Source organism: Lethenteron reissneri, chromosome 9 (assembly GCF_015708825.2).
Source record: "Lethenteron reissneri isolate LAM-NWPU_2019-01 chromosome 9, ASM1570882v1, whole genome shotgun sequence".
In the NCBI taxonomy this organism is placed as follows: Eukaryota; Metazoa; Chordata; class Hyperoartia; order Petromyzontiformes; family Petromyzontidae; genus Lethenteron; species Lethenteron reissneri.
This window is the reverse complement of record NC_083787.1, coordinates 9,708,832-9,948,456: the sequence shown is the minus strand read 5'-3', so window position 1 is coordinate 9,948,456 and position 239,625 is coordinate 9,708,832. Positions and strand designations below refer to the sequence as shown.

Sequence of the window (239,625 nt, the reverse complement as noted above, 5' to 3'; positions counted from 1 at the left end):
CATGTTAGAAAGACATATGTCTGTTAATTTAAAACTAGCTTATTTGCCCGTTCAAGGACGAGTGTATATTGCAGTAAATCTGAGATATTCAATAGAAAAATTGTTTAGCTCATGATTATTAATGAGGGGGGGGGGGGGTGCCCCATGTGGAGTGACGTCACCCGCTAATGGTTATTGTGGAGGGGTGCAGCATGTGGAGTGACGTCACTCCCTCATGGTTATTGTGGAGGGGTGCGGCATGTGGAGTGACATCACACGCTCATGATTATTAATGAGGGGAGGGGTGCGGCATGTGGAGTGCGCGACCTTGTGCGTTTGTGTCAATTTCCACGCGGGCATGAATGTTAATTAAGGGGGGGGCTCTTTTGCAGTGACGTCACGCACAGATGTAGCACTGTGCTGCATAGATTTATTTTTTACCGTCACTTTCTGTAAATAAACGTCATATTTTAAATGATGGAATTAAAGTGCTTTCAATAGTTGTTGTATCTGAATGTACAAATGCAATCGACTGTTTCTGCAAAGCAAATGCTCCGTCATGCCTTCAAAAACATATTTAAGGCTTTCTGGAAGTGGTGCCAAATGGACGGAATAAAAAAATTCAAGTGCTGGTTGGAGAGCCCTTTTTAGGGAGTGGTGGTGCAGCGATTAAGAGCCCTGCGCTACGAACGGGTTCGATTATCACGGTCAACACCAGTGACGATTATCTGAATCGGTGCTGGACCTCCCCTAGGTCGACTCAGCCTCAAAGTAGTAGTTCGTGCGGTGTGTAAATATTGAAACTCAGGAGACAAACGCGGCTGGGCGTGGTTCTGGCCACCCCCTCGTGTGCCGTGCCAGCCTTTATAGGTGCTACTCAGGAACATCACTTGCTCCTCCAGTCTGTTAAGGCCATATGGGGGGATCTTTGTAATTGTCTGAGTCTCCGATGAGGGCTCATAGCCAACTCAACATTATTTTCCACTCTCCCCTCCCAACTAAAACACAACAGAAGCAGAAGCATTTTTGCCAAAGAACTTTAATAAAGGAACAAAACACCTCACCACTGTAAACATTGTTGGAAAAAGCCTTTCTTGGCGTATAAAGATTAAAATTGATTATGAACGTAAATGTCAGTTAACATTTTTTTATTGGTGTTTTTTAAACCATTTTTTACGTTCCGATTCTTTTCTATTTCAGCAAATTGGTGTCTTACTCAACTTTCGATCACAACTTCGGAACAAAGCAAGATCCCATTGCATAAAGACAAAGGGAAATAAAGAACACTGCTCGATAGAGGCCACGACTTGGCGGCATTTGTACAAAACATTTTCGAGTGGCGAGTCTCATGCCATTCATTGCTGCTGCTGCTTTGAATGTCAACAAAGGCATGCTTTGGCTGAACATTACATTGGCCACAATGTGTGTGTGTGACTGTACAGAATAAAAAAAATGTAATTCAGGTCCATTTTCGTCTCTCTTTTTCTCGTGATACAATTAAGACCAGCATGATGATGACACAATGAAAAAAAAGTACAGCTCATGCATAACGATGATGGCACACACTTGCGTACGGACGTTGAGGACGCTGTCGCATTTGGTCTGCACGCACGTGCGCAATTTACACTTTTGAAAATGATCACAGTGGAGCGAACCCAGGGCCGCCGCCTGGAGCATCAATCACTCGGACTATTTTTAAACTCAGCGGGAGCGATGACAAACCCTTGTGTAGCCTCCAACATTCGGCAGGAGGCTGTCCTGCATGCAGCGTCAACGCAGAACAAAGCGGCTGCTACGCTCGACCCAGCCCGACCTGTCTTGCCACGTTGTTGAACGTTTCCATTAGCGGAGGTCAGGCGCTGACGCTGACCGACTGCATTAAGCAAAACAGGACGAAAAATGTTGGTCTCGTTAACTCACTTGAACCCAATTTCCTCATCAACTGCAGTACGTAAAAAAGCGAATGGAATTCCTCGCGTTAAAAAACGAAATAAAATGCTTTTTACAACCAAGCATAGTAATTGTTACATATATTCTCGTTATGATATACAAAGGGTCATCATTAGCAACCGACGCTACCGTCACGAACCATTCAGCGCGACAATGCCGAGCCTACTGATTTAAAGTTACACTTGACAGAGCGCTTACAAAAATTACATTATTAACAATACAAGTACATGACAGAAACAATCTAGCGTAAATGAAACATTTTACATTCGAGTGACATTTACACGGCACTCATCATTCTCACACAGCACCCGCGGCGAGGCGCAGACGACGGGTAAAACCCGATGTTGTCACTGGCCCCCCACATCTCAAATCAAACGGCGATTGACAACGCCGGCTAACAGCAAAGCCTTACCGATTCGCTCTTGTGAAAGTGGCTCAATGATTCCATCGCGCAGCTTGCGTTCAAGCGGCACCCGTTCATTAGCAGGAGTTAAGCAACTAAGGCGCGTGTGAGATCGCCTAAACACTTTTGTCGGAGTCGTCCTCCCGTCACAAATTGAGCAGAGTTTTCACGGCGGCACCGTTAAACGTCACACCGCGCGCTAGATCGCGTACGGACAAAGGGCAGTCACGGCGAGGAAAGACACCACTGGAAGTGGTGAACCACCACGCGGTGTTCCTGACGACACCTCCAGTGTTGGTTTTCTCCCCCAGACACCAACATCCTTGTTTGGCATTGAGTTCAGAATGTGTGAATATCCCCCCTCATCTCCACTGATGCCATTGATACTCCGGCGTAGTTAAGAACAAATTACAGTAATCGTTAACATGCTGCAACCTTCCCCCAACACCTGCATTACTGGGAACAGCAAATATTACAGGTGGGGGCGAGAAGGGGGCAGCAGGCCAACCGCGTTCAGTGGAGAGAGGGCAGCTGTGACAGCAAAACAATAAAACTAAAATTAAATAAAATCTGGAGAACTGTTTATTTATCAGTGGAGACAAGAAAAAGCTGTACCTACAAATATGAGCGACGTCATTAAAGCATGGGCGGTTACATCCCTCAGTGTTACGGGACGAAGCATGATTGAAATATTTATGGCCTTGAGCCCAGTGCTGGGGCAAACGCTGAAGATCGTCGCGACTGTGACGATAAAAAAAATTCGGAGGTGCAAAACTAAAATTAACGGCTCGAACATATAAAATAGCGACATAAAAAGTACCAAATATTATAACAAGGATAACACTTTTTCGTTTTGGTTGTTTCCACCGCACGGTTCCAGGAAAAATCAGGTTGTTGAGTGAATTGGCAAGAGCACAGGCCACATCGAGTCTCCCAGCAGATGGTGAGGTTCCTTGGGACAGGATCAGTCGGTGTGCGTCGAGTTGACCGGCGACAGGTTCCTCTGACGGAAGTACTGCACCACTTGACCGGGGAGCTCGGCCAGGACGCTCTTGGCCAGTTCCTCCTTGGCGGCCTGCATACATGCCCACGAGTCGCACATTTATTTTTATATTATACAATACGTCCAACCACCGTGGAGGTGGAGGGATGAGATCGGTTAATGTGCAGGAGTGAGATGGTTGCTAGCAGGAAGATAAAGGCCAGAGAAGATCATATGACATCTTTAAAAAAGTGTAATTTAAGACATTTAATCGACAGTGAGAGCTATGTGACTTTACCGAAAGAACCAAAGAGTATAGTGAGAGTTAATTATAGACAGAAGTGTCTTCTGGCCAAGAGGAAGCAGTACAGAAATACATTCCCAAAAGCAGAGAGTCTTGAAACTCAGTTATTCCTCATAGAACAAAATATTGACGAAATTATTTTATTGATTAACAGGCGACCCGAACAACAATCAACTCTGTTGGGTGACCCCTGTACATGGAGTTGTTTTTAAACAATAAACACTTAATTTAATATCATCGCTTAAACCTGGCAAATGTCTGCATTCCGCAAGGGAGAGCTGAAAAGTGAGGGTAAGGCAGAATCCACCTTCGTCATCACCGGCCGCACGGTGCGCACGCGCGACTCACGTAGCGGAACTGGCGAAAGGGCACGAATTGCACGATGTCGCGGGCAGCCGCCTCGCCGGAAGGCGCCGTGAGCACGCGGTCGTCCGAGTCGAGCACCTCCATGGCCTCAAAGTCGGCGTTGCCGACACCCACGATGATGACGGACATGGGGAGGCGCGATGCCTTCACGATGGCTTCGCGCGTTGCCTCCATGTCGCTGATCACGCCGTCCGTGATGATCAACAGCACGTAGTACTCCTGGCCACGGGACCGCGCACCATCGGATGTGAGCTCAAATCAGAAGTTGGGAACCTATGGGCCGGATTCAGCCCGCAACTTAATTTCATCTAATCCGCGGCCACAATAAATCTCATAATGAACGTTTTTGGGTTTAGATCGCGTTATTTATAAATGTGTCGTAACCCTCCACCACCCGTCACGGCCAATCAGTAAAAAAGTGTCACGTTGACAAAAGACAATTAGTTCACTGCTTTAGCCCACCGGTGTGTTGAAGCGTGAAACCACAACAATTTACAATTTGAGTACGACGTTTCGCTGGTAATTGCATCCAGCATCATCGGGCAATTCGCCAGAATGGTGAGGCTCTGCTGTGTCTCCCGTTCTTATATAGAGCAGTACTCAAATTGTAAATTGTTGTGGTTTCACGCTTCAACACACCGGTGGGCTAAAGCAGTGAACTAATTGTCTTTTGTCAACGTGACACTTTTTTACTGATTGGCCGTGTCGGGTGGTGGAGGGTTATGACACATTTATAAATAACGCGATCTAAACCCAAAAACGTTGATTATGAATATTGGTCGCGAAAGCCTACGTGTTAAACTGACAATAAATCTCCTGCGATATTTATCCCATTACCGCATATATTTGACCGATCACCAACGCGGTTTGTAATGCTAGTGTGCCCAGTCACGTGTAAAGGTGACCCCTAAATAAGTTTTAACTGTCTGCACTTGTCGATGATGCATTTAATTCTTTATCGAGTCAGCTTATTGGCAGATGGTAAAGATGAATAAAACTCCTCGTGTTATTTGAGATTCATTGAGATTCATCTCACCAAACCGTCTGAAAGCAATACCGAGTGTGACAATCACTTGGCTACCCAGTGACTATTACTTTAAAAAGACTATCTATTAATTACTGCCAATTGAAGGTATGACAGATATGAAATATATAATATTGACAATAACTATAGAGTGTGATTTTTGAAAATGAGATTTGAAATTAGATCGAAATGAATTCCCATTTTTTGAGATGGCACCGTCATTCATGATGCATGATAATGATAACCAATCAATGTAATTAGTCTGAATGGGAGCTGGCTGTCAAACGTATGTAATCCCAAAAGAAAGATTTGATGTGCAGGATTTGTAATTTTCCAAATGACAATGGGGATCCGGCCTCAACTGCAACACAGGAACAGTGATAGGAACAGTGATATGTCAATTTTCACATTTCAATTAATTAACATATTTGCACAATTTCATTGTTGCAACAAATCTAGATTTGAAGTTTTCGTGACTGCAGGGATCCAAGCTCAACAAACACCGTACAAGGCTGTATTTGACATTTCTTAGCCGTACACCAGAGCTCACACTTAACCCTTTCCCGTCCAGAGACGTCTGCAAGTTGCAGGATGGGGGTCCCGTTCCCCTCTGAATCTCGGAACACGCAAGCGGCTCAGCATTACATTTATTTAGAGAGGCGTAGCGCCGTTGTTTTTAAATAACTGTACAGTAAAACCTTGGATTGCGAGTAACTTGGTCTGCGAGTGTTTGCTAGACAATCAAATATTTTAAATAAATATTAATATTAAAATATTAATTTGATAAACGAGCGAGGTCTTGCAATACTAGTACGTGTATACGCTTTGTCTGTCGAGCGTCACGTGATCACAACTGATATACGAGTGCTTTGAATTACAAGCACGTTTCCGGAACGAATTATGCTCGCAATCCAAGGTTTTATTGTACTTACCGCAGAGACCTGTAGCGACACGACCGCACTATATGATAGCTAGCACCGAGCCGTGCCACATATCCTCTGACATGGCCTTGAGGGAGCCTCAGTACCGATAAAGTTATTTTCTTTTAGTTTTTTTTCTGGTTTAGATTCGATGTACACTTACATCATCGGACTGGAATCGGAAGAAAAACTGATGATGTACACGTTCTGTTGACGTAGTTGTGTGCAGCGAGGGGTGGGCAAGGCTTAAGGTGTTTTTTTGTTGTCGTCATAACTACTAGCTCATGCGGTACTTACAGCTCCCATATTTTTCAGAGGTAAAAACTAAAAGTAAATCTAAATTGTGTGAAAAAGATGCTGTTATAATGGGCTCCTTGGGCTGGTATGAGGGACAAATCTGGATGTCAACTTGAATGATTGAAAAATAATATTCTTTAACACTATCAAAATACATGCAGGTATCGCTAATAAACTAAACTTTTATTTTACCAGGTAAGGCCCACTGAACTATATATCTCTTTTTCAGAAGCGACCTGGCCATAAAATTATAGCTTAAAGAAGTGTCTTATCATGTAGATATTTATAGCAGCCAAATAATCTAAACGCATGTTTCTGAAATGTGGAGGGAAAAACCTGAAGACCTGGAGAAAGCCCCATATGACCATGGGGTGAGAGACATGCAAACTCCAAATATACAGGCATAAGGGTCGCAATCGAACCCACGACCTCTTGTATACCATGCAAGGTAGTTAACATCTCGCCACCTCGACACCCGTATTAGTACTCGTACTAATACTAGTACCGTGGGCATAAAATACGCACGAGAAACCCATTGAGATTCAACAGCTCCCCCACCCCTCGCTGCACACACACAAGATCCCCGATGACCTACGTTTATTCGTACGATGAAAATAATATGGGATATGGTGTATGTAGCATACCGAGGCGGAGGCACTCCCGCTGGCCGTGTGCGCAAAGCTGGCCACGTGGTTGATGATGGGAGAGAAGTTTGTAGGGCCATATAGGCGGATGTTCTGCAGGCAGAAGTGGTACGCGGCAACGATTCCCTCGATGCCTGGTGGTGTACGGGGGGTGGGGGGCGACGCGGCACGCAACGGTCGCATGAGCCGCGGAGCAAACACAATTACGCAGGTAGGAGTTACAAACCGGTCAATGCCGTGTTGGAAATGAGCTGTGTATAATTAAAAGCAGGCACACATGCATCATCATCATTAGCCGTGATAATCTATCGCTTGCTGTACAAAGATGTCCCGATGCTGTGGCCATCCTGTGATGCCACAATCCATCTAGTTGCTGCGTAGGTGCTGATCTTATTGCTCCATATGCATGGTGGATGCCTCTCTTGGGTGTGTTCACTCCTTTTACTGCCATTCTGTCACCCTTCTCATCCATCGGCCATCATCTGCTCACTTTCCTAACAAGTTAATGCAAATAATAAAAAAAACTACCTGTAGTTTTTTGTTATTTTCTTGCAACCTATTTACGTGACTTTACCGAAAGACCCAAAGAATATGAATTCCTGCAGTCGCAAAAGCTTCAAGTCAAGATTAAGTTAATGTAATGTTTATAGTTTCTCAGATCCATATGTTCCTCTCTTCCTCTGCATCTGTGTAATTACCAAAATGTATGTGAATATACCAGATCCAAAACACATCGCAACTGTTGCGTTCATAAACACTGACTTAAAGCAGAAAATATATGTTATTGACCCACGTTTTGGGCAATGGGCCATTTTCAGCACTCTGGATAGCCTGCTGCAATACATGTTACATTCCAATTGCATGTCAAATCATTTTTTAAATGTACTGGGAGGTAAGCAGATTGTCAGCTGGATTCAGCTAGAAAATGTAAGGTCAACCGCACATCAAGTTTCAGAGGACACTTAATTTTACACAGGTCTGTAAAGCCGGCAACAGGCTACTCTGGTTATTTTGCCTCTTCAGCAGAAAAAATTGCCGCAAATTTGATTCGCTCATGCAGATACGTAAAATTAAGTTAACGGAGGCACTGAAAACGGCCACTCCCATATTGTGCGAACATTTCTAAATTTCTCTCTGCGATATTTCACACGCGAAAACGGCCTGCACGATGATTAAAAACAGTGACCAAGCGGAACGCTCGGCGTGAACATCCCCCGCTGCTATGTGCGCGTCTCGACGGGACACAGCGTGCGAGAGATGCGTGCACGTGTTCAGCCCTTACATAATTGAACATCGTACAACAACAATGGTATCGCAGGCACAAGTGTTCAGAATTAGTGCTCACTTTGTCCGCTAAATGACGGAAAGTGGACACTGCTACTGCTGTTGCAGGGGAGGACGTGACGGTTTCATTTGAGCACGTATATATTTTGAACTTCTTTCGCGCCGTACATAGCCAACCGTTCTAATCGCAGGTGCACGTTTGGTGGTTCAGGTAATAAGTATTATGCTACATAGCTTGGTGGAGGAAATACTGCACCAATATTGATTGTGCAACGTTACCTGTGCAGAAAGGGTTGGATGGGTTAAAATTCAGCGCAAAGTCATGGTGCACCTTGGTGGGTGAGGGGGGGGGGGAGGAAAAAAAGCCATATGACACGTGTAATTATGGATTTAAAAAAATGTATAACAAAATAATGCACCAAACATATGCAATCCCTTTTGACTGACAGCACCCCCAAATGAAATTATATTTAACAATTGATGGATAAACAGCTCAGGGCTTCTCTGCAGAGGACGGACACGCAGGTGGCACCGCGAATAAGGACAACACAATTTGGATTTATCAAGCGTCTAAAGTGTCAAGTCTAAATCCCCGTGGCAGCTAGAATGGCTCCAGTGGCATGACGGGCAAGATTAAGATGCTAAGCCGTCCCTACTATTGCCTTCCTGCGCCAGGTGAATTCATCCGTCAGTGTATTTCGCTGCTGGCGAAAGCCCTGGAATTATTTCCATTCATTAGGAACACGCTCGTGAATTATTAAGTTTGAGTGTGATACGGATGTGTGTATTGAAATGCTAATTGTTTTAATTAGGAGTAAACATTGAGGATTATGTTACATCAACACACGTGAGACTTGAGGAAGATAAGTGGATGGGCGATGTGGCGGTGGCGGTGTCTGTCAACGTGATAATTGCGCGGGAACGAGACAACCTCCAGGTCCGCGTTTCGGGGCACAGTGTGCACTCCAGACATGGCGATGGGACGACAATGCGTGTGTTTTTAATCGCATAACACACATTGCTTCTGGCAGGGGAGGAGTCGAGAAGATGGATACACGCAGAGCAAGGTCAAAATCCTTTGTGAAGATAACAATTGACAACCCCTGGAGACACGTTCGGCGATCCACTCATGCTCACTTTGCAAAAAAAAACGTACGAGCTGCAGGGACATGATGTCACCCATCTTTGCGTGGTTTGGTTCCAGCTCGGCAAATTGTCATTGAAGGCCCTACGCTGGCTCAGCTTGGATATGTCAGTGGAAAAGGGGGTCTAACAGATCACTTCTAGGTGAATTCTGCAAATAGGTGCCACCTGAGGACACGTGAGTAATATATATGCATAATTAATTGCTCTTGTTTGTTTAGCATATTTCAGAAACAATCTTTTGTAAGAAAAATAAAAGGACCAAGTCACTCCGAACCTTTTATGATTTTTCAAAAACAATACAGAGTGGCCAACGGGGACACGGTCACATCCCCCCCAGCAAGATAAACATGTTCTTAAGTCATCGCGTGACATTTAAACAAAGCGTAAAATAATTTAACCATTTTTACTCTCGACGTCGTTTGTGAATGTTAAATAATTTATGGAACCGTTTACACCTAAGGGATGAGATGATACTTGCTGGGTGGTTCTGCTGCTGATGGGGTATTTTTTTTTTTGGGATGCAGATGTAAAGTATGAATGTGATCTAACATAGAAAAAAATGTAAGTTAATTGTTAAGTTAAACTATAAACAATTTGTAATTTACCAGGTAAGGCCCACGAAGCCATAAAGCTCTTTTTCAGAAGCGACCTGGCCACAAATGATAGCTCAACGAAGTGGCTTATCACGTGGAAATTTATTACAGCCAAATACTCTAAACGCGTGTTTATAAACGTGGAGGGAAAAACCGGCAGGCTAGGTAGTTAACGTCTCGCCACCAGGCACAGAGGGTGTGTACCTGTCTTGTGGAAGGGAAAACAATTCCGTTACATTTGGTGTAAAAAAACAAGTTAACTGAATAAGACGGCCTCTCAATTCCAATGACATTACTGTACAAATTAAATCAATGTTCAAATTGATTTTTTTAAAATGTTAATACAATTGTTGAATGAAGTCAACTGGTGAATGTTGACAACCTATGATAATGAATGCTCTGCAAAGAGAATTTACCCTGCAGAGGAAATTTGGCACAAAATGATGGTTTATTGAGCTACATTTTCAACTAGATTATCTCACAATAATGACCAGATTCCAGCTACAATTGGCGACCAAAACCAAAATAGTCCTACTTTTAAGAAATTTACATTAGATTTTAACTTAAAAGCAGATATGCTCCACCTGGCATAGGATGTAATGTATTTATAGAGAGTAAAATATATTAGCAAACTGTAAAGGAAAAAAAAAGTGAAATCAGATAAAAATTAGATATTACAGACAAAAACAGCTCACTGGTGTGTGTTTGTTGTGCTGCGTGGTGTTTCGACAGATGTCCAAGGGTCTGCAACTAATGCCGAGAACTCATTCAGCAACGGAGAGAAAAGATCAAGGGAGGGCGATGTAACAGAAAGTGTTTCAACAGGATACAAACATGGCAATCTTGGCCTCTCCATTCTAATGATGCTGCTGCTAGTTCCCATTGAAATGGAAAAGCAGGGGCCAAGTTAACCCCAGTAGTCCCTTGTTTAACTTAGCTACTGTTATGTTACACCTCTACAAAATGTGCCATTTAAAAAAGAAATTTACTCTCCTTGTAAATGTTACCACAATTGTGTAAGTATTACCTAGCCACTTTTACATGTAACCCTTACAGGACTTGCCATTCTATACAGGTGGCTTCTGGATAGAGCTATATAGCTCAGTGAGTCTTACCTGGTAAAATAAAAAATAGTTGATATAACCTGGCTCTTCCGGTGGATATCACATCTTTAATAGGTGGATGACCCCTTTTACAAGTTGGTCGATTTTGTTAATTTGTAATATGCTTTTTTGTTTCTCTCAGATGTAAACACAGTGGTGTATAGGCACTTCCCCCCCCTCTCCTCCCATGACGGAAATGACCAAGATTACACCGTGACAAGTTAAACAAGAACACCGTGGGCAATGCTGCCAAGTCGCCTGTTCTGGCCGACAAGCGCTCAGCTCGCTCGGTGGACAAGGGCCACCCGCTCGCATTAATTATCTTACTCCCTCATCAGTCACGGAGCGTATTTTTAGCGGAAGGGTCTACGGTGGCCGTACCGCAGACTTGACATTGCACGTCCTCGCGGGCGCTACCCCCTCGCCGCTCGCGAGCGTTCCAGGCGGTGCTTATCCCCGGTGGCTCGGACGCCGGCGTTAAATTGTCAAAGGCAAAAAACGCGAGGGTCCGGCGACACACGACACGTGGACCTGCCCACCCGGGCCATGTAGCTCATGGGTCATCTGAGTCACCAAGGCCACTGACAAAGTCCCCACTTTGTAACAAAGAAGATCTCACTGTGCTACACATATGACTGTTACCTTTGAGCTACAATTTTTTGTATATCTTTCAATTACTACATATAAATGCTAACATCTTGAGTGGTGCATTACTATGCAACTCAGAATTATAATATCTATGAGACCTTTTTGCCAGTATGTAAGTATGAAAAATAAGAATAGGTTTTACCTTTTCTGGCAATAAAATATGGGTTAAGATGTTCAAATAGATACCTTTTGCAAGGAATTAAGTCTGTATTAACCACATGTATTTGAGGCAAACCATGCAGAATTAGAATCTTTATTTAGACAGGAGGAATACAATGAGCTATTAAACTCTTTTTCACAGATGTCCAGTAGCAATATCCAGTAGTAACTGCCAAAACAACAGGGCTTTTAACGTCACAGGAAGGCGTATGCATTTCCCAGCACAACTACCGCAAAAGGAGGATGATCCTTGGAAAACCAGGACAGGTGGCAGCACTGGCAGCACAACAACGCTTGTGCCAAAGTGGCACGCGCTTGATTAGACTGGCACGGGAATGCAGGACAGTACCGTGACAATACCAAAACTCTTTCCGTATTTTTAGCGTAGCTTGCGGCAGACACGTGGAGCGGTTGCCCCTCCCTGCGTACACTCGTGAATACGACAATAAATAATCAATGACTCTCTGGTAATGAAGGCATCTCATTGTCAACAACGGAGCACCAGACAAGCAGCCGAGCCCAAGTTCAATGGCCATCACTGGTGCCGGCAGTGTGTGCTCCCTCAGTGGTGCGGTTGGGCACTCCCGGTTTTGCTTGGCATTGGTTGCGCGTTTGATTATCGTGGTGGGAGGTGGCACAATTGGTGTCGATAAGTGTGCCTGAATGAACCCCAAGTCGGAAACACCATTGCATGCTCAGCGTGAAGAAAAAGCATACCTTCCAGTCGGGAGGAAGCTGAGCACCAAAACCCAATGCTGGGAAAAGCTTGTCCCTGCGAGACAGAGAGAATAACACAGCTTTAAGGCTGAGGCCGTTTAATGTCAAGTAAACTCTTTTATGCCCAGAGAGAGAGAGAGAGAGAGTGACTACTGCATTGTTTTTTGTGGTTATGCTGTAAAACGCAACCAGTAAGACGCGAATAAAAACACCGGCCTATGAGCTTATTTCTAATACAGAAGAACAGTGGACTATTTCAGAGAGGCCACTGTGCCTTCTGTAAAGGTGCAAGGAGAAAACTAGAAGACTTAGCCACTGCTTTAGCAGTCAGATGCAAAATCGTAATCAGGGCCTGTCTTCAAAACCGTTTTTCCAAAAGAAAACTGCAGCTTCGAGATACGATTTCCTCGGAAGAGAATGATGGAAACATTGCCATTTTCTCCCAGAAAAAGGCCACACCCCACACAAGCAATTTCTGAATCAGTGGGATAATTGTGGAGGCTCAGCAGCACTACAGACTTGACTTTAAAATTGTTACCGCCACATGGAACATAGCACATTTTGTGCAGGGAACACTTAGAGATGTTCATTTGGGCCACAGCAGCTAGCCGACTGTCATGGGGTGACAGCACATACAACTCTACACAGGACAATGCACCCAACACATACATTGTCTTTAAGGTGAAGAGGTCATCATGGCTAAAGCTGTAGATGCCACCAGAGTGTAGCATAGCTATACTTCTGCTTGATCTCACATTTGTAGTAAAGTATCTAGATCTATTTTATCTGTAAGTCTATTTAAAAATTGCAGGGCATGTACTTTTGTATTATTAATTCTTTCAGCATGACCTTCCAATGCAAGCACAAGCTCGGCTCTGTATACACTTCTCCGGCAGACGGCCGACTAATACGACCTTAGGGAGCCTCGTACCTGGCAAGTAGGAGGCATGACTAAACCAATGATGTAATTCCCTTTGTGTCACGAACAGTTTCAAGCGGAGTGTGCGCAGAGCCATTCCTGGCTGATCTCATTGTCACACGTGCAGCATTTGCCGCCATGGCACTCCATATAATTCACCACTGAACGTAGCAGGGGCAGTGGCACGAGTTTATCCAGAGCGGAGCGTAAAAGACAGATGGGCCACGGGGCTGCCCGGTACTGGCCGTGAGGGCAGAACGCCCACTGCACAGGGGCCGTATTGTATGAGTGAGTCCGTGGAAGGGCACGGATTAGGGTGAAAGGCACAGCTGAAAAGGCGTCAGGGCTTCAGCGCCACTTCCTCCCCATGCTCGGCATCGCTGTCACATTAAAGGGGGAAATCGCTCAGCACGTATTTAAACGGATGAATTATTAACAAAGCTTAATGTAGGTATCGGCTCGCTACATAGCCGATCGATCGTTACATTGCCGCTGCCCTCCCGTCCATGCTGCCTTTTCAAAAACGCGGCTAAAACGCCGCGGCGTGAGCGATACCGTCAGCCGAACGTCCCTGTGGGAGCTTGCGATGTGCGTGCGGGATGAACCAGCGAGCCCGTGCTAATGAGGGCTCAACCATGGAACGTTGTTGCTTGGCGGAGGAGAAAATCGGCACGCATATTGTTTTGTCGTCGTCTGTTCGCGTGTGCTCTGAGTTTGCGTGAACGCACGCCTAAGTGCAAACAGTTCCTTCCTCTCGTGCAGTCGGACGTCAGAGCCTCTCCCTCTCAATACCCCCCTACCATAGAAGGTATGTCCGCATCAATTTATCTTTCGCTGGCATTGAGGATGTTGTTAAACTAAGAATTTACGAGAAATGTTATATTATTGCCTCCTAGCTTTTTCTCTCCTATCCCCATCCACCTGAAAAGTTGTTGCAGATTGCGTGAGCAATTCCGTGCACCCACGCCTTAGGAGGGAATAAGTTGGTGATAGTTTCTGTATTATTAGTCATGTTTCTATTCACCTAGGTAAGCACCCCACTTTGCGGGAGACTCATTTTAGCAGTAAATGTCGGTAACATTCGTAGGGTATTGATTTTCACATCACTCTCCGAGGACCGCCAACCAGCTCTTAGGAAAAAAGCTATCATTTCGGTTCGTGTATATTTTTTTGTGTGGATTCTTGCCGACGGAAAATTACAAGTAACGATCGCCCCCGCTTTGTGCATGGAAGCGCACGACGTGTCGCCTCATGCAGGGCAGCGTCTTTTCATCGCCTGCCTATAGCAAGCTTGCGACCACTCCGATCTCTCCTCCCCACTGCCCACCTGAATGCCTGACCCTACCCCTGCCAGGACAGCTGCTCGTTAGCCGCTTCCACGCCACGGGGCTGCATGGTCGGCGAACGGTGGGGTCAGTTGGGATCCTATCGCCACCACCACCACCGCCGCCGCTGCGAAAACACGCCGGTTGTTTAACGCGACGAGCTCTGACCCCTGACTGCAGGCGTCAAAAGGTCAAAGGGATATTGTCTCTCTGCTCCAAGGAGCATTGGTACTCCACTTAAGGGCCTGAGCAAGTGTAGGAAATTCCACATCTCCATGACCAGGGCTATTCACACCACAGGACGACTGCTGTTGACTTTCCCCAAGGCAGTGCTGCTCGTTTTACCAATGCTGGAGAAATGATGCTGACTAGGTCATCCCCTGACCAGGATTTGAACTCACAATTCTTCCACTCAAGCTATAGCGGTACCACGCTGATTTTCAGCCATAACACATGGGTGGATAAAACAAATTCCGCTATAGGGATGTCAAAAGAAGCAATGCATCACCTGCTGCCAATGGGTTAATATTTAATACATTTCCGTGAGTGAGAGTGTATGGCATTTACATGGCCTGCAAAGGAATATATTATTGCCAACATTTTAATCACTTTAATAATGCACTGGGTGATTATGAAAGGAGCTAACGTTTTAGCGATTTGTATTCACAGCCAGGCGCATCAAATTGCACAGTCAAGGGACGAAAGCGAACGAGCATTTGCGAGCCGGCCCCGCGTGACAAAGTCGAACAGGTTTTCGGTTTTCAATTGCCTCTGTGGAACAATGAAGATGAACCGGCACGCTGATCGCACTCGGAGGCTGTTAATGTAGGAAAAAAAGCACATTAAATAAACCCCTATTTATCTTCTGCAAATTTCATTTGTGTAGGAGACTTCACTGAAATGAATCGCACAGCCTTTGCCGAATGAATATCACAACACTGCAGCTGTATGCGGCACACACTGGATTTAAAATAATTGCAATGTTACCATTCAAAACTGTGGCATGTGTTATTCTATACTCTCTGGTTCTTTCGGTAAAGTCACGTAGATAGAAAAATAAAATAAAATAAACACTAATTTTCGGTCGCAACACAAGCGTCCGTCGTCAGGTGACAAACGCTTGTGTTGCGACTGAAACGTCGTGTTTCTTTTATTATTTTTTCTCTATCTACGTGACTTTACCGAAAAAACCAGAGAGGATGGATTCCTGCAGTCACGAAAGCTTCAAATCAAGAATGTGTTATTCTGTTCATTGAGCTGCTGTATTTTTACCCAACTTTCCGCAAAATTAAAATGTAATTTGTTAATGATGGCTTTATGAACGCGGGACTGGAAATAAAACGTGACACGAAGCGACCATGTAATGGTGCATTGCCCTCCTCCAAATCTCTCATCGGACAGGGGTGACCCCTCGACCTACAATTCCCAGAGCGTGGAAATAATGAAATTAAATTATGACAAAGTGGCTCCATGTTCTGTGTCTCCCGCCCAGGCTGCAATTTTCACAAGGAATCCATATGTTTCTCAATGACAGTTTTAATAAACTACAAAAGCATGATATGTTAAGTACATTTTTTCTATTCCTCTTCACAATGTTCTTTTCTCTCTAAAGAAACAAATGAAATGAGCAGAAGCTGAACTGCCAGTGTTCCAAAAACCACGGAAGGTTGCTGATTAAAAAAATATATTTCTCCAATATGACGAACACCCCAAGCACCTATTGTCTAACCATTTAAACACTGAACAAAGCACCTGTTCAAGACTGGAAGAAATCACATCTGGAGAGTCCATTATATAGACCGAAGATTGATGTTGACCATCATCGTCTCTGAGCTTATTCCCCAACCAATGTCTCACTGGCCAACATTCTTGACAAACCCTAAACATACAACACGATGAAACACGGAGCTTGGGTTTCTCCCAAAAATAAATATACCTCGCAAGGCGCCGGTTGCAAATAAAAATTACTGGAATCATCAAAATTCATAGCGCAGTCGAGGTAGCAGTTAAGCAAATAAAATAATACCACAGGTAATGGGGTTAAGGGCCCTTAATGTGCTTCCCGTGGGCGTGATGGGATCTGCCAAGCCAGTCGAGGCATTTCCACACCGAAGATTGACAGCGGCATTAAGCACGTTTCTATGCCAGTGAAAGGGTGGCCGAACAATTCCCCTTGCACTACTTACCGCAGAAGCCGAGCCTTAAATCACCGCATGGCGTCAAAATGATCAAAACAGCCATGCTGGGAATCTATCCAAAATTTTGCCTTTAAAACTGAGAAATCTGACAGCAAGCGGTGCCTACGCTGGGAGGACATCACAAGCCTCCAGACCAAGATGAACACTTGTGCCAGCAAGTACTTGTTATCTGTCATGAAATGAAAGACATTCTCGATCACTGATCTGTTTTTTATTTTTTTATTCTGCTTCCAAACTGCTTCCAAGTGTAAATCTGGGGTGTGAAACGCCAGAGCTCGAGGGGTGCAAACTTGCGGGATTTATAGAAAATATGAAATCTCCAACTGATACACATCTCGAAACAAGCAAAGCAGGTCTAATTAAGCTACTTATTTGCTGAATTAGGGGCGCAATAGGGTAAATGAAAGTTCATTTAGAAACTAAAACAAGAAAACACTGTGACCCTCTATCACAAGGGTTGTGCAATCTCTGGAGTCAACTTAACAGCTTCTCAAGTAAAATCACGTTCACAAATCCGTTTTCTGCTTGGATTGAGCTGGGCGATTGTTGCGCACGTTGCACTTACGTGTCGTAGTCCTGGATGATCTGGCCCACGGCCCAGATGGCAGCCAGGTAATCGTTCATGCCCGTGGGGCTGATGTAGTGCAGCGAGGATGCGTCCCGTGGGTTTCCGTTGGACGCCGTGAAGTCTATGCCCACCTGCAAGCACGCACACGCGACAACTCCTCGCTAGGCAACTCGCATTGTGACGCAGCACAGCCAGAATGAAAAACATGTGCACAAAAAAGACAAAAACTACATTCGTTCCGGCACCAGCATTTTTGGGGCAGTTAAGGAATGGAGGACAGGTATTGTGAGATGCTCTTCACTAAAGTCTGCTGTTGGATCAAGGGTTTTGCTGAAGGGATTTGGATAGAGTGGCGCTTATGGCTGGAGATGTGGGTAACAGTCTGTGAGGCAACATGATAGAAGGCACGTACTGTTTTTAGGAAATCATGTCCAGCACAACAGCCGACATTCACCACTAAGTGGCGGTGATACCACCGAAGTTCTTGTGCCAGGCTAGGTGCATTTTGAGGCCACATAAAGTGTCAAAGTCTGGCTTAGTAGGCGGTCAAGAGGCAGATCTAGGTGCCATGGATTGACCAACTCAGATGACTTGTGGATGCACCACCTGCACTCCCCCGTGCCAACTCGCTGCATTTTAGCCGCCCGGTGCTCCACCCATTGTGTCACTCCTCCGCCATTGTTACTGGAGGGCATCCTTCACGAGCCTCCTCCACAAAGGCTGATCTTCACTCCGCTGGTTCCAGTCATTAGCAAGTCTACACATATCCAGTTCCTCTTGCACGAGCCCATCTCCTCTTCAGCCTGTGACGCACTAATTTATCTCCATATATTCGGCCAAACGGAAGCCACTTGGGCATGTGGTGGTATGCTGATATGCATCAGATATTCACACAGGCTGAGCAGCCTCTGGCCATTGGGTGACTTTGACTCGGACATGAGAATGGAATCTTGTTTGAGAACACTATGAAAATCTGCACACGGGCCAGAGCCTATGCTCATAAGCACGCACATTAGCGTACACGCGGACCTCCGATTAGCACGGTTGACTACGTACGGTGCGAAAAAAGTTCAATATACATACAGACCACATCACACACTCGCAACGAACATAAACACACACACATTCCCGATCCACACCCATGCCGCACAAAAAAATTAGGAACGCTAACTGCTAAATCGAATTACCAGTATTTCATTTTTATGTGCCGCTATAATTGTACACTTTTCATCAGACTAACATATCTTCTCCTCTGCTATTATTAGTTATTATTTAAACAGTTAACACGTTCGGGCATGTTTTCCCTCCACGGAGACAGGCAGAGCTTCGTGATTTGGGGGACGCAGGTGCTGACAGATTTGCCGTGCAGGCTTATACAGGTCACCTCGGCATACACAAGGCAACGTAACATTTTCTTTAAATGCCTCCAACCCACTTACAATATTGTAAAACCCATATTCTAGTCAACTGCTAAATGAAGGCCTCTACTTGCCTGTCTGGGTCATGAGGATAATTTACCATACTTCACCATGCTTTTCGGTAACAAATTGGTAAAGGCTGGAACCACAGATGTGGGAACACAGGGCTTTGAGCAAGGGCAGGGAGTTCACAGCACAGATTTCTGAGGGAAGGTAACTATGGGGGCAGCAGAGAAGAACGTTTATATTGTTTATATTGTGCTGAACGCAATGCATTGGGACAATTCCGCAAAACGAATTTAAGAGGCACTGCTAGGAATGTTCTGACCTCAGGCTAAATCGGGCCGCAACTCGTGGCCTCGGAGACACACAGCCGCTTGCGTGCTGCGGTGAGTGACGCCGACCTAAAACGATGTATAAAATCTTAATACGGGGAAGTAAATGCCCATGCTGAAATGCATGGTGGCTAACATGAAACTATTTACTCAGACAATATTGACGTGCCTACACGTACGTGCAGAACACTGCATCTCACGATAGGTGAAGGCGCAGCCCTGAAATTGCTTGCTCACGTCACTGCAGGCAGAAGTGCCTCTACTATAGGGAGCTCTAGAGAAGCCCCTCTAACTAGAGGGCATTTTGGCTTATTCTCCTATTTCGGCATTTGCTCGTCTCCATTGCTAATGCTCATATATCGTAGCAGGTACTTATATTATGCCACGTCAACCGACGTAGGCCTAGGGACCGATGTAATTGTTGCTCGGCACTTATGTTAGCAAGAATCAAACTGTAGCCAGTGGTTCCAATGCAATGCGCTAAGAACTACACTATGGCTCCCCCTAACTCATATACAAAAGAGAAAGATCATCCGTATAGCCTTTAACAGACTATTGGGACAAGTGCTGTTAGTGAGCAATATGAAGGCTGGCACAGGACACTCGGGGGTGGGTGGCCAGCACTACCCCCAGCCGCCTTTGTCTCTCCAGTGGTGATGTGTACACATCGCATAAGGCTCTGTTTTTAGGCTGAGTTGACCTTAGGGAGGCCCAGGACCAGTTCTGATATTCATAACGAAGTTGGGCTGTGAGCGGAAATTGAACTCGGGTCGCTGGGTTCGTAACGCAGTGTGCTAACTACACACACACGCACACGCTGTTGTGCTCTGCATGCTCTGCGCTTTTACAAATAAGTACACTGTCTATTTGTCTGTAAATTATTCAGGATGGATCTGGGGTGAGCACCAGGGTAAAACAGAGTGGACTGCAGCGGAGCGACATCTTCTCAATGGTGCGGCTCGCGTTGGTACAAGGGGGATATTAATAGGAGCGAGTAACTCGAGGAGACCTCCGTGCATGAGATTGCGAGAGTGTGCGCGCATCTCCCGCATACCTCACTCAGCCTCGCGATCAAAGTGTCTGACCCATGCGAACCCCACAGCCTCAACAGCTCCCACCTTTATCCCCAAGGAGCCTACTTGCAAGGACACGACAGGGTTCTCCCCGTTTACTAATTTTTACCGATCGCAAGCACGGGGTTAACACCAACCCCCACACCACAGCCTCTAACAGTGAGCCGGGCTGGACCGCCGAAGCAGTTTGGTGTGAAAGGGTCATGAGAATGCCTTCTTGACACCGCAGTCCAACCCAACGATGGCTCTTCATCATGCGTAAGTAATGGAGTGCAGTGCTTTGTAATTTAACACCCAGCGAGGAGCGCCCCCACACTTTGTGAACGGGATGAGGCAGTCATAAATTAAGACGCTAGATCTATGCAAGGGCGATGTGGCTATTATGCGATTATTATTTTTTCAGTGCCTTTCAGATGAAACCATGGCGTTTGACACAATGCATCTCCTCCCGTCTCCACCTGCGCCTTTCTCACTGACCATGGGAAACAAATATTTCCGAATCAGTGTTTTTGCTCAGCGTGCAGTTTTCCTGCTGGGCGAATAATCCGATAGATGGCTCCAGCCATGGCCTCCCCCCAGCTGTGAGTTGTGAATTTGTGGCAGACATCCCATTCCTGTCGCATGCTGAATCATGTTCTGTTTTACTCCAGTGTCTTTTCATTTCTTCCCCACCTCCTCCTCAGTGCCCTGGAGATTCTGCTCAGAAATGGATCGCTCCGCCATCGCGCCTAGAACATCAAGCCAACGCTCTTATTCCGTGTCACCCCTGCACTCGCTCAACCAAAATTGCCTTTCAGCTGTCAGAATTGGCCGAGGTTTATACATGTTTTGTGTAAACGTATTTGCAAGAGGACGTGTGGTGCAGCAATGGAGCGATGAGATCAGCTCGTGCACATGTGTTGCGTGGATCATTCCACCACAGGACCATGAGAGATTCCGACGGTTTAGGAGTTAACGTGGCTGATGATGATGATGACATATATGCAGACCTTAATATTTTCACTATAAGCATTCTCCGTACTTCCAAAAAATTGCAACCTTCTGTTGAAAACAACGCAACCGACGGAACAGGATTTGGGAGGGTAGGCGGCACGTGTGAGCGAACGCGAGGTGCGGGGAACGCGCAGCACGCTTATCACAAAGGCACGGCCAAGGCGATAATTTACACCTCGTGGTTCTGTCTGCACTCACCTTAATCCCATCCACTCCCCCAGAGAGAGACGGAGTAATGTGAAGAGAGTGACAGATGGCTCTTTCCTACAAATATGGGAACCATTCAGTTCGGCTCAGTGCGAGTACCAGCAACATAACTTTCACCGAAATATACAATTCGTCGCAGAAATGCGGGCTGAGGGTTTCAGGAGGGAAGTGTTGAGAGGGGCTTGGGGAAGCAGTGAGCTGGGTGGGCGGGCCGGGGCGAACGCACAGGAGTCGAAACAGGGCAGCAGTCATCGTACCGTGAAATGAAGTTGGCACCCTCCAAAGATGTAATCCAGGAAGGTGTAGTCACGCGATATCTGTGTTACGTCGAGGGCAGCATGACAGAATGGAAACAGCAGCATCAGCAAGTGGAAAACGTAGTAATCTCGCAGCAGACATAGATTAGCTTCTTTAAACGACGCTAAATGTTTTTTGCCTTTGCAGTCGCCTACCTTGCACCGTGTTCCAAGCACACACCACTGGCATTTCCAATATTGTACTCAAATGTTGTTAAGGCTTTCCTTCCCGACAGCACTTTTAGATTGAATGCAATAAAGATCATATTAATGAAAAGGGATACGATGCACACGGACTGTGTATGTCAAACTGCGCGGGCTGCGGTGGTCTCTTCAGGGAAAGTAGAATTACCAACTCAGAAGCAGATTTCAACAGCAATTCGTAACGAGTACAGTGGAGTAGGCTTCTGTCCATAATAATCCCATTCAAAATCATTTAGCATTTTGTACAACTCCTGAGTACAAATGGTGCCAAAATATATTTTTTGTCAATTGCTTCTGTGTATTTTGAAATAACTACATCTTACCTACATCATACTCCTAAAAATGTTTTCTAAATAAAGCTGTCCTGTCATTCTGTTAATTACTCAAGAAACAAACATAGTGCAAGGATGGGCAATACACTATAAATCAGCAAAATACATTCTCCTGAAAATGCATATTTGATTTTTGAGAGGGTGGGATCTGACCTGAAGAATGGGAATTTTTAAAATGAAGTTAATTGTGTGTTATTTAGATTTGTTATCACTAGAAAATACCTACTGACAGATTAAGAATTAAGATTTTTTTTTTCAAACTATCATCACACTACCACCAATCATGCTACAGATAGACTGAAACGTGTTTGCCCATCATTCCACTATCAAAACCGAAAGTATTACAAGGCCGAGCAGCGTTGCTGTGTGCTCGTCCGTGGTGGCGAGATGGTGCCAAAAAGTGTTGCCAAAACTATTTGAGCGCTATCTAGAACACAAAAAACACACAATTCTGACTCATTTTACAATGACCAAAACGGTAAGCAGAAACTTGGAACCTGCCATGAGGTGTCGGTAAGTTTGCACGGGCGCTTAACACGGCTTTAGCGGGGCCTTGCTTAGAGGGCGCGTGTTCATTTACCATGGGGTTAAAGGCTCCGATAAGAATAAATAAGCGCTCCGTACCCTGTAGTGTGCGAGTGCAGTCAATTGCAATTAAGCCTCCGAGGTTTCCAGGTGCGGCCACTGGTCCAATTAAACATCACTGAAGGCTTTTATATATTTTTGAAACGTTCCTGTTATTTATACCTTCACTCACTCACTAACGTACTTATTTAATTTAAGCAGTGCTCAATAAATACCTTCCACATTGACCATGCCAGATTGGTCGGCGCGACACAGAGCACTCATTGTTTCCGGATTTGCATTCGAATTTGTCAATAAAACCTCCACTGAAATACATGACTGCAGTAGGGTGAGGATTAGGCTTGTAGACATGCTTGCCAACTTCCTTGCATTCTACTAGGGCAGCCCTCAGGAATAAATGCTTGTTAAAGGAAGACACAGCCCAAAAAACATGTTTGTTAACAGGAAGAACATATGTGAAGTTAGAGACATCATGTTGACTGTAAAGACAGGTTAGTGGGCTCGGGCAGGGCACGTCACTAGAAGGGATTATGGCCGGTGGTCAAGACTAACAATGGAGTAGCAGCCAAAGGAGTGAACATGCTGTAAAAAATGTCGACCGTGGAAATGGAGTAACTAAATTAGCTTGTGCAGGGGCTAGATGGATTGTTACAATGCAGGAATGAGAGATGTGGCATTCATCCACAAGTTGATAGATCATGGCTAATAACGATGGTGTCCCTATTGATGGGCCACAGTGGCAAGATGTTAACTACCTCGCCTGGTATACAGGAGGTCGCGGGATTGACCATGACCCTGACGCCTGTATATTTGGAGTTTGCGGTGTCTCTCTCCCCGTGGTCACATGGATTTTTCTCCGGGTCCTCCGGCTATTCCCTCCACATTTAGAAACACGTGTTCAGAGTATTTGGCTGCTAAACATTTCCACATGACAAGCAACTTCGTTGAGCTATCATTTGTGGGCAGGTCGTTTCTGCAGTGAAATCACTACAGAGATATCAGGATGAACATCAACAAAGCTTTGTGTTCTGGGCTGTGTCTTCATTGAACATAGATTCGCATCCCACGGAGTTGATCACAGCACCACTATTCTCCCGGTACTCCTCCATGCCATTGCCATGCGACAGCATACCAACCTTGCACGACTTGCAGATGATGATGCCTGAGTTTTTGTAGCTCTTCTTTTTTTGTTTCTTCTTGTTGTTAATGCACTCAAACTCCACCTGCAGAGAGCATGGGTGGCAGGGAGGACAGAGGAGGAGAGGCAATCCATAAAGTGGAGATCTCGCTATGCGGGGCATGGGAAGAGGGGAGTGGGTGGTGTTTCTGATAACATCACACTGGCCCCATCATCTGGAACTCCCTCCAGCCATCCTAGTCAATGAACCAAGACCAGATATTTTACTTGTCGGTACCACCTGAAAGGGTATAACTTTAGCAACTTGCTTAGCCACCCCTACTAGACATCTGTGAAAAAGAGATTCATAGTTCATTGTACATCACGTCCCTCTCCTAGTGTCCACGCAGCGGTCCCCCTCACCCTACCCCACACCCCCCCTCTCTCTCCCCCCTTGCACCTCCCCCCTTTCTTACCTATATAACCTCTTACCACGGCATCTCTCTCCCACTTCAGCAAAAAAAAAATTTCTTGCCGTGGTTTTCCCACCTGATGATGATTGCTTGTATTGCAATCTAAACGTCGTGATTTATTTTATTTTATACCTATGTGACTTTACCGAAAGAACCAAAAAGTATTCATTGTATTCCTTCAGGATAAATAAAGATTCTGATAGTGGTTCCAAATTCTTTATGTGGCCAATAACAGTGAATAATGTGATAGCCATTTGAAATCAGCAGACTTACCAAGGAAATAACCCTTATTGGTCGAATTAATAATAGCTAGTAACGATTTCTGTTCTGGCCCATAGACTATCTATCAGAGGTGTGGACTCGAGTCATGTGACTTGGACTCGAGTCAGACTCGAGTCATGAATTTGATGACTTCAGACTCGACTCGGACTTGCATAACAATGACTTTGTCCCACCTCTGAGGTGTGGACTCGAGTCATGTGACTTGGACTCGAGTCAGACTCGAGTCATGAATTTGATGACTTCAGACTCGACTTGGACTTGCATAACAATGACTTTGTCCCACCTCTGCTATCTATGCTGTCACCAAGACCAGGTTCAAAACCTAATTTTTTTGTTCTTCTGCCGATGGCTGAGTGACTCTATATGCTTCACCACCTCTGCCAGTCACTCACTCAAAGTCTTACTTGCACAATAAGCACGGGGTATTTTGCAAGTGTGATGTGTAGGGGTTTAACAATTATATGTATTTTGAACTTCATTGGCACTGTACGTAACCAACCGTTCTAATCGTGGGTGCGTGAAATTGCACGTATTCATAAATTCTTATCAATGCTTAAGCTGTCGTGACACACATTGCATTGCTGGCATGAGAATATTTTTTTTTCGATTAATATGAGTTGTGACATGTTTGTGTGAACAATGTAGCCAATTAGTGGCCGCTGAATTCACCAGTGTGAAAAAGATTATATATTCACAAATCGAATTCTGATCTTGATTTGCGGAAATTCATCAAATCACTCACCACCTGGAAGGAGGGGAGGGGGGAAGGGGTGAATCATTACACCCCGAGTAATGATGTCACACTATTATTGGCTGTAAGGTCGAAGCAATTAAGATTTAACCCTGCATGCACGAGACCAAGAAGCTCTGACCTCAAAAATAACTATTTCTGAAGCAAACGTCAACATCTTTTCGATGAACTTCAAAAATAAATGTATACATGTTCTGCTGGTTGCTGGTAAATGTATTTTGTAATTGTAAAACATTTATAAGCAATAAATAGCAGACTTTAAAATTTCAACTGCTCATGAAAAGCTGTCCATTTGGCCACAATGATTTTTTTTTAAACACCAATGAAAACCTCTTCTTGGTTATTTCGGTAAAGTCACGTAGAAGGGAAATAATAAAATAATAAAAAATAAAACATAATAAAATACAATTCTCACGACGTTTCGGCCACAACACAAGCAGCCGTCCTCAGGTGAAGAACAGGTCTGTCAGAAAGACAGCGTCTCATTCAGACGCTGTCTTTCAAGCAGCCGTCCTCAGGTGAAGAACAGGTCTGTCGGAAAGACAGTGTCTGAGTGAGACGCTGTCTTTCCGACAGACCTGTGGCCGAAACGTCGTGAGAATTGTATTTTATTATGTTTTATTTTTATTGTTTTATTATTTCCCTTCTACGTTACTTTACTGAAAGAACCAAGAAGATGAATCCCTGCAGTCACGAAAGCTTTAAATCACCAATGAAAAGTTAATTTGTTCTTTAAATTTTCTCTGGGACGCCAGTTGCACACAAGATATGCTCCACAGCGATGTCTCAATGTGCAACAACTACAAACAAGAGGCTTTATCTGCCATGTGCAGCACGCGGCTGACAGTGCGGCTCACAGGAGAGAAAACGGGCCATCGTCTTTGACCGACAAATCTGTCCGTCTCGGTCGCTCACTCTGCTGGGTCAGTGAAAAATAATGTGCGCTTGCAATTGGCAGGGCAAACGGGCTGAATGTAAACGAGCCACGCAGCATGGCACAACCCTCTCTCCCCAAGCAAAAGTCGCCGCACAGAGTGGGCCGTAAGGCACGCTACCGCGTGCACAGATGTGTTTTAAAAATAATAACGTCTTTATTGACCTACTCGTAACCACCCGTGCGCACGGCGGGTAAGGTTTACCACGGCCGGCCGTAAGTGACAAATTTATCCGCTGCTACAAATTGTATTTTATTCAGGAGCCATTGAGATGCACGATGGCACCCTGTGCTCGAAATAAGTTGCATGAGCTCCGGTAGATCGGTAAATCCTGCACCACTATACTATCGCTGACCCGAGCCATCACTTTTTCTCTTTCACTCTCAAAAAGCTGTCAAATGCATTTAGAGTGCAATGGTCCATGTGAGGGAACACGAGCAAGGGGGCGCGACAACACTGGGGCAGCTGAAACGAGACGTGCACCACCAGCGACGAGAAGTGTGGTGAATGACTGACAGTGTCTTGCCGGTATTCTGGGCCACTAACTATAATAATTTAAACGAGCACTTTGAATGTTTAGAACGTCTCAAAAGGCACGTTTATCGCTGCACAGTAAAAAATATATTTTCATGCTGTTTTTTTGCTCATCTTTCCGCTATGCAAAACGTCTGCACTTTGAAGTGCATGAGAATTCACCGCTCTTGAAAATGATCCCCAAAGAAAATTCTGCGTGGTCATTTATCAATAATAGAGACACATTTTTACATTTGATCGTGACAAATTACTACAAATGTAGAAGCTGTGGCCTGCACAGAAAAGCGTTTCTCTCTCACTTACGAGGATAGGAGGGCCAGATAGTGACACTGTCATGGTCTTTACGGATCCACAACAAGGGCAATCTGATAACAGTCAACGAATAAGTCACCGAAGAGGGCACACTGCCAACGACATTCTCCTGCATGGCATGAAGAGGCCATTAAAAAAATAGGAATCCAGAATAATCAAAAATCCGTCCTGGTGTTTAATGAGATTTTTTTTACCGATTGCACGACTCACTAGAAAATGAGTCACGTCAAGCAATACAGACGGGTCATTTAAATTCCTGCTGCTAAGGAGACACTTGCAGGCAGAGTCCTGTGCTTTAAACCCCCCTCGTGCTTGCACACTCCCTTCCCTCTCCCTTTAACCCCCTGGCGCCTGCCTCACTGCGGTCATTACCGGCCTTCGCAGCGATTTCACTCTAATGCTGCAAGCGGCGTAATTGCAGAGGAAAGGAAAGACAAGAGTTCACCTCTGGCGTTTGCAGAGGCGCCCGGGGAAATGGGGGTCTCTGCTAGGCCCCCCACCCCTGGGAATCCCGAGCTGAGGTTGCACATTACTATAATGGTAACGCTCACTTCACCGAGGTTCCATAAACCCTCACATGCCCCCCAAACTCTGGGCATAAACCTTTAATGCCCAGACGCATCAGCATACAGCGTCCTGGCACAGGGGCCCAATTAAGTCCACATTTATTGCATTATGCTGCATTACATGCACCGTCAGAACTCACGCATGCTGCTAATGCTGCACAATTATTGAAGGAAATGAACACGAAGCCACGGTGTCTATGCCTCCCTGCCGCCCCCCGCCCCCCTGCAAAACGTTTCACAAGCGACGAACAGCCACCAGCTCTTAAACTAATGGTATGTTTCGCATAAATTGCCAAAATGTCAAGTGTTCTGCTGGACGATTTTAGCACAAGTATTTGCTTAGATACGTATCAGCAATGAAAGGTTAGTGTTGTGTAATGGTGAGTGTTTATAGCAGAGGAGATTTTTCCATGATCTTTGAATATATATTTTTATATAGTCATGTGACACTGGCCAATCAGACAATGAGATCCTAACGAAACGTGGTATACTGACGAGTGCTTAAAGAACCCAATGAGGATTTTGTCAACTGTGAAGCTGTTTTCCTGCATAATTCAACCTTTTGTTGAGCTAAAAAAAGGCATTAAAAAGTCAAATTAAATGTCACTTACCCAAGCAAAACGATCTTGCAATAACAAGACCTCCAATCTTTTCATAGCCCTGGGGTAATATATACTCTGACATGTCAACGCAATACGGAGGCTGAATTCCATTACATTTGTATGTTTATGATTCAGACAGTAGCACAACTAACCACGATGCCAAACAAGAACCTCCAACACAGCTCACGCAAAAAAAAGGCATCGATTGACATGAAACCCACGCTGCTTGCCTGTGCCCGTGTATATTTAACAATTTCACGTTACACAGGAGCACACCGCGAGTGTTCTTGCGGCAAATGTTGAGACTGTGCGCCGTAATTATAATGGTATATCGACGCGTTACTGTACATTCTCCTTCAGTAAGATTGCATTCCGCGCGGCTCTTTGAACCGAGGAATTTTCACTAAGTCCCACAAATCCTCGTGATAACAGACCCCTATAACCCCTTTTCAGGGCTTTCTGGCCTGGTAGTGGCGGTCCGCCTCCTGGCTTACACCTTGAACCCCACGCGGCCCGGTCGCCAATGCATTCCGCCACAGGGCAAAGCCACGCGTTTCATCTCCTAAGTATTGCACTCCACTGTACTGCAGAGCCATGCACTTCCAACAGCCAAACATTTCCGACTGTGGAACTCACGTTCACGGCACTTTTGTCAAAAGCTCACAGCACATTGGGAGTTTTGTCTCAAAGTCAATAATTGTATGTTTTTTCACCAAGTAAGGAAATAGGAACTGCCAAGCTATTCGTGATGCCGCTCCAACAGAAGCTGGATATAAGCACAGTTCTGATGTAAGCAAGACAAGTTACACTGATGGGGAGAAGGTGAAGGATAACTTCTATACAAGCACACTTTGGATATAAACCACCTTGTCTTACTCCCAAGCGATGTGCTTATATCTGGCATCTGCTGTATTAAATTACAGGGATTGTGCGTATGGTACCACTCCAAATGCTCACTTATGTAACTCCGATACCATTTCTAATGAGATAACTGAGAATAAGGCTCCGCATCCATCTGTTGACGTTCATTAGTATTCGTGTCTTCATTATGGACTGAGGTCTCAATTGAACAGCCTCTTGTCAAACACGAACCTTAAGATAATTGCTGGACAGCGCGCCTTCACCTAAAGCGCTGTGTGTGTATGCAACAACTCACCAGCTGACATCTGCAATACGGAAAATAGCATTTCATTACCAAACTAAATGACCATCTGTGGATAATTTTTCAATGGTCTTTAGCATTTCAAACAGTGGCATCACTTCGTGAAAATCTGGCAAATCACTAAGCAGCGGGTGAATCATTTCATGGCTAAGGGGACAATATTGTTATTCTAAACCTGACCAAGCTGGCAGTTTTGCAATATTGCCTAATATTTAACTGATTAACCCGAAATATGCCACTGTCAAAGTGGACAAAGTACACTTAAGGGGGCAGCATCAGCACGTGATGTTAGCTGAAAGGTGGAACCGTCTCCTGCACAGGCACCTGCGCAAATTCTGCGGCGGAAAAATGGCGGGTGGCAAGCGAGAGTGGGGTCCCCCGTGGTGGACGTTACCTCCATGCTGCCGGAGGCCTCCTTGAGGCGAATGATGTTGGTGTAGAACTCGCCGATGAGGTCAGGGCTACCGTGCCGGTCCCAGTCGTAGCACACGACCTGCACGCGGCAGTGGTGGCAGCAGCGAGAAAGTAACTGTTTGTGAGCTGCTATCGTAACGTTTTCGCAGTAGTCCCGTACAGCTCTCCAATGGGTTTTTCGGATGTACTGTGTATTCTTCTGCATGATGACACGTCATGGACATCATTCCAAACAATACAGGATACAAGCCGAAAACACATGCTTCCCCCGCACATCCAATTAGCACAGTTGCCTACGTACAGTGTGAAAGAAGTTCAACATACATACATACATGAATACATTAAAGAGCTAGCTATTTGTGTCATGCGTTTCCTGCCATTGTTGATCAAAGTAAATATTCTAAGTCTGTCACTGTTTAAATTAGATGTGTGAAGTGTTCATCTCTGTTCGTGGCCCAGAGACAGCCAGCATGCAGTTCAGCCACTGTTGAATTCGCAAAGCAGTTACTGATTTTATCCAATGAGGAACGAGGGGCTGTGTTGACCTCCCCCTCGCCTCCCCGGACTGTAATTTGTACTTATGACCTGCCGAGTACTGTGACAATAGCAGCAACCGCCTCTAGGAACCCCGTTATTGTTTTGGTCATCACAAATTGGTAATTTTTGTGGACAAATGCATTTTCAACCAAATTATTGGCATTTGGAAAGGGTTTGTGTTTGGTAAAAGCATGCACGGTACAGTGTTGGAAATTGGCCAGGTTAGGTGTGAGGTTGAAGGACGCTGACACAATGAAAATTTAAATGACCAGGAATTATGCAATGTGATGAACAATGAAACGATAGAAGAGTTAAACAAATGTGTTTTTTTTACTTGCATTGAATTAGCGCCTTTACATGAGCATATAAACCATCAAATAAAAAAATTTGCATGTCACTCATCTTTCACGGCAATGAGAAAAAAAACGCAAAATAAACGTTCCATAAACATATCTGAAATATCGCTGAAGGATACAAATTATAGTTGCAAATATTAACGCATTACCAGACTAAAATTCATCATCATCACGATCCATGGGCAGATAGCCCATAGGTGTCCGCTGCACGTGTTAGTTAATCTCCATTTTTTAAACATTAAAAACACATTTTTATTATTTGTATTAACAATTGCCACGTAACAATGACACACTGTTCTCACAATTAGCATTCTGCCGTCGACGTGCATCTTCCCCAAAGAGGCGCCGTGCTCTTCTTTGCTTTTTTAGCGGCTTATCTCTCTGCGCACAGCCCTGCTGCTCACGCGGCCACACGAGCCGCACCGTGAACAGAACAGCAGTAGCTCCCCCACTTCTACTGCCCCTCCGCTCGCTGCATCGTCCCCACTACCCCCCAACCACAACCAGCGCAAGCTATCGAGGTGTACCGTTCACCCTCCCCGAATCGGAGAACGCAGTCCATCAATTGAAATTAATCATCTCCTTTTCATTAAAGCGTGGGAGAGCACACACTCACGCAGTTGCTGTTCCAGCCGCTACGCCCACCATGAACGCGAATATTTACAAATTGACGTGATGATATTTGTGAGAAGGCAAAGAAATATCCAAGGTACTGGACTGTCACGGCCGAACGGGTCATCGTGACATGTTTCTTTGTCGTTGGGTTAAGCGGAGAGAAAAAAATAAATCTCCACGTTGAATTTCTCACACGTTTTCTTCTGTGTGGGGAAAGTGTTAACTTTTAAATTGCAAATTGGCTGGAAAAAAGATAAAGAACTGCCTGCTGTCTGCAGACCAAGAGCATGAGGAACAAAACCCCACCAATTAGTGTCAGTTTTATGTAAATAGATGCACTTACTGCAATGTAGATGCAATCTCTGCTGGTTAGTGAGCTCTGACCTAATGATACAAATAATGTACACCAAAAAGCCTTTTAAAAGGCAATAATGGGCATATTAAAGCTTCAGTTAGACATGCTTTTTAATCGTGGAAAACTTAAGTGACGAGAGATGTGCAAAGCAAATTAAGAACGTCGGTATTTTTTGTGCTGTTATATTTCATGTCCCACGTGGGCCCCTCGAGCAAAGAATAATTTGTAATTTTTTATGACAAAAACAAGAATTATCTTCATCTTACCCAATTAAAAGGCGTGCAGTAGAAATGTAAGCTTTGAACGTAGATCTATTTACGAAACATGAAAGCATTGCAATTTCTACCCATGTGCATTTCTACATGTCATGTTATGTAAAAGTAGAGTTCAAAGTAGTGTTCTTACAGCGTGCAGGAAATAGATTCCTTTCAACCCAAAACGAGCTCAACGTACGAGCTTTAACGAAAGCGAGCAAGTGCGTGTGCCACTTGGACAACACAAAGAAGGAGATTTAAGAGCGGAATTAAAATCATCATCAGCCAAGATGACGGCCTCCCTAAGCTGCCACTATCTCTCTTAGTCTCACAGCACAACAATCCATGTAATCGATCGATATTTGTTTTTTGCTGAAGCCACACAGGTTAGTTTTACGTCAAAAATCGTTATCATTAAACCTCAAACCACCTGGCAATATTGTCACGTTTACAAAATATATTACTTGTATTTCGATTTAAAGCTTTCGTGACTGCAGGGATTCATCTTCTTGGTTCTTTCGGTAAAGTCGCGTTGTGGCCGTAACGTCGTGAGAATTATTTGATTATGTTTTATCTTTATTATTTTATTATTTCCCTTCTAGTGACTTTACTGAAAGAACCAAGAAGATATTACTTATATTTGCCAAAGTTTTGATTAAAAACTGACCAATAAAGCTCCTCACCAATTACTTAAGACTTTTCATGACTGAACTTAACATCAACATATGATGTGTCGTTCAAACTAGTTAACTATTACAGGTGACGCCTGACTTACGACGGCTCAATTTGCGACCCCCCACTTTTACGACCTTTCTTACTACCGACTCGTCGCCTGATGGCACTCCTTTGCTCTTCTGCCATATGCGTATGTACATCAGTCTGCAGCTGCGCCTAGAGTAAACGCAGCAGCGTCTCGTTCACAACGCTCTTCACTTTTTTGTAAATTTTCTTCACATGTAAAAAACATTTCGCCTTTCGTTACCTCTGAGAAGAGGAAATGTAATGCAAATGCATAAAAGGTACATAAGAATGATCAAATGTGTTTTCTTTTACTTAATAAATAGTTGTAAAAGTTATGTTCAGTTACAATAAATGTTTGAGTTTTTCCATTTATTTTCGTGGTCAATTCAGGTATTTTTTATGGTATATAATCGGTTTCCAGAAACTGAATCCAAATTTATAACAATGTGCCTAATGGGAAATAATAGTTTGACTTAGGATGGCTCGACTTACGACCGTCGGCCAGGAACCAATTAGGTTGAAGGTGCGGGGGTTGCCTGTAACAATTAATATTTTACCAGCTAAGGCCCACTGAGCTAAAGAGCTCTTTTTAGAAGCTACTTGGTCACAAATTAGGCTTAACGAAGTGGCTTATCATGTGGAACTGTATAGCAGCCAAATACCCTGAAATGCTTTATTCTACATGTGAAGAGAAAAACGGGAGGGCCCGGAGAAAACTCCATGCGACCACGGGAGAACATGCAAACTCCAAATATACAGGCGTCAGGGTTGGGATCGAACCCATGACCTCCTGTATACCAGGCAAGGTAGTAAACATCCCGCCACCATGTAGTGAACTTCATTGGAAAGTGATTTTGAAAACTGAGCGAGGCTGCCTCAGCTGTGCGCTCTCAAGTACCCACCGTGACAATGCCAACCTCCTCTGTCTCATTGTAATTTGGGCCTGGCCACCTTTAATGTGATTATTATTTCAAATATCCTCAACAGAAATATATTTCAAATCTATTCTAAAGCCAAAGTGAATTATTTCAACATTTCAATAAAAACGTCAATTTTTTCTCCAAATAGGGCTTCATTGACATAAGATTCCTAGCCTACTGCATGGTGTTACTTTGAGTGGTTATTGAGTTGTCATGTTATTTTTACAATTTAATCATCAGGTTACATATGTTGTGCTGGCTCTGTTGATGTATAATTGGGTTTAGCCTGTAGTACTGTACAGTTTAAATATTCACTTGTTTTTGAAAACGTGGCACCATACAGAAATGACTTTATAACTATCAGTTCTAATGAACTTGTTTTTATTGATCTCTATCTCATTCGTTTATCTGGTTACGCGTTGCCATGAATACCTATTTTTGCATAAGACTTGCACTCACAGTGTCCATCCACTTTACATGCGTTTTCTGCGACAGCAGATGCATTACACTGTGAGTATATGATCCGTCTCTGGTGTTCCTTCCTTCAGATGCACAATGATTCTCCTGCTGGTCTGGCCAACACAATGAAGGCCACAGCTGCATGTAAATCTGTATACACCTTTCTTGACAGTTTGTCTTTAACCGGTGCTTGCAGTTATTGTACATTGTGGAAGGTGCCGAACCTAACCTAACCTTGATGTTGTGTTTGTTTAGGATCCTGGTGATTCACCAGTGGTGCCTACAATGCAGGTTAGTTTATGGCTGTAACTATAAGTGGTTCAGAGCCATCAGTTGTGTTTTGTTTTGTCTGGAGGTTTTTTTAATCTGTTGTTAGCTATAACCATTATATTGTAAAGCTTACTGGAAATGCAATTCCATGTTTAAGCACTCTCCATCGGATACTGTTCTTACTGCACGCATTAGCATCTTAATGTTGGAGGAATTCATGCACAAGTTGAGTTATGATGGCTGACGATATTAACAGAGGCAAAATCAGAAAGACGCAAGTCGTTAGGGGCATGCCTTTATAGAAGGGCTCAGCTTCACTACTTAAGAGTATCAATGTCAAACAAACCAGGTCCTCCTCATAAGGACGACTCAGAGATGCAGCTCCCACAGGTGCACAGCAGTTACCCAAGGGTGAGTTTTCTGTTATTGCCTCCCTGCCTGCACATATGCATACCTTGATGTTCTTCTCCAGGTCCCCATTGCAGAGCACCTGCAGGTGGAGGGTGAATGGCTTCCATGTCGGGTCCAGAGTGTTCCTCACCACCTGGAGGCCGCCGGTGCAGGACGAGAGTCGTGTGGGAGATTGCGTCCACATACGTCGAGGATCACCCCCCCACCCCCTGCCCCCCTTCCCTTGCACTTCTATACTCACTAGTATGCATTCAAGCAGAAATCACCTTCTTACGCACATCTGACTAAAACTGGCAGAGGCTAGTATTGTGACAATTGCAATACAAAGCTGTCCTTGTGCCAATTTGTGCTGTCCCGTTTTTACTTTCAGAGGCACGTAACCGAGCATTCAGATTATAAGTGCCCCAAACAGAATGGACAACCTTCCCATTCATTAGGAAGTTGTCTAGACAACCTAAATGTACTGGGCTCACGCCCACTAACATCCTTCAGCGCTACACCTATTGCAGGTGCTCAAACAATAAAAGAAAGCACTTGCGTGGGTCTTGCGGTTGCGCTGCATAGCTCTCCTGTGAGTTTTGGGTTGCACGGTGTGTTTGTCCGGCATGAATTGCAACAAAGCCCCCAGCTGAATCCATTTCCTGAATTCACTTCCTGAAGAAGCTCCCAGCACGGTGAGGTGAAACATCAAGACATCGCACAGAACATCACACGGAACAACCTGACAACACATCGGAAAGCTAAAACAGTCCAAGCCCACAAATGAATTCATCAAAGTAAAAGCCACTCAAATGAACATTGCGGTGAAAATAAATCAGTGGAAAGTTCACATTCCCTTGATGGGGGGGTCAGTTTCTTCATATGATTACCAATGTTATTATAGATTCATAAAAAATACATATGTATTTTGAGTCAATATGCTGTCGAATGAAGGCCTCCCCATGTCATGCTGGTCATGGAGGTTGTTTGAACATGCTTTTACCACGCTGTTCGATGCAGGTCGATTAAATAATTCAGATATCACTCACGACTGATGTTAGCCATGGCTGGTAATCGAACTCAGGTTGTTGTGTTCATAGTGCAGTGCACTAACTACTGTGTCACTGCTCCACCACAGAATTATTATTATTTTTAAATCATGATACTGATTTAGCTTGATCATGGGGTCATGGACCTAATGCAAAGTGTTTTGTGGAAGGATGATATGTGTTAGTACTAGGCATGTGACGATTCGCTCCCCTCATGTTTCTACAAATATTCACGATTTAGAGTCACAATTAAGATTTTATAGCTGATATTTATTTTTCTATTGTGGTGAACGATAGCACATTTTGTGGTTGCAGAGGTCACGTGAACCTATTTCATTCAACATACACAAAACAAACTGATTCTCACAAGCATGCTTTAATGCAGTGATTCTTAACCTTTACTGCAGCCTGCACCCCTTTGGTTCTCAATCGTTTAAAACATATTTAATGTTAATAAACACATAGGTTTGATTAAACAAAGTAGTTGTACCTATGTGCCTGTGCTTAATTTGTGTTTTTGATTATTTACCTTCTAAAAAAAATCTGCCATGTTTTGCACCCCCAGAAAGGGCATCTTGCACACCCCCAGGGGGTGCATGCACTCCAGGCTAAGAACCACTGCTTTAATGCGTGTACCGTGCATACAAATGTATTTTAAATTGATCAATCAATGCATTGCTGCATGCCTATGGGCCCTCGCTTTGTTACCGTACTGAGCTAGAAATCGTTAAGCCTGTAGGCCACAGGTACAAATACTGTATGGGTGGGCTGTTATACATTTGTGGTGGGGCTGAAATATTTGTTTTCAAATAAAACACGTTTTTAATTAAACATATATTCCATACATATATTTCTTTCTTGAGAAAATCGATGTCCAAAAATGAAAGTACGCAAGGTTGCGCAAGCGCGTAATAGACTGACACGTCTGGGGGCATTGGTTCACCAATTGCTTCAGCCCTCTACGGGTGCTGTTTGTAATGACCTTGTGCTAGCTTGCACAGTCCTGCTTCGGAACATTGTAGAGCACAGGCTGTATTTGAATAAAAGAGGTTTGAGGGGGCTAAGCCTTGTTCGTCCTAGTCGTCTTCTCCCTTTAGCTAATAGCTCGTGCTACATCATTTGCTGAATACCCGTTCGGCTCGAAATTATGAAGCCCAGGTGCATCTCACCCAAAGCTCGTGTATTTTCTCAGAAAAAAGAATCCCTCACTTCGGACTCGAATGTAAGCCTGGCATTAAGAATTATTTCAGTGGGCTAGCCTGGACAAGTGCAATTATATACCCACAAGTCACGACGACGCTGGCTTACAAAACATTAAATAATATTAATAATGTAATGAAAATTTAATTTGCCGATTAAAATTCCTGGGGAAAAAATTGGTTAGAATTAATACTTCCACTTATTGAGTGACCTCTGAGCACTGAGGATAATTGCTGCCAAAAGTATCCACAGCTCTTGCATAACAGCTCCAAATCTAATTTACACCAACATAATTTGGACTGAAGTTGATTTAAATATAAATCTACATTCGTGATTGAAAATATATTGAAAACTTTTTTTCAGGAATGTCAAGAAGCTGTGTTTGCTTGACTTTGCTAAAGCAAATATATTTATTGACTAGCTTTACTACCCGGGTTCACCCGGGACTTGGATTCACCACGCCCAGCCTCCTCTCTCCCCCCAGTGGCGATGTTCACACACCGCACCAGTTACTCGTTTGCGGCTGAGTCGACCTAGGGGAGGGCCCAGGACCGGTTCAAGTAATCGTCACCGGTGGTGGCCGTGAGCGGGAATCGAACTCGGGGTGCCGGGTTCGTAGCGCAGCGCGCTAACCACTGCACTACCGCTCCCCCCAACACACACACACGCGCGCGCGTCCATAGGTACACATACACGCGCTTGCTGCAGACACACACAACTTTTAGGGTGCGTACGGCAGTAAACAACTCAAATAATAAAGCAATTCTGCGCGAAGAACGCCTTAGACCTGCAACACAATTGTATGGTACTGTACTCGCGGAGGGTTGGAGGGGGGGGTGCGTAACGTCAGCAGGCACACTGCGTGACGCTTCCGCATGCGGGTGACATGACAAAGGTGTGACGTCACAGCTCACTTGCCGTGCAAAATATATCCATTATTACGCCCGCCCCCCCCCAAAAAAATACAAAAGTCTATTTTTATAATTTTTCCATGGTGTACAGTCTGGAAAGTACCCACGTGCCAAATTTCAAGTTTGTTGCATGACGGGAAGTATGCTAAACATTTTGAACAGACACACATATTCACAAAATTTCCCTTTTATATATATAGATATGTTCGAGAAAAATAGTGAAGGAAAAATGTGCAAAAAGACTGCAAAAAATATCTTAGGCTACTGATAATGGTATCATCATCAGCCATGATCAATCAACTGCTGGATGTAGGCCTTGACAAACTGCCATCGTTTTTCACGATCCCGAGATTCGATCATGTTACACCAATGATCAAATCACTCAGAATGTAACTTCAGCTTGTCAGACCACAGAAACTAAACATGGGTAAGTCTGGATAGTGTTTGTAATGGGTGACCACAATGTAAAATCCATTGCTGTACTGCAGTTCTATGATCCCATGTCAATGGTTCCCAACTTCATCAACCCCAACTGACCAGCGTGCATAAAGTGTGTTGAAGTATGGTCAAAAAGTCCCCACGACCAACTGCATTTATGAGACTATATATAGTTATGTTGTTAAATATATAAATGTGTGAGAATAGGTTTTCCCCTTTTTTCTGGCAACAAACAGGTGCTAAGATGTTAGAACACTGAACTGAAACCTTTTACAAGGTATCATGTCTGCATTAACCACAATACTTGTGGTCAGAATGCCAACAAAAAAACATACTCTGATAATATATGCATTGTCTTTGAAACTGATTGGTCCACACCAGAGACAGCTTTCTTTTGAGCCGAGTCTCAAAACAGTGTTAGACCAGAGGACGCCAAAAGGCGTACAGCACAAAAACAAGCATTATCAGAGTAATGAGATATAATTCAATGTGTTTTCCGGTCTGCTCTAATTTTTTATATTGTGATGGGCGTTCTTGTCATTTACATATTTGAATAATTGAGACCATCCAGAAGTACATTTATAAAAGGCTGTATATTATTATTAATATTATATGGTGACTATTACATGAAACTGTGACAATCAGGTTAATGGTGTGAGAAACACAGTACAAGCGAGAGTGAACAAACGAGATGGTAAAAACGAGGCAAAAAATAATCAACTCTCAAATCAAATTTAGCGATTTTACCAAATTGCTCGGGGAGGCAAACGGTTTCATTGCCAGTAAGGAGCAATCAGTCTCATTGACTGGACCGCTCAATGAGAATGATGTGCTTGACTGGTCACTAGCGACTACTCAGTCCAAATGACTGGAGTCACTAATCAGTGGCAATGATTCGACAGACTGTCCACTCGTTACCAGCCCATCTCAACGATTTAATTGGTCGATGCCAATGATTAGCACGGTTGGTCAGCAGTAACTGGATTTAAATGTCAGATTTTCTTTTTGGTTAAGTGCTCATGGCTAAAATGAGAGTTAAACCGTCTCATCACTACCACTTCTGAAGCGATAGTGTCATCACCACCGCTTCAGACAGACCGCCATGAGCACGCTTATCATCACGCTCGGCTATGGGCAACCTCCACTTTTGTCTGTAGCTCTGACATCGCCGACTCCTATGAGCATCGATCCCTCCGCCGTGAATAAGGGGTATTTATGGTTTGGCCAATCACGTGACTTGTTTGAGGGGACGAGGGGTGTGCCCAGAGGAGAGGCGTCGTTAGAGCACAGCTGGAGTGGGCACCGAGCCACGTGTCGGGAGTGTGGGCGGAAGGTGGTGCTCGCAAAGCACAACACATCCCGGTGGCTATTTATGGCTGGGCCAGGGAGACTAAAGGCCCCCTAAATAGATAGGTGCCGATTGGGGGAAGCACGGCGTGTGTGACGTTCACCGGGTTTTAAGCAAGACACATTCGAGTGGTGAAAGCTGGTGATAAGGGACTCACAAAAGATGGCAATGAATTTGAGGACAACAGCACTGCTGATTACTATAATGGTGACGTTCGTGATCACGATGATAATGCCAAAATTAAGAATGCAGGAATTAAGTAATATGACAAACACTCACTTCGGTTCTGTGCACCAGCATCCAGGTGCCATCCGGGCTCTGCTTGTAAATCTCAAGATATGGGTCTGATTTTCCAAAGAGGTCCTGCCAGAAACACACACAGGACAATGGTAAACAAGAATCAGGGGCTTGACACAACACGTTTTTTAGGCGAGGAAATGCAGGCACCATCCCGATTGAAACCCAAATTACCCGGACCATACAAAAAACCCCAAGCCCATCTCATGTTCAAATACAGTAGATTGCTAGATTGATGACATTTTGCCCGACAATCTACACAATGAGATTCACATGATTGTACTGACAAAAAAATAATAGTTCATATTCTCCATGTACGCCGTATAATGTACGCTTCGTCTGACTCCCTGTTATCTAAACTAGCACGGCTCTTGTCCTAAGCCGCCCCCATCCCTCCATCCTCCATAATCCTCAGCACACCAGTTACTCTTCCAATTACCGCTAGTAGCCTAGGTGCCTTCACTCCCGTCACAGTAACTGAAGTATTGATTTCTGATTTAAATAGCTTGCTCACTTCGCCTTCCTTGTAACAGATATGAAAGAAAAAACCCCTCTATATTCCTAGTCTGGCCAAGCAACAAAGTAGCAGGAACCAACATTAATGTATTTATCTAGACATAAAATCCCTTTTGTTGACCACCTGTCAAGGTTAGTGCATAAACAGTACAATCTCACTCAGGGGAATAGCCCACCCCTGTAACTAATGAACATGAAAACACCTCTGAACATTTATATAGTGGAGGGGGGAGTGAAAACCGTTATTCTGTAATCACGGTCGTATAAATCATTAAGCATCGGTATCGTTGTGCCAAAAATCGTAGTATAGTGAGAGCTTACTCGAGCAATACCGCACACCAACAGACACCATCCCTGCAACACCAAACCAGCAGCCTCAGCCAATCAACTGAACGAGTGTTCAATAATAGATCACCTTTACCAACGTTCAAAGTGAGTGAGAATGTGTTTATTAAAATAAAACGATTTCACTGCAGTTTCCATCAGGGGCTTTTGAAGTTGGTTTTAATAGTCCTTCTGCTAGATGTCCGAGCTACGTGTGGCTTTCAAGCTGCCAGAAAATGTTTAGCATTTTTTTTATGATAAAGAGGGTTCACTTGTGAAACCAAATAATAACAAGAATAATATTTTTAAAAGCCAACTCTGTGGGAGGCTGAATAAGCGGCGCAACATAACAAGGCCCCTGTGAGCATGCCTGCTCAAAGGTCGGAGATAACAACCACAATGAGCATTATTGTTCGCAATCCGTGTGATTGCGCTGCAGTGGGCGTCTGCGTCATGCATAAAGGAGACATGTCTGCAGTTGAAAAGAAAACAAATAAAGAGCGAAAAAAAGCGCCGGACCACCTGACACAGATGCAGCGGGTAATTTCGTCGCCCTGCTTTTAATGGGGACGTGGAGATGTAGACACACGGGGCCCACGATCAAGCCTCACACATCGAGCCTCACGGAGCGAGTGGCGATAGCGGCTTGACGTGCTCGTATCTCACACGTACCATTTTGTCCAGCTTGCGCCCCGCCATGCTGAGGGTGATTATTCTGTTGTCCGTGATTTCCTCGGCCGATATCTGGGATGCGGCACACGCACACACACACAGTCGAACACGCTTAGACAAACGAACTGAGTTACTCCTTCCCTCTCTCCTCCTAACTGCCCCATACAGGCACAGCTCTACTACGATCCTGATGAGGAGTATATGCATTCTAATGGTGCTTGAAGCCATTGCAGATGCTCCAGATCAAATGGGCAATTAGGGTACAGAGACAATCACTCTCCTATTCCATTTTCTTATCAGGAATCTATTATATATATCCAGAATTCTAAATTTAGTAGAAATAAAGATGAGCAGATCCTCTGTATGACGTACAACAGAAACCTGACTACATCAACTGAAGACAATAAAATGTTTGATAAAATAGGTGTAATTTTAATCCCACGCCAGAAAAGAGTGTGAAATTGAAGGGTTCACACTGTAACGAGCGGCATTCTCACTTTAACCGCTGCCACGGCCAGCGGTGACCCGTTCTAGCTATGACCTCACGCATAACATGTCTATTTCCATGCACCACGCCCGCATCATCTGATATAACCCTATTATATTACATGCATTTGTATAAATTCCATCTAGCAAGCAACATTTGATTGAGAGGGTTGATTCAGTGGAAATAAAAACACGTGATTTATTGGATACAATTTTGACTTAAAGCTTTCGTGACTGCAGGAATTCATATTCTTAGGTCTTTCAGTAAAGTCACGTATATAGGTGCAAAGAAAATAATCGAAAATAACAGAAAACTACGACATTTCGACCGCTTGTGTTGCGATCGAAACGTCGTAGTTTTCTGTTATTTTTTATTATTTTCTTTGCACCTATATACGTGACTTTACTGAAAGACCCAATAATTATTGGATACATATATGCAACACACTGCTATGCTGTTTAAAATAAAATACACACGTGTACACAATGCAGTGCATTTAAAATATGTGAGCCTGACAGCTGCAACTGATTGCTGGTCGAGACACATCAAGTCACCCTGTTCACCCAGCATATAATCGCGATGGGGATTGCTGAAAAAATTACTGCAAATTCTTATTCTTAAAACCAAAAGTACGATTTTTGCAAGGGGTCAGCTGCTTGCAGTTTATTTCTCCATGTCCTTCTATTCGTGACTTTTCTCTAAGTCACATGCACTGTCCTAATATCTCATTCCACCACATCCTCACATCTCACCCTACTTCTTCTCACTTGCACCGGCATCTCTATTCTAATTCTTCTCATTGCATGTTCTCAACGCATGCACAAACTATGAAAAATTCGTATCAACTTTGAATTGGAGACTGTTAATTAAGAGAATAAGTCAAGAACATTTTAATCTAAGAATGTGCCTTTCAATCACACGTTTCATATCTTCAGTATTTAGCAGCTGGAAGATGTCGCCATTAAAAGAGATGACACTGCGCTCAGCCTGAGAACCTGTGCGTCTGCCCATGACTCCACAGGGACCCCATTCCAAGGGATGGAGGACAGCCGTGTAAACCCGGAGTGAAAGCGGCGCAGGGCACTTGCCATACCGTGATCGTGCCTCGGCCAGCAGGTCTGTCATCTTGCATCAGCAGTGGACGTGTCAACGTTCTGTGCGATACTATCTGAAAAGACAAAACCCCACTCCCCAACATCAATTCAAGGGTATATACAAAGACAAAGATTCCCCACTGTAGCCATACAGGCTGTTGGAGTAGGTTCTGATAGCGAGGAACTATTTAGGCCAGCATGGCATGTGAAGAGGGTGGGTGGCCAGCACCATGCCCGACCACCTTTGTCTCCCCAGTGCTGATGTTTGCATACCGTACCAGGTACTCATTTAAGGATGAGTTCATCTACAGGAGGCCCAGGACCGGTTCAAATATTCGGAACCGATGTTCGCCATGAGCGGGAATCAAACTCAGGGCATTGGGTTCGTAAAGCAATGCGCTAACCAATATACGAACGCTCCCCACTCTTTCTCCCGAGTGTATGTACACACACATAAACGAACAAACACACATGTGCGCATGTGTTTGTGCAGCCATGGTACGCTCTTATAAGTGGCCCCATTCAATGAGTAAAAACCAAAAGCCGGTTGATTATCATTTTCATTCGAAATGCAAAATTGTGGAAGAGCACATCAATCGTGCTTTGTAATCGAGACGACGTGGTGGCCATGGTGACGTGCGCTGTCACTGCACAGATGTCCCAGTTCTGATCCTCTCTAATTCTATGGGGAACAAACTGCGACTAAACAACGATTTTCTTTTATGTCACCTACTGAATGGGCAACGAGGCACCAAAAAATATAAAATTTGCTGCGATAAAATATTCACGTTCGCTGTATAATAGGCAACAGTCTTGATGCACAAAAGCGCCAAATAATGATGCGCAATTAACCACCGGATGATAGTTGGCGTACACTCACTGCTTTAATGTTTGAGGTGAAACAGAAAATTTGAGTGTGACTCGCAGTGCCACTAAATACATACATGTTGAGATTGTGCAAAGCCACAATGCTGCCACACTTAATACGTAGTCAAGGTAAAGGAGAATATGGAATTAAGGTGTGCCATTTTTTTAGGAGATGCAGAGAAAGGAACGCGACAGGGTGTGTTCCTGAAAAAAGAACTTTCACCAAAGCGTTAGTGCACTGAGAATTTTAAATAGTTGTTTCAAACGAGCTTCGAGTAAGCCAAGCCAATGTCACTTCAAAGTGTGTGATTTTTGCTTTCGCAGTTCAGCCCCTGCGTAAGTCGGGAACAAATGACAAATAAAGGAATGAATCCTCGCAAGCAACCGTGTTAATTTACTTAAAACTAGGCCCGCTATTATAATTATTAGGCAGTGATGTATACATTAAACGGTGATCACGAATACATCTTATATAAACATGTACGAATTCATCTATTCAAAATACTCACACTTAACACGCATACCCGCACTGCAAACATAGCATTAAAACTCGCACTGAGTGGGCATTGAAGCAAATTATAGCTTTAAAATTCAAAGGCAATCTGACCAACTGGTACTGGTATCGTGCCCTGTCAGAGCAAACACCACCAACACTTTCAACAAGAAAGAAATGTATACGAGAAAAATAAAAAAACACTGGCAGTTGTATTTGTCTTAACATCTGACTGAAAGCGCAAAAAATATATTCTAACCCGACGCCTCTATTAAGGCTGTGTCATGGCGGATGCCAGAACACGGCTGTTAAGGGAAACCATTCAACAGGTTTGAGGCGTGCTTCACTCAGCTAAATAATGCACGCAGAAACCCCCTGCAGCGAAACACACTCGTGAATCCTCATAAAACGCGGCCGCTCACGCAAACAACGCAACCCCTGTAAAAATCATCAGCCAAGCAACATTTGGCAGCCAAGGCCAGTCGATTGCAGCCATGCCAACCATTGCTCGTTGCCAGGAAAAAACAGGGAAGGTGGCAGAGAAAAAAACATCGTGCAAAATAAAACCAAAACCATGAACTCAAAGAGCAGACAAGAGCTGCCAAAGCTGGCCTCCAACCAAAATCACTCCCAACACACCCAATCTTGTTGGATCTCAGAAGCGGAGCAGGGATGGGTCTGGTTAGTGTTTAGATGCGTGACAACCAATGCATACCACATGTTGCAGGCATGGGGTTTCTAGGTGGTGGTCAGGAGATAGTCGTACAGTGATGGGCACAGTTCTAGCATAGATTTAACAAATTGCATCATCATGTTTATTGAATATATCTGTGTTATCCCTTCATACTTGTGGGTTTCTCCAGTAGTCTGCTTTCTTTCCACCTGAAGCCAAACACAAATTCATGGAAATGGACAAAAATCCCAATGCAGTGGCCCATCTTCAAAGTAAGCCATAACACACAGTGAGGCTCTTCTACATTATTAAATGGCATTGTAATTCATATTAGTATTATCATCACCTGCCCCAGGGTGCTGGTAATCTCGCCCAGGAAGTCGTGGTCAGCCAGCTTGGCGGAGGGCGCATCCTCATCAAACAGCGCGAACTTGAGCTTCTGCACCTCCTCGAAGCGGTACTCCATGACGAGCTTGCGGGAAAAGTCTGGGCATAGCGTGTTCTTGATGGTCTCGGTGCGTGCCACCTGCCCATTTGCGCATGCAGAATCACAGCAGAGAGCAGGCATTGCAAATTCTAGATTTGAAGCTTTCGTGACTGCAAGGATTCACACTCTTAGGTTTTTCGGTAAAGTCACGTAGGTAAAAAATAATAGAAATAGAAATAAAATAATAAATCAAGACGTTTCGGGGACTTTTGTTGCCTCCGAAACGTCGTGATTTATTATTTTATTTCTATTATTTATTATTATTTATTTTTTACCTACGTGACTTTACCAAAAAACCTAAGAGTAGGCATTACAAATTTAAAACCTCATCTTCTACCTTTCAGTTTATACGACATCATCAGCATCGTGGAATCCCATCACTGTGAACAAATTGCTTTAAATTGTGCAAAATGTAAAACATATGTTGCGCCAGGATTATTTTTCACGTCAACTCTACATATTACAACAGAGCAATAAGCACAGCCACGAAAATGTAGATTTCATAACATTTGTTTAATTTTGTATATAATCGTGTATAGTATCATATGGTTATATTCCAAGCTGTACTGCCAAGACACCACGTATTCTACCCACAAACAGTTACTGTTGGTATCGGTTAAACAGAAGAATGCTGCAGCTAACATTGTCCGTGCCACCATTACTGTGCTGAAAAATGTGGCTTAATTTTTTAGGCTTCTGACCCAAACAGTGGTGGGGTGGGGGAGGGTCCAGAATCAACCATGACTGAAACCAATAAAAACTGCAGAAATTTGAGACAATTTTCGCTCAAGTAATCTACCACGGCTCAGGGTGGACCACAAAAAACTCCCTGTGTATGAGAAAGCCATCCAGAAAGAGTAAGACGGTAATATTTTCCATCTCATCTTGCCGGGGCTCCCAAACTTGGCACAGCAGGAGGGCTGGCATGGCTCTGCACCTTGCGGCACACCAAGACACCCCCCCCCCCCGCCCCCCCCGACTAAACGCAGCCACCTCCTGCACTCGCTTGGTGAGGCAGGAAAGACGCTCGCAGAGCGGTTGAGCGAGCCGTGTAGTGCTCACAGCTGCTGCTCACCTCCATCCACTGCTTGTCGCACTCGATGAAGAGCACGCAGAAGGGGTCGGACTTGGTGAGCATGTCTCGGTCCAGGAGGCTGCGGCACGAAATGGTGAGCTGAACACGCGACACGCATTGCTGGGGGCCTCCCGAAGCTGCCATGCCTCCTGTACGTGTGCACACACATACACACACACACACGTACGCACGTGGGTGTAAATATCAAGATGTAAAACGTCAAGTATACAGATACACACGCCACATGCACGCACAACTACATCTGCAAAAGTAAACGCATACTCTGCAGGTCATACACTTATATTAAATGTACAGTAAATTCCTAGGCTGCTGTAAACATTTTGTTTTCCGTATTATATCTACAGCTGTGCTTTATAGGTAAAAACAACATGGAAGTGAATCACTGCAAAAACGCGCGCACACACATGAAAGGGCACTTGGGCGTTTGACCTATTGTTTAATGTTAAATAATCCAACTATAATTGGACAATTCAAATAATGGTTAATAAAAAAAAACAGATGCCCTTTCATGTGAACAATATATTAGCCTTACAGCAAGAGGAAAATGGCAGGTCACGGTGCCATGCCCTTTTAATATTTTGCTCAAAGCACAGAACTGCCCCTACTTGTATTTCCAGATACAACCCGTGCCCTCAAATCTGCGAAACGTGGCCACAAAGAACCACAGACATCTCACCCACAGACATATTTACATTGAGCCCTCACAATCCCCGAAATGCATCTTACACAAATAACAGTATCTTCGATGCAGGCATAATAATTTCAACCACAAGGAATACAGCGGAAACTTTGCACAAGGAAGGAAAAAAAACACATACCAATCGTGTTTTACAGACGGGTTAAGGATCCATTAACACGTAACTTACTTTATTGCACACGCAATGAACAGCACAGTGCACTGGTTCATAACAATTCACCGTTGCTAGGGATGAATGCTAAAAATAAGAATATTCGCTTGTGTGGCTCTCCTAATGCTGTCATCACGTTCTGTGGGAGCGCATGCACAAAGGCAGCAAGACCACTAAAATACATATTCCGATATGCAGGATTTTACTTTCAAGCTCAACAAGTAATTAATAGATGCTACCGAATGCTTATATATATGGAGCGTATATATATATTGCATTGTACCGCATTACATAATTTGCCTGCATACATAACATTTATTATGCCACACTATGGTCTACACACAGTGAGCACATTGTATACAGACAAAAATGTCAGTCCTTTGTCAATTCACTACTGTGGATGAAGGCACCCCCACACCAGGTCGGTCATGGGTGTTATTTGACCATACTTCCCCTTGATGAAGCGGGTGAAGAAACGGTTTAGATATCACTCGTCAACGATGTTAGCCGAGGCAGGGAATCGAACTCAGGTGGCCCCGTTTATATTGCAGTGCGCTAATCACTGAGCCACTGCTCCACCTGTATATGCACACATTCATGCTGATTTTATGTACACACAAGGCGGGAGCGTATTTGCGGTGCGCAGCTTGCGGTCAGCGTAAACACCGAGCCACCCACATTCTCAACGCTATCCACTTCTGGTTTTGTGTGCAAGCAGCTGTTAATTCGAATTACACGCACGATCACACCTGGTGCCAAAACACTACAGCGGTGGCACGGGACAGTACGGCACTACAGGTGGTACCACGCTAGGAGCAGGAGTGCTTCCTCGAAGGCACGGGCGACTGCAGCCGTCGTGATGGACAAGACCCCACAGGCAAGCGGTGGCGCCTCAACTCGCAACGAGGACGTAATTTACAGGACGCATCCGTGCCTTGGACAAGCCAAGAACAAAAAAACAGGGGTACCAATTAGGATGTAGGGAAAATATCCATTGAAAGATGGGGGGGTAAAAAACGTTGGTCAGGTTTGAGATAGCTGGGTTGTTCAGGAATCAGAGCACAGGGCTGGCACCACCGAGTGCTAGGGCTCAAATCCGGGTTTCAGCTGTCCGTGAATAAACCTGGTTCTCAAGTCTGGCAAGCTCACAGTCTCAGCCCGGTAAACAATAACTGCACACAAAAAACCCCATCACAGTAAATTCCTTTCTTTCACTGAATTAGGTAAAATTCTGTTTGACTGACATGGAACAAGCATTCTATACAGGGGATATAAAAATTGCACCCCTCGTGTGAATTAAGAGGCCTATTGAAGTGACCTCAAATAGTTTCGTGAAGTAATCTTCCTGGGCCAATATCTGACACAGGGCAATGCACTGTTAGCTGCAGTTCTGAATGGTAATGTCTTTGCCTCATGACATTAAACCGATACAACTGCTTGCTCCCACCATTACACGAACAACCAATTGTAGTGTACCCATTTACAGTGTATTGATAGATTTCATTAATTTCATCAGGAAGGGCACAATAACCTGTTAGGCTCTATTTCATGGGTGTCCTTGCGACAATAGAGATGTTATACTGGTGGGTAGACAGGACCGGGGGGGGGGTATAAGAAACTTGTCCATTCTTTGAACTGCCGTGCCGGGAAATTTAACCGACCTCTGGATCGATGCCCACAGCACAATGGGAATTTAACTGGGGAAAAAGGTTTGCGCTTGAGTTAAATTGATTGGCCTCTTTGCTGGGTATGGTCGTGATGTCCTTTGCGATGACATTTTCTGCGATCCACCATTCAAGCCAGATTAAAGCTCTGAAAGGATAGGAATTTGCCAGTTTGGATCTAACCGCTGCTGACTTTTCAGGACACGGGTGCCTACCGGGAGTAATGGCCACATGAAGCAATGTCACTTAGCCGAGTGTCAATAGGCCAATTTACTGTGACTACTGAGGAATGAACGCACTGTTGTTGCATGAGCTGGTCACAACTCTTTATGACTGGCTACAAATGTAGTCACTGTTCAAGAAACCAAAACGGAGATGTAATCAGAGATCACTGTGCGGGTTATCAGAGATTTCAGCACAGGCCTTAAACAATATCTTAACGAGAAAAATCATACCTGGAAGAATCTAAGCTTGAAATTGGTCTCTTATCCTTAAAGCCTATTTCATGTTACCAAATCAGCTCTGCTGAAGCTTTTACAAATTAATATATATCTCACAAATGTGCAAAGGACCACATTCACACCTACATACATTCCATATATTCATACCTATGTAAATCCATGTTGACCCAGGTATCCCCACATGCATCAGCTATCATGAACATGCATTTTGGTAATGCTTTTCCATTGCATTTTGGAGTAATTATTTTGGGTTATTTAAAATATGATAATAACGACTATAGTTCTGTCCATATTTAGTCTATTTGTGTCACATTTCATAAATAAAATAAAGACGTGACATGTCAATAATAAACAAGTAATGTTTCACATCGGTTTATTGTATGGTAGTAGGGTAGTTGCAGTTCTTTAGCGTCAATATGCTAAATTGCTCTATTGATATGTAAACTCCTTTGTCAAGGCACTCTGTTCCTCCCACCCAGCTTAAAATACGCTGCCAAGCTTAGCAGTGGTCATTGAGACGCTGTCTTTCCGACAGCTCTGTTCTTCACCTGAGGACGGCTGCTTGTGTTGTGGCCGAAACGTCATGAGAATTTAATTGTATTGTGTTTTGTTTTATTATTTTATTATTTCCCTTCTACGTGACTTTACCGAAAGAACAAGAATATGAATCCCTGCAGTCACGAAAGCTTTAAATCGAAATTTAATTGTATTGTTTTATTTGATTATTTTATTATTTCCCTTCTACATGACATTACCGAAAGAACCAAGAATATGAATCCCTGCAGTCACGAAAGCTTTAAATCGAAAAAGTAATTGTGGCTAACATTGTTGTGGATAATGCCTTTCTTATGCTTGCCAATTTCTGCAATGACACCCGCGAGCATTATAGCTGCTTCTGGTGTTGTGTTCGGTCTAGCCTATCACAACACAATCTTTTCAATTCCTCTCACTGCAATGCCTACACTTGTTTGCAATTCTGAAAGCACCGTTAACAACAGGATTAGGATTAGTACACACGTAACATGCCTGTGTGACATTGAGGTGTGACCATACTATAGACATGGTTTTTCCATTTAAATTTTAATCCCAGGAAAATGTACCACAGAAACATATTTCCCACTGAATCCCAAAAGAAAAGAAAATACTTGGGAAAATGTTTCTTGGTATAAAATTTGCATGAACAACCAGACACAGGAGGTAACAGAAAGCACAATACTTTCACCAAAGTGCCACTATGAAATTCAGGGGCCACTTTGGACACAAAACACAATGTTAAATTATATAATTTCCCTTCAGCAATTTCTGACAGCGTAAGTCACCGCATTAAAGAAAATATGCAAAAGCTATGTGCCGGTGCAACCAGACTTTCACATTTACCAACGGCTTATGATGCACGAAGAAAATCACATCAAAACCACCCACATTAAGGACCGATCGCCCATAACACCATCTTGCTCTTATGGCTCTATCATTCTTAATAATTTTGCTGCAATATGCTGGCATTACAAAACAAAGTACACCAAGCATACTGATCATCCGTGAAGCCAACTGCTGCACCAAGTGCCCAGGTATAAGCAGCTTTCACACTCAGCCAGCCCCAATAATGAAGCACCGCAGGAGTTGGGCGCGCTTCCCACAAGCGGCTGACTCACGCGAGCTGCACCTCCACTTTGCTATGTATGACGCCCGGCGCCAACCTACACACACTGAGGAATGCTGCCCACTGATTCCCAGCACACACAGCTTTCCGCACTCGTGCTTGTATCTACAGCACTCGTGAGTGGGCAGAAGTGCACGCTTGGGGGCCATGTAGTTTAGGCGTGTGGAAAAAAAGCAGAAAAGTGTGCAAAGAAGCAAGTAATTTCAAGAATACCCTTGGTATTCTTGAAATTACACTGAGAGACAGGAGATGATCAGAAAACCTTGGAAATTGTAGATATATTAACATAACAGAAGTGGACCCGAGCAGGCTACGTCGCTAGAAGGGCTGACAAAAGGAATGGTGGTTGGTGGTAGAGACCAACGACAGTGGCAGCCAAAGGAGGAAACAAGACCGAGATGGAGAGTTGCTTCACAAGACCATAATCAATGGTGAAGGCTTAGGAAGGCTGCCATCCAGCAGTGGATAGAGCATAGCTGCTGATGACACATTCACATTAATTGCTACATACCTACATTTGTACAAGTACACATTGAACACAATCAGTGGGATCATGAGAACACCACGTGGACAGTGGCGTCTAGGAAGTAAGTGTTGCACGGTGGTTGGTGTGAATGGCTTTGTTGATAAAGTTATTGAGCGAGAGTTGGCAACGTTCTTGACGGGAAGACCAATGAGAGATACACAGAAAATAATGGATACAGATGCATGAACCCACGTAAAAGCATGCACCTTTACACGGATGGGGCGGGATCGCTGATGCACACATGCACATAGGTATAGACACACAGCAGAAGCGGCAGATGCCGTGATTAGTCTGATCATAAGCATACATGGCCAGGTAATTAAAACACACTCAATCCGTACAAACTCAGACGGGCACCTGCTCCCATTAAACCTGCACACAAGCGTAGAGAGAAAGCTTTCATCCATTTTGACAGCGAGCAGAATCCAAGCTCCGCAGGGCAGCGAATATGAACGTGTCCATAATGAAGAGTGATGCCAGAGTCAGGGGTTCATTTTGCAGACTCCCACACGCCGGACTTTTGAGCCATAATTGTATTTCTGTCCGTTAATTGGCTCCTGCGCAATGCAAAAGTCAGAGACGCCTCCGTGTAAAATGGAGCGTTCGCCCGGGTATTCGCGGAAAGCCTCTCTCCAGATTCACGAGCACTTCCAGCAACAAGGAGTCGCCCGCTCTCTGCAGTATCACACACGCGCAGTTGTATAAGGACTATGGCCATTACATAACCACCTTCAGTGAAAGTGTACATTGATTTAGATCAGAGGCTACAGGGAGTTTTTCATCGTGTACGTTTGTGCAACTGCGCCGGCAGTTGAAACAATGAAGCAAGTTTCTTAAAATCCCTCTGCCTCCTGCACCGCAGTTGGGTTGATTGACAGGTCGCGTGTGGTGAAGAAAAGTGTAGGTACTCCCACTCCTAGATTTGAAGTTTTCGTGACTGCAGGGATCCATACTCTTTGGTTCTTTCGGTAAAGTCACTTAGGTAGAAAATAAAATAAATTAAATCACGACGTTTCGATCGCAACACAAGCGACCGTCATCAGGCGGAACCGATACAGGAGTCCTGCTGTGAAATTTCTATTTAAAAGATTTTGTGACTGCAGGGAATATGAAGTCACGCTGTGATTTAATTTAATTAATTTTATTTTATACCTACGTGACTTTACCGAAAGAACCAAAGAGTATCCTCCCATTCTTTCCAATGTCTGGCCAGCGTCGAATAGTATGCCAAAATATCCTTTCGAGGTGTGCTCAAAAGCTCCTTCGAGTGTATATGCCCTCTTCCGCCAGCGGTGAAGTGACCAAATAATTGCAAGGCCGTGCCTGTGTGCTTTTATGCAACCGACTACTGTTCTACAGCACCTTCTCTTGCCATGGGGGCAAATTTGTGACGAATAGCAAACTGACTTGTGCTTCAAATCACAATATAAATAATAATTGTGATAAATCAGAGCTGAAGGTCGTGCCTACCGTCACAATGCATTCACGACAATGAAACTTGACGACATCTCCTTTTCTAGGGGGAAAGGGAAATTAGACTGGTTGTCAGGACAGTAGTTGGGGGTTACCCACACTTTGCACCATCGCATGTGACATGTGATTAAATTACTACAGTAGATAATATTTTACTGCCGAGGGAGCTGGAGCAACGTTAGATGAAGAAACTCGGTGAACAACCAATTTGACCAGGCGTCAAACCAGGCGGCTCTGGATTGAGTGCAACAAGCCTGCCTCCATGTCAAGGTGGTCGCACACGTGAACATGTGCGTATACAAATCACAAATAGAAAAACAACTCTATTATGGGTGATATTGGTCGCGAAAGCCTATGTGTTAAACAGAAAAACTATATATAATCAGTAACCATGTATTGTGGCTAACGCCCATTTACTACTATAATGAGCCAAGGATGTCTGTGTGTCCCGTGCGTGACGCCACTCCACGTCGGCCAGCCCCCCTCATTAATACTCATGAACAGGTGACGTCCTCCACATGGACCCCCCCTCATTAATAATCATGAGTGGGTGACGTCACACCCCATGTAGCACCCCCCTCATTAATAATCATTAGTGACGTCACACCACATGTAACACCCCCCCTCATTAATAATCATGAGCAAGTGACGTCACTCTACATCGAACAGCCCCCCACATGAATTATCATAAAGAGGTGACGCCTTCCAAATGGACACCCCCATCATTAATATTAATTAGCGGCTGACGTCACCCCACATGGGGGGGGGGGGGGGGCGAGGCGCCTCCTCCCCCCTCCTCAGCGTCAACTTACAACCCTCACTACAAAGGCAGAACCCTCACGTCACGCGATCTCCGTCACGCTGTGGAGACATAGAAGTAAAAAGGACGTCGTGATGAACAAGGGATTATATATAACCTTTAAATGAAATAAGTCTGTGTCACCGCGGCCTTACAAATCGCACACGAATGGATGCAATGAATATCACGTCTCGGTCTGCTTTTCGCTTGCAAGTTTCAGATTTACTGAAATACACCCGTCCTTGGACGGAAAAGGCTAGTTTCATTATATTATGTAAACGTGGATTTTGCATCATCTGATTTGAACAATAAAAATATGCAGATTTTGCATTTGTAACACAGGCAAACATTTTGCACAATTACTATGACTAGGAATTGAATAAACACAAGCTTAGACATAAAGCGATTTAATATCACATGCAAATGGATGACAAAATATTTTGTGTGTTTTGTATGGCCTCCCCTTGGTCGACTCAGCCTTAAATGAGTACTGTACCCAGTGCGGTGTGTAAACATTAGCATTGGGAAGCAAAAAGCATCCGAACGTAGTGCTGGTGATCACGCCATCCCCTCATTTGCTGTACCAGCTTTAATAGGTGCTCGCTAACAACACATTCCCTACAGGGTATAAGGCTATCCATGACCTTTTTATATATACATATACTGGGTCTGTGTGTTCTAAAATTCCATATTCGTAATTACAAAATACTCTACACGGTACACCCATTTCCTACCATACTGTGAAAACAGCGGGTATCTAGTATAGTACCATAGAGAATTGTGTAATTTAAATCTTATGTCTCAGAACTTCAAAGGAAAAATGGATAGGCTTTAACTTTACATGGTGTAAACTCCACATAAAACGTTAATGTACAGAGTGAACACTTCACTCGATGCAGAATCTGCCCAACTAAAGTCACGTCCACACCACTCATCAATGTCATTTGAAAGTGGCCCATTGTGATTCAGTGCGAAAGCTCACAGCGCGTAAAAAACCCCAACCGCTTTTATACAATAAGTAAATACTGTACATGAACCACTATACATTACTGTAAATGTATTACTATTGCACAAAACTGTACATCACAACACAGTAATAACTTGAATCCCAACAACAATTCAGCTTGATACTGAATGTGGTACAGGTGGAGTGTCTGTGACCAAATCACTTGGAAGAGTAAGGATCTCGGAAGCTAAGCAGGGTTTTTGAGCCTGGAACAATAATAAGATGGGCATGCATAAAATGTATTGGAGGCTACGTTGTGGGCATCATGCGCCCCACCTTCACCAACAAGGTGAAGCATTGTCAAATAACCCCCTTGACCCAAAGGCACAGCGCCATCAAACAGTGCCCTGACAAAGGGCTGTATAATTACAATACGCGGTGTTAAAATTCAGCATACAAAACACATAGAGCCCTTGGAAACTAAAGTATTTTTCAATAATGCAAATGCTGTAAAAAATGTTTGCACAGCGAGGCAATATATTCAGCGTATCTGACCATGAACTTAAAACGAAGGATGACCCAAAGGAAATTGTCGAGAATTTCGTTTTATTTGCTGTTTGCCGGACAAAACTGTTTGTTTGTGTTCCCCAGATAGACCATAATCTGACACCCTTATTTGACGGATTCGCATTACATGTGTGCTGTGTGTGTCGTGTGTGTCATACAGAGTCTCGGCGAGACTGTTGGGCAAACCGAGCTGGGGTTTATTTCTGGCCTCGTTCCTGGAGGAAATTCCTATCACAGCTTCTAGCTTAGCGCCGGGATCTCGAGGGTGGGTAGACACCGGGGGCCCGTTGAGCATTGCGAGAAACATTCCGTCCCCATTGGAAACAGGAAAAAAAAACCGCACCCACGTGTTGTTTCTCACAATGTGTGGTTTTCTGCCAATCCACTACTGGATGCAGGCCTCCACCAAGCCGTCACTGTTTCTGAGGATCCTGCAAATGTAACAATGCACCGAGCACCTGCACACATGTTGATTTAATCACTCCATCAACGCTTTGAATGCCCTCTCGGACGTGTAATAATCGCCTTTGGCTGCCACTCCATTGCTATTTTCTCCCAACGGCCACCATCAGTGCCAGTGACGTGTCCTGCCCAAAGCCCACTTTTTTTTACAGTCAAAAATATGCATCTAACTTGCGTACATTCTCTAATCTCTCATTCCCCAAATACAAAGCCTTAATGGGAACCAGAAAAATGTGTTCAAAGGGAAACTTTGAGGAACAAAATAAACAATCGTGATTACATAATCATGGCAGCAAATGCTTTCTTGCCCAAGTGATCCTGAGTTAGACGTGCAAATTCTACGTTCTCATGGCAGGAATCAGAAGTGAATAATAGTACAGCTACTGTTGACTGCTTATGAGTCTGTTCAGGCATACTGGGTGTGACTCCTTATACGGTACTGCTTTGATCTTTTAAAAAATCTCTTTAAGGTTATGGATCACAGTATGTGTTTTATCCATTGTTAGAAGTAGGCCTTCCCCCACACACAAACTGTCACTCATGGGGCTTGTTTGACCATACTTCACCATGCTGGTCAGCGCAGGTTGGTGAAGACAAGAAGCATACAAGGTGAGAGCACAGACGTACACCTACAGCAAAACAATTCATTTTGCTGCACTAACCTATGCTGCCTACAACATCGCCCCACAGCCTATAACACGGTGGTCACCCATCAAAGAACTATGTCAGACTCCAACCTGATTAGCTTGGAGATCTGACCAGATCGGGCACATTCCGGCAAATTTGGCCACAGGCTCCAAATCGTAGTGACCTTAAAGACATTTTATTCGAGGTTATTATACTGTGCTGTAAGATTTTTTTAGAGAGAAAAAAATCGTTGCCTTTGCAAATAACCACATACCGTAACTATGCAATGTGACCCTAATCGTTCTGTTATACACTGCATATAGTGATGTTGGAAAAACTTTCAGCCTCAGGAAATTACCCACTTCCATGGAGATTGTGACTGGAGCCATTTAAGTTACATAACCAGGGTTGGATGTCAACATTCGGACGCTTGTGTAACCGAGAGCTGACTCGGTAAGTTCAAGAAAACGCAAACGCAACTATTTGGTAGCACAAACGTGACCGTGGGTTTCATGCTCTGCTCCACGTGGTGGAAATATGGGCCTATTCCCCCCGTATGCAAATATCTACAAAGGTAAAGACTAATAATGATCGGATGTGGGCTGACAGCCGTAAGAACTCACTTCTTACATAACGCCTTTACGAAATATCCGCATACGGTACAGATACCATTATAAGTCCACTGCCGGATGAAGCCACCGGTAACCACCCCAATTGTGTGCGGGTCGTGGAGGTTGTTTGACCACGCTGGCCAGATCAGGGGACGTGGAAGCATGAGTGGAGTACAATGGATTGTGCTGCACTTCCGTCTGCTGACCGGCACGTAGCCCTGTGACACACCACCCAGCTTGTGCACGATGACTACCCATCATCATCTCAAGAGCAGGACCGTCAAATCCAGGCTCAACCCCTGCTTAGCTTCCCAGATCTGACGAGTGCCCAAGTCAGTGGATTGAGCCGAAGAACAAATCACTCGGTATTGGCACGGTATATACGTACAATATACATAATTTAAAAGATGTAGATGAATAAGATATTACACAAATTACTTGTCTATTGATGGCTGCCGTTGACAGCGGTGGACAAGCACAAATAAAATAAATCTACACAATTGTACAGAAATCTTGATTTGAAGCTTTCGTGACTGCAGGAATCCATAATCTTTGGTTCTTTCGGTAAAGTCACGTAGGTAGAAAAAAATAATTGTACATAACCCTACCTTAAAAAAATAAACTAGAATTTGCGACGTTTCGGGCAAAAATTGAGCTGTGCAAAGGCCACTGCCCAAAACGTCGCACATTATAGATATTGGCCCTTCCGCATGAGCACGTAACATTGTTTACAAAAAAATAAGGGTCACTGTCCGAAACGTCGACGTCGAACAATGTTCCTTTTACGATAGTATTATTGACGAACGTAATCGTTAAATACACTCCATTGTACATCGACTTGGTTGAGACTCTAAACCCGACGCCGTGCAGCCGACACACGCCGCTCTCGTAGCAGAACATCAACATCACCAACATCATCAACGTCATCATCACCAACATCACCAACATCCTCAACATCACCAACATCACCAACATCATCATCATCACCAACATCATCATCACCAACATCACCAACATCATCATCACCAACATCATCAACATCATCATCACCAACATCACCAACATCATCATCATCACCAACATCACCAACATCATCATCACCAACATCACCAACATCATCATCACCAACATCATCAACATCATCATCACCAACATCACCAACATCACCAACTTCACCATCATCAACATCACCAACATCACCAACATCATCATCATCAACATCATCAACATCACCAACATCATCATCACCAACATCATCAACATCATCATCACCAACATCACCACACGAATGTCTGAGCCAACTTACCAGACAGCTCCAGCCACTTGCAGCAGCAGCTGGTTTCGCAATAGACGTGGCAAGGAGTCCGTCTTGAAGGAGATGAAGTTCTTGTTGGCTGTCGATGTGCTGAGATAAACAACAACTCCTTGTTGTTGTTGTCCTTGTTGTTGTTGTTTACTGAGTGACCAGTCACTTCTTCTTACTCAGGCGACCAGCCAGAGACCCTGACACGAACTGGTCGCACGGACCCCTTCAGCTGCGGCTCTGTGGCTGCCGATATTGTTGTGGTTGTTGTGGTTGTTTCCTGTCGATGTTGTTGATGTTGTTGTTTGCTGTCGATGTTGTTGATGTATTTATTGGTTGTTGCTGTTGATGATGTTGATGGGAGTGGTTGTTGTTGCTGCCTACGTTCTCGATGGGGTTCTTGATGTCGATGGTAGCGACTTGCTGCTGTACGATGTTGTTGATATATTTATTGGTGGTTGCTATCGATGATGTGGTGGTTGCTGTACGATGTTGTTGATGTATTGATTGGTTGTTGATGTCGATGGGAGTGGTTGTTGATGTCGCGGATGTAGGTTGTTTGCTCTTGATGCCACGTCGTGTAGCCTCAGCCTCAGCTCGTGTTTGCTGTCGCAGGCAGCAATGATGACGAGGAAGACGTGTGTGTGTGTGCTCTTCACAGTGAGTCACACACTTTAACACGCGATCTTAGCAGCGCAAACAACGGAAATAAACTTCACGCGCGATATCCGCGTGCTCGGTCACCAGCAATCACTTCCATCTCGCGCTCCCTTAACAAAATAAAAACCCTAAAACAATAAAAGTTCACGCGGCCACGCGAACGTCCTCCTTCGTTGTGGCCGAGTTCAGTGCGAGGAGCAAAAGCAACAACAACAAAAGCTCAACAACAACAACTACTAAACTTTGATGTTTCGGTTTTGTTTTCCAATGTTCGTAGCGTCGCGCAACGGGAGAGTTTAAATGCGAGAGATGGGGGGGGGCAGGGAGGGAGGGAGGAGGGGGGCAGCGACTGCGAAATCTGCGCAGCTCCTCGCGCGCGTCCACGGCAGCCAGCCGCGAGTGAGCGACTCCTCGCCAAGCGCAACACTCCACCCCCCTCCACCACCACCACCCCCACCACTACACTACAAGCCCCGCCCCTTCAAGATAGCCCCGCCCCTTCGCTCGTGAGGCACCGCCCCTTCTAGGATATCCCCGCCTGCAACTACTACAGCCCCCGCCCCTCTACTGCAGCCCCTCCACTATAGCCCCGCCCCTCTACTACAGCCCCCCTCCCCACTATGGCCCCGCCCCTCTACTGCAGCCCCCCTCCCCACTATAGCCCCGCCCCTCTACTACAGCCCCCCTCCCCACTATAGCCCCGCCCCTCTACTACAGCTCCCCTGCCCACTATAGCCCCGCCCCTCTACTATAGCCCCGCCCCTCTACTATAGCCCCCCCCACTATAGCCCCGCCCCTCTACTATAGCCCCGCTCCTCTACTACAGCCCCCCTCCCCACTATAGCCCCGCCTCTCTACTACAGCCCCCCTCCCCACTATAGCCCCGCCTCTCTACTACAGCCCCCCTCCCCACTATAGCCCCCCTCCCCACTATAGCCCCGCCCCTCTACTATAGTCCCCCCTCTCTACTACAGCCCCCCTCCACACTATAGCCCCGCCCCTCTACTACAGCCCCCCCTCCCCACTATAGTCCCCCCTCCCCACTATAGCCCCGCCCCTCTACTATAGCCCCGCCCCTCTACTATAGCCCCCCTCCCCACTATAGCCCCGCCCCTCTACTACAGCCCCGCCCCTCTATTACAGCCCCCCTCCCCACTACAGCCCCCCTCCCCACTATAGCCCCGCCCCTCTACTACAGCCCCCCTCCCCACTATAGCCCCGCCCCTCTACTACAGCCCCCCTTTCCACTATAGCCCCGCCCCTCTACTACAGCCCCCCCTCCCCACTATAGCCCCCCTCCCCACTATAGCCCCGCCCCTCTACTACAGCCCCCCTCCCCACTATAGCCCCGCCCCTCCACAATAACCCTGCCTCCGCCGAGATAGTCCCGCCCACCAATTGTGAGGCCACGCCCCCCTTATCCCCCCCCCCCCCCGGCTCACGCCGACTGTGACGAAATGATTTGGTTATTCGTGTGTTTACAAGTGGTGCATGTGAAAGACGAAACGCAGAAGATCCCCATGATCTTTGATCTTCCACGAAGCTCATTGTCCACCCTAAATCGCACAAATCATGGCGGATACCTGATGCACAATTTGAAATAAAAAAAACTTTCCAGTGTACGACTGTGGTCATCCAGAACAGACCGTACAACATAGAACGATTCAATGCCCCGATCCACATATACGAAAAAGACATCACAGCGGTACACTACGCTGCTCCTGATGCGGTTATCTGGCTTGACTGCCTGAATGTGAAATTGTAGTTGATCTGCATCTACGTCAGCCATACGAAAGGAGAAGTGGTGCATGTGTAACGTCGCCTACATTTATAAACAGAAAGATAAAAGACTCCGACAATCGTGTACGTTTGAACCCAAATGAGTAACATAATTGAATAAAATATACTGTTCCACACTTGGAACAATCGGTAGCACGTCTACTCTCACTCTGACCTTTCTACTATAATTCAACTTCATTGAAAGCTCTCATAACACAGGCGCTCTCTCTCTCTTCTCCAGGCTGAACTCTCTAACTGCCCTTCCTTCCATCCTTTCTTTATCTGCCCTTCAATTCACTTAACTGCCTTAATTGCCTTTCAGCTCATTGAACAGCCTTAACTGCGCTTAACTCGCTTAATTGTCTTAACTGCCCTAACATTCCTTAACTCCCTTAACTGTCAGCCTTGTGTCTGTCCGCTCATCACACTCACAACGTGTCACGAGCTGGAGGGCCGGGGCTCTAATCCACTTAATGGTGGTGTTGGTGTTCACATTCAGAATCCTTATACTGGTAGGAACCTCCTGCCCACAGGGGATTATTGTGTCCGTCGTGCAGGGGCTGGGTGGGGAGGGAGGGGCTGGGTGGGGAGGGTGGGGCTGGGTGGGGTGGGGAGGGTGGGGAGGGGCTGGATGGGGAGGGTGGGGAGGGGCTGGGTGGGGAGGGTGGGGCTGGGTGGGGAGGGTGGGGCTGGGTGGGGTGGGGAGGGTGGGGAGGGGCTGGGTGGGGAGGGAGGGGCTGGGTGGGGAGGGTGGGGCTGGGTGGGGTGGGGAGGGTGGGGAGGGGCTGGATGGGGAGGGTGGGGAGGGGCTGGGTGGGGAGGGTGGGGCTGGGTGGGAGGTGTGGGGCTGGGTGGGGTGGGGCAGGGTGGGGAGGGGAGGGGCTGGTCACCCCGTGGTGCCCTTATAAAACTCAACGTTTAACCTACTCACGCCGGCTTGTGCCCACCCTCACAGTCGGGCATATTTGCGGAATACACCACGCCGCCGTTGACCCTGGCCATTGACCGAGCAACCCAACGTTCCTACCAGCTCCCTCCGCAGGAATGTGTGAGATGACTCGCGGAATCCGATGAGCTATTACGCTTTTTTTCACAGATGTCCAGTTGAGGTAGGTCGGAATGTTACAACAACAATTCAGCACCACGAGTCGGGAGTCTCATTCCTGTCATTCCCTTTTGTGGTGCCACATCCGTTATACCACGTCGCCCCTCAATGCCTTTATACATGATGCAATACCTTCATAAGGATTGTTTCACCACACGTGCATAAGTCTAAATAATAATTAAAAAACGTAACACATTCGTAAATAATAATGTGGGATTAAAGTAAGCACATAATAGGTGACGTTTCAGACAATGGTCCTTATTTATAGCACATAAATAAAACTAGTTTTGCAAGCGAGATTGAGTGGATGAGATTTTGAGATTGCGCTTCATAAGAATTTAGTAAATGTTTAAATGGTTCCCGATAAAGAGTTTTTAAATTTAATAATGAAAAATATCTTATTTGTAGCTATTGAATAACAGACAAGCCATTCAATTCCCAAAGAGTACCACTAAGTAAGCTAATTTGGATTAAATAGAAAATTATAAATGTTGCTGGTACATTGCATTATGTCGGACCTATTATCGTAAACTCAATAAGAAAATGTATCGCACCTGCGATTAGCACGGTTGGCTTACGTATGGTGTGAAAGAAGTTCAGCAATCATGCATTCTTACAATTCACTTAGTGATGCATGCCTAGGCTTAATTTCATTGCAATTAGATGAGCTTTGAATAAATATCGCCTATTATATATCATACTTAACTTCCTTTTAAGGCAGTTATTTACGAGGATAATTCGAATTTACGACTTTGTTGAGTTTTCTTCTGACGAGTCACTTGCATGTCAAAACCGGGCCCAGAGTTTGATTGTCGTGGTGGGGGGGGGGGGGGGGTGGTGGGGGGGGGGTGGTGGTAGGGGTGTTGGTGGGGGTGTTGGTGGTGGGGGTGGTGGTGGGTGGTGGTGGTGGGGGTGGTGGGGTGGTGGGGGTGGTGGTGGGGGTGGTGGTGGGGGGGGTGGTGGGGGTGTTGGTGGGGGTGTTGGTGGTGGGGGTGGTGGGGGTGGTGGTGGGGGTGGTGGGGGTGTTGGTGGGGGGGGTGGTGGAGGTGGTGGTGGGGGTGGTGGGGGTGTTGGTGGGGGTGGTGAGGGTGGTGGTGGGGGGTGTGGTGGGGGGGTGGTGGTGGGGGTGGTGTTGGTGGGGGTGATGGTGAGGGTGGTGGGGGGGTGGTGGGGGGGTGGGGGCGGTGACGGGGGGGGTGGTGGGGGTGGTGGGGGTGGTGGTGGTGTTGGTGGTGGTGGGGGGGGTGGGGGGTGGGGGGGGTGTTGGTGGGGGTGGTGGTGGGGGTGGTGGGGGGTGGTGGGGGGGTGGTGGGGGGGTGGGGGCGGTGATGGGGGGGGTGGTGGGGGTGGGGGTGGGTGGTGGAGGTGGTGGTCGTCCTTGCAGCGTGACGTAGCAGTGGGCGTGACGTAGCAGTGGGCGTGCCCTCGCGGTGACCCGGAAGTGAAGAGGAGCCGCAACGCGGTATGAGCGCCACGAACGCTTCATCATAAACCTCGATCTTCTCGCTGTAAGAATGACTTGCTCGCCTCATTCTGCACGTTTATTTCTATTTTCTTTCTCCCTTAATTTGCGGGGTTTTGATTATTTGTTGGTGTGGTGGTCGAGCGCTTGTTCTACGTTGTTGTGGGTCTACTGGAACCTGCCACGTGAATGTGGAATGGACGCCGCCCCGACTCGGTGTTGCCAACGGAGATGAGAGGGCCCCCAGAGGGACGCTGTTACTCTTCTCAATAGCCCACACATTTGTATACATGGCCACATTTGTCCTATATTTAGGTGTGCGTCCTCCTGTGTGTTAATCTACTGCTGAATGGGGGTTATTTGACCACGCTGGTACTACCGATAATTTCTTATTCCAAGCACCATCGAGACTCGAACCTGCTTAGCTTCACAGATCCGACGAGATCGGACTCGTCATATAACGCCAGTACAAAATATAGCTCTGTTTAACATTACTGCTGCTCGTCATAAGGTGAAATTTCCACCACTGTCTCAGGGCCGCCTGTGGAGATGACCAGTGCCCCGTGACTGCCCAAGATGGTGTTTGTTGTTTAGGCTTTAAAATTGCACGTGGGATTGTACTGCAATCAACTGCATACAGGGCGACACGTTCGCTATGCATACTATACAGTCGCCACGGTGGCGAGATGTTGACTACCTCGCCTGGTATACAGGAGGTCGTGGGTTCGATCCCGGCCCTGACACCTGTGTGTTTGGAGTTTGCATGTAAGATTGTCCGGGTTTCCCCTCCACATTTAGAATCACACTTTAAGCCACTGCGCTGAGCTATCGTTTGTGAGCTTTACCTGGTAAAATAAATATAGGTAAATAGAACGCGTTTCTGAACAAATTACAATGCTTTGCATACAGCTACATGTAGTAAATTCGTAGAAAGCAATACATACAGTGGACACAAGGCCTTAAATTGTTACATGTAGTTTCAATGCGCTCTCGTCTGATAGTCAATTTGTGTTTACACGTGGCGCCTTTCCTGTCCCACCTATCAACACGGATTGTTGGATTTCTGCTGCTTAACAGAATGTGGAATTGCCACCAATATTTCGAGTTTGGCGGCATTACACAGAGCAATAATATACAGCGGACGCAATTCAACATTGTTAACTCGCTTCACATGTCAGTGGAACTCAAAGCACACGCACAATGGTTTAACTTGCAAAACAAATGTCCACAGGTCTATGAACTCAACAGCCATTTATTTGTCCGAAAAAAACATACGGATACTTGCAATTTGACAAAATAAACATACAGCATCCATCTCTTGAACAAAGCACATCATTCCCACACTTTATTGCTGTTTTGAAAAAGAGCAAGTCTCGTGTCTTAAATTAATGCGATTGATCCAAATCCACTTGTGTTGACGGTGAGCAGGATCTGAGGAGTGAACATGGAGGCTGGAGACGCGCTGGACGTGCGTCAGGCTCTCGCCACGCTCGCGGCAGCCGGGGATGGTGGAGAGGCACGGAGCTCCCTCGAGCTCCTCACATCCTTCCTCCACACCTCGAGCTCGCGACGGGACCAGTTTGAAGAGCTCTACTATGCCCGCTTCGTGGAGGTTCTGCTGGGCCAGCTGAGCGCCGACTGGCTGTCCGCTCTGCGCTTTGAGCAGCAGCGCAGCCTGGTGGACGCAGCGCTGCTCTGTGGCCCGCCCGACCAGGCTCTGCTGGCTCTACTGGCCGCTCTGGCCGGGTTAGAGGCATCAAGTCGCCTTGACAAATGCGTGTCCCTGCTGGAGACCTTCCTACGCCAGGGTCGCCTGGCCGAGTTGATGTTTCGCAGCTGCGTGGAGCAGCCTGGGAGCCTGTGCGAGAGCAGCGTCACGCAGGAGATATTGCTCGGGAAGATGGTTGCCTTGCCTGACTTGGCAGCCAACAAACTCAAGCTAAGCAACAGAGAAATGTTCAGGCCTGTGCGATACTTCGAGCTGCTAGCAACGGAAACGTTTGCCGCCCTTGAGAGGGTTTGTGCGGCGCTTAGAGATGGACGTGACTGCTCGCTGAAGTTCATCTCTGCTGTGCTGGGAAAGGCGTGCACACAGGGTCACGCGGAGACCGTGTGGGGCTCGCTGATGCCTCGCCTAACCTCCCTCGTTGAGATGGACTTTCTGTGGCGGAGGATTGGCTACCGATTGCTGGAGAATGTGCCGGACCGCTGGAGTGAGAGCGTGATGTTGGGCCTTGTCCGCTTGGCACCGAGGCACACAGTCCTGTCCTGGCTCTTGGGGGACCTTGTGCTCAAAAATCCAAAGTTGCGTTACTTACTCACACAGAAGATGCTCTTGCTCAGATACGACAAGACGCACATTTTAAGAAATATTTTGGGGTATCTCGCGGATGAAGCCAGCAGAAGAGCTTTGTTGATTGAAGCATTAAAAACACTCCTTGACACCTGGAGCAATGCCAGCTCTGTGAAGCATACTTCCTATGAACAGCATGCCTACATCACTCAAGCCATCCTAATTTGCTTAGGACTGCTGAATGAACAGGACAAAAAAAAGCACAAGCATACATTATTGAGTTTGATGATGGGTGGTGTCAAGTGTCACCTTGAGAGTAACATCGTATCGGTCAGACGACTAGGCATGATAACAGCTGAGAGTATTACATCTGTCCTGGAGCCAGCGGGTCACCAGCTGAAATTTGAGTATGAAGAGGATGAGGAAACTGTGCATCTCAAATCACTTTTAAATCCAGAACCAGAGCAGAATGAAGCGAAGATGCATTCCCATGCTGCCATTGTGGAAAAGATTTCTCAGGATCAATACGGTAAAGATCAACACAACCCAGAAATGAAGGGAAGCAAGGAGGACAAATCTTGGACTGAAAAAAAGCCAGCAGTTGAAGATGAGGACCTTGACAGTGATGATGACCTGGTGCCTTATGACATGTCTGATGACGACGATGATGATGACATGCCCAAACTTAAAAAGCCACATTACATCCGAGATTGCATGGAGGGTCTGCTTGCATCAGAAAAACCGGATAAGTTGGAAGCCGCGCTGATGGCTGCCGAGTCGTTAATCAGGGGTGACGCCACTTCCACAAAGGAAGTCAGCGTAGAACTTGTAAAAATCCTCCTACACTTGGAGGAACTCTGCAGCATCAAGAACTTCCAAAGTTTGCGTCAAAGGGCTATGGTGGCAGCGACTGCCACGGACCCAGCCAGGGTGGCCAGTTACCTCACTGCCGAGTTCTACGGGCCGAACTACAACCTCCGGCAGCGCATGGACATGTTGGACACCCTTGTTTTGACGGCACAGGAGCTCTCGCAGGTGACGCTGGCTGCTGTTAAAGCTGCGCGTCCAGCGCATGTCTCCGAGATTACAGAGGGCGGGCCAACTCTACCCGACCCCTCCCTGCCGACCCACTGGACTGAGATCGTGCGACGGCGTATTGACAGCAAGACCAAGCGGTTCGCCAGTCCACGGGCTCCAGAGCCCACAGCTGCCCCGAATAACTTTGCTGCAGTTGCTGGCAATTTTTTCTTTCCACTGATTAGGAACTATGATAACAAGCTGGTAAGGACATGTGAAGGTTATTTACACCCCTTTCAACGAAGTATGAATGTAAAAATATGCCTAATGACCTTTTGTAAAACCGAACCATTATTTATTTTAGCCAAGTACATTTTTATTGTAATTACTCTGGCACCTTTAAAACGTTGATTTGCCAAAGCGCCGTTACATCGAACAAATATTAATCATTTATTTTTGAAAGTATCATTTTTCTTTTTTTAAAGCACGAAACTATTTTTTAGTTCTTAGAATAATTCTCAACCACCATCCTCCCCATGATTGACATCGTGTAAGTCATATGGTTGTAAGTTAATTGTTGTAAGCGAGCGTATAGAGATGTTTGTTGTAATTTGAATATAGTGATGGAGTCGATTGAGTGTATTATTGTCTTAGAGATTATTATATAGGTGTACTGCAAATGATAATCACCTGTGTCTCCCACAGTTTTATAGTTGGGTTTTGGTGGGCAGAGGAGTGTTTGGGTAGAAGGGCAAAGAGATATGTTGGATTGTTTGGTCTGTAGGAGGTTTGTGATGCATGGTAGAGCTTGGGATGTGTAATACTGTCAGCAAGATGATTTTGAACAATTCATATTTAATTTTGACAGGTTTGATTTAAAACAGAATAATCCATCGTTGCATTGTATATGTATGTTCCCACATATATGCTCCCTACCGTCACCAACTCACATTGAACAACGTGGTGAAGTATGGTAAAATAATCCCCCCGGCTGCATGACGTGAGGTGTTCACCCAAAAAGGGATTGACAAAATAATGTACGACAAAAAAAAATACGCACGAACAAGTTTAATACACAGGAATGCACACATGTTTACAGTCTCCAGGGGTATATTACAGAATGAGAAATGCTACAAACACAACACCATTGTATTCTGAGAAATCTGTTGTTTCAAGGGCCATTCGACAACCCCCACCGCTTTAAAGAAGAGACGGCCTCTGTTTTCTTCCTGTCAATTGTGGAATTGGCAGTTGAGTCTTCCATTCCTAATTTATTTCCCCAGGGACACACGGAATTGCTTGCTGGCACATCACTGTTGAATGACCGAATAGTACACACTTAACCTATTGCTTTCTGAATCCCAAACCAGGATACGTTTGACTTGCTCGGCGAGGATCACATGGTGTTGGCGCGCTTGCTGCACACGCTGGGCGCAATAATGCACGCTGCCTCATGCGCCCCGCTAGCTCCACGCATGGCCAAGACGCTGCTGGACTTCCTTTGGGCCCTGCGTTACCACAGCGACCCTATTGTGCGCCGCGGCCTGCTCTTCTGCCTGGCAATGGCCACAGCAGCTGTGCCGAGCGTCTGTGTTGAGGCCGAACTGCTCGGGGAGGCCACAGAGACCCGGGCCTGGCTCGAAGACATGATGGAGAGTGAGCCCGACCGCGAGTGCCAGCAGCTTGCACTCCAGTGCTTGCTGATTGTCGACGGGGCCCTCAAGAAGGAGCTGGCTGTCACGCAGTAAGCGGGGGGGCAGCTGCTTGCCTAAGCACGGACATTTGTATTGGCAGCGACCTCAATTGGCTACGTTGATGTTTTTCTGCTAAGGGATATATAAGTGCAACTTTAATGTGGGTGCACTCTCAGCAAGACTGATGAGTGCCCTAAAAGGTATGTGCATGCACAATTAGGTTTTTCTTCCCCCAACCAGTGGCACACTGGTGTCAACACTTAACGTTGCTAATGCATGTTAACAGGAAGCAGACAGGGCGAGGCGGTGGATGGAAAAGTGTCATTCATCTGGGTTTCCATTACTTGTCGTGGATGATGAAATGCACTCTTTGCTTTAACACACTTGCTCTTTGTCAAGTAAACCTCCACTATGTGAATAATCAAAATGTTTTGTGACATTGTAGATATAATGTAGAATTTGTACACAATTGTATATACTGTCCAGCATTGCTATGCTATGAACAATTATATTCTGACTTGTATAAAATATAATGGTATATGGCCTAATGATGATCGAAGTCATTTGTGTAATATACATCGATAAAAACTAGCAAAGATAAGTAAATGCTTTTATAATAGATTTGAAACTGAAATGCAGCCCAAGTTTGTTGGCTGCAGCGTATCGCTGTTGGTGGAGTTTTATACACCCTGTCATTTAGCTTAGGTTAGTGACATCCTGCAATAGCAGTGTAATGGCAATGATCACCTGTGTTAAAAAGGCCATTAATAAGGTTTATTTGCATTCGTACCTTTTTGGGAGGTAAACGGAATGTTATTTGATTACGTGAACATTTTGTGCAAGCTGTATTTGATTCTATAAACGCCTTGAGTCTGAAAAAAGGAATAAAAGGGCCTGTATTGAAAGTGTGAATAACCATAGCAAAAGTATGGGTGTTTTTTCTTGGCCCTGCCAGGGATGTGATGTGGCAGGCACCACGCCCAGTTGCCACACTCGGAACTAAATGTAGCGATTCGAGGCCTCATTGAGTATTATTTTTAGGTCAAGTCGATCAGTGAGTGGCCCTCATTGGATATGGTGGATGGAATTGAACTAGAGTTGCAACAAACCAATGTAGTGTTGCAGAATGTTTTTCAAATATTTCCACCATTCACATTTAACAAAATAAATGTCCCAACAAAATGCAATGACAGTATTTCACCTATATTTATTTTTCACGTGACTTTCACAAAACTAAATTTGACACGTAGAGAGAAACTGGAGTAAATAAAAAGCTGTGCATGCTCTTCCAGTAGTACACCTAAGGTGCTTAAAGTCTCAGGTTTCTACTTTTCTTTTGTTGCCACTAGAATCCTGGAATTGTTAGTAAGAGGAAGTAAACACTATGACCCTTGATGGAAAGTGCACATCTCTAAGAACATCTGGGATAATTCCCCTAGACAGCCTTGGCCAATACTGTACTCGTGTCTAGAATAAATAATAATGCACAAGGCATATCTATACACATTACTAATACTTAGTAGTGGATCATTACTATTTAAAGTGGTGACAGCACTACACCAGTGAGACATTAACAGGAAAACCCTACTTGATACAAACTACATTTATTACAAATGGCATGTTAATACAATGTGCTATAAAATAGCCTTTAAAATCAAGGACTCGCTCTCATCGACAAAAACATTTTCTGTGGGAACAGTATTATTGACACAGCAATTTGCTGTACTTAGTCTTCGGCCAGAGGTAATGTCTTTGAGTGTACTTTGAGAAAAATACAAAAGCGTTTAAGTGACTACTGAAATAAAATAATAAAATAACTAGCGTTTACAGCCTTAAATTATTATATGTAGATAGAGTACCTTTTAAGGCTATATATTGTTTTAAGAACTAGGAAAAGATAAAACCATCTTTTATGGGTATACTTCGAATTAACGTCTGTCATTTAGACTGCACGCTTACAAGAAAAAGCTGACATCAGCTCCATTTAATTTTTGTGTAATGTTTTAAAGTGCAATCAATAAGTGGCTATCTTTTTCATCGATGGATAGGTTCCTTCTGCTTTGATTGGGTGACGTTCTCCAAATCAGTCTTCAACAAGTTTATCTGAAAGACAATCATGGTGCATCTGTGAAAAATAGCATTATAGCTCATTGAACTCATCCAGTATAAACACATTATGATTGTGAATAGCTGAACAAGAACTAAGTGTTGGGTATGGTTGCACATGCAGTCACGAAAACTTCAAATCTGGAAGAAAATGTTGGTGGATCATGCAGATTTGTACAAATCCCACACTGCTGTAAGATGACCATTTCAGATTCACTGATGAGTCATAACGGATAGTAATGAAATAAAATTATGAATAACTTGAGGCTACGAAGTGAGGCTGAAGATAAATAGCAAAACAAAAGTCATGTCCAGCTTTGACTTAACAAATGGGAAACCAATGCTGGAAAACACTAAAGAGTATGTATATCTCAGGAAATTACTGAAAGTGGACCAGGATCAAAATGGTGAAATATGAAATGCAACATACCAGTGTACCTAAACAAGACATGAAATAAACATTAAGTAAAATTTCCATTGAATACACAGCACGGTAAAGGACTATCAATTCATTCTAAAGAGGTTGCATCCCCAAGGGTCTGTCTTACCTGGTAATGCGTGGTTTGAGGAGGGCTCACTGCTAGACTGTGCAAGTTCTGTTTCTTCTGGCTCCAGTTTGGGCCCCTCCCAGCCCTCCATTGACACAGGCACTCTCTCCTCTGCACTGCCATCCATCATCCCTAAACCAAAAAAACAAGGTCCCATTGCTGCACAGGAATTGGTGCAACATTTAATAAGTGCTGGCAAAAGCAAACATGCATTTTCCCTCGATGGAATATTTCTGGATTGGACTGCCATCCTTTGGCTCGTTAAAACTAACGCCAGCTGAACAGGTTTCACAAAGTGGTTTTTGAATTAATTTCTTTATTGCATGTATGTTAAGCTTCTTTCGCACCGTACATAGCCAACCATGCTAATCGGAGGTGCGGGAAACTATATGAAACACTCCAGTTTCATAGCGATTTACTTTATCATGTAACATGAATGAAGGTATATTTCACATTTTGTCAATCTACTGCTGAATGAGGGCCTCCTGTGCCATGTGGATCATGGGGGTTATTTGACCACGTTTCAAGACCCAGGTCAGTTTGAGCTGGTGAAGGCAGGGGGCATAGATATGGCAGTAATCCAACAATGGATTTTTATGCACTGCTGCACTGCCCTCTGCTGCCCATGACACAAACCCACACCTTTTGTACATGATGGCCCCACTTAAAAGTATTACCCGGGCTCAAACCTGCTTAGATTCCGAGATCTGGCGAGATCGGGTGCATTTTCTCATCAGTAGGTTATGTTTGAACATGGTTAGATCAAACATTCTCCAAGGCAATCGGGGTAGACAGGAACACTGCCACCGTACACTGGAATTCCAGAAGTAATCTCGGTCCAAATAATAACAGGCATGGCATGCCTTGATCGCAGGGCTCATTCTTGATGTCATGTGCTGGGTCGTCCTCCAGGTTTGCCTGGCAGCCCTGCTCCCTGGTGCGGGGGCCCCGGCGCGCCACACTCCTTGGTTGGCTCCCGCCTCGACCTCTGCGACTGCGCACAGGACAGGAAATTATGAAATTACATGTGGAGTGGCTATTTGGCTAATTGGCAAGTGTGAAAACCACCAGCCTATCCAGTCGCCATTCCGGCAGCCTGTAAGGCAGTTATAGTTTGTGTGTTGGTTGTAGCATAAACGGCATTATTCTGTGGGCTACTAAATCAACTGATTTGTGGTAACGATACAAGGGCTTGCCAAATGCTTTGTTTCCTGCAGTGCTTACGGACGCCGCAATGCCCTGCTGCCAGCGAGCTGTTCCTTGCTGTGGTAGCCGGTGAAGCAGCCGACTTGGCAGAGGTTCACGTTGCAGATCTGGCAGCCGTAGCTGGTTTGCACACTGCGCCCGCGCCGAGTTCTCTTGTTGCGGCTGCTACACAGGACACACACGCGCTTGCGCCCCGCGAACTTGACGCAGGCATGCTGCTGGGGGCTCACGCTGGGTGCTGGCCACAGCACACGCTCTATACAGCGGCGGTTTTGTCCGCCGCTGCTACCGCCACCACCACCACCACGAGCCCTGCCGACCCTCCGCAAGCCTGGGCCCTTGCGCACGTCCACCCCTCCCACCAGCTGCTTGGCCAAAAGCAAGCGGAACTCCAGCTGGCTCATGGCGTTGCGGGGCTGCGGCATGTTGCTCAGCCTGTAGAGGATGTAGGAGTTCACCACGGCAGTGTTGAGAAGGAAAAAAAACATGTACTTCCACCACTTGCGCCCCTCGCGGCCCAATTCGAACCAGGTTTGCAGCTGGCTGGCGATGTCCACTTTGCCCATGCACATGTTGTAGTTGAGCAACGGATGCGGCTTTTGGCTTCCCTCAACGTCATAATTGTGGAACCTCCTTTGCATACGCTCTGATTCTGGCCGGGAGTTGGAGGCAATGATGGCCATGTTTTCGGTGTTGGCTTTGTGGATGCAGGCTACCAGCTGCCCGCTCTGCCGGAACTTGGTGTCTCCGGGCTGCAGCCGCGAGTCACGTAACTCCTTGGGGAAGCCACGGCTGTTGGGTCGTACCAAGCCGCACCCGTATGTGCCACGCTGGAGAAAGTCAGAGAGCAGTCGCGCGCTGCCAAACAATTTTCCGAAATACACGTGGTGGTGGAACCCGTGCAGGCGCTCCGTCAGACGCATGGCAGCTCTGTATCCTAGGGGGAAGCTTTTGTTGCGTCGGCGCCACAGACCCCCAGCGACGACGATATCGTGGCCTCCGGCGTGCACGAGCAGCGAGTGCACGTAGCCTGTGGACGCGCATGAGCAGATGAAGACCTTGACGCCGCAGCGGATGGGGTTGGCGGGCACACATGGCAGCGCATCATGCCGATCCTTGAACTTGCTGAGCACCTCGTCGAGGCGCATGTCTCGGAATGGAACAAAGTGGCGAGAGAAGGCCCCCAGCAGGTGGTCAAGCAGTGGGCGGATCTTGTGCAGTGGGTCATAGCCGATCCGTCCTCTGCTTGGTGCTTTTTCATCATCGCTAATGTGGAGGTACCTTTGCAGAAAAATGGAAAAAGATGGAAACAGTAAATAAACCACAAACACACCCATTGGCCAAAACTGGAGTGCAATATTCTAACAGCTCTTTTGCAACAAAGCAGCTACCTCAAAATTTCCCTGAACCTCTTGTGGGATATGGAGCGGCGGATAAACTGGTTTCCCAGGGAGTCATCGTCTGCCCAGTGGTATGGTAGTGCTGGCAGCATATTGATGCCCATGATGAGCACAACCCCCAGGAAGGTGGAGAGTGAGGACCGCGTCACGGGCCTTCCCTCACCCGACACAGAGCCTGGCCCAGGGCCTGTCAGGTGCATGTTGGCCCCACAGCGAGCCGCATGCCGATTGGTCTCGGTCACGATCCGGTCCAGCATTTCGTCTGTTAGGAAGAGCTTGAAGTAGTCGAGAGGTTGAGAACCGGCTGGGAGCGCATGCACGGGGCCTGGGCTGCCCTGGAACTCTTCCAACTGCACCGCATCTGGCTATTGATGGATTGTGTTGCCCCACACAGGAAAAAAAGTTGTCACATTACATTTTACAACACAGCAAAGACCGAGTGTATTAAAGTTTACCGAATGCAGCAAAGAGTAATTCATAAAATGTAATATCAGTTTTACCCCTATCTTGATTTTACTGTGAAGTGCGAAAATGATCTCCTCACTCAACAACTTAGAGTAACTCTTCACCTGCAGTGTGCGCGTCCACTCCAATTCATAGAGCTGCTCGGGTGCTGGGTCCTCATCTGACAGAGAGTGCTCCTCTTCCTGTTCGTCCTCTTCCTCATCCTCTTCTACTTCTTCCTCAGAGCCTGAGGAGAGGTCAATCACCTCCAGAACATCGTCATCCACTTCCTCAGAGCCAGAGCTTATATCAATTACATCTGCTGCATTGTCCAGGGTCCATAGGTCTGCACTATCAGGTTTTGCTGTAGTTGTCCTAGGTGTTTCAGTGTCAGGCTTTTCCTCCTTTACCGAGCACTGCTGCTCCTCAACCACTTGACATGGTTGATCAGTAACTGCCACACAAGACTGATCTTCCACCACAACACTTGCCGGTGCCTGCTTCTGCTGCACCTCACAAGGGTGACTATCTGCAATTCCACATTCTTTGTCATTTTTTTCTGCAAAGGGTGGATCATTTGTGCTGCCTGTATGAGTTTCCTTCATTCCACCTGTTTTATCGTCCCCCATCCCACAGGGCTGGTCTTCAACCGTTATACGCAACTGATCCTTTGCTGCTGGAGATGAATGATGTTCATCTGTGTCTTGTGGCTGATCGACTTTGTCAGGTTGAACTGCCTCTTTGTCACACGGCAGAGCCTTCACAATTGCCGATTGTGGATCCTCCACCATTACTTGTGGCCGATCCTCAGATATGTCGCATTGTTCATCATATGCTACTTTAGATGGCTCACCCTCTGAAGATTCACATTCCTCCATCTCGCAAGGCAGATTGTCTCCCATTTCACATGACAGATCCTTCACTATAGCAGGTATTTTACCTGGTACAACATGTGGTTGATGTTCTACACTTTGTGCTTGATCATCTGCTGTGACACAGGACTTAGTGTCTGCTGTAATCCGTGATTGATCATCGGCTTCTCTAGATGGGAGGTTTTCCACCATTCCACTGGGTTGAGCCTCCATCATTTCACATGATTGATCTTCCCCAGTCGCACATGGCTGATCTTCACCCATTTCACATAGCTGATCATCCACCATTTCTTGACGATGGTCAGCCACCGGTACCATTTCTTCCTCACTCATTTTCTTTATGGAGAACAGAAGACAAGCCATTGAAAATTATTATTTTTGAACTCACAATATGTATACATGATGCATCTTACACATGTATTTTTTTCAATGCACAGTGAAGTTTTTTAAAGAGCAAATATGGCAAATGTAAAAGGATATTCAACAGTTTATAGTGTAACCTTACCTCATGAATATCGATCCCAGTATTACCAGCCATCCGCACTAAAGAGCACCGCATACACCTAAAATCCCTGACTGCGCTCATGTAAGGTGGTGCAGACGACCACCCTTGGTGGGGACATGAGCAAATCTCCTGGTCATCGACTGCTCCTCCATCATCTCCCCAAGTCCTTATGCTAAGACAAGATGGGTATATACATTACAATGCAAGAATAACACTCCTTCCATACAATTTTATACTTTTCTATGCGTTTAATAGTTGTCCTGTGGAATAATTTGTACCCATAAGCAAGTTTATTTATTTAACCAGGTGAGAACCCAAGGGACCAGGATAATCTCATTTGCATGTGGCCTGGGTCACCAAAATTACAAAAGCTAAACAAATAAAGTACAGAAAATATAAATCAGCAGAAACAACTGTGTCACATGAGAAATCCTAAATATTGCGCAAACGTAAATTAATATTAACTAATGAATTCCCTGCCGCGTTAGTCGGCTCGGTCATGTCAAAATGACGAGGTTTCAGTTCACAGGATGGTTTACAGCTAGGACGAAACTTAAATGGGCACTAGATCAACATTCGGGCTAGGTGTAGGGCAAATGCATGACTCTATTTGTACACATTGCATAAATGTACATACAGTATATTTATACGGTGGTGAAAGGTGAAGGAGGGGTGGCTTTCATTCGTTTGAACTTGTTGTAAGGCAGTTTAGGAGCGGGATTAATTGTGGCATCACAAATCTGAGAGATGTAAACAACTTAGCAATGCCTTTCATACATCGGTGTATAGATCATGGCCGGTGATGAATTATAGAATAGTATTAGAAAAGTGGCGGTGCTTTTATTTTGTAATGAGATTCACGCACTGTGGATGCCCGGCAATGTGTAATTTCCACCACTGGCTCAATGATGTAAACAGGAGCTGAGTGCCCAAACCCCTTGAGTAGAAAACCACTTTACTTGTTGGATTGCTACACGATACATGAATGCTTGACCGACTCGCACTGACCACGCTTGGTGATGAATATTCAAATCACCCCCACGACCGGCACGGCTTGGAGAAACCATCATCCAACAGTGAATTGGCAAAACACGGCCGATACATGCACAGTGTGCATATAGCACACGTGTTAAATAACGCAACGCAGTAATTACCATCATGGTGATAAGCCTTTCCGTCCGCATGCTTTGCCACGACCTCTTTCCGCGGGCACTTCAACAGGGGGAGGGGACACACGTTCCAAATCACCCCTGGGAATGGAAAGTTGGAGCTTAGTTAAGAAATTGCAATGGTTTATACATCAACGTGAAGCTTTGTGAATTGCTTGCACCGTTGACGACTTCCTAACTGAAATCGTGCATCACTGAGGTGTCATTAGATCAACACGAAACTGCTACATTTGTATAGTTAAAATATTAAATACAGTATATATTGAGATTTTAATGATTACACGGCAAATCCGGTGTCAACACTACGTTAAGTAGTAGTACGTATGCAGGCAATTCATATAACGCTTATTTTGCGAGAATACACTACAGAGAATACAATACATATGCACTGCACGAAGCAACATTTCATATTTGATACAAAGTTTCATATTAAATTAACCAAACTACATTATTGGGCGCATACATTTTTTTTTAATTAATTGAATTATGGAGGCGAACATTGGCAGTGCAATGACACGAGTGCGATTCAGCGGATGGAGCAAACCCCACGCGGCACCAACGTAGCAAATGCCGAACATTTCGTACTTTGCAAACTGACGAGTTTATAAACAATAAAAGAAACCCATCAATCGAGCCATTATGGACGCTAGCCTCCCATTAACACGGCAGCAGCAGCAGCGACGCAAATTTAAGCCGCCACGGACAGCAGCAAGCGCGCATTCGCCGTGCAATCGTTATCTTTTAACACGCATATATCTCGCCCTCCGGATACGACGAAGCAGTGACGAACAAAACAAATCTAGGTGGAATACCGCGCATAGATTGAAACGTTTGCGGGAAGCGAAATTAAATCGCTAAAATGTGGGTGATGTCAATCGGCCACGCGCGCTGCTCCTTTAAACTCCGACGGGGCCTCTTTGTTGTATGGCGCGCGCTGATTGGTTCGCGCGGAACGTGGCCGCGCGAGCCAATGTGGGCGCTCATCTTTCGCGTTGCCACGACGAGGGGCGCACGCGGTCTACTCTAGGACGGCGCTGTTGTTAAATGGGCAAGTCAGTAATAAACACATAATCAATACGATTTGATTTGACCCGTAGGCTTTCGCGACTGATATTATTCATAATTTTAAAAAAATTTGGGGGTTAGGTGGTGGCGGGTTTAACGATACATTTATATTTACGCGATCTAAACCCCCCCCCCCCCCCAAATCCTGTATTATGGATAAATACAATATTCTTAGGTTTTTTTCGGTAAAGTCACTTGATACAGCTATCGTGCTGTGACGGTTCCACCTGAAGACGGAAGCTTGTGTTGCATCCGAAACGTCGTGATTTTTATTTTATTTTTATTTTACTTTTATACATTTTTTACCTACGTGACTTTACCGGAAAAAACCTAAGAATATGAATCCTTGTAGTCACGAAAGCTTCAAATCTAGGATAAATACAATGTTGCTGTGGGCTCAAATGACTCGTACATAGTGCATAGTGATATTTCCTGGCTCGTTTGAACATACACGCGATGAAATTAACTCATACATTACACACCAAAGTGCTTTGTACAATAAGCCCCTTTGTCAATGGTGTCATCTTGAGGCTGATGAGTTGATTCAATAAACCCACACGTGTACTTTCTCCAGTTTGTCATACAAAGCAATTTAAGTGAACGTTAAAGATGTTTTATGAGATCATCAACGGGGTGCAGCACATCATGTTCAATGCAAAAATTATTTAGACAACCCACAATGAAATAAATTAGATCAAAATCTCAAATGTCTGCGACTAATCTATGGAGCTATATTACACGCTTTTAATTAACTCACTGTCTGTTGTTGTCGTATCCTCAAATCTTGTAACTCAATTTTAACACACTTCCCAATGTGGTATCGACTGCAAACTTCGTATACTTATGTCTTACTGATGACAATACTATATTATATCATTAAAAAGAACAAATATATGTTTAAACCATCTTTTTATATGTTATGTTTCGGCTTAGGTCTAATTGTCCACGCTCAACTCACGTTGGCTGTTCATCACCACGGCCCCTTATGGCAAGCTTCGGGGCCACTTCATGGAGTTGTGGAGTTCTTCCATTACTAGTACGGTACATTTCATTAAAGCGTGTTCAGTGCTCTAATAACGTGTCGGCTTCCTGAGCCACCTAGCCTCTTACAATATGGTAAACGATTATTAAGTTTGGGGTAGTTTAATAGGTCGATCAAAACTATGCAGTACACTGTAATATTAAGTCCAATACCACCAGATCTTAACACATACATTCCTGCCACCCTAACACATGCCAGCAACCCTACTTCAAAAATAGTACATTTACATTTATAATCGCCATCGATTCTCATTTTAGGTGTATGGGAATCAGTTAGGTATCACGATACCATTCATTCCATGCCCACACTGCGACCTGTCAGCTTAAAACCCCCTGTTGGCCACTTTCACGCATTACCAATTGTAATAGGTTTTTACCCTTTTATCTGAGAAGACAACTCTGATAATGTATGCACAGTGCACAGTACATACATTATCAGAGTTGTCTTTTTGTTTGCATTTTTACCGCAAGTGTTGTGGTTAATGCAAACATGATCCCTTGTATAAAGGTGTCAGTTTTGTTGCCAGATAATGGGTAAAACCCTATTATTATATCTTGCTACTGGCAAAGGAGGTCTCATAATGCATTACCAATTTTCAACTGAGAGGTCTGCCTGACCGTCGCTTATCGCTACCCCATTTAACGCTAATTCGCTTTGTGCTCTTTGTCCTGGATAATTTGTTTTACAACTAAAAATATGAAAGCGTACGAGAACACACAAAGCTGGTCGAGGAAATGCACCCGCCGGAAAATGTGTTTCCACCATTGCCTACAACATCTTAAATACTTTTTAAATAGCCATGTAAATATTTATCCTGGTGTTCAGTGGGATACTTTTTTACGCGGTATATTTCACTAAACCATGTTTCCAAACACTTTGACTTCAATAACACATTCAAATGAAATGGGTGCTAATTGTGTGCACATTGTTTGCAGCTGTAAGAGCCATTTGTGCTAATGAAACGATTAAGTGAGAATGCAATATTACACCTGCAACTGTGCAATTTATTTTAGCAATGATGTCAATTGGGGACTGTAATTTGTGTATTGCATTCGAACTGCACACTATGCTCAAAGCAGCCAAATGCCACGATCATTTTATAAGATAACACAATTGATTAATTTCCGTAAATCCCTGGAATGTTCATAAACAGCTTGCATTCATTTATGACGTTTCTCTTTCATATGACCACTTAAATGCACCATGCTGTTGTTCAGAAATGAAAACAAATTGACTGCTCAAACTTGGGAAAGGCAACCATTGCATGCTTAAACCTAAACGTATTAACAACTTTCGAGAGCATACCGTACACATTTGTTTAACTTATACACCAAGCTTGGTCGGCTTGTTTAATATCATAGAATAGTTTGTACTGCCACAATGTTCAATGCAGAATATTTATACAATAACCATAGGGCCCTAGCAAGCCAATTTTAAACATTAATGAATTTCCTTAATTATTAAATGCACACAGAAACTGCAGGATTGTAGTTATTCGTGAATTTAGTATTGCACAACCTGCATTTACGATGCACATTTACTAACATAATTCAATAACTTATGTTACCTCAATGTGCACATTTATAGTTGAATGTTCACAGCTGTGAATTTCTATTTAACAACACGATTTCAAATGTGAAAATGTGCTGCGCATCATGTAAAATATGCACACACAATATACACTGACCTCATTACAAATGGGTGAGGCATATTTTAGTCACATTCCATTTACACAGTCAAATTAAGTACGTTAAAAGTCTATCAACATTACATCGTATTCTGAAAGCTCATATTGTTGAAAAAACAATGCATTTACATAATGCTATGCAATGCATATTTAATCACACATGCTCTCTGTTCTGTGCAATGATAAATTATCAATGTTAAGAAAAGTAGTATGGTGTTTGGAATTAATTATGCTTACACAGTATACGCATTGCAATTTAAAACTACGCAGTCAAGTGAAAACGACATCTTCATAATGGCTCATACAAATGTTAAGTTACGTATGGCAGTTTATTATCAGACTAAGATATCAACAATTTGTAACGACTATCCTTTGAAATTCTAGCTCAAACTGTTTTGAAAATACATTAGTTTGGGGTGATATGTAACCGATCTGATTTATGATTTGCACTTACACATTTATTCTCCTCCCTGCCCATACCCACAATCACTGGGCTCAGTCTTAGCTGTTTCCATCATTATCCCATTAATGTACAATTCTATGTTCAACAGCTTTGCCTGTAATCACACTGCAATTAAACACCCATTGCAATTAACAGCCTACCACAATAAAGCAAAACGATTCAGACTGTTGTGCGACTCTCTTAACTTACAAATATGCATAATAATCAAAATCAACATTAAATTATTCACATCAAAAATGGAATTAAGTACCGTAGAGCTACTGTTATTCAATTATGAAGGCTGGCTGCATTGGCTTTGGGTGGATTAAACTACAAAACATATATATTGCTTTTTCGTAAGCGACCTGGCCACAAATCATATCTCAACGAAGTAGCTTATCACGTGGAAATTTATAACAGACAAATACTCAAGACGTATGTTTCTACATATGGAGGTAAAAACTGGAGGAACTGGCGAAAAAAATCCACATAATCAGGGGGAGAATATGCAAACTCCAAATATACAGCAGGTGTCAAGGTTGGGTTCAACCCCACGTCCTCCTGTATACCAGGCGAGGTAGTTAACATCTTGCCACCGTGGCGCCCCAGGATAGTGCTTGAATAATGTACATCAATAACAAGGCAATTGGTTATTTAGGTACATCACACCTGTTAATTAATTAGTGTGGTCCCAAATAGATATAAAAATAGGCAATTAGCATTGTCTTCATGAGATGCATACGTTTTCCATGCATGTACACTTATGCTGCTAGGCCACTCTGCACTTTTGTTCTCTTCTTTTCGACGTAAGTTTCCCAAATACACTCCTTACCGTGCTTCTTCATTGCGAACTGTGATGAGACATACCAAGGCAGAGCAAGAGCATTCATAAGTCGCAATACACAGGCACTATTTTGAGAGTTATTTTCATCTTTAAGATCAATGCATGCAAGTTTAATAACGCATGTGTGCATTATCTTACTCTCCGGCTGACGTTATGGTGACACTTGTAGCTTGTGGGCACACAGCTGGGGCTATGGCAGCTCTTGAGGTGGAAAGACAGACGCTGCTTTTGCTGGAAAGCCTTAAAGCAGAGAAATCACATGACGTGCTTCCCTCCCGTGTGCACGTGCTTGTGCATGACCATGTGCCTCTCCTGAGACCAACACAGAGAGTATGTTGGATCCCCGAAGCCATGAAAGATACATTGTACTTAGAATTTGAAACGTTGCTTTTGAGAAGCGGGTCAAACATTTAATTATACTGCAATTGTTTAGGTAGGCAAATACACTTGGTGCAGTGTATTACCGGCTTGCAGACATAGTCGCTTCTCATTCTTGTGCGTGCGCTGTTGCTCCTTCAACGCTCGCCACTCATGAAAGGAGACGTCACAGAAACGACACCTCAAGGATTCATCAGCAACTGCATCCGGCTTGCGTAGACGGACACCTGGGCAGAGATGGGATTTTAACAGTGCTTTTGTTTGCTGGGTCATTTGGGGCGTGCGCTTTAAAAGTGAAAGCTTCGAACCTCCTATTTGCGACGACAGTGTCGCAGTGAGGGCAGGGCTACTTAGGCACATCATCCGCGTGTGTGTGTACGCATCGCGTGCATCTTGAAGCACTCGAATGGCCGCTCACCTGCAGACAACGGCCAACCCAATGTACAACAAAACTTAATGAGTATCCAAATGTACATAACCTATTAAAAGCACTGCATCGTTTGTTTGGAATCATTACCAGTGTCTCATGTGCTAATTTAGCTTATATGGGAGTATCGAAAGCGATAGCTACGTAAGCTGCATTTGATTTTGCATTTTCCAAATAAGTTAACAAAATAGTATTAAATTTCGATTTAAAGTTTCGTGTCTGCAGGGATTCATATTCTTGGTTCTTTCGGTAAAGTCGTCGTGAGAATGTAATTGTTTTATTTTTATTATTATTTCCCTTCTACGTAACTTTACCGAAAGAACCAAGAATAACAAAATAGTATTATTCAAACTTTAAATAAACCAACGATTCTTTTTTAAATCAATGTACAATTTTATGGATATAAAATAATTGATTCTTCCTTCCACCCACCCAAGATTTAGGATGTATTTATCGGGGGCGATAGAATCAAATGTAATTTAATAAGCGTTGTAATCCTGGTGGTGCCACATGGCTGCGAGATAAAACGAAATCCACCTGCGGCTGTGCTCTCGGGATGATGATGATGGTGGTGATGGGGTGGGGCTCTGACTCCACTGGCCACCCGCCTCGTCCCCCGAGATCTTCCCAGCAGAGGGCGCCACAGAAGCCCGCACCAGAGGTCGCAACCGGGTACCTGATACCCGTACCCTACCCGATACCCGGCTACCCGTACCCGGCCGGGTACGGGGGGCCGTTTGCGACCCTGGTGCGGCCGGGTACGGGTAGGCCGTGAGTCACTGGTGAGTAACCGTTTGTCACTCATTTCGGGTAGGGTACGGGTAGGGAACGGGTACCCGTACCTGGCCGGATACGGGTACCCATTTGCGACCCTGGTGCGGCCGGGTACGGGTAAGGAATCAAAACCCGTTTGCGACCTCTGGCCCGCACCCTCCTCGCTCGCCATTGCAATTCGGATCAGAATCTTTACTGCAGAAATCCGATGAGCTGTGAAGCTCTTTTTTCTGCACAGATGTCCAGTAGGGGCGGGTTAGAAAGTTACAAGAATAGAAAAACGATATGAGTGCAAAGTTTTAGGAAAGGTAAGTAAATCACGAAAAATAAATGTATAAAATAGATATATATGTTCAAATTACAGAAGTGAACATCACTTGCCAACCTTGGGCAAGGCAGCAAAACAGTCCCAGACCACACCAAGATAACACACAGTCCCTCAATAAAAGTGCACAATAATACAACTGCAAAGAGTTTGGAAAAGCAGAGCTAGATTATATTTATTATAGATAGGCGGGTGGCAACAAAATGACGCATCGGACATCCACCCTTCGCGCTAAACGAGGCACCATAGCTAGTACAGTATAACTGTGTGCAGCATATGTACATAGTTTCTTTTGCCTAGAATGGAATTTAATCAATTGTGTTGTGAAGGGCCATTGTCCGAACCGTCGCCTATTATGTATTTGACCCATTCTGGCAATGAAACAGGTGTTAAGATGTTCAAACACCAAATATAATCATTTTGCCAGGACTCAAGTGCTGTTCTCTGGTCCGACACTTGGTGAGATTCGGCCATGAAGAACAAGGCTGTCTCTGGTGTAGGCCAATCAGTTTAAAAACAATGCCATATTTAATTATCAGAGCATGTTTTATTTGCATGTTCACCACAAGTACGTGTGGTTAATGCAGACACCATTCCTTGTAAAAGGTTTCTACCTGGTGTTTGAACATCTTAACACCTTTTTTATTGCCAGAAAGGGTACAACATATATTGTTACTTTTTCATACTTTGACACTGGGAAAAAAGGTCCGATGTTATTATATATTTGTTCCCCCCCTTTTAAGGCAGTTACTGTGATTGCGTTTAATGGTCGTCATTTGCGCGCGCGTGCACCACTGCCAATGCAGTTTCCAATCCCACAGCCCCCATCCATCCCTGCATAGCCCGGCGTGGTGCCCGGCGCAGTTGTACCGCCTGCACACTCGATTAGATACGCCACTGAGAAGTGCGAACGAGAAGTAGGATGGGAGGATGAAGAAGAGAGGATTTTACCGGGAATGCGAGGATGTAAAGGAGGTTGAGGTGACGAGGGATGGGGAGCGGAAGATGCCAAATGAGGAACGGATGGAGATGCACTGCGAGGAGTGATGAGATGATGGAGCGACACAGTAGATGCGATATGATGTACAGGAGGACGCATACTTGGGAGGAAGGGAAGGATGTGAGGAGTGGATAAATGAGCCAGGTCGAGCAGGTAGAACCGGGCTCACTCACCCCGCATGGGAACCCCCACTCCACCCCTGCCCAGTCGCCCTTCACCTCCGCGATGATTCGCATCCGCGTTTAACCAGAGCAGGGAAGCTTCGCTGCACTGCGGTAACGCGCTGTGAATATTGCAACGAAAGTTACTCTACAAACGCAACAATGGTTGCGAAAACAACACAGCACGAGCAACTTAGGGGCCATCCATAAATTACGTCACGCACCTGGGGGGGGTCAGACATTTGTGACGATGTGTGACGAGGGGGGGGGGTTGAGAAATGTGACGTCACATCAAAATGCGCAACTTTAAATATAGACAACACGTTCTACTTAATTAAATATACTCTTTAATAAATGTTTTCTCCTACAACATCAGAGTGCAGAGCCACATTAAATACGAGCTACAATGACAATATTTTAAAGCGATTTGAAGCATGTTTTATTTTTGGGGGGGGGGGGTGGGGGGCAGAGCTTTGTGACGTCATATTTGAGGGGGGGGTCTGACTTTTTGTGACGCCGTGTGACGAGGAGGGGGGGGGGGGTCAAAAATCGTTCAAAATCGCGTGACGTCATTTATGGACGGCCCCTTAGGCTCCTCGTACCGTACCCTCGTGTTGACACTGCGACGCCACTGCGCGCGTGCGAGTCACGTAACGGCCCCCACTGCGGTTGTCACGACAAAAAAACCGAAGCAAATTCTGAGAATTCAATGCGACAGGGGGCAGCATAAGCGCGGGTGAGATCGCGAGACGCGTTTACAATCGATCTCAACCTTCATATGGCACATTATATTGTTAGCCATGGCTAATATCGTCATACGTGAATAGAAGCTCCATCTTGGTGGTCACGGGCTATTAGCCACCAAGATGGCGGCGCCTGACGTCACAATGGCCCGAATGACGGTGTTTATTGTCAGTTGTTTGTATTAAGTTGACACGTTTTTGTCATTGATTCTACAACATTAAATGTAGTGAGGTTATTATATATTTGCCCTGATAATGTGCGGTAACATATTTTTACTCGAATTAATTTGAATTGAGTTAATTTAACTCCATCAGCAAATTGAGCTTACATCTTCTGCCACCTCTTCAATCAAGCCATTGTTCAGTTTTTTTTGTTATTTAAACAATTATATAACGTAAAGATAATGTGTCATTCAAAATCACAGATCTTTGCTTTACTTGAAGAATGTTCACGTGCTTTCACGTGGTCCGATACATTATCCCCAAACCAATCCTGCAGATGTTACTATTTGTCCTAAACAAAAGTATTTTGAGCTGTGCAAGTCCCCAAGAGAGCTGTGCACTAATTAATATGAAGCTTGTTAAATGCACTCCACGTGCAACGCAATTAACTCAAGTTTGCATACAATACCCAGAGGCAAATTAATTCTGGCCTGCCAAGACCACGCAGCCTTGCTCATGTCACAAGGAAGCAATTGTTGTGATAGCTGTTTGTCCAAAAATAGACAAAGGGGTGCTTGTCAAGACGAAATATGGCAGAAAAGACCGCATGTCAGGGCTGATGAGGCCTCGAACCGACGTCTAATGGAGGACAATATGTACAATCTTGGTAGTTTATTTTTGTCGTACGTTTTATCTCGATCATGGGATATCCAGTATTCACGACACAATTCGCTGTCTAGCTCTCCGAGCCAAACATCTAACATGTCGAACAAAACGCGGTACAACCCGACAACACATCGAAAAAGAACTGCACAGTACAGGAAAACGGCAAAAACCTACGAAGTGTAATTTGCCGTACCGTATTTAGCAATGGACGTATACGTCATCCACTGATTAAGTAGCTTTTGATGCAATTATTTAAGTAGTACTCAACAGATATGTACAGTATGATTTTCACGAAGAATAAATACATTCGCAGCTCCACCCGCTCAGTATTTTTAGTGCAGCTATTTAGAGAGTGACCTGGGAGCCAATAGGACCCCCAGAGGCGAAGATGTAAACCCACACCTGCTTTGAAGAAGCTTCCACAGGGACTGAACATAAAAGAAACTGGCACTATCCAGTGTTAGTTGACTTCTCCAGTCACAGCGGGTAAATTGACCACGAATTTCTAACCATGTAAGCTTGAAGAATAATAATATATAAAGGTGCTTTACTATGAGTAGCAGACTGCGAATTATTAAGTATCAAGCAAAAACAATAATTAAATACAAAAATTGCTTTTGAGTTCATGTGGAGGCTTTCCCGACCAATATTATTATTTATAATTAGTTTATTTTGAGTTAGTGTAGATATAGTGTAAGTTTCAACTATAACCATCACACGAGAGAGCCAATTTAATCACGTCATAGGGGCAAATTAACATCCAGCATAATCAGGTGTTAACGAGAACCTAACTCTCGATTAATTCGTTTTCATGGAGATTTAATTAAACTGGTCCAATCTCAAATCCAACAGATATTTTATACGTTTTGACAGATGTTGGAAATGGAATATTTCACAAGTGAAATAATTATAGAAATCAAAACCATTATCTTACATTCCTTGAATACATATTAGATGGCTGTTTTATTTTTAAGACATGGTATACACATTGGATCTTGTGTAACAGAATTTAAAGGCACATTTTTAAGCAAATAAATATTTTTTTAATGTTTTGTCATATTTTTTATGAGCACAGACATTCCATAAATAGCAGCTGTAGTAAAGTCATGGTTAACATGCGATTCTACTCTTATCTCCAATGACTTTAGAAACATGGTATAAATTATTGATAAATGTTTTTCCAAGCGTTTAATATACTTAAATCATATGTCACTGATAACACTTGTTGCACATTATTCAACTGAAGTACACATATTTGTACACAGTGCATATTTAGAAAGCATGGGATTAGTTAAAGTTTGGTTTGAGTAGGTTTAGCAAATATCTACCCAAGCCAAGCTAAATTATTGACACAAATTTACCGCTTATTCTGAGATATGCAATGCAAAGGGTGACATAACAGCAATACACTCACAATAACTTCACTAGGGAAATAGATTGCGGTATTTTAGACAACCAGCAGGGCGTTTCATCTGGCGTGTTGTGTCCACGGGGGTGTGGATTGCTGTCACAGTTCAGGATGGCAACTGGACCGTGGCAACGCTGCGTGGGCATTGACACTCAGTGGCACTACAATACTGTCCGGAGTTCCGTCAAGTCCATCTGGTTCCACCTCGCCTCCCCACCCCGCTCCGCTTGTGTGCAGTCTCTGGCATCCGGCCGTAGCACTGTGGGTGGGAGTAAAGCATGGGATAAGATTTTGTGCACTCAGATGCGAGCCAACACATATGCAGGACACAGAGGAGTGATATGTCATGTCCGTAGCCGAATATTTAAACATTAAAATAATCTTTAAATATTTACACCAAAGAGAAGACAAACAGATGCCCTATCAACGCTGTCATTGGGGAGTGCTACAGTGTAGCTACAGAAGTAAATTTCCGCCGCTAAATTTCTGTATTAATGTGTAAATATTTACAGTGCAAAGGAGATGGAGGATAGCTGCATCAACAGCGCCTTCAGTGGGAAGCGCCAGAGGGCAAAGCACTGTATGTGATGATGCCTGTGGTTGAGTCAAAGCCTTAGCTTAATGCTTATATTGCTTAATACTTTAGGGAGAGTGCTTAATACTTTAGGGAGAGTGGGTAACACGCACCTTGATGGATGTTAGAGTCCAGCTTTGAACACAGCTCTGCCACGAGCTTCTGAATGTCCATGCCACACGGATCCATGGTGACGTCCGGCTGTCCGTACATCAGCGATAACTGGGCTATGCCCCCAGGGTTCTCGCACATCACCTGAGACACCTGGCGCAGCACGCCAACCTGCTCCCGGAGCCGAGTCAGCGTGCGCCCGTCGCCACAGTGCAGTGGCCCGAGCGAGCCCCCTTGCTGAAAAGAGCAAGCGGGCACACGGTCACCGAATGATTGGACGAAGCCGAGATCCAATGCCTCACTCCGATAACACTTGCGTTATTTTCACATGTAGGCTTGGCTTTTATTTCCAGTTATTTAGATGTTATATTATGGAATACAATATCAATGTTAAAGTCAAGTACACATTCACATGTTAAAGTACTTTATTTTTGAATTACTTGGGGTTATTTTAATATATTTGTAAGGGCACCCATTTTTACGTAAATTACATTTACATAGAACTGGGAGAATATCTATTCCCATGTAGGATGACTTCTCGTGATATTTACATACGTTCATTTAAAATATTTTTCCACACTGTTGCCATCTCTGGACTAGTGTACAAGAACCTTGATGCTTTTTTAGGGTACGGTCGGCATTTGGGACAATGAGCATCCAGTCTGCAGTCAAGGGCAGGGAACAAAAGCGAAATGGGGGAACAAGCTCACCATTGTATCATTCCCACTTGGTTGGAGAAAGTACGCACATTTCCGATGGATGCATTTGTGTCACATAAACCATAAAAGGCAACAACAGTGGTCAAATGGCATTTTCACAAAAACCGAGCCGGGACTCAATGTACCCACAGTAGCAAAACAAGTCTGTGGATCGCCGAGCCAAAACCCTGCAGTGGGTGATATAAAGACTGCAGTTCAGGTCAGGGTGATGATAGATATTGCATTCGCGCTGGACCTACCTGCAGAAGATTTGTGCAATGACAAAGATGTTGTGCGAGGGAACAATCCAGACTCTTGTTTCCAGTTGTTAATGGAACCGAGTCGATATTTCCTGTATCTTTAACTTTATTATTGCCACACCTGAAACAAAGACAACAGAGAGTGTTATACACGGTACCTGTTGTATTTAATGACTATCATAGCAGTGCTGTTTATCCCATCCTGGGAGAAACAATTAAAAAGCGGCATGTATCCACCCTGGCTGAGGCTGCGTATCCATGCAGATGTCGTCCTGCTCCCAGGCATTCAGGAAGCTGAAGCTCTCCAGGACCTGCTCCAACGTCAGGCTGGAGCTGGAACCTCCTCTGCTCTCGGGCTCGGCAGGCGTGCTCGGAGCCTGCAGACACACAGCAGCACCAGCTGAGACAGCGGAATGGTGCCGCACAACAGCACCATTCGTCTCTGTCTGCTTGGCTCTTCCGATGTGTGCTATTGGGTTGTACCGCGTGTTGTGGGGCATGATGTCTGATATTTAACTTCATCTGCTGAGAGCTCCTTCAGGCAGCACGTGGAGCGAAACGTCAGTTATCATGCCAAACAACAAGCGGTACAGCCCAAAAACCCATGGGAAAGCCACACAGCATAACTGCGGATACCTACACAGTTATAACGCTGTCTGTTTGTAATGCAAACGTTTAGTTGATGATGTAAGTATAATCAATCGAAAAAATTTTCCCCAATACCCTGCTGAATAATGGCCTCCACCCACCATGTTACTGTGAGGGATAATTTACCATTCTTCACCACGCTGGTGAGTGCAGGTCGATGAAGGCGGGGAACATAGATACGGGAGAATAGAGTACAGTGCAACAATGGATTTTGCTGCACTTCCCACTGCTTCCAGAAAATGAGTCTCCGCAGCAACCTACAACAACCTGTTTGTGCATGGCAGTTGCCCATTCAAGAACTATTTAGGCTATAAACATGCTCAGCTTCCGAGATCTGACGAGATCGGGCACATTCCGGTTAATTTAATCACGGGATAAGATAAGACGTGTTACTTATAGATGAAGATTTTGTGAGTGGACAATGAATGTTGCTCCGTTTGACAGGTAAGGAAAACCATGTGGGCATGAAGACTGCAAATGTTGAGACATCTGAGTTAAATCTAACCTGCAAGAGGCGTCCCAAGTGCGTCACCTCTTGCTCCAATTCGTCCAGTGCGCTGAATTTCCCTCTGCAGGTATTGAGGGCAGTGCGGAGGTTCATCCACGCTACGTTAAGACTGCAGGACTCGCCATGGTGCTTTCCCACACCGAGTAGAGGTCCTCCTCTCTGAGATTCAACCAAGTGGCTAGGCTTAGTTACCGCTTTTGTGGCAAGGCCCAAGTCACCCATTGCGGAGTTTAATTTCATCGGGCGGATGGAATTGCCCGCAGAAGTCCGCGACAGACTGTTGGTGGGAGTTGACTCTGTCGAATGTATATGCAACACGTTTGACATTAGGTCAGAATGTGGAATCTCAGGTGTAAGGCTGGAGGTGCGTAAGTGCCATCGCTTGCTCTGACTTGTCTCTGACATATTGACAGGGCCCATATTCTCTATAAGTGGGTCTTCTTCGATGTGTGTTCTTTCTGATTCCACGTTATCGCCTGCTGACCTTGCTACTCCAGCTTTGCCAGCACATTCAGCAATGGCGTCGATGTCGCCGCTCCACAAAATAGGTTGCACTGAGTTGCCTTCAAGCTCTGGTGCGATAAAGTTTGTTGAAATCTCTTCATACTGTGAACGCCGGGCCTCCGCGAGAGCGTTGCCCGGAGGACGCACCGTTTGCTCCGTCATCTCCAGCGTGACCGTGTCTGCAATGCTGCACAGCTTCACTAGCAGCTCGTCGGTGGCTCCAGTGTCTGTGAATGAGTCCACGCTGCACTCGCTGATGAGGCTCAGTGCCCGGCTGTTGGGCCAAATGCCATGGTGGACAGGTGGCCGATTGTGGCTGCGAAGGGCCACCACGATGTCTTTCTCTTCCTCCGATGACGAAGACGAATCCCCGGAAAGGGCCTCAGTAGACGATACCTTGTTCGAAGCGGTATGTGGCAATGATCTCAAGTCCTCGTCTGGTTCTCCCACGTGATCAGTGGAAGGCTGGGAGGAGTCGTCCGGCATTGGAGGTTGGTAGTTTGGTATCCGAGGCCGGCGAGCTTGCCCATTTACCCGGTGGTAAATGCAAGAGGCGGAGGACAAAGTGGGCTGAAGCTCCGTTCTGCACAAAACCGCCTGCTACAGCAACCAAGCCCACCCCCCACACACGGATTACACACACAATTAAGTGATATGCAGAGTAGAAACTCCAGGCATCAATCAAGAATATTAGAGCTTGGTTCTTATGCATACACTCTTATGTGGATTATTAAATGTATGATTTGTGAAAGTAATTTATCTTCATCATTGTTACCATCATCTTTCAAATCACTGTGATTACAAAAATCATCACAAACAGCATGTTGCAATTAAAAGCTTTAAATTATGTTGCTTTAAATAGATGTGATTAAAATTTTCAAATTAAAAGAATATTACAGTACAAAGGAAAAAACGTATGCCATACTTAAAGGACAGTTTATGACATTAATACTGTCTCCAGATAGCGATCTACTGTCCCCTGTTTCCGCAGAACTAAATTACCACTGTTATAAAATGGTGCTTCTGTTCTTGGCTCGGCCGTCCCTGACTCACGTGGAGCGAGGGAGTGGCAGGGGGGCTCTGTCCATAGCACAGCGCTCGCCGGCGCGCGTTGGCGGACAGCTTCCCCACCGTCAGCGGGGTCATCGCCGCCTCGTCCTTGTCGAATGGACTGTGGGTCGCGTCGCGGCAGAACACATTCACCGCAGGACATACGGCTTTGCTTAGATGCATACGTGCACACGTACAGCCCTTCATGTTAACTGACTTTACAAAAGGTGCCAGAAAACGGACCAAAATACCTTGCTGATCTCGTCAAGGAGCATAAACCATCACGCGAACTCCCGTCATCCTCACAGCGGCTTTTGGCTAACCATTAAAAAAAGGCGGTCACCTCATCACATGCTTTCAGATGTGCTTCTGTGGCCGTCTTGAAAACTCTCTTCCAATATTAGTAAGCCACTGGAGCTATGCACTTTTAAATCACCTAGATTGAAAACGAATTTCTTTAGAACTGCTTGTTTGTGTTTAAATTAGTTTTCCTTCCCCCGCACCTCCGAGTAGCACGGTTGGCTATGTACAGTGAAAATAAATAAGTTCAACATGCATAGATACGATTGTTGAATGAGGGCCTCCCCACACCGTGTGGGTTGTTGAGGCTTATTTGGATACACTCCCCCATCTCTTTATAGGTGGGAAGAATAGACGTGGCAGCACAACATGTATAGTGCATACTTTTTGGTTCTTTCGGTAAAGTCAAGTAAGTATAAAATAAAATAAATCACGACGTTTCGATCGCAACACAAGCGGTCGTCCTCAGGCGAAAAAATAGTAGTGGAACTGCTGAAACGTCGTGATTTTTTTTATTTTCTACCTACGTAACTTTACCGAAAGAACCAAAGGGTATAGATTCCTGCAGTCACGAAAGCTTCAAATCAAGAATGTCTAGTGCAACAATTGATTTTTCTGTAATGCCCTCTGCTGCCCTCGTGCAGTCCCGCAGCCACCTATATTAACCTGTTATGCGCGCATTGTTCGCCCATCCAAGCACTCATCAGGCACAAACCTGCATAGCTCCAGAAATATCACGAGATCGGATGCATTCTGTGTGGTTTGATCATAGGCCAGAAATGTGCACGATACCAAATTATTTTTTGTTATATGTTTGTACCACAATTTATGAATCAATTGAAAATGTAAAGAGAATTTCAACTTTTGCACCTGTTTTACTCATAAAATCCGGAGTGCAATTAACTCACTTCCAGGTCACCTCCAGATGGAGTTTTATGGTTCCCAGTGAGTTTATGTCCAGCGCCACGATGCGGGTGCCTGCAGCAAACAAGCTGCCCGTCTCGCAGGCAACGCTGCCCACAAGCGTGTGGCTTGCCAGGCCTCTCAGCTCCGTCACCTGTGCACAAAATCCAGACAGACGCGTGGAAAGTAACAAGCGCTGCTTCGTGAAAAGTGGCATTACAGCCAGGGAGGGTTTTATCATCACATTTATCAACTATTTGGTGCCAGTGCATCATTTGCCAACTATATTTTTTGCATGAGTATAGTACTAAATGCCGACATACACATAAACACATGTGCATGGAGAAAAATACAAAGATCCCCCATATAGCCCCAATAGATCATTGGTGCAAGTGTTGTTAATGAGCACCTGTGAAGTCCAGCACGGAACATGAGGGGGGGTGGTATGGCCAGGACAATGCACGACCCCCTGTTCCTCTTCTGGGCTGAGTCATCCCAGAAGAGGAACAGGACAAGCTCAGATACCACTTGCCACTGGTTATCAGGTTCTACACCACCGCTTTATAGCAACGACGGCTGCTATAATACACACCTCCCAATAGCACGGTTGGCTATGTAGGGTACGAAAGAAGTTCAACATACATACAAAACGCTCAATAATAATTGGCCGCGATTTCTCAGTCCAATGCTGGATGAAAGCCTCCCCACACAGTGTTGGTCAAGGGGGGTTGTATTGACCAGAATTGCACCATGCTGCTCTGGTGAAGGGAGTGGTCTGGACCGGCTCATATATCACTCGCCGCTATCGTTAACCGTGGCCGAGAATTAAACTCGGGTCGCTGAGTTCGGAGTGCCGCCCTCTTACCACTGCGCCATCGCTCTCCTTTTAAGGTCACACTCATTACACACAAAATGCTTGCCACAAATGAACCACAATACCTTGCTGATCTAGTCAAGGAGCATAAACCATCACGTGAACTCCGGTCATTCTAGCAGGAGCTTTTGGCTAGCCATCGAACAAAGATGGTCACCGCATCGCGCGCTTTCGGTTGCACTTCTGCAGCCGTCTAGAACATTCTTCCTTCCGATATTAGGAAGCCACTGGAGCTATGCACTTTTAAATCTAGATTAAAAACTCATTTCGTTAGAACTGCATTTTGTCTCTGAATGTGTTGTCCTTCCCCCACACCTCCGATTACTGAGCTGCATAATATGCAGCTCAGTAATCGGAGGTATGCAGCTCAGTACTGACGAGGATGATGTGGATGGGTTTAGTTTTATAGAGTTTCGGTGGGAAGGTCCAGTCTGACCCGCACGTAGAGGGGTTCAGCGAGGAGGGCCGACAGCACGGCCTCCGTGCCGTCCCAGCGCTGCTCGTCTGCCGAATCAATGCGCCCGCGCATCTTCCAGCGCTGCCGCCCGTACCGCACCACCACCTTCTCGCCCACACACACCGCCGTGCACGCTCGAGTTGGTACCACAGCACAGATTCACTGCTCACACTGTCAGACGAGTGTGAACGCTGTCCTGCATTTGTAGCAGCTTGGCAATGCAATGTATAATGATTTGCCAAATGTTAGTTGTAAAAGCCCTGGACAAAGTGCTGAATTATTTCGTGTTATTTGTTGTGTTTGATCACATTTCAACATTGCATATTCAGCACAACAGTAGTGATATGCAATACTGTATTTTCACCCGTGGAATATCGCCAAAGGCACATTGTGCCAAGTCAATGTTTGAATGCTGTCACAGTTAGCGGAAGGTGCTGTGGCTCACCTCATACTGATCTCCTGGACACAGCCGCGCAAAACCTGCTAAACCTGCCGTGAAGAGAGCAAGAGAAAAAAAGGACTCATCAACCTAAAGACGATTCTACGAACACTTTATAAAACCTTAATATTCCGGGAAATAAGGTGCAACCGTACCTTTCATCTGAATGTGAAACTCTCCCAGGAGCTTCTCCAGCTCATTTTCCAACATGCATAGACTCTGAGAAAGAATGGGGACCATTTTTTATTTTTTAAAATACTGAGACCATCCCAACCCAACACACGGGTAACTGTCATGAACGCACTGCTGCCTGGCTGTCGCCCTGGAAAAAAAAACTGCGCTGTAGGCCAATAACCTGAAATGTGATAGAGATCCCAAATATCGAATGTAATTAAAAATAATGAAAATGTCACTTTTGATCAATGGGACACACTGTTAAAAGTGTGTGGCTCATTTTAGCACTGTTAACAAATGGAAACAATACGGAATCCTTAATTGTACATATATATAAAAATCAGCTAGATTCTGTTTTAATACAAATGCTGCCCATTCCTGCTGTGAGGGCCGAGTTTAGGACAGTGCTCGATACCTCGGTGTAGTCGCGGTGCTCTCGTGCCACTGCCAGCAGGGCGGCACGCGCCAGACGGCTGTTCCGCGATGCCTGGTACGCCGCCACCATCTTACGCGCGCCATCCCTGAGCCGGCCCTGGATGCAGTAGCTCTCGTACAGTTCCTCTATCTGCAAGGAGGCAGAGTGGGCGGACACACGGTGGATTCAACTCGCAGCACGTAGGCCAACACGTCGGACATCATGCCAAACGACACAATACCACCCGATAATGCGTCAGATAGCTGTTGATTGCCTGTCTGCCACTCTACTTAATTTCCCCAGGTGTGGCAATGTTTCATTACCACTGCTGGATGAAGGTGTTTCCCGCCCTGTGTGGGTTGTAGGGTTGTTGGAGCATACTTCATCATGCTGGTTCGTGCGAGTGTATGAAAGGAGGGGCCCAGGACTGGTTTAGATATCACTTGCCACTCATCTTGGCCGTGGGTGGGAATCATGTACTTAAGTTTATAACGCAGTGTGCTAGCCACTGCAACAACGCTCCATTAAGTATGATCTCTACATGTTCACATCCATGAACTAAATAGCAATTAAATGCCTATTTAGTGGCACTGATTTTTTTTTACAACCATGATGTCGTTTGAGATTGGAATTTGTGGATGACAGATCGAGTTGCTCAACAAGCAAGCAACTCTTCTATAAAATGACAGACGAACATTATTAACTGCTTCCGAAAAGAGTGACGAAAACATTTAAATGTCGGATGGAACTGTTAGCTGGAAATTCTGCGCATGTGAAGGAAAATTGTGGTATTTTTCTTTTTAAAAAATTGGGCTTACCATTGTTGTATAAAATTTGTTATGACACTTTGGAGCATGGGCCTAAAGCTCTAGTTCAATTATTTTAAAATTGACCAATCCACAACATTTTCCTTAGACTAGTAGTTCCATGAGAAGGGAATAATTCAAAAGAACAATATTATCATGAGATTAACAATTCTTGATTTATTACTTCCCTTCTACATGACTTTACCGAAATAACCAAGAAGATGAATCCCTGCAGTCACGAAAGCTTTAAATCGAAATTCTTGATTAGTGTATGATGTATTGAAACGTAAAGTCAGTTCACTAAGTGTAATTAAGTGAGAGAGGTCAATCTTGATTTGAAGCTTTCGTAACTGCAGGAATCCATACTCTTTGGTTATTTCGGTAAAGTCACGTAGATAGAAAATTAATAGATCACGACGTTTCGATCGCAACACACCTGATGACGATTATTTGTGTTGTGATCGAAACGTCGTGATCTATTAATTTTCTATCTACGTGACTTTACCGAAAGAACCAAAGAGTATGAGAGAGGTCAAGTTACAGTTTGGCTGTTTACCCAGCATGCTGCGAATTTAAATCGCTGCTTTCTAACGCAGCATCAGCACACACCAACCATATTGAAAAATGTGTGTGTGTTTGTAGCATAACGGCGAGTCAGTTTGCACTCCATCTGGAAATGAATGTCTTTTTGGGTCAAAACGGGCAGTGCACAGAGGGCCTGTGTGTAGTGGAATTCCCCGCATAGGGACTGCTGTGTTTGTGAATCTCTGTGAATTGATCTTTCATAGCACACCAAACTTGGTAATTCCATACAACTGTTAAAATAAAAAGGAGGGAGGGATGTGCTTTCAAAACTGTTAAATGCTTACTGTGCTCAACTGAAAAATGACCTTCATCTTTTTTCCCACTTTTCCTCCGAGAGTACATTCATGCGCAGCATTGTACGCTGAACTTTAAAAACTATCAGTTTATAGATTTTATTACGCACTGGGGAGCCCCCTGAAGATATTTTTTATTTACATAGCCACGCACGAGATCGTACCTTGCTTATGTGAAACTCTAGGTGCCTGAGATAGCGCTGGGTCGCTCGGAGTTGCTGTGGGTGAAAAATGAGAGGTGAAACCGTTAGCAAGAACCTGTGCAAAAAACAGTGACCCTGGTTAAAATTATCTCAAGCATTTTTGCTTCATGTGTATATTGTAACAACCATTACTTTCATGCTGTGAGGTGATGCCATTATTACCAACACACACAGAAAATCACTTTTTTACATACCTTGTCCAGTTCATAGAAAAACGCCTGGGTTTTTGGTAAACATGTGAAAAAAAGAGATCATATACTATTATGTGTTATATAATGTAGCGGTGTTATTTTATTTAATCTATGAAGTGGCCTTCAGCCACTCATCTTAACAAGTTAAAACAATACATTTTACTATTTGGATATGTATGCATTTTTATTTTGATGGCATCAAGAAAATTAGAAAAGGCATAAACAGATGGTATCTCAGAGGTGTCAAACCATTCTGGAGTCTCTTTTGGTTCCTTTCTGCTGGGCCACCAGACTTTCCAGTTCATCGTGATGAGCTTTCAGGAGTTGACTGTAAGACAATGATATGCAATGAAGCTGAGAACATTTACATTTTCCCCATCGGCCACCATCCACCCACCTCCCGCCTGTGTAAGGCACTTATTTTCTCCAGCTAATTTCTATTCCATCTTAATAGCCCAAGATTTCTGTATTCCCTCCATCATATCTGCCAAAGACTTCTTTTAGCCTCAATAATATTTCTGATACCGTATAAGATATGGCTATTGTCCCCAGCTTTAATGTTTTGCCTCCGATATCCAAGCATATACTGCCTAATCCCATACAGGTTGAGTAAGTTCATGAATGTGGATCTCGATTTCCTGAGCTTGGTTTGATGTGTAAATCGTCCACATACCCCATGCCATTGATAGCTTACATTGACATTTACAAAAACACAATTATATGCTCCCGCATCTATTCTACCGACCTTCACCAAGCCCCGCTGGCAAGTATGGCAAAGCATGTGTAAATAACCCCTACGACCGACATGGCGTGGGACAGCCCTCATCTAGCTGAATATTAACAAAGGGGCTTTACATGTACAATGCTGTGGTTATGTATTGTTTAGGCCACCATTCTTGACTTCAGCCATACCCGAGCCCTCTTCTCAGTGACACGTAGATGTGCTCAGCTTGCTGTGGCCGTGGTGTTCGCAAGGCCCCTCCGGGTGGCTTGCCCGACGCGGATGACCCCTTGACGCTCCGGGTCGGCGATCGGCGCGCCTGCACAGGCGTACTGCCGTACGGCGAGCGTGGCCTGGACAGCGCACCACCGAGTGACCGTTGGCATAGCACACGAGCCAAGGCTCTCCATGATGCTATGCTCTCGGGCGAGCAGGGCAATTGGGAAAAACCCTCGGACGTGTTTCAGAGCTGCCCACTTGAGGGCTGATTGCTCTCGTACGCTACGCTTCACCAGCGCCTCAGAGGCTGCAGCCCAGGCCTATGATCTTGAGGGGCCCGTAAAAATGTACACTGTTTTAAAATGCAATAGTATAGCACTGTGATAAATCAAATACATAATATGGTAATTCCAGCCACAGCATCCATAAGCACATTCGTCTTAACGTTGATTTAGGTTTACAATTTGTACATCAAATAAAAAAAACCGAAATCGATATAACCAAGGTTAATAACTATGGAGTGTTTGACATCAGGTCTGGGTGGTGATTAAATAAGTATAGGGAAGGATTTTTTATGATACAAAGCCGGGCACCAGCTAACTTAATGCGTTACACCGCTGCCGGAGACGAGTGAAGTTTTAAATAATCTCATTACGTGTGATTTCTAAAGAGGGCACGCTGTGCTTGTAAAGTGCTTGGGTTGTTCCTGTGGCTTGACCCGACATAAACACAAACAACTGGAATGCTAAACAAGCTGCGCTTAGCCTAAATATCCTAGTGGCCTTGTTTCGACCGAGCCATGGGGCTGTGCAGGGAGGGGTGTGAGGCACGTCACTTGAACAGTAAATCGTAAACACGAGATGATACTTCAATGTACTTTGAGATACACACTGACCTCCCCGTTGTAATATCAGCAGTACATTCCAAGGTTAATGCGATCCGTAATTGAATGAACTTCAGACTAAATACTAAATATATTTCGTCGTGTGCTGATTCATTTGGCGCAAGTTTGAGTAGTCATTAAATATAATTGTAGCTATCTGCTGTGAGTTATCAGCACAAAAGCACACAAATCTAATTAAACTGTGAGAACATAATTGAAAACTATGCACTTCATCTCACAGTAAATATAGATGTCGTAAAAATGATTCTAAATGATCTTCTACTGTATTTATTTCCCACAATGAAACATTTAACAATTTAATCACAATGCAGCCAAGCGTTCCCTCTTACAATCAATAAGAGGCACATTCAGTAACATATATATATAAGCTGCATCTCAAGTGGTAAGTCCTTGTACAAGCCTTTGGTTTAAAACAATCAATTTGCCCTCATGCCTATGTATTATTTATGCATCAATAGAATTCTTTATTTTTATCCAGTTGAAAGCTCCCGGACATTGACCATTTGTTATTAAAAGCCAGACCTGTGTGACCGTTGTATAACAATGACTTATTTCAGCGATAGAGTTATTATTTAACATTTTTTTAGCGTGCCTAGATTTCGTTGTGGCAATCGTGATACCATCCAGCAGCATTGTGCGACTGTTTCTTTGCTCTATTCAGTATAGTTACATGGAACGTGCTGACAAATACACGCTGCTGTAGCACGCAGGGAGCAACAGTGGCGGTTAGTGCACTGCACTCTGAGCCTGGAATGCTGAGTCAAATTCCTGGTCACGGATAACATCGGTCACTGCTGCATGAAGGTCTCCCCATATTGTCACCATCCCTCGCGGTCTTGCGATGCTAAAATCCATCTCGCGCCTGCACATCATGAGATAATTTCTTCGCTTTATCTCCGCGTTGGTCATCCTCTCGGTCATGCTCCCTGCCTTGGCTGCGTACATCAGGCATCATCCCTTCGAGCCAATTGTCCTACCCAAGCCCACTTACTTTTCTAAACAGTCAATATGATGTCTATAATTCTAGATTTGAAGCTTTCGTGACTGCAAGGATTCATACTCTTTGGGTTTTTTTTTCTGGTAAAGTCACATAGGTAAAAACATCTAATAAAATAAATGAAAACAACTAATTTTAGTTGTTTTCATTTATTTTTATTTATTTTTTACAACTAAAAATTTAGTTGTTTTCATTTCTTTAATTTTTTACCGGAAAAAAAACCCCAAAGAGTATGATGTCTCTAGCTTACGTTTGTTCTCTGACCCCTCTGTTTCTGATGCTGTCTCAGTCCAATTCTCAAACAGGAAGGAATCTCTTCACGGTTGTGTGTGTACATTTCACTTTTTGCTCTATTTTCTTTGTCATTGTCCATGTTACTGATTCATTATATATAACAGGTCATATGCACTGATTGTAAACTCTCTGATGTTTGTATATTGATATGTTTTTTTTCATGATCAAATTTAGGTTTTCAAAATAATTCCAACCTGCTCTTGCCTCTTTATTTCATCATTTTGACCCTGGTTCAACTTCAATAATTGCCATAGGTATAGGCTTTTTATTTTGCCAATACAATGTCCATTATTAGTTTTTATATTATATTGATGATATTGAGAAAATAGATCTGTATGTTTTCAAAAAATGTTGTCACCCTTTTAAAATATAATTATTGTGGCATCACGTTGTTATAGAGGCATGTCGTTACTGTGTAAAGATTTTGTAAATAGGTCTGCTCATTGCTATCAAACATCTTTGATGATGATGTCCATAATTATTCTGGTTCAGGAGCTTCCCCCTTTATCATACTGTGAAGAGCAGTGGTTCAACTGTGACATTTGGAACATCTGTCTCTTTATCTGAAAAAAATGATATTTCTGTGGTATATTATATTCTTTGCTTTGGGAACCTGCACAAAATTCCTTGACTAGTTTTAGGATTCTTTATGTATCGTAATTTATGGTATCCTTTAGCTCACTAAAGGCTTTTATGAACATTTGCAATTTACCAATTATCAACTCTCTTTTTGCTGTTTAGTATTTCCGTTGTTTGTTATGACCTCTTTAATCATGTTTCCATTATTTTTTATAATGTATTGTATTAATAGTTGGACAAAGTGATATTATTAAAATATATATATATTTTGTTTGGCATCCACACGAGAGGCCTTCAACTAGCAGTGGACTGACATAAGACTGTAAGTTATTACTCTAATAAGATATGAATAATCATGACATTGAGAGCACATAAGGCAGTTTTGAAATAAATAGGTTAGATTCATCATGAGGTAAGTCTGGCGTGGAGTGACCCTATGCTGTGCATTCAACTTATACATAAATACATGTATGTTGAACTTCTTTCGCACCGTACATAGCCAACCGTGCGGGGAGCGCATATTATTGAAGGAGACATGTTATTTTTGGCGAGGCTCCATAGCATGTAAATCGAACCAAAATTCAAATGCTGCAGTAAAAAAGTGTAATTCATGTTACGAAAATCAAAGCATTTCAACAAGTGAGAAAAGACTTTGAATAAAGTAGTTTTATCTCACATTTACCCTCATTCTTCCGTCCTCTTAATGCACACGCGTTAACGATATCAGTGAATAATATTGACACTGCTTCCCTCTATTCCATGACATTTTATTATACCTAACATATACACATGTTTTTTTATGTGCATATGATTATGTTAGCATGTGTTTTTGCCAACAGACATACATCGCATTGCTTTTTCGCGGTTGTCCTGTATCACGCATGACGTTCTACATTTTGCCCCTACATGCTTTGTGCTTCTATAGGACTGATTTGAGCCGCTCATTTTCCTCCCTCGAGTATAAAGCATTGCTGGCCACTGCTGGAACTTAATCATCGAGGGAGAAATAGAACTAGCTCAGGTCAGTACCTCAAGAAGCTCCAAGCATGTGGAGAAAAACATAGGACACCATGCGGAAAAACAAAGCGCAATTCAACCAGAAAAATCATCAGACAGCAGTACGGGTCCATACTCTTGGTTCTTTCGGTAAAGTCGCGTAGGTAAAGAAAATAAAAAATAAAAATAAAAGATAAAAATAAATCAAATAAAATCGCGACGTTTCGATTGCAACACAAGCAATCATCACCAGGTGTGAACACCACAGTAAGACAATTTATACTCAAGTGGGAGAGATGCCAAAGTTAGCGATTTGATTAGCTGTGCTTTTTTTTGTTCCGTTGTCTGTTAAAAGCTCTAACAGATAGGTGGAATCCCTCCCCATCGAGGTGGTTCATTCTGGATTTGAAGTTTTCGTGACTGCAAGGATCCATACTCTTGGTTCTTTCGGTACAGTAACGTAGGTGAAGAAAATAATAAATAAAAATAAAATAACCGCTAACCCCGGCATCTCTCCAACTTCAGTACAAAATTTCTTGCTGTGGTGTTCACACCTGATGATGATTGCTTGTGTTACAATCGAAACGTCGTGATTTTATTTTATTTATTTTTATCTTTTATTTTATTTTTATTCATTATTTTCTTTACCGTCGTGACTTTACCGAAAGAACCAAGAGTATGGATCCTTGCAGTCACGAAAACTTCAAATCCAGAAGGCAGCAATGCGGGTCTTTGTTGTTGAGGGCATGCTGTTCTGGGCGATGTGTCCCCTCTATGAGCCCAGTGCCAGTCTCACCAGGGTGTCTTGTCTCGCGTCGAGCTGAAGCCTGCGAACGACTGGCTCCTGAAGACCAGACCGACGCGTGGGGCCGGCCTCAGAGCCAGCGACATGGCACACAAACGATCCCTCTTTAAAAGAAAACACAAAAACAGCCCATGCCATTCAAGATGTTACTTATAAAACTCATACATGCCCAGTAAAGTCTCGATTATCTCGGGTAATGAGGCAGATGCGTGACCCCCATAACACACACACAAAAATATTTTTACAAAACACATTCGTACATTAGGGTGTAGATTTCTGCGTATGTAGAATGGGGTGAAGACGTACAATGAATGTCACGTGTATTTTTTGTATTGCTTCTTAAAGTTATCTGTTTACTTGTAGACATGTGCACAGATGGGCGCTGAGTCACTGGCGTTTGATGAGTGATGAGCGGTTAATAAGCAACCCGAATAATCCGTCCACAGATTATAATTAAGAGTTAAACGCGGTGTGTGGGCTTGCATTAGGATGTCCGTTGTTTGTGTTTTGTGAATTAGTTTTATACGAAACATGTCGTCGGTATTACCTCCTGTCAGTTCGAGATGTCTTCAGAGAGGTAAGATGTGTTAAGAGACAACACCAGGCATATCCCGTGTAGCGCGAACTCCTAGAATAAGCACGCACAACGCTTTCGTTCATATCAAGTTCTTCACCGTGCTTGTATGTGATGCTACATCTTAAGGGAAAACGTCGGCTATCATCAAAATATCCGGCACTTCAAAACGTGTCTCTGTTGAGACAGTTACGACGTTGTTAATTTAAAAACAACATGAATGTTGTGGATTCGCTCTCCAACACACCGGCGGGCTGCACTAGTAACGAATTGGCATGTTCTGTTTACGTGACAAACCTTACTAATTGGCTGTGCCGGGTGGTGGCGGGTTTAACGACACATTTTTATTCACGCGAACTAACCCCCAAAACATATTATGAACATAAAAAACCTCACATACCCAATACACATACACAAGAACGTCCCGCCAATGAATTCAGCAAGCAGTGAACGAGACCCCAGCAGTGGCAATCATTAAGGATCTGGACTGAGTAAACCGCGTTCGATGTCGTTGTGCGCGTGCATGCCATCCCTTACCTTGGAACACGCCGGGAGCACCCACAGACAGCTGCTGCACGGCTGAAGATTGTGCCAATTATGTGTATCCGACAAGTCTGCGCGATGATTATTCAGCCTGGCATCCAGGCAACTGGCTTTCAAGCGGCACTCGGAGTTCTCAAGCTGCAGCCGTGCGTGTGTGTGCGCGCGTGTGTTTGGACTTGCGTGTGAGTGTATGTGTGAGTGCGTGTTTGTGTGAGCGCGTGTTTGTGTGTGCGCGTGTTCGTGTGTGCGCGTGTTCGTGTGTGCGCGTGTTTGTGTGTGCGCGTGTTTGTGTTTAAGTCTGTGAGTGGACGCGTGTTTGTGTGTGTGGTGTGCGGGGACACATGTGTGGTGGTGGTAGTAGTAGTCGTAATGTGTTTATGTCTGGGTTTGTGTGCCCGTGTGTGTGTGCTAGTTCGAACGTGTATTTGTTGTTGTGAGTTAACGTTCATGCAAAACAGCTGATGGCAGCATTGTGTGCGTGTGTGTATGAGCGTGTGTGTATGAGCGTATGTGTGTGTGTATGAGCGTGTGTGTGCGTGTGTGTATGAGCGTGTGTGTATGAGCGTGTATGTGTATATGAGCGTGTGTGTGTATGAGTGTGTGTGTATGAGCGTGTGTGTGTATGAGTGTGTGTGTATGAGCGTGTGTGTGTATGAACGTGTATGTGTGTATGAGTGTGTGTGTGTGTATGAGTGTGTGTGTGTATGAGCGTGTGTGTATGAGCGTGTGTGTGTGTATGAGCGTGTGTGCGTGTGTGTATGAGCGTGTGTGTATATGAGCGTGTGTGTGTATGAGTCTGTGTGTATGAGCGTGTGTGTGTGTATGAGTGTGTGTATGAACGTGTGTGTGTGTATAAGCGTGTGTGTGTATGAGCGTGTGTGTGTGTCTTCTAAACGCGTTAGCGCTGCTCCGCTACGAACCCGGCGAACTGAGTTCCAATCCCACTCACGGCCGCCAACACCAGTCACGATTATCCGAACCGATCCTGGGACTCCCCAAGGTCGACTCAGCCTCAAACGAGTACCCGGTGCGGTGTGTAAACATCGCCACTAAGGAGGCAAAGCGGCCGGACGTCGTGCTGGCAACCCACTCCCAGCATTGGTGCTCGCTAACACCACTTGCCCCAAAAGTCTGTGAAGGCTTTACGGGGAATCTCTGTCTGTGTGTGTGTGTCTACGTACGTGTGTCCACGTGTGTGGCTTAGGAGGGTTCCACGGACTATGACACAACCCTCGGGGATTTCGCGTTAATGAAAGGGGGGTAAGCGATGTTGCTTCTATCTGCTTTAGACTCTCCGTAACGGGCTGACGCTGACATCATCATCAGGCTGTTTCTGCCGGGCAATGAATGTGGAGGCCCCACATCACCATGAGAGCCACGTCCCGGGATCCATTCATCTGCTGGTTGAGGCTGCCCCCTTGTGTCCCACTCACCATGGTAACTGCTGGAAAGTTGGCTTCAGAAGTTGCAAACTTTTTATTCTTTGGGTCTTTCGGTAAAGCCACGTAGATAGAAATAATAATAATAAAATAATAACAATATCACGATGTTTCGATCGCAACACAAGCAATCGTCATCGGGTGAAAAAATATAACGGAAGAGCTGATGAGGCAAGACAATTTTACTCAACTTGAGCATTTTTGGGTGCATTTTTTTTAAAGTTGCGAAGAAACTCAAATGTGGAAAAATTCAGAAATCTCAAATCTTTTTAAAGTTGTCTATACTTTTTTAAGTTGTCTAGACGATGGTAGTTTTCTTTTGTTTCATACGTACATTTAAATAAAGTTGTACATTATCTTGGAGAATAAACATTTAAAAAAAGGACATTGGAACAATGTGGAGAGTCCATTGGCACTTTGTTGATACTCTAACGTAGCAGTTGGATCGGACAGGGGTGGGTCTCCAGTTGGATTGTCATTGTCTTCAAGAATATTTCAGAAAGGGGCGTCCATAAATGATGTCACGCGACTTTGGACGATTTTTTACCCCCCGTCACACGGCGTCACAAAAAGTCAGACCCCCCCTCCTCAAATATTACGTCACAAAACTCTGCCCCCCCCCCCCCCAATAAAACATGCTTCAAATCGCTTTAAACTATTGTCATTGTAGTGCGTATTTAATGTGGCGCTGCACTCTGATGTTGTAGGAGAAAACATTTATTTAAAATTTCGATTTAAAGCTTTCGTGACTGCAGGGATTCATCTTCTTGTTTCTTTCGGTAAAGTCACGTAGAAGGGAAGTAATAAAATAATAAAAATAAAACATAATAAAACAATTCTCACGACGTTTCGGCTACAACGCAAGCAGCCGTCTTCAGGTGAAGAATGAGACACTACCAAACTAGGAGCTTATATATAAGCTGCATTGGGGGTTGAAGAGCGCCTTAACAAAAAGAATGTGCATGTGAAGAGGGATTTAGCATATTCATGGAAAATGCGTAGGCGTTGGGCGGGGGGGTGTCAAAGTCATATTATGCCCATGCATTATGCAGGATCAGCAGCAACCAAGGGGGGTGCAGGGATTAGCAGTAACAAAGGAAAGGAATGTTAATGATATGTAGCTGCAGTTACTCAACAACACGTAGAAAACTAAAGTATAAACTACATAAAAAACTAAAGTATAAACTGCATCGCACCATCAGTATACTTACTATACTCTATAATAAGCTGAGTTACTAACAGCAAGTAATACATTACAATTTTACCTCGTAAAAATTCTATAATATGCTTCCATCTAAACCTTATTCTCTTACATCACACGAGCATATACCGTACTATATACTGCCATAGATAAACCCAACATTAAATTATATACTGTATTGCTGTAAACCAACCTATATCTTATACATTTAATATCACACTATGTATTATTCTACACACCCTAATGTGTATCGAAATGGTTTATTACGTCCTTCCAATGATTGCTGAGCCAGAATCCATCTTCTCGGTTAAAGTTGTCTCTGTGTTTGTATATGTGGATCGCCTCATGAACGAATCTCTCATGATAGCCAGATGGCTTGCAGAGAACCTCTGTCTTGGAGAAGTCAATATCATGTGAGCCCACTGAGTTGTAACAGTGATCTGCCACGGCTGAGGTGTTAGTCCTACCGTGTTTCAGGTCAGCTTTATGTTCACGGATGCGGTCCGAGACATGTCGTTTGGTTTCCCCAATGTAACTGCTACCACAGAGGCAACTTAGTTTGTAGACGCCAGGGTACTGTATGTCTGGAACCACATCTTTTACAGACGGTACCAGATCACGGATTTTATGTACTGTGTTGAATCGGACCTGGATCTTGTGTTTAATCAGGATTTTGGAGATCTTTTTTGTGACCCCAGCAATGTAGGGTAAGGTGATGGTCTTGAAAGGCTCCTCAACAGGATCCTTCTTGATGGTTGGAGTGATGGCTTTGCGGATTGTATAGTCGGAGTAACCATTTGCCTTAAGAGCTTGGCGTACGTGTTTGAGTTCACTGGAAATGTGTTCATGGTCGGAGATGCATTGGGCTCTATGATATAGAGTCTTGATGAGGGAATTCTTCTGAGATGGATGGTGGTGGGAATCCGGTTTTAGATAAGCATCCGTGTGGGTGGCTTTCCTGTAGACAGAGTGGCTCATTGAACCATCAGGTCTCCTTTTGATTAGGACATCCAAAAAGGGTAGCTTGCCATCATTTTCGACTTCCATGGTGAATCTGATGGCTGGGTGTATGGAATTGATGTGGTCGAGAAATTGGTCTAGAGCAGGCCGGCCATGTGGCCAGATGACAAAAGTGTCGTCTACGTACCTCTTCCATAAGGTCGGGCGTAGAGTGGCAGTCTGGATGGCGTCCGTCTCAAATTTCTCCATGAAGATGTTGGCTACAACCGGAGATAGGGGGGAGCCCATTGGGGTGCCCTCAATTTGCTTGTAGAAGGTTCCATTCCAGGTGAAGTATGTATTGGTTAAGCAGTGTCTCACCAGGGGGGGTACCCCAGCATTCAGTCCTTGATGAACCAAGTCTTCAATGATTGCGATGGTGTCAGGCACAGGTACCTTGGTGAACAAGGAAACCACATCAAAACTGACAAGCAGGTCGTCTGGGGACAGGGCAATCCCCTTGATTGTCGATACCAGGTCAGTAGAGTTTAGTACTGCAGAGGTGGTTTTTCCAGTGAAAGGCCGTAGGATTTCGGACAAAAAACGAGCCAGTTTGTAAGTGGGGGAGTTGATAGTAGAGACAATGGGACGAAGAGGTGTATCTTCTTTATGTATCTTTGGCAAGCCGTACAATCTTGGTGGTCTGGCTGCAGAAGGTTTCAACGAGAACTGTTTGGTCTGATCAATTAATGCGGTTGAAGCAGAAATGATGTTGTTGGTTTTGGAGACGAGGCTGTTGGTGGGGTCTCTTTTTATTTTTGTATAGCTGCCATCGTTTAGTAGTTCTTGAATTTTGTTGTTGTATTCTATTTTGTCCATGATGACAGTGGCATTGCCTTTGTCGGCTGAGAGGATGACAATGTCATCCCTCTTTTTTAATTGAGCTAATTCAAAACGCTCCTCTTTGCTGATGTTGCTAGCTGGCATCTTAGCGTTTTTGAGGGTTACAGAGATTTCGGATCTTGCTACGTCTGCAGCGATGTGACTCAAGCCCTTGAGAGCTACATCTACTCGAGCAATTATATCATTAACTGGTATGTGTCTAGGTGTGACTGCAAAGTTTAGTCCTTTAGCTAAAACGGATTTCAAACCTTCAGAAATAGGACTGTTACTGCGATTAATTACGACTTTGTTAATATCTAGCTTTTCAATGTGTGGGTCCGGTTTCTTGTTTGAGAGGCGATTGAATTTGGAAATCAAGTTGTCCTTACATTTAGTCGACATAGCGGCAGCTGAAGAGGCAGTCATTTTTTCCACATGTTCCCAATCCGATGTGGACATTGTTACACTCAAAGATAAGTGTGATTTGTAGAGTGTCTTGTCTAACTGATCTAGTTCGGTGCGCGTAAGTCTGATTTTCTCTGAGATAAGAGCTAAGCTAGTTCTAGACAGAATTCGTTTCGCATTAGAAGAAGTTACAGCAGCAGATGTTAGTGTAAATGCGTTTGGTATTACCTTAGAGTCGCGGCATCTCTTCAGAAAGGTGAGAGACTCGATTAGCTGAGCCTTCTTATCCCGGAGCTTGTTGAAGGATCTCAAAGTTATGTGGAAACCCTCCCCGTAGAGGCGGTTAAATTTCGATTTAAAGCTTTCGTGACTGCAGGGATTCATCTTCTTGTTTCTTTCGGTAAAGTCACGTAGAAGGGAAGTAATAAAATAATAAAAATAAAACATAATAAAACAATTCTCACGACGTTTCGGCTACAACGCAAGCAGCCGTCTTCAGGTGAAGAATGAGACACTACCAAACTAGGAGCTTATATATAAGCTGCATTGGGGGTTGAAGAGCGCCTTAACAAAAAGAATGTGCATGTGAAGAGGGATTTAGCATATTCATGGAAAATGCGTAGGCGTTGGGCGGGGGGGTGTCAAAGTCATATTATGCCCATGCATTATGCAGGATCAGCAGCAACCAAGGGGGGTGCAGGGATTAGCAGTAACAAAGGAAAGGAATGTTAATGATATGTAGCTGCAGTTACTCAACAACACGTAGAAAACTAAAGTATAAACTACATAAAAAACTAAAGTATAAACTGCATCGCACCATCAGTATACTTACTATACTCTATAATAAGCTGAGTTACTAACAGCAAGTAATACATTACAATTTTACCTCGTAAAAATTCTATAATATGCTTCCATCTAAACCTTATTCTCTTACATCACACGAGCATATACCGTACTATATACTGCCATAGATAAACCCAACATTAAATTATATACTGTATTGCTGTAAACCAACCTATATCTTATACATTTAATATCACACTATGTATTATTCTACACACCCTAATGTGTATCGAAATGGTTTATTAAGTCCTTCCAATGATTGCTGAGCCAGAATCCATCTTCTCGGTTAAAGTTGTCTCTGTGTTTGTATATGTGGATCGCCTCATGAACGAATCTCTCATGATAGCCAGATGGCTTGCAGAGAACCTCTGTCTTGGAGAAGTCAATATCATGTGAGCCCACTGAGTTGTAACAGTGATCTGCCACGGCTGAGGTGTTAGTCCTACCGTGTTTCAGGTCAGCTTTATGTTCACGGATGCGGTCCGAGACATGTCGTTTGGTTTCCCCAATGTAACTGCTACCACAGAGGCAACTTAGTTTGTAGACGCCAGGGTACTGTATGTCTGGAACCACATCTTTTACAGACGGTACCAGATCACGGATTTTATGTACTGTGTTGAATCGGACCTGGATCTTGTGTTTAATCAGGATTTTGGAGATCTTTTTTGTGACCCCAGCAATGTAGGGTAAGGTGATGGTCTTGAAAGGCTCCTCAACAGGATCCTTCTTGATGGTTGGAGTGATGGCTTTGCGGATTGTATAGTCGGAGTAACCATTTGCCTTAAGAGCTTGGCGTACGTGTTTGAGTTCACTGGAAATGTGTTCATGGTCGGAGATGCATTGGGCTCTATGATATAGAGTCTTGATGAGGGAATTCTTCTGAGATGGATGGTGGTGGGAATCCGGTTTTAGATAAGCATCCGTGTGGGTGGCTTTCCTGTAGACAGAGTGGCTCATTGAACCATCAGGTCTCCTTTTGATTAGGACATCCAAAAAGGGTAGCTTGCCATCATTTTCGACTTCCATGGTGAATCTGATGGCTGGGTGTATGGAATTGATGTGGTCGAGAAATTGGTCTAGAGCAGGCCGGCCATGTGGCCAGATGACAAAAGTGTCGTCTACGTACCTCTTCCATAAGGTCGGGCGTAGAGTGGCAGTCTGGATGGCGTCCGTCTCAAATTTCTCCATGAAGATGTTGGCTACAACCGGAGATAGGGGGGAGCCCATTGGGGTGCCCTCAATTTGCTTGTAGAAGGTTCCATTCCAGGTGAAGTATGTATTGGTTAAGCTTAACCAATACATACTTCACCTGGAATGGAACCTTCTACAAGCAAATTGAGGGCACCCCAATGGGCTCCCCCCTATCTCCGGTTGTAGCCAACATCTTCATGGAGAAATTTGAGACGGACGCCATCCAGACTGCCACTCTACGCCCGACCTTATGGAAGAGGTACGTAGACGACACTTTTGTCATCTGGCCACATGGCCGGCCTGCTCTAGACCAATTTCTCGACCACATCAATTCCATACACCCAGCCATCAGATTCACCATGGAAGTCGAAAATGATGGCAAGCTACCCTTTTTGGATGTCCTAATCAAAAGGAGACCTGATGGTTCAATGAGCCACTCTGTCTACAGGAAAGCCACCCACACGGATGCTTATCTAAAACCGGATTCCCACCACCATCCATCTCAGAAGAATTCCCTCATCAAGACTCTATATCATAGAGCCCAATGCATCTCCGACCATGAACACATTTCCAGTGAACTCAAACACGTACGCCAAGCTCTTAAGGCAAATGGTTACTCCGACTATACAATCCGCAAAGCCATCACTCCAACCATCAAGAAGGATCCTGTTGAGGAGCCTTTCAAGACCATCACCTTACCCTACATTGCTGGGGTCACAAAAAAGATCTCCAAAATCCTGATTAAACACAAGATCCAGGTCCGATTCAACACAGTACATAAAATCCGTGATCTGGTACCGTCTGTAAAAGATGTGGTTCCAGACATACAGTACCCTGGCGTCTACAAACTAAGTTGCCTCTGTGGTAGCAGTTACATTGGGGAAACCAAACGACATGTCTCGGACCGCATCCGTGAACATAAAGCTGACCTGAAACACGGTAGGACTAACACCTCAGCCGTGGCAGATCACTGTTACAACTCAGTGGGCTCACATGATATTGACTTCTCCAAGACAGAGGTTCTCTGCAAGCCATCTGGCTATCATGAGAGATTCGTTCATGAGGCGATCCACATATACAAACACAGAGACAACTTTAACCGAGAAGATGGATTCTGGCTCAGCAATCATTGGAAGGACGTAATAAACCATTTCGATACACATTAGGGTGTGTAGAATAATACATAGTGTGATATTAAATGTATAAGATATAGGTTGGTTTACAGCAATACAGTATATAATTTAATGTTGGGTTTATCTATGGCAGTATATAGTACGGTATATGCTCGTGTGATGTAAGAGAATAAGGTTTAGATGGAAGCATATTATAGAATTTTTACGAGGTAAAATTGTAATGTATTACTTGCTGTTAGTAACTCAGCTTATTATAGAGTATAGTAAGTATACTGATGGTGCGATGCAGTTTATACTTTAGTTTTTTATGTAGTTTATACTTTAGTTTTCTACGTGTTGTTGAGTAACTGCAGCTACATATCATTAACATTCCTTTCCTTTGTTACTGCTAATCCCTGCACCCCCCTTGGTTGCTGCTGATCCTGCATAATGCATGGGCATAATATGACTTTGACACCCCCCCGCCCAACGCCTACGCATTTTCCATGAATATGCTAAATCCCTCTTCACATGCACATTCTTTTTGTTAAGGCGCTCTTCAACCCCCAATGCAGCTTATATATAAGCTCCTAGTTTGGTAGTGTCTCATTCTTCACCTGAAGACGGCTGCTTGCGTTGTAGCCGAAACGTCGTGAGAATTGTTTTATTATGTTTTATTTTTATTATTTTATTACTTCCCTTCTACGTGACTTTACCGAAAGAAACAAGAAGATGAATCCCTGCAGTCACGAAAGCTTTAAATCGAAATTTAACCGCCTCTACGGGGAGGGTTTCCACATAACTTTGAGATCCTTCAACAAGCTCCGGGATAAGAAGGCTCAGCTAATCGAGTCTCTCACCTTTCTGAAGAGATGCCGCGACTCTAAGGTAATACCAAACGCATTTACACTAACATCTGCTGCTGTAACTTCTTCTAATGCGAAACGAATTCTGTCTAGAACTAGCTTAGCTCTTATCTCAGAGAAAATCAGACTTACGCGCACCGAACTAGATCAGTTAGACAAGACACTCTACAAATCACACTTATCTTTGAGTGTAACAATGTCCACATCGGATTGGGAACATGTGGAAAAAATGACTGCCTCTTCAGCTGCCGCTATGTCGACTAAATGTAAGGACAACTTGATTTCCAAATTCAATCGCCTCTCAAACAAGAAACCGGACCCACACATTGAAAAGCTAGATATTAACAAAGTCGTAATTAATCGCAGTAACAGTCCTATTTCTGAAGGTTTGAAATCCGTTTTAGCTAAAGGACTAAACTTTGCAGTCACACCTAGACACATACCAGTTAATGATATAATTGCTCGAGTAGATGTAGCTCTCAAGGGCTTGAGTCACATCGCTGCAGACGTAGCAAGATCCGAAATCTCTGTAACCCTCAAAAACGCTAAGATGCCAGCTAGCAACATCAGCAAAGAGGAGCGTTTTGAATTAGCTCAATTAAAAAAGAGGGATGACATTGTCATCCTCTCAGCCGACAAAGGCAATGCCACTGTCATCATGGACAAAATAGAATACAACAACAAAATTCAAGAACTACTAAACGATGGCAGCTATACAAAAATAAAAAGAGACCCCACCAACAGCCTCGTCTCCAAAACCAACAACATCATTTCTGCTTCAACCGCATTAATTGATCAGACCAAACAGTTCTCGTTGAAACCTTCTGCAGCCAGACCACCAAGATTGTACGGCTTGCCAAAGATACATAAAGAAGATACACCTCTTCGTCCCATTGTCTCTACTATCAACTCCCCCACTTACAAACTGGCTCGTTTTTTGTCCGAAATCCTACGGCCTTTCACTGGAAAAACCACCTCTGCAGTACTAAACTCTACTGACCTGGTATCGACAATCAAGGGGATTGCCCTGTCCCCAGACGACCTGCTTGTCAGTTTTGATGTGGTTTCCTTGTTCACCAAGGTACCTGTGCCTGACACCATCGCAATCATTGAAGACTTGGTTCATCAAGGACTGAATGCTGGGGTACCCCCCCTGGTGAGACACTGCTTAACCAATACATACTTCACCTGGAATGGAACCTTCTACAAGCAAATTGAGGGCACCCCAATGGGCTCCCCCCTATCTCCGGTTGTAGCCAACATCTTCATGGAGAAATTTGAGACGGACGCCATCCAGACTGCCACTCTACGCCCGACCTTATGGAAGAGGTACGTAGACGACACTTTTGTCATCTGGCCACATGGCCGGCCTGCTCTAGACCAATTTCTCGACCACATCAATTCCATACACCCAGCCATCAGATTCACCATGGAAGTCGAAAATGATGGCAAGCTACCCTTTTTGGATGTCCTAATCAAAAGGAGACCTGATGGTTCAATGAGCCACTCTGTCTACAGGAAAGCCACCCACACGGATGCTTATCTAAAACCGGATTCCCACCACCATCCATCTCAGAAGAATTCCCTCATCAAGACTCTATATCATAGAGCCCAATGCATCTCCGACCATGAACACATTTCCAGTGAACTCAAACACGTACGCCAAGCTCTTAAGGCAAATGGTTACTCCGACTATACAATCCGCAAAGCCATCACTCCAACCATCAAGAAGGATCCTGTTGAGGAGCCTTTCAAGACCATCACCTTACCCTACATTGCTGGGGTCACAAAAAAGATCTCCAAAATCCTGATTAAACACAAGATCCAGGTCCGATTCAACACAGTACATAAAATCCGTGATCTGGTACCGTCTGTAAAAGATGTGGTTCCAGACATACAGTACCCTGGCGTCTACAAACTAAGTTGCCTCTGTGGTAGCAGTTACATTGGGGAAACCAAACGACATGTCTCGGACCGCATCCGTGAACATAAAGCTGACCTGAAACACGGTAGGACTAACACCTCAGCCGTGGCAGATCACTGTTACAACTCAGTGGGCTCACATGATATTGACTTCTCCAAGACAGAGGTTCTCTGCAAGCCATCTGGCTATCATGAGAGATTCGTTCATGAGGCGATCCACATATACAAACACAGAGACAACTTTAACCGAGAAGATGGATTCTGGCTCAGCAATCATTGGAAGGACGTAATAAACCATTTCGATACACATTAGGGTGTGTAGAATAATACATAGTGTGATATTAAATGTATAAGATATAGGTTGGTTTACAGCAATACAGTATATAATTTAATGTTGGGTTTATCTATGGCAGTATATAGTACGGTATATGCTCGTGTGATGTAAGAGAATAAGGTTTAGATGGAAGCATATTATAGAATTTTTACGAGGTAAAATTGTAATGTATTACTTGCTGTTAGTAACTCAGCTTATTATAGAGTATAGTAAGTATACTGATGGTGCGATGCAGTTTATACTTTAGTTTTTTATGTAGTTTATACTTTAGTTTTCTACGTGTTGTTGAGTAACTGCAGCTACATATCATTAACATTCCTTTCCTTTGTTACTGCTAATCCCTGCACCCCCCTTGGTTGCTGCTGATCCTGCATAATGCATGGGCATAATATGACTTTGACACCCCCCCGCCCAACGCCTACGCATTTTCCATGAATATGCTAAATCCCTCTTCACATGCACATTCTTTTTGTTAAGGCGCTCTTCAACCCCCAATGCAGCTTATATATAAGCTCCTAGTTTGGTAGTGTCTCATTCTTCACCTGAAGACGGCTGCTTGCGTTGTAGCCGAAACGTCGTGAGAATTGTTTTATTATGTTTTATTTTTATTATTTTATTACTTCCCTTCTACGTGACTTTACCGAAAGAAACAAGAAGATTTATTTAAAAGTCTATTTAATTAAGTAGAACGTGTTGTCTATATTTATTTAAAGTTGCGCATTTTGATGTGACGTCACATTTCTCAAACCCCCCCCCCCCTCGTCACACATTGTCACAAATGTCTGACCCCCCCCCAGGTGCGTGACGTCATTTATGGACGGCCCCAAATGCAATTGTTGTTTCAATCATTCAGAAAATAATAATAATAATTGACCAATAAACCATTTAAGCAATTCAACTTTACGAATCTTACGGCATACGTGCTTCGCAACTACTGGACGGTTTCCGCACTAGTTTTATTCAAAGACATATGGTGTGTGTGTCTGTGTGGCTGTTACGCAACACGTCTCCTGCAGGAGATGATTACAGCTCAGCAGAGTGTGCAGAATCGTCGAAACAAAATCAGGGAAGCGATTGGAACGACGAGACCACGATGCACGTTTCGCGCAAGGTGGCATTTAAACGCCCCTAGAATGGCTTCGGTGGATGACCACGCTGTTAAGAGGGGATTGATGGATGGAAAAGAGGAGGGCGATAGGGTAACATCCGTCGCGGAGATGGAGCGATGAAAATCAGCTGAGCTCGTGGCGCACGGGGGGGGGGGGGGGCTTTAATGGGTCGGTGCATCGTGGGACCATGAGAGAGGGAAAAGACTTTTGGAGACTTTAATCCTGCAATGGATTAATCATGGATGACGATGAGTGAAGTTGCAGTCGTTATTTACTGTAGCAATTTCAAGTAGTACTCTACTGTAATTTAAATATAGTATATATATACAGTACTATATTGACGTAGATAATCTATATACTGTAGTAATTCAGTCACCATATAATGTGGTGAGGGTAATGCAGTATCTGCAGTGTCACACGTGCACTCCACGTGGTCCCTCGCTGCTGACATAACAAGTACTGCATGTATACTCTTGGATCATTCGGTAAAGTCACGTAGAAGGGAAATAAAATAATAAAAATAGAACATAATACAATTCTCACGACGTTTCGGCCACAACACAAGCAGCCGTCCTCGGGTGAAGAACAGAGCTGTCGGAAAGACAGCATCCTAATGAACACTGCTAAGCTTGGCAGCGTATCGCGTCGTGATAATTTTATTGTTTTATTTCCCTTCTACGTGACTTTACCGAAAGATCCAAGAGTATGAATCCCTGCTTTAAATCGAAATACTGCATTTATGTTGAGGTTATGTACCGTATATTGAACTTCTTTTGCACCGTACGTAGCCAACCGTGCTATATTACTTCCAGTTCAACTCGAAAACAAGTTCTTCCCCCACCTATCCGTGCTATCTGCTCCCTGTACCAGTCCAGGCTCATCAAGAACGTCCGATTTCCCTCTGCCTATGGGGCTGTCCATAAATGACGTCACGGGATTTTTGACGATTTTTTACCCCCCCCCCACCCCTTCGTCACACAGCGTCACAAAAAGCCAGACCCCCCCCCTCAAATATGACGTCACAAAGCTCTGCCCCTGCCAAAAAAAATATAAAACATGCTTCAAATCGCTTTAAACTATTGTCATTGAAGTGCGTACTTAATGTGGCGCTGCACTCTGATGTTGTAGGAGAAAACATTTATTAAAAAGTAAATTTAATTAAGTAGAACGTGGTGGCTATATTTATTTAAAGTTGCGCATTTTGATGTGACGTCACATTTCTCAACCCCCCCCCCCCTCGTCACACATCGTCACAAATGTCTAACCCCCCCCCCCCCCCCCCAGGTTCGTGACGTCATTTATGGACGGCCCTTTTGACTGACTGAGCGCACCACTCCTCGCTATCAAAATTAATGTGCCCAATCGCGTAACGAGCGTGGGTGGCAGGCACGGGGTGCCTTGGGCCCCCCCTGGTGACCAAAGCTACGAGTTGGGTCCTCCCTTAACCACCATGAGATTTGTATTCAACAATAGTGTATGTGTTTTGTCTCTCTCTCAAATGTGGCAATCTTTGGAAGAACGTAATCAACCAGGAGGGGTGTTGACTGTTGTGTTAGCCGACTCTCTGTCTTGTATTGAATTATATTTCTCAGTTTATTAGGTTTGTTTTCTCCTTCATTTGTACCTGATGATGATTGCTTGTGTTGCAATCGAAACGTCGTATGCTATTATTTAATTTATTTTCTTTCTGCGTGACTTTACCGAAAGAACCAAAGAGTAATTCCTGCAGTCACGAAAGCTCCAGATCAAGTTTGAACCACCTCTACGGGGAGGTTTTAAGTTTGTTTTCTCTCTCTTTCTGTGTCTCTGTGTTGTCTCTCTCTGCTTGTGTCTGTCTTTGTGTCTCTGTGTCTTGTCTCTCTCTCAAAATTTCACACTTAAATTTTAATTTAGCAATCTTAAGAAGAACGTAATCAACCAGGCTATGCGTTAATTGTGTGTTGACCGACTCTCTGTGTTGCATTGCATTACATTTCCAAATTTTGCTAAGCTTGTTTGATTAAGTGTGTTTTCTCTCTCTCTATGTCCGTGTGTTGTAGTATTTTTTCCTGCAGTCACGAAAGCTCCAAATCTCATTGACATGCTAATTCCCACCCCCTCTCTCTCTGCCCCCCTCTCTCTCTATTTAAGGCCTCGACACAGAGGCGTTGTTTCTCTGTGTGCCTATGTGTGTGTCTCTCTCTCTCTGTGTCTCTGTGTTATCTCTCTCTCTGCTTATGTGTTTGTCTATGTGTCTCCGTGTCTGTGTTTTGTCTCTCTCTCAAATTTAGCCATCTTTGGAAGAACGTAATCAACCAGGTAGGGTGTTGACTGTTATGTTAGCCGACTATCTGTGTTGTATTGCATTATATTTCTAAGTTTACTCGGTTTGTTTTCTCTTTCATTTGTACCTGATGATGATTGCTTGTGTTGCAATCGAAACGTCGTATGCTATTATTTAATTCATTTTCTTTCTAGGTGACTTTACCGAAAGAACCAAAGAGTAACAGTGTAAAAGAACAAGAACTTATTTAGCACGCGGTTACAATTTTAGTACAAAAAAAAGCTTTCCTTTACATTCCACGTTTTATTTAAACTGATGTAGAGCAGTAACGTTTGGCTTCGGCAAATTACCCATCACGTTTTTTTTTCCTACGTTGTCATCATAGTGTGCAACCGGGTAGACAAGCAGGGTTGTAAGTGGTTGAATGTCGCCAAGGCGAAGCGCCCCTATAGCGTTAAATGTTCGAGCCCGTGAGCGTAATGATGTGATTAGACAAGAGCAGCCGCGATGTATAATAGCGTAAAGTGCGACCGTGCAAGACGAATCAAGTATTGGGGCTCCACTTGATCTATTGCCGCATCCCATGTCGTTACTAGGCCACTGGTAGTGTAGTTACTACGCCACTGATAATGTCATTAATTCGCCACTGGAATTGCCCCCGTTGTTATGTACAAGTTAAGTTGTGGACACATTGAGACGGCTATATGAATCCGCATAGTATAGTAAATTGTGTTTCATTGGTGCTCTGGCAATTGTTTTCAATTGAAGCTTTTGTAACTGCAGAAATTATATGAGTGTTACAAAATCTACCGCTAACATTTCATTGATAGTTGTAATATGTTATCTTTTGGCATAAAAAACGATCTACGTAGAAATATACAACAATGAAGCTTTGGGCATTACAAAGACAGTGTTTGAGAGATGCGGCAATAACATCAGACACTTGGCTCACAATAATTCAATATATTAAACTTCTCCTATGGCAAATTCTTAGATCTGGAGGTAAACACCTCCGTTTTGTTAAAATATACTCCATAAATGAGATTAGGGTTTCCCCCTTTTATCTGGCAACAAAAGAGGTTTTAAGTTGTTAAGACACCAAACTGAAACCTTTTACAAGGAATCATTTCTGCATTAACCACAATACTTGTGATCAAAATGCAAACAAAAAACTCCATAAATATTCACATAACGGAGATTTTAAAACAAACTTTAGCCTGGCAATTGCTAACACATACAGTCGAGGTAAAACCTATGCGTTGGTAACTATTCACATTTGCATGCAAATGTGGTCATGCACATACGCACCACAACATTGGCTAATATGTTCTAAAATATTCCACTCGGATTTCATTGATAATTGTAAGATTTTCCCGAAGGTTCGACAATAACATCAGATATTTGGCCAACCATTCTTAAATACTGTAGATTAAGCCTCGCCTGTGGCAAATGTTTACATCTGAAGGTAAAACAAACTCTATGCTGTTTAAAAAACTAAATTCACGAAGAAAAAAAAAACCTTTGGTCTGGCAATTGCTTACATCTCGCAGTAAAACCCCTGTGCTGACAGACTCCACATCTCGTGAGGGCACACAAAAAACCTTTGGTCTGGCAAGCGATCGTAATTAGAGGTAAAACCTCTTCTTTGTTCTTTCGGTAAAGTCACGTAGAATGGAAATAATAAAAATAAAACATAATAAAATAATTCTCACGACGTTTCGGCCACAACGCAAGCAGCCGTCCTCAGGTGAAGAACAGGTCTGTCAGAAAGACAGCGTCTGAATAGAGGTAAAACTTCCGGTCGGATCGGGTGTGCGCTTAGCGCCACGTGCGCACTCAAAGCATTAGGTGGCGACACGCGGTGAGTGAATCCGCGCTCTTGCGCCCCTTAATGACTTATTTGTCGTTATCCCCTCGCTTATGTTGAGCTTTCGTGTCGCCGCTGCTATAGGTAAACCTTCTAAAAACAACACTTTGCATTGACAAAGAGCTGAATATCATAATTGTAAACCCCATTGATGTGTAGTTTTTTGGTTTGTTCGTATTGTTTAAAACCTAATCCGCGAAAGAGTTAAATTACATACTCTTAGGTTTTTTTCGGTAAAGTCACGCAGGGGAAAAAGTAAAAATAAATATTTAAATTGTTGAAGTAATAATAGAAATAAAATAATAAAAATTACGTCTATTATTACGTCTATTTTTTTTACCTACGTGATTAAAAATAAATAATAAATTAATAGAAGTCTTAATAGAAATAAAAAAATCATTTAAAATTATATTATTACTTCAAATATTTTATTAATTATTTTTTACTACGTGACTTTACCGAAAAAACCTAAGAGTATGAATCCTTGCAGTCACGAAAGCTTCAAATCTAGAATTAAATTACATAGTTGTTCTGCAGGTTTCCGGCAGAGGCGATAATGCAAGTTATTTGGAAATTTTCCTTTCGCGACCATGTGCTTTCTTGTATAAAAGTCCGCGGTTTATACTTAAATAGTAGGGTTTGAGACGCAAGTTACTTTGCTTTTAGACAGATTTGATTTGTGATGCAAACTTAGAGGGGTTTTTTAAATGACGTCAACCTATTGTGAAATGGCGTTCTTTTAAAAAGTTAATGTCTTACAACCTAATACAGTACGTAAAATCGTGAAATAAAATGTCAGTTACTTTTGAATGTTTTATCAAGGCACTAACGAAAGTTGTATTTGTTTAGATCCTGAATAGTGTTTTACGTATCAAAACATGTTTGACAATTAATAGGAAATAACTTTGAGACCCAAGTGTTTTTTTGGAATACAAGCACAAGCTTCCAACTTAAATTGTCCATTCATAACAAATGTATACGTATATTTTGGCTTTAAGAGAATATATGATTTCTCAATGCCATGTTAGCAGGGGCCACCCAATTGTTGGCCTCATAATCGGTAAAATGCCCTCTGCACGTGACGCATTGTACCGTCTCCACAATGGAGCAATTATGACAGTTGTCGCACAAACCATAGAAAGCTTTTGTGAACAAAAACTTTTGACGGAAGCCCACATTGCAAAAGCCAAAACATTAAGAACTTCCCTGTAACAACCTTACACCATTTTCAGGGCATACTCCATTGGGATATTGGAAAATTGCCATTGGGAGTGTTGGTATGTGAGAAGAAACAATAATCCAGATAAAACTCCCTTTATAAAGAAATAACACTCAAATTCGTTGGTTCTTACGGTAAAGTCACGCCTCGGAAGCTAACCCCCTTTTCCTGAAGATGACCGCTTGTGTTGCGATCTAAATGTCTAGTTGTTTGTTATTTTTTGTTATTTTCTTTGAACCTATGTACGTGACTTTACCGAAAGACCCAAGAATGTGAATTCCTGCAGTCACAAAAGCTTTAAGTCAAGATTTAATCGCCTCTATGGGGAGGGTTTCCAAACAACTATGAGATTTTTGTAACAAACTTCGAGACAAGAAGGCTAATCTGATGGAGTCGCTCACATTTCTGAAGAGATGCCGTGACACTACGGTAATACCGATCGCCTTTACACTGCCAGCTGTCAATTCTCCCAATGCTAAACGGATCTTATTCAGGGCTGGCCTCGCCCTGATCTCAGAGAGAATAAGATTGCTCCGATTTGAACTAGACAATTTAGACAAGACTCTCATGAAATAACACTTAACATTGACGAAAAAAATGTCTACATCTGATTGGGAACATGTAGATAACATGACACCCTCTTCAGCCTCCTCAATGTCAGCTAAATGCAAAGATAACCTGATTTCCCAGTTCAACCTTCTTTCCAAGAAGAAGCCAGATCCACACGTCAAAAAGTTAGACGTTGACAAGATTGTTATCAATCACAGTAAGAGCCCAATTTCAGACAGCCTAAACTCGGTTCTAGCCAAAAGGATTGAATTTCGCAGTAACCCCTAAACACATCCCAGTTGATGATATCATTGCCCAGGTCGACGTAGCCCTTAAGGGTTTGTGACACATTACTGCAGATGTAGCAAGATCTGAAATTGCTACAATCCTCAAAAACGCTAAGACACCTATTAGCAACATCAGTAAAGATGAGCGCTTTGAGCTTTTTCAATTAAAAAAGAGATGCCATTGTCATCCTCTCAGCCGACAAGGGCAACGCCACAGTTATTATGGGCAAACCCAGATACAATAACAAAATTCAGGACCTACTTAATGATAGTAGCTATACCAAAATTAAAAGAGATCCCACCAACCGCTTCGTTATGAAAACCAACAATATCATCACTGATTCGACATCTTTGATCGAACCAACCAAGCGGTTTTCTTTAAAACCCTCTGCTGCTAGACCACGCAGATTGTATGGCTTGCCAAAAATCTATAAAGAAGGGGCACCCCTTCGTCCTATCGTCTCCAACATTGACTAACCCACCTACAAACTGGCCCGATTTCTGAGACCTTACAACCATTCACTGGTAAGACCATCTCAGCTGTACTCAACTCAGCTCACTTGGTATCGTTAATTAAGGACATCTCACTATCTCCAGGTGATTTACTGGTTAGTTTCGATGTAGTCTCTTTGTTTATCAAAGTTCCTGTGCTTGACACCATTGCAATCATTGAAGATTTGGTCCAACAAGGACTGAATGCTGATGTACCGGCCCTGGCGAGACACTGTCTCACCAACACTTACTTCACCTGGAATGGAACATTCTACAAACAAGTTGAAGGTGCTCCAGTTGTAGCCAATGTTTTCATGGAAAAATGTGATACAGATGCCATCCAGGCATCCACTCTACGTTTGTCCTTGTGAAAGAGGTACGTAGATGACACGTTCGTCATCTGGCCACATGACCGACCAGCTCTGAACCAATTCCTCAACCATATCAATTACATACACCCAGCCATCAAATTCACCATGGAGGTGGAAAAGGATTGCAAGTTACCATTCTTGGATGTTTAAATCGAAAAGAGACCAGATGGCTCAATGGGACACTCTGTCTACAGGAAAGCCACCCATACGGATGCCTACTGAAAACCTGACTCCCACCACCATCCATCCCAGAAGAATTCCCTCATAAAAACTCTACACCATGGAGCTCGATGTATTTCTGACCGTCATCACCTAGCCAGTAAACTGGAATACGTACACCAATCTCTCAAGATGAATGGATATTTAGACTACACAATCCGTAAAGCTATCACCCCAACCGTTGGGAAATAACTATCTGAGGACCCAATCAAAACCATCACCTTGCCATGCATAGCAGGGGCACTAAAATATTTCCAAAATCATGAACAAACACAAGATCCAGGTTCGATTTAACACAGTACATACAATTCGTGATCTGATCCCATCTGTGAAGGATGTGTCTGTCGCAGTAGTAACATTGGGGAAACTAAGTGACATGTCTCGGACCGTGTTCGTGAACATAAGGCAGATCTGAAACACGGTAGGACCAATACCTCGGCCGTGGCTGATCACTGTTTTAATGCAGTGGGCTCACACGAAATTTATTTATCTAAGACGAAGGTACTTTGCAAGCCCACTGGCTATCAACAAATTCGTTCATGAAGCCATCCATATATATAGACACAGACACAATTTCAACAGAGAAGATGGGTACAAACTGAACAATCATTGGAAGGATGATATCAACCAGTTTAAGTCAGAATTGGCCATGATTTTCCCATCCTACCACCTTCCGATGTTAGTTGTGCTTTACGCCCATTTCAAACTTGCGCTTTCACAATCACTTCGCGTGCCGACCCCTTGATTGTGACTCTGCTACCTGCCATTAACATGCTAATCTCTCTTTAATATGCAAATTTTCATCTGGCAGCCCTTTGATTGGTGGAAAACCAACCACCGTCGGATTGGCTGCTCACCACTCACATTTGCATTGGCTGCTGACATTTGAGCTACGTCCATTTCAAACCCTTATAAACAACTTGCCTTGGAAGCTAACCCCCTTTTCCTGAAGACGGCCGCTTGTGTTGCGTTAGAAATGTCTAGTTTTCTCTTATTTTTTGTTATTTTCTTTGAACCTATCTACGTAACTTTACCGAAAGACCCAAGAATATGTATTTGTATTACCGAAAGAACCAAAAATAAGTCTACATTATAGACTGCCAGTACGCTCACTCAGGTTAAGAACCAGGCTACAGTCTACATTATAGACTGCCAGTACATTCACTCAGTTTAATAATTACTGCTACAGTCTACATTATAGACTGCCAATACGCTCACCAAGCTTAAAAATACCAGGCTACAGTCTACATTATCGACTCCCAGTACACTCACCAAGGTTAAGAACCAGGCTACAGTCTACATCATAGACTGCCAGTACACTCACCCAGCTTAATAACAATTGCTACAGTCTACATTATAGACTGCCAGTACACTTACAAAACTTAATTATCAGGCTACAGTCTACATTATAGACTGCCAGTACACTCCGATTAAGAACCAGGCTACAGTCAACATTAGTGGTTTTAATTACATTTATTTTTATTATTATTTTTATTTTTCTATTTACGTGACTTTACCAAAAGAACCAAAGAATATGAATTTCTGCAGTCATGAAAGTTTTAAGTCAAAATAACACTCAAGTCATTATTTTTACATTCAGGTTCCTAAATGTAATTTCTTCACTGACATGGCCGCAATGCGGCCATGCAGCCTTCAAAATTTAACAAAACTAGGGTCGCCTTAATCTAACTCCTGTGGAGGGCGTCTCAGCACTTCGTCCGTCGCCTCCACTGATGCCCTCTTCTCCTCCCTCCATGGGTGCGGATTACTACTGACTGTAATGTATGTTCGGTTGCTCCGAACAGTCACCTCATGTGACTCTTCCCCTGTCACCACGACCATCCCCCCAAGCGTCGGCCACGCACTGTCCTTACATATGTGCAGTGAGTTCAACCGAGTCGCAGAAGTACTCTTTGGAGGCAACACATTTATTGATACCAACACAAAAGGGTAACAGCCCTTTCACCAGATAACAACCTATGGTGGTGGACCCACAGGCTAACTACACTAATTACACTCGGAGTAGCTACAACAGACATGACCCCAGCTTGGGTCCAGGTCCACGTGTTGGTGATTCTTCTCGGACAGAGAACGTAGATCTTCAGGATAACAACGGCTGGACCCGCCCTGAGCCACGACCACCTTCGAGAATCCTTGAGCAGGATCTCGGCCCTGACACGTGACCACTCCTAGCCCCGTGTCCTTTGGTATCAACCAGAGTGCCATGGCCCTTAGTAACCCTATTCCCATGGCCAACACTCTCACACCCGATCCTGTAGGGGTCGGCACTGCACGCAGATCGTGGTGCCACGCAGCACTGCCAGTCAGGGCTCACCGATTCCCTCTATGGCCGGTACTGAACCCACATACACGTGGTGCACGCGATGTCAATACATCGCACGCCGTGCCTCTCAAGAGCGGGCATTACACAGTGACACCCGCGATGTCACTACATATGTATGGTGTGTAGGCACATATGCCTACAAAATAAATATATTTTTGGGTGGGGGTCAACTTTCTATAACTTTTTGATTCAGGCCTTCTGAAAGGCTCATCATTTAGTTGACACCCATGGAACGCCGCACTTTTATAATAGAATGCTGGCGAGCAGCACGCCTATGCTCTGCGAAATACGCCGACTAATTGTTTTTACACTATTTACTTTGGGGTGGAACAAGTGAATTCTTTACAACTGCATCGCTTTAATTCATAATCGTGATTTTGCTTTTGTCAACTTAGTTATGGACCCAAGTGGGCAAATGTACTCCAGGAACGAAGGCGGGGTTGCCATCTCTTAAATATTTAATTGCGTTTCCTGTTAAAAAATTGGGATAGAGCTATACAACCACTGACATTTTACTGTAAGAAATATTGACGTGGTCAAAACCGGTTTTTTGGGTATGACGTTGTTTGAACTTCCTCAATTCAATTCCATACACAGCGAACAAACCATTTCAACATCGTCAGTGGCACTGCTTGAAGGTGTTATTGCCACCATCATCGTCAGGCCTGCCTAATCTGTCCGCTACTGGATGATGTATGACAATTAAGTTGCTCCACAAGAGTAGATAAGTGTGGTCGGGAAAGACGTGTACAACTCAGACGCCGGTAAGACTTTAAAATGTGTACGTTTGTCTGAATTGCTGCACTGGTGTGTTGCGTTCTCTCTGTCCGTGTGTGTACACATTGTGTAACGTGCCCCACCACTTCTTACTACGTAGGGGTTTTTGCCGTTCTGCTGAAAAAATCAGGGAGCTTTCACGTTTGTCAGGTACGCTGCAAGTGAAGTGAATTCACAATATTGGGGTGATTGCGTTTCCTCCGGTATTTTGACGTGCATAAATGTATAACTGAGAATGTTTGACAGATGTATTGTGCGCATGTAAAAATGTCATGTGTTTCGTTTCGTCTTTCTCCCTGCCTGTGTCACAGTTGAGATACCAGTGGAAACATGGTGTGGAATTTTTTACATATAATAACCGTTCTGGCAGCTGTACTGAGTGTCCACGGTGAGCCCTGAATGTTTTCTCCATGGGGAATTTGATACAACGTAAATCTTTGATCAAGCAGTAATTGTCAAAAATGTGTGTTGTTGATGCAAATACTGTACGTTTGAAGTGGACTCTGTCCATTCCAGGAGATGCCTTGTGTATGTTTTTACAAAAGTGAATGACACTTGAAATCATCTACCATATCAGACGTACCAAGAAGCTTACTAATACCAATGCCCATCCATATCTGTATAATTGTTTGAACACGATTGGCAATTAAACACTATCATTAAAGTTTTGTTAGGGGGAAAATCCATCGCGGGGGTTACGTTCTTGAAAATAGCCGCAATTGGCAAATCCACGCTCCGCAAACTCAAAGGCAAAATATAAGCTTTGGCTCACGCTGCGTTATACGACATCCCCTCCTTTTGTTTCATGTTGCCCTAGATTAACCCAAACATGAAACGGGAAGTGTATTTTTTTCATGTAAGTCAGAAAAATCGCCTCCTCACTGGGCTGGCAACAACTTGTGACCTGGGACCCACGATGGGCTGCGTAGGAGATAAGATGGAGACAAGACGGCACGTGTATTCTTCTGTAGCAGCATCATCGCGAGTAGTGTAAAGCTATAGTACCTTTACGATGCATGCTGTACAGAAATCTCGCAGTCATCCTACGAATGGTCGAGCCACAGGGACGCGATTGGCGAACTATACCTCAATAGATTTGGCACGAATGGTCAAATCCGCGATTGGAAAACCCGCAATGGGCGAGGTTTTGGTGTACTTGACATTGTATCTGGAAGCATGAACAATGAAACCTACATTTACTCCTGATGGAAGGGCCACCACTTGCAGTAGCACTAGAGAGCCTACTCTTCCGTGCTAACTAAACCTTTTGGAAGAGGATTACCCACGTTTCCCATCCACACGCAATCTGCCCGATCGACTCAGATGTAGCCAAGTAAACTGCTGGGTGGACAGGCAAAGGTGATTTAAGAACTTTGCCCATTGCTTGAAATTCCGTATCGGAAGATTGAACTGATAACCTCTGGCTGGTATGCAAGTCCAGTGTGCCATTACACCACGGCAGTATCCAGACTGTTTAATCATGTAAATAAGCACTGTACATTTGACAATTTTTTTAAAACAGTCTGCCTTAGCAGCAGACCATGCTTTCCCACCTGATGACGGACGCTTGTGTTGCGCTCGGAACGTCGTGATTTATTTTATTTTATACCTACGTGACTTTACCGAAAGAACCAAAGAGTATGGATTCCTGCAGTCACGAAAGCTTCAAATCAAAAATAATGAACAGGTTACGACCTCCACATGGACCCGCCCCTCATTAATAATCATGAGCGGGTGACGTTACTCCGCATGGAGAAGCCCCTCATTCTAGATTTGAAGCTTTCGTGACTGCAAGGATTCATACTCTTAGTTCTTTCGGTAAAGTCACGTAGGTAAAAAATGAAATCAGATATTTTGCTGTGACAGTTTCACCTGAAGACGGAAGCTTGTGTTGCCTCCGAAACGTCGTGATTTTATTGTTTTTTGTTTTTTATTAATTTTGATTTCATTTTTTACCTACGTGACTTTACCGAAAGAACTAAGAGTATGAACCCCCTCATTAATAATCATGAGCAAGTGACGTCACTGCAAATCGAACAGCCTCATTAATAATCATGAACAGGTGACGTCCTCCAAATGGACGCTCCCCCTCCATTAATACAAAATAGCGGGTGATGTCACTCCACATGGGGGGCAGAACCCTCACGTCACGCGATCTACGTAACGCTATCGAGACATAGAAGTATAAAGGACGTCATGATGAACAAGGGATTATAACCTTTAAATGAAATAAGTCTGTGTCACCGCGAACTTACAAATTGCACACGAATGGATGCAATGATTCACTGCAATACACCCGTCCTTGGACGGGCAAAAGGCTCGATACACTTTAACTGCATATCTTGTACACTTTATATAATACTAGCGGGAAGTACCCGGCGTTGCCCGGGAGAAAAATATATATTTAAAACTTATCTTAAAAACATAACATATCCATACACAAGTACTAAGCTATTGTGAAAGCCCAGCGTTCCGTTTGTATATTTGTCCATCAACAACATTTTAAGAGGCTTGAAGAAGTCCTGAATCCAAAAGTAATAGAAAGTGGCGGGTAAATAGTTGATCTCAAAGGTTTCCTAAAATTGTCGACCTCCCCCCCCCTAAAAAAATATTTTTACCACTCCATAGGCATATATACCTACACACCCTACATACAATAGTGAGTAGAATCTAGCGACTCTATAGTAGTGTAATAAAACACTTCGACGACGGACGTTGACTTGTGTCTTTATTTATATCTGTGTCGACTGAACAGCTCCACGCTCCTTCTTGTATATTAACCATTCCGTTCTTCTCTGCGCGAACCAAAGAGTAATTCCTGCAGTCACGAAAGCTCCAAACCAGGCAACAGTCTACATTAGTGGTTTTATTTAATATTGTTATTTCATTTTTATGATTTTTATTAACTTTATTTGTATTATAATTTTTCCATCTACGTGACTTTACCGAACGAACCAAAGAATATGATTTCCTGCAGTCACGAAAGTTTTAAGTCAAAATCTATAATAGTACAAACTTCACAGAGTGTATTGATGAGGCCTAGTCCCGTGCAGAGCCCCCGGCCTCGCCTAGATTGCCCAGCCAGCCGAGGTGGCACCTTGGCAGGCTGGGCCTCGGCTGCTACCTCCCCACCCACGATTCCCCCCCCCCCCCCCCGCTCTGCAGTAGTATCTACGGCCTACAGTAGTAACATGTACCGCCTATAGTAGCAACTGCACACATTGAGGACATCACACTGTGAATAGTTTACCTCAGCGTTTTGTGTATTTTTATTGCATTTTTGACGCCAATGAGAATTTTTCCACAACTCCACAATTCGCGCGAGTGTGCGTTGCTAGGGGCAACCACGGCTTTGTCACGCATGCGCAAATACGTGCTTTGGCGCGCGCTGAGCGGCGTAATGAAATAATAAATGTAACTAAATTGTAAATTTTAACTATTTTTAAGTTGACGGATGCGAAAATGGAATAGCGCTGGCTCACCACTGGGGTTATGGCGTGGTACCTGGGTACTTTTTAAAATCGTAAACCCCATGGTTTGCGAGCCATATCCTTTGCAAGTTTCGTACACAGACAGACAAAAAATTACGTTTATAGGTAAGATCACGCATTATAGTGTATTCATATTATAACATTACATAGAATTCCACAGTATTTAGTATGGACATTATAATGTATTTACATATTTTGAATACCATTAAAATGTTTTAATACTTTTCTTGTATTATCTGGTTCGGTGTGGCTATATACAAAATCCGGCGAGCTGGAGTTCAGCTAGCCAGGGTTTTGCTCCACGTTGTAAAATCCTAGCACTGCATTTGATCTTGTTATACCGTAACCCTAAGTACTTTTGACTTCTGTTAACTTTGATCGTGCCTTTTTGACATGTGCTTCTAGTTGCCGTCTGAACCTTGGAAACCATTACGAACTTCGATGTCTTATTTGCAAACCCTTTTTTTCACTCAGATTCCCAATTCGCTTGATCCGTGCCCTGGAAACTAGTGATCTTCACAGGTCCACTGTCCAAGACAGTCACCCAATACTTGTATAACTGTTTCTGTGTTTTATTTAGACAGAATTACATTATCGTAAATTATGAGTTGAGGGTGAGAACAGTTTTCTAGAAGACAAGCCACGACTGGATTAAATCTCCTGTGCATCAGTGGCTGTCTGTCTGAGCTAGTGAACTCGTTTTATAGGAAATTTGGTTCGGGCCTTTTTGGAATGTCTCGCCATCCAGAAGTGAAAACCCAGACCGACACTCACACTTAACTGCAGTCCTGTTCAACTGTTTAAATGACTGCAGCCAATAACATGTTTCGAAATGGTGGGACATGGAACATAGTTACAGTAGCTGAATATGCATTAACGATCACCTGCTCTTGTTTAACAGGACAGACAACCCCAACACCATTGCCAACACAGCTGCCAGTGACACTACAGACAACACCGTTGACTATTGGTAAGACACGCAGTGCTTCAAACTTTCTACCAGATAAATTTTGCCAGGAAGGATGAAAGCCTGTTTTTTTTCATCTTTCAACATGCCTAATGTAATACTAAAAGGATCAAAAACTAAAAGGATGTGAATATATGGGAGTTGTTTGGATGAACTTTATGTTTGTAATGGAGAAGTGGACTACAGGTAACTTGATCAACGAAATATGATGAATCAAGCATAAAAGAAGATTCCATATGTATAACATTTCACTTAATTCTTAACTTAAAGCTTTCGTGACTGCAGGAATTCATATTCTTTGGGTCTTTTGGTGAAGTCACATAGATGAGTTCAAAGAAAACAAAAAATAACAAAAAACTACGACGTTTCGATCGCAACCCAAACATTCGTCATCAGGAAGAGGGGGTTAGCTTCTAAAGGTATAAATGTTTGAAATGGGTTAGCTTCTAAAGGTAAACTGTTTATAAAGGTTTGAAATGGGCGAACCCTGTCTTCCTGATGACGAATGCTTGTGTTGCGATCGAAACGTACTTTTTTGTTATTTTTTGTTATTTTCTTTGAACCTGTCTACGTGACTTTACCGAAAGACCCAAAGAATATTTCACCTAATCTTTTTCACTTTGTAAAATAATGACATAATTTATTGTGTTTTATTAGTGTGTGTAGGAAGTGAATTCCAATGTGCTGATAATAAGGACTGCATCCCTGGACGTCTTTACTGTGATGGGGAGCCCGACTGTACAGACCAGAGCGATGAGACTGCAAACTGCCAATGCCGCTCAGACCAAATCCGTTGTAGCAATGGAACCTGCCTTGGGATAGTGTTCGTGTGTGATGGAGTCAACGACTGTGGAGACTATTCAGACGAAAACAACTGCAGTGAGTTAAAACATGGGATGTATACTTTAAATTACGAATGCCATATCTCAATGTAAAATCTGTATCATTTATAGAAGGATATTAATTGACAATTGTTTTTTCAGCTTGCACACCGAATCAGTACAAATGCAATAACAGCAACACCGAATGTTTGGACCCGCTCTACGTCTGCGATGGAGAAACTGACTGTAGCGATGGATCTGATGAAAGTGACTGTGAGAAAGGTTTGTTTAACAAAAAATATGAAATCAATTACCTGCTTACGAATAACTTTCAAATAGTTTTTTTTCCTCTATGCAACGTGGAATCAGTTCAGCATAAAATTGAACATCAATCCATGATGTGAAAGTATACAACTTGATCTCACTTCATCTTTTTTATAATGTATATCCTACCAGAGTGTTCCAGCAGTGAGTTCCGCTGTGCCGATAAGAAGCATTGCATCCCTGGACGTCTTTACTGTGATGGGGAGCCCGACTGTGCAGACCAGAGCGATGAGACTCCAAACTGCCAATGCCGCTCAGACCAAATGCGTTGTGATAATGGAACCTGCCTTGGAATAGCGTTCGTGTGTGATGGAGTCAACGACTGTGGAGACTATTCAGATGAAAGCAACTGCAGTGAGTAAATCATAATGAAAACTATACTTTCGCATTTTGAATGTTCTATATTTATGAATAGAAAATTTGTATCATTCCTACGAAGTCATTATTTTATGTATTTTTTTCAGCTTGCACTCAAAGCAAATACAAATGCAATAACAGCAACATCGAATGTCTGGACTGGCTCTACGTTTGTGATGGAGAAACTGACTGCAGCGATGGATCTGATGAAAGTGACTGTGAAAGAGGTTTGTTTAAAAATATACGATCATAAAATTAACTACCTGCCCAAGGATAACTCGCAGATGGTTGTGTTATATCTACGTATTTGGGAAATTTGCATACCACGATGTAACTGGAAATGGTGTGAGAACACATTTTGAACCATTAAATAGATGTCAAAGTGTAATCTTTACCCAAAACACATTGTTTATCTATGTCATACCAGAATGTTCAGAAAGTGAGTTCCGATGTGCCGATAAGAAGCACTGCATCCCTGGACGTCTTTACTGTGATGGGGAGCCCGACTGTGCAGACCAGAGTGATGAGACTCCAAACTGCCAATGCCGCTCAGACCAAATCCGTTGTGGCAATGGAACCTGCCTTGGAATAGTGTTTGTGTGTGATGGAGTCAACGACTGTGGAGACTATTCAGACGAAGACAACTGCAGTGAGTTAAAACATGGGATGTATACTTTAAATTACGAATGCCATATCTCAATGTAAAATCTGTATCATTTATAGAAGGATATTAATTGACAATTGTTTTTTCAGCTTGCACACCGAATCAGTACAAATGCAATGACAGCAACACCGAATGTTTGGACCCGCTCTACGTCTGCGATGGAGAAACTGACTGTAGCGATGGATCTGATGAAAGTGACTGTGAGAAAGGTTTGTTTAACAAAAAATATGAAATCAATTACCTGCTTACGAATAACTTTCAAATAGTTTTTTTTCCTCTATGCAACGTGGAATCAGTTCAGCATAAAATTGAACATCAATCCATGATGTGAAAGTATACAACTTGATCTCACTTCATCTTTTTTATAATGTATATCCTACCAGAGTGTTCCAGCAGTGAGTTCCGCTGTGCCGATAAGAAGCATTGCATCCCTGGACGTCTTTACTGTGATGGGGAGCCCGACTGTGCAGACCAGAGCGATGAGACTCCAAACTGCCAATGCCGCTCAGACCAAATGCGTTGTGATAATGGAACCTGCCTTGGAATAGCGTTCGTGTGTGATGGAGTCAACGACTGTGGAGACTATTCAGATGAAAGCAACTGCAGTGAGTAAATCATAATGAAAACTATACTTTCGCATTTTGAATGTTCTATATTTATGAATAGAAAATTTGTATCATTCCTACGAAGTCATTATTTTATGTATTTTTTTCAGCTTGCACTCAAAGCAAATACAAATGCAATAACAGCAACATCGAATGTCTGGACTGGCTCTACGTTTGTGATGGAGAAACTGACTGCAGCGATGGATCTGATGAAAGTGACTGTGAAAGAGGTTTGTTTAAAAATATACGATCATAAAATTAACTACCTGCCCAAGGATAACTCGCAGATGGTTGTGTTATATCTACGTATTTGGGAAATTTGCATACCACGATGTAACTGGAAATGGTGTGAGAACACATTTTGAACCATTAAATAGATGTCAAAGTGTAATCTTTACCCAAAACACATTGTTTATCTATGTCATACCAGAATGTTCAGAAAGTGAGTTCCGATGTGCCGATAAGAAGCACTGCATCCCTGGACGTCTTTACTGTGATGGGGAGCCCGACTGTGCAGACCAGAGTGATGAGACTCCAAACTGCCAATGCCGCTCAGACCAAATCCGTTGTGGCAATGGAACCTGCCTTGGAATAGTGTTTGTGTGTGATGGAGTCAACGACTGTGGAGACTATTCAGACGAAGACAACTGCAGTGAGTTAAAACATGGGATGTATACTTTAAATTACGAATGCCATATCTCAATGTAAAATCTGTATCATTTATAGAAGGATATTAATTGACAATTGTTTTTTCAGCTTGCACACCGAATCAGTACAAATGCAATGACAGCAACACCGAATGTTTGGACCCGCTCTACGTCTGCGATGGAGAAACTGACTGTAGCGATGGATCTGATGAAAGTGACTGTGAGAAAGGTTTGTTTAACAAAAAACATGAAATCAATTACCTGCTTACGAATAACTTTCAAATAGTTTTTTTTTCCTCTATGCAACGTGGAATCAGTTCAGCATAAAATTGAACATCAATCCATGATGTGAAAGTATACAACTTGATCTCACTTCATCTTTTTTATAATGTATATCCTACCAGAGTGTTCCAGCAGTGAGTTCCGCTGTGCCGATAAAAAGCATTGCATCCCTGGACGTCTTTACTGTGATGGGGAGCCCGACTGTGCAGACCAGAGTGATGAGACTCCAAACTGCCAATGCCGCTCAGACCAAATCCGTTGTGGCAATGGAACCTGCCTTGGAATAGTGTTCGTGTGTGATGGAGTCAACGACTGTGGAGACTATTCAGATGAAAGCAACTGCAGTGAGTTAATCATCATGTAAACTATACTTTAGCGTTTTGAATGTCATATATTGATGAATAGCGGTAAGTACCCGGCGTTGCCCAGGCGAAAAAGGCAGACACACACATGGACTTACACACAGACATCTACCCACACACATAGAAACACATCGACTTACACGCACACGCACATATGGACTCACACACACAGACATCGACTTTAGACACACAGATATGTAGTTACACACACAAATGGACTCACACACACGTAGACTTATATATATCGACTCACACATACATAGACTCAACAACAACCGCCATTCACCACTAAATGGCGGTGACGTAACCACAACGCTTGTGGCAGGCTATGTGCACCTTGAGGCCACGTGAAGTGTCGAACGCCTGCCCGCTGGCAGGAGGTCACGGGGCAGAGCCAGATGGCACAGGTCGACTGATTGAGACGACTGGCTGATGCAGCACCTGTGCCCCCTACTGTGCCAACTTGCTGTACATTATCCACCCGGCGCTCCGCTCGTTGTTGTGAGCGTCGCATGGAGTGTCCGATGGTACATAGACTCACACACACATTGACCTACACAAACACACATGGACTTACAAAGACACACATATCGACTAAGACACACACATATGGACTTACAAAGACACATATCGACTAAGACACACACATAGGGACTTATACACATACATGGACCCACGCACACACATCGACTTACAGACATATCGACTCACACACACATACATAGACTGACACACACACATATGAACTTACGCACACATATCGACGCGCACACACATGGACTCTCACACACATACACACATTGCTTTACACACATGGACTGACACACATAGACTCCCACACGAATATACATGTACTCACACACGCACATAGAGGCACACACACATGGACTGACACACACATGGACTTACACACACATACACACATGTACGTACAGACACGCACACATGGACTCACACTGCACACGTGGACCAAAACACAGAAAGAAATGGACTTACACTGACTCACATGGAGCAATGCACACACAGCGACTAATACACACGCACATCGACTGACACAAACACACAGACATATCGACTCACACACATACGGACACATCGACTTACACACACATCGCCGCAGATATGCACATCGACCCACACGCACACATGGACTTACACGCAGGCATTATTATTGTGAAAAGAAGTAACTGAATAAAAAAAAGTAGTTGTCTACACACGCACATCACGCACACACATTGACTAACACACACATGGACTTACGCACACACACACACATCGACGGTATGCACTATCACTACAGCAGTGCATACTGTGGTGGTGGTACCTTCTTTCCCTACAGCAGTGCATGCATACTGTGGTGTAAGCTGCTATGATTAGAGCGGGGCAAGCAACAGTGGTGGTATCTGCTATGATGACAGCAGTGTATAGTGACTGTGGTGGTACCTGCTAGCACTATAGTAGTACATGCTAACTGTATAGCAGTATATATGGAATGTATAGCACAAAGTAGTAAGCAGACAGTGCCGTGGTGAGGCGTAGTCTCGTGCAGAGCCCTCAGGCTCGCCTAGATTTCCCAGCCCGCCGAGGTGTTACCTTGGAAGGCTGGGGGCTGGGCCGGTCCCCCCGGCAACGCGACAATAATGTGATGTAAGCGCTATAATCGTGATATGTAGGAGCTGTATAGTAGTTTCAGGACGCATTGGGGTATAATTGGGGTTTGGTGGGGAGAAGAGGACATCGCACAGTGAAGAATGTACGTGTGTCTGGTGTGTTTTAGCTGCATGTGTAAGGCGAAGGAAAATTTGTGGCGATCGTGTGTGCGTTGCTAGGGGCAAGCCATGTGGGCAGAGCAAAGTGTAATGAGATAAATATTTATAAGACAAATTAGTGGGACTTACGTCTTATCTAAAAGCATATAATACAAAAGTGTGCGACTTTCCTTGGGCGATGGCGCGTGTTGATTGCTGCTGGGGGTCACCTCGTGGGCGCTGTAAGTGCAGCTGGCTGCGTTGTGACCCAGTGCGTGGCGAAGGGAAATAAATAAATAATAGGCAAACTTTCAAGTGTTATAAATATCTAAAAAAAAACGCTAAACTAATTGAAAGGTGACAGACGTGAAAAGGGAATTGCCTATTCCCACCTCGGGGCTTAGGGCGTGCTGGCAGGCAATTTTTTTTGGTCGTAAAGGGCACTGTTCGAGAGGCAAATCCCTCGCCAGAGCACGGGCGTGCGGAGACTTTAATAGATAAGAGAAGAGACTGTAGGGGGCAGGTGCTGTTAGCGAGTACCTATGAAGGCCGGCACGGCACACGAGGGGGTTGGTGGCCAGCACCACGCCCGGCCGCCTTTGTCTCCCCGGTGGCGATGTTCACACCACACCAGTTCATTGTTTGAGGCTGAGTCGACGTATGGGAGGCCCAGGACCGGTTAAAATTATCCTCACCGGTGGTGGCTGTGAGCGGGAATCGAACTCGGGTGGCCGGGTTCGTAGCGCAGCGTAGCGCTAACCACTCCACCACAATGCGTTACGCTTCCACATGCGCGGGTCACGTGACAGATTTGACGTCACAGCTCACTTGCCGTGCAAAAAATATATGCATTATTGAGCTCCCCCCCCCCCACCCTAAAAAAAAGTGTATTTTTATAATTTTTGCATGGTGTACAGTCTGGAAAGTACCCACATGGCAAATTTCCAGTTTGTTGCATGTCGGGAAGTACGCTAAACATTTTGAACAGACACACGTATTCACAAATTTGGCTTTTATATATATGGAGATTAGAAAAACTGTGTCATTCCTACGATTTTTTGTTTTTTCTCCAGCGTGCACTCCAAGCAAGTACAAATGCAATAACAGCAACACCGAATGTTTGGACCGACTCTATGTCTGTGATGGAGAAACTGACTGTAGCGATGGATCTGATGAAAGTGACTGTGAGAAAGGTTTGTTTAAAAAAAACATGAAATCAATTACCTGCTTGCGAATAACTTTTAAAAAATCCCCCCTTATGCAACGTGGAATCAGTTAAGGATAAAATTAAACATCAATCCATGATGTGAAAGTGTATAATTTGATCTCACTTCATCTTTTTTATAATGTATATCCTACCAGAGTGTTCCAGCAGTGAGTTCCGCTGTGCTGATAAGAAGCATTGCATCCCTGGACGTCTTTACTGTGATGGGGAGTCCGACTGTGCAGACCAGAGCGATGAGACTCCAAACTGCCAATGCCGCTCAGACCAAATGCGTTGTAATAATGGAAGCTGCCTTGGAATAGCGTTCGTGTGTGATGGAATCAACGACTGTGGAGACTATTCAGATGAAAGCAACTGCAGTGAGTAAATCATAATGGAAACTATACTTTAGCATTTTGAATGTTCTATATTGATGAATAGAAAATGTGTATCATTCCTACGAAGTCATTAATTTATGTATTTTCTCCAGCTTGCACTCCAAGAAAGTACAAATGCAATAACAGCAACACCGAATGTTTGGACTGGCTCTACGTTTGTGATGGAGAAACTGACTGCAGCGATGGATCTGATGAAAGTGACTGTGAAAGAGGTTTGTTTAAAAATATACGATCATAAAATTAACTACCTGCCCAAGGATAACTCGCAGATGGTTGTGTTATATCTACGTATTTGGGAAATTTGCATACCACGATGTAACTAGAAATGGTGTTAGAACACATTTTGAACCAATAAATGAATGTCAAAGTGTAATATTTACCCAAAACACATTGTTTATCCATGTCATACCAGAATGTTCAGAAAGTGAGTTCCGCTGTGCCGATAAGAAGCACTGCATCCCTGGACGTCTTTACTGTGATGGGGAGCCCGACTGTGCAGACCAGAGTGATGAGACGCCAAACTGCCAATGCCGCTCAGACCAAATTCTTTGTGGAAATGGAAGCTGCCTTGGAATAGTGTTCGTGTGTGATGGAGTCAACGACTGTGGAGACTATTCAGATGAAAGCAACTGCAGTGAGTTAATCATCATGTAAACTATACTTTAGCATTTTGAATGTCATATATTGATGATTAGAAAAACTGTGTCATTCCTACGAAGACGTTAATTTATGTATTGTTTTTCAGCTTGCACTCCAAGCAAGTACAAATGCAATAACAGCAACACCGAATGTTTGGACCGACTCTATGTCTGTGATGGAGAAACTGACTGTAGTGATGGATCTGATGAAAGTGACTGTGAGAAAGGTTTGTTTAACAAAAAACATGAAATCAATTAGCTGCTTGCGAATAACTTTTAAATAGTTGTTTTACCCCTATGCAACGTGGAATCAGTTAAGGATAAAATTAAACATCAATCCACGATGTGAAAGTATACTGTTTGATCTCACTTAATCTTTTTTATAATGTATATCCTACCAGAGTGTTCCAGCAGTGAGTTCCGCTGTGCCAATAAGAAGCATTGCATCCCTGGACGTCTTTACTGTGATGGGGAGCCGGACTGTGCAGACCAGAGCGATGAGACTCCAAACTGCCAATGCCGCTCAGACCAAATCCGTTGTGGCAATGGAAGCTGTCTTGGAATACCATTCGTGTGTGATGGAGTCAACGACTGTGGAGACTATTCAGATGAAAGCAACTGCAGTGAGTAAATCATAATGGAAACTATACTTTCGCATTTTTAATGTTATATATTAGTAGTGAGTCCAACTGAATCGCATACGTTGTCTTGGGGGGAGCAACACGTTTTATTAAACTCTTAGCACAACATACTCCAAGATATTAACACAACATACTCTCGGGTGGTGACCACCAAACTAACCACACTACGGCAAAACTAGACACGGTTCCACTATCCCGGTCCGGACCACAAGCTGGGTCCCGGACTGCGTGAATGGAGGCTTCTTCAAGCTTGACGTGGATCTCCTGCCTCTCCAACAGTAAGAACCCCGAGCCCCTCTGAGGGCCCCCCTTATATCGGGCCAGGCTGGGGCTGGCTCCTCCTCTCGCCCCGCCCACCTTCTCGATCTCTCTCGCTCTTGCCCGAAGGCTCTCGAGAGTTCTTCTTGGACCATGTGACCACCCATTGGCCCCCTCCATCGGTGGCCCCACTCCAGTATCATCCGGTCACATGTCCCCAGGTCAGCCAGAGTATCATGCTCCCAATGTAACCCTAGCTGGCTGACACTCTCTCGCTTTCTCAACCGCGCTTAACCAGCACTCACCCAAGCCCCCACTAGGGCTGGTACTACACCCTGTGTCCGGGGTGTACACACAACAGTATACATCCCGCCGTGGCCTCGCAAGCCCGGCACCACACAGTGACATTCCCAGTCACTAAATATTGATGAATAGAACATTTGTGTCATTCCTACTTAGTAAATAATTTCTGTCTTTTTTTCAGCTTGTACTCCAAGCAAGTACAAATGCAATAACAGCAACACCGAATGTTTGGATTGGCTCTACGTTTGTGATGGAGAAACTGACTGTAGTGATGGATCTGATGAAAGTGACTGTGAGAAAGGTTTGTTTAACAAACAACATGAAATCAATTACCTGCTTGCGATTAACTTTAAAATTGTTGTTTTTTCCCCTATGCAACGTAGAATCAGTTAAGGATAAAATTATACATCAATCCATAATGTGAACGTATACAATTTGATCTCACTTCATCTTTTTTATAATGTATATCCTACCAGAGTGTTCCAGCAGTGAGTTCCGCTGTACCGATAAGAAGAATTGCATCCCTGGACGTCTTTACTGTGATGGGGAGCCCGACTGTGCAGACCAGAGCGATGAGACTCCAAACTGCCAATGCCGCTCAGACCAAATGCGTTGCGGTAATGCGAGCTGCCTTGGAATAGTGTTCGTGTGTGATGGAGTCAACGACTGTGGAGACTATTCAGATGAAAGCAACTGCAGTGAGTAAATCATAATGGAAACTATACTTTCACATTTTTATGTTATATATTAGTAGTGAGTCCAACTGAGTCGCATACGTTGTCTTGGGGGGAGCAACACCTTTTATTAAACTCTTAGCACAACATACTCCAAGATATTAACACAACATACTCTCGGGTGGTGACCACCAAACTAACCACACTATAGCAAAACTAGACACGGTTCCACTATCCCGGTCTGGACCACAAGCTGGGTCCTGGACCGCGTGAATGGAGGCTTCTTCAAGCTTGACGTGGATCTCCTGCCTCTCCAACAGTAAGAACCCCGAGCCCCTCTCAGGGCCCCCCTTATATCGGGCCAGGCTGGGGCTGGCTCCTCCTCTCGCCCCGCCCACCTTCTCGATCTCTCTCGCTCTTGCCCGAAGGCTCTCGAGAGTTCTTCTTGGACCATGTGACCACCCATTGGCCCCCTCCACCGGTGGCCCCACTCCAGTATCATCCGGTCACATGTCACCAGGTCAGCCAGAGTATCATGCTCCCAATGTAACCCTAGCTGGCTGACACTCTTTCGCTTTCTCAACCGCGTTTAACCAGCACTCACCCAAGCCCCCACTAGGGCTGGTACTACACCCCGTGTCCGGGGTGTACACACAACAGTATACATCCTGCCGTGGCCTCGCAAGCCCGGCACCACACAGTGACATTCCCAGTCACTAAATATTGATGAATAGAACATTTGTGTCATTCCTACGAAGTCATTAATTTCTGTTTTTTTTCAGCTTGCACTCCAAGCAAGTACAAATGCAATAACTGCAACACCGAATGTTTGGATTGGCTCTACGTTTGTGATGGAGAAACTGACTGTAGTGATGGATCTGATGAAAGTGACTGTGAGAAAGGTTTGTTTAACAAACAACATGAAATCAATTACCTGCTTGCGATTAACTTTGAAATTGTTGTTTTTTCCCCTATGCAACGTAGAATCAGTTGAGGATAAAATTATACATCAATCCATAATGTGAACGTATACAATTTGATCTCACTTCATCTTTTTTATAATGTATATCCTACCAGAGTGTTCCAGCAGTGAGTTCCGCTGTGCCGATAAGAAGCATTGCATCCCTGGACGTCTTTACTGTGATGGGGAGCCGGACTGTGCAGACCAGAGCGATGAGACTCCAAACTGCCAATGCCGCTCAGACCAAATCCGTTGTGGCAATGGAAGCTGTCTTGGAATAGCATTCGTGTGTGATGGAGTCAACGACTGTGGAGACTATTCAGATGAAAGCAACTGCAGTGAGTAAATCATAATGGAAACTATACTTTCACATTTTTAATGTTATATATTAGTAGCGACTCCAACTGAGTCGCATACGTTGTCTTGGGGGGAACAACACGTTTTATTAAACTCTTAGCACAACATACTCCAAGATATTAACACAACATACTCTCGGGTGGTGACCACCAAACTAACCACACTATAGCAAAACTAGACACGGTTCCACTATCCCGGTCTGGACCACAAGCTGGGTCCCGGACCGCGTGAATGGAGGCTTCTTCAAGCTTGACGTGGATCTCCTGCCTCTCCAACAGTAAGAACCCCGAGCCCCTCTCAGGGCCCCCCTTATATCGGGCCAGGCTGGGGCTGGCTCCTCCTCTCGCCCCGCCCACCTTCTCGATCTCTCTCGCTCTTGCCCAAAGGCTCTCGAGAGTTCTTCTTGGACCATGTGACCACCCATTGGCCCCCTCCACCGGTGGCCCCACTCCAGTATCATCCGGTCACATGTCCCCAGGTCAGCCAGAGTATCATGCTCCCAATGTAACCCTAGCTGGCTGACACTCTCTCGCTTTCTCAACCGTGTTTAACCAGCACTCACCCAAGCCCCCACTAGGGCTGGTACTACACCCCGTGTCTGGGGTGTACACACAACAGTATACATCCCGCCGTGGCCTCGCAAGCCCGGCACCACACAGTGACATTCCCAGTCACTAAATATTGATGAATAGAACATTTGTGTCATTCCTACGAAGTAATTAATTTCTGTTTTTTTTTCAGCTTGCACTCCAAGCAAGTACAAATGCAATAACAGCAACACCGAATGTCTGGATTGGCTCTACGTTTGTGATGGAGAAACTGACTGTAGTGATGGATCTGATGAAAGTGACTGTGAGAAAGGTTTGTTTAACAAACAACATGAAATCAATTACCTGCTTGCGATTAACTTTAAAATTGTTGTTTTTTCCCCTATGCAACGTAGAATCAGTTAAGGATAAAATTATACATCAATCCATAATGTGAACGTATACAATTTGATCTCACTTCATCTTTTTTATAATGTATATCCTACCAGAGTGTTCCAGCAGTGAGTTCCGCTGTACCGATAAGAAGAATTGCATCCCTGGACGTCTTTACTGTGATGGGGAGCCCGACTGTGCAGACCAGAGCGATGAGACTCCAAACTGCCAATGCCGCTCAGACCAAATGCGTTGTGATAATGGAAGCTGCCTTGGAATAGTGTTCGTGTGTGATGGAGTCAACGACTGTGGAGACTATTCAGATGAAAGCAAGTGCAGTGAGTAAATCATAATGGAAACTATATTTTAGCATTTTTAATGTCATATATTGATGAATAGAAAATTTGTATCATTCCTACCAAATTATGAATTAATGTTTTTTTTTTCTCCAGCTTGCACTCCAAGCAAGTACAAATGCAATAGCAGCAACACCGAATGTTTGGACTGGATCTACGTTTGTGATGGAGAAACTGACTGTAGTGATGGATCTGATGAAAGTGACTGTGAAAGAGGTTTGTTTCAAAATATATGATCATGAAATTAATTACCTGCCCAAGGATAACTCGCAGATGGTTGTGTTGTTTCTATGTATTTGGGAAATGTGCATACCATAAAGTAACTGAAAATGATGTTAGGACAAATTAGGAACCAATAAATGAATGTTACTGGTAGGAACCCACGGGTTCCACCAGCCCACAGGGGATTATTGTGTCCGTCGTGCAGGGAGGGTCTGGGTGGGGAGGGAGGGACTGGGTGGGGAGGGGAGGGTGGGGAGGGGCTGGGTGGGGAGGGTGGGGCTGGGTAGGGAGGGAAGGGTGGGGAGGGGCTGGGTGGGGAGGGGCTGGGTGGGGGGTGGGGCTGGGTGGGGAGGGGCTGGTCACCCCGTGGTGCCTTTATAAAATTCAACGTTTAACCTACTCAGGCCGGCTTGTGCCCGCCCTCACAGTCGGGCATATTGGCGGAATACACCACGCCGCCGTTGACCCTGGCCATTGACCAAGCAACCCAACGTTCCTACCAGATCCCTCCGCAGGAATGTGTTAAAGTAATATTTACCTAATACACATTGTTTATCCATGTCATACCAGAATGTTCAGAAAGTGAGTTCCGCTGTGCCGATAAGAAGCACTGTATCCCTGGACGTCTTTACTGTGATGGAGAGGCCGACTGTACAGACCAGAGCGATGAGACTTCAAACTGCCAATGCCGCTCAGACCAAATCCGTTGTGGCAATGGAACCTGCCTTGCAATAGCGTTCGTGTGTGATGGAGTCAACGACTGTGGAGACTATTCAGATGAAAGCAACTGCAGTGAGTTAATCATCATGTAAACTATTCTTTAGCATTTTGAATGTCATATATTGATGATGAGAAAAATGCTGTCATTCCTACGAAGTAATTAATTTATGTATTTTTTCAGCTTGCACTCCAAGCAAGTACAAATGCAATAACAGCAACATCGAATGTTTGGACTGGCCCTACGTTTGTGATGGAGAATCTGACTGTAGCGATGGCTCGGATGAAAGTGACTGTGAGAAAGGTTTGTTTAACAAAAAACATGAAATCAATTACCTGCTTGCGAATAACTTTAAAATAGTTTTTTTCCCCTATGCAACGTAGAATCAGTTCAGTATTAAATTAAACATCAATCTATGATGTGAAAGTATACAATTTGATCTCACTTCATCTTTTTTATAATGTATATCCTACCAGAGTGTTCCAGTAGTGAGTTCCGCTGTGCTAACAAGAAGCAATGCATCCCTGGACGTCTTTACTGTGATGGGGAGGCCGACTGTCCAGACCAGAGCGATGAAACTCCCAGCTGCCATTGCCTCCCAGAGCTGCAACTTCCTTGTGGCAATGGGACCTGCCTGGCAAAGGAGAGCTTCTGTGATGGAGTCAACGACTGTGGGGACTACTCAGATGAGACCAACTGCAGTGAGTTTAGAATCGTTGTCTTTTTAAGCATTAAAGGGTTGATTATTCAAAGTGGATTCCCTCTGAGTTAATCACTGTGTATTTAAATTTGTGCGTGTTACTTTTTTCCTGCAGCTTGCTCTCCAAGTCAGTTCACATGCAGTAGCAGCAGGCAATGCCTTGACTCGATGTTTGTTTCTGATGGAGACACAGACTGCAGCGATGGATCGGATGAAGATGAATTCGGTACATTTTAAACTAAAGGAAAAAAATGTCGTGCCATTTTTATGAATCTTGATAAAGAACCCCATTTCCTATTAAATATATTAATACAAATTGACTACAATAACACATTAACTATTAGAAATAATGTTTCATGAACATGAACGTTATCTTTGACAATCCAGATGGTAATGTGGCTTCAATTCGTAATGTGAAAGTATCATATTGGATCTCACGTTATCTTATAAAATAATCTATATCTTACCAGGATGTTCAATCAGTGAGTTCCGCTGTGCTAACAAGAAGCAGTGCATACCTGGATGGTTTTACTGCAATGGGGAGCCAGATTGCATGGACCAGAGCGATGAGACTCTGGACTGTCAATGCCGCTCAGACCAAATTCGTTGTGGCAATGGAACCTGCCTTGGAATAGTGTTCGTGTGTGATGGAGTCAACGATTGTGGAGACTACTCAGATGAGGACAACTGCAGTGAGTCAAATGTCTATCAAAATATTAAACAATGTATCTGAATAATGCGTACTACTTTGGTAAACCATTGCTTACAATCAATATTTGCACATGCCTTTTTCTTGCAGCTTGTTCTCCAAGCCAATTCACATGCAAGAGCGGCAGACTGTGCGTGGACTCGATGTTTGTTTGTGATGGAGAAACGGACTGCAGTGATGGATCAGATGAAATTGGCTGTGATAAAGGTACCTCTCGTCACGATTGCTCTTTGAAACTTTTATTGTAAAAAATGTGTAATAGTGTTCCAGGAGACTCGACACCGGGGTTGGAGGCACACGTATTTATTCCGTGTCGGTACAGTACAGCACTGACATACAACACTGGAGGGGATATCGGCCCCCTCACCCGTCTAACTGGGGATACACTTCTAGCTATGCCTAGCCTACCCCTGGGTCCTCCACTAACGGGCTAGGGAAGGCTAGCTAGCCCGACACTGGTAAGTCGGGCTCACGGTACCCGGAGTCCCAGACCAGCTCTTACAAGAGCACCGGCTCTGGCTCTCGGGACCACGCCGCTGGCTCGATCCTGTCCGGCCCTGACAAGGGCGGCGATCCAGGGGAGTCCAGGGCTCTATCTATGACGATCTTCGATCTTCACTGGTTAGCTTCAACATCTCTCCCTGAGCCCTCCGGCTCATCCCCTTTTATACCAAAACCCCCGCTGAGGGGTGGGGCCCCGGGGGATCCCAGCTCCGAGTCGGCCCCCCAGGCTGCCCGATGCGGACGTCGCTGGGAGCACCTGCCCGTGCACCGACATAGTCACGCCCACTGTGTTTCTTTCCCATCTGATCCCATTGTATACAGCCTCTCCGTAACACCCCTACAAGTGCATGCTTCATCATGGTCCTCAAAATACACACATCATATTACTCCCAACAAAATAAATGTATGTAAGATGTTCGAAGCAAAAATCAACACCAATAGTTGTCTTATCATGTGACAACCCAGATTGTGCACTGAATGAGTTCCGATGTGCTGACAAGAAGCAATGCATCTCTGGACATCTTTACTGTGATGGGGAGGCCGACTGTGCAGACCAGAGCGATGAAACTCCCCGCTGCAATTGCCTCCCAAAGCTGCAAATGCCTTGTGGCAATGGGACCTGCCTGGCAAAGGAGAGCTTCTGTGATGGAGTCAACGACTGTGGGGACTACTCAGATGAGGCCAACTGCAGTGAGTGTAATGTCTTTCCAATTGAAAACAATGTATATCACTTGTGTAATGTCTTTCCAATTGAAAAAAATGTATGTCACTTAAATAAGTCGTGCTACATAAACTATTGTTTAAAAATTGCTTCTCATTTTCCTTGCAGCTTGTTCATCAATCCAGTTCACGTGCAGGAGCAGCAGGCTATGCGTGGACTCGATGTTTGTTTGTGATGGAGAAACGGACTGCAGTGATGGATCAGATGAAATTGGCTGTGATAAAGGTACCTTTCATCACGATTGCACTTTGAAACTTTTATTGTAAAAAGTGCATGCTTCATCATAGTCCTCAAGATACACACATCATATTACTCCCAACAAAATAAATGTATGTAAGATGTTCGAAGCAAAAACCAACACCAATAGTTGTCTTATCATGTGACAACACAGATTGTGCACTGAATGAGTTCCGCTGTGCTGACAAGAAGCAATGCATCTCTGGACATCTTTACTGTGATGGGGAGGCCGACTGTGCAGACCAGAGCGATGAAACTCCCAGCTGCCATTGCCTCCCAGAGCTGCAACTGTCTTGTGGCAATGGGACCTGCCTGGCCAAGGAGAGCTTCTGTGATGGAGTCAACGACTGTGGGGATTACTCAGATGAGGCCAACTGCAGTGAGTTTAGAATCGTTGTCTTTTTAAGCATTAAAGGGTTGATTATTCAAAGTGGATTCCTGCTGAGTTAATCACTGTGTATTGAAATCTGTGCGTGTTACTTTTTTCCTGCAGCTTGCTCTCCAAGTCAGTTCACATGCAGAAGCAGCAGGCAATGCCTTGACTCGATGTTTGTTTTTGATGGAGACACAGACTGCAGCGATGGATCGGATGAAGATGAATTAGGTACATTTTAAACTAAAGAAAAAAAATGTCGTGCCATTTTTATGAATCTTGATAAAGAACCCCATTTCCTATTAAATATATTAATACAAATTGACTACAATAACACATTAACTATGAAAAATAATGTTTCATAAACATGAACGTTATCTTTGACAATCCAGATGGTAATGTGGCTTCAATTCGTAATGTGAAAGTATCATATTGGATCTCACGTTATCTTATAAAATAATCTATATCTTACCAGGATGTTCAATCAGTGAGTTCCGCTGTGCTAACAAGAAGCAGTGCATACCTGGATGGTTTTACTGCAATGGAGAGGCCGACTGTGCAGACCAGAGCGATGAGACTCCCAGCTGCCAGTGCCTCCCAGAGCTGCAACTTCCGTGTGGCAATGGGACCTGCCTGGCAAAGGAGAGCTTCTGTGATGGAGTCAACGACTGTGGAGACTACTCAGATGAGGCCAACTGCAGTGAGTTTAATGTCTTTCCAATTGGAAACAATGAACAATTAAATAAGTCGTGTTACATAAACTATCGTTTCATAATTTCTTCTCATTTTCTGTGCAGCTTGTTCACCAATTCAGTTCACGTGCAGGAGCAGCAGGCTGTGCGTGGACTCGATGTTTGTTTGTGATGGAGAAACGGACTGCAGTGATGGATCAGATGAAATTGGCTGCGATATTGGTAACTTTAATATAGTTTTATACTCTAACGAATGTATTAAAATTAAAAGTGATTTAACCTCATCCTAAAGAGCCACGGGTCCTTGTACCACCAACAAAGTAAATGTATGAAATTTCAAAGCAAAAAACTAAAGACCCATCAACTAACATTTGTGACAATCCAGAGTGTGCAGTGCCTAAGTTCCGCTGTGCTAACAAGAAGCAGTGCATACCTGGATGGTTTTACTGCAATGGGGAGCCAGATTGCATGGACCATAGCGATGAGAATCTGGACTGTCAATGCCAACCAGACCAAATCCGTTGTGGCAATGGAACCTGCCTTGGAATAGTGTTCGTGTGTGATGGAGTCAACGATTGTGGAGACTACTCAGATGAGGACAACTGCAGTGAGTCAAATGTCTATCAAAATATGGAACAATGTATCTGAATAATGCGTACTTCTTTGGCAAACCATTGCTTACAATCAATATTTGCACGTGCTTTTGTCTTGCAGCTTGTTCTTCAAGCCAATTCACATGCAAGAGCGGCAGGCTGTGCGTGGACTCGATGTTTGTTTGTGATGGAGAAACGGACTGCAGTGATGGATCAGATGAAATTGGCTGTGATAAAGGTACCTTTCATCACGATTGCTCTTTGAAACTTTTATTGTAAAAAGTGCATGCTTCATCATGGTCCTCAAAATACACACGTCATATTACTCCCAACAAAGTAAATGTATGATAGATTTTCGAAGTAAAACCAACACCAATAGTTGTCTTATCATGTGACAACCCAGAGTGTGCAGTGCGTGAGTTCCGATGTGCTAACAAGAAGCAGTGCATACCTGAATGGTTTTATTGCAATGGAGAGGCCGATTGTGCAGACCAGAGCGATGAGACTCCCAGCTGCCATTGCCTCCCAGACCAACAGCTGCCTTGTGGCAATGGGACCTGCCTGGCAAAGGAGAGCTTCTGTGATGGAGTCAACGACTGTGGAGACTACTCAGATGAGGCCAACTGCAGTGAGTTTAATGTCTTTCCAATTGAAAACAATGAACAATTAAATAAGTCGTGTTACATAAACTATCGTTTCATAATTTCTTTTCATTTTCTGTGCAGCTTGTTCACCAATTCAGTTCACGTGCAGGAGCAGCAGGCTGTGCGTGGACTCGATGTTTGTTTGTGATGGAGAAACGGACTGCAGTGATGGATCAGATGAAATTGGCTGTGATAAAGGTACCTTTCATCACGATTGCTCTTTGAAACTTTTATTGTAAAAAGTGCATGCTTCATCATGGTCCTCAAAATACACACGTCATATTACTCCCAACAAAGTAAATGTATGATAGATTTTCGAAGTAAAACCAACACCAATAGTTGTCTTATCATGTGACAACCCAGAGTGTGCAGTGCGTGAGTTCCGATGTGCTAACAAGAAGCAGTGCATACCTGAATGGTTTTATTGCAATGGAGAGGCCGATTGTGCAGACCAGAGCGATGAGACTCCCAGCTGCCATTGCCTCCCAGACCAACAGCTGCCTTGTGGCAATGGGACCTGCCTGGCAAAGGAGAGCTTCTGTGATGGAGTCAACGACTGTGGAGACTACTCAGATGAGGCCAACTGCAGTGAGTTTAATGTCTTTCCAATTGAAAACAATGAACAATTAAATAAGTCGTGTTACATAAACTATCGTTTCATAATTTCTTTTCATTTTCTGTGCAGCATGTTCACCAATTCAGTTCACGTGCAGGAGCAGCAGGCTGTGCGTGGACTCGATGTTTGTTTGTGATGGAGAAACGGACTGCAGTGATGGATCAGATGAAATTGGCTGTGATAAAGGTACCTTTCATCACGATTGCTCTTTGAAACTGTTATTGTAAAAAGTGCATACTTCATCATGGTCCTCAAAATACACACGTCATATTACTCCCAACAAAGTAAATGTATGATAGATTTTCGAAGTAAAACCAACACCAATAGTTGTCTTATCATGTGACAACCCAGAGTGTGCAGTGCGTGAGTTCCGATGTGCTAACAAGAAGCAGTGCATACCTGAATGGTTTTATTGCAATGGAGAGGCCGATTGTGCAGACCAGAGCGATGAGACTCCCAGCTGCCATTGCCTCCCAGACCAACAGCTGCCTTGTGGCAATGGGACCTGCCTGGCAAAGGAGAGCTTCTGTGATGGAGTCAACGACTGTGGAGACTACTCAGATGAGGCCAACTGCAGTGAGTTTAATGTCTTTCCAATTGAAAACAATGAACAATTAAATAAGTCGTGTTACATAAACTATCGTTTCATAATTTCTTTTCATTTTCTGTGCAGCTTGTTCACCAATTCAGTTCACGTGCAGGAGCAGCAGGCTGTGCGTGGACTCGATGTTTGTTTGTGATGGAGAAACGGACTGCAGTGATGGATCAGATGAAATTGGCTGTGATAAAGGTACCTTTCATCACGATTGCTCTTTGAAACTTTTATTGTAAAAAGTGCATGCTTCATCATGGTCCTCAAAATACACAAGTCATATTACTCCCAACAAAGTAAATGTATGATAGATTTTCGAAGTAAAACCAACACCAATAGTTGTCTTATCATGTGACAACCCAGAGTGTGCAGTGCGTGAGTTCCGATGTGCTAACAAGAAGCAGTGCATACCTGAATGGTTTTATTGCAATGGAGAGGCCGATTGTGCAGACCAGAGCGATGAGACTCCCAGCTGCCATTGCCTCCCAGACCAACAGCTGCCTTGTGGCAATGGGACCTGCCTGGCAAAGGAGAGCTTCTGTGATGGAGTCAACGACTGTGGAGACTACTCAGATGAGGCCAACTGCAGTGAGTTTAATGTCTTTCCAATTGAAAACAATGAACAATTAAATAAGTCGTGTTACATAAACTATCGTTTCATAATTTCTTTTCATTTTCTGTGCAGCATGTTCACCAATTCAGTTCACGTGCAGGAGCAGCAGGCTGTGCGTGGACTCGATGTTTGTTTGTGATGGAGAAACGGACTGCAGTGATGGATCAGATGAAATTGGCTGTGATAAAGGTACCTTTCATCACGATTGCTCTTTGAAACTGTTATTGTAAAAAGTGCATGCTTCATCATGGTCCTCAAAATACACACGTCATATTACTCCCAACAAAGTAAATGTATGATAGATTTTCGAAGTAAAACCAACACCAATAGTTGTCTTATCATGTGACAACCCAGAGTGTGCAGTGCGTGAGTTCGGATGTGCTAACAAGAAGCAGTGCATACCTGAATGGTTTTATTGCAATGGAGAGGCCGATTGTGCAGACCAGAGCGATGAGACTCCCAGCTGCCATTGCCTCCCAGACCAACAGCTGCCTTGTGGCAATGGGACCTGCCTGGCAAAGGAGAGCTTCTGTGATGGAGTCAACGACTGTGGAGACTACTCAGATGAGGCCAACTGCAGTGAGTTTAATGTCTTTCCAATTGAAAACAATGAACAATTAAATAAGTCGTGTTACATAAACTATCGTTTCATAATTTCTTTTCATTTTCTGTGCAGCTTGTTCACCAATTCAGTTCACGTGCAGGAGCAGCAGGCTGTGCGTGGACTCGATGTTTGTTTGTGATGGAGCAACGGACTGCAGTGATGGATCTGATGAAATTGGCTGTGATAAAGGTACCTTTTCATCACGAATGTACTTTTTCTAACTGTCGTAATTTTTTTAAATGATGCTTCATTATGGTCCTTTAAAGACACAACTCGTATTACTCCCAACAAAATTAATACATGAAAGGTTTTCGAAGTAAAAAACTAACACCAATAGTTGTCTATCATGTGACAACCCAGAGTGTGCAGTGAATGAGTTCCGCTGTGCTAACAAGAAGCAATGCATCTCTGGGCGGTTTTACTGCAATGGAGAGCCGGACTGCATGGACATGAGCGATGAGACTCCGAACTGCTGGTGCCACACAGACCAACAGCTGTCTTGTGGAAATGGGACCTGCCTTGCAAAGGAGAGCTTCTGTGATGGAGTCAATGACTGTGGGGACTACTCAGATGAGGCCAACTGCAGTGAGTGTAATGTCTTTCCAATTGAAAACAATGTATATCACTTGTGTAATGTCTTTCCAATTGAAAACAATGTATATCACTTAAATAAGTCGTGCTACATAAACTATTGTTTAAAAATTGCTTCTCATTTTCCTTGCAGCTTGTTCATCAATCCAGTTCACATGCAGGAGCAGCAGGCTGTGCGTGGACTCGATGTTTGTTTGTGATGGAGAAACGGACTGCAGTGATGGATCAGATGAAATTAGCTGTGATAAAGGTACCTTTCATCACGATTGCTCTTTGAAACTGTTATTGTAAAAAGTGCATGCTTCATCATGGTCCTCAAAATACACACGTCATATTACTCCCAACAAAGTAAATGTATGATAGATTTTCGAAGTAAAACCAACACCAATAGTTGTCTTATCATGTGACAACCCAGAGTGTGCAGTGCGTGAGTTCGGATGTGCTAACAAGAAGCAGTGCATACCTGGATGGTTTTATTGCAATGGAGAGGCCGACTGTGCAGACCAGAGCGATGAAACTCCAAACTGCCAATGCCGCTCAGACCAAATCCGTTGTGGCAATGGTAACTGCCTTGGAATAGTGTTTGTGTGTGATGGAGTCAACGACTGTGGAGACTACTCAGATGAGGACAACTGCAGTGAGTGGCTTAAACTCAAAATTTTCATTTTTGAGCCACCAAACCTTTGGAAAATATTACATTATTGATCAAACCTTAATTAAAAATTCACCTAAAGTGTGCTAATGTGTGCCTTGCAGCCTGTGTTGATGGGGACTTTCAGTGCAAAAGCAGTGGATGCGTTCCGCTTTCTCTTGTTTGTGATGGCGAAGTGGACTGTGTAGATGGCTCGGATGAAGCTTTATTTTTATGCAGACCAGGTAAGCCAGTGTATCTCCTCAGTCTTTTTCAAAATAAAAATAGTTTAATGCTTTTTGCCTGCCACTGTGAGTAGATGTTGCTGTACGTTGACATTTACATTGACACTGTTTTGTCCTTCGTGTATTACAGCAAAGTATAATTTTAGAGCAATGTTGAATTTTGATCCATCTCTGAACATCAATCAATTGGAGAATGAGGTGAGAATCTTGGTTATCTTATGGACAATGCGACCAATATTTTTCAGATACTTTTATACTTGGTGGGCAATAATGGAATCCTTGTATTGAACTGTTTTTTACATTATTAATGAGTTTTTTTCTCCTCCTAAATGACAGATACAAATACACATGAAGAATGCACTACCAAAGCAGAATGTGAAGATACATTATAAGCAACTTCCCTAAACACTTTTTAAAATTGAAACGCAGAGAATTTCTCCACCAAATAACCACAACTAGTTGTTTTAAAGCAATTATAACTATATACAATACAATACTGTATGGAACACTTAAAAAAAATGCAGTACTTTTGAGAGCATCAAACACACCCCCATGTACGCAAACGGCGTCCTTTTGGGGTCCTCTGGTCTAACACAATTTGAGACGAGGTTCCAAAGAAAGCTGTCTCTGGTGTGGACCTATCAGTTTCAAAGACAATGCATATATTATCAGAGTATGTTTTTTTTTCATTCTGACCACAAGTATTGTGGTTAATGCAGACATGATTCCTTGTAAAAGGTTTCAGTTTGGTGTTTTAACATCTTAACACCTGTTATGTTGCCAGAAAAAAAGTGGAAAACCGATTATCATATTTTGGTACTGGCAAAGGAGGTCCTATTATGTAGTTTTATGATGTTCAGGTGGTTATTGGAAATAAAATTCAAGACAACATTTACTTGTGTCCAAATACTTTAACAAATTTCCCGAAACTCATTGCTGAGTCGGACACCACACGGGTCTATCCAGCTCTCTCTGGATTGGCGACGATAAAAAAAAACAAGGTAAAGGTGCAGACCTGCAATTACTTGCTCACGGCACTGCTGACGGAAGGGGCCTCCACTCGAGGAGGCTATGGAGAACTCTGGAGGGTTATTAATGGCCTACTCTTCCACACTGGCCAGACATCTTGGAGGAAATAGCCACATTACATCGCCACACGTGAATCTGCAGCTGGGTGAACAGGCAGGGGGTATTGTGAAACTTGCTGAGCTGGGGATCCAACCGACGACCTCTCGTTTTTACGAGTCCATTGTACGAAACAACGCCATGGCAGCACATGCAATGAACCAACATAGGTCACTAGAGCTGGTCCGTTCCGCCTCTCCCCAGCCGTGATCATAACAAGAGAACAGGACTGTCGGCTACATCACTACAAAGACATGACGTTGAACAAGGCTAAGTTAACTATTTACCTGAAATGGCATTGTGGAATGTGCATGAAGGTGGTGCACATTATGTGCCACAAAGTCTGTTTTACTTCCTGGAGTAATATGCACGCAATGGTAAGTTTATGTTGTATTTAACAAAGTTAATTTAAAAAAATATATGAAAATGGTAACATAATTTAAAATACCTATGCAGATGAATGGCACAGTCCTATTGTGGCTTCATTTTATCAGCAGGAGGTGAAATGTAAACAAAGGAATTCACTAAATAGGGCCATTTCAAGTAACACATGACAACTCTTAAATTTCGATTAAAGCTTTCGTGACTGCAGGGATTCGTCTTCTTGGTTCTTTCGGTAAAGTCACATAGAAGGGAAATAATAAAATATTTGTATTATTTTTATTATTTTATTATTTCCCTTCTACGTGACTTTACCGAAAGAACCAAGAAAATGACAACTCTTGTCTACATATCCTTAGAATCTATCAGCAGATTACTCGAATTTAAACACTGGGTTTATTCTGCCTCTAATCTTAACATTGCCTCTCATTTGGCTTAAACTAGGCTTCTGTCATTTACAATGCTTATATAACTAGTATCTTGCTTGTTTGATCTCAAGCGATTGGGCCAGTACCATCCGCTTGTGGGCTCCACTCTCAAGCCACCACTATGCAGCAGACGCACATCGAATAATACATTTCCTTATTCACACATACAAATGAAAGGACTTAGTGCAAGTAAACTAAAATTCATATTGGTATTACTGCAAACTATATCACAAATTATTTTGGAAGAGATAATTCTCCGACATATTTTTACAATCTTATTGCACATCAATATTACACAGTCCACACGGTTATAACTTAAAGTGTCCATTCATAGCTAATGCATACCTATATTATGGCTTTAGGATAATATATAATTGCTCACTCGATCATGTTACCATGGACCACCCAATTGTTGGCCTCAAAACAGGAAATACCCTCAGCACGTGACACATTGTACTGTCTCCACCCTGGAGTAATTACGAATAGTCGCACAAACCACAGCAAGCTTTTGTGAACAAAAACTACTGACAGAAAGCCCACATTGCACAACCCAAAACATGAAGAACGTAGCCGTAAAAACCTCACTACACATTTTAGGGCATACTCCATTGGGATATTGGAAAATTCCCATTGGGAATGCTGGCATGTGAGAAGAAACAATCACCCAGAGAAACTCCATTTAAAAAGAAAGCCATCACACTCAAGTAAATCTCTTTACATATAGGTTCTTAAATGCAATGTATTCAGTCACATGGCCACATTGCTGCCCGGCAGCTTTCCAAGTTTAACAAATATACGATGATCAACTCATTGCCGCATGCGCCGGAATGTAGGCGTGCAGCACGACTATGCTCTGCGAAACACGCCAACTAATTATTGCTATTGTGTTTTTACACTTTACTTGGCGGGTGGAACAATTTCATTCTAAACAGCTTTATCGCTTTAATTTATAATGATTTGGAAATGGCAAAACTAATCCAGGAACAAAGGTGGGTTTGCCACCTGTTACTTAAATGTTTAATTCCGTTTGCTGTTAAGTATTTAGGATCGAAGTTCTAAAGCAATGACAATTCATGGCAAGAAGTTTCGTGGTTGTGAAACCCGTTTAGGTATGAGTGCATTATTTGAACTTCCACATACGTTCAGTACTATACAAAGCGAGTAAACTATTTCAACTAATGTTTATTTATCTCTTACGCCTTTTACCCTATTACTAGCTTTACTACCCGGCTTCGCCCGGGACTTCGATTCTTGTCTAGGATTAATTTCATATTCCCTTACATTTCACTGAAAAACCCTGAAAAAAATGTACGCTTGCAAGAAAGAAAAAAGCCGAAACAAATCAATTTTAATCTTAATTTTAGAACTTTCGTGACTGCAGGAATTATTATTTGGTTCTTTCGGTTAAGTCACGTCTAAAGATAAAAAATAAATTAAATAATAGCATACGACGTTTCGATTGCAACACAAGCAATCATCATCAGGTATAATGATGGTGATATCTGTCTGCTAATATGTCTGTCTATAGTTTTCTGGTTAGATTTTATGTCGCTATTTCATTATACCTGATGATGATTGCTTGTGTTGCAATCGAAACGTCGTATGCTATTATTTAATTTAATTTATTATTTTATCTTTAGACGTGACTTAACCGAAATAACCAAATAATAAATCAATTTTACTAAATCGGATGTTTTTCACTCAAGGAAATTCAACCTTAACCCACTTATACGTAAGGTCGATTTTGGCAACTCGGGAATGGAATGACGTGGCTTGGTGAAAATAGTCGCGTTCCCTTAGAAATTCCAGACAGCATCAGCTGTGCAAATTTCACGACGTCAGCGTTCGAGAGTTTTTGCTGCTTCACACAAACAAATGTATTTTCTGCTTAACATTTAAGAGCGAGCTGAAAATCGAGACAGCGATGCCGCGCCTTCGTGCGGGATACACGCCCTACGCAGATGGTTGGGGGGGCGGGGGTGACGTCAGCAGGCACACTGCGTGACGCTTCCGCATGCGGGTGACATCACAGATGTGACGTCACAATTCACTTGCCGTGCAAAATATATCCATTATTGCGCCCCCCTAACCCCCCCCCCCCCAAAAAAAAATACTAAAGTCTATTTTTATACTTTTTGCATGCTGTACAGTCTGGAAACTACCCACATGCTAAATTTCAAGTTTGTTGCATTTCGGGAAGTATGCTAAACATTTCGAACAGACACACGTATTCACAAATTTCCCTTTTATATACATAGATTAAAGTCAATACTCCATCTCTATAAGCTCTTCATTGCCAGTCGGTGCCTTCTGTTGGCAATACGGAAGGATAGACGCTGGCTGGTTTACGTTTCCAAGACACTTGCTACAAGATACGGCTGGCAAAGCTTACTAATTACACACGTGGTAGAACACGAACTTTAATATCACGAGTGCATTCCCACTCACGGCCACCAACACCAGTGACGACTATCTGACTACCCACCCAACCACCCACCCACCCACCCACCCCTTGTGTGCCGTGCCGGCGTTCATCGGTACTCGTTAACAGCACTTGCTCCAAAAGTCGGGGGATCTCTGTGTGTGTGTCTACGTACGTGTGTCTGTGTGTGTGACTTAGGAGGGTTCCACGGGCTACACTTATTTGCCAATCTTATTTGACAGACAACCATTACAGTTTTACCATGTTTAGTGGTGGTCTCCCTGTCACAGGTTGAGTCACAAACCGCACCTCTCCATAACAAAGGCTCAGCCTTTGTTATGCAGTCTATTCTTAGTCTTAAGCCTCACCTTACCATATTAATAAAAAGTATGCGGCCCTTGCCCCACCACCTTCTCCAACCATTATATAAACGGAGTGGTAGCTCCTGAAAACTCTCATTTACTTGATACAGCTGTCGTGGCTGTGACGGTTCCACCTGAAGACGGAAGCTTGTGTTGCCTCCGAAACGTCGTGATTTTTATTTTATTTTACTTTTTAATGTTTTACCTACGTGACTTTACCGAAAAAACCTAAGAATATGAATCATTGCAGTCACGAAAGCTTCAAATCTAGAATTCAAATCTAGAATATAATACAACCCTCGGGGATTTCGCGTCAATGAAAGGGGGGTAAGCGATGTTGCTTCTATCTGCTTTAGACTCTCCGTAACGGGCTGACATCATCATCATCAGGTTGTTTCTGCCGGGCAATGGAAGTGGAGGCCCCACATCACCATGAGAGCCACGTCCCGGGATCCATTCATCCGCTGGTTGAGGCTGCCCCCTTGTGGTAACTGCTGGAAATTGGCTTCAGAAGTTGCGAAGTAACTCTGTACCAACTTTATTCTGTCCGGAAAATTTCTGAAAATCAATTTTTTGTATAGTTTAACACGTAGGCTTTCTTGATCAATATCCAAAATCACGTTTTTTTATGCTCCAACGTACCTATGGATCGGTCAGAGGTGGGTCTCCAGTGGGCTTTTCATTGTCTTCAAGAATATATCAGAAAATACAATTGTTTTTTTTTATAATTCTTTAGATAATTAGAACAAATAAATCCATTAAGCAATTCAACTTTACGAACCTTACAGTACCCTTGCTTCGGAAAATCCTGGACGGTTTCTGTACTTTAAAAAACATCATAGATATTTGGTGTATCTGTAGTGGCATATGACGTCACTACCGTGTTGGGTCTGTACACACATGACGTCACTACTATGTCAATGTCGCTATGAATGACGTCACTGCGGGATCGGGCAGTGTGGAGGCTGTTGACGAGTGCCACGGGGATCGTGACCGGATCAAGGTGGGGGCCAGTGGCCCCAGAGGGACCTTGGGGGTCACGTGGTCGGGGAGCAGAGCCTTCTCGGGGGTTCGAGAAGGTGGGCGTGGCCTGGGTGTGGCCGGCCACGCCGAGGCGCATATAAGCGGGCTCTGCACGCAAAGCGGAGCTGTTTGTGTCTGGGATGAAGATGCCTCATGAAGACAGAAGCCTCAAGTCGTCGTGGCCATACAGAAGCGCTCCTGGCTTGGCCACGTTGAGTAGTGTCCGAGTGTTAGCGAGATTAGGACGGTGGTCACCACCTTATAAATAGTGTGTGTAAATTTCGATTTAAAGCTTTCGTGACTGCAGGGATTCATCTTCTTGGTTCTTTCGGTAAAGTCACGTAGAAGGGAAATAATAAAATAATAATAAATACATTTTATTATATTATTTTATCATGTTTTATTTTAATTATTTTATTATTTCTCTTCTACGTGACTTTATAGTGTGTGTGTGTTACAGTTGTATTGCAGTTGTGTTAAATAGTGTTGCCTCCATACGAGTGTTTGCGCCTCTGTCGAACCATTACATATCTGTTACTCTACACTTGTACTGGAAATTATTAAAGCTCAGCCTAGTGTGCATAATAATCCAAATAAATTCAGGAAAGCGATTGGAACATTGAAACACATGTAAGCTGTGCGCAAAGGGGCATTTAAATGACACGAATGTCATTAAAATAAATTACCACAAAGGCCCAAAGTAGATGCTGAGAGATTAACCAACGATAAGGTACTTTGGACAGGGCGCGCATGCTGGACATTGAAATACTGCCGAGGAAGCATCAGCTGCGATGGGCCAGAAACGTAATGAGAATGTCAGACGATCGCATTCAAAAGGATCTCATTATTGGCGAACTCTACCAAGGCAGCCGTTCAAAAGGCTGGCTGGCCCCTTCGTTGGAAAGACACCCTACAATAAGTATAACCCGTAAAAACAAAGTTTTTCACTCTAAATCCTTGATATGCGTGGCGGCTAGAGTCCTCTCGTCCTCTGGCTTGAGATGGCTGCAACCTATGGGTCAGATGATTGCCAGTATTAAGCAATTGGTAATTAAATATTTAATTTGTTTTCCCTAAACAGTGTAAAATTTTGGAAAAAAATTTTCACGAACATTAATTGTCTCGCACAACGAGTCTGTGTGCAAAATGTCAGCTCGATTGGATCACGGGAAGTGGGTTAAAAAACGACCGAAAGATTTGCACGTTCGTAAGCAAGCAAGCAAGCACGCAAGCACGCAAGCAAGCAAGCAAGCGAACTTAATATAAATGATTTAATAAAGGATTTAAAAAACCACACGCGCGCGCGCTATTGCACCGTGGTTTCCCTGTCCCCTGGTTGGCAAGAAGCAGTGCAGCAGAAGATAAGCAGTGCACATGGGGCTCGGACGCCTGGATCGGGATGCAACTTGAACGTATATACTTTATTGTTTTAAGGGGCGCCACGGTGGTGAGACGTTTCTTCCTCGTCTGGTATGCAGGGAGGTCTTGGGGTTCGATCCAGACCCTGACACCTGCTGTATGTTTGGTCGCATGTATTTTTTCTCCGGGTCCTCCGGTATTCCCCTCCACATTTAGAAGCGTGCATTGAGATTATTTATATGTGATCAATGAACCTCATGGCGGGACCCGGGGATCCCGAATAAGTCAATATCGTAATTAATTCATTTATTTTCGGTGACTCCGTCCCACCGCGCACATAAACGCCGCGACCCACCTGGCGCGGATCATTCTGATGTCATGTCCAAGGGGCCGTCCATAAATGACGTCACACGATTTTGGACGCTTTTTGACCCCCCACACCTTCGTCACACGGCGTCACAAAAAAATCAGCCCCCCCTCAAATATGACGTCACAAAGCTCTGCCCCCCCCCCCCCAAAAAAACATAAAACATGCTTCAAATCTTCTTGGTTCTTTCGGTAAAGTCACGTAGAAGGGAAGTAATAAAATAATAAAAATAAAACATAATAAAACAATTCTCACGACGTTTCGGCCAAAACGTCGTGAGAATTGTTTTATTATGTTTTATTTTTATTATTTTATTACTTCCCTTCTACGTGACTTTACCGAAAGAACCAAGAAGATGAATCCCTGCAGTCACGAAAGCTTTAAATCGAAATGCTTCAAATCGCTTTAAACTATTGTCATTGTAGTGCGTATTTAATGTGGCGCTGCACTCTGATGTAGGATAAAACATTTATTTAAGAGTCTAATTAAGTAGAACGTGTTGTCTATATTTATTTAAAGTTGCGCATTTTGATGTGACGTCACATTTCTCACCCCCCCCCCCCCCCGACGTCATTTATGGATGGCCCCCAAGCGCAGCAGCGAAGACGAATGCGCAAAAGAAACAACACTTTGAAACTTTGATTAGCGCATCGTGTAGAGCTCGTCGAGAGGAATAGATTGCCGTTTCGTTCGCCTTCAACAGACATACAATGACGTCGCAACGCAGTTTATGCGAGAGCCGGGGGCTTATGGGACCCCGGGGTCCCGCCATAAGGTTCAAATTTAATGTCCAAATGAAAAAGCCACTTTGTTTAGCTATCATTTGTGGCCAGGTCGCTTCTGAAAAACAAGTTAATACCTCAGTGGGCTTTGCCTGGTAGGATGGGGATGGTTTAGTTTTATTTTGTATGTGTTTGGGTGATTTGTATACTTTTCTGGATTTTAAGCTTTCGTGACTGCAGGAATCCATACTATTTGGTTCTTTAGGTGAAGTCACGTAGGTAGAAAATAAAATAATTGCTTACCTTTCTTCTACCTTGCACTGCTATCGTGTTTTTGTACTGTTGTAACGTTCTTACCCGCCCCTACTGGACATCTGTGAAAAAAGAGCTTTATAGCTCATCGGATTCCTCCAGTATAAATAAATATTCTAATTCTTTCTTAAAATTCCATCGAGAGGTTAAACAAAATAAATAAAATTGTTGTGATCTGCACGATGCCTCAACCCTCTTGGTCTGGCAAATGCTTACACCCAGAGATAAAACCCCCATATGTCTCTGGTTCTGTGTTTTATCTCTCTCTCAAATTTAGCATTCTCAGGAAGAACGTAATCAACCAGGTAGGGTGTTGACTGTTATGTTATCCGACTCTCTGTTGTATTACATTACATTTCTAAGTATACTAGATTTGTGTTTCTATTTCATTTATACCTGGTGATGATTGCTTGTGTTGCAATCGAAACGTCGTATGCTAGTATTTAATTTATTATTTTATATTTACACGTGACTTTACCGAACGAACCAAAGAGTAATATTCCTGCAGTCACGAAAGCTCCAAATAAAGTTTGATAAAACCCTCCATGCTGCCAACAAGCCCCATCTAGAGGCAAAAAAAACCTTTGTTCTGGCAAGCGATCGTCATTAGAGGTTAAAAACCTCTGGTCTGGTAAGGCGGGCGGGGGGCGTGGTCAGCACCACGTGGTGTGCCACTCCAGAGCCATGGCGGCGAACACGGTGAGTGCTGTAACGTTACTGATGTTCGTTTTTTCTTTTTGCTAATGTTGAACTTTCTTCTTGTTTTTTTTTATCTTGCCGCCGCCGCACGTAAACATTCTTTACAAGCAACACTTTAAATTGGCCCTGTCCGCTTGTGTGGTGCGGAGCGGTCACGAGGAACGGAGCGCGCTGTTTGATACTGTACTGTACTGTACTCGCACACGTATGTTCAGCTAGAAGTGCGGACATGCGTGTGCGGGGACTCGGGGCGTTTATTTAGTTCGTGTTAGTGATTCATTGATGGGCAGAGGTGGCGGTAGCAGTCCACGTGCAGTCAATCCACTGCGGAATGAGGGTCTCCACGCCGTTGCAGGCAGTGAAGGCTTATTTTAACTATACTTCACCGCTCCGGTCAGTGCGGGTTGGGGAGGGGGGGGTACGATACAATAATGATATTGTGCCACCCTGCTCTTTACTTATCCCGCACCTCCCATAAGCATGGTTGGTTGCGTACGGTGCGAAAGAAGTTATGAATATATACCCACAACGCCTACTGCACATGTTTTACGCGTGTTGGTCGCCCATCCACACTGCCCAGGTCCAAAGCTGCTTGGTTTCCGAGTTGTGGCGATAACCCGGCCAATTCTGTGTGTCGTGTGGTCAAAGGCTTGTCTAGCACAGTGCTGTAAATTGTTGGGTTGTGTTCTTATTGCAGTGAAAACATCGGCCACGAGGAGTCCAGTTCACTCACGTTACCGACTTGCCTATATTGAAAGATGAGATTTCCCAGTTAAACACGCCAAAGTTTGCGTGTGTTTGGAACCGTTAGACCAGCGTTAGCCCAACGTTGAATGTGTGTGTGTATGGGTTGTTATTATGCAGTCTGTGATGAACGTGTGGAATTTTCATTTTTGTGTCCAGACATATCCAGACAAGGACGTCAAGGAGGCCTTAAGCCTCTTGAATTCGCTGAAGGAGCAGGTAAATGAGAGAGTGTCCAACAATTATCAAGACTGCTGCAATCACAACACCTGTCTCTGTTACATCACGAGAAGTTCACTGAGATTGACTGTTTCATTTACAGGGGAAACCAAAGTTTACACCATTGGAACCTCATTTGCCAGTACAAAATATGATAATTGTTTTTTTACCCTTCTATCTGGCAACAAAACTGACACCTTTTTTACAAGGAGTCATGTTTGCATAGACATGAATATATACCCACAACGCCTACTGCACATGTTTTACACATGTTGGTAAAAAAGGTGTCGGTTTTGTTGCCAGATAGAAGGGTAAAAAAACAATTATCGAAACCAAAGTTGTTATAATGTTAGTGGCTTATTTGTGGGCAGCAGAGGTCCGTGCAGAAAAATATTTTGTTGTACGGTACTATCCATCCACGTGTGTGTGCCCCGCCTTCAAGTCCAGCTTCAACTTGTTTGGTTTTGTCATTTTGGTGACCCAGGTCACTCTTGCAAGTAAGACTCTTAATCCTGGTCTCTTGAATTATCAACCTGGATAAACAATATGAACTTTACTTGAACCCGCACGACCCACGTGGCATGGGGAGGCCCTCACCCAGCAGTAGATTGACTAAATTTGTTGCACATTACATTTGTACTTGAGTTATGTTAATGGTTTGGAAGCTGTAACTCCACAAATTCTGTTCACGGTAGGCATCTTGATATGTGGTAAAAGCGAAGATGACCACAATTATAAAGTGTATTAAGGTTATTCTTAATTGATGTTGATGATATTGCATAAGCAAAATGTATGGCGTACACTCCACGTGACAACCAGTTAATACAGTTGTCATGTGAACAAACCTTCCAGTGTATTACCGCTTCAGCACACCGATATATTGGAGAGGAATCCACAACATTTGGGTACCCAATTGTTAAATGTGTAGGAGGGTGTATAACATATTTCAATGACGCGATTCTGACCAAAAAATAAATTGGAAATCATTGTTTGCAAAATCCTATGTGTTACATTTATTCATAGTTTGCATTTTTAGAATTGTTATTCTAATCCGTGATTCTCTTAATTTCAGGTGACCAGTGTTACATCGCACATTCAAGGGCTTCGGAATAAATGCACGAGTGAAGATTTTGACATGGCCAAGGTACGTTACTGCCAGGCATTTTTACTCTACTGTCGTCTCGTTTCTTTAAACGCTTGTGAGTGTGCTTGGGATATATTGCCATTGTTGCTAACCCAAAGGTCACTAGAATGACCTAAAGTCAATAATGCCTGCTGATTTAACAAATATTACACAGTTAACTGTTATAGGATTGCCAATATTTAACTGGAATTGCCCTTAAATCTGCATTATTTACTTGTCCCAGAAAGTAACTCGATTTCTCACTAAAGTCACCTGGACAAAAAAAATGTATTGCTGATTTGGAAACACTGATCTTGGTTGACACTTGCCTGTGAATCCACATACAGGGGCTGAGTTTATTGGACGTTAAGAACCATATGCTGCTCACCTACCTGATGGACCTGACTTTCGTGATGCTTAAAAAAGTGGAAGGACAGACGTTGGTAAATGAGCCGGCGATCTTCCGCTTGGTAGAAGTGAGAACTGTGAGTAATTGTTTATTTTTTTGCATTACTTCGAGCCATACTTCGTGATTATTAATGGTGATCTCGGTATATACTGATGTATCTCAAAACATTTTATGAACACTGTATAGAATTGTTTGTATAAGAATGGAAATAGTTTGTATGTTGTACATCATCATCATCTTGGTTTGTTCTTCCCCCACACCTCCGACTAGCATGGTTGGATACATTTGGTGCGAGAAGTTCAACATGCAAACATTTGCGTAACCCATGCAGCCACTGGAGATTACTACGTATATCATATTTATTAACCACAGTAGCAAAAAGCAGGTATTCTCGAAGCTTGACAACTCCGAATCCTGACAATTGATTGAATATCGAGGGTGCGGAGATTAACCATTACATGTCCAGTGACTGTAACAACACTTGCGTAAAGAACATGATTGTATGTATGTTGAACTTCTTTTGCACCATACGTAGCCAACCGTGCTAATTGGAAGTGTCAGCAATGTTTACCTCCATCCTGAAGCAATGATCAATGGTAAATTCCAAAGGCTTGTTTCAAGAGGAGGACGTTTTCCCTGTAGGTGCTGGAGAAGATGCGTCCTGTAGAACAGAAGCTACGCTACCAGATTGACAAGCTGGTGAAGACCACACTCACTGGCAGCATGGGTAAGCTTGGACGGTTGTTGGTTTTGAACTTCACAAAATGAAACCACTATGTGTGTTTATGTACACAGTTTCGTAATAATCATCATCATCCCTTAATCATGGGGTAAACGTTTTTATGATCTGCACAATGCATACCACTAATGTCCTTGACACTTTTCATCATCCTTCTGCTCCTTGGCTGACTTCACTTCGACTGGGCCCTGCTACATGATTTTGGAAAGTCCCCCTTGTCTTTCGATTGACTCGTTCTAACCATTATTGCAGCTTCTTTCGCTTTGTTTATGCCAGTAAGTTATATGCATTATAAAGAGCATTGTGTGTTCAGTGGGGTTTAAGAAAATGTGTGCTTTTAATGTAAGACACTCCTGGGCTGTTTGCCAATTGCTGTTTGCGAATGAGAAACGAGACTTTGAAATGACGGTCAGGTGCCACGTCGCAGTGCTTTGATGACCACGCCACATTGGTGTATTAAGACGTGTGACATTTATAGCACTGTAATGGGGAGTGCCTTACCATCGAAGCTTTAACCAAGGATGCATTTGCACATCTGTAAGAAAAGAGCGAATTGTTTTTTGGTTGGCAGCCATATAAAATTCCGTATTTGTATATGAGACTTTAGTGTTGTTTATTTTATGCCATTTGAGGCTTTTTTGGTGGCATTTGCAACTTAGCCATTCTCCAGGTTGTCATGTTATATGTATTTCCACATTGTTCCATTTTTTTGTAGGAGAGAATAACCCACTGAGATTCAAGCCCAACCCTGACAACATGGTTAGCAAGGTAAGCACGAACCAGCCTTGCATTCTGCATTTTAAGACCTTGTGCTGTAATGCTTTGCAGATTGCATATTTCTGAGTGAATTCTCACTTTCAAGGATTTAAGTAAAGTAACTGTGGAGCTGATAAGGGCAGTAGGAACCATGAGGTATGTGGTGGCTATGTGCGAGTTTCGCATATTCACGAGTTCCTAAATGTATACTTAGTCCCTATTCGTGACCTACCAGACTCCAGTATTTGCGAGTGGACGTAGTACCAGACCACCGTATATTTCTGCATTATACTTGATACGTACTTGCAGTCGACTCATTTATACATTTTGGTATAAAAGTTTACTGAGTTCCATTTAAAAAGAACGTGAATGCAATCGGGGAAAGTATTGCAGCGAGTGCTACCCAGTGCTAAAATGGACATCTGTGAAAAAGATGATCAATCACATGCATCTCCCGGGGAGTCACCCTCCTGAATTTCTGAGCATCACCACCACCTCCATCATTATCAAATCATCACCAGTAAATATAATTTAAAAAAAACACATTGGTCTTTATATAGTATTTATTGCGGTCATTGTTATTAAACATTTACAATTCCCCCCCATGTTCACTTGTACCAGGAATGTAACCCCATTTTTCCCATTGGAACAAAGTTTCTGCATTTGCGAATTCTTAATTCCTGATTGTTTTCAAGAATCTAACCCTCGTGGATAGAGAGGGTTTACTGTATATTGACTGATGAGGGTAATATGGAAAGAAAGGTATGATAGGATTGAGGTAAAGAAATATCACATTATACCCTTCCTCCCTTTCCCCCGTTCTGTTGGGTATGTGCTTTGTGACAGTTGGGTGATGAGAATGATGAAGACAGTGAACAAGACGAGAAGACAACGAAGGAAGATCAGAAGAAACAAAATAGATATGTCCCGCCGCAGATTGCAGCAATGCCCTACAGTAAGATATAGATGCCTGCTCATTGTGTTTCCCACATCTCTGATTAGCGCGGTTAGCTACGCAGGGTTCGAAAGAAGTTCAACATACATACATGCACAGTAGGGAATTGTGCTTCGTCTTATCTTAATGAGGTTTATATAGCGCCTTTACCAAGGTGCTTTACAGCAATTATACATTTTTACTTAACTTTCGTGAGAGCAGGAATTCATATTCTTTGGTTCTTTCGGTAAAGTCACGTAGATAGAATAATTATAAAAAATAAAGTCAATTAAAAAAACAAAAAACACTAATGTAGACTGTAGCCTGGTTCTAAATCTTAGTGAGTGTACTGGCAGTCTATAATGTAGACTGTAGCCTGGTTATTAAGTTTGGTTGAGTGTACTGGCAGTCTATAATGTAGACTGTAGCCTGGTTCTTAACCTCGGTGAGTGTACTGGCAGTCTATAATGTAGACTGTGGCCTGGTTCTAACCTGAATAAACTATAAATCAACTAAAGCAAAAACCACGACGTTTCGATCGCAACACAAGCGGTCGTCATCAGGAAAAGGGGGGGGGGGGTTTAGCCTCTAAAGGCAAATTGTTTATAAAGTTTTAGAGATGGGCGTTGCCCAAGTGTGTGGTTTTTTTATACTCACTTAATTTGTATTCTATCTATGTGACTTTACCGAAAGAACCAAAGAATATAGCAATTATAAAATTGTACATTGCATGATAATAATTTTAAATGAAGAATTGGGTTATTGGACGTGGTTGTGTAGTTTTGATTCAGTAAAACAAGAGGGATTGATAAGGAAGGAGGGTTGGGATCGGCCTAGTCGTAGTTGGCGGGTGGACAATACTGGGGGGCAGAAAAGTATTTGGCTTTTGGGCCATTGAGGCGTAAACATTTCCCTGACGTCTCCTTGCGGTGGTCTTTCCACATCTGCCCTTTCATCGTTGCTTTAATATTACTATGTTTAATCCTCTGGTTGGCGTCTTCTGGCTTCTGAATTGGTTCGGTTGAGCCTGGGGTATGTATGTGCTGCTAGTTCAGTGTTTTCTGCACTCCAGTCCTTGCAACTCCCCGAGCATTATTACAGTTGATCGTGATTACCAAGTGCATGCAGTGGACTGTTGGGGGTGTTACGAGGAATGGAGTTGGGACACATTATGGTTGGCCATCACATGCCTCTGTCAGAGATTGTGTTTTATAATGCTACAACCATACCTCAAGATATTGGCAATCTTGGACTCAAACTATGAACTCAATAACTGCTCAACTGATGCCATTGTTTACTCGTGATCAACACGATGAGCAACCATCGCTCAAACCCCTTTGCACATGGCATCCTTGAGATCCCGGGTGTGCTTCACTTGACAAAACAAGATTTCCATGTGGCCGTAGATGGGTCTGTCCGTCTATCCGTTCATGCTCATGTGTGTGTTTCTTTGCGTCCGCAGACCAGGATGACACGGAGGCGGACCGGCAGCGGAAGCGCTTGGAGGATGCCCGGCGGCGTGCGCTGAGCAGCTCTGTGATTCGTGAGCTGCACGAGGAGTACTCGGAGGCACCGGAGGAGATCCGCGACGGATACAACATGCACCGCATGCGCCACAGCCGTGAGGATCAGCACAGGTACCCGGAGCCCCATTGGGGGTTGTTGCTTGGATATATTTGACTATACATTTCCACATGATAAGCCACTTTGCACTTTCATTTTTGTGGCAAGGTCACGTATGAAAAAAGCTATTTCACTCAGTGGCCGTTACCTGGTAATTTTATACTTTTTTAAAGAGTTTTTTTTTTATATGAATGCATGTGTACATCAATTTTTTCCCATGTTCTGTTGGATAAAGCATCCCTATGCTGGGTAAGTCATGAGGGTTATTAACATTATTCCACTTTGGTGGTCTTTGAGGGTTTGTGAAGGTGGGGAACATAGAAGAACAATACATCAGTGGATTCTGCCGCATTGCCTCCTGCTTCCCATCACGTAGCCATGCAGGCCTATGATAACCAGTATATAAGGTCGTGTCTCTTGGGACTTCTCTTCACTTGATTCAGCAATTTTGATGTGACGGTTTCACCTGAAGACGGAAGCTTGTGTTGCCTCTGAAACGTCGTGATTTAATTTATTTGTTTTCTTATTTAACCTACGTGACTTTACCGAAAAAAACTAAAGACTATGATTAACTGTTTGTCATTAGTTGGCACCTGTCCACACACTACCTAGACTCAAACCTGCTTTGCTTAGCTGCTGCAATTTGACGAGATTAGATGAAGGTGGGTGCACTTTGTTGTACTCGGCTGTAGGGAGCAGCATTAGGTTGCCAAACAGACACAAATTGAGCATGTTATATGCACTCGTTGGCTTGTGGCCGGATCTACGGCATTACATTATTACTGCTTGCTGTGCTTATTTGAGTGTATGCTTTCATTTTCTTATATTAAAAGGGAAGTGAACAGCTAAAGTACACATCTATATGCAGAGTTGTTTTAAGAGTTGCGGGGATTGCAGTTGCTTTGGGCCCTGTTTTAATTGGGCTGCCTCTTCAGGCCTTGTTCCTTTCTCCTCACGCCCTGCCCCCTTCTCTTTAAGCCACGCTCCCTTTCTCATAGGAACCTGAACCAGCGACAGCTGCCGGTACACTGCAATAAATATGCTAGTGCATTATATTCAGATAAACAACAACAAAAAACTGGAATCAACTGCATGGGCATGAGATGCTCAGGGTTATGAAAAACCGTGAGTTCAGTGGAAATCCTTGAGCCTTGACGTATGGGGTGGTGGTGGGGGTTGTAAAAGGGGGGAGGGGCGTGTCCCTGCCGAACAATGGAAGTGGTGGGTTGGGGACAGTAGGTAAGTGGTGGGGCAGCATCACGACGGCAACCAAAATTTCTGTCCGAACACTGCAATCATATATTGCTGCAACTTGAAATCTGAACCTCCGTAGCGTTTATGCATACATCAGGCTACCTAGCTGTGTTGGATAAACAGGCCGCACCTTGCTAATAAGACTTCATGACGTAAAAACTTATCAAACGTTGCCATGCTTAAACACCAACAAGAACCATATACCAATGAATTAAAAGGAAGTGTTTTCATTGACAAAACCGATATCTTTGCCTAACTGCCTTTATGTTTGCATGTAATTCATATACAGGAAAACCCCTGTGAAACGTAAGGGATGCGTTAATGAGAAAGTGAACTCTTAATTTCCCATGTACAATGTTAAAGTCAGGGGTTGCATTCCTAGCTGATATTTCTGGAAAAAAAACGAGTGACTGAATGTAATGAAGTATACAAAAATGCACATGAGTATACGTTAACATACATTTTAATAAACAATGTATTCAAATTATTAGATAAAACTTACCAGATATGGTTGAAGAGCTATGCTGATTTTGATCTATAATCCAGACACGTACAAGTCTTTCCATAGTTTCTGTAGTTCCACAACTGCTATACAAGTTATTTTAATGGCACTTAAAGAGAAGCACATTCTAGAATTTTTACTGCATTAACTTGAATAGTTCTCACCGAGGCCATGGGTAGGCCAAAAATGTAGACACCTTCAAAACTTGTAAAATGTATAATTTTACCTCTAGATTAATACATAATTCACTGCATTTTGCACTCATCTTTGGAAGCCCTTTGTATTTTTTTTATATAAACTGACACCTAATACTAGAGTCTTTACCTAACACTTGCACAATGATGGAGGCTGAGCACGTGGTTTGAGGGTATTTCGGCGGTACCCACTATACATGTATATGTAGAGCGACGCATTATGCGACAACTTATAGCAGGGAATTCCGGTATTTATTCATTGTGGCATTGTACTTTTCAAACACAGATTTGTTTTGTATGGGTTTTGTCTATAATACAATTTGCATTTGAATAGCGACAATAGGATTGCATCTGGACATGTACAGAAATGGCATCTTGATTTCATAAAGAGCAAGGTAGCCGTTGAAAGAGAAATTCAGGTGAGTCTGGAATTGAATCAGGGCCAGGAAGCCAACAGCACAGATGACTGGGAGAAGGGAGTTCCATGCTATGGGAGAATGAAAATGCATAGGATAACAAGGAAAATTAGTGACCTCCCACTGAGTGAATGTTAACTGGGAGCCTCTACAGAAATCCTGCATATTTACGAGGTCAAATATTTTAATAAGTTCATTATAGTAAAATATGGGCTGGTGCACTCCATTGTGTTGTCATGAGTGTTCCCATTCCCAGCCTCAATTGCCTTGACAGAAAGCATTGATTTGGAATACTGTGGAATCAGAAGTTGGTGGGGAGCCACAGAGATGGAGGATTAATGACCGTTTTTCACTGTGCGCACGCAGAAAGGAGTATGAGGAGGCGATGATGGTGCGTCTCAACGTGCCCAAAAAGGAGCAGCAGAAGAGGAAGCGCGCCTTGGCCATGACGTCGCAGCTGGACTCACTCACACACTTTGGCGACATCAGTGCGCTGACCAGAGATGGAACGCTGGGGGAGGACGAAGTAGGTGGTGGTTGGTCAATGGGTTGGTACACACGAATTATTTAAAAGTTACGGGCAGAGCCAAAGGGAAATGCAGTGTGGGATGAGGTGTTGTGCTGCTGGTTTGTAAATTCTTTTTTCAAATCGGCGCATGAGTGCATGTTGGGGGCTCTGTTCTGTAATTTTTAGGCATGAAGTCATGTAAAAAAGATGGAGTTTTCACTGGAACTGCTGCGTAGCAAGTTTGTTGTAATCCCTCAAGTTAAATCTGATTTGTTTACTTTTTAGGATGAGAGGCCTCACAAGAAAAAGAAGAAAGTACTTAAAAAGAAGGGAAAGAAAGGTAAATGTTGTGACGTTAATGACTGATCATTAAGATAAAATAAACTCATTGCTTGCATGAGAAGCGCACATTAGTAAGCGCACTGCTCTGAACCTGACAACCTGAGTTGAATTCCATGCCATGGCTATTATCTGTTGAGTGATGTCTTTACTTGTCCTTGGCAATTGACCCTCGCCAACCTTCATTTAAAAAGATGGTCAAACAACCCACATAACCAGTACGGTGTGGGGAGGGGGCTTCATCCAGAAGTAGAATGACGAGTTGTATATTAGAACTGTAACCCCATTGCACGGTATTTTTCATAATATTTCAAACCTAATCCGTGAAAATGTGTTTTAATTACGTGGTTGTTTTGCAGGTTTCCGGCGGAGGCACTGAAGGGGAAGTTATTTGGAAATTTTCATTTTCACATCCAGAAATCTCCGACCACACGTTTTTTTGTACAAAAAATGTGCTGTTAAAACTTAAATAAAGGTTTTGAGACTCCAGTTAGGGGCCATCCATTTAGTACGTACGCAAAAATCTGTCAACGTGACCCCCTCCCCCCTTCCCTGTACGCATGCGTACTTTTGACACCCCCTCCCCCCACCTGCGTACATACGCTTGACGCACATAGAACGGCCGATATTTAATCCACGCAGAAACGATCAATGATTAATAATATTAAGGTGTTGAAGCAAACAGAGTCCACCACCAGCTGCATTATTATTATCAAGGCTTCACCCCCCAGTTTTGATTTGTAATGCAACGTTTTTTAGGTGATGGCTACCCATTGTTAGATGCCATTTTAAAAAGTAGTTTTCCTTCAACCTAACATTAAATTAAATAATTGATGTGCTTATGTTTGTCAAGACACTAACGAAAGTAACAATTTTTCGTTTGTCTGGAATTGTGTTTTATGTACAAGAAAAAGTTTGAGAATAAACCAATATGAAAATAACTATCCTTGAGAGCCATGGTTTTTTGGATAATACAATAAACCCTATATTTGCGAGGTGTTACATTCTTTAAAACGATGACTGCAATAAATAATACATAAATAACAATGAGGTGTTTTTTCTTACCTTTAACAATAATTATTAAGTAGATCAATTAAAAATGTGTATTTTTATATTACCTTTGATTTGACGACTAAGGTTGGTGTTGATGGGGGGAGATGCAATGAGAGGAAAATGGTCCCTGCTAACATGACGCTTGCGAGCCATGACTAAAGGGAATTAACAAGCGTACTCATAAAGTAAAAATGCACAATAGTCGAGTTCAGAGGAGCTGCAAGATAGTAACCTATTCGTGGCACACAGGATTACTGCGAGACTTGAGGACAAAGTGGGCAGCCGAGGTGATGTGCCTAATCTTCGCAGACAGTTTCAAATTGAATATGCTGCGCTCACCTCCCGGTGTTGGTGGTCTGGCACACGAGAATACGGGCAGTCCTCTAGTTACTAAATTAATTCGTTCCTGAGATCCGTTCATAAGTCGGAACAATGCACTATTTAAATGTACATAAGGTAAGCGTTATGAAATGTTACGGTTCAACAAAAAGGGAAGCATTGTTCAATTCAAGAAGAAATATTGTACATTTGCATGTAACACTGTAAACAAGACTAGTAAATAAAATATAGTAACAAAAAACGTTTATTGCTGGTACGAACCTGGTTACACCAGCCCACGGGATTATTGTGTCCGTCGTGCAGGGAGGGGCTGGGTGGGGTGGGGCTAGGTTGGGAGGGGCTGGTCACCCCGTGGTGCCCTTATAAAACTCAACGTTTAACCAACTCACGCCGGCTTGTGCCCGCCCTCACAGTCGGGCATATTTGCGGAATACACCACGCCGCCGTTGACCCTGGCCATTGACCGAGCAACCCAAAGTTCCTACCAGCTCCCTCCGCAGGAATGTGTTTTCACTTACATTGAGTCATGCTAGCTTGTCGGAAGGGGGGCAATGAGTCAACACAATTGCAGACACCCCAACTACAACGATCCCCCGTGTATCCTTAACAGGCTGTCGGGGCAAGTGCTGGTAGTGAGCAGCGCCTATGAAGGCCGTCACGGCACACGAGGCGGTGAGTGGCCAGTGCCACACTTGGCTGCCTTTGCCTCCCCAATAGCGATGTTTACGAACTGCACCACGTATTCATTTGAGGCTAAGTCGACCTAGGGGACGCCCAGGTCGCATTCAGATAATCGTCACTGGTGTTGATCGTGAGTGGGAATTGCACTTTGATCGCCAGTTTGGTAGCACAGCGCGCTCATCGTTGTACCACCGCTGCTCCCACACGTGCACACACAAAGACAAAAAAAACCCATATAGCCTTAAACTGTCAGGGCAAGAGCTGTTAGCAAACAGCGCACATGAAGGCCGGAATGGCACACGAGGGGGTGGGTGGCCAGTGCCACGCCCGGTTGCCTTTGTCTCCCTGGTGGTGATGTTTACACACCACACCAGATACAGTCCTGGTGTTGTGAGCAAGAATCGAACTCGCGTTGCTTCTTTCGTACAGCTGCGCGCTAACCGCTACACTACCGCTCCCCACGTCCGCGCGCGCACACCAACACCAATAACCCACCAATAACTCGCCACGAAGTGACTGTGACATCACCACGGTGCCTGTCCCAGGTCAGGTGCCCTTTGAGGCCACATGAAGTGTCGAAGGCTTGCTGACAAGAGGACACTGGACAGATCCAGCGAGTGCCATGGATTGGCTCACCGAGATGACTGGCAGATGCACCAGCTGTGCCAACTTGCTGTGTTTTAGTCGCCCGGCGCTCTGCTCATTGTTGCCCTTCGTTGTTGCTGGAGGGCGACTGCTTCCAACTGCCCAGTAGCATCCTTCACGATCCTCGTCCATAGAGGCCAATCTTGACACCGCCGGTACCAGTCGTCGGCAAGTCCACTCAGCTGTACATCCTCCCGTACCGCATCAGTCCATGTCTTCTCCAGCCCATGTCGTGGCCATTTTTCCCCTCTATGCGGCCCAACAGAAGCTGCTTGGGCATGCGGTGGCTGGGCATGCGGGCTACATGACCCAGCCAACGCAGGCTTGCCTGCTGGAGCTCACTGATGGGAATGTGTCCAGATATTTCAAGGATTTGTGAGCTCCGTACACAATCCAGCCCGGTTAAACCCAGGATGGATTGGAGGCATGCCACCCTGAATGTTTCTAACCGGCGCAAATGTTCCATTAGAGGGGTCCACGTTTCACAAGCATAGAGAAAGGAAGGAATGATTGTGGCCGAAAAGACCCGAAGTTTCGTGTGGAGCGACAGGCCAGGTAGCTTCCACACAACATTGCGCAGCCGATGAAAAGATAATGCCACCCGACAGATTCGGAGCAATACCTCTGCTGTCAAACCAGAGCTGGTCATAAGCACACTGCCCAGGTATGGGAAACTCTCAACTCTCTCCACAACTGCTCCATCACCAATGGGGAGTTGAGGGGGTGGAGTGTTTCGTGGCACAGAATACAGAGGCAGGTGCTTAGTTTTGGTGGGGCTGATGGTAAGACCCCACCTCTTATTGGCACACTCCAGGTTCACCAGCTGCGCCTTCAACTCCTCCTCTGAGTGAGCAGCAATCACCAGATCATCGGCATATATACATGGTTGACTAATTGGGAGCGATCCCTCGACTGCACCCGGGCATCAATCAACCTCTCGTTGTATTTGTACCAAATGGAAATTCCTCTGTTACAGCCATGGAAAGCTTCTCGAACTACGTGGTCAAACATACTCTTTGGTTCTTTCGGTAAAGTCACGTAGGTAGAAATAAAATCAAACAAATCACGACGTTCTGATAGCAACACAAGCGATCCTCATCAGGTGGGACAACCACAGCAAGAAAATGCTGAAGTCGGCGGGAGAGCTGCCGTGGCAAGAGGTAATATAGGTGTAATAAAGGACTCTCAGGCGATGTTGTTCTCCGTGTCCTTTATTGGGTTCTTGCTCGCACCCCGCGATGCCTCCGCTCCGACCCGCACCTTCTCTGCCTCGTGCCTCCGCACGTCGTCTGAGTCCTCCTCTCCCGCTCTCTCTCTGCAGCCACACCGCTGCTCGTGTGCTCCGCACACTCCGCAGCCCCCTTGCTGCTCCGTGTGACTCCGCACACCCAGCAGCCACCCTGCTGTTCCGTGTGCTCCCGCACACTCTGCAGACACCCCCGCTGCTCCACGAACACCGCTGGCTGACGGTGCCGTGACTCCTGCCTCGTGGCAATCGCGCCACTCCTCGTCAGCACTCCGCGTGGCCTCTCCCTTCTCTATCCTGTCTCCACTCCCGATCCCCTTCCGGTTCTCCCCTTATATCCTCCCCCTCACGTGACCCTGACTCCTCCTCCTCCGCACGTGACCCTGACTCCGCCCACACTCACGTGACCCTGTGCTTGCTCGCATTACATAGGTAAGAATGGGGGGAGGAGGCAAGGGGGGTGAGAGAGAGGGGTGTGTGTGGGGTAGGGGGAGGGGGCCGCGTGAGCGCTCGGGGAAGAGGATGTGAGGCTGGGGGGGGGGGACATGGGCGGGGCTAGCAGTGGGAAGCTGGAGAAGAACAGATACAAATGTGCCAGTAAACCGGCAGGTAATGATTGAAACAACAAGTTAAGGCATGACCTGGTTGATAACATCCTTCCAATGAGTGTTCAATATGTATTCATATTCTCAGTTGAAGTTTTGTCTATGTTTATATATCATTTATATATCATGCGAGCCCAAAGCGTTATAACAGCTACGGCAGAGGTATTGGTTCTGCCACGTTTCAGATCTGCCTTGTAACAACTCGCGAACACGGTCTGAGACATGTCGTTTTGTTTCCCCAATGTAACTGCTACCGCAGGTACAACTCAGTTTGTAAACTCCAGGATATTGCATGTCAGGAATGACATCCTTCACAGATGGGATTAGATCACGGATTTTGTGTACTGTATTGAATCGGACCTGGATCTTGTGTTTGTTTAAGATTTTTGAAATATTTTTGGTAACACCTGCTATGTATGGTAACATGATGGTTTTGATCGGCTTCTCAGGGGGTTGTTTCGCCATGGTTGGAGAAACAGCTTTGCGATTAATGCGGTCCGAGTTCCCATTCATCTTGAGGGCCTGGTGTACGTGTTCCAGTTCACTGGCTAGGTGGTGTTGGTCGGAAATACAGTGGGCCCTATGGTGTAGTGTTTTGATGAGGGAATTCTTCCGGGCTGGATGGTGGTGGGAATCAGGTTTAAGATAGGAATCAGTGTGGGTGGCTTTCCTGTGGACAGTGTCCCATCGAGCCGTCAGGCCTCTTCTCAAACAAAAAATCCAGGAATAGTAGCTTACCATCCTTCTCCACTTCCATGGTGAATTTGAAAGTGTCATCTACGTATCTCTTCCACAAGGAAGGACGTAGGGTGGAGGTCTGGATGGCATCTGTTTAAAACTTCTCCGTGAAAACATTCGCTATCGCTGGTGATAAAGGGGAACCCATGGGGTACCTTCATTTTGTTTGTATAAAGTACCATTCCAGGTGAAGTAAGCATTGGTAAGGCAGTGCCTAACCAAAGTTGGTACATCAGGATTCAGTCCATGTTGGACCAAGTCTTCAATTATTGCTAAGGTGTCAGGTACAGGAACCTTGGTGACACGCAAATCATCTGGAGACAGTGAGATGTCCTTGATTAGAGAGACCAAGTCAGCTGAGTTACGTACTGCTGAGGTCGTCTTGCCCGTGAATGGAAACAAGGTCTCAGACGTGGTCAAAGATGATGTTAAATAATGTGGGAACCAGTGGACACCCCCGTCACATTGGCTCCGACGCCTGGCAGCTTGCCCACCATCATGAAAGCCCTTAATGGTTGTGAGTAGATAGTCAGGGACTCCGAAAGCTCAAAGGATTGCCCACAGCCAAGGCCTCACATAAATGCTCTGCAGACCTGCGCGCACGCACACACAAAGACTCACTTCCCAGCGCGAGGAATACTCATTACATCTCGCAGAGGATCGCTCCTCTGGACAAAATAATTCCGCATATCAGTTTGCAATTGCAATCTCGTGTTTTAAATCGATGAAAAAAAATCATGGCAGCTGGTTCGTATGTATGGGGTAATCGTAAGTCAGGCATTCGTAAGTAGAGGACTGTGTACTGGAGTCCAGCAGGTCTTGAATAGGGAATTAGTATTGCATTTAGTAACTCGCGATAATGCAAAATCCTTGATTCAGGAACCACGAATATCGAGAGCTTACTGTATATCTGAACGTATCATGTGATGTCCATGTTTGAATCAAGCCATATTAATAACTTAAATTGTCTTTATAGCAAATGTATGAGTATTTTTGGCTTTAGGACAATACAGTACGTTATGTAATTTTTCAATAGGTCGTGTTGGCAGGGCCACATAATTGTTGGCCTCTAAAATTGTTAAAATGATGTCTGCACGTAACATCTGTGAACCAGATTGTGAAGGAAGTACATTGTATTAGCGCCACTGTGGGGGTCGCTATTCCCCGTGATCCCTCCCTCGATAATGCTTACGGCCGGGCCAACATCATCACTCGCACCCCCGCTGCTAAGCGAACCGCTGCTGGGTTCCTCACCCATGGTGTGGGAGCCGTCGCTCGAGGATTCCCCTCCACCGCGGGTCCGCGTCGTAGGCATGGTTAGATACCGAGTAGTATTATGCCCCCTTTATGCTACCACGATACCTCCCTTGCCTAATCGCGCACCTGCAACCCACACGGAGCGAACGTATGCACACACACACACAGCTCCGTGCACTCCAACTCCACACTGACTCCTCACGTTATGATCGCGCACCTGTATCCCACGCGGAGCGAACGCACACGCACACACGCAGCTCCACATGCGACACCCACTCTTGCGCCGCTCTGCGCAGTGCTCCCACGAGGCGAGCAGCAGCAGTACACGCGTTCACCCGCACGCTCAGCTCCGCGCAGCGCTCACTCGCGTGACGAACCACTGTGTACACCCGCGCACCCACACGCTCACGTTGCTCGACAAGATCACGCGAGACCACGCTTCGCTATTAATGATTTATTATCTGATACTCGCGAATTGATGCTAAGTCAGTACGAGTCGACGAGGCTGGCCTATCCCACTTCCCCTGGACCTATTCCCTATTTATCGGCTTACGATACCCTGTCACCTTGCTACTCGCACGGCTCGAAGTATTCGGCGTCCTGTGGCTTTTCCTCTATGCCGTCGGGACACGTCACGCGGACGTCCGGAGGGCAGAGCTGGGAGCCGACTTGCACGCGTGCCTCTTGAAGAGAAGTGACCTCTCTCTACCTTGCTGCGATCCCTTTTATCCTCCGTCCCGTACTCCCGAATGCTCTCCGCTCATGCGCGGCGCATATGCTAATCAATGTCCTGCTCGCGCGGCGTAAACTCTAAACAATGGCACGCGCCTCCCTTGCACGAGCACGGCCGCTCCACGGCGCCTCCACGGCGCTTTTGTTATGCTAATCGGATGTGCTGCGGCGTCGATTCCAAGCACGCTCCTGTATTAATCTCCCTCTCATGCATGGCGCCGCGCTCCTGCGCACCCTAAACTATGCCGCCCCGTCCCTCCTCCGCCTGTCTCGTCGACCCGTGGGGGTGTGTGTGGGGGGGAAATGCGCCTCAACCGCGGTGGCCGAATGCCCTACGCCGCGACCATACCATATTAAGGCTGGTCGCAGCGCCGCGGCGCAATGTAGCACGGGGGAGGTCGTCCAATTCCCTGATCGCCGGAAACCGTGAGAGTTAATCCCGATAAGGGTTTCTCGGATAAAAACCGGCCGATCAGGTGATCTCCCCTTCCAGCTCTATGGGTGGGGGAAAATGCGTGCAGGTGTGTTCATGTGAGGTGAGGCGAGGGGGACGCGGGGGTTTGGCTCCGTTGCTTGGTGGTGGCGAGGTCGGGGATTGGGCGCCTGCCGAACGGCTTCGTGGCGGCGGCATCACACCACACTCATTTTACCATCTCCACTCTGGAATGATTCTGAACATTCTCGTTGCGCACAAACCATAGCAAGCTTTTGTGAACAGAAACCCTTCACAAAAGCTCACATTACACACCCCAAAAATTTACATATTTCAGGGTGTATTTCCTGAGCACCCAGAGAAACCTCATTTATACAAGGCATGCTTCAAATATCTGGTCATACAGGTTCCTGAATGCAATATATTTACTGACATCTGATCACCTTGCAGTCCAGCAGGTTTCAAAGTTTAACAAATGTACAAAGTCCAATTGCTCTTGCATCGAGCACTGGAATGCAGGAGTGCAACACTTCTCGGCTCTGCGAAACACGGCAACAAATTGTTGCTGTTACTACTGTAGTGGGTTTGTATGGAGACGGAGTCTTCGTAGGAGGCAACACGTATTTATTTATAACACCAATAGCAGTAACACTAGGTCCCTAACACGAAGGGGTAATGGCCCCTTCTACCCACAACTTAAGGAGGTATGGCCTCCGGGCTAACGTGCCCTAACTACTATAGGGCTAACCCCTCTTTAGCCTTCCGGCTAGCGAGACCTAGGGGAGGCTGACCCGACCCTGCCAAGGTCCTCGGCAGAGGCGTAGCTAGAGGGGGCAGGGGGGTACATATGTCCCCGGGCGCCAAGGTAAAGGGGCGCCAAAATGAGGCTTACAACGTTACATTATAACTTATTGCGGCAGGCGCGGCAGCCTGAAACTACTGCACAAATCTACACCTCAACCTAAAAGTTTATATATCCCGCCACACACAGCCTACATGTCATATAATGACATTTTGGTACGCGGAAATTTTGAATGCGGATGAGGATAAAAATGTTGGAAACTTTCTCGCGCTGATCAAACTCGTTGCTCAGTATGACCCATTGTTAGCAAAACACGTACAGCACGCAGGAGAAAATCCGGGATCAGTTTCTTATTTGTAACCAGAAATCCAGAATGAATGTATCCACATATTTGCGTCGACTGTAAAGAACCAATTGTTGAGTGATATCAGGAAAAACAAGTACTACGGTATCTTACTTGACTCAACTCCTGATCTAGGACATCGGGAACAGCTTTCTCAGGTCACAAGATTTGTGGATGTGGATTTTCAAACTAAAAAGTAAGATACATGCAAAAGATGCAGCAAGCCTAGAAAGAGTCATCGTCGAGAGACTGAAATCTGACAACATACCTCGAGCCGACTGTCGGGCACAATGTTATGACAATGCTGCTGTGATGTGACTCGGCATATATCCGGCCTTCAACAACGAATATGTGACAAAAAACACAGAGCATTGTTTGTCAACTGTGACAACCACAGCTTAAACTTAGCAGGAGTACACTCAGCTAAACAGGATCCACTTGTCACATTTTTTGGAACAGTTGAAAGTATATATTTGTTTTTCTCTCGTTCAACAATTCGTTGGGAAGAATTAAAAAAGCTGTGCCCATCACAGTAAAGCGGGAGTCTGAAACACACTGGAGTGCACGATCAGAAGCTGTTAAAGCTATCTTGAAGGACTGGATGAACTAGTAGAGCTGCTAGACAAATTATTGGAGGACGTAACTATGACGCCTGAAACCAGAAGTGATGCAGAACAGTTACAGGCATGCGTATTAAATTTTAACTTCATAGTTTTATTACATTTCTGGAATGTCATTCTTGGAAAAATTGATCGTGTTCAGAAGCGCTTACAGGATCCTACTATGAATTTCAAGTAAGCAGCAACTGATCTTGAATCTTTGGAGCATGAATTTTTCAAGCTTCGTGATGATTTGAGCCAAGTTGCTGTAGAAAACGCCAAAACAAGATGCACAGCCTGGGGGATCGATGTGGACAGAAAAATTAGGCGACGTCGGAAGATGCCAGGAGAACTGGCAAGAGATACAGGACTTTCAGCAGAAGAAGAAATTGTGCGCGTTATGAAGAGTGTATTTTTTCCACTTCAACAGGAGATGTCAACACGGTTTTTACGACTAAAAGACCTGAACACAAAATTTGGATTTCTGCTGGACGTCAAAACTCTTCTATCCGACACAGATGTCGATGCAATTCGTCGAAATTGCACAGATTTTGGAAATTTCTATGACACCGACATCAATGGCCACGAACTTTTCACAGAAATTGGAGATTGCAAAATGCTACTCAGTAACCGGACTGAAGTTCTACCAGAAAATCCTTTGGATCTTCTTGGTTTTATAGTGTTTTATGGAGTCGACATATTTCCGAATTTCACTGCAAATTTTATTAACAATAGCAGTTTCAATTGCAAGCTGTGAGCGGTCGTTCAGCAAATTGAAACTTATTTTGTCGTATTTGCGTGCTTCAATGGGACAATATCGTCTCAGCGATCTTGCTCTTCTTAGCGTTGAAAGAGAAACATTGGAAAAAATCAGATTTTGATTACGTGATTGACCAGTTTGCGATAGTGAAATCAGGAAAAACGAATCTTTTGTAGACTATGTCAACCAGTCTACGACAGTGACTAAGTGAGCCATGTAATATAATTTCTATAAATTTGCTTCTTTAAATACAATGTTTCATTAAATTTTAATTGTTATTCCTTTTTCGATGTAATAGGAAAATGTGATTAAACGGGGGGGGGGGGGGGGGCGCCATATTTATAGTTCGTCCCCGGGTGCAAAATATCCTAGCTACGCCTTTGGTCCTCGGGTCTCAACCGCTGGCTCAGGTCGGGGGATCCTCAGGGTCCTAACCTATTGACCACTGGCCTCACTGAGCCCCGGCCCTTATAAGGACAGCGGGGCTTGGGGTCCAGGGTCCTATTTTCAGGTGGGCTTCTGGGTCTTCGGCTTGAGGCGAACTGCCTCAGCCGCTCTGGGGTCTGGCTTTTATGGGGCTCCCAGGGTCACCCCGCCCCTGGTCATGCCCACCATCTGGAACCTTCTCGAGGGACCTGGATTGTTGCGCAATCCTCCCCAGCCCCTCACCCGGGGGCCTGGGGTGTCCCGCTCTGGTTCCCAACCGTCCCCCCCGGGATGCCTGACCCACAAGTCCTGCTTCGCACAGGCCGGACTCGCTATTGCCCCCTGTTGGCCCCTGCGGTGTATTACCCACCATACTACCATAATAATAGTCCAGAAATATGTGGGATGCGCGTGACGTCATTCCACATGCCGCCCCCCCGTCATTAATAATAACATAATTATGCGCGGGTGGATTTTTACACTCACGCAGGTCGAGCAGAAATAATTTATTTTCGCAAATTCGCTTTAAGTTTGACGTTTGATAGTAAATGTAATAAATAATTCTACGCAGCAACAAAGTGGATTTGGTGTCTTTATTTATTTCTTCAGCACTTGAGTCAAAAGGTAAGTCTAATGTATGCCTCTACATTATGGTAAAATATACTTCTCGGTGATTTTCCACATGTTGCATCGATTTTCAAATTATTTCAACCACAGCGACCGAAAGCAGAAGAGAATAAAGTATCAGAGCAGTAAATTTGAACAAATTGAATTTGAGTTTATATACAGTGCTACAGTGACATTAAGTGAGGTGTTTTATTGCGTAGTTTTGTGTAAGAATCACTGCCATTAATATAGTGCTACAGTGCACTGCAGTGAAGTGTTTGATGACGTACTTTTGTAAAAGATTAATTGCCATTAATACAGTGCTACAGTGCACTGCAGTGAAGTGTTTGATGACGTAGTTTTGTGCAAGATTCACTGCCATTAAATTTACACAAGATACAATTATACTCTGCTCGATTTTTTTCGTAAATATTACAGCTTCCGTCCTAGGACGGGCAAAGAAGCTAGTTGTATGAGAATAGGTTTTACCCTTTCTGCCAATAAAATAGGTGTTAAGATGTTAAAACACCAAACGGAAACCTTTGGCAAGGAATCATGTCTGCATTAACCACATATACTTGTGATAAGCGTGCAAACAAAAAACATGCTCTGGTAGTATATGATGCATTGTCTTTTAAACTGATTGGTTCCACACCAGAGACCGCTTTCTTTAGAGCCTAGTCTCAAACAGTGCTAGACCAGAGGACGCCAAAAGGCAAATAGCACAAAGATCTATTCTTATATTTTGATACTGGTAAGGGAGGTCCCATGATGTTACTATTGTGTTTGTCTTTACTTTGGGATGCCACAATTTTACTATTTACAGCTTTATCGCTAAAATTAACAATGGTAAATTAGGCTTTGGCAACTTAGTTATACACCCAAGTGGCAAAGATAATCCAGGAACGAATGTGGGTTTGCCATCCCAGATTTAAATGTTTTACTGCGTCTCCTCTGAAGCGTGTCGGGTCGTATTTCTTAAAGCATTGAATTTACCTGGAACAAGTTTTGTGGTGGTGAAAACCGGTTTGGGGGGGGGGGGGTATGAGAGTGCATTGTTTAAACTTGCTCATAGCCATTCGGTACCATAGTGAACAAACTATTTCACCAAGCCGTGCGCCTAGGAACGTGAGTGGCATTGCATTGGAGGTGTTCATCACTCGTCACCATCGTCGTCAGTCTGTCTAATCAAACCTGCCGCTAGATTAAGTACGACAATGTATTTACTCCATACGAGTGGATGAGCGTGTGAGTGTGCGCGCTAAAGACGTGTACAACTCAAACGCCGGTAAGACTTTATAACTTGTACGTTTGTTCGACGTGCTGCACGCGCGTGTTGCGTTCTCTCTGTTTGTGTGTGTACGCATTGTCTACGTGTCGCAACCTCACTTACTGCTACGCAGGTGCTCGCAGTTCTGCTGAAGACATCCTCAGATAAGACATCATCAGATAAGCTTGCACTTCTTTTTTGGAGAGGGGGAGTACATTGCAGTGACGTTAATTGACAATATTGGTTGGGTATCGAGAGTTTTCTCCAGCATTTAGATGTCGCAACATTGTAGAATTAAATGTATAGTTGCGAACGTTTGATCTATGTTTAAAAAAAAACTCTGATGTTACTGTATTTCGTTTTGTGTTGTTCCCATTGGTTGTGTCGCAGTTAAAGTTAACAGAGGGGAAAATGGCACGGAATTATTTACGTCTTCTAACTCTCCTGGCGGTTCTGTTAAGTGCCCAAGGTAAGTCCTGAATGTTCGTGTTTCTCACTGGGGAAATTAATGACTTGAACAGTTGATAAAGCAGTAACGATCATGCAAAAAAATGTCATGCTTTATACTCATTGGTTCTTTCGGTAAAGTCACGTATGTCACAATAAAATAATATAAAAATAAATCACGACGTTTCGAACATAACACAAGCGCTCGCCCTCAGGTGAAAATAGCTGTAGACCACACAGCTAGGGATCACACAGAGGGACATCACGCAGAGCGTACAGAGAATGGCAAACTGCACGGAGGCAAATACAGCAAGAAGATGGGAGAGGCGCGAGGGAACACACAGAGGGACATCACACGCAGAGCACACCGGGACTGCAGGAATTACTATACTCATTGGTTCTTTTGGTAAAGTCACGTATGTAGAAATAAAATGCACGGAGGCAAATACAGCAAGAAGATGGGAGACGCGAACTCAGCAAACCTTAAAAATATAATGCGATGCAACCCAATCGACCAACAACACAGTTAGACACTAAACCTGGTTGACCACGTATTTCAAAAGACTGCAAAATATTGTGGTCATCTTCTAGGTTGAACACACCAACGTAAATAGAGGATAAGGACTCGTGAACAGACACGAGGTACAAGGAAGCAGAGATACATACACAAAGAAGACACAGGGAAAGGTGTTTTAGGCAGTACAGAGGGACACAACGAACACCACACCAAGAGACATACACCAGTGGCGGCTCCTGCAAAATCTCTCAGGGGGGGCAAATGTCTGGATGATTGATAAGGATAAGGTCCACCCATGCAATGGATAAATTAACAGCTTAAGCATGTAAAGGCAACTTCACTTCTTTAATATTAATGAAAAATAAAGTGACTCTTACAATACATCTTGTTTGTTTCTATACTCACTATTAATACAATCCACTCAAGTTTCTTTTATTAAAGATTCCACTAGGTGGCGACAAATTATATTGTTTGATGAAACGTGCTTACGTATGATGACGTAAGCACGTTAGGGCGAGCCCTCCCGGAAGCCATAGAGAATGCATTGCAGCGCCCCCCGGTCGAAAAAAAACATCTTTGAATGTAAGTCTATGGGGCCACTCGGGGCGATTCTCAGCCGGAGTGAAATCGCCCAAAAAGAGGCAGTACTCCACAGAACGTGACATGACGCTGATTGGACTATATCCAGAGGCACAGTGACGGCTAGCGTGACTCTGTGGTTCAATGACATTGGTGGTGCGTCGCCCAATCGCCCTAATGAAGAAACCGCCCCTGACATACACACAGAAAGATGCCGGGAGGGATAACGTACAGGGACTTACATAGGCTGTAGAGGTGGGGGAAGGGAAGTGTAACCGTGCATGGACATGCAAATACCAATGCAGGAAACAAATCGGGGGAAACACATGGGAAAACGAAAACGGAGAAAGCACAGCAAGAACATTTTCTTGCTGTGGTTTTCACACCTTGATGGTGATTGCTTGTGTTGCAATCGAAACGTCGTGATAATTTTATTGTAAAATTTTTTATTATTTTATTATTTCCCTTCTACGTGACTTTACCGAAAGAACCAAGAATATGAATCCCTGCAAGTCACGAAAGCTTTAAATCGAAATTTAAGTGCTGTAATGTTGACATCGTGAATAAAGTGGCCCGGAAAGAAAAGACAAGAAGTCATCCACCTAAAATCTACAACACTACACATATATGTAGTAGCTACATATATGTAGTAGCTACAGGCCCTGCGCTTTCAAAGGCCCCGTGCTAGATGCTTTCAAGCTATCAATTCCAGTTCAGTGATTCTACACTTGTTCTATAACTATTGTATTATACTGCCTTCAACTTTTATGAACGACTGGGTATTTAAGGTTAGCGATTTGTCGTATTATCTGGCTGTATAGAAAATAAAAAAAATACAATTACTTACTATACAGGCCCCGTACAAGCTTAATCCGGCACTGGATCGCGTAAATACATAAATGTGTCGTTAAACCCACCACCACCCGCCACCACCCGCAACAGCCAATTAGTAAGGGGGTTGTCATGTAAACAGAACATGCCAAATTCCTTACTAGTCCAGCACACTGGTGTGTTGGAGAGCCAAGCCACAACATTTACAATCTGAGTACGACGTTTCGCCAGTAATTACAACTAGCTTCATCAGTCACCTGATTGGCATGTTCTGTTTACATGACAAACCTTACTAATTGGCTGTCGCGTGGTGCCAGGTTTAACGACACATTTATATATTTACGCGATCTAACCCAAAAATCCTGCATTATGGATGATATTGGTCGCAAAAGCCTACATGTTAAAAAGGCCCGGAACGTTCAAATCAGTAGTAAAAACTATTCTTAAAATTGTTGAACCAGATAATTTAGAAATGCATCTTCTGTGTTAAAAAAAATCAAATACAACGATTCATTCAACGTGAATTGCCTAATGAAGATAACATTTTAAAGTTCATATTAGAAACCGCTGTAACACCACAGCCTGATTTTTATCCGGGGGTGGCTGTGAAGGTGTCCGAGTGAGAGATATACCTTCGTTCATTGCGATTAGCTTCACATTTTAGCCACGCCGTTTGAGACCCATTCAAGGTGGGGAAAAGGCACCCATGGCTGTAATGAGACGATGTCACGCTGCGAGGTCGCACTGTGCAAATGTAACAGGTCACGGCTTTTGGCAGTCTCAAAGGGGTTGTGTCGTGTGGACTTGAGGTTCATGGAGACAGCATTTGAGTGCTTTGTTGTTTTGCTTCATATTGTTTATAAATGCCTACTGTTGGTAGATAAGACAGTTCTATCACTTTCACGGGAAGGCCAATAACATGACAAGGTTTTTCTTAATTAGAACACCATCTTTTCAAAAGTCACTCACAACAGCCCCACCTAATGGAAATGTCACGAGCCGCCACTGCCGATTGTACTGTTGTGTCCTGTCACGAGACAGAGTACACTACCCATTCGAATTTCAAGGAGGCAAGTGCAATACTTTTTAGTCGCTGGACCAGAGCAGAAATTGGTCCCACTTAAAGTAGAACCACTGTACTCTTTGGTTATTTCGGTAAAGTCACGTAGAAAAAAAAAATCAAATAATAATAGAATACGACATTTCGGTTGCAACACAAGCAACCATCATCAGGTAAGAATGAATGATAAAACACAGACGCGGAAACAACATAGGCAGACAACATGCAGAGAGAGACACACACACAAAGGCACACCGAGTGAGACACATACTAAGATAAAACACAGACACGGCAAAACATAGGCAGACACACATGCAGAGAGACACAACAACAACAACAACAACCGCCATTCGCCACTAAGTGGCGGTGACGTCACCACGATGCTTGTGCCAGGCCAAGTGCACCTTGAGGCCACGTGAAGTGTCGAACGCCCGCTGGCAGGAGGTCACGGGGCAGACCCAGGTGCCACGGGTCGACTGACCGAGATGACCGAGATGACTGGCTGATGCACCACCTGTGCCCCCTACTGTACCAACTTGCTGTGCTTTAGCCACCCGGCGCTCCGCTCGTTGTTGTGAGCGTCGCTCCTCCGCCCTCCGTTGTTGTTGGAGGGCGACTGCCTCCAACTGCCCAGTAGCGTCCTTCACGAGCCTCCTCCACTGAGGCCGATCTTGACACCGCTGGTACCAGTCATCGGCAAGTCCACTCAGCTTCACGTCCTCCTGTACCACATCATTCCATCTCTTCTCCAGCCCGTGCCGCGCCCGTCTAGCCCCCTCGATCCGGCCGAACAAAAGCTGTTTAGGCATGCGGTGGCTGGGCATGCGGGCTACATGACCCAGCCAACGCAGCCTTGCCTGCCGGAGGAGCTCACTGATGGGACTTTGCCCAGATCTTTCAAGGATTTGTGAGCTCCTCACACAATCCAGCCTGGTTAAACCCAGGATGGATCGTAGGCAGGCCAGCCTAAATGTTTCCAACCGGCGAAGATGCTCCACTAGGGGGGTCCACGTTTCGCAAGCGTAGAGAAGGGAGGGAATGACCGTGGCCGAGAAGACCTGAAGCTTCGTGCGGAGCGACAGACCAGGTAGCTTCCACACAGCGTTACGCAACCGATGAAAAGATATTGCCGCTCGACTGATTCGGAGTGAGACCTCTGCTGATAAACTGGAGCCGGTCATAAGCACACTGCCCAGGTATGGGAAACTCTCTACTCTCTCCACAACTGCCCCATCACCAATTGGGAGTTGTGGGGGTGGAGTGTCCGATGGTACAAAATACCCAGGCAGGTGCTTAGTTTTGGTGGGGCTGATGGTAAGGCCCCACCTCTTAGTGGCACGCTCCAGTCTCAGCAGCAGCGTCTCCAACTCCTCTTCTGAATGAGCAGCTATTACCAAATCATCGGCATACATAACGTGGTTGACCAATAGGGAGCCATCCCTTGATCGCACCCGGGCATCGATCAGCCTCCCATTATATCTGTACCAAATGGAAATTCCCCCGGCACAGCTATTGAAGGCTTCACGAGCTACGCGGTCAAAATAGATGTTAAATAATGTGGGAGCCAGAGGACATCCCTGTCGCACCCCAAGGTGTACAGGGAAAGGCTCCGACTCCCGGCCACGTAGTTTTACCCGGGCCCGCTCACCATCATGAAAGTCCTTAATGATCGTGAGCAGAGGGTCAGGGACTCCGAAAGCACGAAGAACAACCCAGAGCCCAGTCCTACTGATGGTATCATAGGCCTTGACCAGGTCAATAAAGCAGAGATGTAGGTCTTTTTGGAATTCCCTACACCTCTGCTGTAGCAGACGGACAGAAAATATGGCATCTGTGCAGGACAAACACTTGTGTCAAGGCCTTAAATTGGAACGAAAAAAATTGGAACGACAATACGACCTCAGGTGGGACTGACAAGTGAAATAGCTTGTCTGGTCACACAGTTGAGGCAGAACTTTGCCACACACTTTGCTACAGAAAATAATGTACGTAACACGACATTTAAAATAATATACAGTACAGCTGTAATTTACATTTTCACGTCTGGGATGGAGCAAAATGAAGTCAAAATATAAGTTTATTGTTGTTTATTTTGTCCAATCGTTGGTGACTGAGCTGAGACCATCAACTCACTATTCGTGAGAACCCAGAATCTCGGCAGTGCCAGCTCAGTGCTCTGACCTCTGAGCCGCCTCTAAAACACCTGAATTAGTACGTGTGCGGGCAGGACTGTGGGCACTGGTGTGCGGCATGTCAGCTGGTTTCGGCTTCCACGAGTCGGCTCTACTGCTGAATGAACAAAGATTTTCCACAAATGTTATCTTACGAGTAAAACGAGATTTTTCAAAGACATGGCAGTGATAAGACGCGACCCACAATAATCGCTTCCCTAGAATCTGAACAGTAGTCAGATTAATCTGGGTTGAAACGAGAAGTGGCACCGACGTGACCTGAAAGTGAGAGACCCGACTACACAAGAATAGACTTGTCTTTACATCATGGGTGACGTTACGATTCCTGGATTTTAAATGCATGTCATTTAAATAAAAGGTGTATGGAGTTTGTTTGCATAAGTATACATAAAATGTATGCATTCATATTTGTATTCGAAAACATTAATGTAGTACACGGTGAATAACTTTAAAGTTGAAGTTGTCCTTGAAACTGATTGGTCCACACCAGAGACAGCTTTCTTTTCAGCTTCGTCTCAAACGGTGTTAAACCAGAGGACGCCATAAGGTGTATTCTGACCACAAGCATTGTGGTTAATGCAGACATGATTCCTTGTAAAAGGTTTCAGTTTGGTGTTTTAACATCTTAACACCTGGTTTGTTGCCAGAAAGAAAGGGGGAAAACCTATTATCATATTTTGGTACTGGCAAAGGAAGTCCCATGAAGGTGATTATTGGTCACACTGTGTGACTAGGAATAGTGTACAAGCTCTTAATCCTAAAGATAAAAAAAAATTACGTAACGTGTTATATTCGTAAGCAAGGGTTAAAATTGCATGCTACGTTCCTGTATTTGCAGTATATGCTGTTTAAAGAAAGCTATTTGTTGCTTTAGGAGAATTCAACATACCACGATTTATAGTGAACTAGCAGAAGTACCCGGCGTTGCCCGGGTGAAAAATATATTTCTTACTAACCTTACATATGAAGTATTGGAAATGACGGCAGGAACTTCTTGACGGGTAACACACTTTTATTAAATCTTGACGTGTCACAATACAACGTGTGGTCTCTATTCTTTGTACTATACACTCCCCTTAACTCGTGTAGACTCTATGCCTCTGGCTACACACAATACACTTGACTCGTGTAGACCCTATGCCTCTGGCTACACACAATACACTTGACTCGTGTAGACCCTATGCCTCTGGCTACACACAATGCATTCGGCTCGTGTAGACCCTATGCCTATGGCTACACACAATACACTCGCCTCTGGGTTACACAGAGTCCCGGTCCCGTTAGGACAGCGGGACTAGGTACCGCAGGGCCCTATCTCTTTGATCCCCGTCTTCATTCTTCGCTGGTTACATACTACCCTTACGCCTGTGTGCATCCCCTTTTATAGCCCCTGCTCACGGGAGACGGAGCTGATGCGGACGTCGACGTGAGCATCGCTCCTTAGTTAACCAATCACGACGCGCTCTCTCTACGATCCGTTTTCCCCAGCGCGTGTTAACACTACTCCACCAATCACACCGCGCTGCCATTTGATCACTCCCTCTCAGCGCGTCACCGGCACACAGCCAATCAGTACCCCGTAACCCACGACCCCGCGCTGACCCCTGATCCTCCACCGTCAGCGCACGTCACCACATACACAGCCAATCATTACGCGCTGGCACACGATGCCTACCCCAGCGCGTATCACCACTACATCACCCCCTCCTACATAGCTTGCAGCCGGCCCGGCTGTTAACCAACAACACAACCCAACGTCAACGCAGTAATAAAAAAACCCCACCCCCCAGTGTGCCCTGTAACGCAACAACAACAACACAACAACAACACTTAAATAAGAAGCAATATACAGCCCGACGAACAACACAATAAAAGCGAACTCCAGAAAACGAACGCGCCAAGTGTCTCTGTGACTAAACGCAGTGACGAGGCACTCCGGCTGCCTCGACTCCTCACGTGGTAGGTCATAAAAAGTAGCGCGACCTAGCGCGAGTCCGTCTGGCCGGTCCGTCGTATGGGACGGGACGCTGGCGACCGTCCGGTGGCTCCGGCAGCTCTAGACGGCGCGGATCGGGCCTGGAAGGACCGGCCCCGCCGCGAAGATCCGGCCGCCGGTGGTCGGCAGCTGTCAGTTCCGAGACACCTGGGAGCGGATCAGGCGGAGACATGTGAGGATCAGGCAAAGACATTTCCCCCTTGGGGTCGTCGGTCACGTCACATGCTCGGCCCTCACGACACAAGGGGAGGCCATATGGAGGCGAGAACGGTTTCAGTCGGGAGGGGTGGACGTACCAACGGCGTTTTCCCCATTTTATCTGAACGCACTGGGGGCGTGCAACCCGCACGACCTCCACGGGTCCCCGCCACGGCTTGAACAACTTAGGCGACGTAGCCAAAGGTGCCTGAGGGCAATGCAGCCAGGCCCTGTCACCTGGTTCCCAGTTGTGCACCGACACCTTCCGTGCACGCAACCGCTCGTTTGCAATTTGGCGAGCCCGCGAATTAAGCCGTGCGGCCTCCCTTGCCTCCGTCAGCTTATGAATATTAAATTTAATATGCTCTGCCAATTTCGAATTAGTTCGTGGTGCGGGCAGGCCCAGCTGCGTTTCCATGGGCGGGTCGGCTTCCCAACCGTACATCAGATAGAACGGGGAAAACCCCGTAGCTGCATGGGGGGCCATTCTATACGCGGCGAGGACCCCAGGGACCTGCAGGTCCCAATCAACATGTGCCTCACACACCTGCTGGCACAGCATAGAAGTCAATGTCCTGTGGAGTCTCTCCACCATCCCGTCCGTCTGCGGGTGGTACGGGGAGGTACGCACCTTCTTAGTACCCAACAGGTCGCACACCTCTTGCAGTAATTTACTCGAAAAATTTTTCCCTTGGTCGGTCAGCAAGCGTTCGGGAGCCCCCTTGTCCAGGACGTAGCCCTGGACAAAGGCGTCCGTCACAGCCGCCGCCGACTGGTTGGCGAGTGGCCACGCCATAGGCCACCGGGTAAAATATTCGACCCCCACCAACAGGTACTTATTACCCCTAGGCGTGACTGGAAAAGGCCCCAGAATATCGAGCGCAACGAGCTCGTTGGTGCGCGAGACCTGAATAGATTGCAGCGGTGGATTAGCTGCCACGGGCGGTGGTTTCCGTCTGGCGCACTCAACACAACCCTTCAGAATATTCACCACGTCACTCCCCATTCCCGGCCAATAATAGTCACGCTGAAGCAGGGCAAGCGTTTTGTTAACTCCCAAATGCAAGAGGCGTTCGTGTGCGGCCAAGACAATTTTCCCCTTCACAGCAGAAGGCACCACAATCGCGTGCCGCCGGGACAAACTGTCCCATCTCATTAACAGGCCTTGCTTAAGTACGTAGGAGCCAGTTCGTTCATGGTCACCTTCGGAACCCCCCGTCCTTCGGCGCAATGCTAACAGAGAGCTGTCCGCCATTTGGAGACGGCCCCACTCAATCAGCGACAGTGAGAGCAGCGAGTCCTGACCCCCTGGGGTAGCGGGACCATCCCCAATTGGTGTGCCCGCGGTCGCAACCAATGCCCCCTCGCCTTCCGTAACTGGCGGTCTACAGCGCGCCAATCCCGATAAGCACGCACATTTGTGACAAGGCAACAATCGCGACAGAGCATCGGCATTTGTGTGTCGCGCGCACAGCGAATCGACCCATTCGAGGTCCTCCTTCGGATTAACGTTTTGCGTGGGACTCGGATCAGCCTGCGCAACCAGCCGCTCTTCCGCAGGGACCCGTGCCGCGTGAGCTAGCACGGTGCCCTGCTGAATGACGGCCGGCCGCGACCCAGCGTTTAAACCCCTGACAAACGGATCCCTGTCAGCCCCAACCAAAGTGTGAGCCACCGACAAATCGAGACCTCCAACAGCCCTATTAGAAGGACCCAAAAGCGTGCCTTGATCCGAGGTCTCCCTCACCCATGGTTTCCGCAACCGGAGGGGAATTAACATTTGTGAACCCGGGGGCACGTGCACGGTCTGTGTTGCTAACGCTTGTATCGTAGCGCACGCCGTCCGAATTTCAGTAGGGTTCGTCAAAAATGAAATACGGCGACCCGATGGTAGTTCAATGCAACGCTGATCAATGATAATTTTGATGGGCATTTTTGCCAAAAAATCAGTGCCCAATAGACAAGGAACCGCCAGGGAGGACGAAACGAAAACGGGTCCCGACAATTTGATATCCCCAATGCAAATAGACGCCCTAATCTGACCGATAATGCCCAACGATCCCCCATTAGCGGCGTAAAATGGCACATCCACTGGAAGCAGCGGACGACATTGTACAGGGAGAATGTTGTAAATGAGATCCGATATAATAGTCGCCGATGCCCCCGTGTCCACTAACACCCTGACCTCGACCCCATCAATAGATCCCGTAACGACGGATGAACTCGCTCTGGCAGCCACTATTCTGTGCCCCAACTCCGACCATTTAATGTCTCCCCGGACCCGGCCGAACCCCCCTCGCCGAACCGAATCCCCGAACCCTAACCGGCTCTCCTCCGCCGCAACGCGACGGACCATGCGTGTCGAGTATGCGGGCCGAGCATGTGAGGTGCCGCGACTCGCCGGGGTTTGTAGGGATGACTTGGGGCCTTGTTCGTCGTCCAGCCGAGGTCCCATGGCGCGCTGACGTGGGGCGCGGCAGCCGGACGCCACGTGGCCCCAGAGGCCGCAGTTATAACACGTGATGAGGGTCGTCGGAGATCTCGGTTGCTCCAGCTTGCGGGCCGATCGCAGAGGCGAACGACCCCCCGACCTCCAGTCCCCCGGTCGTCCCGCGGTGAACGCCTCCTCTCGTGGGCTGACGACTTGGGGTTCGGTGACTACCGGGCCCGGAGCCGAGGCCACGGCAGCGTTGCAGACGACCACCTGTTTACGTTGAAGGACCTCGTGCGCTTGTATACTTGTAGTGACCCGCAAGGAAGAAATATCGATCTCGTCGGCCGTGTTGATGGGGACCCCCAGGTCCTGCGCCAACTTGAGCAGTTGCTCCAAAACCATCGCATCTTTGCCCTCCTCGTCCATACGAGGGAACGCGGCGTCGGCGAGAGCCAGCAACGCCGTGCGATAGGCGAGCACGGTCTCCGTGTCCGCCTTCCGCCTTGCATAAAATTGATGGCGACACGCCGAGGGAGGACCGTAGACCTTGGCCATGAGAGCCAGCGCATCCTTGAGCGTGGAGCGGTCCGACCTGCGTGCGGACGTGAAGGCCGCGAGCGCGTTGTCGTCCAGCATGGCAGGCAGTGCCCGCAGCGCCGTAGCGTCGGACCAGGCGGACATCTCCTGATGCGCCAAAAACCTGCGCTGAAATTGGCCCCAGTCCCCGCCTTCCGCCTTGAAGGCTGACAATGTGGGAAGGCGCTGTTGAAAGATGAAGTCGTCCTCCGCCTCGTGGTTCCTCACCGCCGCCCCGTCTGTGCGTAAGATGGCGGCCCCAGTGGCGGGTGTCTGATGGCGGTCTGCAGCGCGCGTCGGTGACGTAAGCGGGCGCGCTTGAAGAACCGCTGCCACGTGGTGATGGCCGTTCCCGCCAAAAGTCGGCGCAGATGAAATGGCGGGAATCGCCAAGTCATTTTGGCGGGAATCTGCGGGGCGACCCTGTAGAATGTCCGCCGCCGTCCCCGCTCCTCCAGACGAGCTGATCTCCGCCAGGATGGACGCGGCAGAGAGCAGCAGCTCCGTCAGACGGGAGTGCGCCTCCCGGAGCACGGCATCGGTCCCCCGTCGCTCGTCCGGCGCCGTCGGCGGATCCTGCAGCGTGGGCAATTCTTCGTCCTCACCCCCCGATGCCAACTGGCCCGAGTCGTCAAGGTTGTCCCCGCGGTCAATCCCGTGGGTCCGACGGGTCTTCCTTGTATCCATGCTTGGAAGACCGTTTCACTTCTGACGCCAGTTGAAGTATTGGAAATGACGGCAGGAACTTCTTGACGGGTAACACACTTTTATTAAATCTTGACGTGTCACAATACAACGTGTGGTCTCTATTCTTTGTACTATACACTCCCCTTAACTCGTGTAGACTCTATGCCTCTGGCTACACACAATACACTTGACTCGTGTAGACCCTATGCCTCTGGCTACACACAATACACTTGACTCGTGTAGACCCTATGCCTCTGGCTACACACAATGCATTCGGCTCGTGTAGACCCTATGCCTATGGCTACACACAATACACTCGCCTCTGGGTTACACAGAGTCCCGGTCCCGTTAGGACAGCGGGACTAGGTACCGCAGGGCCCTATCTCTTTGATCCCCGTCTTCATTCTTCGCTGGTTACATACTACCCTTACGCCTGTGTGCATCCCCTTTTATAGCCCCTGCTCACGGGAGACGGAGCTGATGCGGACGTCGACGTGAGCATCGCTCCTTAGTTAACCAATCACGACGCGCTCTCTCTACGATCCGTTTTCCCCAGCGCGTGTTAACACTACTCCACCAATCACACCGCGCTGCCATTTGATCACTCCCTCTCAGCGCGTCACCGGCACACAGCCAATCAGTACCCCGTAACCCACGACCCCGCGCTGACCCCTGATCCTCCACCGTCAGCGCACGTCACCACATACACAGCCAATCATTACGCGCTGGCACACGATGCCTACCCCAGCGCGTATCACCACTACATCACCCCCTCCTACATAGCTTGCAGCCGGCCCGGCTGTTAACCAACAACACAACCCAACGTCAACGCAGTAATAAAAAAACCCCACCCCCCAGTGTGCCCTGTAACGCAACAACAACAACACAACAACAACACTTAAATAAGAAGCAATATACAGCCCGACGAACAACACAATAAAAGCGAACTCCAGAAAACGAACGCGCCAAGTGTCTCTGTGACTAAACGCAGTGACGAGGCACTCCGGCTGCCTCGACTCCTCACGTGGTAGGTCATAAAAAGTAGCGCGACCTAGCGCGAGTCCGTCTGGCCGGTCCGTCGTATGGGACGGGACGCTGGCGACCGTCCGGTGGCTCCGGCAGCTCTAGACGGCGCGGATCGGGCCTGGAAGGACCGGCCCCGCCGCGAAGATCCGGCCGCCGGTGGTCGGCAGCTGTCAGTTCCGAGACACCTGGGAGCGGATCAGGCGGAGACATGTGAGGATCAGGCAAAGACATTTCCCCCTTGGGGTCGTCGGTCACGTCACATGCTCGGCCCTCACGACACAAGGGGAGGCCATATGGAGGCGAGAACGGTTTCAGTCGGGAGGGGTGGACGTACCAACGGCGTTTTCCCCATTTTATCTGAACGCACTGGGGGCGTGCAACCCGCACGACCTCCACGGGTCCCCGCCACGGCTTGAACAACTTAGGCGACGTAGCCAAAGGTGCCTGAGGGCAATGCAGCCAGGCCCTGTCACCTGGTTCCCAGTTGTGCACCGACACCTTCCGTGCACGCAACCGCTCGTTTGCAATTTGGCGAGCCCGCGAATTAAGCCGTGCGGCCTCCCTTGCCTCCGTCAGCTTATGAATATTAAATTTAATATGCTCTGCCAATTTCGAATTAGTTCGTGGTGCGGGCAGGCCCAGCTGCGTTTCCATGGGCGGGTCGGCTTCCCAACCGTACATCAGATAGAACGGGGAAAACCCCGTAGCTGCATGGGGGGCCATTCTATACGCGGCGAGGACCCCAGGGACCTGCAGGTCCCAATCAACATGTGCCTCACACACCTGCTGGCACAGCATAGAAGTCAATGTCCTGTGGAGTCTCTCCACCATCCCGTCCGTCTGCGGGTGGTACGGGGAGGTACGCACCTTCTTAGTACCCAACAGGTCGCACACCTCTTGCAGTAATTTACTCGAAAAATTTTTCCCTTGGTCGGTCAGCAAGCGTTCGGGAGCCCCCTTGTCCAGGACGTAGCCCTGGACAAAGGCGTCCGTCACAGCCGCCGCCGACTGGTTGGCGAGTGGCCACGCCATAGGCCACCGGGTAAAATATTCGACCCCCACCAACAGGTACTTATTACCCCTAGGCGTGACTGGAAAAGGCCCCAGAATATCGAGCGCAACGAGCTCGTTGGTGCGCGAGACCTGAATAGATTGCAGCGGTGGATTAGCTGCCACGGGCGGTGGTTTCCGTCTGGCGCACTCAACACAACCCTTCAGAATATTCACCACGTCACTCCCCATTCCCGGCCAATAATAGTCACGCTGAAGCAGGGCAAGCGTTTTGTTAACTCCCAAATGCAAGAGGCGTTCGTGTGCGGCCAAGACAATTTTCCCCTTCACAGCAGAAGGCACCACAATCGCGTGCCGCCGGGACAAACTGTCCCATCTCATTAACAGGCCTTGCTTAAGTACGTAGGAGCCAGTTCGTTCATGGTCACCTTCGGAACCCCCCGTCCTTCGGCGCAATGCTAACAGAGAGCTGTCCGCCATTTGGAGACGGCCCCACTCAATCAGCGACAGTGAGAGCAGCGAGTCCTGACCCCCTGGGGTAGCGGGACCATCCCCAATTGGTGTGCCCGCGGTCGCAACCAATGCCCCCTCGCCTTCCGTAACTGGCGGTCTACAGCGCGCCAATCCCGATAAGCACGCACATTTGTGACAAGGCAACAATCGCGACAGAGCATCGGCATTTGTGTGTCGCGCGCACAGCGAATCGACCCATTCGAGGTCCTCCTTCGGATTAACGTTTTGCGTGGGACTCGGATCAGCCTGCGCAACCAGCCGCTCTTCCGCAGGGACCCGTGCCGCGTGAGCTAGCACGGTGCCCTGCTGAATGACGGCCGGCCGCGACCCAGCGTTTAAACCCCTGACAAACGGATCCCTGTCAGCCCCAACCAAAGTGTGAGCCACCGACAAATCGAGACCTCCAACAGCCCTATTAGAAGGACCCAAAAGCGTGCCTTGATCCGAGGTCTCCCTCACCCATGGTTTCCGCAACCGGAGGGGAATTAACATTTGTGAACCCGGGGGCACGTGCACGGTCTGTGTTGCTAACGCTTGTATCGTAGCGCACGCCGTCCGAATTTCAGTAGGGTTCGTCAAAAATGAAATACGGCGACCCGATGGTAGTTCAATGCAACGCTGATCAATGATAATTTTGATGGGCATTTTTGCCAAAAAATCAGTGCCCAATAGACAAGGAACCGCCAGGGAGGACGAAACGAAAACGGGTCCCGACAATTTGATATCCCCAATGCAAATAGACGCCCTAATCTGACCGATAATGCCCAACGATCCCCCATTAGCGGCGTAAAATGGCACATCCACTGGAAGCAGCGGACGACATTGTACAGGGAGAATGTTGTAAATGAGATCCGATATAATAGTCGCCGATGCCCCCGTGTCCACTAACACCCTGACCTCGACCCCATCAATAGATCCCGTAACGACGGATGAACTCGCTCTGGCAGCCACTATTCTGTGCCCCAACTCCGACCATTTAATGTCTCCCCGGACCCGGCCGAACCCCCCTCGCCGAACCGAATCCCCGAACCCTAACCGGCTCTCCTCCGCCGCAACGCGACGGACCATGCGTGTCGAGTATGCGGGCCGAGCATGTGAGGTGCCGCGACTCGCCGGGGTTTGTAGGGATGACTTGGGGCCTTGTTCGTCGTCCAGCCGAGGTCCCATGGCGCGCTGACGTGGGGCGCGGCAGCCGGACGCCACGTGGCCCCAGAGGCCGCAGTTATAACACGTGATGAGGGTCGTCGGAGATCTCGGTTGCTCCAGCTTGCGGGCCGATCGCAGAGGCGAACGACCCCCCGACCTCCAGTCCCCCGGTCGTCCCGCGGTGAACGCCTCCTCTCGTGGGCTGACGACTTGGGGTTCGGTGACTACCGGGCCCGGAGCCGAGGCCACGGCAGCGTTGCAGACGACCACCTGTTTACGTTGAAGGACCTCGTGCGCTTGTATACTTGTAGTGACCCGCAAGGAAGAAATATCGATCTCGTCGGCCGTGTTGATGGGGACCCCCAGGTCCTGCGCCAACTTGAGCAGTTGCTCCAAAACCATCGCATCTTTGCCCTCCTCGTCCATACGAGGGAACGCGGCGTCGGCGAGAGCCAGCAACGCCGTGCGATAGGCGAGCACGGTCTCCGTGTCCGCCTTCCGCCTTGCATAAAATTGATGGCGACACGCCGAGGGAGGACCGTAGACCTTGGCCATGAGAGCCAGCGCATCCTTGAGCGTGGAGCGGTCCGACCTGCGTGCGGACGTGAAGGCCGCGAGCGCGTTGTCGTCCAGCATGGCAGGCAGTGCCCGCAGCGCCGTAGCGTCGGACCAGGCGGACATCTCCTGATGCGCCAAAAACCTGCGCTGAAATTGGCCCCAGTCCCCGCCTTCCGCCTTGAAGGCTGACAATGTGGGAAGGCGCTGTTGAAAGATGAAGTCGTCCTCCGCCTCGTGGTTCCTCACCGCCGCCCCGTCTGTGCGTAAGATGGCGGCCCCAGTGGCGGGTGTCTGATGGCGGTCTGCAGCGCGCGTCGGTGACGTAAGCGGGCGCGCTTGAAGAACCGCTGCCACGTGGTGATGGCCGTTCCCGCCAAAAGTCGGCGCAGATGAAATGGCGGGAATCGCCAAGTCATTTTGGCGGGAATCTGCGGGGCGACCCTGTAGAATGTCCGCCGCCGTCCCCGCTCCTCCAGACGAGCTGATCTCCGCCAGGATGGACGCGGCAGAGAGCAGCAGCTCCGTCAGACGGGAGTGCGCCTCCCGGAGCACGGCATCGGTCCCCCGTCGCTCGTCCGGCGCCGTCGGCGGATCCTGCAGCGTGGGCAATTCTTCGTCCTCACCCCCCGATGCCAACTGGCCCGAGTCGTCAAGGTTGTCCCCGCGGTCAATCCCGTGGGTCCGACGGGTCTTCCTTGTATCCATGCTTGGAAGACCGTTTCACTTCTGACGCCAGTTGAAGTATTGGAAATGACGGCAGGAACTTCTTGACGGGTAACACACTTTTATTAAATCTTGACGTGTCACAATACAACGTGTGGTCTCTATTCTTTGTACTATACACTCCCCTTAACTCGTGTAGACTCTATGCCTCTGGCTACACACAATACACTTGACTCGTGTAGACCCTATGCCTCTGGCTACACACAATACACTTGACTCGTGTAGACCCTATGCCTCTGGCTACACACAATGCATTCGGCTCGTGTAGACCCTATGCCTATGGCTACACACAATACACTCGCCTCTGGGTTACACAGAGTCCCGGTCCCGTTAGGACAGCGGGACTAGGTACCGCAGGGCCCTATCTCTTCGATCCCCGTCTTCATTCTTCGCTGGTTACATACTACCCTTACGCCTGTGTGCATCCCCTTTTATAGCCCCTGCTCACGGGAGACGGAGCTGATGCGGACGTCGACGTGAGCATCGCTCCTTAGTTAACCAATCACGACGCGCTCTCTCTACGATCCGTTTTCCTCAGCGCGTGTTAACACTACTCCACCAATCACACCGCGCTGCCATTTGATCACTCCCTCTCAGCGCGTCACCGGCACACAGCCAATCAGTACCCCGTAACCCACGACCCCGCGCTGACCCCTGATCCTCCACCGTCAGCGCGCGTCACCACATACACAGCCAATCATTACGCGCTGGCACACGATGCCTACCCCAGCGCGTATCACCACTACACATATATACACAGATACTAAGGTATTGTCAAAGCCCGGTGGGCTTTGACAATACCTTTCACCACTCACCACTCACAACTCACCCTCACCACTCATCGTCACCACTCCCACTCACTACTCACCCTCACCATTCACCATCACAACTCACCACTCACCAATCTCCCTCACGAATCTCCCTCACCCTCACCACTCACCCTCACCACTCACCAATCACCACACACCCTCACCACTCACTCTCACCACTAACCCTCACCACTCACTCTCACCATTCACCCTGACCATTCAGCCTCACCACTCACCACTCTCACCATTCACCCTGACCATTCAGCCTCACCACTCACCCTCACTACACACTAATCACCCTCACCACTCACCACTCATCCTCACTACTTACTACTCACCTTCACTACTCACCTTCACCACTGCCCCTCACCACTCACCCTCACCACTCATCCGCACAACTCACCCCTAACCACTCACCCTCACTACTCACCATCACCACCTACCCTCACCACTCACCATTCACTACTCACCCTCACCACTGACCCTCACCACTCATCCTCACCACTCACCATCACCATAAACCCTAACCACTCACCCTCACCACTAACCCTCACCACTCACCCTCACCACTAACCCTCACCCTCACGACTCACCCTTACTACTCACCACTCAACATCACCACTCTTCGTCACCACTCACCCCTCACCATCACCACTCACCATCACCACTCACCCTCAACACTCACCCTCACCCCTCACCACTCTCCCTCACCGTCACCACTCACCACTCACCCTCACCACTCACCACTCACCCCTCACCATCACAACTCACCCACACCACTAACCCTGACCCCTCACCACTCACCACTCACCCTCACCACTAACCCTTACTACTGACCACTCAACCTCACCACTCTTCGTCATCACTCACCCTCACCACTCACCCCTCACCACTCACCCCTCACCCTCACCACTCACCCTCACCACTGACCCTCACCACTCACCCCTCACCATCACCACTCACCCTCACCACTCTCCAGCACCACTCACCACTCACTCTCACCACTAACCCTCACCACTCACTCTCACCATTCACCCTGACCATTCAGCCTCACCACTCACCACTCTCACCATTCACCCTGACCATTCAGCCTCACCACTCACCACTCACCCTGACCACTCACCCTCTGCCTCACCATTCACGCTTACCACTCACCCTCACCACCACCACTCACCCTCACCACTCACGCTCACCACTCACTCTCTCCCTCTTCACTCACCCTCACTACACACTAATCACCCTCACCACTCACCACTCATCCTCACTACTTACTACTCACCTTCACTACTCACCTTCACCACTGCCCCTCACCACTCACCCTCACCACTCATCCGCACAACTCACCCCTAACCACTCACCCTCACTATTCACCATCACCACCTACCCTCACCACTCACCATTCACTACTCACCCTCACCACTGACCCTCACCACTCATCCTCACCACTCACCATCACCATAAACCCTAACCACTCACCCTCACCACTAACCCTCACCACTCACCCTCACCACTAACCCTCACCCTCACGACTCACCCTTACTACTCACCACTCAACATCACCACTCTTCGTCACCACTCACCCCTCACCATCACCACTCACCCTCACCACTCACCATCACCACTCACCCTCAACACTCACCCTCACCCCTCTCCCTCACCACTCTCCCTCACCGTCACCACTCACCACTCACCCTCACCACTCACCACTCACCCCTCACCATCACAACTCACCTACACCACTAACCCTGACCCCTCACCACTGACCACTCACCACTCACCCTCACCACTAACCCTCACCATCACCACTCACCCTTACTACTGACCACTCAACCTCACCACTCTTCGTCATCACTCACCCTCACCACTCACCCCTCACCACTCACCCCTCATCCTCACCACTCACCCTCACCACTGACCCTCACCACTCACCCATCACCACTCACCCTCATCACTCTCCATCACCACTCACCACTCACTCTCACCATTCACCCTCACCATTCAGCCTCACCACTCACCCTCACCACTCACCCTCACCACTCACCATCACAACCACCACTCACCCTCACCACTCAACCTCACCACTCAACCTGACCCTCACTACTCACCATTCATCCTGACCAATCACCACTGACCAATCACCACTCACCACTCTCCACTAACCCTCACCACTCAACCTCACCACTCACCCTCACCACCCACCACTCACCCTCACCACTCACCCTTCCTACTCACCACTCAACCTCACCACTGACCACTCACCACTCACCCTTACCCTCACCACTCACTCTCACCACTCACCCTTACTATTCACCACACACCCTCACCACTCACCCTCAACATCAACACTCACCCTCACCACTCACCATCATCACAAATCCTAACCACTCACCCTCACCACTCACTCTCACCACACCCTCAGCACTCACCCTCACCACTTAACCTCACCACTCAACCTCACCACTCACCCTCACCATTCACTCTCAACACTCACCCTCACCCCTCTCCCTCACCCCTCTCCCTCACCACTCTCCCTCACCACTCACCGTCACCACTCACCACTCACCCCTCACCATCACCACTCACCCTCACCACTAACCCTGACCGCTCACCATTGACCACTCACCACTCACCCTCACCACTAACCCTCACCATCACCACTCACCCTTACTACTCACCACTCAACCTCACCACTCTTCGTCATCACTCACCCTCACCACTCACCCCTCACCACTCACCCCTCACCCTCACCACTCACCCTCACCACTCCCCCTCACCATCACCACTCACCCTCACCACTCTCCCTCACCACTCACCACTCACTGTCACCATTCACCCTCACCATTCAGCCTCACCACTCACCCTCACCACTCACCGTCACAACCACCACTCACCCTCACCACTCACCCTCACCACTCAACCTCACCACTCAACCTCACCCTCACTACTCACCATTCATCCTGACCAATAAAAATTGACCAATCACCACTCACCACTCTCCACTAACCCTCACCACTCACCCTCACCACCCACCACTCACCCTCACCTCTCACCCTTCCTACTCACCACTCAACCTCACCACTGACCACTCACCCTTACCCTCACCACTCACTCTCACCACTCACCCTTACTATTCACCACACACCCTCACCACTCACCCTCAACATCAACACTGACCCTCAGCACTCACCATCATCACAAATCCTAACCACTCACCCTCACCACTCACTCTCACCACACCCTCAGCACTCATCCTCCCCACTCACCCTCACCACTTAACCTCACCACTCAACCTCACCACTCACCACTCACCATCACCACTCACCCTCACCACTAACCCTGACCCCTCACCACTGACCACTCACCACTCACCCTCACCACTAACCCTCACCATCACCACTCACCCTTACTACTCACCACTCAACCTCACCACTCTTCGTCATCACTCACCCTCACCACTGACCCCTCACCACTCACCCCTCACCACTCACCCTCACCACTCACCCCTCACCATCACCACTCACCCTCAGCACTGACCCTCACCACTCACCCTGACCACTCACGCTCACCACTAACCCTCACCACTCACCCTTACCACTCACCCTCACTCACCCTCACCACTCACCCTCACCACTCACCCTCACCACCACTACTCACCCTCACCACTCTCCCTCACCACTCTCTCACCACTCACCCTCGCCACTCACCCTTCTCCCTCAACACTCACGCTCACCCTCACCAATCATCCTCACCACTCACTCTCACCACACCCTCAGCACTCACCCTCCCCACTCACCCTGACCACTTAACCTCACCACTCAACCTCACCACTCACCCTCACCACTCACCCTCACCATTCACCCTCAACACTCACCCTCACCCCTCTCCCTCACCACTCTCCCTCACCACTCACCGTCACGACTCACCACTCACCCTCACCACTCACCCTCACCACTCACTCACCACTCACTCACCCTCACCACTCTCCCTCACCACTCTCTTACCACTCACCATCATCACAGAGGGTGAGTGAGGGAGAGTGGTGAGGGTGTATATATTTGTGTCTATGATGACAGCAGTACATGCGGACGTTTTGTATGTTAAATGTAAAAGCAAAATGTGTGAATGTGTGTGTCTGCGACACGCAGTTTGTTAAAAAGGGAATAGGGCGATTTTAAAGTAATCTACAACCCTTGAATCCTTCGCAACGATAGCAAAGAATCGCTTATTTTCGCGCTTGGGCTACATGTTTAATTACAGAGTTTTATTTCCATTGGTATGTTATGTTTGAAAGTTTTCAGGAGTTTTTAATAATATTTTGGCCCCGGTCAATGCCAGATATTTCCCATTCGTAGCAGTTTATATCGACTCTATAATCAACTTATTTTAAAGAGGAACAGGGCGATTCTAAATGAATCAACAACCATCGATTCCTCTGCGTGATTCAGAAAATCGATTCTTGGCGCGTCGGGTTTAAAAGTAATTACACAGTTGTATTTTCATTGGTATGTAATATTTTAAAGTTTTCAGAAGATTTAAATGTATTTCCCCCCCGGGCAATGCTGGGTATATCGAGTTTATAGCACAAAAAGTCTTCTCCTGACACGCCTAGATGGACCACCTGGCTGAGGCTAGGGGCTGGGCCGCTACCCACCCCCCCCCCCGCGCTACAAAAATACTGTATAATCGCTATAATTTTATTATCTACCGACCCTATAATAGTAAGTGCACACATTGGAGTGGGGGGGAAGTGAAACTTTGATGTATTTACCTCAGCGTCGCGTGTTAATGCGTGTGAATATTTTTAACGGGAATTAAAAATGGCGTCCACCCCGCAGCGAATGCGTCGCTACCCATTGCCAGGGGCAACCGCTGTGGTCAGCGCCGGTCGGCAATAGTAAATAAATAAATGAAGAGTAAATAATTATATAAAGAGAAATCGCACGAAATCGATAATCGGACCGATTTAAAGGCGACGGACGAAAACTCGGAATTGCCTACATTCACCATGGGGCCAGGGGCGTGTCCACCTGCAAAAATATTTCTTCCTAAACCCCACGGCCCGAGCACCAAATCTCTCCAAAGCGAGCATACGCAGACGGACAGACAGACAGACGGACAGACAGACAGACAAAAAGTGACGTTTATAGGTAAGATGTTTGAGTTTACACATGACAAAAAATCTAATGAGGGTTCATGTCCTTGTTTGTGAATGTGCATAGATTAACAGTTAAATATAACAGTGGAAATATTAATATAAAGTAAAATCAATTGCAATAGCAACAGTTCTAATAGCATGAGCAATAGCGCCATAAACTAAAGCACCAGCACAAGTTTAAGGTTACTGAGAGAAGTGGTCTATATCGATCGGGGGCAGCCTCGTCCTCGCATAGCATCCTTCTCCACGCTTTGGCTGCTTTCTCCACTGCTTGGCCTCTTCCACTGTAACCCACCTTCCTGCAGTTCAGCTGCCTACCTAACAGGGTTTTCTACTGGTCAGTCTGCCTGCCTGCCTGTCCAACCACCTGGGCTACCTGAGCTATGGGTCTGCCCGTCTGCCAATGAAGAAGACTGACGGCCTGCTGGCTTGTATGGCTGGCTGAGCTTTCGGTCTGCAGGCCTGCCACCGTGTCAGCCAGACCTGAAAAGTCTATAGCTAGCTCTACAACTTGATATCCTTTGGTCCTTCACCGGTCCTCCTTCCCCCACCTTCCACCATCTCTCCTCTATCTCTCCCCTATCACACCTCCACCATTAACGTTTGACCATACCTCGATGTATAACATTTGATTTAGGGTTCTTTAAAACGTGAAACTTTGAAACGTATTTTCCCATAATGGGGCCTCCATTATGTAACTTAACGTGCATTCCTAAGAAAATGTTTCGTCACCCAGAAACCTAAAATAACACAAACGAGTAGTGTAGCTACGAAACACTGCACCTAGGCAAATTGCATGGAACTGTATACAATGCACGCACGAACAAGCGATGTAACAATGTGCATTTACTAGAAGTATTTAGATTTTTTTCTACAAATTTTTATAAAAAAAAATAATAATGAAACAAACGAAAAGGTCTTCATTCATGACGAATCATTGTAAATCGAATGAAGATATATTGGGGGTATACTTGTGTAATGAGCGACTTCCGCGACACGTCGTGTAGAGGGTACTCTCTTCTTTATTCACATTTGGGCACACCACAGGCCAACCTTATCCTCTTCCTTCTCCGAGTACACACATAGATATTAGCATCCCTACACGTGGTCGATCCCACAGCATGGTTCTGTCCACCCACTCCTGGCCTCACCGCTGGTTGACGGCGTGCCGGCGAGGGTGGTGGGACTTCGCAGGAGATATGCCACGTGGCTGAACGACGGAGAGAGATAACGGCGAGCAGCGACGCAGTCCGGACCTAAGGCTCCCCACACCGACCACGAGTCCGCCTCCGCTTATATTGCCGCAGGTGCGGCTAGGCTCCGCCTCCAGCCACGACCTCTTGTGGAACCTTCTAGCCGGTTCCCGGAGTATCTCGGCCAGCCCCGCCCATTACCTTTGGCACAGATACCTCTCCCTTTTGGGATTGGATGATCTTTATAGTGGTGCCTGTACCCGTGCTTCCCTTTTCCAACCAGTTGATGTCACTATGTCATACACTTGTGTAAGGACAGCATGTAGGGATAGTACGGCTCCCCGTGGCCATGGTTACTAATTAATATAACGGGAACAGACAGGGTCACGTTAGGGTAATGTGGGACTTAAGTGGTCGCTAATAATAATTATGCGACAAGCTTTGACAGGGTCGTGTGAGGGAAAGCACGGCACCTAACGGTCATAAATTGTAATAAGGGCAGAGACAGACAGGGCCAGGTGCGGTGAGAGAGGGTTCGGGAATAGGGGCGTGGTCAGGTCGTGAGGGGGATAAGAGCCAGCGTGAACCGGGGCTCTGGGCTGCTGTTGTTGGGGAACTGCCGTCGCCGTCGTCACCTTGGAGCGGGTCGTCTTCATCATCCAGGAGTGGGCACCTTGTAGTCTTGGAAGGCTAGAGTCATGTCGTCTCAGAATAGAATTACCTAAGTTACTCAAGTGTATATAGTTACTTGCGGTTGCTTGTTAAGTTATCAGTGAGTCGGCGGACTTTATCTATATATATAAAAGGGAAATTTGTGATTATGTGTGTCTGTTCAAAATGTTTAGCGTACTTCCCAACATGCAACAAACTTGAAATTTGCCATGTGGGTACTTTCCAGACTGTACACCATGCAAAAATTATAAAAATAGACTTTGGTATATTTTTTTTGGGGGGGGGGGCGCAATAATGCATATTTTTTGCACGGCCAGTGAGCTGTGACGTCACATCTGTCATGTCACCCGCGCATGCGTAGTACTTGGCACTCTGCGCTACGAACCCGGCGACCCGAGTTCTATTCCCGCTCACGGCCACCATCGGTGACGATTATTTTAACCGCTCCTGGGCCTCCCCTAGGTCGACTCAGCCTCAAACGATTAACTGGTGTGGTGTGTGAACATCGCCACTTGGGAGACAATGGCGGCCAGGCGTGGTGAATCCAAGTCCCGGGTGAAGCCGGGTAGTAAAGCTAGTTCATTATAAATATACATATAACTGAACAAGACAGTGTATCCGAGAGCTCCATTACACGATGTAACATGTTCAATTCAATTTTATTATACATTATAATGATATTTATTCTAAAGTATATACTATTTACATTTTATTAAATTGACATTCCGAATTTCATTTACATTTTAGCACGTTTTTATTACGTGACTTTGTGTTGCTATATTACTGCACATTGTTAAATCCGAGTACTGCATTTATTGTGTTATACCCTAAGTAAGTATGTTTTACTATTATTAACTTTGATCTTGCTCTTGATGTGTGCTTCTAATTACTTTCTGACCCTCGGAAACCATTGTATTATTCATTGTGTTGTTTACAAAGCCTTGATCCGTGCCCTGGAATCTGGTCCACTGCCGGAGACAACGTCACTCAATACTTCAATTGTATACCTGTTCCTGTGTTTTATTTATACTATATTGGAGAAATGTATAAGTTGAGGGTGAGGACACATTTCGAAAAGACAAGCTGTGTGACTGGACTGCATCTCCTCTGCATCAGTGGCTATTTGTCTATTTGTGTTAGTGAACTCAATTTAGAGAGAATTTTGTCTGGGCCTTTTTGGACGTTTATATATTTTGTCTTCAAAGCGATGATAGCCAAGAACGACCCTTAGCTGTAGTCCTGGTAAGCTATTGAATTGATTGCAGCTAATAACATTTGTTGAAATGGTGGGACATGGGGCATAGTAACAGGAGCTGAATGTTCATTCAAATGCACTTTATTCTTGTTTAACAGGACAGACAACCCCGACAGCATTGACAACACATCTGCCAGTGACAGTACAGATAACACCTTTGATTATTGGTAAGACACCCAGTACTTCCAACATTTATTTACCTAATGTAACACAAACATACGAAACTAAAGGGATGTGAATATATGGTAATTGTTTGGATGTGCTGTATGATTATGATGGCGAAGTGGACTACAGATTATAGTGACTGTGAAAAAGGTGACTGTCTAGAAAATGTTTATCACAAACAAAAAAAGGTTCCTTAATTATTTTCTAACATTTCACCTGTTATTTTTCGAAGGGTAAAATAATCACAAAATGTATTTCTCTTCTATTAGAGTGTGCAGGAAGTGACTTCCAATGTGCTGTTGATAAGCGCTGCATCCTGGGAATCCTGTACTGTGATGGGGTGGCTGATTGTGCGGACCAAAGCGACGAGACTCCAAACTGCCAATGCCGGTCAGACCAAATCCGTTGTGGCGATGGAACATGCCTAGGAATAGAATATGTGTGCGATGGGGTCTATGACTGTGGAGACTATTCAGATGAAAACAACTGCAGTGAGTTAATTATATTAACTATATGATACTATTATGAATGTCATATCTCATTTAATATAAATACGTATAATTTAAAAGAAGACGTGAATTGATGTTGTGTTTTGCAGTTTGCACTCCAAGCCAGTACAAATGCAATAACAGTAACACTGAATGTTTGGACTGGATCTACATCTGCGATGGAGAAACTGACTGTAGCGATGGATCTGATGAAAGCAGCTGTGAAAAAGGTTTGTTTCAGAAAAAAATAACTGACATTTGGATAACCTGAACATGGATGTGTTTTATTTATATATCTGGAAATTGATGTACCACTAAGCAACTTGGTATGGTGAGAGGCCAAATTAATAAATGCCCAAGTATAACATTTCACCAATATTTAACCTTTTATCGTTGTCATCCCAGAGTGTTCTGACAGTGAGTTCCGCTGTGCCGATAAGAAGCATTGCATCCCTGGACATTTTTACTGTGATGGGGAGCCTGACTGTGCAGACCAGAGTGATGAGACTCCAAACTGCCAATGCCGCTCAGATCAAATCCGTTGTGGCAATGGAACCTGCCTTGGAATAGTGTTCGTGTGTGATGGAGTCAACGACTGTGGAGACTATTCAGACGAAAGCAACTGCAGTGAGTTAAAACATGGGACGTATACTTTAAGTTAAGAATTCCATGTTTCAATGAAAATATCGGTATCATTTATAGGAAGGATTTAATTGAGATTTCTTTTTGCAGCTTGCACTCCGAATCAGTACAAATGCAATAACAGTAACACCGAATGTTTGGACCCACTCTACGTCTGCGATGGAGAAACTGACTGTAGCGATGGATCTGATGAAAGCAACTGTGAAAGAGGTTTGTTTACTGAATTACTCTATTAACTGCCAGTAGATAACCTAAAGATGGATGCATTTTACCTACATATCTGTCAATTTACATTCCATAAAGTAACTTGGACAGCGGCTAGGGCAAATTCTGCAAAAATTGTCAAAGTGTAATGTGAGCGTATGCTGGGGGATCGCCGGCTGGTTGGGTGGGCTTCGCCGCCTCAGCCTCTAAGCCAGGGGTCCTCAAACTTTTTAAACAGGGGGCCAATTCACTGTCCCTCAGACCGTTGGAGGGCCGGACTATAGTTAAAAAAAAAACTATGAACAAATTCCTATGCACACTGCATATATCTTATTTTGAAGTGAAGAAACAAAACGGGAACAAATACAATATTTAAAATGAAGAAGTAAAGTTAAATCAACAAACTTGCCAGTATTTCAATGGGAACTATGGGTCTGCTTTTGGCTAATGAGATGGTCAATGTCCGGTTCCATATTTGTCACTGCTAGTCGTAACAAGTGATGCAAGTGTGCATCCGTTAGTCTAGATCTGGTTGGAGATTTCAAATGTTTCATTCTGGAAAAAGTCTGTTACAGACATAAGTGCTGCCAAAGATGGTTGCCATTTTGAGTGCATGGTTCCTGAGATGAGGATATGGGTCAGAGGGGAGAGATGCATAGAAATTATGAAGGCTGCTTGACTTGAATGCGTCTTTTTAGAGAGTCACAATTCTGCAGTTCAGCCAGTTTCATTTGGTAAATTGTATCCACATTTTCAATGTCAATAGAAAATGGGTTACGGAAAAGCTATATGTCCTGTTCATGGAGATGAAGCTCTTTAAATCTAAATTGGAACTCCTTTTGCAATTTTTCCAGTGAATCCACACATGTTTTGTTTGGGAATTGCAACCAATGGTTTTTCGCTAACAGATTTTGAGTTGTGGGGAGATGGCAGAAGTTTTCCTCCTTAACTTGTTTGATGAGGCCTAATTTTACTTCAAATGCTTTGACATGTGATTGCATATCACAGATGAGCTTCCCCTTTCCTTGAAGTTGCACATTGAAACTGTTGAGTAGCTCTGTTACATCTGTCAGAAAGGCAAGGTGCCATTTCCATTCTGCATCATTGAGCTCTGGTACTTCTTTGTTTTTTGAAAGCAGAAAAGCTGTAATCTGTGGAAGTAAGTCATAGAAACGTTTCAAAACTCTCCCTCGACTCAACCAACGGACTTTTGTGTGGTACAGAACATCTTCATAGTCAACATTTAGTTCAGACAGAAATTCCTGAAATTGTCTGTGGTTTAGTGCATGAGCTCTAATGAAGTTAATACAAGATACCACAATTTTAATAACAGAGTCCCACTTCAGTGATTTACTACACAGCGCTTGTTGGTGGATGAGGCAGTGTATGGCTATTGGATGAGAATGGTTATGTTTGTCCATCTCTTGGTTAATGCGAGCAATTACTCCTTTCGATTTAAAGCTTTCGTGACTGCAGGGATTCATCTTCTTGGTTCTTTCGGTAAAGTCACGTAGAAGGGAAGTAATAAAATAATAAAAATAAAATAAAACATAATAAAACATTATGTTTTATTTTTATTATTTTATTACTTCCCTTCTACGTGACTTTACCGAAAGAACCAAGAAGAATTACTCCTTTCTTAGACCCCACCATGCTAGGAGCACCATCAGTTGTCACACTGGCTAGTTTAGCCCAGTTCAGCTCCAAACCATTCACAGTTTGGCAAACTTTTTCATAGATTTCCTCTCCTGTAGTTGTTCCTTTGATGCTTTGCAGTGCAGCAAGCTCTTCTGTGACTTCGAAATAGTCATTCGTTCCACGAATACAAATGATAAGTTGTGTAGAATCACGAACATCATTGCTTTCGTCGAGTGCCAAGGAAAAATAGGAAAGTTTTTTTGTAGAGTTTTGCAAATGCTGATGCAAATTGTCTCCCATTTCTTCAATCCGCCGTGTAATTGTAGGTCCTGAAAGACTCACTGTACTAAATAAATCGGCCTTCTCTGGACACATCTCTTTGGCAACAGAAAGAAGGCATTCTTTAACAAATTCTCCCTCCACGAATGGTCTGCCAGTGCACGTTATTAGCTTGGCAACTTGAAAACTTGCTCGCAGTGATGAAATATTTAGCTGCTTCTGCTTCACAAAAGTATTTTTCTGAGTTGTTAATGTATTTGTCAGTTTTAATATTTTATCTTTTCTCACTTCTCCGACCAAACAATCATATTTATCTTTATGTTGAGTTTCATAGTGTCGACTTAAATTGTATTCTTTGAACACAGACACTATATTCTGGCATATCAGACACACAGCTCTTTCCTTGTACTGCATGAAAAAGTAATCATAAGTCCACTGTTCTTTGAATATCCTACACTCCGAGTCAATTTTTCTCTTTCTTGACATCATTGTTTCCTAGGGAGTCAAAATTGCTATTAGTAAAATACCAATATATATACAGCGCTACAAAAACAATATACCAGCAATAACTTTGCCCACACAGAGACATACAGACTGCACTGCCCATCAATGCAGTCTGATTGGGGGAACTCCGCTTTTACCCCAGGCTCACACTGGTGCGGGTGCCATTAAAAAGTTAATTACACCTGCAGCTTTGTTCACAGATCGCAGTACATCCCCAGCACACAGGAATATCACTGGGAGTGGAGCCGAGGGGCAAGTGAGGGAGCTGAGGGAGGGAGAGCCAGTCAAGCACAGCCAGGGGAGGGCTGGCAGCCTTAGGCCTGGGAGGCAAGTCCAGTCAATTAGCCCATTGAACCATTCACCAGCGCAGCCCAATGAGTGCCCACCGCCGCAGCTGAATCTGTGCCCACCGCCGCAGCTCAATCAGTGCTCACCAGCGCAGCCAAATCAGTGCTCGCCACCGCAGCCCAATCAGTGCCCACCACCGCAGCCCAATGAGTGCTCACCAGCGCAGCCCAATTAGTGCTCACCAGTGCAGCCCAATTAGTGCTCACAAGCGCAGCCCAATTAGTGACCATGGGCCGGATAAATGTCCTCGGCGGGCCGCATGTGGCCCGCGGGCCGTAGTTTGAGGACCCCTGCTCTAAGCCAACCAGGCGACACGAACCATCGGGGGCAGAGTTCAAGGGCGGAGCCCGCGGGCGTTAGGAGGTGGTATTATCTGGAAAGTTCTTAAGGGGTGTGGCGAAGGGCGGGGGATAAAATGCGGGGTCTGGGTGACACGGGAAAGGGATATAAAGGAAAGCCGGAAGAGGCTCGGGGTCCGTTGGTAAGGGGCTGGAAGCTGGGCCACGTCGCAGCTCTCCGCGAGCCATCAGCCACGTGGCGATGCGGAGATGGCTCTCAGTCTCCCGCGCCATCTGCCAACGGTGCGCGGGAGCGGAGAAGGAGATGGCTCTCAGCGCGCCGTCTGCCAACGGTGCGCAGGAGCGGAGAAGCGAGAGAAAGAGAGAGCAGCGCAAGAGCGGGACGCCAGCTCACGCGACGCGCCGCGGAACGACAGAAGAGAGCGGAATGCGAGCTGTCCAGATAACGAAGAAATAAACACGGAGACACAGTCGCTTGTCGTCGACCTGATTTATTACAATTAGGGTCAGAAGTGATTCTTGACGTTGGACGACATGTCCAAGCATCTCAAGAAGAAAATTCCGCCTACGCCGTCTTCCGACAACGATGACTCACTCACCCAGGACCTGGCGATCCCAGGGGCGGTGGGCCCGGACGCGGCGGCTACGGTCGGCTCTGCTAAGGTGCCGGAGAAGGTCGTCGGTGCCGAGCCATCTTCGTCCCCAGGCGCTGGCGACGGCTGGCGGCATATGGCGGAGCAGATCTATTCGCTGCCTGCTGTCCTACTCAACCTGGTGACGCTGGTCGTGCCGTCCGCCGCGCCAGGACGTCCGCAAGGAACGCTGCTGAGTGGTGACGAGCAAGACCCCCTCGGGGGGTCTCGGAGAGTCCCCTCGGGCAAGGATCGGCCACCATAGCGGCCTTGGGAAGGCTGTCCGCCATTGCGGCCACGTGGCATGACGACGCCATCTTGGGCGGGTCCGTGGGTGCGCAGCTGGAGCCCGCCATTTTGGCGGCACCGCGTGGAGCGTGGGTGCGGGAGCCTGGGCCCGGTGGGGACAGCGGCGCGGGGCGCAGCCATCGTCTTTCGAACATCAAAGAATTCAGCGCGGGAGGGGACTGGAGCGCTTTCGCTTGGCGTTTCCTGTCCGCTTTTCACTCCATCTGATGGACGGAGGAGACGTTGGATGCCTTGCCTACACTCCTCGATGACATATCGCTCACAGTATTCTGCTCCATTCCCGTTGAAAAGAAGACGAAATTGCGGGGGGCATTTGCCGAAATGGCTGAAGTTTATGAGGCACTGTCGGATACTCACCACAAGTTTGTGCAGCGTCAGCGAGGTGCAGATGAATCTCCCATCGCCTACCATGGAGCCCTGGTGGTGCTTGCGATGGCTGCCTACTCTGACGCTAAGCCCGACATGCTCGACCCCCTCATCCTGTGCAAGATGTTGGAGCTGTCCAAGGAACTCGGCATTCCAATGCCGGTGTGTGGCCATGAACCGCTTACTTCCCGGTTGGCCGCCAAATTCCTTGATTCCCAGTTCAACTTGCACCGCTGGGTGCAGATGGCCGCCTGGACGGGCGACCCTGTTGTGGACGGTCAACCAACGGGATGGGTGCCATCAAGGGTTGTCCACAATCCGGACGACGCGGGGACCGGGGACCTGGCTGCCGCTGCAGGCCACCGGGTTCCGAGGAAGAGGGCCGAGTCACGTTCGGGTGCTTCGTCGGCGGCGGTTCGGGACGTCGGTGGTGCCAATCGGGGAGTCGGCATGGTGTGCTTTAGGTGTGGCCGGCCAGGTTACTTTGCACGGGACTGTCGGAGTCGTCCCCACCAAACGCGCCTCCTCCTGGATCCCCACCTCTGGCGCCACCACCATCGACGAGCTGTGACCCAATCCAGGCAAGTCGGTATGCATCAGACACCCGGCAAGTTTTGTCACCTCATGCATCCTCGGCCGCGTATGATCTTTCTGTTCGCAACTCACATGGGGCCACCTACGATTCGCCTCATAAGGTTACTCAGTGGAGGAAGTTGGCACGTCGTGTGGTGGCGGCCGCGACTGGGTCCTCTACGGTGCCGGGCTCTATTCAAGGGGTGGACATGCGGAGATTGGTGGACACGGGCGTGTCGGCCACTATCATCTCCGATGTCATATGCCACCTCCTTTCCATCCACGCTTCACGCGTGCGGCCGGCTTTCGATGCATGTATTGCTGCCAACGGGGGTAGTATGGGCATTGTGAGTCAGGTCGAAGCGCATGTTTCCATCGGGAACGTTGCGGCATCGGGAACGGTCTTAATTTCCAGGTCATTGGCAGTGTCTTGTTTATTGGGTACCGATTTTCTCTATAAAATGCTGGTTAAGATCCTCGTTGATCAGGGCTGCATTGAGCTGCCTGCGGGATGTAAGATTTTTTTTGCCGTCCCCGTTGAGTCATCCTGCGCTGTGCATTGCGGAGCAGGTGCTTGTCGATGTCTCAGTGGAAATTCCTCCAGGCTCCCAAATGCTCGTCCCGTTGCGGTACCGGAAACAATTCCGCGGGATGGACGTGGCGGCAGGCGTGCTGCTGTCCATGTCTAACACCACTACCAAGGGTCTTGCGCTGGTGGGGGCCCAGACAATCGTCCGGCCCGGTCAACCCCCGTTTTTGCAAGTTTTGAACGGGGGGTCGGAAGGCGTTTTGGTCACCGCCAGTACGGTTCTGGCTCATGCCACTACCGCGTTTACGGTCCACGATGGGGATCAACAGCAAGGGTTTGCGGCGGCGATTGAGTCTCGTGGGACGTCGGACGATCGTTGGATCGCCGAGTTGTGTCAGGAAAATTCGTTCTTGACCACGCATCAACGAAGCGCACTTCGAGCACTGTTGTCCAATTATTCCGACGTTTTCAGCAAGAACGATTTCGACTTGGGGCGCACTTCACTGTTGTCCCATCACATTGATACTGGTGGGGCGAGCCCTATACGAATGAATCCGCACCGGCTAATTCCCTCGGAGAGGGACCATGGACGCGGCGTGGTGGATGATATGCTGGCCGCTGACATTATCTCTCCATAGAATAGCCCGTGGGGCGCTCCCGTTGTCCTCGTAAAGAAAAAGTTAGCCTCCAATTCTACGTTGATTTCCGGAAGCTTAATACAATTTCGGTGGCAGACACGTACCCTCTGCCACGGATGGATAACTCCCTCGATGCCTTGTCGGGAGCACAATACTTTTTCACCCTCGATCTCTCCTCTAGGTTTTGGCAACTTCCCCTCGACGATTCGTCGAAGGAAAAAACGGCGTTCCATACGCCTCAGGGGTTATTCCAGTTTAACTGCCTTCCCATGGGACTGAACGCCACTCCCGCCACGTTCCAGCGGTTGATGGAACTAGTGTTGACTGGGTTACAATGGGACACGTGTCTGATATACTTAGACGACGTCATTGTGTTCAGTCGTACGTTCGAGGAACACCTTCAGAGATTGAAGGCTGTTTTCGACAGGATGCGTTCCGCAAATCTCAAATTCAAACCTAAAAAGTGCTACCTCTTGCAACGCTCCGTGCGTTATTTGGGACATGTCAGCTCGGACGGTGTTGCCACGGACTCGGACAAGACGTCATGCATCCGGGACGGGCCGACCCCCACCTCGGTAGGGGAGGTACGTCGGTTTGTCGGGTTCGCATCCTACTACTGTCGATTCGTGCCGAATTTCGCTACTATCGCTAGACCGCTGCACCTCCTCACGGCGAAGAATCAAAGGTTCAAATGGGGACCGGAGGAGGAGAAATCGTTCCGGGACCTTCGAGATCGATTGTCGACCGCGCCGACGCTTGATTACCCTGATTTCTCCTAGCCGCGTTCTCTCGTCGGCTGAAACCCGCTATTGTGTAACCCGTAGGGAATTATTGGCGATTGTTCATTTCATTCGCCAATATCGCCCGTACCTGTACGGTAGGAAATTCCTAGTGTGCACAGACCATGCTGCCTTGCAATATTCCTTGAAGATCGAACAGTCCTCTGGCCAGTTGTCGCGGTGGTTGGAGACGTTGCAGGAATTCTCATTTGATATACATTACCGTAAAGGTTCTCGTCATGGTAACGTGGCTGCGCTCTCCAGGTTATCGCAGAAATCCTCTTGCGCGTGCGCCTCGGGCACTAATCGGTACACGCGCCCCCCTCAGCCCCTTCGGCCGGTCATGTCTGCGATGGCGGATTCCACGGGCCCGGCCTGCCCTGAGCCGGCTGACGGGGTGTTGAACTTTCCGCGTTCGGTATTGGTCCGCGAGCAACTGTTGGTCGATTCATTGAGTTCATTGCGAGGTCAGGCGGGCAGGCCGCGGGTGTCCTCGTCTGCGGACGATTCCCCACAGGCGGCCCTCCGGGACGGGTTGTTGATGTGGAGGAATGATTTGCTGGGCCGTTGGCGCCTGGTGGTTCCTGTCGCGCTTCGGTACGAATTGATTCGGGTACTGCACGCCGAGAAGTTGTTAGATCTCGGCTTACAGAAAACCTTTTTGGCATGGCATGACGGCTGATGTCGCCAAGGACATTCAGGCCTCTTCCGAGTGTGCTCGTCGGAAGCCACCGAAACGGGGTTATATTCCGCTCTTGAAATCGATCCAGGTGACGCGCATTAACGAGCTGGTGGCTCTGGACATCCTCGGACCCTTTCCCCCATCCGCCCGGGGTAATATATTTCTGTTGGTGGGTGTAGAATATTTCTCGCGGTGGCCGGTGGCTTAGCCCTTGCCCGATCAGTTGGCGTCATCTATCACGGAGGCATTTTTGTACGGGTACGTGATGGACAAGGGCGCGCCCGAACGGCTGCTTACGGATCAGGGCCGCAACTTCTCATCTAAGTTGTTGCGTAATGTGTGTGGGCACCAGGAAAGTACGTACTTCACCCTACCACTCACAAACGGATGGGATGGTTGAGCGGTTGAACCGTACCCTGTCGGCTGTGCTCTGCCATATGGTTAGCGAGAAGCAGGCCGATTGGGATTTGCACATCCCTGGGGTGCTCTCCGCCTGCCGGATGGCACCGCACGCGTCCACTGGGTACTGACCCTTCTTCCTCATATATGGACGTGAAAACATGCCGCCCGTTGATGTGCAGTTGGGCGCATACGCAAAGGAGCCCGTGCTGACTCTCCCCGAATACGTTCGTGACACGGTTCGCCACGTCACGGTGGCACGGGATGCGGCACGGATTGCCACGTCTAAAACCCAGGCCCGTAACGAGCGGTGTGCTAAGCACTCGCAACGCGCTATGCCATGGGCTGTAGGGGACCGGGCCTGGCTCCATTGTCCACAGGTGCCGGTGGGTATCTCTCCCAAGCTGCACAGACCCTGGCAAGGTCCTGTGGAATTGATCGAGATATCTAGTCCTCAGTGCGCACGTATCCGGGCAGGGTCGCACCATTGGTATGTCCACACTTCTCGGTTGAAACCCTTCTTTGCTCCTCGCGTTGATCCGTCATCCCCAAAGGTTGCCTTGCCGGTGTCTGATGCGTACGACGAGCCGCCTCCCACACACTCGGCGGCCTGAGGCAACTGGACACAGGTGATCCTGCACCGACCGGGCCTTCACCTGCGGCGAGGGATGTCAATTCCGCCGCTCTTCCAACCCCGTCTGGATTGCAGTCGGCGAAGCCCCCTGCTCATGCAGGGGATGGTCCGGCGTCGCGTACCAGATCCAAATCTCTCCCCTTCCGTTGATTGTTACCGTTCCTTCACGTTATGCGTTGCACTTGTTCAAATTGTCCGTTACTGTGTTATTATGTCTCTCGCATTATGGTCTTGTTTTGAATTAGCCGGGACGGCTAGTCTTTTACACCGGGGGGGGGGGGGGGGGGTGATGTATTGTGAGCGTATGCTGGGGGGTCGCCGGTTGTTGGGGTGGGCTTCGCCGCCTCAGCCTCTAAGCCAACCAGGCGACACGAACCATCAGGGGCAGAGTTCAAGGACGGAGCCCGCGGGCACTGGAGGGTGGTATTATCTGGAAAGTTCTTAAGGGGTGTTGTGAAGGGCGGGGTCTGGGTGAAGCGGGAAGGGGATATAAGGGAAAGACAGAAGGGGCTCGGGGTCAGTTGGTAAGGTCTGGAAGCTGGGCCACGTCGCGGGTCTCCGTGAGCCATCAGCCACGTGGCGACGTGGAGACAGCTCTCAGCGCGCTGTCTGCCAACGGTGCACGGGAGTGGAGAAACGAGAGAGAGAGAGCGGCGCAAGAGCGGGATGCCAGCTCACGCGACGCGCCGCGGAACGACAGAAGAGAGCGGAATGCGAGCTGTCCAGATAACGAAGAAATAAACACGGAGACACAGTCGCTTGTCATCGACCTGATTTATTACAAAAGTATAACATGTCACCAAAATTTTGCACAAATTCATAATTGTCAAAGTATTAAATGTCACCAATATTTAACCTTTTATCGTTGTCATCCCAGAGTGTTCCGACAGTGAGTTCCGCTGTACCGATAAGAAGCATTGCATCCCTGGACATTTTTACTGTGATGGGGAGCCCGACTGTGCAGACCAGAGTGATGAGACTCCAAACTGCCAATGTCGCTCAGACCAAATCCATTGTGGCAATGGAACCTGCCTTGGAATAGTGTTCGTGTGTGATGGAGTCAACGACTGTGGAGACTATTCAGACGAAAGCAACTGCAGTGAGTTAAAACATGGGACGTATACTTTAAGTTAAGAATTCCATGTCTCAATGAAAACATCTGTATCATATATAGGAAGGTATTAATTGACGTTGTTTTTTGCAGCTTGCACAACGAACCAATACAAATGCAATAACAGCATCACGGAATGTTTGGACCCAATCTACGTCTGCGATGGAGAAACTGACTGTAGCAATGGATCTGATGAAAGTGACTGTGAAAGAGGTTTGTTTAGAGAATAACTGTATTAACTGCCATTCGATAACTTAAACATGGATGCATTTTATCTACACATCTATCAATTTACATTCCGTAAAGTAACTTGGACAGCGGCTAGGGCAAATTCACCACAAATTCATGATTGTCAAAGTGTAGTGCTGAACTTTACGCGGACAACATCTTCCTTTTCTATCGTCATTTTATTTCTCCAACACAGCACATTTCGCCATCATCCTTTAGCGCGTTCTCCGCTCGCTCGCCGCGCTCCGCCGGCCTCGCTCGCTCCGTTCCTCCCTCTCTCTCTCTCCGTCTCTCCGTGCTCCCTTCGCTGCTTCCCCATCCCACTGCAGCCGTCGCTCTCCTCGGCTTTTCTGTCTCACTCCGACTGTCTCTCTCGTTCGGCTTCTCCGTCTCACTCCGACTATCTTTCTCGTTTGGCTTCTCCATCTCTACTTCTTCTTCCACTTTCTTCTACACTACACTTCTTCTTCTACTCCACTGCTACGCTACACTTATTCTTCAACTCCACTGCTACTCTACACTTCTTCTTCTCCACTGCTACTCTATGCTTCTTCTTCTTCCGCTCCGACCGTCTCCGTCCAGCTCCCAACACAACTCCCCGTCTTGCTCTGACACTCCCCTATTTATCCCCCTCCTCATTAATTCCCAATTAATTAGTTGGCGTCCCCCCTAATGCCCCGCGCCCCCAGACCCCGGCGCCATATGTCCCCATTCCCAGACTTAGCGGCGCCACCCTGACCCTGACAACAACAACCGGCCAATCACTGTCCCGCATCCCTAATTGCCTAATGGGCCGTCTTTGTCTTCTCCGTTGTCCCCCAGCAACACCAGCCCGTCCCGGTACGACCCCACTGATCGTGTTTACACTTACCCCCCTTGGTGCGAGTTAAACCACTACAAAAGTATAAAAATATCACCAATATTTTACCTTTCATTATTGTCATCCCAGAGTGTTCCGACAGTGAGTTCCGCTGTGCCGATAAGAAGCATTGCATCCCTGGACATCTTTACTGTGATGGGGAGCCCGACTGTGCGGACCAGAGTGATGAGACTCCAACCTGCCAATGCCGCTCAGACCAAATCCGTTGTGGCAATGGAACTTGCCTTGGAATAGTATTTGTGTGTGATGGAGTCAATGACTGTGGAGACTATGCCGATGAAAGCAACTGCAGTGAGTTGAAGCATGGGATATATACTTTAAGTTAAGAATTCCATATCTCAATGAAAATATCGGTATCATTTATAGGAAGGTTTTAATTGTCATTTTGTTTTTGCAGCTTGCACTCCGAATCAGTACAAATGCAATAACAGTAACACCGAATGTTTGGACCTGATCTACGTCTGCGATGGAGAAACTGACTGTAGCGATGGATCTGACGAAAGCGACTGTGAAAGAGGTTTGTTTAGATAATAACTGTATTAACTGCCATTCAATAACTTAAACATGGATGAATTTTATCTACATATCTGTCAATTTACATTCCATAAAGTAACTTGGACAGCGGCTAGGGCAAATTCACCACAAATTCATGATTGTCAAAGTGTAGTGCTAAACATTATGTGGACAACTTCTTCCTTTTCTGTCGGCATTTTATTTGTCCAACACAGCACATTTCGCCACCATCCTTTAGCGCGTTCTCCGCTCGCTCGCTGTGCTCCGCCGGCCTCGCTCGCTCCGTTCCTCCCTCTCTCTCTCCGTCTCTCCCGACTCCCTTCGCTGCTTCCCCATCCCACTCCAGCCGTCGCTCACTCTCGGCTTTTCCGTCTCACTCCGACTGTCTCTCTCGTTCGGCTTCACAGTCTCACTCCGACTATCTTTCTCGTTCGGCTTCTCAGTCTCTACTTCTTCTTCTTCCACTTCCTTCTACACTATACTTCTTCTTCTACTCCACTGCTACGCTACACTTATTCTTCTACTCCACTGCTACTCTACACCTCTGCTTCTACTCCACTGCTACCCTACACTTGTTCTTAGACTTCACTGCTACCCTACACTTCTTCTTCTCTACTGCTACCCTACACTTCTTCTTCTTCTCCACTGCTACTCTATGCTTCTTCTTCTGCTTCGATCGTCTCCGTCCAGCTCCCAACACAACTCCCCGTCTTGCTCTGACGCTCCCCTATTTATCCCCCTCCTCATCAATTTCCAATTAATTAGTTGGCGTCCCCCCTAATGCCCCGCTCCCCCAGCCCCCGGCGCCACCTGTCCTCATTCCCAGACTTAGCGGCGCCACCCTGACCCTGACAACAACAACCGGACAATCACTGCCCCGCATCCCTAATTGCCTAATGGGCCGTCTTTGTCTCCTCCGTTGTCCCCCAGCAACACCAGCCCGTCCTGGTACGACCCCACTGATCCCAGCCCACACGTGTTTACACTTATCCCCCTTTGTGCAAGTTAAACCACTACAAAAGTATAAATGTCACCAATATTTTACCTATCATTATTGTCATCCCAGAGTGTTCCGACAGTGAGTTCCGCTGTGCCGATAAGAAGCATTGCATCCCTGGACATCTTAACTGTGATGGGGAGCCCGACTGTGCAGACCAGAGTGATGAGACCCCAAACTGCCAATGCCGCTCAGACCAAATCCGTTGTGGCAATGGAACCTGCCTTGGAATAATATTTGTGTGTGATGGAGTCAACGACTGTGGAGACTATGCAGATGAAAGCAACTGCAGTGAGTTGAAGCATGGGATGAATACTTTAAGTTAAGAATTCCATATCTCAATGAAAATATCGGTATCATTTATAGGAAGGTTTTAATTGTCATTTTGTTTTTGCAGCTTGCACTCCGAATCAGTACAAATGCAATAACAGTAACACCGAATGTTTGGACCTGATCTACGTCTGCGATGGAGAAACTGACTGTAGCGATGGATCTGACGAAAGCGACTGTGAAAGAGGTTTGTTTAGAGAATAACTGTATTAACTGCCATTCGATAACTTAAACATGGATGCATTTTATCTACAAATCTGTCAATTTACATTCCATAAAGTAACTTGGACAGCGGCTCGGCCAAATTAAGTACAAATTCATAATTGTCAAAGTATAAAATGTCACGAATATTTAAACTTTCATCGTTGTCATCCCAGAGTGTTCCGATAGTCAGTTTCGCTGTGCCGATAAGAAGCATTGCATCCCTGGACGTCTTTACTGTGATGGGGAGCCCGACTGTGCAGACCAGAGTGATGAGACTCCAAACTGCCAATGCCGCTCAGAACAAATCCATTGTGGCAATGGAACCTGCCTTGGAATAGTGTTCGTGTGTGATGGAGTCAACGACTGTGGAGACTATTCAGACGAAAGCAACTGCAGTGAGTTAAAACATGGGACGTATACTTTAAATTAAGAATTCCATATCTCAATGAAAACATCTGTATCATTTATAGGAAGGTTTTAATTGACATTTGTTTTGCAGCTTGCACTCCGAATCAGTACAAATGCAATAACAGTAACTCCGAATGTTTGGACCCACTCTACGTCTGCGATGGACAAACTGACTGTAGCGATGGATCTGATGAAAGCGACTGTGAAAGAGGTTTGTTTACTGAATTACTCTATTAACTGCCAGTAGATAACCTAAACATGGATGCATTTTATTTACATATCTGTCAATTTACATTCCATAAAGTAACGTGTACAGCGGCTAGGGCAAATTCAGCACAAATTCATAATTGTCAAAGTATAAAATGTCACCAATATTTAACCTTTTATCGTTGTCATCCCAGAGTGTTCCGACAGTGAGTTCCACTGTACCGATAAGAAGCATTGCATCCCTGGACATTTTTACTGTGATGGGGAGCCCGACTGTGCAGACCAGAGTGATGAGACTCCAAACTGCCAATGCCGCTCAGACCAAATACGTTGTGGCAATGGAACCTGCCTTGGAATAGTGTTCGTGTGTGATGGAGTCAACGACTGTGGAGACTATGCAGATGAAAGCAACTGCAGTGAGTTGAAGCATGGGATGTATACTTTAAGTTAAGAACTCCATATCTCAATGAAAATATCGGTATCATTTATAGGAAGGTTTTAATTGTCATTTTGTTTTTGCAGCTTGCACTCCGAATCAGTACAAATGCAATAACAGTAACACCGAATGTTTGGACCTGATCTACGTCTGCGATGGAGAAACTGACTGTAGCGATGGATCTGACGAAAGCGACTGTGAAAGAGGTTTGTTTAGAGAATAACTGTATTAACTGCCATTCGATAACTTAAACATGGATGCATTTTATCTACAAATCTGTCAATTTACATTCCATAAAGTGACTTGGACAGCGGCTCGGCCAAATTAAGTACAAATTCATAATTGTCAAAGTATAAAATGTCACAAATATTTAAACTTTCATCGTTGTCATCCCAGAGTGTTCCGACAGTCAGTTTCGCTGTGCCGATAAGAAGCATTGCATCCCTGGACGTCTTTACTGTGATGGGGAGCCCGACTGTGCAGACCAGAGTGATGAGACTCCAAACTGCCAATGCCGCTCAGACCAAATCCGTTGTGGCAATGGAACCTGCCTTGGAATAGTGTTCGTGTGTGATGGAGTCAACGACTGTGGAGACTATTCAGACGAAAGCAACTGCAGTGAGTTAAAACATGGGACGTATACTTTAAATTAAGAATTCCATATCTCAATGAAAACATCTGTATCATTTATAGGAAGGTTTTAATTGACATTTGTTTTGCAGCTTGCACTCCGAATCAGTACAAATGCAATAACAGTAACTCCGAATGTTTGGACCCACTCTACGTCTGTGATGGACAAACTGACTGTAGCGATGGATCTGATGAAAGCGACTGTGAAAGAGGTTTGTTTACTGAATTACTCTATTAACTGCCAGTAGATAACCTAAACATGGATGCATTTTATTTACATATCTGTCAATTTACATTCCATAAAGTAACGTGTACAGCGGCTAGGGCAAATTCAGCACAAATTCATAATTGTCAAAGTATAAAATGTCACCAATATTTAACCTTTTATCGTTGTCATCCCAGAGTGTTCCGACAGTGAGTTCCACTGTACCGATAAGAAGCATTGCATCCCTGGACATTTTTACTGTGATGGGGAGCCCGACTGTGCAGACCAGAGTGATGAGACTCCAAACTGCCAATGCCGCTCAGACCAAATACGTTGTGGCAATGGAACCTGCCTTGGAATAGTGTTCGTGTGTGATGGAGTCAACGACTGTGGAGACTATGCAGATGAAAGCAACTGCAGTGAGTTGAAGCATGGGATGTATACTTTAAGTTAAGAACTCCATATCTCAATGAAAATATCGGTATCATTTATAGGAAGGTTTTAATTGTCATTTTGTTTTTGCAGCTTGCACTCCGAATCAGTACAAATGCAATAACAGTAACACCGAATGTTTGGACCTGATCTACGTCTGCGATGGAGAAACTGACTGTAGTGATGGATCTGACGAAAGCGACTGTGAAAGAGGTTTGTTTAGAGAATAACTGTATTAACTGCCATTCGATAACTTAAACATGGATGCATTTTATCTACAAATCTGTCAATTTACATTCCATAAAGTGACTTGGACAGCGGCTCGGCCAAATTAAGTACAAATTCATAATTGTCAAAGTATAAAATGTCACAAATATTTAAACTTTCATCGTTGTCATCCCAGAGTGTTCCGACAGTCAGTTTCGCTGTGCCGATAAGAAGCATTGCATCCCTGGACGTCTTTACTGTGATGGGGAGCCCGACTGTGCAGACCAGAGTGATGAGACTCCAAACTGCCAATGCCGCTCAGACCAAATCCGTTGTGGCAATGGAACCTGCCTTGGAATAGTGTTCGTGTGTGATGGAGTCAACGACTGTGGAGACTATTCAGACGAAAGCAACTGCAGTGAGTTAAAACATGGGACGTATACTTTAAATTAAGAATTCCATATCTCAATGAAAACATCTGTATCATTTATAGGAAGGTTTTAATTGACATTTGTTTTGCAGCTTGCACTCCGAATCAGTACAAATGCAATAACAGTAACTCCGAATGTTTGGACCCACTCTACGTCTGTGATGGACAAACTGACTGTAGCGATGGATCTGATGAAAGCGACTGTGAAAGAGGTTTGTTTACTGAATTACTCTATTAACTGCCAGTAGATAACCTAAACATGGATGCATTTTATTTACATATCTGTCAATTTACATTCCATAAAGTAACGTGTATAGCGGCTAGGGCAAATTCAGCACAAATTCATAATTGTCAAAGTATAAAATTTCACCAATATTTAACCTTTTATCGTTGTCATCCCAGAGTGTTCCGACAGTGAGTTCCACTGTACCGATAAGAAGCATTGCATCCCTGGACATTTTTACTGTGATGGGGAGCCCGACTGTGCAGACCAGAGTGATGAGACTCCAAACTGCCAATGCCGCTCAGACCAAATACGTTGTGGCAATGGAACCTGCCTTGGAATAGTGTTCGTGTGTGATGGAGTCAACGACTGTGGAGACTATGCAGATGAAAGCAACTGCAGTGAGTTGAAGCATGGGATGTATACTTTAAGTTAAGAACTCCATATCTCAATGAAAATATCGGTATCATTTATAGGAAGGTTTTAATTGTCATTTTGTTTTTGCAGCTTGCACTCCGAATCAGTACAAATGCAATAACAGTAACACCGAATGTTTGGACCTGATCTACGTCTGCGATGGAGAAACTGACTGTAGCGATGGATCTGACGAAAGCGACTGTGAAAGAGGTTTGTTTAGAGAATAACTGTATTAACTGCCATTCGATAACTTAAACATGGATGCATTTTATCTACAAATCTGTCAATTTACATTCCATAAAGTAACTTGGACAGCGGCTCGGCCAAATTAAGTACAAATTCATAATTGTCAAAGTATAAAATGTCACAAATATTTAAACTTTCATCGTTGTCATCCCAGAGTGTTCCGACAGTCAGTTTCGCTGTGCCGATAAGAAGCATTGCATCCCTGGACGTCTTTACTGTGATGGGGAGCCGGACTGTGCAGACCAGAGTGATGAGACTCCAAACTGCCAATGCCGCTCAGACCAAATCCGTTGTGGCAATGGAACCTGCCTTGGAATAGTGTTCGTGTGTGATGGAGTCAACGACTGTGGAGACTATTCAGACGAAAGCAACTGCAGTGAGTTAAAACATGGGACGTATACTTTAAATTAAGAATTCCATATCTCAATGAAAACATCTGTATCATTTATAGGAAGGTTTTAATTGACATTTGTTTTGCAGCTTGCACTCCGAATCAGTACAAATGCAATAACAGTAACTCCGAATGTTTGGACCCACTCTACGTCTGTGATGGACAAACTGACTGTAGCGATGGATCTGATGAAAGCGACTGTGAAAGAGGTTTGTTTACTGAATTACTCTATTAACTGCCAGTAGATAACCTAAACATGGATGCATTTTATTTACATATCTGTCAATTTACATTCCATAAAGTAACGTGTACAGCGGCTAGGGCAAATTCAGCACAAATTCATAATTGTCAAAGTATAAAATGTCACCAATATTTAACCTTTTATCGTTGTCATCCCAGAGTGTTCCGACAGTGAGTTCCACTGTACCGATAAGAAGCATTGCATCCCTGGACATTTTTACTGTGATGGGGAGCCCGACTGTGCAGACCAGAGTGATGAGACTCCAAACTGCCAATGCCGCTCAGACCAAATACGTTGTGGCAATGGAACCTGCCTTGGAATAGTGTTCGTGTGTGATGGAGTCAACGACTGTGGAGACTATGCAGATGAAAGCAACTGCAGTGAGTTGAAGCATGGGATGTATACTTTAAGTTAAGAACTCCATATCTCAATGAAAATATCGGTATCATTTATAGGAAGGTTTTAATTGTCATTTTGTTTTTGCAGCTTGCACTCCGAATCAGTACAAATGCAATAACAGTAACACCGAATGTTTGGACCTGATCTACGTCTGCGATGGAGAAACTGACTGTAGCGATGGATCTGACGAAAGCGACTGTGAAAGAGGTTTGTTTAGAGAATAACTGTATTAACTGCCATTCGATAACTTAAACATGGATGCATTTTATCTACAAATCTGTCAATTTACATTCCATAAAGTAACTTGGACAGCGGCTCGGCCAAATTAAGTACAAATTCATAATTGTCAAAGTATAAAATGTCACAAATATTTAAACTTTCATCGTTGTCATCCCAGAGTGTTCCGACAGTCAGTTTCGCTGTGCCGATAAGAAGCATTGCATCCCTGGACGTCTTTACTGTGATGGGGAGCCGGACTGTGCAGACCAGAGTGATGAGACTCCAAACTGCCAATGCCGCTCAGACCAAATCCGTTGTGGCAATGGAACCTGCCTTGGAATAGTGTTCGTGTGTGATGGAGTCAACGACTGTGGAGACTATTCAGACGAAAGCAACTGCAGTGAGTTAAAACATGGGACGTATACTTTAAATTAAGAATTCCATATCTCAATGAAAACATCTGTATCATTTATAGGAAGGTTTTAATTGACATTTGTTTTGCAGCTTGCACTCCGAATCAGTACAAATGCAATAACAGTAACTCCGAATGTTTGGACCCACTCTACGTCTGTGATGGACAAACTGACTGTAGCGATGGATCTGATGAAAGCGACTGTGAAAGAGGTTTGTTTACTGAATTACTCTATTAACTGCCAGTAGATAACCTAAACATGGATGCATTTTATTTACATATCTGTCAATTTACATTCCATAAAGTAACGTGTACAGCGGCTAGGGCAAATTCAGCACAAATTCATAATTGTCAAAGTATAAAATGTCACCAATATTTAACCTTTTATCGTTGTCATCCCAGAGTGTTCCGACAGTGAGTTCCAGCTGTACCGATAAGAAGCATTGCATCCCTGGACATTTTTACTGTGATGGGGAGCCCGACTGTGCAGACCAGAGTGATGAGACTCCAAACTGCCAATGCCGCTCAGACCAAATACGTTGTGGCAATGGAACCTGCCTTGGAATAGTGTTCGTGTGTGATGGAGTCAACGACTGTGGAGACTATGCAGATGAAAGCAACTGCAGTGAGTTGAAGCATGGGATGTATACTTTAAGTTAAGAACTCCATATCTCAATGAAAATATCGGTATCATTTATAGGAAGGTTTTAATTGTCATTTTGTTTTTGCAGCTTGCACTCCGAATCAGTACAAATGCAATAACAGTAACACCGAATGTTTGGACCTGATCTACGTCTGCGATGGAGAAACTGACTGTAGCGATGGATCTGACGAAAGCGACTGTGAAAGAGGTTTGTTTAGAGAATAACTGTATTAACTGCCATTCGATAACTTAAACATGGATGCATTTTATCTACAAATCTGTCAATTTACATTCCATAAAGTAACTTGGACAGCGGCTCGGCCAAATTAAGTACAAATTCATAATTGTCAAAGTATAAAATGTCACAAATATTTAAACTTTCATCGTTGTCATCCCAGAGTGTTCCGACAGTCAGTTTCGCTGTGCCGATAAGAAGCATTGCATCCCTGGACGTCTTTACTGTGATGGGGAGCCGGACTGTGCAGACCAGAGTGATGAGACTCCAAACTGCCAATGCCGCTCAGACCAAATCCGTTGTGGCAATGGAACCTGCCTTGGAATAGTGTTCGTGTGTGATGGAGTCAACGACTGTGGAGACTATTCAGACGAAAGCAACTGCAGTGAGTTAAAACATGGGACGTATACTTTAAATTAAGAATTCCATATCTCAATGAAAACATCTGTATCATTTATAGGAAGGTTTTAATTGACATTTGTTTTGCAGCTTGCACTCCGAATCAGTACAAATGCAATAACAGTAACTCCGAATGTTTGGACCCACTCTACGTCTGTGATGGACAAACTGACTGTAGCGATGGATCTGATGAAAGCGACTGTGAAAGAGGTTTGTTTACTGAATTACTCTATTAACTGCCAGTAGATAACCTAAACATGGATGCATTTTATTTACATATCGGTCAATTTACATTCCATAAAGTAACGTGTACAGCGGCTAGGGCAAATTCAGCACAAATTCATAATTGTCAAAGTATAAAATGTCACCAATATTTAACCTTTTATCGTTGTCATCCCAGAGTGTTCCGACAGTGAGTTCCGCTGTACCGATAAGAAGCATTGCATCCCTGGACATTTTTACTGTGATGGGGAGCCCGACTGTGCAGACCAGAGTGATGAGACTCCAAACTGCCAATGCCGCTCAGACCAAATACAGTTGTGGCAATGGAACCTGCCTTGGAATAGTGTTCGTGTGTGATGGAGTCAACGACTGTGGAGACTATTCAGATGAAAGCAACTGCAGTGAGTTGAAGCATGGGATGTATACTTTCAGTTAAGAATTCCATATCTCAATGAAAATATCGGTATCATTTATAGGAAGGTTTAATTAGTCATTTTGTTTTTTGCAGCTTGCACTCCGAATCAGTACAAATGCAATAACAGTAACACCGAATGTTTGGACCTGATCTACGTCTGCGATGGAGAAACTGACTGTAGCGATGGATCTGACGAAAGCGACTGTGAAAGAGGTTTGTTTAGAGAATAACTGTATTAACTGCCATTCGATAACTTAAACATGGATGCATTTTATCTACAAATCTGTCAATTTACATTCCATAAAGTAACTTGGACAGCGGCTCGGCCAAATTAAGTACAAATTCATAATTGTCAAAGTATAAAATGTCACAAATATTTAAACTTTCATCGTTGTCATCCCAGAGTGTTCCGACAGTCAGTTTCGCTGTGCCGATAAGAAGCATTGCATCCCTGGACGTCTTTACTGTGATGGGGAGCCGGACTGTGCAGACCAGAGTGATGAGACTCCAAACTGCCAATGCCGCTCAGACCAAATCCGTTGTGGCAATGGAACCTGCCTTGGAATAGTGTTCGTGTGTGATGGAGTCAACGACTGTGGAGACTATTCAGACGAAAGCAACTGCAGTGAGTTAAAACATGGGACGTATACTTTAAATTAAGAATTCCATATCTCAATGAAAACATCTGTATCATTTATAGGAAGGTTTTAATTGACATTTGTTTTGCAGCTTGCACTCCGAATCAGTACAAATGCAATAACAGTAACTCCGAATGTTTGGACCCACTCTACGTCTGTGATGGACAAACTGACTGTAGCGATGGATCTGATGAAAGCGACTGTGAAAGAGGTTTGTTTACTGAATTACTCTATTAACTGCCAGTAGATAACCTAAACATGGATGCATTTTATTTACATATCTGTCAATTTACATTCCATAAAGTAACGTGTACAGCGGCTAGGGAAAATTCAGCACAAATTCATAATTGTCAAAGTATAAAATGTCACCAATATTTAACCTTTTATCGTTGTCATCCCAGAGTGTTCCGACAGTGAGTTCCGCTGTACCGATAAGAAGCATTGCATCCCTGGACATTTTTACTGTGATGGGGAGCCCGACTGTGCAGACCAGAGTGATGAGACTCCAAACTGCCAATGCCGCTCAGACCAAATACAGTTGTGGCAATGGAACCTGCCTTGGAATAGTGTTCGTGTGTGATGGAGTCAACGACTGTGGAGACTATGCAGATGAAAGCAACTGCAGTGAGTTGAAGCATGGGATGTATACTTTAAGTTAAGAACTCCATATCTCAATGAAAATATCGGTATCATTTATAGGAAGGTTATAATTATCATTTTGTTTTTGCAGCTTGCACTCCGAATCAGTACAAATGCAATAACAGTAACACCGAATGTTTGGACCTGATCTACGTCTGCGATGGAGAAACTGACTGTAGCGATGGATCTGACGAAAGCGACTGTGAAAGAGGTTTGTTTAGAGAATAACTGTATTAACTGCCATTCGATAACTTAAACATGGATGCATTTTATCTACAAATCTGTCAATTTACATTCCATAAAGTAACTTGGACAGCGGCTCGGCCAAATTAAGTACAAATTCATAATTGTCAAAGTATAAAATGTCACAAATATTTAAACTTTCATCGTTGTCATCCCAGAGTGTTCCGACAGTCAGTTTCGCTGTGCCGATAAGAAGCATTGCATCCCTGGACGTCTTTACTGTGATGGGGAGCCGGACTGTGCAGACCAGAGTGATGAGACTCCAAACTGCCAATGCCGCTCAGACCAAATCCGTTGTGGCAATGGAACCTGCCTTGGAATAGTGTTCGTGTGTGATGGAGTCAACGACTGTGGAGACTATTCAGACGAAAGCAACTGCAGTGAGTTAAAACATGGGACGTATACTTTAAATTAAGAATTCCATATCTCAATGAAAACATCTGTATCATTTATAGGAAGGTTTTAATTGACATTTGTTTTGCAGCTTGCACTCCGAATCAGTACAAATGCAATAACAGTAACTCCGAATGTTTGGACCCACTCTACGTCTGTGATGGACAAACTGACTGTAGCGATGGATCTGATGAAAGCGACTGTGAAAGAGGTTTGTTTACTGAATTACTCTATTAACTGCCAGTAGATAACCTAAACATGGATGCATTTTATTTACATATCGGTCAATTTACATTCCATAAAGTAACGTGTACAGCGGCTAGGGCAAATTCAGCACAAATTCATAATTGTCAAAGTATTAAATGTCACCAATATTTAACCTTTTATCGTTGTCATCCCAGAGTGTTCCGACAGTGAGTTCCGCTGTACCGATAAGAAGCATTGCATCCCTGGACATTTTTACTGTGATGGGGAGCCCGACTGTGCAGACCAGAGTGATGAGACTCCAAACTGCCAATGCCGCTCAGACCAAATACATTGTGGCAATGGAACCTGCCTTGGAATAGTGTTCGTGTGTGATGGAGTCAACGACTGTGGAGACTATGCAGATGAAAGCAACTGCAGTGAGTTGAAGCATGGGATGTATACTTTCAGTTAAGAATTCCATATCTCAAAGAAAATATCGGTATCATTTATAGGAAGGTTATAATTATCATTTTGTTTATTGCAGCTTGCACTCCGAATCAGTACAAATGCAATAACAGTAACACCGAATGTTTGGACCTGATCTACGTCTGCGATGGAGAAACTGACTGTAGCGATGGATCTGACGAAAGCGACTGTGAAAGAGGTTTGTTTAGAGAATAACTGTATTAACTGCCATTCGATAACTTAAACATGGATGCATTTTATCTACAAATCTGTCAATTTACATTCCATAAAGTAACTTGGACAGCGGCTCAGCCAAATTAAGTAAAAATTCATAATTGTCAAAGTATAAAATGTCACGAATATTTAAACTTTCATCGTTGTCATCCCAGAGTGTTCCGACAGTCAGTTTCGCTGTGTCGATAAGAAGCATTGCATCCCTGGACGTCTTTACTGTGATGGGGAGCCCGACTGTGCAGACCAGAGTGATGAGACTCCAAACTGCCAATGCCGCTCAGACCAAATCCGTTGTGGCAATGGAACCTGCCTTGGAATAGTGTTCGTGTGTGATGGAGTCAACGACTGTGGAGACTATTCAGACGAAAGCAACTGCAGTGAGTTAAAACATGGGACGTATACTTTAAATTAAGAATTCCATATCTCAATGAAAACATCTGTATCATTTATAGGAAGGTTTTAATTGACATTTGTTTTGCAGCTTGCACTCCGAATCAGTACAAATGCAATAACAGTAACTCCGAATGTTTGGACCCACTCTACGTCTGTGATGGACAAACTGACTGTAGCGATGGATCTGATGAAAGCGACTGTGAAAGAGGTTTGTTTACTGAATTACTCTATTAACTGCCAGTAGATAACCTAAACATGGATGCATTTTATTTACATATCGGTCAATTTACATTCCATAAAGTAACGTGTACAGCGGCTAGGGCAAATTCAGCACAAATTCATAATTGTCAAAGTATAAAATGTCACCAATATTTAACCTTTTATCGTTGTCATCCCAGAGTGTTCCGACAGTGAGTTCCGCTGTACCGATAAGAAGCATTGCATCCCTGGACATTTTTACTGTGATGGGGAGCCCGACTGTGCAGACCAGAGTGATGAGACTCCAAACTGCCAATGCCGCTCAGACCAAATACATTGTGGCAATGGAACCTGCCTTGGAATAGTGTTCGTGTGTGATGGAGTCAACGACTGTGGAGACTATGCAGATGAAAGCAACTGCAGTGAGTTGAAGCATGGGATGTATACTTTTAGTTAAGAATTCCATATCTCAAAGAAAATATCGGTATCATTTATAGGAAGGTTATAATTATCATTTTGTTTATTGCAGCTTGCACTCCGAATCAGTACAAATGCAATAACAGTAACACCGAATGTTTGGACCTGATCTACGTCTGCGATGGAGAAACTGACTGTAGCGATGGATCTGACGAAAGCGACTGTGAAAGAGGTTTGTTTAGAGAATAACTGTATTAACTGCCATTCGATAACTTAAACATGGATGCATTTTATCTACAAATCTGTCAATTTACATTCCATAAAGTAACTTGGACAGCGGCTCGGCCAAATTAAGTACAAATTCATAATTGTCAAAGTATAAAATGTCACAAATATTTAAACTTTCATCGTTGTCATCCCAGAGTGTTCCGACAGTCAGTTTCGCTGTGCCGATAAGAAGCATTGCATCCCTGGACGTCTTTACTGTGATGGGGAGCCGGACTGTGCAGACCAGAGTGATGAGACTCCAAACTGCCAATGCCGCTCAGACCAAATCCGTTGTGGCAATGGAACCTGCCTTGGAATAGTGTTCGTGTGTGATGGAGTCAACGACTGTGGAAACTATTCAGACGAAAGCAACTGCAGTGAGTTAAAACATGGGACGTATACTTTAAATTAAGAATTCCATATCTCAATGAAAACATCTGTATCATTTATAGGAAGGTTTTAATTGACATTTGTTTTGCAGCTTGCACTCCGAATCAGTACAAATGCAATAACAGTAACTCCGAATGTTTGGACCCACTCTACGTCTGTGATGGACAAACTGACTGTAGCGATGGATCTGATGAAAGCGACTGTGAAAGAGGTTTGTTTACTGAATTACTCTATTAACTGCCAGTAGATAACCTAAACATGGATGCATTTTATTTACATATCTGTCAATTTACATTCCATAAAGTAACGTGTACAGCGGCTAGGGCAAATTCAGCACAAATTCATAATTGTCAAAGTATAAAATGTCACCAATATTTAACCTTTTATCGTTGTCATCCCAGAGTGTTCCGACAGTGAGTTCCGCTGTGCCGATAAGAAGCATTGCATCCTTGGACATCTTTACTGTGATGGGGAGCCCGACTGTGCAGACCAGAGTGATGAGACTCCAAACTGCCAATGCCGCTCAGACCAAATACGTTGTGGCAATGGAACCTGCCTTGGAATAGTGTTCGTGTGTGATGGAGTCAACGACTGTGGAGACTATGCAGATGAAAGCAACTGCAGTGAGTTGAAGCATGGGATGTATACTTTAAGTTAAGAATTCCATATCTCAATGAAAATATCGGTATCATTTATAGGAAGGTTTTAATTGTCATTTTGTTTTTGCAGCTTGCACTCCGAATCAGTACAAATGCAATAACAGTAACACCGAATGTTTGGACCTGATCTACGTCTGCGATGGAGAAACTGACTGTAGCGATGGATCTGACGAAAGCGACTGTGAAAGAGGTTTGTTTAGAGAATAACTGTATTAACTGCCATTCGATAACTTAAACATGGATGCATTTTATCTACAAATCTGTCAATTTATATTCCATAAAGTAACTTGGACAGCGGCTCGGCCAAATTAAGTACAAATTCATAATTGTCAAAGTATAAAATGTCACGAATATTTAAACTTTCATCGTTGTCATCCCAGAGTGTTCCGACAGTCAGTTTCGCTGTGCCGATAAGAAGCATTGCATCCCTGGACGTCTTTACTGTGATGGGGAGCCGGACTGTGCAGACCAGAGTGATGAGACTCCAAACTGCCAATGCCGCTCAGACCAAATCCGATGTGGCAATGGAAGCTGCCTTGGAATAGTGTTCGTGTGTGATGGAGTCAACGACTGTGGAGACTATTCAGACGAAAGCAACTGCAGTGAGTTAAAACATGGGACGTATACTTTAAATTAAGAATTCCATATCTCAATGAAAACATCTGTATCATTTATAGCGAGGTTTTAATTGACATTTGTTTTGCAGCTTGCACTCCGAATCAGTACATATGCAATAACAGTAACTCTGAATGTTTGGACCCACTCTACGTCTGCGATGGACAAACTGACTGTAGCGATGGATCTGATGAAAGCAACTGTGAAAGAGGTTTGTTTACTGAATTACTCTATTAACTGCCATTAGATAACCTAAACATGGATGTATTTTATATCTGTCAATTTACATTCCATAAAGTAACGTGTACAGCGGCTAGGGCAAATTCAGCACAAATTCATAATTGTCAAAGTATAAAACTGTCACCAATATTTAACCTTTTATCGTTGTCATCCCAGAGTGTTCCGACAGTGAGTTCCGCTGTGCCGATAAGAAGCACTGCATCCTTGGACATCTTTACTGTGATGGGGAGCCCAACTGTGCAGACCA

At 45.1% G+C, this 239,625-nt stretch overlaps 7 protein-coding genes across 12 annotated transcripts; 4 read left to right on the top strand and 3 right to left on the bottom strand.

Moving 5' to 3' along the window:
- Positions 1–1,000: 1,000 nt before the first annotated feature.
- Positions 1,001–59,899, bottom strand: LOC133340038 (copine-2-like). The gene is made up of 16 exons (XM_061548129.1): positions 58,920–59,899; positions 46,949–47,097; positions 45,733–45,912; positions 43,353–43,427; positions 41,773–41,844; positions 40,243–40,326; positions 35,082–35,171; positions 30,101–30,199; positions 24,109–24,195; positions 21,813–21,872; positions 17,527–17,660; positions 12,520–12,574; positions 8,433–8,484; positions 6,870–7,003; positions 3,967–4,203; positions 1,001–3,407 (listed from the first exon to the last, which is right to left on the bottom strand). Exons 2-16 carry the CDS (start codon positions 47,090–47,092, stop codon positions 3,297–3,299), a joined length of 1,614 nt encoding a protein of 537 aa, XP_061404113.1. The 5' UTR covers positions 47,093–47,097; positions 58,920–59,899; the 3' UTR covers positions 1,001–3,296.
- A 3,958-nt stretch (positions 59,900–63,857) lies between these two features.
- TELO2 (telomere maintenance 2) lies at positions 63,858–69,864 on the top strand. Of its 2 annotated transcripts, none has more exons than XM_061548114.1 (3): positions 63,858–63,922; positions 65,351–67,496; positions 68,603–69,863. In XM_061548114.1, exons 2-3 carry the CDS (start codon positions 65,367–65,369, stop codon positions 68,978–68,980), a joined length of 2,508 nt encoding a protein of 835 aa, XP_061404098.1. In that variant the 5' UTR covers positions 63,858–63,922; positions 65,351–65,366; the 3' UTR covers positions 68,981–69,863. The 2 variants fall into 2 exon arrangements, with proteins under 2 accessions (XP_061404098.1, XP_061404103.1); XM_061548119.1 differs by having other exon boundaries at positions 63,868–63,968; positions 68,603–69,864.
- Positions 69,865–70,084: 220 nt separating this feature from the next.
- Positions 70,085–78,085, bottom strand: LOC133340009 (piggyBac transposable element-derived protein 4-like). 2 transcript variants are annotated; one of them, XM_061548102.1, is made up of 9 exons: positions 77,989–78,085; positions 77,162–77,257; positions 76,008–76,179; positions 74,756–75,838; positions 74,178–74,551; positions 72,805–74,067; positions 72,444–72,574; positions 71,581–71,712; positions 70,085–71,029 (listed from the first exon to the last, which is right to left on the bottom strand). In XM_061548102.1, the coding sequence occupies exons 3-9, from the start codon at positions 76,086–76,088 to the stop codon at positions 71,010–71,012; spliced, it is 3,084 nt and encodes a 1,027-aa protein (XP_061404086.1). In that variant the 5' UTR covers positions 76,089–76,179; positions 77,162–77,257; positions 77,989–78,085; the 3' UTR covers positions 70,085–71,009. The 2 variants fall into 2 exon arrangements, with proteins under 2 accessions (XP_061404086.1, XP_061404091.1); XM_061548107.1 differs by having other exon boundaries at positions 77,162–78,077.
- An 89-nt stretch (positions 78,086–78,174) lies between these two features.
- On the top strand, positions 78,175–155,431 carry LOC133339999 (low-density lipoprotein receptor-related protein-like). Its single transcript, XM_061548098.1, has 58 exons — positions 78,175–78,228; positions 79,175–79,277; positions 127,869–127,945; positions 131,950–132,018; positions 132,673–132,894; positions 132,999–133,118; positions 133,293–133,514; positions 133,625–133,744; positions 133,945–134,166; positions 134,271–134,390; positions 134,565–134,786; positions 134,897–135,016; positions 135,217–135,438; positions 135,543–135,662; positions 135,838–136,059; positions 138,899–139,018; positions 139,188–139,409; positions 139,520–139,639; positions 139,840–140,061; positions 140,173–140,292; positions 140,467–140,688; positions 141,449–141,568; positions 141,744–141,965; positions 142,724–142,843; positions 143,019–143,240; positions 144,001–144,120; positions 144,296–144,517; positions 144,632–144,751; positions 145,328–145,549; positions 145,659–145,778; positions 145,952–146,176; positions 146,291–146,401; positions 146,646–146,867; positions 146,975–147,091; positions 147,854–148,078; positions 148,218–148,334; positions 148,501–148,725; positions 148,840–148,950; positions 149,195–149,419; positions 149,517–149,633; positions 149,797–150,018; positions 150,126–150,242; positions 150,408–150,632; positions 150,730–150,846; positions 151,012–151,236; positions 151,334–151,450; positions 151,616–151,840; positions 151,938–152,054; positions 152,220–152,444; positions 152,542–152,658; positions 152,824–153,048; positions 153,146–153,262; positions 153,434–153,658; positions 153,798–153,914; positions 154,080–154,301; positions 154,421–154,540; positions 154,671–154,738; positions 154,877–155,431. The coding sequence occupies exons 3-58, from the start codon at positions 127,888–127,890 to the stop codon at positions 154,943–154,945; spliced, it is 9,138 nt and encodes a 3,045-aa protein (XP_061404082.1). The 5' UTR covers positions 78,175–78,228; positions 79,175–79,277; positions 127,869–127,887; the 3' UTR covers positions 154,946–155,431.
- On the bottom strand, positions 86,241–106,124 carry LOC133339968 (rho family-interacting cell polarization regulator 1-like). 4 transcript variants are annotated; one of them, XM_061548075.1, is made up of 18 exons: positions 104,920–106,123; positions 104,356–104,436; positions 103,800–103,912; positions 99,206–99,367; positions 98,543–98,621; positions 98,297–98,320; positions 98,064–98,117; positions 96,216–96,365; positions 95,782–95,845; positions 95,633–95,676; positions 95,167–95,292; positions 93,862–94,010; positions 92,657–92,774; positions 91,097–92,203; positions 90,181–90,320; positions 89,944–90,064; positions 88,988–89,222; positions 86,241–88,559 (listed from the first exon to the last, which is right to left on the bottom strand). In XM_061548075.1, the coding sequence occupies exons 3-18, from the start codon at positions 103,892–103,894 to the stop codon at positions 88,462–88,464; spliced, it is 2,766 nt and encodes a 921-aa protein (XP_061404059.1). In that variant the 5' UTR covers positions 103,895–103,912; positions 104,356–104,436; positions 104,920–106,123; the 3' UTR covers positions 86,241–88,461. The 4 variants fall into 4 exon arrangements, with proteins under 4 accessions (XP_061404059.1, XP_061404063.1, XP_061404075.1 ...); XM_061548079.1 differs by having other exon boundaries at positions 91,097–92,200; positions 104,920–106,122; XM_061548091.1 differs by lacking the exon at positions 95,167–95,292 and having other exon boundaries at positions 104,920–106,124.
- Positions 155,432–163,647: 8,216 nt separating the features above from the next.
- NGDN (neuroguidin) lies at positions 163,648–174,442 on the top strand. Its single transcript, XM_061548067.1, has 11 exons — positions 163,648–163,740; positions 164,644–164,703; positions 165,776–165,847; positions 166,174–166,311; positions 166,878–166,962; positions 167,690–167,742; positions 168,577–168,685; positions 170,127–170,301; positions 173,020–173,179; positions 173,447–173,501; positions 173,860–174,442. Exons 1-11 carry the CDS (start codon positions 163,726–163,728, stop codon positions 173,877–173,879), a joined length of 942 nt encoding a protein of 313 aa, XP_061404051.1. The 5' UTR covers positions 163,648–163,725; the 3' UTR covers positions 173,880–174,442.
- An 11,453-nt stretch (positions 174,443–185,895) lies between these two features.
- LOC133340358 (atrial natriuretic peptide-converting enzyme-like) lies at positions 185,896–216,637 on the top strand. Its single transcript, XM_061548502.1, has 7 exons — positions 185,896–186,053; positions 186,426–186,504; positions 211,712–211,780; positions 212,048–212,269; positions 212,377–212,496; positions 212,672–212,764; positions 216,474–216,637. The coding sequence occupies exons 2-7, from the start codon at positions 186,447–186,449 to the stop codon at positions 216,635–216,637; spliced, it is 726 nt and encodes a 241-aa protein (XP_061404486.1). The 5' UTR covers positions 185,896–186,053; positions 186,426–186,446.
- Positions 216,638–239,625: the final 22,988 nt, after the last annotated feature.

Bases quoted from the DNA above. Each gene is read 5' to 3' on its own strand.
- LOC133339999 (XM_061548098.1), top strand. From the start codon at position 127,888: ATGGTGTGGAATTTTTTACATATAATAACCGTTCTGGCAGCTGTACTG. The intron at 147,092-147,853 runs GTACCTCTCGTC...GTGACAACCCAG, and splicing joins TGAAATTGGCTGTGATAAAG to ATTGTGCACTGAATGAGTTC. The intron at 153,263-153,433 runs GTACCTTTTCAT...GTGACAACCCAG, and splicing joins TGAAATTGGCTGTGATAAAG to AGTGTGCAGTGAATGAGTTC.
- LOC133340358 (XM_061548502.1), top strand. From the start codon at position 186,447: ATGGCACGGAATTATTTACGTCTTCTAACTCTCCTGGCGGTTCTGTTA. The intron at 186,505-211,711 runs GTAAGTCCTGAA...CTTGTTTAACAG, and splicing joins GGTTCTGTTAAGTGCCCAAG to GACAGACAACCCCGACAGCA. The intron at 211,781-212,047 runs GTAAGACACCCA...CTCTTCTATTAG, and splicing joins GATAACACCTTTGATTATTG to AGTGTGCAGGAAGTGACTTC.
- LOC133340009 (XM_061548102.1), bottom strand. From the start codon at position 76,088: ATGAGCGCAGTCAGGGATTTTAGGTGTATGCGGTGCTCTTTAGTGCGG. The intron at 72,575-72,804 runs GTAAGCACTGCA...TCCTGTGCGCAG, and splicing joins AGCAGGGCATTGCGGCGTCC to TCGCAGAGGTCGAGGCGGGA. The intron at 71,030-71,580 runs GTAAGACAGACC...ATTGTCTTTCAG, and splicing joins CTCAAACCACGCATTACCAG to ATAAACTTGTTGAAGACTGA.
- LOC133340038 (XM_061548129.1), bottom strand. From the start codon at position 47,092: ATGGCAGCTTCGGGAGGCCCCCAGCAATGCGTGTCGCGTGTTCAGCTC. The intron at 24,196-30,100 runs GTAACGTCCACC...TGCTCTCTGCAG, and splicing joins AGGCCTCCGGCAGCATGGAG to GTGGAGTTTGAGTGCATTAA. The intron at 17,661-21,812 runs GTACGATGACTG...GCGTGCTTGCAG, and splicing joins GGTGCCAACTTCATTTCACG to GTGGGCATAGACTTCACGGC.
- TELO2 (XM_061548119.1), top strand. From the start codon at position 65,367: ATGGAGGCTGGAGACGCGCTGGACGTGCGTCAGGCTCTCGCCACGCTC. The intron at 67,497-68,602 runs GTAAGGACATGT...ATCCCAAACCAG, and splicing joins GGAACTATGATAACAAGCTG to GATACGTTTGACTTGCTCGG.
- LOC133339968 (XM_061548075.1), bottom strand. From the start codon at position 103,894: ATGTCGCTGGCTCTGAGGCCGGCCCCACGCGTCGGTCTGGTCTTCAGG. The intron at 98,321-98,542 runs GTTTGACACCTC...CCAAAAACCCAG, and splicing joins CCAAAAGAGACTCCAGAATG to GCGTTTTTCTATGAACTGGA. The intron at 92,204-92,656 runs GTGAGTCAGGGA...TGGTTGCTGTAG, and splicing joins CTGCCACTCCCTCGCTCCAC to CAGGCGGTTTTGTGCAGAAC.
- NGDN (XM_061548067.1), top strand. The intron at 166,312-166,877 runs GTGAGTAATTGT...TTTTCCCTGTAG, and splicing joins GCTTGGTAGAAGTGAGAACT to GTGCTGGAGAAGATGCGTCC. The intron at 166,963-167,689 runs GTAAGCTTGGAC...ATTTTTTTGTAG, and splicing joins CACACTCACTGGCAGCATGG to GAGAGAATAACCCACTGAGA.